The sequence below is a fragment of the Oncorhynchus kisutch genome, linkage group LG25 (genome assembly GCF_002021735.2).
Source record: "Oncorhynchus kisutch isolate 150728-3 linkage group LG25, Okis_V2, whole genome shotgun sequence".
NCBI lineage: Eukaryota > Metazoa > Chordata > Actinopteri > Salmoniformes > Salmonidae > Oncorhynchus > Oncorhynchus kisutch.
The window spans coordinates 198,994-402,123 of NC_034198.2; the positions used below are offsets into that span (position 1 = coordinate 198,994).

Genomic DNA, 203,130 nt, shown 5'->3' on the forward strand with positions numbered 1-203,130 from the left:
AAAATCAATCATGTTTGGTCTATTGTATAGTTACAATGTGTAACATTGATAATCCCAGGAGCAGTAAACACTGAAGTGTATAATTGTAATACATACAGATACCGCATCGTTTGATATGACTGAGTGTCTGTCATACCAGAACCACACCTTTATTTGCCAAGAGAGTACATGATCGGTGAATATATTCAATGTACAGGCTACAAGATGGGAATCTCATACGTGGTATTAACTAAAATACATGGGTATAGAGGTCTTGCATCCTTGGCACAAAGGTATATTCTACTCTAGGCTTCATTAATGCCATCCAGACTTGAGGTTCATTGATTGCTATGAATATTAGTTCAGAACTACGTTTTAGGGTCCATACCCAGAGCGGCAACAGTTATTTTTAATCCGACTCAAGCAAGTAAATAGCTAGCCATGTTACTTTAGCTGCATTACAAGGCAAGCTTACAATTGTGCAGTCAATGCTTTAGCCAGCTAGATGCTTTACAGCCACTGTTTCACAAGACAACATCCTGGTTTGTTGGTTCTCAGGAGTCCCTGAAAGACAAATTACAAATTCATTCTCCTAACACTAGCTAAATAGAGATTTTTGTAATTTAACTATGACAAAAAAAAATATAGCCACGTCTCTACATTATCACATTCCTCTCAAATTGTACATTTGCTTGACTCGTTAAGACAACTTCCATCTGTTTTGTCAGCAATCTTCGTTGAGCGCCACAAGGCAAGGGTGGCTCGTGTCAAAATTAGTCTTTGGTCATCCCAAAGCCTTGGGACCCAAATGCATAATGATTGCATAACACTCCCCTTGTGGTGGTCTGGAGCAATGAAACCGTCCCGCGGTGCAAGCTCGCAACTTTAAGGAGTGTCTTCAGTCCCCGCTGTGCCGTACGGTGTGTGTTGAAATCTTATCCTGATGCGGAATAGATTGCAACGTATTCATGGCTCTACCTTCGTAGTTCGGACTTGGAGATTGTGAAGAGATGTCTTGTGGGGAATGCATGGGTGTCTGAGCGAGTTAAAACAGACAGCTCGGTACATTCAGCTTGTCAACACTTCTTACACAAACAAGTAGCGATGAAGTCATGCTCTTCCCATTTGAGCCATGAGAGATTGACATGCATATCATTGAAGAAGAAATGTCCATATTTGGATGGAAACCAAGCTAGTGAGAGGTATCAAGGAAAGTTGTAATTTCAGTTGAAAATTACCAACACTGCAGCCAACCACAGCCCTGCTGGTTTCACTTTGGCAAACCACCATCTGCTATAACATTGAGTCAGTTCATCCTACTGGACAATGGAAAGCTTTTGTTTCGTCACACATGTTTGTCCTAGACGGGAAATAGTTGCGCAACACTTATCTCCCTCCGGTGGATGGTTCAGAGTTCCATGCTTACAAAAGGGTTGATTGATACATGTCAGATGACAAGCCTACGACATGGTGTTAAGGTAGCTCCAACGGTTAGGATTGTTTTATATAGAACACTTTATTTGACATGTTAGAACAATACATTACACCCAAAGAATGTATCCAGAAGAAACATATACATGACGCTCCTCAAAGAAGTCTTTGACATGTCGTTGACCTGTTGAGAGAGAGAGAGAGCGAACCTATTAGTTCAGTTATGGTCTGCCAGGGTCTGAAAAGCATAAAAGACCTACCTCTTTTCAGGTTGTCCTGATTCACACATTGTCCACTACAGGGGCCGCCAGTGGGACTACTGGCATCACAGATGACCACATCACAATGGACAAAGACCTAGGAATCAAAGATTTGATGGTGTCAGTTTTTTTTTTAAAGGGATGATTGCCACTCACACAAAATTAAAGAATAAAGATTGTTGGGTGAACTTTGTTACCTGGCCACTCGGCTCAACCGCATCACCGGCGAAGGAAAACATATAGGCCTCAAAGCGTTGACGTGAGGGGGGAAGCGGACCCTGGCGTCAGCTTCTACCGGGTGGAAGACCACACGGTATGGATCCTCTGGGTTCTCACAGCTGCCAGTGTAGAGAGAGGGACTAAGTTATGAACAAGAAAACGCTGCAAACCCCAACCGCCTTGTGTACGAAGTCTTGTGGTGGTGTCATGACTGTCCTGTGAGGATCAGATCAATTTACAGCAGAAGTGGGTTCTTTCTCCCCCTCCAGTATGAACTAAAGGAATGTTTTTGCTAACAGGCTTTACCCAACAACAATCACCTTTGTCTTGAAAAAACATATTTCATATACAATGTAAAGGCTAGAGACGTCCTACCTGTAGAGTAAGCGCGTTTAGTAAAAATCACAAATAAAAGCCAATATGACATTCATTTTCTATAGCTAATCTCTGAGTGCATAAAAGGAATGGTAACAGAAATTAACATTAGACCAGAAAACCGTGAGGCGCAAGCTAGACGTTTGGAACTTTCCTAACCTAGAAAATGAACTTAAGTGGGACCATTCTGCTACCACATCCAAACCATCCTACTCATCACCCACTGAGGAATCAGCGACAGGGTTGATTAGCCTATCTTCCAGAACGTGTGAAAGGAAAATCCATCCTGTAGTTCTGTTCAAGACTAGTCATTGGAGCCACGGACAACCAACGACATTGTGACCTCATGTAGCCAATCAGAGAGAAGACCAACCACCTACCTTTCCACGGCGGCATCCCACAAACACATTCATGCTTTTACTCCAAGCTGGTGCCGGTTCGTGTGTTCAAAAATGTATCAATGATAAGTGTCCCTTACGGAACGGTGGGGGGTGTGAAGAGAAACCTTGTAACAAGCTGTCATTGTGTCACCTGTGTGTTTAGCCTGTGTTATTTAGTTAGCTAGTAATTCAATTAAACCAACTTGTATAGTACTGAATCATATGGCTGGGGTTTTTGCAGCTGCAAGGAGGATACGATGTAAAGTTAATAAGTTGACTATCAATTTAATAGATTTCTACCGTCTAGAGTTTACGTTGTGAGACGGTAACTTTAAAACCGCTTCCTCGGCACCCCAAATCCTACGTTTTTATTTTAAAGAACAGAAATTGGGCTTTCCGTCAACAATGTTTATTTTGGTCTAACATGTATATTCAATTCCATTGACATGAGGTGAGATGTCCCTCTAAATGGTTCTTAATTCTAAATGATCCAGAAAGGTCACCTGTAGTCTGACCAGAATATTGATCGTGGTTAACCAAAGTTGCCGAAGAGACAGTCGGTATCATCAACACAAGTACTTCATTTTAAACAAGAATTTCATGCAATGCGCCAGAGCAATTCTTCCGCTGTTGGAGAAAAATTGGTCACACAAAATAATTCTACACCCACGGCATCGGAGTCACACGGAGGACTTCTGTGAAGGGCGCAGCTCTACTATACAAAGTAACCTACGCATTGACAGTTTAGGCCTACTTTTTTAATTTGCATCTTTGGGAGGTTTATCCTTTACCGTTTAACTGCCAGATATTAGCAAAAAGGAATTTGTGAAATCTGAAGACGTTACATTAAGAGAAACACCCACACCAGTACAAATCACTTGAGCTGACAGACGATGGTAAGGATTTTGCACAACGATATAGTTGCAGCTGAAGTGACAAATCTCAACTACCCATTTTGTGCACAGCCATGTGAATGTTGTGTCTTTTCCTATGATATACAAAACATTTCAGCCTGTTTTTTTTAAACTGCTATGACATTGCTGATTTAATAAACAGCTGCGAAGTTACGCCGTGTCCACATGGCCAAACTTAGGTTGATACCAATTCATAAAAATGGTCAAATTGCATGATTTCATAGCAAACCCGATCCCCCAAATGAATGGTTTTGACCAATAAAGTTGCTTCACTACACTGCTTGGTGTAACATGCAGCCAGATACTGAAAAGGCACCCGCAAAATAAAGTGTCATTTGCAGCGTGCATAATCATAAGTCATTGTAGCCCATTACAATGTAGGAAAAATAAGTCATCTTTCTATAGTAACCCAATTTAAATTCTTGAGATAAAAATTAGGCCAGCATGTCCATCTGTGGCAAAGTGCTCACCCAAATAAAAAAAATGTAGTAACATTTTTTTTAAATATGAACATTAGCTAGCTAAATAAGGTTAGCAAGATGCTGCTACACTTGACCGTGGTATTTGTTCATGTTTAGCAACTCCCAATTAGCGCATTCTCTAGGACAGGAAATTCCATTGAAAGCGGCATCAACTTCTGGGGATCCTGTCAACTGATCCTATTCAGTTTCAAACATCCATGCTGCACAGGCATCTGAACAATCCTTTAGGTTTAGTGCAATAACTGTTTTAAATACAAGAGGTCACTTGTGCCTGAATTCAACCCAAAACCAACAACTATTCAGTCAGTGTTAAGAGCAGTTGTATGTAACCAATCGGAAAGGCAAGCCAAGCTTGCCAGCCGCTCTTGATTTCCATTTGACTGACCATCAGCTTGGCACAACACTGAACTGTAGCAAACCAAAAGGATAACATTGAGTAAAAAGGTGTAGGTAATGCCAACATTAACCTTTTCACACACACAAGTTCCAAATATCTTCAACAGTCGCCCCAGTGGGAGTTGATTTCATGCGCGTGATGTCAGAATGCACTCACCGTTCCAACATGTGGACATTTAACCCGCGCTGACCTCAGACCAAGGCACACTACCTGCTAATTTTCTAGAAGCCGTTTCAACTTCTAATTTTGCCTCATTCATTCACAAAAGTAGCCCATTTCACGGTTGCAGACCATTTAGATTTGAGAATTTAATGAGCCGGACAAACTTTCCTTCAAAAGAAAGCCCAAGCACTTCCCCAGATCAAGTATACAGTCCTTGCACATTTATTGCCTTCCTCACAATAACTGTGGACATGCGTGTATTCCTATCAAAGTGCCTTATTTTCTGTGTCACGTGTTGTCGTTTCTACTGCATCGTACCGTAAGTATAATGTGCTTAGCGTTTTATTCATGCTTTCTGATTCTTGCCTAGATTGTAATGGACACGTGTGTAAAACACTTGAAGGTGGTACTGAATATAAGCTAACACCATACAATGCAGTCGGGTTATCACGTAAGCGTCTGTCAGACTTATGGTGATCTCAACTGGAGTAACCTCATTGTCTTGAATGCACTGAAGTCGTCAGTTGATTTGAACACGGCATCAGAGTGTAAACTATGGTACCTCAGGGTTGCCAGATCAGACCCCCCCTTTCCAGGGGTATGTAGCTTAGAAAAACTGTCTGCCTCACCATTTATTGTTGATAAATTCCCAGATCTTAGTAATATTTCCTGCATCATCCTCTTCACAATACCTTCCCCCAAGGACTTAGCCCCCAATAATGGATTGTGCTATATCTTAGCTTTCGTGCTACGGTTGTATTTGTATAGTTACCTGTAAACTACTTGTCATGTGTACGCCGTAACAAGTACAAACATTATCACATGCTGAAGTGGCCAAACGAAGTTAAGATCTCAGGCAACGGGCGCAGTGAACAGCATTCTAGGAGTTCTTGGTTGACAAACATGGCTGCCATACTTTCTATACTAGATTTACATGGCTCCCTTGTACCGCATCATACTGTAAAACAAGTCAACCTGTTATTTAGACTAGATGATAACGTTAACATTGATATATTTTACAAGCAAAGCTGGAATAAAGTTGTGAAGACCTTTATTTCTCAACACAAAACATTGTTTAGATGCTTTTCAGACAACGCGGTTTAGAGTCGTTTGATGCAGCATACGTTCCAATGATATGCTTGTTATCACTGTGGTCCCTGCAGCGTGTGATCATACGCGCCAGAATCTCCCATAAGTGTGAAATTGGGTGGAGATCTGGTGACAGACCGCACATGGCTCACATCGTTTTTAAGCATTGTGACCACTCGACCTATGGATGGGGGCATAGCCACGGTAGCCAAAGTAAATGGCCTGCCAAGCATGATAGGTTGCTAATTACTCAGGAACCACACCTGTGGAATAACACTTGTTCAGGCCCAAAAACGACATGTTACCCATTAATGATGAGATTCCACCGGGGTCGGGAGTCGCGGTCCTCGTTGAGGGTGGCCCAGCAGTGGTCAAGCACCAGCGCTACCTTGGGATCAGAGGACGTGGTCAGCTCCACCTCAAAGTGCAGAGGCTGTCTCAGGTACCTCACCACTGGATAGTCCTCCTCCTGGTGGAATGTGTTATACGAGGCGTCTGGAACACAGAACAAGACAACCGGGGGTCGTGGTCAGTGGGCACCATCGGAACTTGTCCATTAAGAAATGCTCGTTTATCATATCCTGTTGTGCCCCAATGAACACACGCCATTTATAGCCAACACTATCCACCCCCCACTAGAGGCTTCTGACAAATTCCCAAATCAGCTCCTCACCGTTACTACATAGCCACACCTGTAGATCTCAGAACGCAAGAGTAATATATCACAAGGCTTACATTTTTGGGAATGGTTTTGTAAAGGAGACCTTCCAAGATTCTTTTAGAGGCTAGGGGTCAAGTTGAAATTCTGAATTTGTGCACGCTTACCCTGAGCGAGTCTCATTCTGACCATTAGTCGACCCGTCCCAGTCTCGGCAAAAGGCTCGTTGTCACGCGGCCTGGTCAGGAAGGCCAATGTGCGAGTGATGTTGGCCACATAGGAGCAGGAAACCTTTAACCTAAAGAGGGATGTAAGCAACTTCAATAGGGGAAACGTCAAGCAGTAGAGTGGACACTGGTAGTAGAGGCACATTTTCCCTGTATACAAAGTATTGAGCAATGGATGAAGAAAAATAAACCTTATGAAAGCTAATAGCTACAATTGTGATGCGTAATCCACTTACTGATATTCCTCCTCTGAAGACGTCGTGGCATTCAGCTTCACCTCAAGTTCATCTGGCAAGGAGATTTCGTTCTCATACAGCATGACATTGTTGATAAACTATGTAGTAGAGGGGAATTGCTTATTACAGCCTGAAGAAGCAAACAGTCCGTAAATACACAGTACCCATCACCTCAGGGTAATAGTCATTTTACCTTCCTGGTGGTGCCACAGGAGTTCACAGTGAAGTGGAAGTAGGCGAAGCGATCGTCACTGTAGGTGGGACCACAGGCGGGGTCGCTCAGGGTCAGCTGACCGGGGTTCAGACCGGGAGCAGACTCCACCTTCACTGCCAGCGCAGTCATCGTTCCATTAGAGAAACACTCTTGGAGGTGGGGGAGCAAAAGACAGGTAGCCATCAGACCTGGGTTCTGTATTTGTTACACTTATTGAGCTTGAACCAATGGAATAGCACCAAAAATGCAAACCATGCCCATCTGGCACTACCATTTAGACTCACGGTATTTGCAAGGAACCCAGGTTTGGTAACCATGTTAAACGACAATTTATCGTAAGTAATTGTTTGAGAACCAACCAGTCAGCGTTTTGAGGAAGCTGCAAGCCAGGGAAAAGTATTTGATGGTCATGTTGTTGTAAGGATTCAACAGAGCCACATCCAGTCTGCTCCGGACAGCTGACGAGTGAACCGACTGGGAACCAATGGGAGAGTTCATTAGTCCAATATTGTATGCATGTATACAGGGTAAGGAAAGCAAAGCTAGCTGCAGCAATTTAGGTTAACATGTTTTGGGAGAGCGTCGTACCTCAAACACTGCGTCCGGCGAAGAGAAGGGCAACGTGATGGTGAAGTCTGTGTCGCCCTCTGTTAAATACTGTTGAGCAAACTCATGGTTAAGCAGCCGCTTGCCAACCAAGACCACAAAAAAGGGCTCTTGGTTCCTGTAGTCCACAGTGATGTGGAAGTTCTCCTGATCACAGTAGCCAGTGACTGAGGGTGGCACTACAAGGACAAACAGGGTTGTGTTCATTAATTAAGCACAAAAAACAGGAAGGTACTACTTGAACTTGTCCAAGAAGAAACCCTTGCAAAATGTTTTGCTACGGTGGGACTGAATAAACACGATCCTGGCAAATCAGGAACAGGGAAACTGGGTCCAAATACTCTAAAGCTTAACATTCTCTGTAGAAAGACCGCATAGGAAACCCCTACAGTATGGCTAGTTGGTCTTTCACTGCCAATTTCCTTTCAGGGCAATCATTAACGAGAGGAAACCATTCAACAGTAGTTTGGCGTAGTCCAGAGGCATACCAATGTCCAGCAGTACAGCGTCCACAACGGCAGAGTGAGAGAAAGGAGCGTACTCTGGAAAGATGACCAGGCCGTAGATCAGCTGAAGAGTGAAGGTTGTGACACCTTGTTCCGCCCTTCTCTGTAGTGAAGTTAAAAGCATTGGTCAGCATTATTGTTGCAACAGAACTCTATTCAACATCAAGTGACAACTAAGTACATATGGGGACTATTAAAACAACACATGAGTAAATGAGGGATACAAAGTACATTTGTGCCATTATTTCTATTTTGTTGGTGGCCCACTTATTAGGGCATGAACAAATCACTGCGTGTGGCTTTGCATTTAACAGAAACACACCTCCTTAAAGACCACCGGGTCTGAGAAGGGCACCTCCATCCTGAAGGTCTTCAAGGTGTTGTCCGGGGATCTCTGCTCTTGAACATTGAAGCCCCTGGCGTTGCACTCTGCAACAGTTAGCACCATGGTGGGAAAGGTGATGTTCAGCAGCTCCACATCAAGGTTGAAGGTCCCCAACTCAAGCACAAACACTGCCTGCTCAGGAACTGTGTCCAAGGGCGTGTCTGTTCATTGGCAAACAAAGGAAAACATTTTGAAATGCGGTACAATGGAAGTTGAAAATGGACATTTGTTATTGGGTAAGTCCAGGTATTGCCTCCCCGTTTCAGTACATTTTCTGTTTTGTGCCTAATGAACAACCCAGGCATCCCAAATTACCATAGGCGCTATTTAACTAAACCAGACTCACAGTTGCGAACTTGTGGAGGCCTGGCCATCGGAGGTGTTGTGATAGGGAAGAGGACTTTATAGCTGGTGTTCTCGTGTGCGACCTCCTCGATCCACAGCAACTCAAGCATGGGCTCAATGGTGTAAGTGACAAAGTACTGGTCATCCTGAATATGGCTCTGTAAGGGAGACGAGTGATGCAGTCAGGCTGTAATACACAATTTGAGTGCAAAAACAGGTAAATGTTCCTTATAAGCCAGAATGTTAAATACAATTATTCTACCACTTTTTGCCGCTCGTAATTTAAGACACAATATCCAAAGGAAAGTATTGGTTACCAGACTTTAGACAGCTGGTAGGTGTATGGTTGTCAACTTGCATTTTCAAAGCAACTGACACGCAAAGTAAACACTTGCGCAATATGTAAACAGCAGCCGAGTGTTGCTTGCATTCAGTTGACAGTGGCAAAGCTACCGCCTCCCTAAAAAGTCAGGTAAACAACACTTCAGTGTGGATATTTGGTCTGAAATTTCAAGCGGCTAAAGGACAAACTGCAAAGACAAGAGGTAGAGTATGTTTAAGTGTAATTTTATACAAAATTCTCACAATTTTGCAAACCATTGTATATTAGCCTGGTTAAGCAAACAATTGCTCAATAAGAAACGTTTTACACAAGACAACGTTTCTAGGAGTTTACCCATGAGAGATGGCAAAGGGTTACTGCAAAGCACTGACAACTGCTATAGTATAAAGGGCTCTACAAATAAGACTTAGAAATGAAACAGGAACATTTTACTCATCCAATGCTGACCTTGAAGTTGCCGCCAACCGCCCCCACCGGAATTTCAACAATAATATGAGCCTCTGTGACTAAAACCGAGTAGTTTCTGGCAGCCATTTCCTCAGTGTCCAGCCTCTTAGCGTCAATTCCCATGTACACCTCCAACATGGTGAAGGCATCAGAGGAGAAAAGTGGGTCTATGTGCTTGGGCATGTACCAGGTGATCACTTCTGGAGTAAAGGCCACTGCCTCTGCAGTGACACAAGAAGCCAAGTGCACATCAAAACAGAACATTTTGCAACTGAAAACTGTGCCATTATTTGGAAAACATTTTCCCAACTGAACACTACATGAATGTCTTGTCTGGAGCCAATTAACTGGGCTTATAGGATCTTAAATTATTTCACACTCAACCTGGTGTTGGACAAACAGCCGTGGCATCTACTCGAGTAACCAGCCACTTCTGCTCAAAGAAGGTTGAGGTTGAGAGCACCCGCATCGGAACCCCAGCTACCTGTTCAGTAGGACACACCGTATTAACAATATGTTGCAGAGTTCAGGTAGGGCCACCGTTTCCAAATGTTTGCTCTACTGAACATGACCCAGTTCATGGAGGTCAGCTTACATTCTGGAGGTATGTCTCCTCTGCATTATGAGGGCTTCTTAACACCAGCCGTGTGAGAGTGTTGGCTATTGCATAGCCCTTCCTTTGGACCTCATCCACATTCATGACATTCTTGCTAGGACTAAAGACGACTGCTGTCATTTTGTATCCTGAAGCAACAGCCTGTCTCAGGAAATGGAAACATGAATTAAACAAAATTGTCAAACGCACATTGTTTAGCACCATCCTGTCATTTTGTAGTGAAATTACAGAAACTGAAATATATAAACCTCAGCTCCCCTCCGGAAGTTGCCGCTCCTTGCTTTCGGGCCCCCAGTGGGCTGTTTGGGGATGGTTTGGATGTCTGGAAGAGTCCTTCTGACAGACACCTAGAGAAGAAAGGCCATTATTCCCTATGCATTTTCTCCCTCCCATACAAGAGGAAATCAAGGGCCAGTTCTCAATCTGTCCACTCGCCTCCTTAAATGCATTGAGAATAGGCCAAAATTCCTCACCTCTAAAGTTCTCCTATGTGCATTTTGAAGACACGAGTGGAATTGAGAGTCAAGACCTCTACGTTGTGTCGCAGAAGAAATGAAACACTGGACAGTTGTAGCTCTAGACAGATAATTTATACAGGCAGTACGACAAGTGGGACTGTAAACATGTCCATTGGGGCATGCTCTGCTCACTTGCCTCCATGTAGTTGCGGTCGCACAGAATCTCTCGGGAGGTCCAGGGGGTGTAGCTACAGGTTTTGCCCACTCTATAAACAGGGTCTTCAGTCGTGTGGTTTCCTGGCAGCCTGAACTGCATGACCAAGCTGAACATCTTATCATCCTAAAATGAAGGGGGAAGGGAAAAAAGCCTTCATTATATAGCAAAAAAACTAAATTCAGGTGACATTCATGCTGTGTTATAGACTGTGGCAAAATTGGCTATATGAATGCAGCTGCCACTGTATTGAAGCCACACTACAGGAGTAGAGCTCAATAGTTCACATCACTGCAGTCTGTATCAGAAAGTTGGCTGGCCCTCTGAAAGCCCTCCATAAACTTCTGCTGTACCTTACGTCATCATTAACTTAGAGGTAAGAGATACCAGACCAAGGGGTGGCTAACAATGGAGATCCTTTTGATATCCACAGAGTTAAGGAAAACTGCTTCAATGTTCCTGGAACTGGACTTCTAATAACCTCCATGCGCAAAATTGTATGTATTAGCAGCTCTACGGCAACTCAGGCTTATTGAGGACCTTTTTACTGAAGAATGGGTTCAGTTATTTCATTTTTCCATCTAGTGATGCAAATATAGACTTTTATCTTTGTGTAGACAGGGCTCATCTGTAAAAGAGCCTGGTCTCAGCATGACTCCATGTCAAAGGTAAATAAAATGACATTGCTACAGTACGAGTTGCAAATGCAGTGACACTGAAGGCAAACTGTCCATTTGAAGTACAAGCAAACACTACAGTTCTTAGGGTTACCATGTTTTGGGAAAAGCAGTTTTGAAGAGAAGCAAAAAACATGGCATTCCCCATGGGGTCAAATTTAAAGCTGAATCCACACTGAGTAGCAAGGCCAGGCGTCAGGTTTATGATTTGTGTGTCATCTGGAAGGGATGGAGATGGTGTGAACACAATAGTTGACAAGCAATATCAAGCCATGAATTATGAAAGGAGAGAAAGAGAATCATAAGAGGCAAACTCACTGAAGACAGCGTCAAACTCTTCAAAAAGAGGAGCGACACTCAAACGAATAACGTTACCAAGGCATTCAGCGGTGAGGTCATCTGGAATAGGAAAGGTTAGTTTAAAAAAAAAATCTTGTCAAACACTTAGTGCTTAAATTTGCAAGGTGCAAAATGCATACTTATAGAAGGTGTCTGTTGTGCTTGTATGCCCACAGCTGCCATCAATAGGCAAAACAACCTGTAAGGCATTTGACAAATTATTATGATTAAAAGGAGGAAGAACACAACTCAAATGTTTGTGTCGCATAAGACTCTCCTAGGCCTGCTACTACTTACCCTGAGCTAAGGAAAATAATCATTGTAGAACAGATTTGTTCTGATAAAATACCCAGCTACAGAACCTGATATTTGACCCAAAGTGTGCAGCCTACAGTCCAGGGGTGTGCAACTTTTACCCTATGACAAAGGCTTCCCACACTCAGTCACCTGAACCCCAAAGGGCTGCACATTTTCTTTTTATTCCCCTAGCCCTACAAAGCTGATTCAAATAATCATCCAGCTTTGTTAATCTGAATCAGCTGTGTAGTGTTAGGACAAAAACCTAAATGTAAGGCTACTGTTCAATTTTAGAAGGGTGCTCCGCCCTCACCGCTTTTATCCATTCATGTCAGGGGCCATGGACCGGTGCACCTCGGCTCAGGTTAATAGAACTCCCTCATTAGCAGCACAACAGCCTTTCACAGGTGAAAAGCATAATTACCCAACCGTCTACAATTGTAGCCCAGACAGAGAGAAAGATATTGGCCTCTATGGTGAACTTGCTCTGAAATGCCGACATCCAGACACTGGTAAGAACTAGCTAGCTAAGTACCACTTGATGATTCCAAGACGGATCAACAAAATGGCGGACGGAAGACGGTGGTGCGGCAGGTGCCGCTTCTCATTCGAATGCTGTAATTTTATCTAAACCATCAGGTGTACGCCGATCCCAGCTAAGTAACTCATGCAAAGAGTTAAAGCACAATTATGTGTTTTATCTCCAGTACTCTGCCATGATTGTCAGTTATGTAGCTGCTCTACTGATAATCTCAGTGCGTCCTTGCTGGGATGACACAATCAGTCTACTACCGGTTCACCGTTCCACGGGAGCGGACAGTACACAGCATACCATAATGTTCTGAATAATGGCCAAGTCTACCTCGCTCCTTATTCTCCTGAACCGCTTAGGCGTAACAAACACAAGTCCAACATTTATCGGAAACTGTTAAACTACATGTTCGCTACCCTCCTGCTCTCCGGGGATGTACAATTCAATCCTGGGCCCAATATCACCAAGCCAGTGATACGCACCGGAGTGGAGAGCGGTGGATGGCCTCGTCCACTGGTCGTCGCCGCAGTGGAGGTGGGTGAGTGCTATGGTCCTATGGTTTCTCTCGACTCACCCGGTTCCAGGATAGATTTTGACTCTTCAAACATACCAGAGTCGCTATATGCGATCCCTGACTCTGCTTCTGGTACGCAAGCTATTTTAATTAGTTCCCCGCATCCAGTGCAGGCGGGAGGGATTGTTAATTGCGCTACCGAACTGCCCCTAATCAAAACGAAACAAAACGGCCTAAACCCAGCCGTCAGAAAACACAGAAAATGTAACTTTTTTTCAATGTGTCAATCACTCTCGAGTCATCTGGGACCCACGAGCTAAGCCCAAGGGACTACTAGGGGGGCACTTGAACATTCGTAGTGTCATTCCAAAAAGTGATCAAATTCAACATCTACTCACAGACTCCAACCTTGACTTTCTCTGCCTCTCAGAGACATGGCTTCATAAACACTCTCCATGTGCTGCTTTGGTTGTGCCTGGCTACAAAGTTTTCAGGAGAGACAGGATTGAGGGAAGAGGAGGGGGTGTGATGATTTACATTAAAGAACATATCCGATGTAAACAAATTGAGTGGTCATGTGATAATGAACTAGAATGTATCGGCCTGAACGTTACACTGTCTCCCCAAATATCTTTTACCCTCATTGGAATGTATAGGCCACCTTCCACCAAAAGTGTGTTTTTTGATCAGTTTAATACCATGCTTAGGGAATGTGATTTTGGGAAAGAGGTCATCTTAATGGGAGATTTTAACATTAATTATGAAGACAAGTGTTGTAGGAAAACCCTCAAACGGATCACTAATACCTTTGACCTTACACAGCTAGTTAAAGGGCCAACCAGGGTGACTTGTTGCTCTAAAACACAGATTGATTTGGTGTTCAGTAATAAACCAGAGAGAGTGACTAAATCATTCAATATGGTTAATGGGCTGTCTGATCATAATCTGACACTTATAGCCAGAAAGCTGTCTAAGAGCAGGTTTAACCTCTCTACTGTTAGAAAGCCGGATCAACTCAGAATACCTAAGAGTGAATTAAATAATTTTGAAAAAGCAATTAAGGGAATAAACTGGAATGATCTCATGTCCTATACAGACGTGGAAGCTGATAGTCAGGTTTTTCTATCCACAATCCAGACTACAATAAATGGCTTCCTAAAGAAAATCAAATCCAAACCTGGCCAAAAGAGCACTCTTCCTTGGCTAAATGGAGAAATCTGGAAATTGATGAAAGAACGAGATTATGCTCTAAAAATAGCCCAAAAATTAAATTAGAGCATGACAGATGTAGGTTTACCATGTTGAGAAATAAGGTGATGAAAGAAATCAGACAGGCCAAGGCAAACTTTTTTTATTAACATAATTGGTGAAGCAAAGGGAAATTCTAAATTGATATGGGAGAATCTAAAAAAGTTAACAGGGAAAGACCATAGTAACACTGCAAAAAGACTAGAAATCATGGTGAATAACAATCTAACACAGGATGCAGTCGAAATAGCAATAGCCTTCAATTCCTACTTTATTGACTCTGTCAGGGTACTGACACAGAACCCCTCCACTTGTTTCTTGGGCTCAGTGCTAGTGAATGACACTCAACCTGTCTTCATCATAAGGGAGGTTTCTGAGTCAAAGGTGAACAAGGTGATTAGCTCACTAAAGAACTCTAAAGCCAAAGATGTGTTTGGGATGGACTCTACCTTTCTTAAAAACTACAAAGAGTCACTCATTGGCCCCATTACTAAGGTCACCAACACATCTATTGGTCTCGGTGTGTTTCCAAGGGTATGGAAGTCGGCCATAATAACGGCCATCTTTAAATCAGGAGACCCTGCTAACATGAGTAACTACAGGCCCATTAGTATATTACCTGTGGTGTCAAAGGTTGTTGAAAAGTGTGTAGCAGAACAACTGATTGCCCACCTCAACAACAGCCCCTTCACATTACACTCCATGCAATTTGGCTTCAGAGCGAAACACTCCACAGAAACGGCCAACTGCTTTGTTCTGGAAAATGTGAAGTCCAAGATGGACAAAGGGGGTGCTGTTGGGGCTGTGTTTCTGGACCTAAGGAAGGCTTTTGATACTGTTAACCATGAGATTCTCATCACAAAATTGTCCAAGTTCAACTTTTCCCCTGATGCCTTGAGATGGATGAAATCATACCTTGAAGGCAGAACTCAGTGTGTCAGAGTGAGCAATGAGCTGTCGCCCACTCGTAGCTATGATGTGGGCGTGCCCCAAGGGTCAATACTGGGGCCCCTCCTGTTCAGCCTGTACATTAATGATCTGCCTTCTGTCTGTACTGGGTCTGAAGTTCAAATGTATGCAGATGATACAGTGATATATGTGCATGCAAAGAGCAAACAACAAGCTGCACAAGAACTCACTACTGTAATGGTCCAGGTTACAAAGTGGCTCAGTGACTCGTGTTTGCATCTCAATGTGAAAAAACCTGTTTGCATGTTCTTCACAAAGAGGGCAACAGATGCTACTGAGCCAGATGTCTATGTGTCAGGGGAGAAGCTCCAGGTGGTATCCGATTTTAAGTACCTTGGCATCATACTTGATTCCAACCTCTCTTTTAAAAAGCATGTGAAGAAGGTATAACCAAATTCAACCTAGCTAATTTCCGATTTATACGAAATTGTTTGACTACAGAGGTAGCAAAACTGTACTTCAAATCTATGATACTCCCCCACTTAACATACTGCTTGACTAGTTGGGCCCAAGCTTGCTGTACAACATTAAAACCTATTCAGTCTGTCTACAAACAGGCTCTCAAAGTGCTTGATAGGAAGCCAATAGCCATCATCATTGTCACATCCTTAGAAAGCATGAGCTCTTGAGTTGGGAAAATCTTGTGCAATACACCGACGCATGTCTTGTATTCAAGATCCTCAATGGCCTGGCTCCCCCTCCACTCAATATTTTTGTTAAGCAGAAAAACCAGACATATGGCAGCAGATCCACAAGGTCTGCCATGAGAGGTGACTGTATAGTTCCCCTAAGGAAAAGCACCTTTAGTAAATCTGCATTCTCTGTGAGAGCTTCCCATGTCTGGAATACACTGCCATCAGACACACATAACTGCACCACATATCACACTTTCACAAAATGCTTGAAGACATGGCTAAAGGTCAATCAGATTTGTGAACATGGTCCCTAGCTGTGTGTTGCCACTCCATGTTGTCTGTTGTCTGTAGCTTGTGAGGTGTGGAAACACTTTGTTGCTTTTATGAATTTTGTCTTGCTGCTTTTTGTTTTATGCTGCTCTGTCTGTATGCTACGTCTTGCTTGTCCTATGTTGCTCTGTCTGTATGCTATGTCTTGCTTGTTCTATGTTGCTATTGTCTATATTGTAATTGTTTTTAATAACCTGCCCAGGGACTGCGGTTGAAAATTAGCCGGTTGGCTAAAACCGGCACTTTTACTGAAATGTTGATTAATGTGCACTGTCCCTGTAAAAATAAACTCAAACTCTAATGGCCAAAATGCTGCATTTCATGCACTTTCACAATTTGAATGTAGTCAACTGGGTGGGACTACCAACTTCATTTGGCTGAGCCCTACTGGTGACCCTGTTGAAGTCATGTCCAATCGGGTCATCAGAAGGGCTCAGACAATTGTGAAGAAGAAATGTTACTACTTTAATGTGAAGATAGCATGGGCAGCGCCATTGAGGCTGTCACAGACACTATATTGGCACAGATACATAGATGAGTCTTTTATCTTCTTATGGCTTCTTATTATCTTCTTGTCCAGAGGTGCCCAGAGTAAACTGCCTGCTACTCAGTCCCAGAAGCTAAGATATGCATATTATTAGTACATTTGGATAGAAAACCCTCTGAAGGTTCTAAAACCGTTTGAATGATGTCTGTGAGTAGAACAGAACACATATGGCAGGCAGAAACCAGAGAAAAAAATCCAACCAGGAAGTGGGAAATCTGAGGTTGGTCGTTTTTCAACTCATTCCCTATTGAAGACACAGTGGGATATTGGTCATGTTGCACTTCCTAGATGTCAACAATCTTTAGAACCTTGTTTGATGCTTCTACTGTGAGGTGAGGGCGAATGAGAGGGGAATGAGTCAGAGGTCTGGCAGAATGCCTTGAGCTCGTGACGCTCGTTCACATGAGAGCGAGCTCTGTTCCATCGCAATTCTACAGACAAAGGAATTCTCCGGTTGGAACATTATTGAAGATGTATTTTAACAACATCCTAAAGATTGATTCTATACATCGTTTGACATGTTTCTACGAACTGTAACGGAACTTTTTGACATTTCGCCTGCTCCTAATGAACACGCTTCGTGAGATTGGATTTGTTTACAAAACTCGCTAACAAAAGTAGCTATTTGGACATAAATGATCGAACAAAACAAACATTTATTGTGGAACTGGGATTCCTGGGATTGATGAAGATGAAGATCATCTAAGGTAAGTGAATATTTATAATGTTATTTCTGACTTCTGTTGACCTCTTTTTGGCCTGTTTGGGCTCTGAGCGCCGTAGTCAGATTATTGCATGGTTTGCTTTTCCGTAAAGGTTTTTTGAAATCTGACACAGCGGTTGCATTAAGCAGAAATATATCTTTAATTCTGTGCATAACAATTTTATTTTCATCTACATTTATTATGACTATTTCTGTAAACTGATGTGGCTCTCTGCAAAATCACCGGATGTTTTTGGAACTACTGAACATAACGCTCCAACGTATACTGAGATTCTTTTGATATAAATATGAACTTTATCGAACAAAACATACATGTATTGTGTAACATGAAGTCCTATGAGTGTCATCTGATGAAGATCATCAAAGGTTAGTGATTAATTTTATCTCTATTTCTGATTTTTGTGACTCCTCTCTTTGGCTGGAAAAATGAGTGTGTTTTTCTGTGACTTGGCTCTGACCAAACATAATCGTTTGTGGTGCTTTCGCCGTAAAGCCTATTTGAAATCGGGCACTGTGGTGGCATTAACAAGAAGTGTATTTTTAAAATGGTGTGAAATACTTGTATGTCTGAGGAATTTTAATTATGAGATTTCTGTTCTTTTGAATTTGGCGCCCTGCACTTTCACTGGCTGTTGTCATATCGATCAGCCCTAAGAAGATTTATCTATCTCTATGAGGCAAGACAATTGTCATTCAGGATTAAAAGGTGACTGCACTTCCTCATTTGGCCTTAGCTGTGTTCGAATACTCGTACTAACTGTACTGTTTGTGACATGAATTGAGTATTTAGTATGCTTATTGGTCATAGTATACCTGTATAAATATATCATAGTATACCTCTATACCTCTGGCCCTTCTTTGGACACTGTGTTAACTAACCTCCAGATGAGCTTCAATGCCATACAACTCTCCTTCCGTGGCCTCCAACTGCTCTTAAATGCAAGTAAAACAAAATGCATGCTCTTCAACCGATCGCTGCCCGCACCTGTCCGCCCATCCAGCATCACTACTCTGGACGGTTCTGACTTAGAATATGTGGACTACAAATACCTAGGTGTCTGGTTAGACTGTAAACTCTCCTTCCAGACTCACATTAAGCATCTCCAATCCAAAAGCCCCATTTACTACCCACCACTGCAACCTATATGCTCTCGTTGGCTGGCCCTCGCTTCATACTCGTCGCCAAACCCACTGGCTCCAGGTCATCTACAAGTCTCTGCTAGGTAAAGCCCCGCCTTATCTCATCTCACTGGTCACCATAGCAGCACCGACCCATAGCACACGCTCCAACAGGAGAATCTCACTGGTCACCCCCAAAGCCAATTTTTCCTTTGGCCGCCTTTACTTCCAGTTCTCTGCTGCAAATGACTGGAACAAACTGCAAAAATCACTGAAGCTGGAGACTCAGATCTCCCTCACTAAGCTTTAAGCACCAGCTGTCAGAACAGCTCACAGATCACTGCACCTGTACATAGCCCATCTGTAAATAGCCCATCCAACTACCTCATCCCCTTGCTGTATTTATTTATTTATCTTGCTCCTTTGCACCCCAGTATCTCTACTTGCACATTCATCTTCTGCACATCTACCATTCCAGTGTTTAATTGCTATATTGTAATTACTTTGCCACCATGGCCTATTTATTGCCTTACCTCCCTTATCCTTTCCTTATTTGCACACACTGTATATGGACTTTTTCTACTGTATGTTTGTTTATTCCATCTGTAACTCTGTGTTGTTGTATGTGTCGAACTGCTTTGCTTTATCTTGGCCAGGTTGCAGTTGTAAATGAGAGCTTGTTCTCAACTAGCCTAACTGGTTAAATGAAGGTGAAATAAAATAGAAAAAAAAAATACTATGGATATATTTAGTATGCCAAATGTTCCAGGATGTCGTACTAAATTCGCCAAAATATGAGGAATACACGAAGAGGACACTGTTTCCGTACTTTAGGGCCAATAATGCAATTCTTCAGGAAATGGGAAATTTCCAGATTTGTTGAAAATGGCGGAAAATATGCAGTCGAAGTACAACGAGAGCGGATACAAATGCATTGCTTTAACTAATTATGACAAATATTAAGAAAATGTTGAGCAATGTAATAAAGTAATTACTTTTTAAATAAGTTAACTTACACGTTATATTGGCTGACAATTTGTTAGCTACACTGGTCTTACGAACCACATAGCGTATCAGTACAGCAGTATGTACCGGTATGTTGTTAGCTAGATACCTAACGTTAGTTGGCTACTTATAGATAAAACTTGACAGTATAATAACTATAGGCTATCTAACTAACTACCCAATGTTTGACGTGATTATTCCCGTCATTCTGAGTTTAGCTAAATGGTATAGTCATTGTGCGTTCTCAATGGACATTCGGGTGCTTTTGTAAATTCGCTCTGGCTGTCTACTCTGCTCTGAATTTACAAACAGACAATCTGACAAAGCTCTGAATTCATGAGCGCATTCTGGAACTCCTGATTGAATTTAAGAACACACCTGAAGTCGTATAATGTCTAACCAGTCATTTGTTATGCTAGATAGCTAGCAAGAGGTTGCATAGCAACAGCATCACCTTCCGGTAGACAGGTGAAAAGCTAGAACGCGCAATTGAAAGCATACTGTTCGTTTACAGTATACTAAAATGAACTAATAATATATAGTATTCAGTATATACTCATTAAGTATGTAGTATACAGTATGTTAGTGTGGGTATTCGAGCACAGCTCTTGTTTTTCATCAATGCTCATTAAGAAATGCTAGCGGCCATGACTGAAGGCAAACAAGAATTGTCTTGGGGGTGTGGTTTGATGTGGGTGTTTCTTGGATGTGTTTTTACCATTCAATTGCAATAAACAAGTGCAGTAGTGAATACGTAAGGTAAGCCAGCTTTGCTGTAGAAAACAACGTTTTGAAGTTGAGGACTTCTCCCGATGAGCATTGATACCAGAGCACGCTCATTTGGGCTACAGTTTGAATCACAACGTACCACGAGTGCGGAATCTGACTTTGGACATTGAATTATTATTATTTAAAAAATGTTGTGTTCGATCAAAACATTCGGTTTTGGAAGTGAATGTAGTGGTGCGTTTGGTTGGTGGATCTGCACATCTGTAATGAGGTAGGCTGTGCAGGTAGCCCAGATGAGAGTACGTCTGAGATGGATGAAGGTGAAAGGATCAGTGATGAGTCTACCTACAAGACTGTACACATTTTTTGGTGGAAAATGTTCGGAAAAGGAGACGAGGGTGGATTTGCCACAGATGGGGACATAGATGGAAGGGGAGAATCTAGAAGAACAAACAAACAGGCAGGGAGAAGAGGTACAGGAGAACAAAGTAGTAGTGTTTTTTTTATCTGAGACAACCAGTAAAATGTTACATCTGATAAAGTTGTCAGATGTACAGTGGTTCTTACTTTCGAAAGTTTTGAGCTTATGCAGCCACCGTTTGTGGCAGATTGTGGTAAATTGCGTCTTGGCTGACACTTAAATAACGTGCCATAGAATTATGCGGAACCACGCAAGATGTGCTGCAGGATGCCGCAACATTTAAGCTTATACGGTTCCAAAAAAGGACCGCAAAAACATATGAAATAGGTTGTTCCAACCTGTAAACGAACAGTATGCTTTCAGTCGCGTGTACTAGCTCTTCACCTGTCAACCGGAAGTTGATGATGTTGCTATGCAACCTCTTGCTAGATAGTTAGCATAACAAATGACTAGTTAGACATTTTACGACTTCAGGTGTATTCTTCAATTCAATCTGGAGAACCAGATGGGCATGGTTTGCATATTTGGTGCTATTCCATTGGTTCTACTGTGCTCGGCAAGCTCAATTAAGTGTAACAAATACAGAACCCAGGTCTGATGGCTACCTGTCTTTTGATCCCCCACCTCCAAGAGTGTTTCTCAAACGGAACGATGACTGCGCTGGCAGTGAAGGTGGAGTCTGCTTCCGGTCTGAACCCCGGTCAGCTGACACTGAGCGACCCCGCCTGGTGTCCCACCTACAGTGAAGATCGCTTTGCCTACTTCCACTTCACTGTGAACTCCTGTGGCACCACCAGGAAGGTAAAATGACTATTACCCTGAGGTGATGGGTACTGTGTATTTATGGACTGTTTGCTTCTGTAGGCTGTAATAAGCAATTCCCCTCTACTACATAGTTTATCAACAATTCATGCTGTATGAGTGCATTACGCATCACAATTGTAGCTATTAGCTGTTATAGGGTGTTATTTATTATTACATCCATAGGTCATGAGTGGTCACAATGGTTTGAGCCATGTGCGGTCTGTCACCAGATCTCCACCCAATTTAACACTTATGGGAGAGTCTGGCGCGTACGATCACATGCTTGTTATCACTGAGTGGTCCCTGCAGCATACCATTGGAACATGTAAATCTAGTTTAGAAAATATGGCAGCCATGTTTGTCAAGCAAGAACTCCCTAATCCCAGAATGCCGTTCACTGCGCCCATTTCCTGAGGTCTTAACTTAGTTTGGCCACTTCAGCATGTGACAAATCTTTGTACTTGTTACAGTTAACTAATCAAAAAGCCAATACAACCGTAGCACGAAAGCTAAACAGAGTTGCAAAATATAGCTCAATACATTTTGGGAGGTGAGGTCCTTGGGGGAAGGTATTATGGAGAGGATGATGCAGGAAATATTAATAAGATGGGGGATTTATCAACAATAAATGGCGGGGCAGACAGTTTTTCTAAGCTAAATACCCCTGGAAAGGGGTCTGATCTGGCAACCCTGAGGTACCATAGTTTACACTCTGATGCCGTGTTCAAATCAACGAACAAATTCAGTGCATTCAAGACAATGGGGGTACTCCAGTTTAAATCACCATTATACCAGCGTACGTGATAACCTGCCTGCATTGTATGGCGTTAGCATTAGCACATATTCAGTACCACCTTCAAAAGTGTTTTACACACGTGTCCATTACAATCTAGGCAAGAATCAGAAAGCATGAATAAAACGCTAAGTACATTATAATTACGGTACGCTACAGTAGAAACGACAACACGTGACACAGAAAATAAGGCACTTTGATAGGAATACACGCATGTCCACAGTTATTTGTGAGGAAGGCAATAAATGTGCAAGGACTGTATACTTGATCTGGGGAAGTGCTTGGACTTTCTTTTGAAGGAAAGTTTGTCCGGCTCATTAAATTCTCAAATAGAAATGGTCTGCAACAGTGAAATGGGCTACTTTTGTGAATGAATGAGGCAAAATTAGAAGTTGAAAAATTAGCAGGTAGTGTGCTTTGGTCTGAGGTCAGCGCGGGTTAAATGTCCACATGTTGGAACGGTGAGTGCATTCTGACATCACGTGCATAAAAATCAACTCCCACAGGGGCGACTGTTGAAGATATTTGGAACTCCTGTGTGAAAAGGTTAATGTTGGCGTTACCTACACCTTTTTACTCAATGTTATCCTTTTGGTTGGCTAGAGTTCAGTGTTGTGCCAAACTGATGGTCAGTCAAATGGAAATCAAGAGCGGCTGGCAAGCTTCGCTTGCCTTTCCGATTGGTTTCAAACAACTGCTCTTAACACTGACTGAATAGTTGTTGGTTTTAGGTTGAATTCAGGCACAAGTGACCTCTTGTATTTAAAACAGTTATTGCACTAAACCTAAAGGATGGTTCAGATGCCTGTGCAGCATGGATGTTTGAAACTGAATAGGATCAGTTGACAGGATCCCCAGAAGTTGATGCCACTTTCAATGGAATTTCCTGTCCTAGAGGAATGCGCTAATTGGGAGTTGCTAAACATGAACAAATACCACGGTCAAGTGTAGCAGCATCTTGCTAACCTTATTTAGCTAGCTAATGTTCATGCAAAATCCCTTTAGCCTGATCCCCCCCCCCCCCCCCAAAAAAAAACAATCCCCCTATTCTCCGTTAGCATTTCTCCGTCGACCGTTTGTCTCTGCTTCTGCAGGTTTTCGCTCGTACACCTTTTTAATAGAAATATAACACGATTGAATGTTCTATGTCCATGACAACATTTAAAACCCTAGCAAGGAACCACTTTTGAGGTCTGGGAAAAACGGAAGACATGTCGATTTTGGGGTGTTGTTACCCTTTATAAAGGCAAGTGTGCGCCAGGAAGAGACCTTTGTTTGGTTAAGCGGTGTGATTGCGGAGTTTGCAAAACAAATGGCCACTGGATTGATGCAAATAATCATGATATAATTCTGCTAGGCTGGCATAGGCCACTTTGCGCTCCGCACGCATGCGCACGGAAACTGGGCAGTCCTGTGCAGTTTCTGAAAGTTGCGTGGAAATACGAATCACTCATGCATTTTGTTCATGTCTTATGATTCACTTGGGCAAATGAATGGATTTTCTAACAAGTTGAAGGGATTGAGTTGATTTCCTCCTTAGTTCAAAGCATTTTTGAATATTGGTGAATTTCGGTTTAATGTCTGTATTTCGTGATTCCGTGTGGGCGGGCTCTATTTTATAGGGCCCTAGTCCATGAAGTTGTCATAAGTATGAACCTAGGATATGCCCTCTTTTTTCCCCCCCACAAGAGTGAAATATATGGTCTGGAAATGCAAGCAAGGTTTGAGCTTTTCAGTGTGTGTCACAAGGTGGACATTTCTCTGTCCCCCTAAGAGTAAGCGACACGTTGACTTTATATAGTGTTCCAAGAGATTGCCTTTCGCTTACGGCCATACCAGCCTGAATACGCCCGATCTCGGAAACTAAGCAGGGTCGGGCCTGGTTAGTACTTGGATGGGAGACCGCCTGGGAATACCAGGTGCTGTAAGCGTTTTGCTCCAGCAGAGGGTTCTCTTGTGTCATGCGTGGAGCAACTTCCTTTTATTTATCACCTTAATAATGTTGTGTCTTTTTATTGGACTAAATGCAGTTTGTTAGTGCTTCCCTGCCCTGCCCTGATCAAATCAAATAATGGACAATGCGTTTACCTCCAAATCTAGGCAGTGCATTCAGCATTTGTTTTTAGGCTAGGAGACTGTCAATGTCTGTAGTCCATTAGGGCCCTGTAAAATCCCCTTTAATGTTTTGACTGATTGCCCCCCCCCCCCCCCCCCCCAAAAAAATCCCCCTATTCCCCGTTGACCATTTGTCCCTGCTTCTGCAGGTTTTCGCTCTCAAAAGTACACCTTTTTAATAGAAATATAACACGATTAGATGTTCTATGTCCACGGCAACATTTTCCCAACAGATGTCAAAGAAAAGCTCTCTCTCACACACACACACACACACACACACACACAGCAAGGATGGAGTGACAAAGTGCGGTGCTTGAAGACACACAGAGCCTGCAATGGTATTACCATAATCTCAAGGCCGTGCCGAGTTCGAAGAGATGCCCCGCTTGACCGTAGCTCGCTTTGAGTGCAGCGACCGTGAAAAAAGTAGGCCCAAAATGAAGCCTGGCCCTAAATGTCATTTGCTTTTGGGTGACAGTGAGAGAACCGTTGGGGTGAGAAGCACAATTCGACCTCAGGTACATTCCTGAGGTCCTCCCGATCTGTGTAAACCTTGACCGTGTAGCATTAACCCTTAACAGTTAAAAGAAGGTGTCTACATCAAACAGTTTTCACTGACTTCTCTCCCCATAGGAATGCATTGCCTGCAACCCTAAATTCAACCTAGAGCCTATGTGGGTTAATATTGCCCTGTGAACCTGTCTTCGATGACAATACATCAGGCCACTATGAGGTCTACCTGTGTCGATTCTAAGCTTCCTGAAGCAACCGGAAGTGGTTAAAAGCACCCTAAAAGTGTTTTTCCATACCCAAACTGATGTTTGATAGAAATAGTGAATTCAACCTTGTGTAAATCAGTCAGTTCTTAACGTATAGACTTAAAACTCAGGATTCTGTAAAAGCATACCCCAATGAGGATATGTGTTCACGTTCAGCTTCCTGTGCCAAACGGATGTGCCTTAAAATGGTCATAGGGGCTGTTTCGAAGGGTTAACAGATGTTGCATTTTCACCATTTAGATAAGCATCTTTGTGTCAATCAAAAAGTGGAACACATATCCTCATTGGGGTATGCTTTTACAGAATCCTGAGTTTTAAGTCTATACGTTAAGAACTGACTGATTTACACAAGGTTGAATTCACTATTTCTATCAAACATCAGTTTGGGTATGGAAAAACACTTTTAGGGTGATTTGAACCACTTCCGGTTGCTTCAGGAAGCTTAGAATCAACACAGGTAGACCTCATAGTGGCCTGATGGATTGTCATCGAAGACAGGTTCATAAGGCAATATTAACTGACAAAGGCTCTAGGTTGAATATAGGGGAGCAGGCAATGTATTCCTATAAGAAGAGATGTCATTGTAATCTGTGAGACCAAAAAACCCTGATTTACTGTTAAGGGTTAGTGCCACACGGTCAAGGTTAGGCTTGGACAGATCGGGAGGACCTCAGGAATGTACCTGAGGTCGAATTGTGCTTCTCACCCTAACGGTTCTCTCACTGTCGCCCAAAAGCAAATGACATTTAGGGCCAGGCTTCATTTTGGGCCTACTTTTTTCACGGTCAATGCACTCAGAGCGAGCTACGGTCAAGCGGGGCATCTCGTTGAACTCGGCACGGCCTTGAGAATATGGAAATGCCATTGCAGGCTCTGTGTGTCTTTAAGTAACAGACACATCTCAACATCAACTGTTCAGAGGAGACTGTGTGAATCAGGCCTTCATGGTTGAATTGCTGCTAAGAAACCATTTCTAAAGGACACCAAGAAGAAGAAGAGACTTGCTTGGGCCAAGAAACATGAGTAATGGACAGTAGACCGGTGGAAAATAAATAAAAAAAATTGTGGGGGGGGGGGCATTTTACATTTATAAACCATGATGTAGAGACCTAGTATTCCACAAATGGCTTTTGTATCAACATTTTAGTTATTTGTAATAAACAAAATCATTTACAGGGTTACATAGTGGTTTCTGGGGCACAATATGTGCATCAGAGGTAGCTAGAATTGTTTTAAGCCTAGACTATATCTCAATCAATAAAAATAAATATGTATTTTCTGGTGTTCCTAAATGGCATGTTGTGCTCCTAACATTTAAAGTTAATTTAGAGCCCTGCCTACTCTTCGTATTCAGGTCAGTGGCATTGTACCTACACACATTAGCTATGCTAGGGTGCCGTTTCCTCTTTACCAAGTCAATGGTGCGTGTGTGTTGACATTTAGATTAAAATAACGTACATGCAAATAGTTTTAAAATGCCCTTCAAACTATAATAACGTAGCATCATCAAACATAAGAAATATAATATATTTTAAGGTGGCTTATTGTCAACTTTGAATGACCTTCAGATTTTCAGAGCATGGTCAATTGGAAGGGACTACTCTCTGAAATATTACGACCTAAGTTAAAATTAACGAGGCAGTAGAAATGATCACTTTCACCTACCAGAGACCATTCCAGTGAGTGTTGAGGTTGGGTAGCTGCCCTGTCCCATTGGGGGTACGTGAAGGGGGCAGCCAGGTAAGGTCGTGCTGGCCATGTCTCGACCTGGAAACAAAACAGAAACTAAATTAATGTACTGTATGCTCAAATAATGAAAAACAAAGTAAAAATAAACAAATAAAAAGTATGTTTGAATGACACTGAGGGAGAACGCTGTTATATCCAATGCCTGTTTGCCTGAGGCTAATTCTGCGCAGGTGCTTGTACACACATACACACCACACACACACACGCATATACACATGTAAATAGTGACACATGCACTCAAATGCATAAAGTTGTCCTTGCTGTTTTGAATTTTGTTGTCCTTGATATCTTTAGTTTTTTGCATTGTTGTATTCTGTTGTTGTTTTCTTTTGTTTTTCTCTTTTGTTCTTTTTGTTGGTTATTGGCGCTTTGGGGGGTTGGGGGGGGGGTTCTTGGATGGTTGAGGGGCAGCTCTCGGGGGAACTGTGGGGGGATCTTGGATGGTTGGTGGTAAGGCGATTGGGAGCTTGGGCCGGTGGCCGAGAGGTTGCTGGTTCTGGGCCCCGACTTGACATTGCTTGCTCCTGTTGGTCGCTCTGAATGGGAGTGTCTGCTAGATGACTGAATGTAATGTAAATGTTGAGCGGCTTCACTGCAGGTAGATTGTATGTTTAAAAAAAAGCTAATCAATAAAAATAAGGAACTTGTCTGTATAAAAAAATACTTGTCCTAAATAGGGATATTTCAAGCTCATGTACAAGATTTTGTTTCTTTACGACTTCTCTGTCTCATCGTAAAAGGGCAGTGGCTCCACTAAAGGAAACACTTGATATTGGCAACAACAACAAAATGACACAGGTGATGCCAACAGCACATACATAGAGTTTACAACGAGTAAACAATATGTCAAAACCATAGTAATCTACAGTCTAAACACATCAGCCTGATTCATTTCGGCTGTCGGCTACCCGATCCAAACGAGTGTGCTCGCATGCTCCCTATAAAGACATTCTCTTGAAAAATGAAAGCGGCAGAATTATCCCGGGACAGTAGAGGGCACACAAACAAGGAAGACACGAGAGGGGAAGAAAATAATGTGAGAGACAGATGACTGGCGAGAAAATGATATTTGTGCGAATTTGCCTGGAATCTACCATATTTGATGTACCTAGCAACACTTATAAGCGAGATACGGAGACAGAGATCATGCCAGTTACAGGTTCACAATGGTGGATGTAGGGGCATGCGGCCGAGAGAGCTATGGAGGAGTGTTTCATTAAATAAAGTTATTTTGGATCTGGACTGCCACAGAAGACCCTCTATTTACCAACGCTAGCTGTTCTGCCAGGTACCACAACACCAAGTTCGCTTGTTTTCCTGGGAGATGCAGCTTTCTTCCTAAATTAAACCTCATGCTCCCAGGTATGTTGATAATAGAATGTTGGAATTTACCTTTCTCTGTTTCTAATTTCCCTTTTTACTGCGTACATGTATGCACCTTTATATGAGAAGTACCATTTTTCAAGGCTTTTGGAATGTGGTTCCTGGGAAATAGTACAGTGTTTTTTTGTTTAGGCAAATACATTTAAACTCAGTTTTACACAATTCCTGACATCTAACCCTAGCAAAAAATCCCTGAATGTGAAATGTCAGAATAATAGGAGAGAGAATTATTTTTTTCAGTTTTTATTTCTATCATGACATTCCCAATGGGATTCCCAGAAGTTTACATACACTCAATAAGTATTTGGTAGCATTGCCCTTAAATGGTTGAGCTTGGGTCAAATGTTTCGGGTAGCCTTCCACAAGCTTCCCACAATAAGTTGGGTGAATTTTGGCCCATTCCTCCTGACAGAGCTGGTGTAACTGAGTCATGATTGTAGGCCACCTTGCTCGCACACGCTTTTTCAGTTCTGCATACACATTTTCTATGGGATTGATGGCCACTCAAATATCTTGACTTTGTTGTCCTTAAGTCATTTTGCCACAACTTTCCTTGCAAGTATGCTTGGGGTCACCCATTTGAGACCAAGCTTTAACTTCCTGACTGATGTCCTGAGATGTTGCTTCAATATATCGAAATTATTTTTCTCCCTCATGATGCCATCTATTTTGTGAAGTGCACCAGTCCCTCCTGCAGCAAAGCACCCCCAAAACATGATGCTGCTTGCTTAACGGTTGTATGGTGTTCTTCGGCTTGCAAGCATCCCCCTTTTCCCTCCAAAAATAACAATGGTCATTATGGCCAAACAGTTCTATTTTTGTTTCATCAGACCAGAGCACATTTCTCTAAAAAGTACGATCTTTGTCCTCGTGTGCAGTTGCAAACAGTAGTCTGTCTTTTTTTATGGTAGGTTTTGAAGCAGCAGCTTCTTCCTTGCCGACCGGCCTTTCAGGCCTTTTGTGAGCGTCCTTTTATGTCGATATTGGACTCGTTTTACTGTGGATATAAATACTTTTGTACATGTTTCCTCCAGCATCTCCAGCAATCCCATCTTCTGGGATTGATTTGCACTTTTCACACCAAAGTACGTTCATATCTAGGAGACAGAATCTGTCTCCTTCCTGAGCGTTATGACGGCTGCGTTGTCTCATGGTGTTTATACTTGCGTACTATTGTTCGTACAGATGAACGTGGTACCTTCAGGCATTGGGAAATTGCTCCCAAGGATGAACCAGACTTGTGGAGGTCTACAATTTGTTTCTGAGGTCTTGGCTGATTTATTTTGATATTCCTATGATGTCAAACAAATACACACTGGGTTTGGAGGTAGGCCTTGAAATACATCCACAGGTACACCTCCAATTGACTCAAAATATGTTAATTAGCCTTTCAGAAGCATTTTCTGGTATTTTCCAAGATGTTTAGAGGCACAGTCAACATAGTGTATGTCAACTTCTGACCCACTGGAATTTTGATACATTGAATTATAAGTGAAATAACCTGTCTGTAAACAGTTGTTGGAAAAATTACTCGTGTCATGCACAAAGCAGATGTCCTAACCGACATGCCAAAACTCTAGTTTGTTTTATCAAAAGATTTGTGGAGTGATTGAAAAAGGAGTTTTAATGAATCCAACATAAGTGTATCTTGTTACCTCTCATTCACATGTGTCCATCTCTATAAACCTGGGCATAACTGGAACTATCACCACTCTTGTTCTCGGAGTCAGAGAATGCATTCGGCATCATGGCTGCATCTTGATGGATGCACAGATTCAGTTCTTTGTGGGCACTGTGAACTAATAGAGTTTTAATCATCTGATTTTTATTTGGATTTCATGTAATGGACATACACAAAATAGTCCAAATTGGTGAAGTGAAATGAAAAAAAGTACTTGTTTAAAAAAAAAGATCTGGTGAAAAAAAGATCTGGTGCAACTAATTACCTTCAGAAGTCACAGAAGTCACATAATTAGTCAAATAAAGTCAATTTGTGTGCAAACTAAGTGTTACATGATCTGTCACATGATCTCAGTGTATACACACCTGTTCTGAACGGCCCCAGAGTCTGCAACACGACTAAACAAGGGGCATCACCAAGCAAGCGGCACCATGAATACCAAGTAGCTCTCCAAACAGGTCAGGCACAAAGTTGTGGAGAAGTACAGATCAGGTTTGGGTTATATTATTTTATTTAAAAACGTCGCATATCCCACGGAGCAACATTAAATCCATTATAATAAAATGGAAAGAATAAGGCACCACAACAAACCTGCCAAGAGAGGGCTGTCCACCAAAACTCACGGACCAGGCAAGGAGGACATTAATCAGAGAGGCAACAAAGAGACCAAAGATAACCCTGACGGAGCTGCAAAGCTCCACAGTGGAGATTGGAGTATCTGTCTATAGGAACACTTTAAGCCATTCACTCCACACAGGTGGGCTTTAGGGAAGAGCGGCCAGAAAAAAGCCATTGCTTAATGAAAAAAATAAGCAAACACGTTTGGTGTTTGTCAAAAAGCATGTGGGAGACTACACAAACATATTAAAGAAGGTACGATGTCTGGCACAAATCCAACACCTCCCATCGCCCCAAGAACACCATTCCCACAGTGAAGCATGGTGGTCACAGCATCCTGCTGTTGGGATGTTATTCATCGGCAGGGACTGGGAAACGGGTCAGAATTGATGAAGTGGGGGAGCACGTGATGCCGCGGAGCTGAGCAGACGTTGACAAACCGAGCTCTTCAAAGTTATTCTATTATTACCTAAATAACAACGTTGAAACAATATTCTAACATCAGCTGATAAATTGTCAAGTACTTACCTTCCCAAAGAGCCATGGACCTCCGACCGAGAGGCAAGAAATACGACCAAAACGTTGTTGATTCCCAAGATAACGATAACGCTAAAGCTAGCAAGATTAGCATTAGCCCTCATAACTCAGATGACAGTTCCAGACTGTTGCTCTCAGCAGCCTCTTGCGAGCCTGCCGACATGCTGGCTACTCTCCTCCGGGAAATTCAGGATGGTAACAAAGGTATTTCTGTGAAAATCGATAAGAAATTGGCTGAACTCCATTCTTCCATTGACGACATTAAATCCTCCATGAATGATCTCCTTTTGAGAATGACTGAGGCAGAGTTGCGCATTACCACAGTTGAAGATACCATCACTCGACATGACCAGGTATTGATACAACTGCAAAAGGACAATGCCTACCTCAAAAACAAGGTCGATCAGATGGAGAACCAGAGTAGACGTAGTAATATCCGTGTGGTGGGATTGAAAGAGGACAGCGAGGGCCGTGACCCGGTCCGTTTCTTCACTCAATGGATCCCGGAGGTCCTAGGCATAATCTACTTCACCAAGCCGCTGGAAATCGAACGCGCCCACAGAACATCAGCGCCGAAACCCTGGCCAGATGAGCCCCCACGGGTCGTCCTGATCAGGTTCCTCCGTTTCCAAGACCGAGAGAAGATACTGCAACTCGCAAGAGCCAAAGGGGACATCACCATCGATGGAAAGAGGGTCAGCCTTTTCCCAGATATGGGCGCGGATCTCGCCAGACGTCGCAAGCAGTTCAGACCTGCTACCAAAGCACTGAAGGAGAAGAACATCACCGGCTACCTCATCCGCCCTGCGCGGATTAAAGTTCAGTACAAAGGCCGAAGCCATCTCTTCAACACACCGGGAGAAGTGCACACTTTTCTCAAAGAATTGAACAACGTGTGAGCCAGGACGGTCTCTCTGAGGGATAAAATGCAGTTTGTTTGTTTTCTCTTATCTCTTATTCTCGGACTGAGCTGCTGATATCTTCCGGTCACTATAATTGATTTGTACATTTTCAACTAACTGTATCTTTCCCGGGGTGAGTTCTATTACATTTACAGTAGAGTATATTTTGGTTTAGTCCATATCCACTGGGCGAAGCAAATAAGTGGGCTTAGGCCCACTGCTTTCCACCTCATTTATGTTAATCTTTCAAAAAGAGACTCAAGCAGCCCGTGGGCAGTAAATATTCAGCCATAAATATCTATTCACAACGTTTGTTTTCAACTTAGAGAGCTCGCAGGTTTTAGTTTACGCCAAGGTTTAGCTAGTAAGAGTAAGATGGAAAGTGAGCAGCAACGTATCTCTACAAGTGTATTCATGTTTGATTGTTGGGATTGTTGTTTTAGTCTGACAATCGGGGTGGCTGGGATTTTTATAATTTTTTTCTTCCTTTTTTCTATGTTTATTGTTTCCTTCCTAAAGAGAGACACAGGTCACTTCTGTGTTCAAACCGAAGTTGAAACATTTCCTAATTATCTACATATGATAGATTTCCTTTCAGTTACATATTTCAACCCAACCTATGCTTAATCCACTAAAATATGTCACATCCAACGTAAAAGGTCTTAACAGCCCGATTAAAAGGAAAAGAGTCTATACATACCTTAAGAAATTAAAGGCTGACATTGTGTTTTTACAAGAAACACATCTTACAGCCAGTGAATACAATAAATTGAAGAGGGAATGGGTAGGACAAGTTTTTGCATCCTCTTTTAACTCCAAAGCAAGAGTAACTGCAATTTGTTAATTTTGCATATGTTATCAGAGTCTTGGACCCATTTCAATATTTATGCTCCTAACTTCGATGACCATACGTTTATTTAGAATGTCTTCCTTCAGGTGCTCAAGCACCACCAGGATGGCTACTGGTTGGAGGAGATTTACATTTTTGTTTAGATAGAGTTCTTGATAGGTCCTCTGATAAACCCTCACTTCTTACCAAAGCTGGCAAGCTCACCATGTCATTCATGAAAGATCTCAATTTACTAGACATCTGGAGACAGTTAGGATAGGGACTACTCTTTTTATTCACACCCACACAAGACACACACATGCATAGATAACGTTTTACTTTCGACCCAACTGTTTCATAGAGTGTTAGATGTCGAGTATCTCCCCAGATTGCTTATTGACCATTCTCCTCTGGTATTATCAATCTCCATTCCTACCAAGGTAAATGGAGCAATATAGATGGAGACTAAATTCTACATTCCTAAAGCAACCTGAATTTTGTGCATTCATCAAATAGCAGATCAATATTTTTACTTTGACAAACAAACCCTCCGCTCCTGACAGTTTCATTCTTTGGGACACAATGAAGGCCTATCTGAGGGGACATATAATTTCCTACACTAAAGGGCTGAAGAGAAAACACTGTGCGGAACTGAGTGCCCTTGAATCTGAAATCTCTGAGCTAGAGAAAACCTTCGAAAGATGCCAGACTAAAGTTCTATACAGGCTTTTCGTAAATAAAAAATGAAATATAATAAAAAATGAAATACATATTAATGCCATAGAAACTCTTACCAATGAGATATCTTTCGACCCTACTGAAATGAATAATACTTTTAAGAAATACTATGAAGACCTCTACACTTCCCAATCAAGCGATGATCTATCAGAGATCGACTCCTTTCTCTCCTCTCTCAACCTCCCATGCCTGTCAGGAGAAGACAGGGAGCGCCTGAGTGAACACTTCTCAGTTCCTGAATTGTTGGAGGCCATTAAATCCTTACCTTTAAATAAATCTCCTGCGGAGGATGGCTTCCCTCCAGAGTTCTATAAAGAATTTAGGCAGCTGTTGGTCCCCTACCTTATGGAGGTACTTAAAAAAGCCAGGGAAGACAACTGCTTTCCAGAGTCTTTCTCTCAAGCAGTGATTACTGTAATCCACAAGAAAGGGAAAAACCCGCTAAAGTGCAACTCCAATAGACCAATCTCTTGCCTTAACACAGATTGTAAACTGGTCACCAAGATGCTATCTAGGAGACTGGAGTCATGTCTCCCCCTGTTGGTCAACCCAGATCAGACTGGCTTCATAATTAATAGATTTGATATAATTCACCTTGCTAACAAAAACAAAATACCTAGTGTCGCAGTCTCCCTCGATGCTGAAAAGGCCTTTTATAGGGTTGAATGGCCATACCTCTTTCACGTCTTGGTTCAGTTTAGGTACCGTGTTTGTAAATTTGATAAAATCACTACAAATCTCCTAAAGCTAGGATTGCTACCAATGGGATTACTTCCTCCTCTTTCCCTCTTTATAGGGGGAACAGACAAGGTTGCCCAATTAGCCCCCACCTCTTTGCCCTCACCATCGAACCATTGGCTGAGGCTATTAGAACGTGCCCTGAAATACATGGCTTTGAGGTGGGCCCCGCTACCAATAAATTATCACTCTTTGCGGGTGACCTTATCTTATTTCTAACAAACCCAGAACATTCCCTCTCTCACTTGCAGATCCTACTACAGTGTTCTAGTTCTTTCTCTGGATATAAGGTCAATTTTGATGAAAGCGAAATCTTACCGTTGTATGTCTTTGACCATCATACCATCAAGCACAAGTTTCCTTTTAGATGGTCGCCTATGGGCTTCACATATTTGGGCATAATGGTGGATGGTCATCTGAACAACCTCTATAAACTCAATCTGGCCAGTTTGTTGCAAAAGGTGGAGGGTGACCTTTGTAAATGGATGGACTTACCTCTCACTCTACTACGTAGAATCAATGTAATTAAAATGAATGTCCTGCCCAGATTTCTATATCTGTTTCAATCTCTCCCTATCCCTGTTCCCGCAGCATTCTTTTCCTCGATCGACAAGCTGACCAGATGGTTTATCTGGCACGGCAAAACCCCTAGGGTTGGCCTGGATAAACTGACCCTTGATTACAGTCAAGGGGGCTTAAACCTCCCCAATTTTAGAATGTACTACTGGGCTGCACAGTCTAGGTTTCTGGCTCAGAGGTTTGACAATGGTCCCTCTCCCTCATGGTTGAACATTGAAAAGCTTGAGGTAAATGATGACACTGGGGCAGAATTATTTTACAAATGGGACAGAAAATCTATAGAAACCATCACAGACAACCCTTTATTCATACATTCTGTCCTGGCATGGTGCAAACTGCATGAGCTGTTCAGACGAGAGGGATTCCTTTCGCCTAAAACCCCTTTATGGAACAATAGATTGATTCCTATGTTTTTCCAGAATAGTAACTTTAGACCATGGTCTGATAAGGGGATCACTCTTCTGGAACATTGTTACGAGGAGGGAGTTCTTATGTCTTTTGATCAGCTGAAACAGAAATCCCACTTGCCTAACAGGGACTTCTTTAGCTACCTACAACTACAAAACTTTATTAGGGTGACTCTCAAGGGACAATGGAACCTACCTAAGATGTCACCTATTGAACAACTCTGCCACGCAGACCAACCACTGTTCAAGACCATTTCCCGTGTTTACGATGCTCTTATGTCAGGACTAACACTGCCTGAGCTAGATAAACCCTGACTTAGATAGGAAAAAGATCTGGGTATTGATCTTGATGAGGGTCTATGGAGTGACCTATGCAGGGATGGTGTTACATCCACATTGAACTCCAGATACAGACTGATCCAGTTTCATTTCCCCCATCAGCTCTATATCACCCCATCTAGACTGCACAAGTTCAACCCAGATATCTCCTCCCTATGTTTTAGATGTGGCTCAGATGAAGGAACATTCCTCCATTCCACTTGGCAGTGTTCAAAACTACACGGTTTCTGGCAGTAGGTATGCGATACCATATCCTCAATTCACGGGGTTGCATTCCCTTTAGACCCGGAGGTCTGTCTACTGGGCAACTTTAGTAACACCAATCTTAGGCAAAGCCATACTATAAAGCTAACATAAATATTGCTAGCGATTGCCAAGAAATGTATTGCCTTGTATTCCTCCCTGCCAGTTGCAATGTGGCTATCGGAAGTTATTAGTTGTATCCCTTTGGAGAAAATCACTTACTGCTTGAGGAATTTGGCAACCTTTTATTGATTATATGGAGAATCTCCCCCCACATATCATTGATTGAATCTCTATATAATCCTCACATAATGTTTCACACGTAATGTATGATATGTAGCCTACAGCAGGTGATCCAATGTCTCACTATTATTTTTTTCTTATTTTATGTTTGTGTATATATAATTATATATTTTTTGTTTTTGTTACACTCGTCTGTTACTGTCACTTTGTCCTATCGTTGTCTAATATCTTTTCACTTTTGTTTTGAATGTTCTTAATTGGAAAATGCAAAAATAAAATAAAAAATAAAAAATAATTGAAGAAGTGATAATGGCGCTAAATACAGGGAAATTCTTGAGAGAAACTTTTTTCAGTCTTCCAGAGATTTGAGACTGGGACGGAGGTTCACCTTCCAGCAGGACAATGACCATAGAAATACTGCTAAAGCAACACTCCAGTGGTTGAAGGGGAAACATTTAAATGTCTTGGAATGGCCTAGTCAAAGCCCAGACATCAATCCAATTGAGAATCTGTGGTATGACTTAAAGGTTGCTGTATACCAGCAGAACCCATCCAATTTGAAGGAGCTGGATCAGATTTGCATTGAAGAATGGGCAAAAATCCCAGTGGCTAGATGTTCCAAGCTTATAGAGACATTCCCCGAAGAGACTTGCAGTTGTATGTGCTGCAAAAGGTGGGTCTAAAAAGTATTGACTTTGGGAGGGGAGGCGAGTAGTTATGCACTCTCAAGTTCAGTTTTTTGCATCTTCAAAGTGTTGAGTAAATAAAATTATACAATAAAAATCCATTTTAATTCCAGGTTGAAAGTCAACAAAATAGGAAAAATGCCAAGGGGGGTGAATACTTTCGCAAGCCACTGTAGGCCTAAAACAGACAAATTAAAACACCAGAAAATATCCTGATGAAAATGTAGGTTCTTTGAATCGCAATATTCTCTCTACTCTGCCTATCTGCCTCCCTTTCTATCTGTCTTGACTTGCTGTATCTCTAATGCAGTGCAACATTGTATAAACTCAGCAGGTTGGCATGCTCAGGTGCACGCACTCCCTCAACGTTATCAGGACAGAAAAACCACACACATGGTCATTGCTCACATTGAGCACTGCAAGCTAAGGCAATGGAAAAATTGACAAAACTACTAAATTATGCTTATAAAATCAGGTTGTGAACTCTGCAAACAACATTTCCACTCTGAGAATGTGTAACACATAAAATTAAATACATACAATAACAGAAATGATTGTAACCAAATGACGGGGATTAACAGAACACTTACTAGGCCTACAGGTTACATACAGTATGTAATGGGGAACTGATAAAAAATAAACAATCAAAGGGGCAAACAATTCATACAACGAAACAAAGAATTGGCGGGAGACAGCAGAGCCCATTCTGGAGAGCTGAGAGCATGCATTCTGGAGAGAGACATCTATATCTTTGCCTAACAATTCTTCTTATCTCAACATTTTAAATGATATTCAAGAAACATTATCTTCACACATTTGAGATGCTTTTTACTGACAGCTGCAACTCAATCAGCTAGGTCATGCTTTCCAAATAGGCCCATGCATTTGTGATTTGAAACAATTTCTTAAAGAAGCTAATGATGCTCTGTGGCTAGGTCAAGTTTTTTTTTTACCTGTACTGAACTAGGCAAGTCAGTTAAGAACAAATTCTCATTTACAATGACAGCCTACCAGAAGGCAAAAAGCCTTCTGCGGGGACGGGGATAAAAATAAAAATATAGGACAAAACACACATCACGACAAGAGAGACACCACAACACTACATGAAGAGAGGCCTAAGACAACAACATAGCATGGCAGCAACACATGACAACACAGCATGGTAGCAACACCACATGACTACAACATGACAGCATCACAACATTATTGGGCACAGACAACAGCACAAAGGTAAGAAGGTAGAGACAACAATACAGCCACCGTCTGGTAAGCAGCCACCATCTGGTAAAGTGTTTTGAATTATTTTATTTAGACAGGAGTAATTATATAGTACATTTGGAAAAACATCAATTTACTTTAGGGGAAGCCAGCATCCAAACAGTGCACTGTGCACACACACCAACTTTCCTTTCTAATTCTCAAGTGGCTGAAACAAGAGATCAACTCGTTGTCCCAAAGGCGGGAATGCAAGCTTAGGTCTGTATATTATGCCCATAGAAACGCTTTGGCTTATTCAGGACCAGAGGCAAACCCTTCATTTGAGACCCACATTTTAAGCTAAAAAGATTAAGTAAATAATAATAATATATGTTTGTTTTTGGGGGGGGGGGCTTGTTATTTTGGCATTAATACGAGTCACATATCAGTTTGCAAAAAAAAGTTTGTAAAAAACGAAATATATAATTTAGTTAATAAAGCATGGTCTTTAAACATGGTCTCTTTTTTGTTTTCGTGAGTAAGGCAGCTCCAAAATGCAGGTGTTTCAGCCTAGCTCAGTGCTTTCTGTGGTAGTGGGGCAAGCCAGCAGAAAATAGCAGCGTTGTGCCGTGATTGGCTCAGTGTTCTGTCACTCTTGGGTTAAACTACGTCACCAGTCCTTAGTAAGGGTAGACATTGGAAATTCTAGCCCTCTGGGTCCTGCCATATAATTACATTGGTAGTGCCCTTTCAAGAAGGCTCAAGGTGATTGGCAACAGGTAAAATGATGTCATCACTTTATATGTACAGTAGCTTTGATTGGACTGATCATGTCAACATTTACTTTCAAAATCTTAGCTATGAATCAAGTCAACAATCCACTGGCAAATCCTTTTTCACCTCTACAGGATCGATGCCCCCCCCCCCCTGCTGGATGGTTGAGCTAGCATAGGCTAATGTGATTAGTATGATGTAAGTAACAAACATATCTGATATTGGCAGAATGCTTAAATTCTTGCTAATCTAACGGCATTGTCCAATTTACTGTAGCTATTACAGTGAAAGAATACCATGCTGTTGTTTGAGGAGAGTGCACAATTATGAACTTGAAAATGTATTAATAAACCCATTAGGCACATTTAGGCAGTCTTGATACAATATTTTGAACAGAAATTCAATGGTTCATTGGATCAGTTTAAAACCTTGCACATACACTGCTGCCATCTAGTTGCCAAAATCTAAACTGCGCCTGGGCTGGAATAGTACATCATGATGCATGTTTTTTCTTGGTATTATCTTTTACCCGATCTAACGTGTTATATTCGCCTACATTAATTTCACATTTCCACAAACTTCAAAGTGTTTCCTTTCAAATGGTTTCAAGAAAATGCATATATTTGCTTCAGGTCCTGAGCTTCAGGCAGTTAGACTTGGGTATGTCATTTTAGGTGAAAATTGTTGAGGTTTTTAATCCTTGTGATGTGAAGATCAATTATAGATACAACGTATTGGTGCTCATTGGACATTGGACATAAATATTACACAACAAGTTGAAAATCGTAAATTCAACAATGAGTGGTTTGGAAGGAATCGGTGACAGTGGCTAACTGCAAGCATTGCAACTGGGAGGAATAAACAAGCTCAAACTGGGAAAATACGTTTTGAGCGGTCATCCAACACGGATCTTTCTCTTTCTTTTCTTTCTCTTTCTTTGATGACAACACATGGAAGGACTGCCACACCACCTTCCTGTTCAAGTGAGCACATCACAACAAGGTGAGTACACAAATGTCTTGTATGCTGCCGCATAAATTACAGTGCCTTGCGAAAGTATTCGGCCCCCTTGAACTTTGCGACCTTTTGCCACATTTCAGGCTTCAAACATAAAGATACAAAACTGTATTTTTTTGTGAAGAATCAACAACAAGTGGGACACAATCATGAAGTGTAACGACATTTATTGGATATTTCAAACTTTTTTAACAAATCAAAAACTGAAAAATTGGGCGTACAAAATTATTCAGCCCCTTTACTTTCAGTCTCTCCAGAAGTTCAGTGAGGATCTCTGAATGATCCAATGTTGACCTAAATGACTAATGATGATCAATACAATCCACCTGTGTGTAATCAAGTCTCCGTATAAATGCACCTGCACTGTGATAGTCTCAGAGGTCCGTTAAAAGCGCAGAGAGCATCATGAAGAACTGAGGCTGTTGAGGAGAGGGCAGGACCACATCAATGGCCAAAGTGAAATGGAGACAGTAGATACAGCTGGTCTGTTTTCTTGCGCTGAAGGAGAGGACCAAAATGCAGCGTGGTTACTATTCATGGTTCTTTAATAAAGCAACTACACATGAACAAACTAACAAAACAAGAAACGTGAAAACCCAAAACAGCCCTATCTGGTGCAAACACAGAGACAGGAACAATCACCCACAAAAACCCAACACCAAACAGGCTACCGAAATATGGTTCCCAATCAGAGACAATGACTAACACCTGCCTCTGATTGAGAACCATATCAGGCCAAACGTAGAAATAGACAAACTAGACATGTAACATAGAATGCCCACTCAGATCACACCCTGACCAAACAAAACATAGAAACATACAAAGCAAACTATGGTCAGGGTGTGACACTGTTGTAATATAATAGAGACAGTAGATCTAGCAGGTAATAATAATGTAATAATATATTCAACCTTCAACTCTCTATATGTATATCTGTTTATTATACCTGTTGATACAGGGCTCATATGTGAAACTATTTTAACTGAACATTTTCTTTCACAGTGAAAATGGGAGTCTTATCCGGTGTCCTGTGTGAATTTAAGTATGCTCTCTCTAATTCTCTCTTTCTCTCTCTCCGAGGACCTGAGCCCTAGGACCATGCGTCAGGACTACCTGGCATGATGACTCCTTGCTGTCCCCAGTCCACCTGGCCTTGCCGCTGTTCCAGTTTTAACTGTTCTGCCTGCAGCTATGGAACGCTAAACTGTTCATTTTTACTCTTGAGGTGCTGTCCTGTTGCACCCTCTACAACCACTGTGATCTCCACCCGGCACAGCCAGAAGAGGACTGGCCACCCCTCATAGCCTGGTTCCTCTCTAGGTTTCTTCCTAGGTTTTTGCCTAGTTTTTCCTAGCCACCGTGCTTCTACACCTGCATTGCTTGCTGTTTGGGGTGGGGCTATATAAATAGATTTGATTTGATAGAGGACTGAGGGTCTTCCAAATATTGACAGTGTGTAAATAGTTACCCATGTTATTTTGTAAATGTATACAGTGGGGCAAAAAAGTATTTAGTCAGCTACCAATTGTGCAAGTTCTCACAATTAAAAAGATGAGAGAGGCCTGTAATTGTCATCATAGGTACACTTCAACTATGACAGACAAAATTAGAAAAAAAATACAGAAAATCACATTGTAGGATTTTATCATGAATTTATTTGCAAATTATGGTGGAAAAAAAGTATTTGGTCACCTACAAACAAGCAAGATTTCTGGCTCTCACAGACCTTCTTTAAAAGGCTCCTCTGTCCTCCACTCATTACCTGTATTAATGGCACCTGTTTGAACTTGTTATCAGTATAAAAGATACCTGTCCACAACCTCAAACAGTCACACTCCAAACTCCACTATGGCCAAGACCAAAGAGCTGTCAAAGGACACCAGAAACAAAATTGTAGACCTGCACCAGGCTGGGAAGACTGAATCTGCAATAGGTAAGCAGCTTGGTTTGAAGAAATCAACTGTGGGAGCAATTATTAGGAAATGGAAGACATACAAGACCACTGATAATCTCCCTCGATCTGGGGCTCCACGCAAGATCTCACCCCGTGGGTTCAAAATGATCACAAGAACGGTGAGCAAAAATCCCAGAACCACACGGGGGGACCTAGTGAATGACCTACAGAGAGCTGGGACCAAAGTAACAAAGGCTACCATCAGTAACACACTACGCCGCCAGGGACTCAAATCCTGCAGTGCCAGACGTATCCCCCTGCTGAAGCCAGTACATGTACATGTGAAGTTTGCTAGAGAGCATTTGGATGATCCAGAAGAAGATTGGGAGAATGGCATATGGTCAGATGAAACCTAAATAGAACTTTTTGGTAAAAACTCAACTCGTCGTGTTTGGAGGACAAAGAATGCTGAGTTGCATCCACAGAACACCATACCTACTGTGAAGCATGGGGGTGGAAACATCATGCTTTGGGGCTGTTTTTCTGCAAATGGACCCGGACGACTGATCCGTGTAAAGGAAAGAATGAATGAGGACATGTATCGTGAGATTTTGAGTGAAAACCTCCTTCCATCAGCAAGGGCATTGAAGATGAAACTTGGATGGGTCTTTCAGCATGACAATGATCCCAAACACACCACCCGGGCAACAAAGGAGTGGCTTTGTAAGGAGCATTTCAAGGTCCTGGAGTGGCCGAGCCAGTCTCCAGATCTCAACCCCATAGAAAATCTTTGGAGGGAGTTGAAAGTCTGTGTTGCCCAGCAACAGCCCCAAAACATCACTGCTCTAGAGGAGATCTGCATGGACGAATGGGCCAAAATACCAGCAACAGTGTGTGAACCTTGTGACGACTTACAGAAAACGTTTGACCTCTGTCATTGCCAACAAAGGGTATATAACAAAGTATTGAGATAAACTTTTGTTATTGACCAAATACTTATTTTCCACCATAATTTGCAAATAAACTCATTAAAAATCCTACAATGTGATTTTCTGCATTTTTTTTCCTAATTTTGTCTGTCATAGTTGAAGTGTACCTATGATGAAAATTACAGGCCTCTCTCATATTTTTAAGTGGGAGAACTTGCACAATTAGTGGCTGACTAAATACTTTTTTGCCCCACTGTATATAATTTCTTTTCATATTTTTTAATCAATAACTATTTGTTTTTTCAAAAAAAATTCTCCATTTTTTTGGGAGGGGTGTGTTAGAATATCATTTTGGTATTTTGTATATAGTTATTTATTTCAAAATGTATACCTTCACCAATTTGGCCACTTGGGTACATTTGGGCTACTTGTGTGGTAGACCTTCATGATAAATGTAATGTAGCACACTCATTTTGGAATTTATCACTCTGAAACTTTGCACAAGTACTGTTGCCCTCTTATATTTTTCACTGGAATTGTCCCCATCATCCTATCTGAATGTTTGTTTTGTCTTGTTCATTTTAAAGATGATGGTACAAAAAGGAAAAACATTTTTTTCATTGTTTTATCTAAACCAGATCTATTGTGTGTTATTCTCCTACATTCAATTCACATTTACACAAACTTCAGAGTGTTTTCTTTCAAATGGTACCAAGAATATGCATATCCTTGGTTCTGTGCCTGAACTACAGGCTGTTAGATTTGGGTATGTCTTCAGGTAGAAATTGCACAAAGTAGGGGGGGGGGGGCTGCAAGAGGTTTAAACAGCCACCACTAACATTGAGTGGCTGCTGCCAACATACTGAGTCAACTCCAGCCACTTTAATATTGTAAAAAATGATGTAAAAAATGTATCACTGGCCACTTTAAACAATGCCACTTAATATTATGTTTACATACCTTACATTACTCATCTCATATGTATATACTCTACTCTATACCATCTACTGCACCTTGCCATCTGTATGTAATACATATATCACTAGCCACTTTAAACAATGCCACTTTTATATGTTTACATACACTACATTACTCATCTCATATGTATATACTGTACTCAATACCATCTACTGCATCTTGCCTATGCCGTTCTGTACCATCACTCATTCATATATCTTTATAGACATAATCTTCATCCCTTTACACTTGTGTGTATAAGGTAGTTGTTGTGAAATTGTTAGGTTATATTCCTTGTTGGTTATTACTGCATTGTCGGAACTAGAAGCACAAGCAATTCGCTACACTCGCATTAACCATGTGTATGTGACAAATACAATTTGATTTTGATGGTGGACGCTTCAGAGGTGGGCGTGGCAGTTCGGCCTCAAAGATATGGGTAATCAACAGAATCTGTGTGCATTGTATCCATGTGCATATTACTCTAAGATACTGTCTCTGCAAAGAAGAATTATGACGTCGGTGATCGAGAGCTCCTGGCAGTGAAGTTGGCATTAGAGGAGTGGAGACACTGTCTGGAGGGCACCAAGGAACCATTCGTCATCCTCACCGACCATCGGAACCTGGAGTAAATATGGACAGTGGGGAAGTTGATTCTGCACCAAGCAAGGTGGGCGCTTTTCTTCACAAGGTTCGACATCAGGTAAAAAAAAATACACCAAGGCCGATGCCCTGTCCCGTCTCTACGATTCGGGAGAGGTTCCTTTCCAGAATGCACCTATAATCCCATCCTCCCGATTCGTGGCTCCTGTAGACTGGGACATAGATGTGGACATTCGCCAGGCTCTGGAGAGGGAGCCGCAACCCACTAACTGTCCTCCCAAGCGCATCTACGTTCCCGCAGGTATCAGCTGCTGACCTGGGCACACACAGCTGTCGTCGCTGGACATCCTGGTATTTCTCGCACTACCCAATCCATCTCTGAGAAGTACTGGTGGCCCACCTTGGTGCAGGACGTCACTCGTTAGGTCAAATCCTGTTCCGCGTGTGCACAAACCAAATCCCCCAGAATGCTCCAGCAGGGAAACCCCTTCCTGTTCAAAATCCTATTGTTTAATCTCTCTTTCTGGGCTCCCTACTGCTCTCCAGCTTGCTGAGGCACTATTCCAGCCTCACTTCTGGGTATAGGCCTATGTCCAACGGGCAGGTGTAGAGGATGAACCAGGAGCTGGGGAGGTTCCTGAGGAGCCACTGTCAGGACCGGCAGGGAAAGTGGGCTCGATTCGTTCCATGGGCGGAGTATGCCCAGAACTCACTACGTTACTCCTCCTCTGGGTTGAACCTCTTCTAGTGTGTTCTGGGTTTTCAGCAAGTCCTGACTCCGTGGGGCCAGACCGAAGCTCCTCCGGTTGTTGATTGGTTCAGGCGCGCAGAAGAATTGTGGAGCGATGCTCACGTGAGACTCAAGCGCACTGTCCACCGTCAAAAGGAGCAGGCAGACCGCCACCACAATGAGACCCCATGACCCGCCCTGGGGATTGTGTCTGGCTTTCTACCAGGAACCTCCCCCTCAGCCTGCCCTGCAAGAAGCTGAGCCCCCGGTTTGTGGGGCCATTCAAGGTTCTGCAGAGGGTCAACGAGGTGACATATAGGTTACAGCTTCCCAGAGACTACCTTGTCTCACCTTCGATTCATGTCTCCCTTCTCAGGCCGGTGGTTCCTGGTCCCCTAGCTGATGCTGTCCCCCACACAACACCCCTCCACCCCCCCTGGACATCGAGAGAGGCCGTGCATATGCCGTCAATCCTCTACTGGACTCCCAACGTAATGGGGGTTGGCTGCAGTATCTGGTGGACTAGAAGGGGTATGGCCCAGTGGAGCGGTGTTGGGTTCTGGTGGAGGACATTCTGAATCCCAACATCATCGGGGATTTCCACGTTCACCACCTGGACCGGCCCGCTCCTCGTCCTGGGGGCCGATCCTGGCAGGCATCGTCCTGCTACTGGAGCCGCACAGTGTGGGGGGGGGGGCTACTGTCACATGTCTAAAATACGTACTCTAAGGGCCCAAGTGAACTCTTCTATGCAGCAGAATGCACATGTTAAGTTATCACTTGGAGGGACTCTGTAGTCACGTGCAACAGCGTCACTACCCAACAAAGCAACCAAGCTCGCAACCAGAGCTCAGTACACAAAGGAGTGAAGACTACAGAAGGTTTCAGTCTTTACCTCTCTTAGGAGTCACTCAGTCTTTTCCTCTTGGCCATTCGAAACAGAGTAATATGGCACCTCCTCACCAACAAAGCCAAAGCTTGGCTTTTCCTTTCAGGCCATACATTCCCAGAGGATGAAGCGAACCCTCCACCCGCACTTGGCACAGAGCGCTTTGTCAAAATCAACAAAAACTTCTGTACCAGGGAAGCCTGTTCCAGGGAAGCCTCTTCTGTTCCAGGGAAGCCAAAAGACCGACGTTCTTAGCAGACATAGAGGATGCCTTGGATGGCTACCCGAACGCTACGGCTTCTGACAGGATTTACCTGTTTAAGTGAACGTCGTATAAACACTTGGCAAGGTTCATCCGTCTACAACAGCAACACGTGTAAAACGAGTAAGTGAAACTTCCCACGGCACTGGAAATAGATTTCAGTAGTTCTGAGACTCGCAAACATGACAGCTCGCTGGCTAACTGTCAAACAAGCTCAGAATGAACACCCACAAGCATACTATTATAGGCTTTGTTCAGCCTACTTTGGCCTACTCATTGAAACAGTTATGGAAGAGCTATTACCATTCAATCAAATGTTTCTGTCGAACATCCCAACTTCATTAACTACTTGGACCCAACAGCCCACGTTGATTTTCCAATCTCTTGTGAAGTACAGCATTTGAGGCATCAAAAGTGAGCCCTAAGAGCCCTGACATTTCGGTATTCAATATTATTAACCTGTCTAGGACAGGAACCCCTAGTGGAACCCCTTGCCAACAGCCAATGAAATTGCAGGGCGCCAAATACAAATCAACAGAAATCTCATAACTCACATTTCTCAAACATACAAGTATGAGGCACCATTTTAAAGATACAATTCTCATTAATCCAGCCACTGTGTCTGATTTAAAAAAAATGCTTTACAGCGAAAGCTCCACAAACTATTATGTTAGTTCACCACCAACTCACAGAAAAACCCAGCCATTTTTCCAGCCAAAGAGAGGAATCACAAAAAGCACAAATAGAGTTAAAATGAATCACTAATCTTTGATGATCTTCATCAGATGACACTAATAGGACTTCATGTCACACAATACATGTATGTTTTGTTCGGTAAAGTTCATATTTATATCCAAAAATCTTATTTTACAGTGGCATGTTAAGTTCAGTAGTTCCAACACATGCAGTTATAACAGATATTGCAGAGAGCCACATGAATTCAGAGAAATACTCATTATAAATGTTGATGAAAATTAAAGTGTTAGACATGGAAATATAGATACACTTCTTCTTAACTTATTAAGGTATAGGGGGCAGCATTTTCACTTTTGGATAAATAGCGTGCCCAATTTCAACTTCCTGCTTCTCATGCCAAGAATATAAGATATGCATATTATTAGTAGATTTGGATAGAAAACACTAAAACACTGAAGTTTCTAAAACTGTCTGAATCATGTCTGTGAGTATAACAGAACTTATGTAGCAGGCAAAACCCAGAGGACTAAGCATTCACATTTTTTTTAGGTCTCTGTCTGTTCATTGAGTTCTCATTGGCAAACAATTATTCTTAGGAACTTGTATTCAGTTCCTACCGCTTCCACTGGATGTCACCAGTCTTTCGAATTTGGTTGAGGTTATTCCTTTGCGCAATGAAGAAGTCTGGCCATCTAGGAACTGCGTAACACTGTTGAGAGTTGCGCAAGACTTGAAAAGTAGCTTGGTTTGTTGTGTTCCTGTATTCAACACAGATATACCCGTCTTCAATTTGATTGATTATTAACATTTAAAAATACCTGAAGTTGTACTACAAAGGTAGTTTGAAATATTTTGGCAAAGTTTATAGGCAACTTTTGAAATATTTTGTAGTTTTTTCTGGAACAAACGGGCCAAATAAATTGACATTTTGGAAAAATATGGACGGAATTAATCCAACAAAAGGACCAATTGTGATGTTTATGGGACATATTGGAGTGCCAATATAGGCAAAGGTAAGGCATGTTTTATATTTTATTTCTGCATTTTGTGTAGCCCCTGCATGGTTGAAATATGCTACCCTCTTTGTTTACTGTTGTGCTATCATCAGATAATAGCTTCTTATGCTTTCGCCGAAAAGCCTTTTTAAAATCTGACATGTTGGCTGGATTCACAATGAGTGTAGCTTTAATTGAGTATCTTACATGTGTGATTTAATGAAAGTTAGATTTTTATATCATTTTTATTTATTTGCCGCCCTGCATTTCCCCTGGCTTTTGCCCAAGTGGGACACAAGCGTCCCCTATACCATAAGAACTTAATGCAACCGCCGTGTCAGATTTCAAAAAAACTTTACGGAAAAAGCATAATCTGAGAAAGGCGCTCAGAGCCCAAACCAGCCAGAGAAATATCCGTCATGTTGGGTAGGCAATCATTATTCATAAATAACATTATAAATATTAACTTACCTTTGATGATCTTCATCAGAATCCACTCCCAGGAATCGGAGTTCCACAATAAATACTTGTTTTGATTCATAATGTCCATCATTTATGTTCAATAGCTTTTTTTGTTAGGGTGTTTGGTAAACAAATCCAAAAGCGCGATCTGGTCCAGTCGGACAAAAAGTTATATTACAGGTCAAAGAAACTTGTCAAACTAAGTATAGAATCAATCTTTAGGATGTTTTTATCATGAAAGTTCAATAATGTTCCAACTGGATAATTCCATTGTCTGTAGAAAAGCAATGGAACGAGAGCTACCTCATGTGAAAGCGCGTGACTGAGAACGAGGCTGCAGGCAGACCCCTTAGTCAAACCGCTCCCATCCGGCCCCCATTCACATGATAAGCCTGAAACAAAGTTCTAAATACTTTTAAAGAGGTTGGCATCTAATGGAAACCTTAGGAAGTGCAAAATAATCCATATACCACTCTGTATTCGACAGGGGTGAGTTCAGAAACTACAAACCACAGATTTCCCACTTCCTGATTGGATTTTTTCTCAGGTTTTTGCCTGCCATATGAGTTCTGTTATACTCACAGACATCATTCAAACAGTTTTAGAAACTTCAGAGTGTTTTCTATCCAATGCTAATAATAAAATGCATATATTAGCATCTGGGACTGAGTAGGGGGCAGTTCACTCTGGGCACGCTATTCATCCAAAAGTGAAAATGCTGCCCACCATCCCCAAGAAGTTTTAACCTGTCCTTCCCTTATATACACTGAAATAATATAATTTCAGTCATCCTCTACTATGAATCATTTTTTTCTATCACTCATTAGTACTCTTGTGGTTGAACATACACTACCATTCAAAAGTTTGTGGTCACTTAGAAATGTCCTTGTTTTTGAAAGAAAAGCAAATTTTTTCGTCCATTAAAATATCAAATTGATCATAAATACAGTATAGAAATTGTTAATGTTGTAAATAACTATTGTAGCTAGAAACGGGTGATTTCTAATGGAATATTTACATAGGTGTACATAGGCCCATTATCAGCAACCATCACTCCTGTGTTCTGATGGCTTGTTGTGTTAGCTAATCCAGGTTTATAATTTAGAGGGTGTGGCATCAGGGATAGGAGCAGTGAGTGATGACGCACAAAAACAGTATATACCACGACACCAATAACCACATTGTCAAAATAACTACAGTGGCTTGCAAAAGTATTCACCCCCTTGGCATTTTTCCTATTTTGTTGCGTTACAACCTGGAATTAAAATGTTTTTTTTGTTGTTTTCATTTGATTTACACAACATGCCTATCACTTTGGATATAATACATATTTTTTTATAGTGAAAAAACAGGAAACTTGAGTGTGTATAACAATTGGGGTATGTCTCCATAAGCATGGCACATCTAGCCACTGGGATTTTTGCCAGTTCTTCAAGGCAAAACTACTCCAACTGATTCAAGTTGGATGGGTTCCACTGGTGAAGAGGTTCTTAATTGGACTGAGGTCTGGGCTTTGACTAGGCCATTCAAAGACATTTAAATATTTCCCCTTAAACCACTCGAGTGTTGCTTTAGCAGTATGCTTAGGGTTATTGTCCTACTGGAAGGTGAACCTCCGTCCCAGTCTAAAATCTCTGGAAGACTGAAACAGGTTTCCCTCAAGAATTTCCCTGTATTTAGCGCCATCCATCATTCCTTCAATTCTGACCTGTTTTCTAGTCCCTGCCGATGAAAAACATCCCCACAACATGATGCTGCCACCACCATGCTTCACTATGGGGATGGTGTTCTCGGGGTGATGAGAGGTGTTGGGTTTGCGCCAGACATAGTGTTTTTCTTGATGGCCAAATAGCCAAATTTTTGTCTAATCTGACCAGGGTACCTTTTTCCATATGTTTGGGGAGTCTCTCACATGCCTGTGGCGAACACCAAACGTGTTTGCTTATTTTTTTCTTTAAGCAATGGCTTTTTTTCTGGCCACTCTTCCGTAAAGCCCAGCTCTGTGTAGTGTACGGTTTAAAGTCGCCCTATGGTCAGATATTCCAATCTCCGCTGTGGAGCTTTGCAGCTCCTTCAGGGTTATCTTTGGTCTCTTTGTTGTCTCTCTGATTAATGCCCTCCTTGCCTGGTCTGTGAGTTTTGGTGGGCACCCCTCTCTTGGCAGAGTTGTTGTTGTGCCATATTCTATCCATGTTCTTAATAATGGATGTAATGGTGCTCTGTGGGATGTTCAAAGTTTCAGATATTTTTTTATAACCCAACCCTGATCTGTACTTCTCCACAACTTTGTGCCTGACCTGTTTGGAGAGCTCCTTGGTCTTCATGGTGCCGCTTGCTTAGTGGTGCCCCTTGCTTAGTGGTGTTGCAGACTCTGGGATCTTTCAGAACAGGTGTATATATACGGAGATCATGTGACACTTAGATTGCACACTAGTGGACTTTATTTCACGATTTCTTTTTACTTCTGAGGTTATTTGGTTGCACCAGATCTTATTTAGGGGATTCATAGCAAAGGGGGTGAATACATATGCAATCACCACTTTCACTTCACCAATTTTGACTATTTTGTCTATGTCCAGTTTGGTTCAGTAATCCACAGGCTCAAACGCAGTCACAACAGGCAGACAAAAAATCCAAATAGTATCCGTAAAGTTCGTAGAAGCATTTCAAATGATGTTTATAATCAATCTTCAGGTTGTTTCTAGTCTAAATAATCTATAATATTTCAACCAGACAATAACATTGTCAATATAAAAGGTAAACAAGAAAGGCGTGCCCTCGGTCACGCACATGAAAAAGTTCTGGGACCCTGCAGTGTCCACTCATTCAGAGTTGTCTTACTCCCTCATTTTTCAGAATACAAGCCTGAAACCATTTCTAAAGACTGGTGACATCTAGTGGAAGCCACATGAAGTGCAATTTGAGTCCTAAGCCAATGGATACTGTAATGGCATTCAATAGAAAACTACAAACATAAAAAATCCCACTTCCTGGATGGATATTTCTCAGGTTTTCGCCTGCCAATTCAGTTCTGTTATACGCACAGACATTTTTGTATACGTTTTGGAAACTTTAGAGTGTTTTCTATCCAAATCTACCAATTATATGCATATCCTAGCTTCTGGGCCTGAGTAGCAGGCAGTTTACTTTGGGCACGCTTTTCATCCGGAAGTGAAAATTGTGCCCCCTACCTTAGTGAAGTTAAATTACAGGTTGTAACTCAAGAAAATATGAAAAACGCCAAGGGGGATGAATACTTTTGTAAGGCACTGTATCCCCACAGTATTTTACTTTATTTAAGCAATTTCAATATTCATTGTAATACATTCCCACCTGCACAACTGTAGACAAATGAATTTAACATTAATTTTAATACACATTAATTACACATCAATCATGCATGAATCAAGATGATGAATTACATATCAATTAAGAAATATGTATTCTTGATGTAATAGATATCTATATATTAAATACACATGAGCTAATTTTCTCATCACATTAATCAATGTCTTTTTAGCCTTTTAGTGTTTTTCAGTTCAGCACCTTCTGGGCAAGGCTCTCAGAGTGAACACTCCCAGACCCCAAGCCCCTCTCTTGCTGACCTGCCCCCTGCCCGACAATCGGCGATAAATGGCCTGATTGGAGAGAAGGGGGGTCTATATGCGTCTCCGGGGTTAAGACGTGTTATTGGATTAGTATGTGGGCATCTGCCTAAGCCTTCCTTCTCTAGTTCCCCGTAAAACACCTTGAAGGACACCTCGTGTACAAAACTAACTGTAGTATATACCTCCACAATCTCTTTTCTTGGTGTGCTTTCATGGCTTTGCTCTCTAGGATGAAGAATGTCAAGAAGTTACATTTTTCACTGCTTCTTGTATTAGTGCATGTTTGCTTTGGTAAGTCTACCTTTTTCTTTTTGCTTCATGTATACCTGAATGGCAACTCAATTAAGCTTTGTTCTGATTGGTAATGGTTTTCAATTGTACTAGAGGGCTTTGAGAGATGGCTAGCATTTTCATAATCATACACTGTAGAGCTAAGAACCTGTTTTTCCTGTTCTGTATTTAATGCTTGCCTTTCCTCCCGTCACCTGCTTACCTGCTAGTTGAAAGTGAGTGCAATATCTTATGATTTAATAGAAGTAGTTGGATATTGTTTGAAACGCCCAAGTGAATTTGAAGAATGTAAAATTACACCACAGTACCATCCTGTGAATACTGTATGTATATGGAAAAATATATATATTTTAATTACCTTTGATGGCGTGGGTAAAAGTCAAGAAAAGTGTGTATATTTTTGGGCTGGTTGACGTAACTGCACCTGTAATCCCAGTGAAGGGATAGAGAAAGCAGAGGGGGTTAGTACAATATACCCTGCTCTGTTTATCTGACAGCCACAGCCAGTGATAAAATGTCATTAGGGGGAATTAGCGGTACAGTATAACAACAAATGGATTAGAGTCTTGGTCTATCTCTTCTAGCACAAGCAGACTACGCCCCATTTTTCTATGATAATGGGCCCTACAGTAGCAACGGAAACCTGGCACTCTTCAGTCTGACAGAGGACACTCCTGTCGGTAAGACCTGACCCTAACCCCCACAAAAATGGCCTAATAACCTGAAATCAACTCTATATATGGTTTGATGTTACTAACATGGTAATTTAGCAAAAAAATAAGTAATACATGCTCACATGCCCCTATCAATTCCATTGATCGTTAGCCCGTCGTGGCTAAAGTTAGATGACGTTTGCAATGGCTGTTTAAATAAAATCAAGCAATGGATTTCAGTTTCTCCTTGCCCATAGGCAACTTTCAAGGTGAGGAACATGGCAATAAAATAACATTTTGGTCAACCAGTCACTGGCAGGTAGATACAAAAAAGAAGAAATGAAAAAAGAGAAAATGATACCAACAAAACACACACACACAAAAAAAAAATGCTTGGTTATGTTTCTAAAACAATACATGTATTACTAGTAAGAAGAAACTAATGTGGTATATTGAATAATATGTATTTTTCATGACGAGTAATTTATGAGTAATTTATCACATTTATCAAAATATCACAGATGAGACAAACATTTTCACCTGCTCCTTTAAGGGCAGGAGGTTACCATGATAGTGTGACTTAAGTCATGTTTGTGCTTGTGCGATTGAGTCTGATTAGTAGAAGCATTGTCTTCTCTTCCCTAGCAGTTGAAACTCAAACATAGAAAAACAACCTAGCTTGTGAAGAAAAGTAGACTCTCATTTCAAGTTATTTAGACCAAATTTTAGGCCTGTGCGCAGTGTCTAAAAAATGTATCTTTGACTTGGCTCTTCCTGTGCTCACAGCCCCCAGCTAGACAGTGTTGTAGTACGAGGTGGGATAGACTATATAGGATTCGTAGTTCTTTGATGTATTTACCAGCTATGAAACAAAATGGCAGAAATACTTTGAAAACAGGTACTGGAGCATTTATTCTACTATACATGTGATCACACTTGACTATTTTTAGTCAACAATTGAAACTGGTCGCTTTCTCGTGACTTTCTTTTACAAAATAACTATGAATTAACATTATTTTCAATTAACTGGCAACATTACAATAAGGTATAGGACTCATTGGATTACGAAGAACAATAGCAGGTCTATTTCTTAACTTATTCCTGTAAATTCAATGTGAGGGTCACTTCATGAGCTATCTTTTCAATGAACTGTTTGGGCAGAAGAAGCTGAGTCCCATGCCACTGATAAACATTGCGCACTGCACGGGTCCTCTCCGGAATGGATGTCGTGCCTGATCGTACAAATCCACAGTTTTGATGTCAAACACCAAATTGTTCACCTCGCAAAGGAATCATATGCAGAGAAGAGGATCAGAATCTACCACGATCTGAATGCCGAACTGCTAAACAGAGGGCAACCTACAACGAGGTGAGATCCCAGCTACGCAATCTAAACCTGAGATCCCGGTAAAACTCATCTTGACCTTACGAAATACAACACACACGTTTTCCACTGCAAAGGATTCAGTGGAATTCTTCGAGAAGCACATCAAGCCCAACACAAAAGGGGATGAGCCGACAGATCTAGGCTAACGCCAATTTGACTGTCTCAATATTCAGGTATGCTATCCACCCACAATCATGCAGCCTAGCCTATGGCTGTGATGTGACCCTTAGCATAAGACAATGATGAGGACACCCCCTCAATTGGGGAAAAGGAACACAATATTATCATTTCTGAAAATTTGACTTTGTTATTATTATATTGCCCGTGGTGCAGGATATTTAGACAATGATGACTCCACACCAACTAATGAACAATGGACAATGTACACTGAGTGTACAAAACATTAGGAACACCTGTTCTTTCCATGATATAGACTGACCAGGTGAATCCAGATGAAGGCCTTATTTATATCACCTGTTATATCCACTTCAATCAGTAAAGATGGGAAGGAGACAGGTTAAAGAATAACATCCAGCCAACTTAACACAACTGTTTGAAGCATTGGAGTCAACATAGGTCAGCATCCATCCCTGTTGAACACTTTTGACACCTTGTAGAGTCCATATCCCGACGAATTGAGGCTGTTCTGAAGGCAAAAGGGGTTGAAACTCAAAATTAGGAGAGGTTCCTAATGTTTTACACACTCAATGTATTGACACGCTATACAGACTGGAGTTGCTTCCTTGAGGGGCTACTGTCATACCCTGATCTGTTTCACCTGTCTTTGTGCTTGTCTCCACCCCCATCCAGGTGTTGCCCATCTTCCCCATTATCCCCAGTGCATTTACACCTGTGTTCTCTGTTTGTCTGTTGCCAGTTCGTCTTGTCAAGCGTACCAACATGTTTTTTTCTGTGCTCCTGTGTTCCTAGTCTCTGTTTTTTAGCCCTCCCGGTTCCAACCTTTTCTGCCTGCCCTGACACTGAGTCCTCCTGCCTGACCATTCAGCCTGTCCTGACCTCGAGCCTGCCCCCTGGTACCTTTCGGACTCTGACCTGGTTTTTGAACTTCTGCCTGTCCTCAACCTTCCTATTGCCTGCCCCTTGTCTTTTAATAAATATCAGAGACTCAAACCATTTGTCTCCTTTGTCTGCATCTGGGTCTCGCCCTGTGTCGTTATAGCTACAGCGCATTGCATCCCTATGGGATAAACTGTTCAGGATAGATCGCCAATCCCATATAGGCTACCACACAATTGAATTTTTTTCTTCCTGCTGACATTTTGTGTGCCACTCAGGTTACACTCCTGAATTTATCTCCCAGGGTTGACTTGGCCTACTGGCAATGATTTAATTATTGTGAAGATCTAGATTATAGACTGCATTTTTGCTTAATAAAAATTGAGGCTACATTATGTTTAAGGTCATTTAGATCATATTGCTAATAATAATGAGGATAATGGAACAAGAGCTATGGCTCCCACAGCCATTCCATTGACAGTTTAGGCTTGCATTGATGTTATAGTCGTCCTATTTGTTTTTCCTTTTCTCTTCTTTTTTTCTTCATCACCCACCTTAATTCCTCAAGTCTGCAAACTTAACTTTAAAGGTGGATGACGGGTGCATGTGGGTTCTGCTTTTTGTTTCACATCCATGGGCTTATTAACAGTAAAGAGTTTAACAGTTTAAATAATTCATAATACTTTTTTTACCATGGCAATACTAGCTATTCCCTATTGGAAGTTGAAAGGCCTAAACTTCTTTATTAAATGTTCCAACTGTCCTGATAACCTAGCAAGAAGCCATGTTCATATAGCAATGCTCCAAGAAACACACCTGCTCCAAAAGGACTCCCATAGAATAGAGAACCATTTGTACAAACTGGCTGCTTTTTCCATCAGCCTCAAACAAAACTAAAGGTGTAATCATAATGATACATAAGAAACTCAGAATTACCATATTGGGAAAAGGCGAAGACCAAGAAGGCAGAAACAATTTCCTCAAATGTATCCATAATGGAAAGAAAATTGCCTTTATTTACCCCTTGACACTTACCAGTAAACGGGTGTGATCATTCTACAGTGGTCCCTGCAGCGTATGCTCAAACCGGTGCGATTAGAACGCTTCAGCGTTTGAGTTGGCCACACTGTTTTTTCAAGGAAACATTTTGCACAAACGTAGTTCTTACAAAGTATTGTCCTGAACGTGACGAGTTTGTTTTTAGATGCAATTTTCAGACATTCAACAGAAACGGCAACACAATCATCCAAACTGGAAAATGTAGGGTGCATTAGTCCTAGCGCTAACTGAGGAAAGATTGATGTAACACAAGGTTATATTATCTAACTCTCGGCTGACAGAAGCCACAATTTGAAATAGCTAATAGCAATTACTATTTACAATTCACCACATCACGAGTGAGGTCACCATTGATCAAAATAATTGAGTAAAACACTTCCTAAAAATGAAAAGTAATCATACGATGGATAGTTTCTGAGAAAAACTATGTTCTTTTTTTCTTTGAATCAAACAAAGATTAGAAGAGGAGATGAGATGAGTTTTGTCACAAATTTCTTAACAAACTTTAGTTTCAGCAAGTCGGTTAGGACATCTACTTTGTGCATGACACAAGTAATTTTTCCAACTATTGTTTACAGACAGAATATTTCACTTATAATTCACTGTATCACAATTCCAGTGGGTCAGAAGTTAACATACAATAAGTTGACTGTGCCTTTAAACAGCTTGGAAAATTCCAGAAAATGATGTCATGGCTTTTCAGCTGTGCTAACATAATTGCAAAAGGGTTTTGTAATGATCAATTAGCCTTTTAAAATGATAAACTTGGATTAGCTAACACAATGTGCCATTGGATTACAGGAGAGATGGTTGCTGATAATGGGCCTCTGTACGCCTATGTAGATATTCCATTTAAAAAAAAGTTAGTTTCCAGCTATAATAGTCAATTACAACATTAACAATGTCTACACTGTATTTCTGATCAATTTAATGTTATTTTAATGGACAAAAAATGTGCTTTTCTTTCAAAAACATTTCTAAGTGACCCGAAACTTTTGAATGGTAGTGTAATTCTATGTAATCCAATGGCACCTTCTATGCAAACAGGCATAAATCATTCTCACAAATCGATTTCATACTATTATCTACACCTCTATTTTCTTTCATAAGGGAACAATTTGGAATTTCCCATATGATTGATGAGGATTTCCATATGGCAAATGTACGGTCCCTTACTAGATGCCCACGAGTGTTATTAAAATATGCCGACGGCCTCGGACATTTGGTTTCCGTTTTATAACATTTTACATTTTTTATCATTTTTCCGCCGTACCAGAAAATTCCACCAGATAGCTGCTTTTTGCAAATGGACAAAACACCACCAAAGTGACATGGTTATTTCTCCTAAACTGAAAAGAGTTCGAAGACAAAACTCAGTGAGCACGGGTTGGGGCAAATGGGCTTTTAGCCCAGAAACAAGATGGCATTGAGGCCTCCATTCTTTTTGAGTTGAGGCCCATTTTCTGGGATTAAAGGTCAAAAACGGTAATAGGGCACTAATTTGTCAAGTGTCATACTGAACCTACGGTGTCAGGAAAAAGACAACAGCCATTTATCTATCGTTATTTAAAATTGTGCAATGTACAATTGGTGAAAGAAATGTTGTTGTTTTTTCCAGTTCCAGTTGCGGCATGTTCAGACGAATCTGTTCAGGAGAGTTTCGGAGTTCTGTGATTTCTGTGATTTTCTGAACTCACACAGTCAATGGGGAGTGACACAAAGTGAGGCTTATACGTAGACACACAGGCATACAATAGTTACCTGCGTTCAAACTATCAAAGAACCGTCAGACCTAAATCTCTGAAACTTTGTATACATGTTCTAGAGCCTAATTCGATAGTACACAGTGAGTTATGTGGCTCTATTAGGTTCTCAGGCTGAGAAACAGCCTCGTATATTTGCAATGACTTCAATTCATTTTGACCATCAGGAAAATGACGACATTTAGAAAAGTCCCAGAGTAACAAGACTAGGTGCATTGAAACCATCTCGGCCCATAGAAACGGACCCTAAAGTTTCTGTCCGATAGCTCATTCAGGGACACCGTAGCAACACCCGGGAAAAGTGGATTTTCAGCAATAATTAAGGTCGCTGCTCACGCTCCGAATGACCTATCGAGCCGAAACTCGGGATTCAGGGTCACCTCAGCTAGGCCTACACACAATGTCAGAACTGGACCCGAAGCTAGAACGTAACTACATGTTTTAAAGTTTTTAAAACTTAATAGCGTTGTGAATTTTGGGCCTGCTCTAAAATATGTGATTTTTGGCTTCTAAACGAATTGGACAAAGTGGGTTTGGTGTCAGTATGTACCAGTTTGGTGTCAGAATGATATCTTATTGACTGATGTACGCTGACTTGGTGGCTGACTTTGTCCATTTTGCAATAAGTTTAAAAAGTGCTGAACCATTACCAAAATGACAGACTGAAATCAACACTAAAAGTGTTGGCCAATGGCATCACCGTAGTTTCTAGGCCGTGCCGAGTTCATGGAGATGCCCCACTTGACCGTAGCTCGCTCTGTCTGACTGCAGCGACCGTGCAAATAACAGGCCCATAACGAAGCCTGACCTAAATTTGAGGTGCTTTTGGGTGACCGCGGCAGAACCGTTAAGGCTAGAAGCATAATTCAACCAGAGGAACGTTCCTAAGGACCTCCCAATCTCTACAAGCCTAACCTTGACCGTGTGGAATTAACCCTTAACAGTGAAAGTAGAAAAAAAAGAAAAATAAAGAAAAGAAAGCACTTTTTTAGAGGGTGTTGAATATTTCTAAAATTGTAGATTTTCTTAATTTGACCCTTGGGTCTTGACTTTGTGACCATTTGCAATATGAAAATCTACGGCAGAGCGCACTTGCCATCTTTGGGATTTTTATTGTATGACACTTGGCATTTGCCATATGCCACTTGCCATATAGTTTGGATGAACTGCTGTCCGTTTGAGTGATATTTATGATTGAGTATATGCTTCTATTGGCTAGTCTCCCTTGCCCTTTTAATACGATCAAAGTTCCTTGTGTTGTCAGGGAGCAACTGCCTTTTTTTTAAAAGACAAAGAAGAATATTGTTACTGAATGCAGCTTGTGTGTGCTTTGTGCTCCCTCACCCTGTTCAAATTATCAAAATAAATAATGCTGGTTAGTGGAACTGGACTGGTGTCTCATGGCCCTGTGTCTTCCATGGTGGAATTAGAACCCTTCTTTTACGGAGTAAATCAAAGCACAAGAGAATGTGAGATGTTATCGATAATAAATCAATTGGTTTCATGCATTTGTCTCTGTGTGTGTGTGTGTGTGTCTAAACGTGATTGTATTTCGTCATATCACATACATTTGTGATATCAGACAGGTTAAGGACAACAAAGTCAAGATATTGGAGTGGCCATCATAGTCCTGACCTCAATCCTATAGAAAATGTGTGGGTAGAACTGAAAAAGAGTGTGCGAGCAAGGTCTACAAACCTGTCTCAGTTACACCTGCTCTGTCAGGGGAACTTATTTTGTGAAGCTTGTGGAAAGCTACCCGAAATGTTTGACCCAAGTTCAACAATTTATAGGCAATGCTACCAAATAGTAATTGAGTGAATCTTAACTTCTGACCCATGTGATGGAATGTGATGAAATAAATCAAAGCTGAAGTAAATCATTCTCTCTCCTATTATTCTGACATTTCACATTCTTAAAATAAAGTGGTGATCCTAACTGACCTAAGACAGTGAATTGTGAAAAACTGAGTTTAAAAGTATTTGGCTAAGGTGTATGTAAACTTCCGACTTCAACTGTACATAGAACAGAAAATACTGTCAATTGTTGGCACGAGCTGCCTACATTGTAGATCTGCAACATTTCACTATCCGCTGTGCTTCCAGTATAGTACTGTACATTCTAGAAAATACCGCATGTTGCTGTAGTCGTGTGTTCCAGTAAAATGTTGTAAATGTTCTGTAAATCTACAGTAATTTACTGGGTTCTTTGCTGCCAGTAATTTACTGTAAAATGTACAGGATTTGTTTTACAGTATGTATGACAACTATTTTGAGGGGGGAAAAGCCAATGAGATGAGCCAATAACATGCTTTTACTGGGATGACATTTTTGACAATTATTGTTTTAGACTTTTCCCCCCAAAACGGTGGACCTTCCTCCTCTTCCTCCCTACCAGTGCCTAAGACTTGACTTTATCTACAGAAACAAACCTATCCAATTCCCCAAGTGTTTGTCAGTTTTTTTTCTACAACCACAGTTTAGATTGAGAATGTAGTGTGTTATGAAATTATTATACATTTGCTCCTCAGGCACAGAGATCTATGCTCTCAATGGCACCGACCCGGAAGGCCAAGAGGTGAGGTATGGGTTGAGCTTTGAACCCGGTGCCAAAGAATACTTCAGAGTGGAGCCCAAGTCTGGAAACATAACTCTGGTGGAACAACTGGACAGAGAGGTATACCTACCCTGCCGCCCCATCAACATATAGCATATACAGTTTGATTGTTTTCTGATTGGTTCATATGAAATATATTATATATGAGTATAATATATATATCCTAGTCTGATGAGCAGCTTTCATTCACATTCAGTGGCCTCAATGTCTTGAATTTAGTTTTCATATACTACTGTATTTTGAGAGATGTTATTTTCTCTGCCACTAAAGATTTTAGATTCTATTGAAGTTCTTGTCAGTATCACAGATGGCAGAAGTAAGGTAAGCATATGCAGTTATGCTTGGTTTAAATACGTAAACCAAATGAAATATAATACAAAATATATATATATTATAGACATAAAAATTAAATTATCTGTCAATCATGAATAATATATCACTGAATTCCCTGTCTCTCTTGTTGCAGGTCACTGAAAAGGTCACAGTGTTTGTCATGGATGCCAATGATGAACGACCAGTGTTCAAAAACCTGCCCTCCTTTTTGGATGTTCCAGAGGTAAGACATTGTGGCTTTCAAATAAAAAAATGTTTTAATTTCAGTGTTTTTAAAACTTCTTAGAGCTAGGCGTCTAGCGGGACAACTTCCTTAAAAACTGCAGGGCGCGCAATTCAAATAAATAATTATAAATATTATGGATTTGAAACATTTATGTACATTTAAGTGTATTTTATATCAGCTTAAAGCTTAAATTCTTGTTAATCTAACTGCACTGCCCGATTTACAGTAGCTATTACAGCGAAAACATGCCATGCGATTGTTTGAGGACTGCACCCCACATCAAAATATTTTTCCACCGGCACAGGTTTCATACATTCACATATAACAATTAAATATTCACTTACTTTCTAAAAATCTTCTTCTGATTTGTCATCCAAATGGTCCCAGCTATAACATGTAGTGTCATTTTGTTAGATAAAATTATTCTTTATATCCCAAAAAGTCTGTTTAATTGGCGCCATCGATTTGAGTAATCCACTCGTTCAACATGCAGAGGAAGGAATCTAAATATCTACCCATAAACTTTGTTTCAACAAGCCAAAATATGTTTCTATTTCCTACTCAGATACCATAAAAAGTAATCAAACTATAATATTTATTTCTTGAAAAAAGTATGTTCAATAGGAAACCGATTTTAGCAGGTGCATAATGTCTTCATGACGCACGCAAACATGAATTTTCAGATGCATTTTCTCCTACCATATCTATTGTGTTATATTATCCTACATCATTTTAACATTTCTACAAACTTCAAAGTGTTTTCTTTCCAATGGCACTAAATATATGCATATCCTGGCTTCAGGGCCTGAGCTACAGTCAGTTAACTTTGGGTACGTCCTTCAGACAGGAAGTGGAGAAAAAAGGGGCCTAGCCCTATTCATTAAAATACAACAGTCGGTATACAATGCTTCCCAAAAAGGAATTTGCAAAGCTATACTGCACTGGACATGATGTCCAGGTTTTTGGGTTATGCTGTACAGAAAGACAAGATCTCCCTGCTTTAAAAAAACTGCATAGATCAGCATAAGCTGGCCAACCGCATATGCTGGTGACTAGTGCTTGTTTTTCTGGTGATGAGCTTTTCGCTGTATTTTTGCTGGTGATCAGCTTTCACTGTTTTTGCTGGTGACCAGCATAAAGTCATATTATGCTTGCTTGCAAAGTGATATTTAATTCCTATTGGAATCCAGGCAAAGTGGGGATATCCAACAATTGTAATGGGTCCAACTAACAGATTGGATTAGTTTTAAAAAATTGATGTTATGTATCTTTGTGTAGCATAAGATCGGACCCTTTTTTTCCATTTTCACCTAAAATTAAATACCCAAATCTAACTGCCTGTAGCTCAGGACCTAAAGTAAGGATATGCATATTCTTGATACCATTTGAAAGGAAACACTTTGAAGTTTGTGGAAATGTGAATTTAATGTAGGACAAAATAACACATTAGATCTTGTAAAATATAATACAAACAAAAAACATGCGTTATCAATTTATTTATTTATTTATTATTTTATTTTATTTTATAGTTCCATCATCTTTGAAATGCAAGAGAAAGACCATATATTACGATAGGATTAAGAGGTGTAATCTACATTTTGTCCACAAGATGGCAACTGTGTGCAAAGTTTCAGACCGTTCATGCTGGTCAACCAGCATAACCAGCTAGACCATGCTGTTCAGGCCTGCTGGACCATGCTGGTCAGAAAAGCTTGAAATGTATGTTGGTCCATGTTTTTTTTTTCAAGCAGTGCTTATAGGGAGCATAATAGGAAGTCCAGACCTTGTACAAATCTCATTATAGAACACATATATGTTTTCCTGTTGGCTAATATAATTTCATTTAGAAAAATGAATGCAATAACATATTACAAAAAAAATCACATCCATTGATGCTATACTTTCCTTATATTAGCTAACAGGCAAACGTCCATGGGCTTCAGAAAGTATAGCTGTCTTAGCTGATGACAAGATGTCACTTCTTCCCTATTGCGTCAATGTAACAGGGTTATATTGGTGATTCCCCTTGCCACTTTATTGTTAAGCCAATGGGGTTTTGGTTTGAGTTTGTCTTGCCTTCACCTACTCAACATGGCATCTTATTGGCTGGTTTGCGTAGCTTGCTTACGAGGGGGGATGTTCCAGTTAGAATCATCCCAGTGAACAAGCACCAAACCAGCGGTAAGTTGTTGGTTGCAAAGCACTGATTTTTATACTCTCAAGTGATGATTTAAATGTACAATTTATATCAAATTGTTTGTAAATGTTATTCGAACATCACACATAAGATGCAGCGGTTTATAATATTTGTTGTGCATTTTGTTGTAGAGAATTCCCACCAGTACTAGCTAGCAACTTACTGTGTCTGGTGGGGGGGGGGGTTCATATATTTTGTACAGTGCGTGAGTGCAGAGTTGGATGGTGAGACGTGCATTGCATGACGTGCAATTTTGTTCCGTTCCTATCAGAATAAATCTACTGGTGCTACATGTTGGAGTTCCGTGTCGATGACTGATTGTACACAACGCAAGAAGAGTACTGTTACATCAAGTCCAACTAGAAGTAATTATATCGACCATTGTTACGTTCATGGTCATTTGAATGGGTGTCAGTTCACATGAAAACTGCAAAATCCTAGAGAAAGTCTAACCAGCGGAAAAGGTTCTCCCCCAAATGAGGTTAAACCAAAACAGCGATCACTCTACTCTAGCCTATTCAATTTGTGCTACATGTCATGCTCTACATTCTCTTCTATGTGGTTTTCCCTACTTTTCCTAGAACTCTGAATGTGGGAGCAGTATCTACAAAGTGCTGGCTGTGGATCGGGATACAGGCTCTGGAGGCTCGATCACCTTCTATCTACAGGTACTGTAACATCTGGCTGGGATAAACCCCTTTAACCAGTGCCCACCCAGGAGGTCATTGCAGGTCTGCCCTCAGGCCTAGATTCAATCAGATCAGGTGTTAACCGGCCATAGCCGAATCCCACATAGTTGATGTTTTGTTGGTTTCAGGGGTGTAACTTTGTTGGAGCTATCAAATTGGTGATCAGCTGCTCTTAATCATTGTCAGTAAGCCACACCCATCCTACTTGCGTTAGAAGTTAAGAACGAGAATGTGTAGGCTATATATAAACAATTACCCTCAAATAAAAGAATTATGATTTCTATCTGCCTAATCAAGGTGTAGATTATATCTCACATTCCAATGTTTGAACTTGTAAACAAGGCTGCATGGAATTTATCTTAACTTATCATGATGCCAATGACAATGCCCATAATGACAAAGTGAAAACATGTTTTTAGAAATTTTGCAAAGGTATTGGAAATGAAATACAGAAAAATCTAATTTACATAAGTATTCACACCCTTGAATTTGTAGAATAACCTTTGGTAGGGATTACTGGTGTGAGTCTTTCTAGGTAAATCTCTAAGAGCTTTCTACACCTAGATCGGGGAACATTCGCCCATTATTCTTTAAAAAATTATTCAAGCTCTATCAAATTGGTTGTTGATCATTGCTAGACAACCAATATCAGGTCTTGCCATAGATTTTCAAGTACATTTAAGTCAAACTGTAACAAGGCCACTCAGGAACATTCACTGTCTTCTTGGTAAGCAACTCCAATGCATATTTGGCCTTGTGTTTTAGATTATTGTCCTGCTGAAAGGTGAATTCCTCTCCCAGTGTCTGGTGGGATGCAGCCTAAAGTAGGGTTTCTCCTAGGACTGCCTGTGTTTAGCTCCATTCTGTTTGTTTTTCATCCTGGAAAAACTCCACAGTCCTTAACAATTACAAGCTTACCTATAACATGATGCAGCTGCTACTATGCTTGACAATATGGAGAGTGGTACGTAGTCATTTGTTGTATTGAATTTGCCCCAAACATGAAGTGCCTTCAGAAAGTATTCACACCCCTACTTTTTGATGTTGTTGTCTTACAGCCTGAATTTAAAATGGATTACATTTAGATTGTATGTCACACCCTGACCATAGTTTACTTTGTATATTTCTATGTTTTGGTTGGTCAGGGTGTGAGCTGAGTGGGCATTCTATGTTTCATGTCTAGTTTGTCTATTTCTATGTCTGGCCTGATATGGTTCTCAATCAGAGGCAGGTGTTAGTCATTGTCTCTGATTGGGAACCATATTTAGGTAGCCTGGGTTTCACTGTGTGTTTGTGGGTGATTGTTCCTGTCTCTGTGTTTGCACCAGATAGGACTGTTTCGGTTTCGTTACATTCATTTACGTTCTTTGTTTTGTAGTGTTTGTATTGATTCGTGTTTTTACGTTTGTTTATTAAACATGGATCGCAATCTACACGCCGCATTTTGGTTCGACTCTCCTTCACCACAAGAGAATCGTTACAAACACTATTTAGCATGTGCATCAGATGCAAATCAACCAGCAAGGTGCAGCAAAAATAAGTACCAACGCTTGATAAATAATGCATAAACTATTATAAAGGATTATTTGCACGGAGAAATATTTGTGGATATATATCCATTTAAAAAAATAACAACAATACTTGTTTGTTTAGAGGATTTTGTATAATTCTGCAGTCAGAGAAAAAATGTTTTCCCTTACAATAAAAACATCACAGTGATCCATTTGATCACCTTAATTTGTAGATTTGATTAGTAATAGAGTAATAGTAATTAATAAAGCCCAGTTACAGCTTCTTTTGTAAAAGTAGAATCGAAAAAGGTAATAATAATATAACCAGCACAGGTAAAATTATCAAATCAAATGTTATTTGTCACATACACATGGTTAGCATATGTTAATGTGAGTGAAGCTAAATGGTTGTGCTTCTAGTTCTGACCATGCAGTAATAACTAACAAGTAATCTAACAATTTCACAACAACTACCTAATACACACAAATCTAAAGGAATGAATATGTACATAAAAATATATGGATGAGCGATGGCCGAACGGCATAGGCAAGATGCAGTAGAAGGTATAGAGTACAGTATATACATATGAGATGAGTAATGTAGGGTATGTAAACATTATATAAAGTGGCATTGTTAAAGTGGCTAGTGATACATTTATTACATCCAAATTTCCATTACTAACAGTCTGATGGCCTTGAGATAGAAGCTGTTTTTCAGTCTCTCGGTCCCTGCTTTGATGCACCTGTACTGACCTGGCCTTCTGGATGATAGCAGGGTGAACAGGCAGTGGTTCGGGTGGTTGTTGTCCTTGATGATCTTTTTGGCCTGCCTGTGACATCGGGTGGTGTAGGTGTCCTGGAGGGCAGGTAGTTGGCCCCCGGTGATGCATTGTGCAGTGCTCACTACCCTCTGGAGAGCCTTACGGTTGTGGATGGAGCAGTTGCCGTACCAGGCGGTGATACAACCCGACAGGATGCTCTCAATTGTGCATCTGTAGAAGTTTGTGTGTTTTTGGTGACAAGCCAAATTTCTTCCGCCTCCTGAGGTGGAAGAGGCGCTGCTGTGCCTTCTTCACCACGCTGTCTGTGTGGGTGGACCATTTCAGTTTGTCCGTGATGTGTACGCCGAAGAACTTAAAACTTTCCACCTTCTCCACTACTGTCCCGTTGATGTGGATAGGGAGGTGCACCCTCTGCTGTTTCATGAATTCCACCATCATCAAATCAAATCAAATCACATTTATTTATATAGCCCTTCGTACATCAGCTGATATCTCAAAGTGCTGTACAGAAACCCAGCCTAAAACCCCAAACAGCAAGCAATGCAGGTGTAGAAGCACGGTGGCTAGGAAAAACTCCCTAGAAAGGCCAAAACCTAGGAAGAAACCTAGAGAGGAACCAGGCTATGTGGGGTGGCCAGTCCTCTTCTGGCTGTGCCGGGTGGAGATTGTAACAGAACGTGGCCAAGATGTTCAAATGTTCATAAATGACCAGCATGGTCGTATAATAATAAGGCAGAACAGTTGAAACTGGAGCAGCAGCACGGCCAGGTGGACTGGGGACAGCAAGGAGTCATCATGTCAGGTAATCCTGGGGCATGGTCCTAGGGCTCAGGTCCTCCGAGAGAGAGAAAGAAAGAGAGAAGGAGAGAATTAGAGAACGCACACTTAGATTTACACAGGACACCGAATAGGACAGGAGAAGTACTCCAGATATAACAAACTGACCCTAGCCCCCCGACACATAAACTACTGCAGCATAAATACTGGAGGCTGAGACAGGAGGGGTCAGGAGACACTGTGGACCCATCCGAGGACACCCCCGGACAGGGCCAAACAGGAAGGATATAACCCCACCCACTTTGCCAAAGCACAGCCCCCACACCACTAGAGGGATATCTTCAACCACCAGCGACATCATCTCTGTTGTTTTGTTGACATTGAGTGTGAGGTTATTTTCCTGACACCACACTCTGAGGGCCCTCACCTCCTCCCGGTAGGTTGTCTCGTCATTGTTGTAATCAAGCCTACCACTGTGGTGTCGTCTGCAAACTTGATGATTGAGTTGGAGGCGTGCATGGCCACACAGTCATTGGTGAACAACACTGGCACCCTTGTGGGGCCCCAGTGTTGAGGATCAGCGGGGTGGAGATGTTTTTTCTTACCCTCACCACCTGGGTGCGGCCCGTCAGGAAGTCCAGGACCCAGTTGCACAGGGTGGGGTCGAGACCCAGGGTCTCGAGCTTAATGACGAGTTTGGAGGGTACTATGGTGTTAAATGCTGAGCTGTAGTCGATGAAAAGCATTCTCACATAGGTATTCCTCTTGTCCAGATGGGTGAGGGCAGTGTGCAGTGTAATTGCGATTGCTTCATCTGTGGAACTATTGGGGTGGTAAGCAAATTGGAGTGGGTCTGGGGTATCAGGTAGGGTGGAGGTGATATGGTCCTTGACTAGTCTCTCAAAGCACTTCATGATCACAGAAGTGAGTGCTATGGGGCGATTGTCATTTACCTCAGTTACCTTAGCTTTCTTGGGAACAGGAACAAAGGAAAAATGGTGGCCCTCTTGAAGCATGTGGGAACAGCAGACTGGGATAAGGATTGATTGAATATGTCCATAAACACACCAGCCAGCTGGTCTGAGGACGCGTCTAGGGATGCCGTCTGGGCCGGCAGCCTTGCAAGGGTTAACACTTTTAGATGTTTTACTCACATTGGCTGCTGTGAAGGAGAGCCAGCAGGTTGTGGTAGCGGGCCATGTCGGTGGCACTGTATTGTCCTCAAAGCGAACAAATAAGTTGCTTAGTTTGTCTGGGAGCAAAAATCGTAGTCTGAGATGGGGCTGGTATTCTTTTTGTAGTCCGTGATTGACTGTAGACCCTGCCACATATCTCTCTTGTCTGAGCCATTGAATTGCGACTCTACTTTGTTTCTATACTGATGCATAGCTTGTTTGATTGCCTTGCGGAGGGAATAGCGACACTGTTTGTATTCGGTCATGTTTCCGGTCGCCTTGCCCTGATTAAAAGCAGTGGTTCGAGCTTTCAGTGTTGTGCGAATGCTGCCATCAATACACGGTTTCTGGTTGGGGAAGGTTTTAATTGTTGCTGTGGGTACAACATCACTGACACACTTGCTAATAAACTCGCTCACCGAATCAGCGTATTCATCAATGTTATTGTCCGACTCTATGCGGAAACATATCCCAGTCCACGTGATTGAAGCAATCTTGAAGCGTGGAATCTGATTAGTCGGACCAGCATTGAACAGACCTAAGCACGGGCGTTTCCTGTTTTAGTTTCTGTCTATAGGCTGGGAGCAACAAATTGGAGTCAGATTTGCCGAAAGGAGGGTGGTGGAGGGCCTTATATGCGTTGCGGAAGTTAGAGTAACAATGCTACAGGGTTTTACCAGCCAGGGTCGCGCATTCGATATGCTGATATAATTTAGGGAGCCTTGTTTTCAGATTAGCCTAGTTAAAATCCCCAGCTACAATAAATGCTGCCTCAGGATATGTGGCTTCCAGTTTACATAGAGTCCAATGACGTTCTTTCAAGGCCGTCGATGTGTCCGCTTGCGGGGGAATACACGTCTGTGATTATACTCAAAGAGAATTCTCTTGGTAGATAATGCGGTCAGCATTTGATTGTGAGGAATTCTAGGTCAGGTGAACTAAAGGACATGAGTTCCAGTATGTTATGATCACACCTCATTAATCATAAGGCATACACCCCCGCCCTTCTTCTTATCAGAGAGATGTTTGTTTCTGTCGGTGCGATGCGTGAAGAAACCAGGTGGCTGTACCTAGTATGATAACGTATCCCGAGTGAGCCATGTTTCCGTGAAACAAAGAACATTACAATCTCTGATGTCTCTCTGGAAGGCAACCCTTGCTCGGATTTCGTCTACCTTGTTGTCAAGAGACTGGACATTGGCGAGCAGTATACTTGGGAGCGGTGCGCGATGTGCCCGTCTATGGTTGCCTGACCTGAAGTCCGCTCAGTCTGCCCCTTCTGCGGCGCCGTTGTTTTGGGTCGCTGGCTGGGATCTGATTCATTGTTCTGGGTGGTGGACCAAACAGCAACACATAGCATTTTTTCGTTACCCTTAATAAATGTGATTAGTAATAGAGTTAGAGTAAATAAAATGGTCCCATAACAGTTTATTTTTACAAAGTAAAATGTAAAAGAGAATGGTATCAACACCTAAGGTGTTTTATTTATTTACAAAAGCAAATGTCACTAGCCATTGGCCTATGGTGGTTCTTGTGTTAACAAGTCACATAATAAATGGCATGAACTCACTCTGTGAGCAATGAAAGTGTTTCAAATAATTTTTGAATGACTACCTCATCTCCCTACCCCACACATACAATTATCTTTAATGGCCCTCAGTCAAGCAATGAATTTCAAACACAGATTCAACCACAAAGACCAGGGAGGTTTTTCAATGCCTCGTAGAGAATGGCACCTATTGGTAGATCGGATGGAGGGGGGGGGGGGCAGTCATTGTATATTTCTTTGAGAATGCTAAAGTTAATAATTACACTTTGGATGGTGCATCAGTACAACAAGTTACGACAAAGATTCAGGCATCCTTCCTAGCTCAGTTGATGGAGAGGAATGGAACCGCTCAGGGATTTCACCGTGAGGCCAATGATGACTTCACAACAGTTGCAGAGTTTAATGGCTGTAATAGGAGAAACCTGAGGATGGATCAACAACATTGTAGTTACTCCACAATACTAACCTAATTGACAGTGAAAAGAAGGAAGCCTGTACAGAATACATATATTCCAAAACATGCATCCTGTTTGCAACAAGGCACTAAAGTAATACTGCAAAAAAAACGTGGCAAAGCAATTCACTTTTGTCCTGAATACCAAGTGTTATGTTTGGGGCATATCCAATACAACACATTACTGAGTACCTCTCCATATTTTCAAGCATAGTAGTGGCTGCATCATGTATGTGTAGTGTGGTTCATTCTGTGTGTACTTTTAATTAGGACGCTGCCACAACTGAAGGTCTGCTAGTTGAATTATTTTATATTTGCCCTGCACACAGAGACAACACACATTATGTTAACCCTCGGCACAGTCCTAGCTCTCAGGCATCTTGCTAGCCGAAGGTCAGGCAAAAGATCGCCAAAAGGAAATACCAGGTGCTGCATGCACACATTCAATGTACAACAGCACACCATACAATACAAGCAAAATGATACAGAACATGATTCGGACAAAATAAAATTATATTAACCCTTGGCGCAGTCCTAGATCTCAGGCACCTGCGCAAGCACATGGCCACTCACTCAAACACTGTCCCAAGTACTCACAAGTTACAATAGATACCTTTAGTTAGCGAGCTTAGTGAAACTTGTTAGCATAAATCTTTCTATTATCCACATTGCAACCAATTTATGGTAGCATAACATTACATTCTGTAACATTATGATGGTTTTATATTAAATAATTTTGGAGCCAAGGACAACATACCTTGCTAGCCGAAGGTCAGGCAAAGAGAACAATAAGGGGTATGGAAATACAGATAACCCGCGATGGGCCAAACCAAAATATACTTTTACAATCACCTGTATGTACGATATTGATATGAAAAAGTGTTTGTACACGAAAGAAAAACATTAGCTATGCAGCTGTAATTAAATAAAAATAAACACACTGAATTATTATTATTATCAAATTATTAACATCCCCTCTTGACCTGGCCTATTTGAATTGGTCCTTGTGTGCAACTTGGTGCATGATCTATAGGAACAACATCACACTGCTACATATGGGTATGCTTGTAATAATTTAGGACTGTGGAGTTTTTCAGGATTAAATAGAAATGGAATGGAGCTAAGCACAGGCAAAATCATAGAGGAAATCCTAGAGGAAAACCTTTTTCAGTTGGCTTTCCACCAGACACTGGAAGATGAAATCACGTTTCAGCAGGACAACCTAAATCACAAGGCCAAATCTACACTGATGTTGCTTACCAAGAAGACAGTAAATGTTCCTGGTTGGATGAGTTACCTTTTTTGACTTAAAACCACTTAAAAATGTTGCACAATCCAGGTGGTAAATCTTTTAGAGATTTACCCAGAAATACTCACAGCTGTAATCGCTGCTAGGTGCTTCTACAATGTATTGACGCAGGGGTGTGAATACTTAGGCAAATTAGATGTTTCTGTATATCATTTTCAATACATTTGCAAACAATTCTAAAAACCTGTTTTCAGTTTGTCATTATGGGGTATTGAATACAGGCTGTAACACAACAAATTGTGCAACAAGTCAAAAGGTATGAAAACTTTCTGAAGGCACTGTATCACTTTGTATTCAGGACTAAAAGATAATTGATAGTAATTTAGTGCCTTGTTGCAAATGCATGCTTTGGAAAATTTGTATTCTGTACAGGCTTCTTTCCTTTCACTGTCTTTTCGGTTACTATTGTGGAGTAACTACAATGTTGTTGATCCATCCTCTGTGTTTTCGTATCACAGCCATTAAACTCTATCACTTTTTTAAAGTCACCATTGGTCCCATAGTGAAATCCCTGAGCAGATTCCTTCCTCTCCATCAACTGAGTTAGGAAAGACGCCTGTATATTTGTGACTGGGTGTATTGATACACCATCTAAAGTGTAATTAATAACTTCACCATGCTCAAAGAGATATTCAATGTCTGCTTTTTTTAGTTTAACCCATCTACCAACAGGTGCCCTTCTTTGCGAGGCAATGAAGGTCTTTGTGGTTGAATCTGTGTTTGAAATTCACTGCTCAACTGATGGACCTTACAGATAATTGTATGTGTGGGGTACAGAGAAGAGCTAGTCATAAAAAAAAAAATGCAATACTATTATTGCACACAGAGGGAATCCATGCAACTTATTATGTGACTTGTTAAGCACATTTGTACTTATTTAGGTTTGCCATAATTTTTTTAAAACTAATTTGTAAAAATTTCTACTTTTTTTCCAATTTCACATTATGGGTATTGTGTGTGGGCCAGTAACAAACATCTCAATTTAATACATTTTAAATTCTGGCTCTAACACAACAAAGCGTGCATAAAGTCAAGTGAATACTTACTGAAGGCATTGTAGGGAAAATAGACTAGGCAACAGGATAGATAATAAGTAGTATCAACAGCATATGTGATGAGTTAAAATAGTTTATGCAAATACGCAAATGGGGGGCATTTGGTTAACTATTTAGCAGTCTCATGTCTTTGGGATAGAAGCTGTTCAGGGTCCTGGTTGGTTCCAGATTTCATGCATCGGTACCGCTTGACGTGCGGTAGCAGAGAGAACAGTCTGACTTGGGTGGCTGGAGTCTTTGACAATTTTAGGGCCTTCCTCTGACACCGCCTGGTATAGATGTCCTGGATGGCAGGGAGCCTCGTCCTCAGTGACGTACTGGGCCGTACACACTACCCTCTGTAGCGCCTTGTGGTCGGATGCCAAGCAGTTGCTACACCAAGCAGTGATGCAGCCAGTCAAAATGTGTTCTTCTTGTCCAGGTGGGAGAAGGCAGTGTGGAGTGCAAAATAGATTGAATCATCTGTGGATCTGTTTGGGTGACATACACATTGAAGTGGGTTCAGAGTTTCTGTGATGCCTGGTGCTCTCATGCATGGTTCAGTGTTGCTTGCCTCGAAGCAAGCATAGAAGTCATTTAGATTGTCTGGTAGGCTCGCGTCACTGGGCAGCTGGCTGCTGGATTTCCCTTTATAATTTGTGATATTTTTCAAGCCCTGCTACATCCGTTGAATGTCAGATATGGCGTAGTAGGATTCGATCTTAGCCCTGCATTGAAGCTTTGCCTGTTTGATGGTTCGTCAGAGGGCGTAGCAGGATTTCTTATAAGCGTCCGGATTATTGTCCCACTTCTTGAATGGCAGCTCTAGCCTTTAGCTCAGTGCGGATGTTGCTTGTAATCCATTGCTTCTGGAACATATTCTAGTCTGTGCTAGCAAAACAGTCCTGTGTGTTTGTGTGTTTACACACACGTGTACTTGTCTGTATGTGCACAAGAGTATGCAGTTATTGGGCTCATCAGCCGGGGATTAAATCACATTAATTCATTTAAATCAATGTGTATTGGTGGCTTAGAGGGCTGCTTTGGCCAGAGATGGTGGGGAATGTTGGTGTGCACTTTGTGTGGGGACGTGCTATTAGGAGCAGAGCATAGCTGGACATTGATGCAAAGCACATCTGGACACACCAGCTTTTTACATGCCTGCCCCTATTCTGGGCATATGGCCTCTTTGTATCCAAACATAGATATGCATATTTTGTATTCACTCTATGTCCAAATTCCCATGGTCCTTTGAGGGGTAGTTATGTATTTATCTGATTACTGGCATGATATGTCTGCTCACGTTTACCTTAGTGAGCGGTGATGGTGGGGTTTCAGGATGGAGAGGCTTAAGGATCGAAAGGCTCTTTGCTGTTTGACCTCATCTGTGTGTATTTAAGCTTTTAATATGATGCCTTTTCTTTCTGCCATGACAGACTAATGGTCAATCCAGTAAGTTTGCCATAGACCGACACAGTGGTGTGCTGAGGATCAAGCCCGGGGAGATGCTGGACTATGAGAGGTCGACAACACACTTCATCACAGTGGTGGCCAAGGTAATGGTCATTGCCTACCACTGATAACACTGATAACCCTACAGTATATCATGCATTGGCAAACAACATGCTCACTCTTTATCACCTTATAATAAGGAATGGGGTACTGAAACCTCATGATATACAGGATATACATGAAGTTAATGAAAAATAAATAGCACATCACTCAACAATAATAATTTCACTTTGGATAAATCTAGTGTCGTGTCTTTTGTTGTCGTTAATGTGATGACATGCTATTTATCGAATAATTAACTATGTTTATAATTACATGATTCAATTCATCATATAACCATTAACTCATAAACCTGGGACAACACGGGAAAAGTTGAGTTACCGTTTCCCAAATTAACTCAAAGAATATCAGAATATATCGATTTCATAGCAGTCACTAATGAATGAATCTCCTCATCAGTCTCATTCAGAACGTTGCATAATCTGCACATACCCAGGTCTCACTAATCATTCCATACCACACAAATTGAGTTGATTATTTATTTACTAACAAGCTAAATGATAAAATTATATACACATACACAAACGGTCTAGGTTATTGGTTAGAACTTAATACAATGGCAACAGGTCCGTAGCGGAACAACACATTATGACACGTGTTACACAAGATGGAGTTTGACAGAAAGCGAGAGAAAGAGCAAGCGAGAAATTCAACAATTGGATATATTTGTAAACTATGCTTCGTTTTAACCCTTACCCCGAACTGCCACTCTTACGAGTAAAAAGTGTAACGCATGTATTTACGTATTGAAGGTCTCCGTTGGGTATCTTTTCGTGGGCCGAGTTCCACTTAGTGGGATATGTTTGGCTGACGCCCTGGCCGACGCTCTGGTTTGGCAGACGCCTTGTTCTTTCGTCTTCAGGTGTAAGTCTCTGATTGTCCACACGATGTCACAATGTTCATTCTCTTAGTTGTCTGTTTCCTTGCACTCGTTCTGTGAGTGGGCTTCTGTGGAGGCTAATCAGCCGTGTCGACACTCCCAGCATGGGTAGGAGGGCCGTGTAGACAACTGGTGGCTTGAGAAGAATAACCGGGTGGTCCTGCTTGAATTTACCTTCATAGATACAGTAATCAACCGTAGAGTTGATTGTTACGAGATTCCTTTGACCTCTTCAACTTCATGGTGCGTTTTGGAGCCACGACTACTCGTAGACCTCGTCTGTAGTGCGTGGTCAACTTCATCTGATATGTAAATTCTTAACTCACATGTTTTATACACCAGAGAAGAAAGGGGTGTTTCCGTCTTTATGACATGCTCTCTGGGTTCCCTGCGGCATAACTAGCTACGAGGCAAGGTATTACAATATACTATGTTCTTGTTAGACAACTAAAATCACAGCCTCATCATCACAAAAACATTCTCTTTGATATGGATATTTTCTACACAACGTCATGTACATATTATGAAAACTATAGTTACAATGTTTCCGTTATAACATCTTCATTTAACTTTTAATGACAAATCACAAAATCAACATTCATTTTCATATTCCATCTATCATTGGTACCACCATTTTGGCTGATGAAATATAATGTCCCAAAGTCCATTTTTATTGCATGTTACAGTTCTGAGGTAGCCTCTCCCTAAGGCACACACAGACATTCCAATCCCCAACATTAAAGGAAAAATGATTAGTCTGCTGCCTTAGAATTTACGAAGGGCGTGAGGTGTCATAAACCACTCCCCCATCAATCCCTCTATACCTCTCCCCCTCTGCGGGAGGGAGAGAGATCTCTGTAGAACTGTGATCGACTGTAACCTGATCCTCACAGGCCAGTCATGACACTAGGATACAGGCATGCTAGTGTCCTGGGGCCTCATTTATAACAATTGCGCAAATTTCACACTATTTCTGAGTTGTCGCACGTACAAACATATCGAGATACATAAACTTGCCGCAAGCCATACATACAGTGGGGAGTATTTGATACACTGCCGATTTTACAGGTTTTCCTACTTTTCCTACTACAAAGCATGTAGAGGTCTGTAATTATTTATCATAGGTACACTTCCACTGTGAGAGACGGAATCTAAAACAAAAATCCAGAAAATCACATTGTATGATTTTATAATAATTAATTTGCATTTTATTGCATGACATAAGTATTTGGTACATCAGAAAAGCAGAACTTAATATTTGGTACAGAACCTTTGTTTGCAATTACAGAGATCAAACATTTCCTGTAGTTCTTGACCAGGTTTGCACACACTGCAGCATTTTGGCCCACTCCTCCATAAAGACCTTCTCCAGATCCTTCAGGTTTCGGGGCTGTCGCTGGGCAATACGGACTTTCAGCTCCCTCTAAAGATTTTCTATTGGGTTCAGGTCTGGAGACTGGCTAGGCCACTCCAGGACCTTGAGATGCTTCTTACGGAGCCACTCCTTAGTTGCCCTGGCTGTGTGTTTCGGGTCGTTGTCATGCTGGAAGACCCAGCCATGACCCATCTTCAATGCTCTTACTGAGGGAAGGAGGTTGTTGGCCAAGATCTCGCGATACATGGCCCCATCCATCCTCCCCTCAATACGGTGCAGTCGTCCTGTCCCCTTTGCAGAAAAGCATCCCCAAAGAATGTTTCCACCTCCATGCTTCACGGTTGGGATGGTGTTCTTGGGGTTGTACTCATCCTTCTTCTTCCTCCAAACACGGCGAGTGGAGTTTAGACCAAAAAGCTCTATTTTTGTCTCATCAGACCACATGACCTTCTTCCATTCCTCCTCTGGATCATCCAGATGGTCATTGGCAAACTTCAGACGGGCCTGGACATGCACTGGCTTGAGCAGGGGGACCTTGCGTGCGCTGCAGGATTTTAATCCATGACGGCGTAGTATGTTACTAATGGTTTTCTTTGAGACTGTGGTCCCAGCTCTCTTCAGGTCATTGACCAGGTCCTGCCGTGTAGTTATGGGCTGATCCCTCACCTTTCTCATGATCATTGATGCCCCATGAGGTGAGATCTTGCATGGAGCCCCAGACCGAGAGTGATTGACCGTCATCTTGAACTTCTTCCATTTTCTAATCATTGCACCTACAGTTGTTGCCTTCTCACCAAGCTGCTTGCCTATTGTCCTGTAGCCCATCCCAGCCTCGTACAGGTCTACAATTTTATCCCTGATGTCCTTACACAGCTCCTTGGTCTTGGCCATTGTGGAGAGGTTGGAGTCTGTTTGATTGAGTGTGTGGACAGGTGTCTTTTATACAGGTAACGAGTTCAAACAGGTGCAGTTAATACAGGTAATGAGTGGAGAACAGGAGGGCTTCTTAAAGAAAAACCAACAGGTCTGTGAGAGCCGGAATTCTTACTGGTTGGTAGGTGATCAAATACTTATGTCATGCAATAAAATGCACATTAATTAGTATAAAATCATACAATGTGATTTTCTGGATATTTGTTTTAGATTCTGTCTCTCACAGTTGAAGTCTACCTATGACAAAACATTACAGACCTCTACATGCTTTGTAAGTAGGAAAACCTGCAAAATCGGCAGTGTATCAAATACTTGTTCTCCCCACTGTACGCATGTTTCCCGTTATCAATATCCTGTTTGACAATAATGCCCTTCATTTACTGTATCATTTGGAACTATTGCCATCAGGCCAAGGCATGCAAAAGACAAATTGTTGTTCAATATTTAGTTAATCAATAGATAAACAGATTTATTTGTCCTGTCCTGGTATACGCTCAGAGATTAAATAGGCAATGATGTCACGCTCCTATTGCATAGAATTACTGTACCCTACAGATACTGTGAAATATTTTATGTAAGCCACGGTCTATTTACTGTATTGGCAGAATCTTTAGCAGTAATTTATAATGTATCTGGAAAGAGAAAACAATAGCAAACTGTCATGGACCTTTCAGCAGAATGTTTGAATTCAACAATGTTTTCCATCGACTTTTCCCCCCAACATAAATATGGTGGACTGGGAATTCTGAAACATTGTAGGGCACACACTTCCAGCAGCAGTATGATCCACCTTGTTGTCTCTACTGTTGATTGTGGTGCTATCTTGTGTCAAATCCTTCTTGAAGGATGTATTTTATCAAAATGAAGACAAACTTGAATAAATAAAGGTTACACAGCCATGTCTGATCTTTTAAATTAAATTGCATAAAATGAGGATGTATAATATGGGATATTTGATTCTGTAACAGGATGGTGGTGGGAATTACAATGGGAAAGAACAGGTGATGTCATCCTCTGCCACCTTGACAATCAATGTGATTGACACCCAGGACACGCCCCCTAGCTTTGTTGGGACACCATATTTCGGATACGTTTATGAAGTGTCCGTACCAGTAAGTACAAACATGCACAACTCTCAAGATATCACACTAACATGACACACACACGAAGAACACCGTACAATTGTATAACACTTCAACAAAAATGTAACCATGTCATTAGATTTAGGCTAATTTAGGCTAATTTAGGGATTTTTAGTGTATCCCGCTGACAGGAATAAACATCTCTCCGGTAAGAAGAAGGGCGGTGGTGTATGTGTCATGATTAACGACTCATAGTGTAATTGTAACAACAATTACTGTTGTTACAATTAAGGAACTCAAGTCCTTTTGTTCACCTGACCTAGGATTCCTCACAATCAAGTGCCGACTATCTCCTAAGAGAACTCTCCTCGGTTGTCGTCACAACCATGTATATCCCTCAGCAAGCGGATAACAAGACGGCCATCAAGAAACTTCACTGGACTTTATGCAAACTGGAAACCATATTTCCTGAAGCTGCATTTATTGTAGCTGGGTTTTTTATATGGCTGCAGGGGCAGTATTGAGTAGCTTGGATGAAAAGGTGCCCATTGTAAATGGCCAGGTCCTCAGTCTCAGTTGCTAATATATGCATATTATTATTAGTATTGGATAGAAAACACTCAAGTTTCCAAAACTGTCAAAATATTGTCTGTGAGTATAACAGAACTGCATGTTCCATAGCCTCCCTTTGCTGGATTTAAAGAGATATGAACCAGATTCCTTTTCCTATCGCTTCCTCAAGGTGTCAACAGTCTTCAGACATAGTTTCAGGCTTTTATTTTGACAAATGAGCCAGAACGATAACATCGCGTCAAGTGGTCACATGAGTTTTCCTTGCGCAACAGAATTTGGACAGCCACTGTTTTCCCCTCTCCTACTGTGAAAGACATTTGCGATTGATATATTATTGTTTATATATTTTAAAAACAACCTGAGGATTGATTATAAAAAACGTTTGACATGTTTCTGTGGACATAATGGAAACTATTTGGAATTTTCGTCTGCGTTGTCATGACCGCTCTTTCCTGTGGATTTCTGAACATAACGCGACAAACAAATGGAGGTATTTTGGATATAAAAATCATCTTTATGGAACATCCGAAGATTATCAAAGGTAAACGATTAATTTGATTGCTTTTCTGATTTTCGTGACCGAGCTACCTGATGCTAAGTGTACTTAATGTTTTATCGTGCCATCGATAAACTTACACAAACGCTTCGATTGCTTTCGCTGTAAAGCATAATTTCAAATCTGACATGACAGGTGGATTAACAAAAGGCTACATACAATGTTTTCCTATATCGCACTTGTGATTTCATGAATATAAATATTTATAGTAATATTTATTGTATGTAGCGCTATGCTATTCAGCGGTTGTTGATTACACTTATCCCGATAGGGGGGTTGCAGCCATAACAGGTTAACAAAGCTAATTTGAGAACAAGGCTACCTAAATTCTATCAGCATATTGATTGCTGTACACGAGCAAGTAACACGCTCGACCATTGCCACTCTAACTCTCGCGATGCAAACAAGGCCCTCCCCTGCCCTCCTTTTGACAAATCTGACCGTGACTCCATCAAATCAAATCAAATCAAATTTATTTATATAGCCCTTCGTACATCAGCTGATATCTCAAAGTGCTGTACAGAAACCCAGCCTAAAACCCCAAACAGCAAGCAATGCAGGTGTAGAAGCACGGTGGCTAGGAAAAACTCACTAGAAACCTAGGAAGAAACCTAGAGAGGAACCAGGCTGTGGGGTGGCCAGTCCTCTTCTGGCTGTGCCGGGTGGAGATTATAACAGAACATGGCCAAGATGTTCAAATGTTCATAAATGACCAGCATGGTCGTATAATAATAAGGCAGAACAGTTGAAACTGGAGCAGTAGCACAGTCAGGTGGACTGGGGACAGCAAGGAGTCATCATGTCAGGTAGTCCTGGGGCATGGGCCTAGGGCTCAGGTCCTCCGAGAGAGAGAAAGAAAGAGAGAATTAGAGAGAGCATATGTGGGGTGGCCAGTCCTCTTCTGGCTGTGCCAGGTGGAGATTATAACAGAACATGGCCAAGATGTTCAAATATTCATAAATGACCAGCATGGTCGAATAATAATAAGGCAGAACAGTTGAAAATGGAGCAGCAGCACGGCCAGGTGGACTGGGGACCGCAAGGAGTCCTCATGACAGGTAGTCCTGGGGCATGGTCCTAGGGCTCAGGTCAGTTGAAACTGGAGCAGCAGCACAGCCAGGTGGACTGGGGACAGCAAGGAGTCATCATGTCAGGTAGTCCTGGGGCATGGTCCTAGGGCTCAGGTCCTCCGAGAGAAAGAGAGAAAGAGAGAATTAGAGAACGCACACTTAGATTCACACAGGACACCGAATAGGACAGGAGAGGTACTACAGATATAACAAACTGACCCTAGCCCCCCGACACAAACTACTGTAGCATAAATACTGGAGGCTGAGACAGGAGGGGTCAGGAGACTCCATCTTGTTGATCCCCTCCTATAGGCAAAAACTTGAACAGGAAGCTATGTGCTTAAGTCTATCCAACGCTGGTCTGACCAATCAGATTCCACACTTCAAGATTGCTTCAATCACGTGGACTGGGATACGTTCCAGGTTGCCTTGAGATAATAACATTGACATACATTTATGTTGACCTAACCAGAAACTGTGGATTGATGGCAGCATTCACGCAAAACTGAAAACACGTCCCACCGCATTTTAAGGCGACTGGAAATATGGCCGAATAAGAACCGTGCAGTTATTCCATCCGTAAATCAAACAAGCAAAGTGTCAGTATAGAGACAAGGTGAAGTCACAATTCAACGGCTCAAACATGAGACATTTGTGGCAGGGCCAACAGACAGTCACAGATTACGAAAGGTAAACCAGCCCCGTCACGGAAATCGTCATCTTGCTTCTGACAAATTAAGCAACTTCTTTGCCTGTTTTGAGGATAATACAATGCCACCGATGTGGCCTGCTACCAAAGACTGTGGGCTCGTCTTCTCTGTGGATGACGAGAGTAAAACATTTAAACGTGTTAGCCCTTGCAAGGCTGAAGGCCAAGATGGCATCCCTAACCGCGTCCTCAGAGCATGTGCAGACCAGCTGGCTGTGTGTTTACGGACATATTCAATCAATCCCTATCCCAGTCTGCTGTCCCCACATGCTCTAAGATGGCCACCATTGTTCCTGTTCGCAAGAAAGCTAAGGTAACTGAACTAAATGACTATTGCCCTGTAGCACTCACTTCTGTCATCATGAAGTGCTTTGAAAGCCAAGGATCACATCACCTACACCCTACCTGTCACCATAGACCCACTTCAATTTGTCTACCACCCCAATAGGGCCACAGACGATGCAATTGCCATCGCACTGCACGTTGCCCTATTCCATCTGGACAAACGGAATACCTATGTTACAATGCAGTTCATTGACTACAGCTCAGCATTCGACAGCATAGTACCCTTCAAAATCATCATTAAGCTTGAGTCACTGGGTCTTGACCCCACCCTGTGCAATTAGGTCCTGGACTTCCTGAAGGGCCGCCCCCAGGTGATGAGCGTAGGAAACAACATCTCCACTCTGCTGATCCTCAACACTGGGGCTCCGCAAGGATTCGTTCTCAGCCACCTCCTATACTCCCTGTTCACTCACGACTGCGTGACAATGCACACCTCCAAGTCAATCATCAAGTTCCCAGATGACACAACAGTGGTAGGCTTGATTACCAACAACGACGAGACATCCTACAGGGAGGAGGTGAGGGCCCCCGGAGTGTGGTGTCAGGAAAATAACCTCTCACTCAATGTCAGCAAAACAAAAGAGATGATCATGGACTTCAGAAAACAGCAAAGGGAGAACCCCCCTATCCACATTGACGGGACATTAGTGGAGAAGGTGGAAAGCTTTAAGTTCTTCGGCGTACACATCACAGACAAACTGAAATGGTCCACCCACACAGACAGCATGGTGAAGAAGGCACAGCAGTGCCTCTTCAACCTCAGGAGGCTGAAGAAATTTGGCTTGTCACCAAAAATACACAAACTTTACAGATGCACAATTGAGAGCATCCTGTCGGGCTGTATCACCACCTGGTATGGCAACTGCACCGCCCACAACTACAAGGCTCTCCAGGGGTTGGTGCAATCTGCATAAAGCATCACCGGGGGTAAACTACCTGCCCTCCAGGACACCTCCAACATCCGATGTCACAGGAAGGCAAAACAGATCATCAAGGACAATAACCACCCGAGCCACTTCCTGTTCACCCCGCTTCCATCCAGATGGCGAGGTTAGTACAGGTGCATCAAAGCTGGGACAGAAAGATTCACAAACAGCTTCTATCTATATAGATATCTTTTTTTTACCTTTATTTAACTAGGCAAGTCAGTTAAGAACAAATTCTTATTTTCAATGACGGCCTTGGAACAGTGGGTTAACTGCCTGTTCAGGGGCAGAACGACAGATTTGTACCTTGTCAGTTCGGGGGTTTGAACTTGCAACCTTCCGGTTACTAGTCCAACGCTCTAACCACTCTAACCCTGCCGCCCCAAGGCCATCAGACTGTTAAACAGCCACCACTAACACAGAGAGGCGGCTGTCTATATTTAGACTTGATATCATTGGCCACTTTAATAAATGAACGCTTGTAACTTTAATAATGCTACTTTAAGAATGTTTACATATCTCACATTGCTCATCTCATATGTATATAGTGTATACTGTATCCTTCACTATCTATTCTTTACTATATATTGCATTGTAGACACTCTGTCACTGCTCATGCACCTGTTTTATACTTACAGTTGATGTCAGAAGTTTACATACACCTTAGCCAAATATATTTACGGATTTATTTCAGCTTTCATTTCTTTCATCACATTCCCAGTGGGTCAAAAGTTTACAAACACTCAATTAGTATTTGGTAGCATTGCCTTTATATTGTTTATCTTGGGCAAACGTTTTGTGTAGCCTTCCACAAGCTTCCTACAATAAGTTGGGTGAATTGATGTCCTCCTGACAGAGCTGGTGTAGCTGAGTCAGGATTGTAGGTCTCCTTGCTCGAACACGCTTTTTCAGTTCTACCCACAAACGTTCTATGGAATTGAAGTGAGGGCATTGTGATGGCCACCAATACCTTAACTTTGTTGTCTTTTAGTCATTTTGCCACAACTTTGGAAGTATGCTTGCGGTCATTGTCCATTTGGAAGACCCATTTGCGACCACGCCTTAACTTCCTGACTGATGTCTTTAGATGTTGCTTCAATATATCCACATCATTTTCCTTCCTCATGCAGCCATCTATTATGTGAAGTGCACCAGTCCCTCTTGCAGCAAAAGCACCCCCACAACATGATGCTGCCACCCAATTTGCTTCAGGGTTGGGATGGTATTCTTCAGCTTGCAAGCCCCACCCTTTTTCCTCCAAACATAACGATGGACATTATGGACAATCAATCAATCAATCAATAACATTTATTTATGACGCCCTTCAAACATCAGCTGATGTCACAAAGTGCTGTACAAAAACCCAGCCTAAAACCCCAAACAGCAAGCAATGCAGGTGTAGAAGCTAGGAATAACCCTCTAGAAAGGCCAGAACCTAGGAAGAAACCTAGAGAGGAAACAGGCTATGAGGGGTGGCCAGTCCTCTTCTGGCTGTGCTGGGTGGAGATTATAACAGAAAATGGTCAAGATGTTCAAATGTTCATAAATGACCAGCAGGGTCAAATAATAATAATCACAGTGGTTGTCGAGGGTGCAACAGGTCAGCATCTCAGAAGTAAATGTCAGTTGGCTTTTCATAGCCAATCATTCAGAGTACCTCTAACACTCCTGCTGTCTCTAGAGAGTTGAAAACAGCAGGTCTGGGACAGGTAGCACGTCCGGTGAAGAGGTCAGGGTTCAATAGCCGCAGGCAGAACAGTTGAAACTGGAGCAGCAGCACGGCCAGGTGGACTGGGGACAAACAGTTATTTTTTGGTTTCATCAGACCAGAGGAAATATATCCAAAAAGAACGATCTCTGTCCCCATGTGCAGTTGCAAACCGTAGTATGGCTTTTTTATGGTGGTTTTGGAGCAGTGGTTTCTTCCCTGCTAAGCAGCCTTTCAGGTTGTAAGGGATTTCCACCTCCTCGTCTGAAGAGGAGAGGCGAGAAGGATCGGAGGACCAATATGCGGCGTGGTAAGTGTCCATGTTTTTTTTAATAAGAAATACTACACATGAACACGACTGAAATACAAAAACAAATGTGGAGCGAACGAAACCCAAAACAGTACCGTGTGGTGAAAAACACAGACACGGAAACAATCACCCACGAAATACCCAAAGAATATGGCTGCCTAAATATGGTTCCCAATCAGAGACAACGATACACACCTGCCTCTGATTGAGAACCACTCTAGGCAACCATAGACTTACCTAGAATACTACACTGAACACAACCCCATCAATCTACAAAAACCCCTAGACCAGACAAACACATAATCACCCATGTCACACCCTGGCCTAACCAAAATAATAAAGAAAACACAGAATACTAAGGCCAGGGCGTGACAGTACCCCCCCCCCCCCCAAAAGGCGCGGACTCCCGGCAGCACACCTAAACCCATAGGGGAGGGTCTGGGTGGGCGTCTATCCATGGGGGCGGCTCTGGCGCTGGACGTGGATCCCACTCCACCATAGTCTTTGTCCACCTCCTTAGCGTCCTTTGAGTGGCGACCCTCGCCGTCGACCTTGGCCGAGTAACCCTAACAAAGGGCCCCACTGGACTGAAGGGCAGCTCCGGACTGAGGGGTAGCTCAGGACTGAGGGGTAGCTCAGGACTGAGAGGAAGCTCAGGACTGAGAGGAAGCTCAGGTGGGTTGATGGCTCTGGCAGATCCTGGCTGAATGCCGGTTCTGGCAGATCCTGGCTGACTGGCGGCTCTGGCAGATCCTGGCTGACTGGCGGCTCTGGCAGATCCTGGCTGACTGGCGGATCCTGGCTGAATTGTGGATCCTGGCTGAATGGCGGATCCTGGCTGACTGGCGGCTCTGGCAGATCCTGGCTGGCTGACTGGCGGCTCTGGTAGATCCTGGCTGACTGGCGGCTCTGGCAGATCCTAGCTGACTGGCGGATCCTGGCTGACTGGCGGCTCTGGCAGATCCTGGCTGACTGGCGTCTCTGGTAGATCCTGGCTGACTGGCGGCTCTGGCAGATCCTGGCTGACTGGCGGATCCTGGCTGACTGGCGGCTCTGGCAGATCCTGGCTGACTGGCGGCTCTGGCAGATCCTGGCTGACTGGCGGCTCTGGCAGATCCTGGCTGACTGGCGGCTCTGGCAGATCCTGGCTGACTGGCGGCTCTGGCTGCTCCATGCTGACTGGCGGCTCTGGCTGCTTCATGCTGACTGGCGGCTCTGGCTGCTCCATGCTGACTGGTAACTATGGCGGCTCATGACAGACGGGAGGCTCAGGCGGCTCATGACAGACAGGCAGCTCAGGCGGCGCTGGGCAGATGAGCAGCTCAGGCGACGCTGGAGAGGAGAAAGGCTCTGGCAAGCCTGGACAGGCGAAGCGCACTGTAGGCCTGGTGCGTGGTGCTGGTACTGGTAGTACTGGGCCGAGGACACGCACAGGAAGCCTGGTACGGGGAGCTGCCACCGGAGGGCTGATGCGTGGAGGTGGTCCTGGATAGACTGGACCGTGCAGGTGCACTGGAGCTCCAGTGCACCTGCAAGGTCCAGTCTATCCAGTACCACCTCCACCTCTATGCACCCGCACTTGAGCACCGAGCCTGCCCAACCTTACCTGGTTGAATGCTCCCGGTCTCCCTGCCAGTGCGGCAAGGTGGAATAGCCCGCACTGGGCTGTGCAGGCGAACCGGGGACACCATGCGTAAGGCTGGTGCCATGTACGCCGGCCCAAAGAGACGCACTGGAGACCAGATGCATAGAGCCGGCTTCATGGCACCTGGCTCAATGTCCACTCTAGCCCGGCAGATACGAGGAGCTGGTATGTACCGCACCGGGCTATGCACCCGCACTGGGGACACCGTGCGCTCCACAGCATAACACGGTGCCTGCCCGGTCTCTCTCGCCCTCTGGTAAGCACAGGAAGTTGGTGCAGGTCTCCTACCTGGCTTCGCCATACTCCCTGTGTGCTTCCCCCCAATACATTTTTGGGGCTGACTCTCGGGCTTCCATCCACGCCGCCGTGCTGCCTCCTCATACCAGCGCCTCGCCGCCTTCGCTGCCTCCAGCTCTTCTTTGGGGCGGCGATATTCTCCTGGCTTAGCCCAGGGTCCTCTCCCATCGAGGATTTCCTCCCATGTCCAAGAGTCCTGTGTCTTTGGCCGCTGTTGCTGCTGCCCGTTACCACGCCGCTTGGTCCTGTTGTGGTGGGTGATTCTGTTACGATTTTCTTCCTGGGAAGCAGAGGAGAGGCGAGAAGGATCGGAGGACCAATTTGTGGCGTGGTAAGTGTCCATGTTTTTTTTAAATAAGAAATACTACACATGAACACGACTGAAATACAAAAACAATAAATGTGGAACCAACGAAACCCAAAACAGTACCGTGTGGTGAAAAACACAGACACGGAAACAATCACCCACGACATACCCAAAGAATATGGCTGCCAGGTTCCCAATCAGAGACAACAATAAACACCTGCCTCTGATTGAGAACCACTCTAGGCAACCATAGACTTACCTAGAATACTACACTGAACACAACCCCATCAATCTACAAAAACCCCTAGACCAGACAAACACATAATCACCCATGCCACACCCTGGCCTAACCAAAATAATAAAGTAAACACAGAATACTATGGCCAGGGCGTGACACAGGTTATGTCGATATAGGTCTTGTTTTGCTGTGGATATAGATACTTTTGTACCTGTTTCCTCCCGCATCTTCACAAGGGCCTTTCTGTTGATATGAGTTTGATTTGCACTTTTTGCACCAAAGTATGTTCATCTCTAGGAGACAGAACACGTCTCCTTCCTGAGCGGTCTGAAGACTGCGTGGTGCCATGGTGTTTATACTTGCATACTATTGTTCAAACAGATGAACTTGGCATTTGGAAATTGCTCCCAAGGATGAACCAGATATGTGGTCTACAAAAGGTCTACAAAAAATGTTGAGGTATTTGTTGATTTCTTTTGATTTGCGCATCATGTCAAGCAAAGAGACACTGAGTTTGAAGGTAGGCCTTGAAATACATCCACAAGTACACCTCCAATAGACTCAAATGATGTCAATGAGCCTTTCAGAAGCTTCTAAAGCTATGACATCATTTTCTGGAATATTCCAAGCTGTTTAAAGGCAGAGTCAACTTAGGATATGTAAACTTCTGACCCACTGGAAATGCGATTTAGTGAAATAATCTGTCTGTTAACAATTTTTGGAAAAATGACTTGTGTTATGCACAAAGTAGATGTCCTAACCTACTTGCCAAAACCATTGTTTGTTTAACAAATTTGTGGAGTGGTTGAAAACTTCTGACTTCAACTGTATATCAGACCGTGTATGAAGGGTATTTCCCCAAAAACGTTTTACTGTTCTAAAAATGTTGGTAACCGGTTCATAATAGCAATAAGGCACCTCATGGGTTTGTGTTATATGGCCAATATAACACGGCTAAGGGCTGTGTCCTACCACACCACCTCGGGCCTTATTGCTTAATTATAGCAGTCAAACAAGTTAAAATCGACATCCATTAATGGAAAATGATCTGCCGAGTTTAAGGTTGCAATGACACATCCATAACCTTGCATACCAGAGAGAATACTATAGACATCAAGAAAGCCAATCAGTTGATTATCGACAAGTTTTTCCAACACTTTTGATAAACAGGGCAAAATAGAAATAGGCCTATAACTGTTAGGATCAGCTTGATCTCCCCCTTTAAATAAAGGACAAACTGTGGCTAACTTCCAAGCAATGGGAACCTCCCCAGAAAGTAGAGAGGTTAAAAAGGTCGGAGATAGGCTTGGCGATGATAGGGGCATTAACCTTACAGAAGAAAGGGTTTAAACCATCTGACCCAGATGTTTTTTTGGGGGTCAAGTTTCAGGAGCTCCTTTAGCACCTTGGACTCAGGGACTGCCTGCAGGGAGAAACTTTGTAGCGGGGTAGGGGGAAAAGAGGGAGAAGCATCAGGGATTGTTGTATTAGAAGAGGTGGGAGATTAGGAAATGTTGGCTGAGCAAGGAGGCATGGCTGAGTCAAATAGGAATCCTGACATAATGAAGTGGTGATTAAAGAGCTCAGCCATGTGCTTCTTGTCATTAACAACCACATCATCAACATTAAGGACATGGGCAGCTGTGAGGAGGAAGGTTTATTCTCCAGGTCTTTAACCGTTTTCCAGAACTTCTTGGGGTCAGACTCACAGGGAGAGAACTGCTCCTTAAAGTAACTAACTTTGGCCTTCCCGGATAGCCTGAGTGCACCTATTTCTCATTTGCCTGAACGAGAGCCAGTCAGCCTGAGTATGCTGTCGTAAATGTTGGCACTGAGGTGCAGTGCCTTAGACCACTGCGTCACTCTGGAAAAATGTGTTACCATCGCACCAAACAGAGCTGGTGACTCCACTAAGCTGGCAGGCTGGCTAACAGCTTGGTGCCTGGCCTGCACATCTCATTGTGGAGTTAGAAGAGTTAGAGCCTTGTATATGTTGATAGATAAGATGAGAGCACCTCTACAGCTTGGGTGGAGTCTGTCACTTCTCAGCAGGCCTGGGAGCAGGTTGAAATCCTGCTCAACACAGAGCTCCACGTCCTTTCCAACCAATCCGCTAAAAATGCTCCAAATTCGCTCCATTAAATTTTTGTTTAAAATCACCATTTGTACAACAACATCTAGCTTCGTGACTAATGGACCTACCAAAGCAAACCATATGATTTGAATGAAAAGTATTTTAATAAACAACATGAAATGGTGATGGTAGGAAGTCAACATCATATAAACACAATAAGTAAGTAACAGCCAGGTAGCCTAAGAAGGAAGGAAAATGAATTATTTAGGCTATATTATTAATCTATTATTTAAATTATTTCAAGGCTATAGCCTAAAAATAAATACATTAAGAAGCATTTCGCTACACTCATTAAAATCTGTTACCATGTGTATGTGACCAATAACGTGTGATTTGATTTGATTTTGTTGTATTATCTTGTTTTGGTCTATACATTGTGATATAGGCTGTGACTTAGGCTCAGTCTACAGTGCCTTTGAATACATTTTTAGAAACACGGGTTTGGCTTCAGTCTGGCTTCAGGCTCATGCGATGTCGCCTGGAGAGCAGGCCAGCAGCAGAGCCACTGGGGTTGCTAAAAACTCTTCTGGCCACTTGCCAGGCGGGGCAGGGATGAGGCGTTGTCTTTCCAAAAGGTGATAACGTCCTCGTCTGTGTTTCTTCTCATTGCCGTCCTTTTGCAACTAGAGAGGATCGCTAGAGAGGACCGCTGCTGTTGAATGAAGTAGAAACCGAACATGCAAGGTCTTTGGGCACTTACTTCTGCTCAGGGCAGGGTTAGGTGCTGCGGGTGTTACTGGTATGGCAGATGCACCTACCGGAGGTGCGTTGATAGCCCCGGTTTCCTTCACAATGAGGTCGAGTATCTCTCCAACTGGTTATGCACGAGTTCATCCCTTATCACCCACTCAGTTTTAAACATGGGGTTTCAGGACGGTGGCTATGACAAGATGTTTATCGTTATAGTATCACCTGTACCGAGTGGAGATGCAATCTGATAGTGTTTCTGCAAAAGCAGCAATGTCTATGGGCTGAGACATGCTAGTCAACAATTTATTTATTTATGACATGGCAGGGAGAATCATGCTCAGGTTCCCCAACTCTTTCTGTATATTAGGTCAGCTTGTGGTGTCAGTACCTCCACCAGGACCTGTAGCCAATGCTCTTCGTTTAGGATGAGTTTTTGCATCATCAAAGGTAGACTTCAGTTTGTTTTGCCTCAATGTGTCTCTTTGAAACATCTTTAACACAGACTCAATCATGTGTAATTGACTGTTCCATCTTGTCATGCAGGATGTGGTGGGATGCACTCCCAATCTGTCATTTTCCTCTGTGTTCAATGTACTCTTCCTAACACTTTTGACAAGTTTCCCCACTTTCTGGATCAGTCCACTAACCCCATCTTGCATGTTAGTGTCATCCTTTATTGCGAGCTGAAGCATTTGAATTGGGCACCGGAAATGAAGATTTGACTCTGTGAGGTACAGGTTTGCCATCATGTCCACATTGTTGGCTATATGGTCAGTTTGGAACTGTCAGACTAAAGGTGGTGCGGCCTCCACCTTCATGTTGGATGCCTCATCTTCCTCCTGTCTGTCATCATTGGTTTCCTCAAAACCAAGTAGGTTCAAGGTCTTGATCATCTTGCTTGTGCTGTCAGTCACCACTCGTATTACCTGTCGCTGCACGTTTCAGTTCCTCAGTACACTTTCATATTTTTGGTAAATGTGTGGTGTCCTTGTATGTGCTCAGAGCTCAGCCACGCCTTGTGGCCTTTATATCTCCCATCAATGAAACGGGCAACAATCCCCAGAAAGATTCTCGTCATACTTGGCCTGGGGAAACACTGGGGGAGTGCTTGGGCACTCATCAAAGTGAGCAGTTTGTCCGGCTCATCGATCTAATCCTCGCCTTACATTAACATAGCATGCCTCAAATGTAAATTGTCCGCCACAGTGAAAAAGGCTACTTCTATGTGAAGTAATGAGGAGGCGGAACACACCTAATTTCAAAATGTTGTTTGAAAATAATTTGAAATTGACAAGTTAGATAATATAGATAATTAGCTGGAAGCATGCCTTGGTTTGAAGGCAGCGCAAGTTAACTGTCGTGTTGCGTAACAATCACATTTTAGAACAGTGACATCACACCCATAAAAAAATCATGCTGGGGAGACTGTTAGAGATATTTGGAACTTGAGCGTGAAAAGTAGGGGTATGCCGCCATTGTAATACTCGTATTCGTAATCGTACCCATAAATTGACAGTTGATAGTCGGATTGGATGATACTCGTGATACTCGTGTTTTAATATGCGTAAGTAGATGTTGGCAAAATACCTCCCTGCACATTCTCACAGTCACTGCAAAAAAGCTGCAGATTAGGAGTGCAAGGAGGGGTGTGTGTGTGTGTCCTCAACATGCAGCGGGCAGCCTAGTTTGCTGTCAGTCAGTCAGAATGCCCATCAGCGTTTCATATTTTTTCACAACTCTTGTCTCGCTAGTTAGATATTATGCACATTGATAGCTTGATAGCAAAGATCCTCTCCGTGTGATTTATCATGGTATCAGGCAGCAGCAATCTAAAAGATTAGAAAACTGATCAGGTGAATTTATGAAGCGAGTGGGGGAGTGATTTCTACTTATTGCACATTGGAAAAGTCCATAAATTCCTTTCTGTTGATGTATTCTTTCAAATCCAAACAGTTTTCCATGTTGATTTAAATGACATCAGTTGGAAATGTTTGTTGTTGTTGAAATTGCATGGAAATGTTGTTTCAACCCATTTGTAACCAGTCGGTTCTCTCTCTGCAGTCTCTTAGTAGCCCCATGCTGTGTTTTTGCGGTGGACTGCTCCAGGGGTATATTCACTACGAACCAAATGGAAGCAAACAGAAGCAAACGGAATGAAACAGGGCACCTGCATTTGTCCAAAATAAACTCGTTTTTGCTGTAAAATGTTTTATGTTTGAAGTATAAGGTTTACATGGCAAAACATTTTGCAACTTTATGCTATGGTCTTTGTCTAAGGAATCTCCTTATTATCAGCAAGAAACACCCTAAACACTGAGTGATGTTGCATGTGTTACATTCAGCAAAAACATGACTGTTCAACTATTGAACTACTGTATCATTATAACTATATTTCTGTTTTTGATGTTGATGGGAATTCATAAACAAAGATTGTATTCATTCAACGCCTCATAATATGGACGATAGAAAATACAGTAGATTTTGGGGGAGCATGGTATATATTGCGCAACTGGTAACATGTAGACTGAACCACAAAATTATATTTTATAGAATTAATATATTTTTTTCTCTATTTCTTACGTATACATCTTCATTATAGTCCAACAAGCAAACTGCTACCGTCCATGTAGCTATTGGAGAGAAATATTCCAGCTGTATTTATCCTGAATGCCTCAAATCTGATTACCAATCCTGTTTTACTGGTAATTACATAGATGTGTTTCATAGCTCAGACTATTCTAATAACACTTCTGTCCACAGGGTTCGGAAATATTCACAGTTTTCGCCAAAGATGGAGACCTAGGAATGCCCAAACCAATTCATTATTCCCTTGAGAATGGTAAGCATCAACAGTTATCCAGTAGGCTTTCTATGGAGTATCTCTGCATACATTGTTTATTTACATTGATTTACCATGATATGTGCTCATTTAATTTGATATAACGTACCAAAAATCCTGTTGTGTGTCTGAACTCCTTTACATACCCCTCGTGATGAAGGTGTTCAATGGTCTGCTTCTAAGATGTAAACACATGAAATCGTGATCTGCTGTCAGTGTGTTAAGAGGAGCTAACGTCAGCTCCCTAGGAATGAAATGAGACTGTTTCCGAGTGCACTTGAAATATGCATCATGCAATATGAATGGTTTTGATCTTATGAAGAGGTAACTCCGTTGACCAATTTATTGAAAGCTAAGCAATGTTACAGATGACTAGACTAGCCAGCAAATATTGTAAACGTCAATGCTCAGGAAGCTGGTGTTTTATTAGCCATCTCTCTGTCAGTGAATTCAAGTTTGAATCATGTTTTTGCATGAATGTCTCTTTTCAAATAACTGCAGGCTTAAATAAACATTGATTAATTTGCATAGAAACCTAAAGGAAAGCATGTAGATAGAAAGATATGGGTGTGTCATGTATGCTATAGGTTTAAAAACGACAGCTGCATACTATGTGCTTATTAACCTATACACATGTAGATAGAAAGATATGGGTGTGTCATGTATGCTATAGGTTTAAAAACGACAGCTGCATACTATGTGCTTATTAACCTATACACATGTAGATAGAAAGATATGGGTGTGTCATGTATGCTATAGGTTTAAAAACGACAGCTGCATACTATGTGCTTATTAACCTATACACATGTAGATAGAAAGATATGGGTGTGTCATGTCATGCTATAGGTTTAAAAACGACAGCTGCATACTATGTGCTTATTAACCTATACACATGTAGATAGAAAGATATGGGTGTGTCATGTATGCTATAGGTTTAAAAACGACAGCTGCATACTATGTGCTTATTAACCTATACATATGGCATGTATGCTATAGGTTTAAAAACGACAGCTGCATACTATGTGCTTATTAACCTATACATATGTAGATAGAAAGATATGGGTGTGTCATGTATGCTATAGGTTTAAAAACGACAGCTGCATACTATGTGCTTATTAACCTATACACATGTAGATAGAAAGATATGGGTGTGTCATGTATGCTATAGGTTTAAAAACGACAGCTGCATACTATGTGCTTATTAACCTATACACATGTAGATAGAAAGATATGGGTGTGTCATGTATGCTATAGGTTTAAAAACGACAGCTGCATACTATGTGCTTATTAACCTATACACATGTAGATAGAAAGATATGGGTGTGTCATGTATGCTATAGGTTTAAAAACGACAGCTGCATACTATGTGCTTATTAACCTATACACATGTAGATAGAAAGATATGGGTGTGTCATGTATGCTATAGGTTTAAAAACGACAGCTGCATACTATGTGCTTATTAACCTATACACATGTAGATAGAAAGATATGGGTGTGTCATGTATGCTATAGGTTTAAAAACGACAGCTGCATACTATGTGCTTATTAACCTATACACATGTAGATAGAAAGATATGGGTGTGTCATGTATGCTATAGGTTTAAAAACGACAGCTGCATACTATGTGCTTATTAACCTATACACATGTAGATAGAAAGATATGGGTGTGTCATGTATGCTATAGGTTTAAAAACGACAGCTGCATACTATGTGCTTATTAACCTATACACATGTAGATAGAAAGATATGGGTGTGTCATGTATGCTATAGGTTTAAAAACGACAGCTGCATACTATGTGCTTATTAACCTATACACATGTAGATAGAAAGATATGGGTGTGTCATGTATGCTATAGGTTTAAAAACGACAGCTGCATACTATGTGCTTATTAACCTATACACATGTAGATAGAAAGATATGGGTGTGTCATGTCATGCTATAGGTTTAAAAACGACAGCTGCATACTATGTGCTTATTAACCTATACATATGTAGATAGAAAGATATGGGTGTGTCATGTATGCTATAGGTTTAAAAACGACAGCTGCATACTATGTGCTTATTAACCTATACACATGTAGATAGAAAGATATGGGTGTGTCATGTATGCTATAGGTTTAAAAACGACAGCTGCATACTATGTGCTTATTAACCTATACACATGTAGATAGAAAGATATGGGTGTGTCATGTCATGCTATAGGTTTAAAAACGACAGCTGCATACTATGTGCTTATTAACCTATACATATGTAGATAGAAAGATATGGGTGTGTCATGTCATGTGCTATAGGTTTAAAAACGACAGCTGCATACTATGTGCTTATTAACCTATACACATGTAGATAGAAAGATATGGGTGTGTCATGTATGCTATAGGTTTAAAAACGACAGCTGCATACTATGTGCTTATTAACCTATACACATGTAGATAGAAAGATATGGGTGTGTCATGTATGCTATAGGTTTAAAAACGACAGCTGCATACTATGTGCTTATTAACCTATACACATGTAGATAGAAAGATATGGGTGGGTCATGTATGCTATAGGTTTAAAAACGACAGCTGCATACTATGTGCTTATTAACCTATACACATGTAGATAGAAAGATATGGGTGGGTCATGTATGCTATAGGTTTAAAAACGACAGCTGCATACTATGTGCTTATTAACCTATACACATGTAGATAGAAAGATATGGGTGTGTCATGTATGCTATAGGTTTAAAAACGACAGCTGCATACTATGTGCTTATTAACCTATACACATGTAGATAGAAAGATATGGGTGTGTCATGTATGCTATAGGTTTAAAAACGACAGCTGCATACTATGTGCTTATTAACCTATACACATGTAGATAGAAAGATATGGGTGTGTCATGTCATGTGCTATAGGTTTAAAAACGACAGCTGCATACTATGTGCTTATTAACCTATACACATGTAGATAGAAAGATATGGGTGTGTCATGTATGCTATAGGTTTAAAAACGACAGCTGCATACTATGTGCTTATTAACCTATACATATGTAGATAGAAAGATATGGGTGTGTCATGTATGCTATAGGTTTAAAAACGACAGCTGCATACTATGTGCTTATTAACCTATACATATGTAGATAGAAAGATATGGGTGTGTCATGTATGCTATAGGTTTAAAAACGACAGCTGCATACTATGTGCTTATTAACCTATACACATGTAGATAGAAAGATATGGGTGTGTCATGTATGCTATAGGTTTAAAAACGACAGCTGCATACTATGTGCTTATTAACCTATACACATGTAGATAGAAAGATATGGGTGTGTCATGTATGCTATAGGTTTAAAAACGACAGCTGCATACTATGTGCTTATTAACCTATACACATGTAGATAGAAAGATATGGGTGTGTCATGTATGCTATAGGTTTAAAAACGACAGCTGCATACTATGTGCTTATTAACCTATACACATGTAGATAGAAAGATATGGGTGTGTCATGTATGCTATAGGTTTAAAAACGACAGCTGCATACTATGTGCTTATTAACCTATACACATGTAGATAGAAAGATATGGGTGTGTCATGTATGCTATAGGTTTAAAAACGACAGCTGCATACTATGTGCTTATTAACCTATACATATGGCATTGCCTACACAAAGGATTCCTGGCAATACAATCTTTAAAAATAGCTGTACAATCTGGAATAAGATTTCTGATCCAGATGAGTTCTCGAATAGCAGCTGCAAAATTCCATGGTGGTATTGTTGGATGCATGTAGGATGATTTGGAATATAAGGTATGGAGAATGATAAAGAGCCTGTAGCATTATAGAAAAAACAGTTGAGGAATGAATGTGTGAGTGTCAAATACTACATGTTTTGTGAATGTGAGTATATTTAAGTGGTTTAAATTATTAACTTTCCTACTAACCTTTGTTAGGTTCTGAACACACATAGAAAAAGCTCAAACTAAGTTCATTCACCCACTGGGTCGTACAGCTGGAAAGACAAAGACGTTACACAAGCACATATATTTATACCCTCCTACTAGGCAGGGTTAACTCTAGACAGTGAATACATTACTGTTGTTAGTCAGGAACTTATTCATTTGTTCCTCTCACTGGTGTAGTCATGGCCCTGACTGATGCTAGAACCTTTGTGGGTGTGTAATAGGACTGTTCCTTCTCACTTCTTCTGACCCTGGGCCGAATTCCTCACTCCTCCCTGATACACGATTGTTTGTCCATTGCCTCCCTCCTTAGGAGCCAAGATATTTAACAATAACATGTTTTGGGTTAGGGTTAGGGAATGTAAACTCTCTGCACTTCCCCTTATCTCACTCAGTAACTTTCCCTACAGCTAGGTTCTATCCACCCTCCATTGACCCCAACATATACATTCATTATACATGGAAAGTAATCAATAAGTTATAAAAATAAATAAAAATGTTAAAGTATATTTCAAGCTAGAACCCAACAGTTGCTCCTTTTTGAATAGTACCTCCATACTGTTCTACATTTTATCAACTTTGAAATTACATATAAATGAACAGAAAAGAAAACAACATGATTCATATTCTCAGTTGATTTGTATGTTTACACCTCCGAGACTATACACACTCTTATTCCCCCAGCCTTTAATACAATTGAGAATGACATTTCAGCTGAAGCGTTTGACTTTCTCCATTTCAGCAGGAGCTTTAGACTTCCTCTTCCTTCTTTGGGTTCCTAAAATAGTGATAGCATAAACATGTATGGCAACAAAACTAAGTTTGATAACATGATGATTCAATCAAATTAATTTAAAAAACTCTTACATCAGCCGATGTCACAAAGTGCTGTACAGAAACCCAGCCTAAAACCCCAAACAGCAAGCAATACAGATGTAGAAGCACAGTGGTTAGGAAAAAACCCCTAGAAAGGCCAGAATCTAGGAAGAAACCTAGAGAGGAACCAGGCTATGAGGGGTGGCCAGTCCTCTCCTGGCTGTGCTGAGATGAGATTATAACAGAACATGGCCAAGATGTTCATAGATGACCAGCAGGGTCAAATAATAATAATCACAGTGGTTGTCGAGGGTGCAACAGGTCAGCACCTCAGAAGTAAATGGCAGTTACCTTTTCATAGCCGATCATTCAGAGTATCTCTAACACTCCTGCTGTCTCTAGAGAGTTAAAAACAGCAGGTCTGGGACAGGTAGCACGTCCGGTGAACAGGTCAGGGTTCCATAGCCGCAGGCAGAACAGTTGAAACTGGAGCAGCAACACGGCCAGGTGGACTGAGGACAGCAAGGAGTCATCATGCCAGGTAGTCCTGAGGCATGGTCCTACGGCTCAGGTCCTGAGAGAAAGAGAGAGAGAGAGAGAGAGAGAGAGAGCGAGAGAGAGAGAGAATTAGAGAGTGCATACTTAAATTCACACAGGACACCGGATCAGACAGGAGAAATACTCCAGATATAACAGACTGACCCTAGCCCCCCGACACAACCTACTACAGCATAAATACTGGAGGCTGAGACAGTCGGGGGACACTGTGGCCCCGTCCGCCGATACCCCCGGACAGGGCCAAACAGGCAGGATATAACCCCTCCCACTTTGCCAACGCACAGCCCCCACACCACCAGAGGGATATCTTCAACCACCAACTTACCATCCTGAGACAAGGCCGAGTATAGCCCTCAAAGATCTCCGCCACGGCACAACCCAAGGGGGGCGCCAACCCGGACAGGAAGATTACATCAGTGACTCAACCCACTCAAGTGACACACCCCTCCTAGGGACGGTATGGAAGAGCTCCAGTAAGCCAGTGACTCAGCCCCTATAATAGGGTTAGAGGCAAAGAATCCCAGTGGAGAGAGGGAAATCTGCCAGGCAGAGACAGCAAGGGCAGTACGTTGCTCCAGTGCCTTTCCGTTGACCTTCACACTCCTGGGCCAGACTACACTCAAGCATAGGACCTACTGAAGAGATGAGTCTTCAATTAAGACTTAAAGGTTGAGACCGAGTCTCCGTATTTCACATGAATAGGCAGACCATTCCATAAAAATGGAGCTATGTAGGAGATTCCTACTCTCCCTTAGTGGCTTGCGAAAGAATTCACCTCCCTTGGCATTTTTCCTATTTTGTTGCCTTACAACCTGGAATTATAATTGATTGTTGGGGGGTTTGTATCATTTGATTTACACAACATGCCTACCACTTTGAAGATACAAAATATTTTGAAACAAACAAGAAATAAGACAAAAAAAACTAAAAACTTGAGTGTGCGTAACTATTCACCCTCCCCAAAGTCAAGACTTTGTAGAGCCACCTTTTGCAGAAATCACAGCTGCAAGTTTCTTGGTGTATATCTCTATAAGCTTGGTACATTTAGCCGCTGGGAGTTTTGCCAATTCTTCAAGCCAAATCAGCTCCAGCTCCTTCAAGTTGGATGGGTTCCGCTGGTGTACAGCATTCTTTAAGTCATACCACAGATTCTCAATTGGATTGAGGTCTGGGCTTTGACTAGGCCATTCCAAGACATTTAAATGTCTCCCCTTAAACCACTCGAGTGTTGCTTTAGCAGTATGCTTAGGATCATTGTCCTGCTGGAAGGTGAACCTCCATCCCAGTCTCAAATCTCTGGCAGACTGAAACAGGTTTCCCCCAAGAATTTCCCTGTATTTAGCGGCATCCATCATTCCTTCAATTTTTAAGCAATGGCTTTTTCCTGGCCACTCTTCCGTAAAGCCCAGCTCTTTGGAGTGTACGGCTTAAAGTGGTTCTATGGACAGATACTCCAATCTTGCTGTGGATCTTTGCAGCTCCTTCAGGGTTATCTTTGGTCTCTTTGATGCCACTCTGATTAATGGCCTCTTTGCCTGGTCCATGAGTTTTGGTGGGCGGCCCTCTCTTGGCAAGTTTGTTGTGGTGCCATAGTCTTGACATTTTTTAATAATGGATTTTATGGTGCTTCTTGGGATGTTCAAAGTATCTGATATTTTTTCATAACCCAACCCTGATCTGAACTTCTCCACAACTTTGTCCCTGACCTGTTTGGAGGGCTCATTGGTCTTTATGGTGCCGCTTGCTTGGTGGTGCCCCTTGCTTAGTGGTGTTGCAGACTCTGGGGCCTTTCAGAACAGGTGTGTATATATACACTGAGATTATGTGACAGATCATGTGACACTAAACAAAGTCCACCTGTGTGAAATCTAACTTATGTGACTTCTGAAGGTAATTAGTTGCACCAGATCTTATTTAGTGGCTTCATAGCAAAGTGGGTGAATACATATGCACGCACCACTTTTCAGTTTTTATTTATTTGAATCCTCACCAGATATCACCGGCAACATCCAACCGTCGCTGGACTAGACAGGACTGGCAAAAAGTGCTCTTCACTGACGAGTCACGGTTTTGTCTCACCAGGGGTGATGGTCAGATTCGCGTTTATCATTGAAGGAATGAGTGTTACGCCGAGGACTGTACTCTGGAGCAGGATCCATTTGGAGGTGGAGGGTCCGTCATTCTCTGGTGCGGTGTGTCACAGCATCATCGGACTGAGCTTGTTGTCTTTGCAGGCAATCTCAATGCTGTGCATTACAGGGAAGTCATCCTCCTCCCTCATGTGGTACCCTTCCTGCAGGCTAATCTTGACATGACCCTCCAGCATGACAATGCCACCAGCTATACTGCTCGTTCTGTGCATGATTTCCTGCAAGACAGGATTGTCAGTGTTCTGCCATGGCCATGGCCAGCGAATTCCCGGATCTCAATCCTATTACGCATGTCTGGGACCTGTTGGATCAGAGGGTGAGGGCTAGGGCCATTCCCCCAAGAAATGTCTGGGAACTTGCAGGTGCCTTGGTGGAAGAGTGGGGCAACATCTCACAGCAAGAACTGGCAAATCTGGTGCAGTCCTTGAGGAGGAGATGGACTGTAGTACTTAATGCAGCTGGTGGCTACACCAGATACTGACTGTTATTTTTGATTTTGACCCCCCCTTTGCCAGGGACACATTATTCTATTTCTGTTAGTCACATGTCTGTGGAACTTGTTCAGTTTGTCTCAGTTGTTGAATCTTGTTATGTTCATACAAATATTTACATATGTTAAGTTTGATGAAAATAAAAGCAGTTGACAGTGGGAGGACGTTTATTTTTTTTGCTGAGTTTACTTAGAAAAAAAGTGCTACGAATGTACATATTATAGTACATCCCTACTCCCTATGACATGTTCCTACCGTACTGTGATATCTCTCCTCTGTCCTATGCAGGTACAGATGGTGTTTTTAGCATCAACAAAACAAGTGGTGTGATCAGTCTGTTGACTTACCCTATCTATCTGAAGAGGGAAATTTTCAACATGAAAGTCAAGGTAGGTTTATGTAGCCATACAATAAGACAGAACTGTAGGCTACAATATCCTGCTCCAGTAGGAGTTGTTTGTTATGGAATGTGTTCATCGTCACTGTAATACTTTTGTGTAATCTTAACAGTAAAACACTGTAGAATGCACAGTATAGTTAATGTGTAGACAGCATTGAATTATGGGTAAAATGCTGAAAAAAAACTGTTTAATTAACTGTAATTGGAAGCCTCCTGTAAAAATTACTCTAACATACTATTTCATTACGGTAATAGCTTATGCCTATTGTAGATTCAAATGATCAGTTTCAGGCACGAACGTCATGCTGTCAGGTGAGACATATGAAGCTCAGACTATTTTAGTAAATATCTTCTTGAAGCGGCTGTGAAATGGAATAATATTTGCAACATCTGCTGGGTAGGAATCTTGCCTTGTTTATAAGTATGTTTATTGCTAGACAACGTTGAATTACTGCATATTTTCTTAGCTAACCAAGGTATCTAGCTGGCTTAAGTTCGCTAGCTATTCAGCTAGCTAGCTCAAGTTGATGCAAGCCATTTTGGTCTGCTCTAAATTGCTCGTAAATGTCTTGCTGTGCGACCTAGAAGAAAATCACCCAGATAATATTTGTTGTGATGATGGGCTTTTAGGTACACCGCATCCTCTGAGTGCCATAGAGAATAAACTGAGTGCAGATTCGTGACGCTGTGTTTTCACCATTACTACAGAGAAAATGTTCTGTTTCTAGCCGTTCAAAAGTTATTACCCATATTTTTAGCGGCACAATGTTTTTTTCAGATAGATGGGCTGTATTTTACACATAATCCACGCCATGGACCATTAAACTACTTGTGAGCCGCTAAACCCAATGAATGAATGACTACTCCACCGGTATTGTATCGACCTAAGGTGTTTGCAACTGGGAAGCTGTAAATCAGTGTCGCTCGCAGTAGCTATTAACATGGACAATTGTTTTCCCTCCCAGGATTATATTTAAAGTAGGATAGCAGCCTACACAACAAATAACTAATAGTGGTAGCCATCCAGATGTCACTGTGATACAGTCTTCTCAATGGGGAGAGCAGGAATGCCAAGAACACCAGGACACAGAGTCCTCCTTTGCTGTCACAGCCCTGTATGATTCGGTTCGCTCGGCTCTCAGCTGCACAACATATGTCATCGTTTTGCAGGCCAGGAGTGTCCATTATAGCCTCTCCCCGCAAACCATTTGTTTAATGTAAATAATGTTGTTCCATAATGTTACAGTGTTAGTTAAACCTGTTCACTTTACTAGTAGTATGCAAATGTTTGGTGGCACAGAAAGAAAACAACATTTTGTGTGTCTGGTAAAATAATCTGTGGTATTGTGTAGGCTATAGCAATGTTTTATTAGTTAGCTAGTATTTTGAAGTAGGTGTATCTAGCTGTCTCTTATTTGGATTTGTTCAATGCCTTCAAACCTTTTTAGGATAGGCGTCCCACTAGCAGCACATCTCAACAACATCCGGTGAAATTGTAGAGCGCGAAATTCAAATTACAGTATTATAAATATTTAACATTCATAAAAATACAAGGGTTGAAACCTGTCACACACATTAACGGAACCCCCCCAACATTCCGCTGAAAAGGCAGCGCGGGAAATTGAAAAATATATATTTTTTAATATTTAACTTTCACACATTAACAAGTCCAATACAGCAAATGAAAGATAAACATCTTTTTAATCTACCCATCGTGTCCGATTTTTAAAATGTTTTACAGCGAAAACACAACATATACAGTGTGGCAAAAAAGTATTTAGTCAGCCACCAATTGTGCAAGTTCTCCCACTTAAAAAGATGAGAGAGGCCTGTAATTTTCATCATAGGTACACTTCAACTATGACGGACAAAATGAGAAAAAAAATCCAGAAAATCACATTCTAGGATTTTTAATGAATTTATTTGCTAATTATGGTGGACAATAAGTATTTGGTCAATAACAAAAGTTTCTCAATACTTTGTTATATACCCTTTAATGGCAATGACAGAGGTCAAACGTTTTCTGTAAGTCTTCACAAGGTTTTCACACACTGTTGCTGGTATTTTGGCCCATTCCTCCATGCAGATCTCCTCTAGAGCAGTGATGTTTTGGGGATGTTGCTGGGCAACACGGACTTTCAACTCCCTCCAAAGATTTTCTATGGGGTTAAGATCTGGAGACTGGCTAGGCCACTCCAGGACCTTGAAATGCTTCTTACGAAGCCACTCCTTCGTTGCCCAGGCAGTGTGTTTGGGATCATTGTCATGCTGAAAGACCCAGTCACATTTAATCTTTAATGCCCTTGCTGATGGAAGGAGGTTTTCACTCAAAATCTCACGCTTCATGGCCCCATTCATTCTTTCCTTTACACGGATCAGTCGTCCTGGTCCCTTTGCAGAAAGACAGCCCCAAAGCATGATGTTTCCACCCCCATGCTTCACAGTAGGTATGGTGTTCTGTGGATGCATCTCAGCATTCTTTATCCTCCAAACACGACGAGTTGAGTTTTTACCAAAAAGTTATATTTCGGTTTCATCTGACCATATGACATTCTCCCAATCTTCTTCTGGATCCTCCAAATGCTCTCTAGCAAACTTCAGATGGGCCTGGACATGTACTGGCAGGGGGACACGTCTGGCACTGCAGGATTTGAGTCCCTGGCGGCGTAGTGTGTTACTGATGGTAGGCTTTGTTACTTTGGTCCCAGCTCTCTGCAGGTCATTCACTAAGTCCCCCCATGTGGTTCTGGAATTTTTGCTCACCGTTCTTGTGATCATTTTGACCCCACGGGGTGAGATCTTGCGTGGAGCCCCAGATCGAGAGTGATTATCAGTGGTCTTGTATGTCTTCCATTTCCTAATAATTGCTCCCATAGTTGATTTCTTCAAACCCAGCTGCTTACCTATTGCAGATTCAGTCTTCCCAGCCTGGTGCAGGTCTACAATTTTGTTTCTGGTGTCCTTTGACAGCTCTTTGGTCTTGGCCATATTGGAGTTTGGAGTGTGACTGTTTAAGGTTGTGGACAGGTGTCTTTTATACTGATAATGAGTGGAGGACAGAGGAGCCTCTTAAAGAAGAAGTTACAGGTCTGTGAGAGCCAGAAATCTTGCTTGTTTGTAGGTGACCAAATACCTATTTTCCACCATAATTTGCAAATAAATTCATAAAAAAATCCTACAATGTGATATTCTGGATTTTTTTTCTCATTTTGTCTGTCATAGTTGAAGAGTACCTATGATGAAATGTACAGGCCTCTCTCATATTTTTAAGTGGGAGAACTTGCACAATTGGTGGCTGACTAAATACTTTTTTGCCCCACTGTATTTATGTTACATCACCACCAAATCCCAAAATACACACAGCCATTTTTCCCAGCCAAAGATAGTCACAAAAGCAGAATTAGAGATAAAAATTTATCACTAACCTTTGATAATCTTCATCACTTTATGAAAAAAGCATAACATGCAATAATCTAAAAGGGCTCTAAGACGTATAATATTTATCCGCCATGTTGGAGTCAACAGAAATACGAAATTACATCATAAATATTCCCTTACCTTTCATCAGAACGCAGTGATCTTTCATCAGAATGCAGTGCAAGGAGTCCAAGTCCCACAATAAATCGTTGTTTTGTTCCATAATGTCCATTACCAGTGTCCAATTAGCTGCTTTTGCTAGCACGGTTAGTTCACATGTCCAAAAGCTGGCGCTGGTCCAGGCGAACTCGGACGAAAACTTCAAAAAGTTATATTCCAGGTCGAATAAACTGGTCAAACTAAGTAGAGAATCAATCTTCAGGATGTTATTTTCATATATATCCAATAACGTTCCAACCGGAGCATTCGTTTTTGTCTACAGAGTCATGGAACGCAGGCGATATCAACAGTAATGTGCGCAACCAGGAACTGGCATTCTGACAGACCACTGACTCAATCTGGTCATACATCACACTAGAGGCTTCATTCCACGTTCCACTGACTGTTGACATCTAGTGGAAGGCGTAGGAAGTGCGAAGATATCCATATCTTGTTTGGATGTGAATATGCGATGACTTGAAATTCGACCAGCCCAATCATTTATCTTCCTGTTTAGAAATTTGCCTGCCCTATGAGTTCTGTTATACTCACAGACATAATTCAAACAGTTTTAGAAACTTCAGAGTGTTTTCTATCCAATAGTAATAATAATATGCATAATAATATGCATGTATTAGCATCTAGGACAGAGTAGGATGCAGTTCACTATGGGCATGCAATTCATCCAAAGTGAAAATGCTGCCCCCTATCCCTAACAGGTTTTAAACATCAAAGTAAAGCTTAACTTCTTGTTAATCCAGCCGCTGTGTCAGCTTTCAAAAAGGCTTTACGGCAAAAGCACACCATGAGATTATTTGAGGACAGCAACCCGCTTACAAAAGCATACAAACATTTTCAAGCCAAGTTGAGGAGTCACAAAAGTCAGAAATAGCAATAAAATTAATCACATACCTTTGATGACCTTCATCTGGTTGCACATACAAGTGTCCCCATTATACAATAAATGTTTGTTTTGTTTGATAAAATTCCTCTTTATGTCCCAAAACCTCCATTTTGTTGGCGTGTTTTGTTCAGTAATCCACTGGCTCAATAGCGGTCACAACAGGCAGACGAATACATCCTAATAGCCCTGGTAAAGTTTGTCGAAACATGTCACATGGCCGTAGCCCAGGCGCAGGCGAGAGCTCATTCATCCCTCCTCCCCTCGAACTGTTCCCCAGGTTGTTGCTGTATATCCTGTCTAGGGGTTCCCCGCAACAGCCAGTGAAAGTGCAGGCCGCCAAATTCAAAAGAACAAAAATGTCATAATAAAATTCCTCAAGCATACAAAGTATTTTACACCATTTTAAAGATACAATTCTCGTTAATCCAGCCAGAGTGTCCGATTTCAAAAAGGATTTACTGCGAAAGCACCACAAACGGTTATTTTAGGTCACCACCAAGCCACAAAAAAACACAGCCATTTTTCCAGCCAAAGAGAGGAGTCACAAAAAGCATAAAGAGATTAAATGAATCACTAACATTTGATGATCTTCATCAGATGACACTCATAAGACTTCATGTTACGCAATACATGTATGTTTTGTTTGATAAAGTTCATATTTATATAAGAAAATCTGAATTTACATTGGAGCGTTCAGTAGTTCTAAAACATGTGGTGAAAGTGAAGAGAGCCACATCAAATTGCAGAAATACTCATGATAAACATTGATAAAGATATGACTATTATGCATGGAACTTCAGATAAACTTCTCCTTAATTGCAACCGCTGTGTCAGATTTAAAATAAACTTTACGGAGAAAGCAAACCATGCAATAATCTGAGTACAGCCTTTAGACAACAAAGCAGCCAAAAAGATACCCGCCATATTGTGTAGTCAACATTACTCAGAAATAGCATTTTAAATATTCACTTACCTTTGATGATCTTCATCAGAATGCACTCCCAGGAATCCCGGTTCCATCATAAATGTTTGATTTGTTCGATCATGTCCATCAGTTATCTCCAAATATCTTCTTTTGTTAGGGCGTTTGGTAAACAAATCCAAAAGCTTGTTCAGGTCGCGCCGAACGTCGGACGAAAAGTTCAAAAAGTTCCATTACAGCCCGTAGAAACAAACTAAGTACGGAATCAATCTTTAGGATGTTTTTAACATAAAACTTCATTAATGTTCCAACCGGACATTTCCTTTGTCTGTACAAATGAAGTGGAACGTAGCTACCTTTCTGTGGCACTCTGCCAGACCACACACTCAAAGAGCTCTTATGAGCCCCTCCTTTAGAGTAGAATCCTTAAAACAGGTTCTAAATACTGTTGACATCTAGTGGAAGCCTTGGGAAGTGAAAGATAACTAATATCCCACTGTATCTTCAATGGGGGCTGAGTTGAAAAACTACAAACCTCAGATTTCCCACTTCCTGGTTGGATATTTTTCTCATGTTTTTGCCTGCCATATGAGTTCTGTTATACTCAGACATCATTCAAACCGTTTTAGAAACGTCAGAGTGTTTTCTATCCAAATGTACTAATTATATGCATATTCTAGCTTTTACAGCTGAGTAGCAGGCAGCTTCATTTGGGCACGTTTTTCATCCAAGCTACCCAATACTGACCCCTACCCCAAAGAAGATATGAGAACGTGTTCGCAGTCAACTTACCTGTTAAAATAAGGGTCAAATAGTAGTACATTTTTTTTATATGACTGAGGATTATAGGCGCAATTTAGATTTTGCAGTGAACATGCAAAGTGATCCAATGAACTATTGCATTACTGTTTAGAATGATGTATCCAGGCTGTATCACATCCGGCTGTGATTGGGAGTCCCATAGGGCGGCGTACAATTTGCCCAGCGTCATCCGGGTTTGGCCGGAGTAGGCCGTCATTGTAAATAAGAATTTGTTCTTAAAGTTAATTTGTCGAATTTCTTTACTTCTTTATGGGTTTGAGAAAATCTGTTGTATTGTGACAAGGTCGAGAAGGTATACTGAAGATACAAAAGACCAAATCCATATCATGGCAAGAACAGCTCAAATAAGCAAAGAGAAACGATAGTCCATCATTACTTTTAAACATGAAGGTCAGTCAATGCGTAAAATTTCATTGCAGTCGCAAAAACCATCAAGCGCTATGACGAAACTGCCACAAGAAAGGAAGATCCAGAGTTACCTCTGCTGCAGAGGATAAGTTACTTAGAGTTATCTGCAGCTCAGATTGCAGCCCAAATAAATGCCTCACAGAGTTCAGGTAACAAACACATCTCAACATCAACTGTTCAGAGGAGACTGCGTGAATCAGGCATTCATGGTCAAATTGCTGCAAAGAAACCGCTACTAAAGGACACCAATAATAAGAAGAGACTTGCTTGGGACAAGAAACACAAGCAATGGACATTAGACTGGTGGAAATCTGTCCTTTGTATCCAAATTTGAGATTTGGTTCCAACCACCATGTCTTTGTGAGACGCAGAGTAGGTGAATGGATGATCTCCGCATGTGCAGTTCCCACCGTGAAGCATGGAGGAGGAGGTGTGATGGTGTGGGGGGTGCTTTGCTGCTGACGCTGTCTGTGATTTTTTTAGAATTCAAGGCACACTTAAGAGCATCGCTACCACAGCATTCTGCAGCGAAACACCATCCCATCTGGTTTGCATTTAGTCCTACTATCATTTGTTTTTCAACAGGACGATGACCCAAAATATACCTACAGGCTGTGTAAGGACTATTTGACCATGGAGAGTGATAGAGTGCTGCAAAAAAAAAATATATGGAGGATTGGAAATTAGGCAGACAATTACATTACTTACCATCTATCTGCAATATTAAAGCTGATCTACCCCCTAAATTAAAAAAAAAAGTTTGCTAAAGATAACTGCAAAGAAAAACGCATCAGTTACCAAACTTTTTTATTAACATAATTGGTGAAGCAAAGGGATATTCTAAATTGATCTGGGAGAATCTAAAAAAGTTAACAGGGAAAGACCATAGTAACACTGTAAAAGACTAGAAATCATGATGAATAACAATCTAACACAGGATGCAGTCGAAATAGCAATAGCCTTCAATTCCTACTTTATTGACTCTGTCAGGGTACTGACACAGAACCCCTCCACTGGTTTCTTGGGCTCAGTGCTAGTGAATGACGGTCAACCTGTCTTCATCATAAGGGAGGTTCCTGAGTCAAAGGTGAACAACGTGATTAGCTCACTAAAGAACTCTAAAGCCAAAGATGTGTTTGGGCTGGACTCTACGTTTCTTAAAAACTACAAGAGTCACTCATTGGCCCCATTACTAAGGTCACTAACACATCTATTGGTCTCGGGGTGTTTCCAAGGGTATGGAAGTCGGCCATAATAACGGCAATCTTTAAATCAAATCAAATTTATTTGTCACATACACATGGTTAGCAGATGTTAATGCGAGTGTAGCGAAATGCTTGTGCTTCTAGTTCCGACAATGCAGTAATAACGAACAAGTAATCTAACTAACAATTCCCAAAAAAACTACTGTCTTATACACAGTGTAAGGGGATAAAGAATATGTACATAAGGATATATGAATGAGTGATGGTACAGAGCAGCATAGGCAAGATACAGTAGATGATATCGAGTACAGTATATACATATGAGATGAGTATGTAAACCAAGTGGCATAGTTAAAGTGGCTAGTGATACATGTATTACATAAGGATGCAGTCGATGATATAGAGTACAGTATCTACGTATGCATATGAGATGAATAATGTAGGGTAAGTAACATTATATAAGGTAGCATTGTTTAAGTGGCTAGTGATATATTTACATCATTTCCCATCAATTCCCATGATTAAAGTGGCTGGAGTAGAGTCAGTGGCATTGACAGTGTGTTGGCAGTAGCCACTCAATGTTAGTGGTGGCTGTTTAACAGTCTGATGGCCTTGAGATAGAAGCTGTTTTTCAGTCTCTCGGTCCCAGCTTTGATGCACCTGTACTGACCTCGCCTTCTGGATGACAGCGGGGTGAACAGGCAGTGGCTCGGGTGGTTGATGTCCTTGATGATCTTTATGGCCTTCCTGTAGCATCGGGTGGTGTAGGTGTCCTGGAGGGCAGGTAGTTTGCCCCCGGTGATGCGTTGTGCAGACCTCACTACCCTCTGGAGAGCCTTACGGTTGAGGGCGGTGCAGTTGCCATACCAGGCGGTGATACAGCCCGCCAGGATGCTCTCGATTGTGCATCTGTAGAAGTTTGTGAGTGCTTTTGGTGACAAGCCGAATTTCTTCAGCCTCCTGAGGTTGAAGAGGCGCTGCTGCGCCTTCTTCACGATGCTGTCTGTGTGAGTGGACCAATTCAGTTTGTCTGTGACCCTGCTGACGTGAGTAACTACAGGCCCATTAGTATACTTACTACCTGTGGTGTCAAAGGTTGTTGAAAAGTGTGTAACAGAACACCTGATTGCCCACCTCAACAACAGCCCCTTCATATTATACTCAATGCAGTTTGGCTTCAGAGCGAAACACTCCACAGAAATGGCCAACTGCTTTCTTCTGGAAAATGTGAAGTCCTAGATGGACAAAGGAGGCGTTGTTGGGGCTGTGTTTCTGGACCTAAGGAAGGCTTTTGATACTGTTAACCATGAGATTCTCATCACAAAATTGTCCAAGTTCAACTTTTCCCCTGTTGCCTTGAGATGGATGAAATCATACCTTGAAGGCAGAACTCAGTGTATCAGAGTGAGCAATGAGCTGTCGCCCACTCTTAGCTATGATGTGGGCGTGCCCCATGGGTCAATACTGTGGCCCCTCCTGTTCAGCCTGTACATTAATGATCTGCCTTCTGTCTGTACTAGGTATGAAGTTCAAATGTATGCAGATGATACAGTGATATACAGTGCCTTGCGAAAGTATTCGGCCCCCTTGAACTTTGCGACCTTTTGCCACATTTCAGGCTTCAAACATAAAGACATAAAACTGTATTTTTTTGTGAAGAATCAACAACAAGTGGGACACAATCATGAAGTGGAACGACATTTATTGGATATTTCTAACTTTTTTAACAAATCAAAAACTGAAAAATTGGGCGTGCAAAATGATTCAGCCCCCTTAAGTTAATACTTTGTAGCACCACCTTTTGCTGCGATTACAGCTGTAAGTCGCTTGGGGTATGTCTCTATCAGTTTTGCACATCGAGAGACTGACATTTTTCCCATTCCTCCTTGCAAAACAGCTCGAGCTCAGTGAGGTTGGATGGAGAGCATTTGTGAACAGCAGTTTGTGTGGAATCTGTGGAAAGATGTTTGAAGCCTGAAATGTGGCAAAAGGTCGCAAAGTTCAAGGGGGCCGAATACTTTCGCAAGGCACTGTATGTGCATGCAAAGAGCAAACAACAAGCTGCACAAGAACTCACTACTGTAATGGTCCGGGTTACAAAGTGGCTCAGTGACTCGTGTTTGCATCCTCAATGTGAAAAAAACTGTTTGTATGTTTTTCACAAAGAGGGCAACAGATGAGCCAGATGTCTATGTGTCAGGGGAGAAGCGCGAGGTGGTATCTGATTTTAAGTACATTGGCATCATACTTGATTCCAACCTCTCTTTTAAAAATAATGTGAAAAAGGTCATTCAAATAACCAAATTCAACCTAGCTAATTTCCGATTTATATGAAATTGTTTGACTACAGAGGTAGCAAAACTGTACTTCACATCTATGATACTCCCCCACTTAACATACTGCTTGACTAGTTGGGCACAAGCTTGCTGTACAACATTAAGACCTATTCAGTCTGTCTACAAACAGGCTCTCAAAGTGCTTGATAGGAAGCCCAATAGCCATCATCACTGTTACATCCTCAGAAAGCATGAGCTCCTGAGTTGGGAAAATCTTGTGCAATACACCGACACATGTCTTGTATTCAAGATCCTAAATGGCCTGGCTCCCCCTCCACTCAGTATTTTTGTTAAACAGAACACCCAAACATATGGCAGCAGATCCACAAGGTCTGCCATGAGAGGTGACCATATATTTCCCTTAAGGAAAAGCATCTTTAGTAAATCCGTTTTCTCTGTGGGAGCTTCCCATGTCTGGAATACACTGCCATCAGACACACATAACTGCACCACGTATCACACTTTCACAAAATGCTTGAAGACATGGCTAAATTTGTGAAACCGTGCACGGGTGCCAATATATTTGGCCATCACTCTATGTGTGAAAGTTACAATTGAGGTGAACTTGGCTCCTCTAGTAAAAGCATGCTATGCATTCTCCAAATAATCAACCTTTTCCTGAAGAACATAAAGGATTTTGTAAGTTCGGTGTTCAGATGCAATGACGTCCAGTAACAAGTTAGAAACTGATTCTACTAATATTAATTTAAGACCGTGTTGCCTTTGTGACAATAGTTGTTCAATACATATGAAGCATATTGCCAGGTCTCTAAAGCCACACTGCAGGCCTTAATGCTCAAATATATATATTTTTTTACTTAATTTTTATTAAAGACCACACAAATAAAAAAAGGTCTGGCAGGTACAGCACACATCATACGTACATTAGAATAGTTGAATTAGACAATTTTCATCTATGAAAACCATTTTTCCCAGTGTTCCTGGACTCTCTCCTTACGTACAGTGTGTGGTTGTTTTTAATCGCCATATCCTAGTGATAGCCTTTTTACAGCTGCCAGTAGGACCTTCAACAGGTATTTGTCTCTATTGTAAAAGTTTTCAGGTATTTCACCGAAATACTAAGAAATTCAAAATCAAATTACATTTTAGTAGTCACATGTGCCGAATACAACAGGTGTAGACCTTAGTGAAATGCTTACTTAGGAGCCCCAAACCAACAGTGCAGTTTCGTTTTTTTTTTTAAGTAACAAGTAATTAAAGAGCAGCAGTAAAAAAGAACAATATCTACAGGGGGGTGCTGGTACAGACTTAATGTGCGGGGACACCGGTTAGCTGGAGTCTTTGACAAATTGTAGGGCCTTTCTCTGACACCGCCTGGTATAGAGGTAGGAAGCTTGGCTGAGCAGTTGCCATTCCAGGCAGTGATGCAACCAGTAAGGATGCAATCGATGTTGCAGCTGCAGAAGCTTTTGAGGATCTGAGGACCCATGCCAAATCTTTTCAGTCTCCTGAGGGGGAATAGGCTTTGTTGTGCCAGCTTCACGACTGTCATGGTGTGCTTGGACAATGTTATTTTGATGGTGATGTGGACACCAAGTAACTTGAAGCTCTCAACCTGCTCCACTGCAGCCCCGTCGATGAGAATGGGGGCGTGCTCGGTACTATTTTTCCTGTACTCCACAATCATCTCCTTTGTCTTGATCACGTTGCGGGAGAAGTTGTTGTCCCGGCACCATACGGCCAGGTCTCTGACCTCCTCCCAAAAGGCTGTCTCATTGTTGTCGGTGATCAGGCAACGCTGCTGTGTCAACGACAAATTTAATGATGGTGTTGGAGTCGTGCCTGGCCGTACAGTCATGAGTGAACAGGGAATACAGGAGGGGGCTGAGCACGCACCCCTGAGGGGCCCCTGTGTTGAGGATCAGCTGGGCGGATGTATTGTTACCTACGCTTACCTCTTGGGGTAGGCCCATCACGAAGTTCAGAAGCTTTTTGATAAGCTTTGAGACACTATGGTGTTGAACGCTGAGCCGTAGTCAATGAATAGCATTCTCACATAGGTGTTCCTTTTGTCCAGGTGGGAAAAGGCAGTGTGGAGTGCAATAGAGACTGCATCATCTGTGGATCTGTTGGGGCGGTATGCAAATTGGAGTGGGTCTTGGGTTTCTGGGATGATGGTGTTGATGTGAGCCATGACCAGCCTTTCTATGCACTTCGTGGCTACAGAAGTCAATGCTACGGGTCGGTAGTCATTTAGGCAGGTTACCTTAGTGGTCTTCGGCACAGGCACTATGGTGGTCTGCTTAAAACAAGTTTGTATTACAGACTCGGACAGGGAGAGGTTTGAAAATGTCAGTGAAGACACTTGCGAGTTGGTCAGCGCATGCTCACAGTACATGTTCTGGTAATCCTTCTTGCCCTGCGAACTTGTGAATGTTGACCTGTCTAAAGGCCACCAACAATTCTGAGATTTCCATACCCAGCTACAACATTTTCCGTCAAGATAGAACTGCCAAAGGGGGAGGAGTTGCAATATACTGTAGAGATAGCCTGCAAAGTTCTGTCATACTTTCCAGGTCTATACCCAAACAGTTTGAACTTAAAATTTAAAAAATTTACCTCTCCAGAAATGTCTCTCACTGTTGCCGCCTGCTATCGACCCCCCTCTGCTCCCAGCTGTGCCCTGAACACCATTTGTGAATTGATCGCCCCCCATCTAGGTTCAGAATTTGTTCTGTTAGGTGACCTAAACTGGGATATGCTTAACACCCCAGCAGTCCTACAATCTAAGCTAGATCCCCTCAATCTCACACAAATCATCAAGGAACCCACCAGGTACAACCCTAAATCTGTAAACATGGGCACCCTCATAGACATTATGCTGGCCAACTTGCCCTCCAAATACAACTCCAAGGTTTTCAATCAGGATCTCAGCGATCACTGCCTCATTGCCTGTATCCGCTATGGGTCCGCGGTCAAACGACCACGCCTCATCACTGTCAAACGCTCCCTAAAACACATATGTGAGCAGGCCTTTCTAAATGACCTGGCCCGTGTATCCTGGAAGGATATTGACCTCATCCCGTCAGTCGAGGATGCCTGGTCATTCTTTAAAAGTCATTTCCTCACCATCTTAGATAAGCATGCCCCATTCAAAACATGCAGATCTAAGAACAGATATAGCCCTTGGTTCACTCCGGACCTGACTGCCCTTGACCAGCACAAAAACATCCTGTGGCGGGCTGCCATAGCATCGAATAGTCCCCACGGCAACTGTTCAGGGAAGTCAGGAACCAATACACGAAGTCAGTCAGGAAAGCAAAGGCTAGCTTTTTCAAGCAGAAATTCACATCCTGTAGCTCTAACTCCAAAAAGTTATTGGACACTGTAAAGACCATGGAGAACAAGAGCACCTCCTCCCAGCTGCCCACTGCACTGAGGCTAGGTAACACGGTCACCACTGATAAATCAATGATAATCGAAAATTTCAATAAGCATTTCTCAACGGCTGGCTATGCCTTCCTCCTGGCTACTCCAATCCCCGCCAACAGCTCCCCCCTCCCCCCCGCAGCTACTCGCCCAAGCCTCCCCAGCTTCTCCTTCACCCATATCCAGACTGCAGATGTTCTGAAAGAGCTGCAAAACCTGGACCAGTACAAATCAGCTGGGCTAGACAATCTGGACCCTCTCTCTCTAAAACTATCTGCCGCAATTGTTGCAACCCCTACTACCAGCCTGTTCAACCTCTCTTTCGTATCGTCCGAGATCCCTAAAGATTGGGAAGCTGCCACGGTCATCCCCCTCTTCAAAGGGGGTTACACCCTAGACCCAAACTGTTACAGACCTACAGTATATCCATCCTGCCCTGCCTATCTAAAGTCTTCAAAAGCCAAGTTAATAAACAGATCACTGACCATTTTGAATCCCACTGTACCTTCTCCGATGTGCTTCAGAGCCGCTCACAGGTGCACCTCAGCCACGCTCAAGATACTAAACAATATCATATAACCGCCAGCGATAAAAGACAGTACTGTGCAGCCGTCTTCATCGACCTGGCCAAGGCTTAAAACTCTGTCAATCACCGTATTCTTATCGGCAGACTCAAAAGCCTTGGTTTTTCTGACGTTTGCCTCGCCTGGTTCACCAACTACTTTGCAGACAGAGTTCAGTGTGTCAAATTGGAGGGCATGTTGTCCGGGCCTCTGGCAGTCTCTATGGGGTACCACAGGGTTCAATTCTTGGGCCAACTCTTTTCTCTGTATATATCAATGATGTCGCTCTTGCTGCGGGCGATTCCCTGATCCACCTCTACAAAGACAACACCATTCTGTATACTTCAGGCCCTTCCTTGGACACTGTGCTAACTAACCTACAAACAAGCTTCAATGCCATACAACACTCCTTCCGTGGCCTCCAACTGCTCTTAAATGCTAGTAAAACCAAATGCATGCTTTTCAACCGTTCACTGCCCGCACCCGCCCGCCCGACTAGCATCACCACCCTGGATGGTTACGACCTAGAATATGTGGACAACTATAAATACCTAGGTGTCTGGCTAGACTGTAAACTATCCTTCCAGACTCATATTAAACATCTCCAATCCAAAATCAAATCTAGAATCGTCTTTCTATTTTGCAACAAAGCCTTCTTCACTCACGCCGCCAAACTTACCCTAGTAAAACTGACTATCCTACTGATCCTCAATTTCGACAATGTCATCTACAATATAGCTTCCAACACTCTACTCAGCAAACTGGATGCAGTCTATCACAGTGCCATCCGTTTTGTTACCAAATCACCTTATACCACCCACCACTGCGACCTGTATGCTCTAGTCGGCTGGCCTTCGCTACATATTCGTTGCCAGACCCACTGGCTCCAGGTCATCTATAAGTCTATGCTAGGTAAAGCTCCGCCTTATCTCAGTTCACTGGTCATGATAACAACCCCCACCCGTAGCACACGTTCCAGCAGGTATATCTCACTGATCATCCCCAAAGCCAACACCTCATTTGGCCGCCTTTCCTTCCAGTTCTCTGGTGCCAGTGACTGGAACGAATTGCAAAAATCGCTGAAGTTGGAGACTTTTATTTCCCTCACCAACTTTAAACATCTGCTATCTGAGCAGCTAACCGATCACTGCAGCTGTATAGTCCATCTGTAAATAGCCCACCCAAGCTATCTACCTCATCCCCATACTGTTTTTATTTTATTTACATTTCTGCTCTTTTGCACACCAGTACCTCTATTTGCACATCATCATCTGCTCATTTATAACTCCCAGTGTTAATCTGCTAAATTCTAATTATTCACTCCTATGGCCTATTTAATACCTACCTCATGCCTTTTGCACACACTGTATATAGACTTTCTCTACTTTTTTCTACTGTGTCATTGACTTGTTTGTGTTATTGGCTGTGTTTATTGTTTACTCCATGTGTAACTCTGTGTGTTTTTGTCTGTGTCACACTGCTTTGCTTTATCTTGGCCAAGTCGCAGTAAGAAATAAGAACTGGTTCTCAACTAGCCTACCTGGTTAAATAAAGATGAATCTTAGTCCTGTATTGACTGGATCTTAGTCCTGTATTGACACTTTAGCTGTTTGATCGTTCATCGGAGGGCATAGCGGGATTTCTTATAAACTTCCGATTAGAGTCCCGCTCCTTGAAAGCGGCAGCTCTAGCCTTTAGCTCAGTGCGGATACTGCCTGTAATTCATGGCTTCTGGTTGGGATATGTACATACGGTCACTGTTGGGGACGATATCATCGATGCACTTTTTGATGTAGCCAATGACAGATGTGGTGTAATCCTCATGCCATTGGAGGAATCACGGAACATTTTACAGTCTGTGCTAGCTAAACAGTCCTGTAGCCTAGCATGGAATCAGGAGGATGGAATTATGGTCAAATTTGCCAAATAGAGGGTGAGGGAAAGCTTTGTATTCATCTCTGTGTGTGGAGTGTAGGTGGTCCAGAGTTATTTTCCCTCTGGTTGCACATTTAATATGCTGACAGAAATTTGGTAAATCAGATTTAAGTTTCCTTGCATTAAAGACCACTGCTAATGGAAGCGCCGCCTCTGGGTGAGCGTTTTCTTGTTTGCTTATGGCGGAATGCAGCTCATTCAATGCTATCTTAGTGCCAGCCTCTGACTGTTGTGGTATGTAAATAAATAGAAAAATATAGATGAAAACTCTCTCAGTATGTAGTGAGTTCTGCAGCATATCATGAGAAACTCTACCTCAGGCGAGCTATAGCTCGAGACTTCCTTAGATATTGTGCACCAGCTGTTGTTTACAAAAATACCTAGACCGCCGCCCCTTATCTTACCAGACACAGCTGTTATATCCTGCCGGTACATCATATAACCAGCCAGCATTATTTTGATATTGTCGACGTTCTGCCATGACTCTGTGATGCACACGATATTACAGTTTTTAAATCTCCAATTGGTAGTTTAATCTTCCCAATAACTGGTTCATTTTATTGTTCAAAGATTGCATGTTTGCTAGCAGAATTGAGAGGAGTGGGGGTTTATTCGATTGCCTCCGACTTCTCTGAAGGCAGCCCGCTCTCCAGCCTCTCTTCCTCCACCTCGTCTTCACGCAGATCACTGGGGTCAGAGCCTGTTCCCAAGGGAGCCATATATCCTCCTCCTCGTGCTCATCAAAGTTGTGAAATAAGAAAAAGGATTCTGCTAGTCTGTGGAGAGTAATCGCAGTCCTGATGTCTAGAAGTTATTTTCCGTCATAAGAGACGATGGCGGCAACATTATCTACAAAAATAGTAAAAATAATTTACAAACAATGCAGATAAGTATTAATTTTTTTAACACAATTGGTTGGGGGCACGTAAAACGTCTGCCTTTTGCTCCAGCACCATCTTACAAATGAATGCTTGTTCTATCAAAACCCATTATTTTTCCAATGTTAGATCTTATTTCTCCCCAGTAAGCTTCAATTGCGGGGCAGGACCAAAAGATATGAGAGTGATTCGCCCTTGAGCCCGCATTCTCTCCAACAAGGGTGTTGGGAGCCAATTTGTTTTGATTTCAGTTTAGGTGTAATAAAGAAACGTATAACATTCTTCCAACAGAATTCTATCCAAGACCTTGAGTTGGTAGAGCTTAATTGAGTCGTAAATATGTTCAACCATGTTTCATCAGTTATTTAAATGTTATGTCCCTCCTCACATTTCAGTTTAATATAGAGTGTTTCTTTGAGGTTTCAATACCCAGTTAAAGATTTGGAATCACTTTTTTGATACTCTGTTACGTTCTACTTTTCAGAGTAAATAACTCAACGGACACACTAGAAAAGCTTAACCAAGTTTAATTCTTCCTAGAGGGTCGATGCAGCTGTAATTCAGACACTTCCAAAGGAAGTGAATTCCACCTGTCCAGATCATCATATATTTTCTTGTTGATGGAAACGCAATTCTTGTCATCATGTTTGGGTGTAACTTTTAGAAGATTTACTCCAAGATCTTTAATGGATGAAGAGGTCCACTGGAAGTTATACCTGCTCTTCAGCTCTTGCTGTGGGGTTTAATAATATAGTAGGGCTTGGCTCTTGTGTACATTAACCACATACCCTGAATATGTTCCAAATGTTTGTAAAACATCCATCAATCAATGTACACTTGAACCTGGGTCTTTAATAATAAGATAACACCATCAACCAGCTTCATGAGGAATGGTTTTCCAACAGTCTTGAATTCTAAATAAATCACAGACAGTGTCACCAGCAAAGCACCCCCACAGCATCACACCTCCTCCTCCATGCTTCACGGTGGGAACCGCACATGCAGAGATCATCCGTTCACCTTCTCTGCATCTCACAAAGACACGGTGGTTCGAACCCAAACCTCAAATGTGGACTCATCAGACCAAAGGACAGATTTCCACTGGTCTGATGTCCATTGCTCGTGTTTCTTGTTCCAAGCAAGTCTCTTCCTCTTATTGGTGTCCTTTAGTACTGGTTTCTTTGCAGCAATTTGACCATGAATGCCTGATTCACAGTTGATGTTGAGATGTGTCTGTTACTTGAACTCTCTGAAGCATTTATTTGGGCTGCAATCTGAGTTGCAGTTAACTCTAAGTAATTTATCCTCTGCAGCAGAGTCGTAACTCTGGGTCATCCTTTCCTGTGGCGATCCTCATGAGAGCCACTTTCATCATAGTGCTTAATGGTTTTTGTGACTGCACTTGAAGAAACTTTTTTAAAGTTCTTGAAATTTTCCGCATTGACTGACCTTCAGGTCTTCAAGTCTCTCGTTTCTCTTTGCTTATTTGAGCTGTTCTTGCCATAATATGGACTTGGTCTTTTACCAAATATTCTGTATTCCACCCCTACATTGTCACAGCACAACTGATTAGCTCAAACGAATTAAGAAGGAAAGAAATTCCACAAAAACTCCATTTAACAAGGCACACCTGTTATTTGAAATTAATTCCAGGTGACTACCTCATGAAGCTGGTTGAGAGAATGCCAAGAGTGTGCAAATCTGTCATCAAGGCAAAGGATGGCTACTTTGAATAATCTCAAATATAAAATATATTTAGATTTGTTTAACACTTTTTTGGTTACTACATGATTCCATGTGTTATTTCATCATTTTGATGTCTTCACTATTATTCTACAATGTAGAAAGTAGTAAAAATAAAGAAAAACCCTGGAATGAAAAGGTGTCCATACTTATCACTGGTACTTTGTACCTTATGTTCACTGCCTCTTATTGTTATTCCCTGTAAAGATGGGTCCTGTCTTATTGCCTTTGCTAATGGCTCGATGTCCAAGGTGAAGTGCATGGGTGAAAGATTACAGCCTTGTCTTGCCCCTTGTTCATTCATCTTTATTCTAGCAGTCGGACATGATTACAGTGTTTTAAAGCACTGTAATACTTCTTTTTTTAAGCCAAATCTAGCCATAACTTTGAATAGATAATCCCATCCCACTGAATCAAATGCTTTTTCTGCATCTGGACTGATTAATATAGCACTTGTCTTACCCTGAGTGGTCAGGATGTGGTCCATGACATGTAGTGTTCTCCTCATCCTTGTCACAAGTCCGACCGAGGGTGGCTTCCCTTCCTGGTCGGGTGGCGCTCGGCGGTCGTCGTCACCGGCCTATTAGCTGCCACTGATTGTCTTTCCTCCCCCTCCTTGTATGTTTATTGGTAGCACCTGTTTGTGATGATTAGTTGGGCTTCTTTAGACAGCCGGCCCTCCTGTTTGTTGTGCGGGATTAATTATTGTAACCTTCGGCTCTGTAGTAGAGGAACGTGTTTGTTCCTGGTCGTGAATTTTCAGTTGTACATTTTTCATTCCCCGTGTTTGGGGCCGTTATTATTGTGAGCACCCTGTGGTGCTTTGGTGCATTAAAGAGCACAGCATTGCACTCTCTGTCTCCTGCGTCTGACTCCACACCCATGACACCCGGAGCATTACAATCCTGTCCTGTGTCTGTCTATTTTGTATTAACATCTTAGTGATCCCTTCCCGTTCGAATCCCGTCAACGGGATTGATAAGACCAGTGAAATTGCAGAATGCCAAATTCAAAACAGAAATACTCATAATAAAAATTCATAAACATACAAGTGTTATACATCAAAATAATCCAGCCGCTGTGTCAGATTTCAAAAAGACTTTGCGGCAAAAGCAGACCATGCGATTATCTGAGGACAGCGCCCCACATACAATCACATGAAAATCAGATTTCAACCAGGCAGGTGCGCGACAAAAGTCAGAAATAGCGATATAATTAATGCCTTACCTTTGCAGATCTTCTTCTGTTGGAACTCCAAAATGTTCCAGAAACATCACAAATGGGCCTTTTGTTCGATAATGTCCTTCTTTATGTCCCAAAAATGTCAATTTATTTGGCGCGTTTGATTCAGAAATACACCGGTTCCAACTCGCCCAGCATCCAACAAAGTATCTAATAAGTTACCTGTAGACTTGTTCCAAACATTTCAAACAACGTTCCTAATCCAACCTTAGGTATCCTAAAACGTAAATAATCGATCAAATTTAAGAAGGAATATATAGTGTTCAATACCGGATAAATACAACATGACGCGCAATCCAGTTCACACGCACTAAACAGAAGAGTCCACTTGGCTTGACACTCAAAGAACAGCCTCTAGTTCCTCATTTCTCAGGCACTAGGGGCTGAGTGGAGTGGAATCTAGTGGAAGCCATAGGAACTGCAACCAGGTTCCTATTAAATAGTGCTTCCCATAGAAAACCAATTGAAAACACAGTGAGCTTCCTGGGTGGTTTGTCCTCGGGGTTTCGCCTGCCAAATCAGTTCTGTTATACTCACAGACATTATTTTCACCGTTTTAGAAACTGTAGAGGGTTTTCCATCCAAATCTACCAGTTCTATGCATATCCTAGCATCTGGGCCTGAGTAACAGGCAGTTTACTTTGGGAATGCTTTTCATCCGGACGTGAAAATAGTGCCTTCTATCCCTAAGAAGTTTTTAAACCAGTTTTATCCCTGTCATTCAAATATGCTATAATCTGCTCCATTCTTTTGTCTATTATTGATGCATACAGTTTATCACCCATGTTAAGAATTGTGATAGGTCTATAGGAACTGCATTCCTTCTTATCTTTACGCTCTTTAGGATTTACAGATATTATGGCTTTATGGAAGATCCCCGTCCTGCAGATCCCCGTCCTGCAGAGTCCAGTTAAAACAGGCCAGAAGTAGATGTTAGTAGTTGTTATTTTATTTAACTAGGCAAGTCAGTTAAGAACACATTCTTATTTACAATGACGGCCTACCAAAAGGCAGAAGGCCTCCTGTGGGGACGGGGGTTGAGATTAAATATAAATATAGGACAAAACACACCTCACGACAAGAGAGACAACACTACATAAGGAGAGACCTAAGACGACAACATAGCAAGGCAGCAACACATGACAACACATCATGGTACGAAAACAACATGACAACAACACAACATGGTAGCAGCACAAAACATGGTACAAACATTAATGGGCAACAAACATGAATCTTCTCTGAAGGCTTTGAACAATTCTGAAAGGAAGCCTTCAGTGCCTGGAGATTTGTTTGTTTTTTGATTAGATATTATATGATTCATTTCTTCAATGGTTATTTCTGAAGTAAGTCAATAATTTTGCTTTGTCCCAACTGAGGGGATATCAAGTGAGCTCAATAAATGCTCTATTGTCTGCCTTCTCTGGTTGCTTGTACAGATTTGTACCATATGATTCAAATGCATTTTGTATTTCATCCAATTTGCATGTAATCTTCTTTGATTTGGGGTCTTTTATTTTGGCAAATGTATTCCGTGCTAGTCATTTTGTTGCCTTTGTGCCTGCTTCATAATATTGTTGTTTCAGAAACCTGAGCTTTTTCTCTACTTCTTCACCATAAATCTGGTAAATCTTCTGTTATAACTTTAGAATCTCACATATTCACTGTGAAATGAATATGATATTGTTCTAAGCTTCCCAATGATTCCTGTAATTTCAGCAGTTTTGTCATGTTCTGACCTTTATTTCCTTTGTTTTGTATTTATTTAGTATGGTCAGGGCGTGAGTTGGGTGGGCAGTCTGTTTGTTTTTCTAGGTTTTGGGTATTTCTATGTTTCGCCCTAGTATGGTTCTCAATCAGAGGCAGGTGTCATTAGTCTCTGATTGAGAATCATACTTAGGTAGCCTGGGTTTCACTGTGTGTTTGTGGGTGATTGTTCCTGTCTCTGTGTTTGCACCAGATAGGACTGTTTAGGTTTTCGCACATTTATTGTTTTGTTAGTTATTTCATGTCTAGTTCCTTTATTAAAGAACATGAATAACCACCACCCTGCATTTTGGTCCGCTTCTCCTTCACCACAGGAAAACCCTTACAAGTTTCTGTGCTTTAATCTTTATCTTGAGAGATGATGTGGTATATTCCCTATCTGACGTGAAAGTCACGCCATAGATCAAGCAGTCCCTAAATCCTGTAATATTCTATTGAACTTTTTAGCAAGCAGACAAATTTTCCTATTTTGATTTGTGCTGTCCAATTTTCAGTTTAAAATCATGTTAAAACCCCATGTTTCTGTGGCAATTAAATCAAACACCTTCCTAAAGAAGACCATGTCACTCCCCGGGGGCGCATATTCATAAAATAATTAAATAATAATTAAATAATTAAATTCATCAAGGAAAACCAAACACCTCTCATCACCCTGAGAATTATATCCCCACAGTGAAGCATGGTGGTGGCAGCATCATGCGGTGGGGATGTTTTTAATCGGCAGGGACTGGGAAACTGGTCTGAATTGAAAGAATGATGGATGGCGCTAAATACAGGGAAATTCATGAGGGAAACCTATTTCAGTCTTCCAGATATTTGAGACCGGGACGGAGGTTCACCTTCCAGCAGGACAATGACCCTAAGCATACTGCTAAAGCAACACTTGAGTGATTTAAGGGGAAACATTTCAATGTCTTGGAATGGCCTAGTCAAAGCCCAGACCTCAATCCAAATGAGAATCTGTACATCAGCAGAACCAATCCAGCTTGAAGGAGCTGGAGCAGTTTAGCCTTGAAGAATGGGCAAAAAATCCCAGTGGCTAAACCTGCCAAGCTTATAGAGACATACCCCAAGAGACTTGCAGCTGTAATTGCAACAAAAGGTGGCTCTACAAGGTATTGACTTCGGGGGGGTGAAAAGTTATGCACAGTAAAAACAAAGTCTTCAAAGTGGGAGGCATGTTGTGTAAATCAAATGATACAAGCCCCCCAAAAATATATTTTAATTCCAGGGTGTAACAAAATAGGAAAAATGCCAAGGGGGTGAATAGTTTCGCAAGCCACTGTAGCAAGATAGTTTATTGCTGTGGCTATTCACCTTAGCTTGGTACACAACAAATTCTGATTGAGAGGAAGCATGAGCACCACCACCAATCAAACTACGCAACTTCCTACTGAAAAAGCCCATTACCATGACAAACTAGCGTTGCCATGTCAGCAAATGACTACAATCTGAACACACACAAATCTGATTTGGTCAATTGTAACTCTTTATTCCAAAACAAAACTGGTTTGATTATTAAGGCCTTTTGATTATTACGGGTTCAAACCAGGTTCAGACTTCATGGTATGATAAGGGTCTAATAATCATCTCTCTCTGTCCAGGCCTCTGAGGTCAGCCCTGAGGGGAACCTTATGGACTATGGGTTCACCACGGTCGTTATCCGGGTGGTAGACCTAAACAACCACCCCCCCACCTTCTATGGGGAGAATGGACCGCAGAACATGTTTGAGATGACCATGTACGAACACCCTCCAGAGGGAGAGATCATCCGTGGTCTGAAGATCACGGTCAATGATTCTGATCAGGTGAGTTTTTCATAGCGTTCTCTTATGGACCGCTGATTGCCTGGCCGACACCAAGGAATTGAACATTCCTTTATTTGAAGTGTACCTACATAAAGAAATTATAACACATCCATAAGCAGTATGAACATTTTATAAACGCTTATGTTAACCACTGCAAGTTTAAATCTAGAAACATTACTATGACATATATCAAATAAAACTTCCAATAGTTCTATAGATCACAAGAGTTGAATTCATCAAATGAATAAACATTTATGGTTTTTAAGACAGCAGCATCATACTAGGAAGTATTTATTAGTTGCTTGCAAAAGCAGCCACACTTTAAATATTGCACAAAATCTTTTTTACTTTGTTATTATTAATGGGGCTTGCGAAGCAAGAATACCCACTTTAAATCGTTGACATACTTAATCTTATTATTATTATTCTGGAATGCTACTTCTTTTAACCTCTCTAGGGTAGGGGGCAGCATTCGGAATTTTGGATGAAAAGCATGCCCAAATTAAATGGCCTGCTACTCGGGCCCAGAAGATATGATATACATATAACTGGTAGATGTGGATAGAAAACTCTAAATTTTCCTAAAATGTTATAATAGTGTCTGTGAGTATAACAAAACTGATTTAGCAGGCAAAAATCCATTCAGGAAGTTGTTTTTGTTTGGTTTTGTAGTTTTCTATTCAATGCCATTACAGTATCCATTGACTTCGGACTCTATTTGCAGTTCCTATGCCTTCCACTAGATGTCAACAGTCTTTAGAAATCGTTTCAGGCTTGTATTCTTATAAATGAGGGAGACCAGTAAGACCAGTCTGAACAAGTGGACCCTAACGTGACGCAGAGTTTTTTCAGGCGCATGTGCATTTCTTGTTTACCTTTTATATTGACAACGTTATTGTCCGTTTGAAATATTATAGATCCTTTAGGCTAAAAAAACTACCTTGAGGATTGAATATAAACATCTTTTGACATGTTTCTATGAACTTTACGGATACAATTTGGATTTTTTTGTCTGATTGTTTTGACTTTTGAGTTTGAGCCTGTGGATTACTGAAGAAAACGCGCTAACAAAATCTGAGGTTTTGGGGACATTTATTGAGTAAATTAATGTTTTCTGATTGCCACCATATGAAGATCATCAAAGGTAAGGGATTAATTTTATCTCTATTTCTGAGTTTTGTAACACTTCTGCTCGTCTGATTACTGTTTGTAATCATTTGTCAACTGGGCTATGTTCTGGGCTAGGTATGTTCTGGGCTAGGTATGCTTTCGCCGAAAAGCATTTTAGAAATAGGACACTGTGGTTGGTTTAACAAGAAGTTAATCTTTAAACCTATGTCAAATATGTTTTGTTTTCTGAATTTTTATAATGAGCATTTCTGTAATTGGATTTGGCACTCTGCAACCTCACTGGATGTTGGCCAGATGGGACGCTAGCGTCCCACATACCCCAGAGAGGTTAAACCATTTAAACTAGAAACGCCATTCAAAAGGTTAAAAATGGGCTGGATTGAGTTGCTTACATCTTTAATACTTTTTAAACTACACTGAAAAAATGCAGAAATACAACATGCAACAGTTAGTCATTTTAACCTGTCTAGGACAGGTTCCGCTAGTGGAAACACTAACCAACAGCCAATGAAATTGCAGTGCGCCAAATACAAATCAACAGAAATCTCATAAATCAAATATCTCAAACATACAAGTATTAGGCACCATTTAAAATATAACATTCTCATTAATCCAGCCACAGTGTCGGATTTCAAAAATGCTTTACAGCGAAAGCGCCACAAACAATTATGTTAGGTCACCACCAACTCACAGAAAAACCCAGCCATTTTTCCAGCCAAAGAGAGGAGTCACAAAAAGCACAAATAGAGATAAAATTAATCACTAACATTTGATGATCTTCATCAGATGACACTAATAGGACTTCATGTTACACAATACATGTATGTTTTGTTCGGTAAAGTTCATATTTATATCCAAAAATCTTATTTTACATGGGCAGTTCCAAAATATTGCAGAGAGCCACATGAATTCACAGAAATTATTAATGTTGATGAAAATTCAAGTGTTTTTCATAGAACTTTTTAATGCCACCGCTGTGTCAGATTTTAAAAAAACTTTACGGAAAAAGCATAATCAGAGAACGGCGCTCAGAGCCCAAACAGCAAAAATAAAATCCGCTATGTTGCGCAGTCAACATTAGTCATAAATAGCATTATAAATATTCACTTACCTTTGATGATCTTCATTCACTCCCAGGAATCGCAGTTCCACAATAAATTTTGTTTTGGTCGATAATGTCCATCATTTATGTCCAAATAGCTTCTTTTGTTAGGGCGTTTGGTAAACAAATCCAAAATCACGTTCAGGTACAGTTGGATGAAAAGTTCAAAAAGTTATATTACAGGTCAAAGACACTTGTCAAACTAAGTATAGAAACAATCTTTAAGATGTTTTTATCATAAATGTTCAATAATGTTCCAACCGGAGAATTCTATTCTCTGTAGAAAAGCAATGGAACTAGAAATACCTCTCATGTGAAATGCGCGTGACTGAGAACGAGGCTGCTGGCAGACCCCTTAGTCAAACAGCTCCCATCCGGCCCCCCTTCACATGAGAAGCCTGAAACAACAGTTGACATCTAGTGGAAGCCTTAGGAAGTTCAACATGACCCATATCCCACTGTCTCATTCGACCCCCCTTCACATTAGAGTCAGACAAAGTTCTATTGACTGACATCTAGTGGAAGGCGTAGGAAGTAAAAACTCATCCACATTTCGCTGTAATTTCAATGAGAGCTTGGTTGAAAATCTGCCACCCCCAGAAAAATACAAACATGAAGTGGAATTTCTCAGGTTTTTGCCTGCAGAATGAGTTCTGTTATACTCACAGACATAATTCAAACAGTTTTAGAAACTTCAGAGTGTTTTCTATCCAATACTAATAATAATATGCATATACCTGAGACTGAGGAGCTGGCCGTTTACAATGGGCACCTTTTCATCCAAGCTACTCAATACTGCCCCTGCAGTCATAAAAGTTAAATAAATTCATTAGGTCCTAATCTATGGATTTCACATGACTGGGTAAACAGATATGCATCTGTTGATCACAGATACTGTACCTTAAAAAAAGTAAGGGCGTGGATTAGAAACCCAGTCACTATATGGTGTGAACTGCATTTGTTTCATAAACAGGCTTTTGATTGTGGCCTGTGGAATGTTGTTTCACTCCTCTTCAATGTCGATCCAGAGCATCCCAAACGTGCTCAATGGGTGACATCTCTGGTGAGTATGCAGGCCATGGAACAACTGAGGCATTTTCAGCTTCCAGGAAGGATGTACAGATCCTTGCGACGTGGGGCCGTGCATTACCATGCTGAAACATGAGGTGATGGCTGTGGATGAATGGCACGACAATGGGCCTCAGGATCTCGTCACGGTATCTCTGTGCATTCAAAGTGCCATCGATAAAATGCAATTGTGTCATTGTCCGTAGCTTATACCTGCCCATACCATAACTGTCTGCCATCTGCCCGGTATAGTTGAAAAAGGGATTAATCTGTGCCAGTGGACATCGAAGGTGAGCATTTGCTCACTGAAGTCGATTACGACTCTGAACTGCAGTCAGGTCAAGACACTGTTGAGGACAACGACCACGTAGGTGAGGTTCCCTGAGATGGTTTCTGACAGTTTGTGGAAAAATTCTTCAGTTGTGCAAACCCCTAGTTTCATCAGCTGTCTGTTTGGCTGTTCTCAGATGATCCAGCAGGTGAAGAAGCTGGATGTTGAGGTCCTGAGCTGGCGTAGTTACACACGGTTTTGAGGCCGGTTGGACGAGAGCCCTACTGCAAAATTATCTTAACGACGTTGGAGGCGGCTTATGTTAGAGTAATGAACATTCAAATTATCTGGCAAAAGCTCTGGCCACAATTACTGAACACAACCACACAACTACAGACCATGAGTACTGATCACAGCTACTGACCACACAACTACTAAACAACACAACTAAAGACCACAACCACGCAACCTCTGACCACAACCACAAAATTACTGACCACAACTACTGACCGCTACAGACCACAATACGACCACAGCTACCAACCACAACCACACGGCTACTGACCACAACCACGGAACTACTGACCACAACCATGAAACTGACCACAACTACAGAACCACACAACTACAAACCAAAACTACTGACCACAACTATTGACCACAACCACAGAATTACTGACCACAAAACTACTGAACCACACAATTAATAACCAAAACAACACAACTGTTGACCACAACTACTGCTCTGGTCTGCACTAGCTCTGGTCCAGCTCTGGTCTTGGGCATAGCTAGCTAGCTCTGATTAGCACTAGCTTTGGTTGCGTGTTGGTGGCAGGGAAGTCAGGCGCAGGAGAACGAACTTGGTATAAACGGAGTCGTTTAATAAGTGCTGACCAAACTCCAAAAAACGAAATATATAAAATAACAAAGTGGGTACAAAAACCCGTCCCACACCAACACATACTAGCACAATCACATACAATAAAACAATATCCGACAAGGACATGAGGGGAAACAGGGTTAAATACACAACATGTTATTGATGAGATTAAAACCGGGTATGAAGCAAGACAAGACAAAACCAATAGAAAATAAAAAATGGATCAGTGCTGGCTACACTGAGAGGGACCAACTTCGGCGGAAGTTGTGACAAAACTTTTCATACACAGTTTCAATAAAAAGTATGTGAACCCTTTCAAATTACCTGGATTTCTACATAAATTGTCCAAAAAATGTGATCTGATCTTCCTTTAGTCTACAACAATAGACAAAACACGGTGTGCTTAAACTAATAACACACAAATATTTTTATTTTTGTTGTCTATATTGAATACATAATTTAAACATTCACAATGTAGGTTGGAAAAAGTATGTGAACTCCTAGACTAACGACTTCTCCAAAAGCTAATTGGAGTCAGGGGTCAGCTAACCTGAAGTCCAATCAATGAGATGAGATTGTAGATGTTGGTTAGAGCTGCACTGCAATATTTTAAACACTCAAAATGTGAGTTTGCTATTCACATGAAGCATTGCCTGATGTGAACCATGCCTTGATCAAAAGAGATCCTAAATCAAGCATAAATCTTGATAAAAGCCTTGATGTTCATCAGTAAGACAAATTGTTTATAAATGGAGAAAGTTCAGCACTGTTGCTACTCTCCCTCGGAGTGGCCGTTCTGCAGAGATGATTGCAAGAGCACAGCACAGAATGCACCAGTGAGGTTAGGCAGAATCCTAGTGTCAGCTAAAGACTTACAGAAATCTCCTGAACATTCTAACATCTCTGTTGATGAATCTACAATACGTAAAATACTAAAACAAGAATGGTGTTCACTGGAGGACACCATGGAAGAAGCCACTGCTGTCCAAAAAAACCATTGCTGCATGTCTGAAGTTCACAAAAGAGCACCTGGATGTTCCACAGCGCTACTGGTAAAATATTCTGTGGACAAATTAAACTTAAGTTGAGTTGTTTGGAAGGAAAACACAACAAACACTATGTGTGAAGAAAAAAGGCACAGCACAGCACACCAACATCAAAACCTCATCTCAACTGTAAAATATGGTGGAGGGAGCATCATGGTTTGGGGCTGCTTTGCTGCCTCAGGGCCTGGACAGCTTGCTATCATCGTTGGGTGATACAACAGGACAATGACCCAAAACACAGAAGTAAATCAACAACAAAATGGCTTCAACAGAAAAAAATGCGCCTTCTGGAGTGGCCCAGTCAGAGTCCTGACCTTAATCCGATTGAGATGCTGTGGCTTGACCTCAGAAGCAGTTCACACCAGACATCCCAAGAATATTGCTGAACTGAAACAGGTTTGTAAAAAGGAATGGTCCAAAATTCTTCCTAGCCGTTGTGCAGGTCTGATCCGCAACTACAGAAAATGTTTGGTTGAGGTTATTGCTGCCAAAGGGGGTCAACCCGTTATTAAATCCAAGTGTTCATATTCTTTTCCCATCCTGCACTATGAATGTTTACACGGTGTGTTCAATAAAGACATGAAAACATATAATTGTTTGTGTGTTATTAGTTTAAGCAGACTGTTTGTCTATTGTTGTGACTTAGATGAAGATCAGATCAAATTTTATGACCAATTCATGCAGAAATCCAGGTAATTCCAAAGGTCCAGGTAATTCCAAAGAAGAGGGGCGGGGGGGGGGGTATGCCTTATGATTAACGAGACGTGGTGTGATCATAACAACATACAGGAACTCAAGTCCTTCTGTTCACCTGATTTAGAATTCCTCACAAACAAATGTCGACCGCATTATCTACCAAGGGAATTCTCTTCGATTATAATCACAGCTGTATATATTCCCCCCAAGCAGACACATCGATGGCCCTGAACAAACTTGATTTGGCTCTATGTAAACTGGAAACCACATATCCTGAGGCTGCATTCATTGTAGCTGGGGATTTTAACAAGGCTAATCTGAAAAAGAGACTCCCTAAATTCTATCAGCATATCGATTGCGCAACCAGGGCTGGTAAAACCCTGGATCACTGTTATTCTAACATCCGCGACGCATATAAGGCCCTCCCCCGCCCTCCTTTCGGAAAAGCTGACCACGACTCCATTTTGTTGCTTCCAGCCTATAGACAGAGACTAAAACAAGAAGCTCCCGCACTCAGGTCTGTTCAACGCTGGTCCGACCAATCTGATTCCACGCTTCGATCACGTGGATTAGGATATGTTCCGCATTGCACCCAACAACAACATTGACGAATACGCTGATTCGGTGAGCGAGTTCATTATAAAGTGCATTCACGATGTTATACCCACAGCAACGATTAAAACATTCCCAAAACAGAAACCGTGGATTGATGGCAGCATTCGCGCGAAACTGAAAGCGCGAACCACTGCTTTTAACCAGGGCAAGGTGATCGGAAACCTGACTGAATACAAACAGTGTAGCTATTCCCTCCGCAAGGCAATCAAACAAGCTAAGCGTCAGTATAGAGACAAAGTAGAGTCGCAATTCAACGGCTCAGACACAAGAGGTATGTGGCAGGGTCTACAGTCAATCACGGATTACAAAAAGAAAACCAGCCCCGTCGAGGACCAGGATGTATTACTCTCAGACAGACTAAATAACTTTTTTGTTTTTGCTCGCTTTGAGGACATGGCCCGCTACCAAAACCTGCGGACTCTCCTTCACTGTAGCCGACGTGAGTAAAACATTTAAACGTGTTAACCCTTGCAAGGCTGCAGGCCCCGACGGCATCCCCAGCCGTGTCCTCAGAGCATGCGCAGACCAGCTGGCTGGTGTGCTTATAGACATATTCAATCAAACCTTATCCCAGTCTGCTATTCCCACATGCTTCAAGAAGGGCACCATTGTTCCTGTTCCCAAGAAATCTAAGGTAACTGAGCTAAACGACTACTGCCCCGTAGCACTCACTTCCGTCATCATGAAGTGCTTTGAGAGACTAGTCAAGGACCATATCACCTCCACCCTACCTGACACCCTAGACCCACTCCAATTTGCTTACCGCCCCAATAGGTCCACAGATTACGCAATCGCAACCACACTGCACACTGCCCTCACCCATCTGGACAAGAGGAATACCTATGTGAGAATGCTTTTCATCGACTACAGCTCAGCATTTAACACCATAGTACCCTCCAAACTCGTCATTAAGCTCAAGACCCTGGGTCTCGACCCCGCCCTGTGCGGGTACTGGGTACTGGACTTCCTGACAGGCCGCCCCCAGGTGGTGAGGGTAGGTAACAAAATCTCCACCCCGCTGATCCTCAACACTGGGGCCCCACAAGGGTGTGTTCTGAGCCCTCTCCTGTACTCCCTGTTCACCCACGACTGCGTGGTCATGCTCGCCTCCAACTCAATCATCAAGCTTGCGGATGACACCACAGTGGTAGGCTTGATTACCAACAACTACGAGATGGCCTACGGGGAGGAGGTGAGGGCCCTCGGAGTGTGGTGTCAGGAAAATAACCTCACACTCAATGTCAACAAAACAAAGGAGATGATTGTGGACTTCAGGAAACAGCAGAGGGAGCACCTCCTTATCCACATCGATGGGACAGTAGTGGAGAGGGTAGTAAGTTTTAAGTTCCTCAGCGTACACATCACGAACAAACTGAATTGGTCCACCCACACAGTCAGCGTTGTGAAGAAGAACCTCAGGCGGTTGAAGAAATTTGGCTTCTCACCAAAAGCACTCACAAACTTCTATAGATGCACAATCGAGAGCATCCTGTCGGGCTGTATCACCGCCTGAGGCGGCAACTGCTCCACACACAACCGTAAGGCTCTCTAGAGGGTAGTGAGGTCTGCACAACGCATCACCGGGGGCAAACTACCTGCCCTCCAGGACACCTACACCACCCGATGTCACAGGAAGGCCATAAAGATCATCAAGGACAACAACCACCCGAGCCACTGCCTGTTCACCCCGCTATCATCCAGAAAGTGAGGTCAGTACAGGTACATCAAAGCAGGGACCGAGAGACTGAAAAACAGCTTCTATCTCAAGGCCTTAAACAGCCACCACTAACATTGAGTGGCTGCTGCCAACATACTGACTCAACTCCAGCCACTTTAATAATGGAAATTGACGGAAATTGATGTAAAATAGCGACTTTAAACAATGCCACTTAATATAATGTTTACATACCCTACATTACTCATCTCATATGTATATGTGTATATACTGTACTCTATCATCTACTGCATCTTTATGTAATACATGTATCACTAGCCACTTTAAACTGTGCCACTTTGTTTACGTACCCTACATTACTCATCTCATATGTATATACTGTACTCGATACCATCTACTGCATCTTTCCTATGCCGTTCTGTACCATCACTCATTCATATAACTTTATGTACATATTGTCAAACCCTGACCATAGTTTGCTTTGTATGTTTCTATGTTTTGTTGGGTCAGGGTGTGATCTGAGTGGGCTTCACGGTTGTCTTTTTGTTTTGTAGTGTTCAGTTTTTTCAATTCAAATGACGAACACTTACCACGCTGCGTATTGGTCCTCTGATCCTTCTCGCTTCTCCTCGTCAGATGAGGAGGACGAAGACAGCCGTGACAGAATCACCCGCCCAAAATGGACCAAGCAGCGTGGTAACGGGCAGCAGCAGCAGCAGCAGCAGCAGCAGCGGCCAGCATCACAAGACTCCTGGACATGGGAGGAGGAGATTTTGAACGGAGAAGGACCCTGGGCACAGGCTGGGGAATATCGCCTCCCCAAAGCAGAGCTGGAGGCAGCGAAAGCTGAGTGGCGGCGATATGAGGAGGCAGCACGGCAGCGTGACAGGTACGAGAGGCAGCCCCCCAATTTTGGGGGGGAAGGCACACGGGGAGTGTGGCGGCACACGGGGAGTGTGGCTAAGCCAGGTAGCAGACCTGAGCTCACTCCTCATGCTTATTATAAGAAGCGCGTTACTGGACAGGCACCGTGTTATGCGGTTAAGCGCACGGTGTCGCCAGTACGTGCCCATAGCCCGGTGCGCTATAGGGCAGCCCCCTGAAAGTGTCATGCGAGTGTGGGGATCCAGCCAGGGCGTATGGTGCCTGCTCAGCGTGTCTGGTCGCCGGTACGCCGATTCGGTCCAGGGTATCCTGCGCCGGCTCTGCGTGCTGTGTCTCCGGGGCACTGGGAGGGTGCAGTTCGTCCTATGCCTGCGCTTCGCTCGTTCCGGCCAAATGTGGGAGTGAAGCCTAAGGGAGAGGTGCCCGTAGTAGGCACTAGATCTCCAGTGCTTACCCATAGCCTGGTTCAACCTGTGCCTGCACTCTGGAGGGTCCGGGCTAAAGTAGTTGTCCAGCCTGGGGGAGTGGTGCCAAGGCTGTTCCCCAGAGCTCCAGTGCTCCCCCACAGCCTGGTCCGTCAGGTGCCTCCTCCTAACACCAAGCCTCCTGGAGGTCTCCCCAGCCTGGTGGGTCCTGTGGCAGCCCCACGCACCAGGCTGTCTCTCTGTCTCCTCCCTACAAGTGCTTCAGTCTGTCCTGAGCTGCTAGAGTCTCCCGTCTGTCCTGAGCTGCTAGAGTCTCCCGTCTGTCCTGAGCTGCTAGAGTCTCCCGTCTGTCCTGAGCTGCTAGAGTCTCCCGTCTGTCCTGAGCCGCTAGAGTCTCCCGTCTGTCCTGAGCCGCTAGAGTCTCCCGTCTGTCCTGAGCCGCTAGAGTCTCCCGTCTGTCCTGAGCCGCTAGAGTCTCCCGTCTGTCCTGAGCCGCTAGAGTCTCCCGTCTGTCCTGAGCCGCTAGAGTCTCCCGTCTGTCCTGAGCCGCCAGAGTCTCCCGTCTGTCCTGAGCCGCCAGAGTCTCCCGTCTGTCCTGAGCCGCCAGAGTCTCCCGTCTGTCCTGAGCCGCCAGAGTCTCCCGTCTGTCCTGAGCCGCCAGAGTCTCCCGTCTGTCCTGAGCCGCCAGAGTCTCCCGTCTGTCCTGAGCCGCCAGAGTCTCCCGTCTGTCCTGAGCCGCCAGAGTCTCCCGTCTGTCCTGAGCCGCCAGAGTCTCCCGTCTGTCCTGAGCCGCCAGAGTCTCCCGTCTGTCCTGAGCCGCCAGAGTCTCCCGTCTGTCCTGAGCCGCCAGAGTCTCCCGTCTGTCCTGAGCCGCCAGAGTCTCCCGTCTGTCCTGAGCCGCCAGAGTCTCCCGTCTGTCCTGAGCCGCCAGAGTCTCCCGTCTGTCCTGAGCCGCCAGAGTCTCCCGTCTGTCCTGAGCCGCCAGAGTCTCCCGTCTGTCCTGAGCCGCCAGAGTCTCCAGTCTGTCCTGAGCCGCCAGAGCCGCCAGTCTGTCCTGAGCCGCCAGAGCCCCCAGTCTGTCCTGAGCCGCCAGAGCCCCCAGTCTGTCCTGAGCCGCCAGAGCCCCCAGTCTGTCCTGAGCCGCCAGAGCCCCCAGTCTGTCCTGAGCCGCCAGAGCCCCCAGTCTGTCCTGAGACGCCAGAGCCCCCAGTCTGTCCTGAGACGCCAGAGCCCCCAGTCTGTCCTGAGCCGCCAGAGCCGCCAGTCTGTCCTGAGCCGCCAGTCTGTCCTGAGCCACCAGTCTGTCCCGAGCCGTCAGAGCCGTGTGTCAGCCAGGACCTGCCAGAGCCGTCAGTCAGCCAGGACCTGCCAGAGCCGTCGGTCAGCCAGGACCTGCCAGAGCCGTCGGTCAGCCAAGACCTGCCAGAGCCGTCGGTCAGCCAGGACCTGCCAGGCCGTCAGTCAGCCAGGAGCTGGCTGACCACAACCACACAACTACTGACCACAACTACTGCCCACAAGTACTGACCAAAAACGATTGACCACAGCAGCACAACTAATGGCTATAACTACTGACCACTACTGACCATAACTAATGACCACAACGACACAACTACTGACCACAACCACTGACAGAAATCACTGGCCAAAAACGATTGACCACACTAGCACAACTCATGGCTATAACTACTGACCACAGCTACTTACTAAAAATACTGACATATACTGACCAAAACTAATGACCACAACTACTGACTACCAATGACCACACAACTAATGACCACAACTACTGACCATGACCACACAACTATTGACCACATTTACTGATCAGAACCACACCCCTACTGACCACAACCACACAATGACTGACCACACAATTACTGACCAAAACTACTTACTTACCTACTTATTTACTGACTTTATTTTCCCCATGGGGAAATTTTGTTGCAGTGTCATGTACACATTTAAAGTGCCATTTAAATACAAAACAAAATTGACAATACAACTTTCACAATAGTTACGCACCAATAAAAATAATAATAGTAAGAAATAAGAAGTAAAACATGAAATAAAAAGAAGAAAAGACTAGCCTGCTGGCCTTATGGAGTCAATGGGAACATTCACCCGAGCTATTTAGGAGGAATATCACACCTGGCACAAATGATTGTCTCGTTCTATTTTTCCTGCTGAGGCATACCCTATACCTGCGCCCAGAGGGGAGTAATTCAAAGTCCAGGTACAGGGGGTGACTTGGGTCTGGTTTGTGAGCCTTACGGAGGGCCCTGACCTTAAAGATCTCCTCCAGGCCTGTCTGTTTGACTCCAAGTACCTTGTGGAGGGCCCTGACCTTAAAGATCTCATCCAGGCCTGTCTGTTTGACTCCAAGTACCTTGGGGAGGGCCCTGACCATAAAGATCTCATCCAGGCCTGTCTGTTTGACTCCGAGTACCTTGCTGAGGTCCCTGACCTTAAAGATCTCATCCAGGCCGGTCTGTTTGACTCCAAGTACCTTGGGGAGGGCCCTGACCTTAAAGATCTGATCCAGGCCTTTCTGTTTGACTCCAAGTACCTTGCTTGCTGTGGTAATAATCCTTCTCAGCATGTTTCTCTGTCTGACAGTGACATTGCCAAACCAACAAACAATACAAAAAGTTTAAATACTCTCAAAAAAGGATTTGTAAAACAGAGTCAGTATAGTACAGTCTATATTAAAAGAACCCAACTTTTTTTTGTAGATCAGGTCTGTACATTTACTCCACTGAAGCTTATTGTCCAAAAGGACACCCAGATATTTATATTCCTCTACAATTTCTATATTCTGACCTCTGGTAGATGTTGCAGAGGTAGGTGTTGTACGCTTCCTGAAGTCTATGCACATCTCTTTGGTCTTGTTGGTATTGAGGACCAAGTGTGATTCCTCACACCACTCTACAAAGTAATCTAGGACCGGGCCATGATGTTCCTCATCATCATCGGGGTGGCAGGGTAGCCTTGTGGTTAGAGCGTTGGACTAGCAAACGGAAAGTTGCAAGTTCAAATCCCTGAGCTGACAAGGTACAAATCTGTCGTTCTGCCCCTGAACAGGCAGATAACCCACTGTTCCTAGGCCGTAATTGAAAATAAGAATTTGTTCTTAACTTACTTGCCTAGTTAAATAAAAGGTAAAAAAATTCAATAAATAAAAAATATCAGGCTGATCAAGGCAGTGTCATCAGCGAACTTAACGAGGTGTCTGTCAGTATGGGAACTAGTACAACTATTAGTGTACAAGATGTACAGAAGTGGGGACAAAACACATCCCTGAGGAGAGCTTGTGTTGGTATTGCGTATATCCGACACATGGGGACCTATTTTGACACGCTGTGATAGTTGGCTCAGGAAGTCCAACAGCTGCAAAACCAGCCCCCCATCTAAGGAGAAGTCCCGAATGAGTCTCTGTGCCAGAATGTAAGGCTGGATTGTGTTGAAGGCAGAAGAAAAGTCAACAAACAGAACCCTGATATGGGATTTGGCCCCCTCTAGATGTCTATAGACCATGCTAAGGAGGGTAAGAATGTAAGAATGGCATCATCAACTCCTCTGCTAGGCTGATAGGCAAACTGAAATGGGTCAAAGAGCTTCTGGGTGACACTGAGAATATGACTTTTCACAATTTTCTCAAGGCATTTCATTACTAAGGATGTCAAGGCGACAGGGTGGTAGTCATTCAGCACAGTGGGATTAGATGCTTTAGGAATTGGTTTTTCCACAATACTGGCACGTGTTGCTGGTCGAGTGAGGATTGGAAAATGTCTCTAAAAACACCAGCCAGTTGTTCAGCACAGTGCTTTAACACATGTCCACTTATTTTGTCTGGGCTTTTGTATGTGTTACATGCCCTGAACAACTTTAGAACATCAGACTGTTGAACAACTCTCTCAAACATTTGTAATGATGCTTCCATTTGTTTTACCTCCAACACGAAGTTGTTTGATTCAAATCTTGAGAAGAAAACATTCAGTTCATTAGCCATGTTCTGGCCCTCATATCCCCCGAGGTCAGCACTGGTTTTCCCCTGCTTATATGGGGGGCACTAGCCATGGATTTAATCCCTTGCCAGGCCACCCTTGCATTTCCTGAGGAGAGGGTCCTCTACACCCTTTGCTTGTATGCCTCCTTGTCCACCAGTATCTGTCTTTTGATCTCACGTTGTACATCTGTCTATCACCCCCAGCATAAACTGCCTTCTTCCAATCAAGTAGTGATTTTAGATGTTTTGATACCCAAGGCTTGTTGTTAGGGAAGATTGTACAGGTCTTAGTAGGCACAACTGACTCAACACAGAAGTTTACATTATTTCAGACTATCTGTGAGTTCATCCAGGTCAGAGCTGCTGTCCTCAAATACCTCCCACATTGTACAGTCAAACCACCCCTGGATAGAAAAAAAGAACATAGACTACCCACCCAACTCACGCCCTGACCATACGAAAACAAAACATAACAAAGAAACTAAGGTCAGAATGTGACAACATCAATACTTTGAATGATGATAGCTTTGCACACTCTTGGCATTCTCTCAACCAGCTTCACCTGGAATGCTTTTCCAACAGTCTTGAAGGAGTTCCCAAATATGCTGCGCACTTGTTGGTTGCTTTTCCTTCACTCTGCTGCCCAACTCATCTCAAACCATCACAATTGGGTTGAGGTTGGGTGATTTTGGAGGCCAGGTCATCTGATGCAGCACTCCACCACTCTCCTTCTTGGTCAAATAGCCCTTACACAGCCTGGAGGTGTGTTGGGTCATTGCCCAGTTGAAAAATAAATGATAGTCCAACTAAGCGCAAACCAGATGGGATGGAGTATCGCTGCGGAATGCTGTGGTAGCCATCCTGGTGAAGTGCACCTTGAATACTAAATAAAACACAGTGTCACCAGCAAAGCAACATCACACCTCCTCCTCCATGCTTCTTGGTAGTAACCGCACATGAGGAGATCATCCGATCACCTACTCTGCGTCTCTCAAAGACACGGCAGATGGAACCAAAAATCTTAATTTTGGACTCCTCAGACCAAAGGACAGATTTCCACCGGTCTAATGTCCATTGCTCATGTTTCTTGGCCCAGGGAAGTCTCTTCTTCTTATTGGTGTCCATTAGAAGTGGTTTCTTTGCAGCATTCCGACCATGAAGGCCTGATTCACGCAGTCTCATCTGAACAGTTGATGTTGAGATGTCTGTTCCTTGAACTCTGTGAAGCATGTATTTAGGCTGCAATTTCTGAGGCTGGTAACTGTAATGAACTTATCCTCTGCAGCAGAGGTAACTGCTTTGTCTTCCTTTCCTGTGGCGGTCCTCATGAGAGCCAGTTTCATCACAGCGCTTGATGGTTTTTGCGACTGCAATTGAATAAACTTTTAAAGTTCTTAACATTTTCTGCATTGACTGATTTTCATGTCCCACATCTTTGGGGTATGCTAGCGTCCCATCTGGCCAACATCCGGTGAAATTGCAGAGAGCGAAATTCAAAATACAATATTTGTAATATTAAACATACAAGTGTTATACATCAGTTAAAAGCTTAACTTCTTGTTGATACAGCCACTTTGTCAGATTTCAAAAAGGCTTTACGGGGAAAGCATACCATGTGATTATCTGAGGACAGAGCCCCGCATTCAAAAGCATTAAAAACATTTTCCAAGCAAGCAGAGACGTCACGAAAGTCAGAAATAGCGATAAAATAAATCACTCACCTTTGAAGATCTTCCTCTGTTTGCAATCCCAAGGGTCCCAGCTACATCACAAATGGTTGTTTTGTTCGATAAAGTCCTTCTTTATATCCCAAAAAAGTCAGTTTAGCTGGCGTGCTTGACTCGGTAATCCACCAGTTTCCCTCGTTCAAAATGTATACAAATGAATCACAAATGTTACCAATAAACTTTGTCCAAACAAGTCAAACAAAGTTTCTAATCAATCCTCAGGTACCCTAATATGGAAATTAACTATAACATTTAAGACGGAGAATAGTATGTTCATTACCGGCAATAAATAACAAAGTGCGCACCCTCATCTACACGCGCCACAACACTACAGCCAAAATGGGAGCTACTTAGAAAAACTACAAATTCTAGCTAATTTGTAAAAAAACCATGCCTGAAACTCTTTCTAAAGACTGTTGACATCTATTAGAAGGCCTAGGAACTGCAATCTGGTAGGTATTCCATTGATTTCCCCATAGACAGGCATTGTAATGGTGTCACCTCCAAAAATTATTTTTCCGGATAGATTTTCGCCTGCTATAGCAGTTCTGTTATACTCACAGACATTATTTTAACAATTTTGGAAACTTTAGAGTTTTCTATCCAATACTACCAATTATATCCTAGCGTCTAGGGCCTATCAGTTTACTTACATTCATCCAAACTTCTGAATACTGCCCCCTACCCTTAAGAAGTTAAAGTAATGATGGACTGTCATTTCTCTTTGTTTATTTGAGCTGTTCTTGCCATAATATGGACTTGGTCTTTTACCAAATAGGGCTATCTTCTGTATACCTCCCCTACCTTGTCACAACACAACTGATCGGCTCAAGCCCCGGCCTGTTAGCTATCTGAATTATCATGTCTCCAGCCCGCTGAGCTATTCACTGGACCATTATTATCACTCGGATACGCATGCCTTTCCCTAATGTCAATATTCCTTGTCCATTGCTGTTTTGGTTAGTGATTATTGGCTTATTTCACTGTAGAGCCTCTAGCCCTAATCAATAAGCCTTAGCTAACAGTTTAGTTCCACCTCCCACACATGCGCTGACCTCCTAGAACACCTTCTGCTCCCAGCTGTGCCCTGGACACCATATGTGAATTGATTGCCCCATCTGTCTTCAGAGCTTGTGCGGTTAGGTGACCTAAACAGGCACATGATTAACACCCCGGCCATCCTTCAATCTAAGCTTGATGCCCTCAATCTCACACAAATTATCAATGAACCTACCAGGTACAACCCTAAATCCGTAAACACGGGCACCCTCATAGATGCCATCCTAACCAACATGCCCTCCAAATGCACATCTGCTATCTTCAACCAGGATCTCAGTGATCACTGCCTCATTGCCTGCGTCCGTAATGATTCTGCGGTCAAACGACCACACCTCATCAGTGTCAAACGCTCCCTAACACACTTCAGCGAGCAGGCCTTTCTAATCGACCTGGCCCGGGTATCCTGGAAAGATATTGACCTCATTCCATCAGTAGAGGAGCCTGGTTAGTCTTTAAAAGTGATTTCCTCACCATCTTAATGCCCCATTCAAAAAAAAGCAGAACCAGGAACAAATATAGCCCTTGGTTCACTCCAGACCTGACTGACCTTGACCAGCACAAAAACATCTTGTGGCGTAGTGCATTAGCATCGAACAGGCCCCGCTATATTCAGCATTTCAGGGAAGTTAGGAACCAATATACACAGGCAGTTAGGAAAGCAAAGGCTAGCTTTTTCAAACAGACATTTGCATCCTGTAGCACAAACTCCAAAATATTCTGGGACACTAAAGTCCATGGAGAATAGGAACACCTCCTCCCAGCTGCCCACTGCATTGAGGCTAGGAAATACTGTCACCACCGATAAATCCACGGTAATTGAGAATTTCAATAAGCATTTTTCTACGGCTGGCAATGCTTTCCACCTGGCTACCCCAACAATTGACTACTATGAATACTAACCACAATATGACCACAACTACCGACCTCAACTACTGAACTCAACTACTCACACTAAAACTATCATTCACAACTACTGACCACAACCACACATCCACTGACAACAACTACTGACCACAACCATACAAATATTGACCACTTACCTACTCACCAGCACCCCAACTGACCACTACTGACCACAAGTACTGACTATAACTATTGACCACAACTATTGACCACAACCACACAACTACTGACCTTGAACTACTGACCACAATGGCTGACCATAACGTGTGACCTCAACAACTGACCACAAAAACACAACTATTGACCATAACTACTGAGCACTACAACTGCTGACTACCTTTGACCAAACAACTACTGACCACAACCACTGATCACAACCACAGAACTACTTACCACAATAACACAACTACTTACCACAATAACACAACTACTGACAACAACCGCTGACCACAAAGCAAATCTACCGACCAGAACTACTGACCACCTAAACTACTGATGACAACCACTGATCTTAACTTCTGACCACAACTACTGACCACAACCACACATATAGTAAACACAACCACATAAATACTGACCACAACTACTGATCATAACCAGATAACTACACCTACTAAACACATAACTACTGACCACAACAACACAACTACTGACCACAATTACTGACTACAACCACACAACTGCTAAACCAAATACAAATAACTACTGGCCACATAACACCAGACCATAACTACCAACTACAATTACTGACAACAGCCACACAACACAATTACTCACCACATAACTACAGACCATAACTACTGACCCGAACTACTGACCACAACCACACAACTACTGAGCAACCCTTCTGACGACACAATGGCTGACCACAACCACAACCACTGACCACAAACACACAACTATTGACCACAACCAGCTGGCCACAAACACACAACTACTGACCACATAAATACTGATCACAACCACACAACTACTGAACACAATAACTGGACACAACAACTGTCCACATCCACACGACTATGGACTGTAACCACAACCACTGAACACAAACACACAACTACTGAAAACACAACTACTGACCACAACAACACATCCACTAACAATAACTACTGACCACAACTACAACTACTGAACAAGACCACACAACTACTAACCACACTTACTGAACCACACAACTACTGACCACAACCCCAGCCAGCTGGCCACATCCACACAACGACTCACCACACAACTACTGAATACATCCACACAACTACTGACCATAATCACAACCACTGAACAAAAACACACATCTACTGACAACACACCTACTGACCACAATGACAAAACTACTAACAAGAACTACTGACCACAACTACTGAACAAAACCACACAACTACTGACCACAAGTACACCACTTCTAACCACACTTACTGAACCACACAACTACTGACCACAACCCCAATAACTGACCAAATCACACAACTACTGAACACAACCACACAACTACTAACCATAACTACTGAACACAATCACTGACCACAACTACTGAACACAACTATTGACTAAAACTATTAACCACACCTTCTGACCACAACCGCACAACTTCTGACCACAAACAGATATCTGACGACACAACTACTGACTACACAACTGACACAACTGCTGCTCAACTGCTGCTCCTCAAACAGTGGTTGATGTGTGGAGTGCAGTATATGTTCTTATATGTATTTCTCTATGTATAACTCTGCTATGAAACTGAAGTAGCATAAAAAAATTAACCAGCAGAAAAGCGGCCTCCATTCACTATTCAAGTGTATACGGAAGTAATTAATTTCCCCCCCTGCCCCTGTTCCTGCCCATTTGATAATGGGGCCATTGTAAATCAAAAGTAATTATACATGTTAATAAAGACATGATTATATTGAGAATAGTCTGATGGGTGAAAATATGATCACTTGATTAGAGAACAAGGCAAGGAACAGAGCGCACGCTTTTTTGTGACTTTCTCAAATCGTCAGTAGCCTACAGTCGCATCATGCAGCCCATATACTGTATGTTTTGAAGTCATGCTAAGGTTTGTATCATTCACAACTAAAGTTGCCAAGAAATTGTCAATCTAGTGTATAGGACCTGTTTCAAAAGATCACTTTTACGCTCAACATAGCCACTTCATATGCACACTTGCTCCAGTATGAGAAAAATATCCTTTCTATTTTATCCAGTTAAGTTAAATTATTTTAAATTATTATATTCTGACTATAAAATCAAATCATATAAAATAATGGCATGGGACTTATGAGCATATCTTGTCAGCTAAATGAACAAGCCTACAGCCTATGGCATGGCCCACAGCCAGATAACATACAGTAGGCCAACTCATGTTCTGACACAGATATTATTGTTTAAAAAACAATGCCATTCGCGGATGCTATGGATTCTAAAAGGTTTCAACATGATTTTTGAATGACTATGTCATCTCTATACCCCACCTCTGTACCACACACAATTATCTGTAAGGTCCCTCATTCGAGTAGTGAATTTCAAACACAGATTCAACCACAAAGACCAGGGAGGTTTTACAACAATTTGCAAAGAGGGGCACCTATTGGTAGATGGGTAAAACAAATATCCCTTTGGGCATGGTGAAGTTATTAATTACTTTGGATGGTGCATCAATACACCCAGTCACTACAAAGATACAGGCATCCTTCCTAACTCAGTTGCCGGAAAGGATTTCACGATGAGGCCAATGGTGGCTATAAAACAGTTAGAGTTTAATGGCTGTGATAGGAGAAAACTGAGAATGGATCAACAACATTGTAGATACTCCACAATAGTAACATAAATGACAGAGTGACAAGAAGGAAGCCTGTACAGAATTTTTTTAAATCCAGAACATGCATCCAGTTTGCAATAAGGCACTAAATTAAAACTGCAACAAATGTGTCCTGAATACAAAGTGTTATGCTTGGGGCAAATCCAACACAACATATCACTGAGTACCATTGGTACACAATGGAGTGGCCTAGCCAGTCTCCAGATCTCACCCCCATAGAAAATCTTTGGAGGGAGTTGAAAGTCTGTGTTGCCCAGCAACAGCCCCAAAACATCACTGCTCTAGAGGAGATCTGCATGGAGAAATGGGTCAAAATACCAGCAACAGTGTGTGAAAACCTTGTGAAGACTTACAGAAAACGTTTGACCTCTGTCATTGCCAACAAAGGGTATATAACAAAGTATTGAGATAAACTTTTGTTATTGACCAAATACTAAATTTTCCACCATAATTTGCAAATAAATGTGATTTTCTGGAAAATTTGCAAATAAATTCATAAAAAAATCCTACAATGTGATTTTCTGGATTTTTTTCTTCTCATTTTGTCTGTCATAGTTGTGTACCTATGATGAAAATTACAGGCCTATCTCATATTTTTAAGTGGGAGAACTTGCACAATTGGTGGCTGACTAAATACTTTTTTGCCCCACTGTATATACATATATACACATATATATATATAAATATACACACATATATATATATATAGATATCTCTATAGATATAGATATAGATATAGATATCTCTATAGATATAGATATAGATATAGATATATATAGATATATATATAGATATATATATATACACATACACATATATATATATATACACATACACATATATATATACACATATATATATACACATATATATATATACATACACATATATATACATACACATATATATACACATATACACATTATATATATATATATATATATATATAGACACACACAGTGCATTTGGAATGTTTTCAGACCCCTAGATTGTTTCCACATTTTTTACGGTACAGCCTTATTCTAAAATTGCTTAAATTGTTTTTTCCCACCTCATCAATCTACACACGATACCCCATAATGCCAAAACAAAAATAGTTTTTTTGAAATTTGGGCAAATGTATGAAAAAATATGAAATATCACATTTACATAAGTATTCAGACCCTTTACTTAGTACTTTGTTGAAGCACCTATGGCAGCGATTACTGCCTCGAATCTTCTTGGGTATGACGCTACAAGCTTGGCACATCTGTATTTGGAGAGCTTCTCCCATTCTTGTCTGCTGATCCTCTCAAGCTCTGTCAGGTTGGATGGGGAGTGTCGCTGCACAGCTATTTTCAGGTCTCTCCAGAGATGTTTTATCAGGTTCAAGTCCAGACTCTGGCTGGGCCACTCAAGGACATTTCGAGACTTGTCTCGACGCCATTCCTGCGTTGTCTTGGCTGTGTGCTTAGGGTGGTTGTCTTGTTGGAAGGTGAACCTTGGCCCCAGTCTGAGGTCCTGAGTTCTCTGGAACAGGTTTTCATCAAGGATCTCTCTGTACTTTGCACCATTCATCTTTCTCTCGATCCTGACCAGTCCCTGGGAGACCTAATGAATGTCTCTTGTGTTGTGTGCTGCAGGGGTCCAATGCTAAATTCAACCTCAGACTTGTTGGTCCTGGGCGGATGTTACGGGTGGTTCCCCAGACTGTGCTCAATGAGGCCCAGGTAACCATCTTAGTGGAGGACTCTGCTGCCATGGACTATGAGAAATTCCATTTCCTCACCTTCAAGGTCTGTCTGTCTTTCTGTCTGTCTATCTGTCTGTGTTATAGTTGTCTTATGTCTCTACAAAATCCCACCACACTGCTATCTATACATTATTCACACATCTGATACCAGTAATTGCTTGATGATAAACAAAATCAATAAGAATCTGAATCTACACAAGAGATTACATAGGACGCATTCACCTATCCCCTTATGATTTGGATCCTCAAATCAAATCAAATGTATTTATATAGCCCTTCTTACATCAGCTGATATCTCAAAGTGCTGTACAGAAACCCAGCCTAAAAACCCAAACAGCAAGCAATGCAGGTTTAGAAGCACGGTGGTTAGGAAAAACTCCCTAGAAAGGCCAAAACCTAGGAAGAAACTGAGAGAGTAACCAGGCTATGAAGCCAGTCCTCTTCTTGCTTGCCGGGTGGAAATTATAACAGAACATGGCCAAGATGTTCAAATGTTCATAAATGACCAGCATGGTCAAATAATAATAATCACAGTAGTTGTCGAGGGTGCAGCAAGTCAGCACTTCAGGAGTAAATGTCAGTTGGCTTTTCATAGCCGATCATTAAGAGTACCTCTAACACTCCTGCTGTCTCTAGAGAGTTGAAAACAGCAGGTCTGGGACAGGTAGCACGCCCGGTGAACAGGTCAGGGTTCTATAGCCGCAGGCAGAACAGTTGAAACTGGAGCAGCATGGCCAGGTGGACTGGGGACAGCAAGGAGTCATCATGGCAGGTAGTCCTGAGGCATGGTCCTAGGGCTCAGGTCCTCCGAGAGAGAGAAAGAGAGAATTAGAGAGCATTCTTAAATTCACACAGGACACCGGATAAGAAAGGAGAAGTACTCCAGATATAACAAACTGACCCTAGCCCCCCGACACTACTGCAGCATAAATACTGGAGGCTGACACAGGAGGGGTCAGGAGAGACACTGTGGCCCCATCCGATGATAACACCGGACAGGGCCAAACAGGAAGGATATAACCCCAGCCCCCCCCCCCCCCCCCACACACCACACCACACCACACCACTAGAGGGATATCTTCAGCCACCAACTTACCATCCTGAGACAAGGCCGAGTATAGCCCACAAAGATCTCCGCCACGGCACAACCCAAGGGGGGGCGCCAACCCAGACAGGAAGACCACGTCAGTGACTCAACCCACTCAAGTGACGCACCCTTCCTAGGGACGGCATGAAAGAGCATCAGTAAGCCAGTGACTCAGCCCCTGTAATAGTGTTAGAGGCAGAGAATCCCAGTGGAGAGAGAGGGTGTTGTAACTTTAATGTGTTAGAGTTAATGTTTAAGTTTATTCTTTGAGCTGAGATATTTGAGATATTTTTTTAGATTTATTTGCATATGTAATTGTATTGGGTTGTGTTGAATTATGCTTTTTGACTGCAAGTCCCAGAATGCCTGGCGAGAGGAATGAGTGATAACGCGCCAATTATGTGCAGGTGTTTAGTGATTGTGGCTGACTTTCCAACAGCATCTTACCTGCATTGCTCTGTACCAAAACAATTGTTGTTAAATGTAACGTAAAACAAGTATTCTTACTAAAAGAAGCCATCGTATCAAAACCGACGTCCCGAGTCATTACTAAGAGGTTAGCTAATCTAAAATTTGGTGCCGAAACCCGGGATATGAGCTGCGACGAAGAAGTGGCTGAAATGGCTGAGGAGGAACGTCGGCATGAAGCAGAAAGAATGAGACGAAAGCGGGGTACCATTCGAGGCGCAACAACACGGAATTTGAATCAGATTGACGTGGAAATATCCAAGTCAAATCCGGATACCGATCACTTGAGTACATTGTTGGAATTGTTATCAGCTAAGGAGGACAGTTTGTTTGAACTCGATCGTGGAATTGAACAGTTAACGCCATTGGACGGATTGGAGGCAGAGATTGCATGCACGGAGGATTATAAAGAGCGCATTATCATGCTGAAGAGTCGTGCACAAAGAGTGATAACGAAGAAACAGGACGTCAATCCACTACCAGCCCGGGTGAGTGACGCTAACTCAGTAAGGCTACCGAAGTTGATTGAGAAATTCTATGGAGATGTCAGTATGTGGCAGGAGTTTTGGAGCCAGTATGAGACTGCTATTAACAACAATGATTCACTGTGTAAAAAAGATAAGTTTATCTATCTGAAAACATATCCTCACTGGACCAGCTGCAAAGGCAGTAGCAGGACTGATGTTAACAGACAGTAACTATGATAATGCAATCACTCTACTCAAGAGCAGATTTGGAAGGAAAGATCTTGTGATTAGTGTTCATATGTCAAAGCTGCTGAATCTCACACTTGTGAAGAAATCCTCTGATCTAAATGCATTGAGGCAGCTATATGATTCATGTGAAATTCAGATTAGGAGCTTGGAATCACTGGGTGTAGAGTCAGAAACCTATGGAAGCCTACTATTCCCAATCTTACTGCAGATGATTCCAGAGGACATGGCTCTTGACTATAGTCGCCAGAGGGGAGTAGATGATGAATGGAAAGTGTCTGAGATGATCAGTTTCCTACAGAAAGAGGTTCAGAGCAGGGAGAGAGTGCTACAAATGACAAGATCATACAACCAACAGAAAGAGAGCAAACCATGGAACCAGTCATGCTTCTCCAATAGCTATTGATAACAGCGACAAATGAGTTAGTAGTCACTCAGATTGCAACACATGTAAGGGAATCTTATGCTCGAACCATTTAAGGGTTTCGAAAGAAAATATCAGTCTTAGTAAAGTCGAAAATGTACTTTGAGGCCATTGACTCTATAGCTACAGTACTCACCAGTTTCTTCAGAGGTCCATAGGTTATCCCTGTAGACTACCTGAAGATGGTGCCTTACTGTTGTAGATTTATCATATAGTTTTCAACTTAGAATAGTGCCCTAAGCAACACACCGCATATTAGAAACACCATAGATATGACATTAGACATTGCCATGGTAAGGTCATTTTGCCAAGACCTTGGATGTATATAGAATACAGTCCAATTAGATGATTATGGTGTGATGACTATTTTGTATGGCTTTTGTTTATGCTTTCATTCCATTAAGTTGAATTTCCTTTCTTTCGAACCCTTAAATGGTTCGAGCATAAATCCTCATTAAATGTTCCATTGTATGTGTGTGTTTATTTTTACATAAGCGCACATGCCAAGGGAAAGAACCAAGTATCCTGGCAGGCTGCAATCTGTTGAGGCTGACGTCATCAGATCATTTCCAGGTCAATGCCTGGAGGTCAATAAGAATTAATGTCGAACTCGAGTAGTTTTACTACACATTAATATGTCTTACACCATTGTAGTGGTGATAGGTATGAAGGAGTCTATTTCATAGCTATGTTATCCACGGAGGAGCTAACATCACGACGGAAGTACTCTATAAGCACTGAACCAGTCGTATGCGGTGTGATGATGACTTCTAACATTCCTCCTGAATTGAGGGTTCTATTTATTAGTGGCATGTTTGTTAACAATCAGAGATTCCCTTACATGTGTTGCAATCTGAGTGACTACTAACTCATTTGTCGCTGTTATCAATAGCTATTTGACTTGTTAGGTCTCTAACCCTCTCACTGATTATGGCTGGACTGACTGTGCTGGTACTGGTACTCAAGGGGACCAGTTATCCTACCAATTTATTCTGAAATGTTATCCTTCCGGAACACATGATTAGATAATTTTACTAGTTGCATTGTAGTTGAACCTACACATGGCAAGGAATATATATATTTTTTGCAATTTGTTCAGGAGATGTCCACTGGACTTCTTATACGAACATTGTGGTACACCTAAGTGACATCTTAGACGTGTTCTCAGGTTAACCCTGTCGAGGGGCTTGTCCTCTCCTCTCCTCCCAGTGGGGGGGGGGGAGTTTACAACTAGATTTGTTTTCTGCTCTGGCAGCACATAGTCTCGACACGCCCCCCCCCCCCCCCCCCCACCCCCCCACCGGCCTCGAAGAGGCTCTTCATGGGTCTGGGCTAGTATTCCCCCCTTTGTGTCTAGGGACCTACCCCACCGGCAGTAGGTCTTGTTATCTGAGGCACAAACTAAAAGATCGAACCCTACCCTATGTACGAGTTGTCAGCGACCGTGTTATTAGAATGGCTGTAACCTTTCAACCAAATGTTTGAGCTTCAAAACGTTCAGTGGCTGTTGAGGCTTTTCATTCACCTTAGCGGCCGCGTGTGGCAAACTCTTCGGTACCTGTGAATTCAGACGAGGATATCTGTCTGTGATATCGCAATGAGTTTCATCAGTTGGAGTCATCGGGTCAGTTGTGGGACTGACACCGTTAGTGTCATTGTAAGGGGTGACAGTCCACCACAAAGCGGAAGATGTATTTATCATCGGAAGCAGAGTACACTGCACGTCAATGCTTTTATCATTGAGACGACTGCAGTGCTTGTGGAAGTGTGTGGTCAGTGAAGGCACTGACCTGTGACCATGCGTGGTTGGATTTCCAATCCATCAGTAGGAGTTAACCTTTAGCGACGAGCAATCCCGTATCCTGGATCGTAATTATAGCCTTAAGCTCATTACCATAACGCAACGTTAACTATTCATGAAAATCGCAAATGAAATGAAATATATGGGCTCTCAAGCTTAGCCTTTTGTTAACAACACTCATCTCAGATTTTCTAAATATGCTTTTCAACCATAGCTAAACAAGCATTTGTGTAAGAGTATCGATAGCTAGCATAGCATTAAGCCTAGCATTCAGCAGGCAACATTTTCACAAAAACAAGAAAAGCATTCAAATAAAATCATTTACCTTTGAAGAACTTCGGATGTTTTCAATGAGGAGACTCTCAGTTAGATAGCAAATGTTCAGTTTTTCCCAAAATATTATTTGTGTAGGAGAAATCACTCCGTTTTGTTCATCATGTTTGGTTTAGATTTTTTTTAAATTCAGTCATTATAACGGCAAACTTTTTTCCAAAATAACTCCATAACATCGACAGAAACATGGCAAACGTTGTTTAGAATCAATCCTCAAGGTGTTTTTCACATATCTATTCGATGATAAGTCATTCGTGGAAGTTTGGTTCATCCTCTGAACCACATGGAAAAATGCATGCTGCTGGAGATTACGAAATAATTCCGACGAGGGACACCAAGCGGACACCTGGTAAATGTAGTCTCTTATGGTCAATCTTCCAATGATATGCCTACAAACACGTCACAACGCTGCAGACACCTTGGGGAAACGACAGAAAGTGTAGGCTCATTCCATGCGCATTCACAGCCATATAAGGAGACATTGGAACAAAGCGCATTCAAAATCTGGGGCATTTCCTGTTTGAAATTTCATCTTGGTTTCGCCTGTAGCATCAGTTCTGTGGCACTCATAGATAATATTGTTGCAGATTTGGAAACGTCAGAGTGTTTTCTTTCAAAAGCTGTCAATTATATGCATAGTCGAGCATCTTTTCGTGACAAAATATCTTGTTTAAAACGGGAAAGTTTTTCATCCAAAAAATGTAATAGCGCCCCCTAATGCATAACTGGTTAACAATCCATCAAGTCTGCTCCGAGTAGCAGGGGTTCAGATTCGAAGCTGGTAACATACACAGGGTGAACAAGTGATGCGTCCTAGAAGTGTAGTTTCAGCATGATTCTCAATGTGAGAGGCAAGGTAGTCTGAGTGAAACCTCAAAGTGTAGTTTCACATTTTTCCACTTCTAACCAATGTTAAGTTGCCTTCAAAGCCATTTTGAGATCATTGAACAATGTTTGAGAGATGAGCGATATTGTCGGGCCCGAATCAATTAGCGTATGACAAGTTAAGCAGTCCTCCAGGACTGTTTCCAGGTATGGCTGTTTTGAGTTGTGTTTAGTGGACATATTCCTTTGTATCAGAGTCTATAGACAAAGCCTGTGGGCTTGTGTCTTGACCAATCGGGTACTGGATAGGGTCTCGAGTGAGAGAAATTGTCACGATCATCGTCGTCTGAGGAGGAGTAGTTGGAAGGATTGGAGTACCAAAATGCAGCCTGGTATGTGTTCATCGTGAATTTAATAAACAGAGAACACTTGAACAAACTATACAAAACAATAAACGAATAACGACCGTGAAGCTATATACGAAATGTGCTGACACAAGCAACTAACAGACAATCACCCACACCCACAATGACAAAACAGGCTACCTAAATATGGTTCCCAATCAGAGACAACGACTAAGACCTGCCTCTGATTGAGAACCATATCAGGCCAAACACAGAAACAGACAAACTAGACATCCAACATAGAATGCCCACTCAGATCACACCCTGACCAAACAAAACATAGAAACATACAAAGCAAACTATGGTCAGGGCGTGACAGAAATGTGATTTTTAATGTCCTTGCTAACAGTGTTAATTCCTGCGGACATGGTGTCCAGCAATTCCCTGTCTAGTCTTTGTGACATATCTTTGACCTTTTCCTCAAATATTCTCACTTTAGTTTTTCATGTAGTAGAACTTCTAGAGAACATTGGTCAACATTTTGATCGTCCTTGAACCCTTTCTTACCCTTGTGCTCTGACACTCTGGGTTGGGTACAGGAATGTAGCGATAAGGTTGATCAGGGCGACGTACTTTACAGTTATTTCAACCGTGGTGGGTATTGGTATCATGGTTTCTTGGCAGAAACCGTTGTTGTGTGTCGTCTCTCAACGCTCCAATACCTGATAATGCACTCTCTAACTGGAGTGAGTGCTGCTGGTAAAACTTCAAAACCGAGATGTGAGGGCTCTTAGCATTGCGTGCTTTTGATGCCTCAAAAGCTGTGCTTGCAAGCTCTCTGAGTTGGGGCTGTAGGGCCCAAGTAGGTAATGAAGGTGGGACACATGTTCGACAGAAGAGGGATCAAAGGTGCAGAAGGTATTGACGAGTTTGTCAAGGCATTCCATGCCAAGAGGGCGGAGAGGGTTGGCTTCATCCTGTGGGGAAATTGGGGCTGAAAGGCCAAGAGGAGAAGCCAAGCTTTGGCTTTGTTGGCGAAGAGGTGCCATATTCCTCTGTGCCGAATGGTCAAGAGGAGAAGACTTAGGGACACATGAGGGAAGCAAAGTCTAAAACATTCTTTCTTCTTCACTCTTTTGAGTACCGAGCTCCGGTTACTTGGTTGGGTAGTCAATCTGTAGAGCGTGACCATTCTGGACTTCCTCCAGATGGTATCTAAGTGTGGTATTATGCTGCATTGCAGAGTCCACTTGAGTACTGATTTTAGACTCGTGAGTGTCGCACTTGCTCAATTTGGACTCATACTTATCTGTCATGGTTTGCAGGTAAAGGACTTGAGTATGGAGCGAGAGTTTCAGTGATGAAAGTCTTCAGTTTTGTAGATTTCTTAACCGAACCGTTGGTTCGATACCGTCCGCCTGTTTGGTCTATAGAGTAGTAGCCATTTCAACGTGGGGACTCCCGTCCCTGTGTTTTATTGACTAAATCTTCTTCTCTCTTGAAAGTTTCAGAGTTCTAGCCATTACATACTTTTCAGCTCACGCTGTTGGTCTCGTTGGCCTAATGTACATTTGGTCACAAGTGGGTTTTATACAGTCTGGAAAAAGGGGGCATTCTGTGATGACAATGTCATGTCTGTACTCACGTGGGTGTGGCCACTGACTAGGTTAAGACATCATAATTGAAACAATTCTCTCATTTAGAAGGCTAACATCAAATGACATACAGTTTAATATTTAATCATATACTGTACGTTCCACAACATTTAGATGTAAGTCTGGTAATGGGGAACTATACACATTCAGAGATAGTTATTTTGTTCTACTGTCTTTAGTTACATCACAAATTATTAACAATTTCAACAGGTGTGTTCTTTAAATACCATTCCAAATGTTTGGAATACAGTAATACAGTAATAATTTTTCTACCTTTTGATGTTACCATACTACAACGTCTCTCTCTCTGGTAACAAAGGGTTTTAACTTCCATTTCTGAGAGTGGGAGAGTTTTTCTGCAGGTCTTTATGACCATCATAAAACTGTGGAGAGAGAGAAGGGGGGGGGGTGCCAATGATTCTCACCCCAAGGGCACATCATGACACTAGTGTCCCTCAGGAAGAACCAGAAAGACGATGAAATGGTATATGAAACAAAATTATATAAAGGAAGAATAGGCTCAAAACTGAATGAAAAGTGACAGTGAAATGTGTTATTACTGATTACTGTTATAGTGGTTCATATTTAACACAATACAAAGAGAAAACAGACCTGTCGGGGCATATAATTAAAACATTCTAGAGCGCACACAAAGGATCTCGGCAGGTTCAATGTACTGTCATTGCGCACAACTTTATGTCATGCTTCAATAACCTATTTGGTTTGGGTCTCCAAATTCCATCCCCACAAGTTCTGAGGCCATTTCTTTAAAAATAGCAACGTTGGGTTGTTATTCAGATATGACCCAGCAGGTCAGATCAGGAGGCTGGAGGCATGGCTTAGCAGGGGTGTGACTTCTGGATAGTTAATTTTGGCCACCTGTGAGAGTAAATGTCATTCCTGTTCACCTGTTCTCTTGTATTGCTAACATATTTCAAAGTTGCACACCTTCTGTTTTATAGATTCAATAGAGCATAAAGAAGTATATGAGTTCCTTATGAGCCAATGGAAATCCACATATTGGGATAGTTACCACTGTTACAATATGTAATTAACCTTTTCGCAATTGAGTTACCAATCTCCCTAATGGTCGCCCCAGCATGAGTTTTTTTATATGCGTGATGTCAGAATGCAGACACTGTACCAAAATGTGATTGTTACACAACAGAACAGTTAACCTGCGCTGCCCTTAAACCATGACCCAAGCTACCTGCTAATTATTTATAGGCTATATTTCAACTTTACAGTTTGTTATTATTTTCTAACAAGTTTTATTTGAATTGATGTGTGTTCCACCTTATTAATTTACATAGAAGTAGCCCATTTCATTGTTGCGGACAATTTTTGTTTGATGCTGTTCTTGACTGGACAGACATCTCTCTTCAAAGAGAGCCCAAGCTACTCCCTTGTGTTTCCCCAGATCAAGTATGCAGACATTTGTGCTGTCTAGCACAAACTTTTCCACCTTGGTACATTTTCTAGATGGGACTAGAATTGCCTTCACTGTTTCTTTCCTTAAAAAAATTCCTTATTTTCTGTATTTTTGTTTTTTCTACTGTAGCATACTCTATGTATGTACGGAGCACAATGTATTACTGTTTTATTCACATGTTTTCAAATACAGATGACAAATCATGCATTCCAATTCTTGCGTAGATTGTAATGGGCACATATGTGACCAACCGGCTCAAATCAATCTTATGTATTTTTTTTTTATGGGAAATTGCCATGAAACTCATTCAATGCTGTGTACTGCTCCCTTCACAGAAGAGTGCAAACTGTCCCTAACCAGAATTGAGAGGAGTGCACAACAAGTCCTCAACTGGCAGCTTCATTAAATAATAGTTGCAAAACACCAGTCTCAATGTCAACAGTGAAGAGGCGACTCTGGTATGCTGGCCTTCTAGTCAGAGTTGCAAAGAAAAAGCCATATCTCAGACTGGTCAATAAAAAGAAAAGATTAAAATGAGCAAAATAACAGACACTGGACAGAGGAACTCTTTTTTTTAATAATCATTTAGCCTTTTAAAACTTCTTAGGGCTGCAATCCCTTTAACGGGATGATATAACAACAACCAGTGAAAAGAAATCTCATAATTCAAATTCCTCAAACATGCATGTATTTTATACCGTTTTAAAGGTAATCTTGTTGTTAATCCCACCACAGTGTCCGACTTCAAATATGCTTTACAGCAAAAGCACCACAAACGATTATGTTAGGTCACCACCAAGCCAAAGAAAAAAACACAACCATTTTTCCAGCCAAAGATAGGAGTCACAAAAAGCACAAAGAGATAAAATAATCACTAACCTTTGATCTTCATCAGATGACACTCATAGGACTTCATGTTACACAATACATGTATGTTTTGTTTGATAAAGTTCGTATTTATATAAAAAAATCTGAATTTACATTGGCACGTTACGTTCACTAGTTCCAAAAACATCCAGTGATTTTGCATAGCCACATCGATTCAACAGAAATACTCATCATAAATGTAGATGTTCATTCAAGTTATACACATGGAATTATAGATATACCTCTCCTTAATGCAACCGCTGTGTCAGATTTCAAAACAACTTTACGGAAAAAGCAAACCATGCAATAATCTGAGACGGCGCTCAGAAAAATAATCACATTAGCCGCCATGTTGGAGTCAACAGAAACAAGAAATTACATGATAAATATTCCCTTACCTTTGATCTTCATCAGAATGCACTCCCAGGAATCCTAGTTCCACAATAAATGCTTGATTTGTTCGATAATGTCCGTTATTTATGTCCAAGTAGCTTCTTTTGTTAGCGTTAGGTACACATATTCAAACGCTTGTGCATTACTTCGGACATAAACTTTAAAAAGTTATTACAGGTGGAAGAAACATTTCAAACTAAGTACAGAATCAATCATTAGGATGTTTTTTTCATAAATCTTCAATAAAGTTCCAACCGGAGAATTCCTTTGTGTCTAGAGGAGCAACGGAACGCAAGTTGATATCATGTGGAATGCGCATGACCAGGAAATGGCTCTCTGCCTGTAACCTGACTCATTCAACTCTTATTCAGTCCCACAACACAGTAGAATCCTCATTGAAGTTTCTAAAGACGGTTGACATCTAGTGGAATCCCTAGGAAGTGCAACTTCATTCATTTCCCAATGTGAATTGAATAGGGCCTGGGTTGAAAATATACCATCCTTAGATTTCTCACTTCCTGTTTGGATTTATTCTCAGGTTTTTGCCTGCCATATGAGTTCTGTTATACTCACAGACATCATTCAGACAGTTTTAGAAACTCCAGAGTGTTTCCTATCCAATACTAATAATAATATGCATATAGTAGCAACTGGGACTGAGGAGAAGGCTGTTTACTCTGGGCACCTCTGGGCACCTTTCATCCAAGCTACTCAATACTGCCCCTGCAGCCATAAGAAGTTAAATTGATAAACTTGGATTAGCTAACACAATGTGGCATTGGAATACAGGAGTGATGGTTGTTGAAAATGGGTCTCTGTACGCTGATGTAGATATTGCATTAAAAATCAGCCGTTTCCAGCTACAATAGACATTTACAACATTAACCATGTCTACACTGTATTTCTGATCAATTTGATGTGATTTTCTTTCAAAAACAAGGACAATTCTAAGTGACCCCAAACTTTGACAGTAGTGTATATATCCATTTATGTTCTTAATCAGTATAATGGAGGACATTTTGCTTAATTGTTGAGCAAAATCAAAGTTGTAATGCATCCTGATGTCTTTGCTTGCTGGTTCAGTAGGGGCCACCAGAGACAGCTGCAGGTCTTGACAGGTGGTCTTGCAGTCAGCAACCATCTTCTGGTAGACATACCACTCACTCTGAACAAGCAGGAGATGCTGCTCTTGCTTCTTCAGCTTGGCTGATTAACAGCTTCTGGCAGATTGGCAGATCAAAAAATGTTTGTCATATTGATGAGACCAAGGCGCAGCGTGATAAGGAAAATGAAGGAACACTAAACAAACTAACAAAACAAACGTGAAGCACACGAGTGCCAACATGCAACTACACAGACAATAATGGCAACCTAAATAGGATCCCCAATCAGAGACAACAATAAAAAGCTGTCACTGATTGGGAACCAATTCAGGCCACCATAGACCTACATAGACCTAGACAGTACCAACACCCCATAGATATACAAAAACCCTAGACGAGTAAAAAAAACACAATCCTCCCTCATCACACCCTGACCTGACAAAATAATAAAGAAAACAAAGATAACCAAGGTCAGAGCGTGACAGTTTGTTACACCCTAAGTCTAGGTTCATTGTTTAAACCTCTGGGATAGGGATCCAAAAGCCAGGGACAATGCAGAGCGCCAAATTCAAATAAATTCCTATAAAAATCTAACTTTCATTAAATCACACATGCGAGATAGCAAGTTAAAGCTACACTTGTTGTGAATCCAGCCAACATGTCAGATTTCAAAAAGGCGAAGGCAAACGATGCTATTATCTGAGGATAACACCTCCGTAAACAAAGAGAGAAGCATATTTCAACCCTGCAGGCACGACACAAAACGCAGAAAATAATAATAATTAATGCCTTACCTTTGACGAGCTTCTTTTGTTGGCACTCCAATATGTCCCATAAATATCACAAATTGTCCTTTTGTTCGATTAATTCCGTCGATATATATCCAAAATGTCCATTTATTTGGCGCGTTTGATCCAGAAAAACACCGGTTCCAACTTGCGCAACGTGACTACAAAATATCTCAAAAGTTACCTGTAAACTTTGCCAAAACATTTCAAACTACTTTTGCAATACAACTTTAGGTATTTTTTTACGTAAATAATTGATTAAATTGAAGACTGGATGATCTGTGTTCAATACAGGAGGAAAACAAACTGTAGCTAGCTTTCTGGCCCTGAGCCTCTAACTAACAGTACACTACAAGTGACCCTCGTTCTGAACAGGGCTACTTCTTCATTATACAAAGGAAAAACCTCAACCAATTTCTAAAGACTGGTGACATCCAGTGGAAGCGGTAGGAACTGCAAGCAGGGCCTTAGAAATCTGGATTCCCAATGAAAACCCATTGAAAAGAGAGTGACTTCAAAAACAAAATCTGAATGGTTTGTATTCGGGGTTTCACCTGCTAAATAAGTTCTGTTATACCTACAGAAATGATTCAAACAGTTATAGAAACTTCAGAGTGTTTTCTATCCAAATCGACTAATAATATGCATATCTAATCTTCTGAGGATGAGTAGCAGGCAGTTGAATTTGGGCATGCATTTCATCCGGATGTGAAAATACTGCCCTCTGTAACCAAGAAGTTAGTGGTCGAGCATTTTTCCATGTCATTTTGGCCCATTTGTCCTGCTGTCACCGCCAGATTTTAACCCTTTACAGTGTAGGCACTGTATACCCCCATCAAGTGTAATCTACTTAATATGAAGCGGGTATGCATAACACCGTTATGAAAGCAGTCATAATACCGTTATGACTGTTACAGTATTGCAGACATACTATGTCACTCAACAGGATAGGAGCAGCACAGGGTCATTCTTACAGCATTACACATGTAGCAGTTTAGGGATTCTTGCTCAAGGCCACAATGACACTATTGGATCGCACCAGCCCTGGGAGTAGTATCTTTCAGATACATAAGATAAGCTGTTCTTGATTAAGCTTGCCTGGCACAATGAAATCAATGCAATCCCAGTTGCTCATCTGACAGTCCATTGTTATGTGGTAGTAAGCAATCATTGCTATGTGGTGGTGAGCTGAGGTCTGAAGACTATCATTATTTGCACAAACTAATGCTTAGCCTTAACCTTTTGCGTGTAGGGGGCAGTATTTTCGTTTTTGACAAAAAAACGTACCCATTTGAAACTGCCTATTTCCCAGCTCCAGAAACTAGAATATGCATATAATTGTCGGATTAGATTAGAAAACACTCTAAAGTTTCCAAAACTGTAATTTTTTTGTCTGTGAGTATAACAGAACTGATATTGCAGGTGAAAGCCTGAGGAAAATCCAACCAGGAACCAATCTGTTCCTATGCAAGCCTATCCTCCATTTAAAGGGATATCAACCAGATTCATTTTCTATGGCTTCCCTCAGGTGTCAACAGTCTTTAGACAAAGTTTCAGGCTTTTATTTAGAAAAATGAGCGTGACGGATCACATTGCGTAAGTGGATAGGTGGGGGCTCTGAGTGAGTTTTTGCTCAACTGAGTAAAGCCGCCATTGTTCCTCCCGCTGTTTTTGAAAAACCTACACACTCGGTTGATAAATTATTATTGAATATATATTTTAAAAACATGAAGATTGATTATAAAAAACGTTTGACATGTTTCTGTGGACATTATGGATATTATTTGCGTTGTCGTGACCTCTCTTTCCTGTGGATTTCTGAACAACACTTCTGGCCACACTTCCATAAAGCCCAGGTCTGTGGAGTGTACGGCTTAAATTGGTCCTATGGACAGATACTCCAATCTCCGCTGTGGAGCTTTGCAGCTCCATTGTTCTTTGTTAATTTCATTTTACCAACTTGGACTATTTTGTGTTTGTCCATTACATGAAATCCAAATAAAAATCTATTTCATTTACAGGTTGTAATGCAGAAAAATAGGAAAAACGCCAAGGGGGATGAATACTTTTGCAAGTCACTTTTTGTATACCTCTTCATATGACGTATGAATGAATAAGGGAATGCCAAACTTGTGTGACTGACAATTTTATTCTCACAGCTTCTTGCCGTGGAGATGGACACACCAGAAAGATTCAGCGCCACGGCGGACATCGTCATACATCTCCTCGACACCAACGACAATGCTCCCAAGTTCTCCTCCGTTTACTACATTGCCAGAATCCCGGAAAACTCTCCCGGCAACTCCAATGTTGTGTCTGTGACCGTAAGTCTCACCCCATTCCATCCCACCTAAAAATACATCCCAAAGCCCATGCGCCATTCACTCGAGGCGGAGGCATGGAGATTTGTACAAAATTATGAATTGAGACATCTATTCTCTAAATATAGAGTTATTGGGTTAGAATAACATGTAAAAACATGTAGATAAAGCAAGGGGAGGTAAACTGCCAGATGGCTCTAACTTTAATTTTGTTGTGTAATACAGTGCCTTGCAAAAGTATTAATCCCACTTGGCGTTTTTCTTTTTTTGTTGCATTACATCCTGTAATTTAAATTGACTTTTATTTGGATTTCATGTAATTTACACAAAATAGTTCAAATTTGGTGAAGTTAAATTTTTAAATTACATTTTTAAATTAAAATTGAAATAAATAAAAATAAAAACTGGGAAAGGGGTGCGTCCATATGTATTTACCTACTTTGCTATGAAGCCCCTAAATAAGATCTGGTGCAACCAATTACATTCAGAAGTCCTATAAATAGTTAGATTGCACACAGGTGGATGATCTGTCACATGATCTGAGTATATTTACACACACCTGTTCTGAAAGGCCCCAGAGTCTGCAGCACCATTAAGCAAGGAGCACCATCAAGCAAGCAGCACCATGAAGACCAAGGAGCTCTCCAAACAGGTCAGGGATAAAGTTGTGAAGTACAGGGTTGAGTTGTAAAAAAATATCCTAAACATTGATCATCCTACAGAGCACCATTAAATCCATTATCAAAAAATTTAAAGAATATGGCACCACAATAAACCTGCCAAGAGAGGACCGCCAACCAAAACTCATGGATCAGGTGAGGGCATTAATCAGAGAGGCAACAAAGAGACCAAAGATTACCCTGAAGGAGCTGCAAAGCTTCACAGAGGAGAGTCTGTCCATAGAACCACTTTTAAGCCATACACTCCACAGAGCTGGGCTTTACGGAAGTGTGGCCAGAAAAATGCCATTGCTTAAAGAAAAAAATAAGACTACATGTTTGGTGTTCGCCAAAAGGCATGTGGCAGACTCCTCAATCATATGGGAAGAAGGTACTCTGGTCAGATGAGACTAAAATTGAGGTTTTTGGCCATCAAGGAAAACACTTTTCTGGCACAAACCCAACATCTCTCATCACCCCGAGAACTTCATCCCCACAGTGAAGCATGGTGGTGGCAGCATCATGCTGTGGGGATGTTTTTACATCGGCAGGGACTGGGAAAACTGGTCAGAATTTAAGGAATGATGGACGATGCTAAATACAGGGACATTCTTGAGGGAAACCGGTTCCAGTCTTCCAGAGATTTGAGACTGGGATGGAGGTTCTCCTTCCAGCAGGGCAATAACCCTAAGCATACTGCCAAATCAACACTCGAGTGGTTAAGGGGAAACATTTACATGTCTCGGAATGGCCTAGTCAAAGTCCAGACCTCAATCCAATTGAGAATATGCGGTATGACTTAAAGATTGCTGTACACCAGCGGAACCCATCTATCTTGAAGGAGCTGGAGCAGTTTTGCTTTGAAGAATGAGCAAAAATGCCAGTGGCTAGATGTGCCACGCTTATAGAGACAATTGTAATTGCTGCAAAAGGTGGCTCTACAAAGTATTGACTTTGCGGGAGTGAATAGTTATGCACTCTCAAATTCAGTTTTGTCTTATTTCTTGTTTGATTCACATAAAAAAATATTTTGCATCTTCAATGTAGTAGGCATGTTGTGTAAATGAAATGATACAAGCCCCCAAAAATCTATTTTAATTCCAGGTTGTAAGGCAACAAAATAGGAAAAATGCCAAGGGAGGTGAATACTTTCGCCATCCATTGTACATTAGTCCCAAATTTGTTTCTTATGCTCAGCAGCACATGCTGATACTGCAGCGGTCCAGAATTTCACTTTTTTAATAACCTTTTACAGCCTAAATCAGGGTCACACAGTGATTCTTGGTAGTCTTAAACAAATCTACTTTGAAACAAAAGTATAGACCTCACACACGGTTATAATTGTTTTAATTTTAACTTTCCGTCCCAATATTACACTATATATACACACACACATCACAAGATGACGGAAATATAATAAAACTGTGACTTAGAAACACCGGATTTTTGTCAGTAATTCTTTTTCTTTATACACAGTAATGGGAAACTGTAAATTCTATTGTAATTTGTTGTATTGTCAGTAGTAAAGTACTCTGAAACATTCTATTGCAGCATATTGTAAATTGTGTTGAAATGTTGTGGCCGGAGAAAGAATTGCTGTATTTCGAAAGCTATTGTAATTCCACCCCACAGAATACAGTACCGTACTGTATTGGAGTGCCAAAAATATTTTGACCACTAGTGGGTGCATGGTATTGTTGTTTCTGGCTCATTAACATATTTTAGGGCATGCCTCGTACTAGGTCATATTTGTTTCACCCGTGAGTGAGAATGCTATACCAATTTTAACCCACATCTCGATATGATTAACTATCATTATGAAATGTTTAGGGGAGAGATTGGAGTGGTAGAAAGTCTTTAACCTTAAATGGTTGAGCATTTGTCTATTTTACTCTGTAGTTGCTGTCAGTTTAGAGGCCTTTGCAATAAAGCCTCTAGAAGTGCAAGAGATAAATATTAACATGCTGTCATGTTTGTAAACACCTTACCTAACAGCCAACCTGCTTACACCAATCCCTTGTAATTACAGTAAAAAAAGTTACATACAAACCGCTTCAATCAACATATGTCATTCATTCATTCCTATTACAGTAGCATTTACTTTTTCTTTACAGTATAATAGCAAATACTGAATTTTACTTGCCACCGAGCTGCCTGTAAGCTAAGGTCAAAATCATGGTAACCCCCTTTACAGTAAGGTTATTATAGTAAACTGAAACTAAAATAAAAACAAAAATTGCTAAAACAATTTAGTTAACTGAAATAAAAACAAAACATTTAAAAAAAAAATCGAACCATACCGAAACTATTACATTTTATGGCAAAACACACCAATAAACCCCATCAAATTGTTTCATTTTAGGTTTCTTTTAGTCTAAACTTTGGGAGAAAAAAAATCGAATGACTTTCTTCATTTTTTTAAATGGGGTTTTCAAGCTGTTTTTCGAGCTGCAGAACCTGGCAGGTAAATGCTGCCAGTAGATGCCATTGTTTCAAGTAAGCCTAGCTTGTGCATCACTATCACTAGCTAAAAGGGTAAAAATCAAAGGGCGAGCACAGAGCGTGATTGTTCTAGTTTGGTACAGTCAGCTTGTGAAGTTGCTTGAGCCATTCACAATCCAACTTCAATTTGACAACCAGTCGCTGTCTGATGTGCTGCTGTGCCTTCTCAAACTTGAGGCACAATACTGTTGGAAAACAGTTGGCACAGGTCCTCCAGAAGCCACTGCTTGAGTGCTTTGCATGCATACTGAATCCTCTGACAGACAACTTTACTTCAACCCCTGCAGCAACTTGCCTGATGGACGCAAGTGTGTTTCGCTCAACAGAGATGGACACTAATGAGGGAAACAGTATTTTCTACTTCAGAAAATCAAAGTACAGCCGTTGAGCAGCAGGACCCCAGAAATATGCTCGCATGAAAGATTCCGCAAGCATCTCGACCACAGTGCTTCAGAAATATAGCTTTCTTGCATCGAAGATTGTGTCTGAGGGTCACCTGGCAGGGCATTATGTGCCCCGTGTGAGCTGTGGAAATACCTGGAAGAGGTGAAGGAGGGCATGTTTACAGTGTCAGCAGATCTGGCAGGCAAGGATGGCTGTTAATCCTAAACTGTGCCCTGTGGTGCTGGATCTGGTTTCTGCCCCTGCATCCCAAGTGTTCGTGGAGAAAATATTCTCTGTCTGTGGATAACTGTCATCAGGCCTGGAGAAACCTAACGACCACCTCTCTGGTACGCAGAGTCTTCTTGAAGATAAACCAAAAAAATCTTGTTTGATTGAAGAGAAACAGACACAAGCTGGCTGGCTCAGATCCAATCAATTCCAAGTTTATTGGTCTCGTACACAGATTTGCAGGTGTTTTCCAACAGTGGAGTAATAATCAATAATAATCATAATCCCAACATTTTTAAGAAATATCAGAACGAGCACTGTCAGTCTGTAATATAAATAAATACACAGTGCCTTCGGAATGTATTCTGACCCCTTGACTTTTTCCACATTTTGTTAATTGACAGCCTTAATCTAAAATGGATTAAATAAATACAAATCCTCAGCGATATACACACAATACCCCATAATGACAAAGCGAAAACATGATTATAGAAATGTTTTCAAATGTATAAAACAGATACCTTATTTACATAAATATTCAGACCCTTTGCTATGAGCCTATATTGAAATCAGAGGCATTCTATTTCCATTGATCATTGTTACGAATCCTTTTTGGCCCGACAGTCTAGGGGGGATGGTAATGCGACCCGTAACATAACTCATGCAAATTATAAGTGACAAAGTAAAAGTGTGAACGAAATAACCACGACAACTGAAATCTACCGTCAAACTCAAGGTTTATTTGTAAACACACGGTAATTGGGGGAGCAGGAAAAGGGGCTGAGCTGGACCCAAGGAAAGAAACAATAAGTATTTAAAACACCCCTAAGCTAGACTAGCCTACTTTAACAGCTAACTAACCAAAAATACAGTGGGTGGTCCGCCCAGTTCTAACTAGTGTATTTAACAAAGTCTACCTACGGGTAGTGTATGCCCATGGGCGACTTGTCTTGGTTTCCCCTTTTCCCACCAGCAAACAAACACCATAACCAAAAACAATACTCACAGGTGATGACAAAGTGCTGTGGAGGTACTCAAACAAAAGAGAGGTTAATACATAAAGAGAGTGAAACACAGAGACCTACAGACATGGCATTTACAGAGAGATTGAGCTCTTGAGCAAACAACTGAAAGGGTTTTTAAACCAAGGGAAAGGAACTGTGATTGGGTAGGAAACAGGAGGAGGTGTGTCTTCTGATTGATGATTGATTGTTGACTGATTGGGGAGTGATGATTTTCACCTGTGAGGGGAGAAGGAGAGAAAAGAACACAGGATACACACACAGGATACTGGTATCCATAACAGGTACGTACCTTTTATGAAGAGAAAAGAACACAGGATACCTGTATCCGTAACAATCATCCTTGATGTTTCTACAACTTGGAGACCACCTGTGGTAAATTCAATTGATTGGACATGATTTGGAAAGGCACACACCTGTCTATATAAGGTTGCACAGTTGACAGTGCATGTCAGAGCAAAAACCAAGCCATAGGTCAAAGGAATTGTCCATAGAGCGCCGAGACACTATTCAGTTGAGGCACAGATCTGGGGAAGGGTACCAAAAAATATCTGCAGCAAGAACACAATGGCTTCCATCATTCTTAAATGGAAGAAGTTTGGAACCACCAAGACTCTTCTTAGTGTCCGCCAGGCAAACTGAGCAACCGGGAAGAAGGGCCAGGGAGGTCAGGGAGGTTACCAAGAACCCAATGATCACTCTGACAGGGCTCCAGAGTTCCTCTGTGGAGATGGCAGAACCTTCCAGAAGGACAACCAACTCCGCAGCACTCCAACAATCAGGCCTTTGTGGTAGAGTGGCCAGATGCAAGCCACTCCTCAGTAAAAGGCACATGACAACGCGCTTGGAGTTTTCCAAAAGCCACCTAAGACTCTCAGATCATGAGAAACAAGATTCTCTGGTCTGATGTAACCAAGATTAAACTCTTGTGTCTGAATGCAAAGTGTCATGTCTGGAGGAAACCTGGCACCATCCCTATGGTGAAGCTTGGGAGTGGCAGCATCATGCTTTGGGGATGTTTGTCAGTGGCAGGGACTGGGAGACTAGTCAGGATCGAGGAGAAGATGAACAGAGCAAAGTACAGAGATCCTTGATGAAAATCCGCTCCAGAGTGCTAAGGACCACAGACTGGGGTGAAGGTTCACTTTCCAACAGCAAAATGACCCTAAGCACACAACAAAGACAACACAGGAGTGGCTTTGGGACAAGTGTCTGAATGTCTTTGAGTGGCCCAGCCAGAGCTCGAACTTGAACATCTCTGGAGAGAACTGAAAATAGCTGTGCAGCAACGCTCTGCATCCAACCTGACAGAGCTTGACAGGATCTGCAGAGAAGAATGGGTGAAACTCTCCAAATACAGGTGTGCCAAGCTTGTAGTGTCAATGCAAAAGGTGCTTCAACAAAGTACAGAGTAAAGTGCTAGAATACTTATGTAAATGGCAGATGTTTTTTTCTAAATTAGCCAAAATTTCAAATAACCTATTTTTGCGTTGTCATGTGTTATTGTGTGTAGATTGATGGAGGGAAAAAAGCAATTTAATACATTTTAGAACAATGCTGTAACCTAACAGAATTTGGAAAAAGTCCAGGGATCTGCACAATATATATATATATATATATATCTCTCTCATGGTGTTTTATAGACAGTATGGACAGTATATGAATAGAAAAGGTGTGTACTGCAGCAGTAGTTATATAGGATACACCATGACTAGAATACAAATATAAATTGAGTTAAACAGTATATAAACATGATTAAAATGACCGGTGTTCAAAGACTATGTCCATAGGGCAGCGGTCTCTAAGGTGCAGAGTAGAGTTCCCGGGTTGCAGCTGGCTAGTAACAGTGATTAAGTTTCAGGGCAGGGCACTGGGCAGAGATTGGATAGGGGTGACTGTTTAACAGTCTGATGGCCTGGAGAATTAAGCTGTTTATCTGACTCTCGGTCCCAGCTTTGGTACATTTGTATTGTCTCCGCCTTCTACATGGAAGAGGAGTGAACAGGACATGGCTCAGGTGGCTGAGGTCCTTGAAGATCTTGCCCTTCCTGTGACACCGGGTGCTATAGATGTCCTGGAGGGCAGGCAGTGCAAGCAGGTGATGCGTTGGCCTGACCGCACCACCCTCTGGAGGCCCTGCAATTGCCCTAACAGGTCGTGATACAGCCTGACAGGATGCTCTCAATTGTGCATCATGAGGTTCTTACGGGCCAAGCCAAATTGCATCTGCCTCCTGTATTTGAATAGGCACTGTTGCATCTTCTTCACCACACTGTCTGTGTGAAGAGATCATTTCAGGTCATCAGTGATGTGCACGCACATGAACTTGAAACTTTTTACCCTCTTCACTGCGGCCCCATCCTTGTGGATGGGAAGGTGCTCTCTCTGCCGTCCCCTGTAGTCCACGATCAGCTCCTTCATTTTGTTGACGGTGGGTGAGAGGTTATTTTCTTAGCACCACTCCGCCAGGGCTCTCACCTCTCTGTAGCTTGTCTCATCGTTGTTGGGAATCAGGCCGACCACTGTAGTGTCGTAAGCAAACTTGAGTTGGGGACGTACGTAGCCACACAATCATGGGTGAACAGGGAACACAGGAGGGGGCTGAACACGCACCTCTGTGGAGCCTGAAAATGCTTTTTAGTCACCATCGATCCATGTTTCAGTTTCGTTTTGTTTTGTCCGTATTACACACACACCTGGTTTCTATTACATATCACGTTCCTTATTTACCCTCTGGCATACATTCCTGTTCTGTCCGCGATTGTTTGTCGTTAGTGGTGTTATGTGCTAGTGTCTTTGTATGTTCCTATTTGGAATTTTGCTTGATATTCTGAGTGAACTCCGTTATGTTACTCAATACCTGTGTCCTGCGCCTGACTCCGCTATAACTCTGCACCCAATCGCTGACACTCAGTGGTGCGCAGGTCACCCAATTGCTAATAACCCATCCGCAACCACCCGACTATATGTGATAAAGGGAAAATCTGAGACCCGCACACGACCCTAACCTTTTATATAGAACATGCTCTGTAGGCTGCAGCCTTTCTTGGGCCTTATTTAGATGTGTTTCTGCTTATAATTTTGGTTTAAATTTGGTCAACTTGATACATGCAGCTTCTCTTCTGTCATATGTTTCCCTAGAAGATTAAAGAAACCTTTACTCAACAATAATGTAATACATTTATAGAAGGAATGCCTCAATCTAGTTTGCATCAGTAAAGTTCTCTGTCATCTCTGATTCTTTTGCGGAGCGGTGAGAAAATGTAAAAAAACAACAACAAAAAGATTTTACATGCAAAATGTCCAAATGACATCAGTTTGACCTGTTGTCAGGAAATAGATAGCTGTGAAAACAACCAACGTGTTTCTGATTAGATTTCAGTTTTGCTTGGGTGTATATTTTATGCGGTTGAAATACTATCAGCTTTTATTACACTGATAAAGATAGAACCTCTACAGATGGTAACTAATTGCGCATTCACATTGTCTGAAGATACTGAAAGAAAGAAATCATACACAATGTATACAACAGTGTATAATTTTACTTAAAAAAATGCTTAATTCTGCAGGAAAATATGAAAGCTATGTGAAAGTTTATAGAACTACAGTCCATGTTCAGATTTCAGTTTCCATTTATCCCATCTGAACAGTAGGCTACAGTTCGCTTGACGTGCCTGAAGTCCCAACCTTGTGACTGACGAATTTGTTTAGCACCTCACAATCATCAGACATAACACAGCCAGCACTGCTATCATCCTCTTTTACCACTTCACCAAATCTTTCCCAAACCTGGCCTTCCTTCTCTTTAATTTCAACTCACAGCTTTTCTTTTATTGAATTAAACTCCGACCATGTCCTTTTTGCCTCCATGGATCAACTTACCTTTTTCTGGAACATTTGCCGATTGGCGTGTAGGCTATTTGGCACGGATACAGTCAGGCATGCCAAAAGAATTATAGGCCTACAACACATATTGTAAATGGCTCCTAGCTTCCCATGCAGAGGCTACTTTCTGTCCCTAACACTGAAACTAAATAATACAAAAACTAAATAGAAATGTTTTTATGCAACACTAAACTAAATAAAAACAACTAAATCACCTCTGAAAACAAACTGAAACTAAATAGAAATCTAAAAACGAATAGAAATAAAAAAACAAATATAAAATTCCCAAACTATAATACCCTTGCTTCACAGTGTAGGTGACCATGTTATTGTCTACCTTGATTAGGGGATTTAGGAGTCAATACTGTTTCTACTCATTCCTTTCAGGATATGGAATTGAAAGAAATCATTATAGAAACTTAGAGGGAATATTTAATTCAATGCTAATTGTTTTAATCTGTCAAACGTTGGTGTCTAATCAAATAGATGTTTTGTGTTCTTTGTCTCTCTCTCTCTCTGTCTCTCTCTCTCACACACATAGGCAACAGATCCAGATTCAGGCTTTTGGGGAGAAGTCAAGTACTCAATCTATGGCTCAGGGGCTGACTTGTGAGTAGTCTCTCTCTCTCATATATTATATATATTTTTATATATCCGTGGAGTGATTGTCAATAAAGAGCCCTGGATTCAGTAGATATACTAGTTGTTGAGGATCCAGCTGACCAGAATAAACCCCTTACATGACATTAGTGGGCGACGTAAACTATTTATCAATACGGAGAAGAATACGCCCAGGCTCACCGCACAAAATAGCCCTTGTCTGGTATGAAAATGACAAAGTAGAGGGTTATTTTTATTATAGGAACATCTAAGATTTTGCCATGAGTGTTAATAAATAGATAAATAAATTAAGACTTGTGGTTATGCTGAACCAATGATGATGAAACAAATAATGTATGTAAGGTAGCTCAAATGAACCTGAACTAAAAATAATGGTTCACTTTGAGGCCAACTCAAATTCAACCAGTATGTTAAACCGTAAGGTGCTGGCAGAGATGCTCTCAATGAGTGAGCACTCAAGTGGGCTAAAGTAGATATCTCACTGTAAGCTGTGGATAATTGCAGTGGCATTACATTTCCATTATTCTCTTTTTATAGTTGAACATACCACCTTTATTGTGCATTCACATAAGCTTACTAGCCTGTCTGAGGATGTGCTTGTATTTTCATTCTGCTCTCTTTTATTAGATTTCAAACAGAGCCCAGTGTAAAACAAATGGCAAAATACTCAAAAGTAATTGAAATACATATTTCAAATACATTTTTCCACACCTTTTTTTTCTTCACACTTTTTCACACCACATTCCAAACTGTGCCCGTCAAGACAATGTGCTGTAGGACGTTGGTACCCAGCCAGGCTCCAAGACAATGTGCTGTAGGATGTTGGTGCCCAGCCAGGCTCCAAGACAATGTGCTGTAGGATGTAAGGGAATACCCCCCTGAAATGGACAAAAATGAATAGGGACTTATTGGCACCGTACAAAACATATACACGATGTACAATACCACTCAAATGGACGTTGTTTCATTAAAAACCTATTGCAAATGCCATATGGAAAATGCCAAGTGTCACAAAGCAAAAATCCAATAGATGGCGAGTACAATCCACGGTAAATGTTCAGATTGCAAATGCACATCAAATCAAGAACCAAGGGTCACATTTTTTACACTTGATTTTTTATTTATTTTTTACTTATCACCCCCTTAAAAAAAGTGCTTTCTGGACCGTTCTTTGAAATTCTTTCGATTTCTTTTCTCTCAATTAAGAACTGTATGAACATACTTTAGTCATATATTTTTTAATTGTCCATAAGGCATATGTTTTGTCAATTTGCAATATGATTTCAAAGGAAGTTAAATGTCGAAGTCAAAAGTCAGTGAACCATTGCCAAATGGCATAAGAAATATCCAAATGCAACATGAAGGTATTGAAAGTGCCAAATCAGGATGTTATGTCCATTTGTCATGTACGATCATAGGAAGTCAGTTTCCAAACCCAAAAGTCAGTTAGAATCCATCCTCAAGGTGTTTTTCTAATATCTAATCGATAATATATCAGTCGGGACAATTCGTTTTTCACTCTGACCGATTGGAGTAATGGCTACCTCTGTATTTTACGCGAGAATCTCTCTCGGAGCCACCATGTGACCACTTACGCAATGTGGCTGCCTACGGCTATTCTTCAACAGAAATGCGTAAAACTACGTCACAATGCTGTAGACACCTTGGGGAATACGTAGAAAGCATAAGCTCGTTGATGGTACATTCACAGCTGAATAGGGAGTCATTGGAACGCAGCGCTTTCAAAACCTGGGGCACTTCTGGATTGGATTTTTCTCAGGCTTTCGCCTGCAACATCAGTTCTGTTATACTCAGACAATATCTTTACAGTTTTGGAAACGTTAGTGTTTTCCATCGAAAGCTGTCAAATGTATACATATTCTAGCATCTTTTCCTGACAAAATATCCCGTTTAAAACGAGAACGTTTTTTTCCCAAAAAAATGAAAATACTGCCCCCTAGCACCAAGAGGATAACAGAACTGATATTGCAGGCGAAAGCCTAAGAAAAATCCAATCAGGAAGGGACTCATGTTTTGAAACCGTTGTGTTCCTATGTACCCCTATTGGCCACTGAAAGGGATATCAACCAGATTCCTTTTTCTACGTATTCCCTAAGGTGTCTACAGCATTGTGACGTAGTTTCACGCCTTTATGTTGAAGAATGAGCGTGAACTGCTACATTGCGTAAATGGCCAGCTGAGGGCTCCGAGTGATTCTTGTGTAAAAGACCGAGGTAGTCATTTTTCCTCTCGCTCCTACTGAAAAGCCAACCGTCCCGGTTGATATATTATCAAATAGATATTTGTAAAACACCTTGAGGATTGATTATAAAAAACATTTGCCATGTTTCTGTCTATATTATGGATATAATTAGATTTTTTTTTAAGCATTGTCGTGACCGCTATTTCCGGCTGATTTCTGAACATATCGTGATATGCAAACGGAGGAATTTTGGGTATAAAAATAATCTTTATGGAACAAAAGGAACATTTGCTGTCTAACTGGGAGTCTCGTCAGTGAAAACATCCGAAGATCATCAAAGGTAAACGGTTAATTGGCCGAACTTCTTCATTACACAAAGGAATAACCTCAACCAATTTCTAAAGACTGACATCCAGTGGAAGCGATAGGAACTGCAAGAAGGTCCCTTAGAAATCTGGATATTTAATGAAAGTCCATTGAAAGGAGAGTGACCTCAAAAAAAAAATCTGGATGTTTTTTTCCTCTGGGTTTCGCCTGCTAAATAAGTTCTGTTATCTTCTTGACGCACCCATCCCGTTAGCGGGATCATTGTCATCAACATCCACTGAATTGCAGAGCTCCAAATTCAATTACAAAAAATATTTATTTTCATGAAATCACAAGTGCAATATAACAAAACACAGCTTGGCTTGTTGTTAATCCACCTGGTGTGTCAGATTTCAATAAAGCTTTTCGGCAAAAGCATAAGAGGCGTTTATGTAAGAACATCTCTCTCAGTAGACAAAATATTACAAACAGCTAGCAGCCAAGTAGATTGGTCACGGAAGTCAGACAACAATCAATTAAAATCACTTACCTTTGATCTTTGGATGTTTGCACTCACGAGACTCCCAGTTACACAATAAATGTTCCTTTTATTTAAAGATTATTTTTATATCCAAAATACCTCCATTTGTTTGGCGCGTTATGATCAGAAATCCACAGGCTCGAGCGTCATGACATTGCAGACACATTCCATATAGTGTCCGCAAAGTGCGTAGAAAGTCAAATGTTTTTTATAATCAATCCTCAGGTTGTTTTTACAATATATAATCGATAATATGTCAACCGGAATGTAGCTTCTTCCATAGGAGAGAGAGAGAAAATGACTGTTGCGCATAAAAAACTCTGCTGGCACCCAGCCATCAACTGACGCAATGGGTTCTTTCTCGCTCATTTTTCAAAATAAAAGCCTGAAACTCTGTCTAAAGACTGGTCACAGCTTGAGGAAGCCATAGAAAAAGGAATATAGTTGATATCCCTTTAAATGGAGGCGAGGCATCCAATGGAACAGAGCTTTCAGGAAAAACAGCACTTCCTTGTTGGATTTTCCTCAGATTTTTGCCTGCAATATCAGTTCTGTTATACTCACAGACAATATCTTGACAGTTTTGGAAACTTTAGTGTTTTCTATCCCAATCTGACAATTATATGCATATTCTAGTTTCTGGGCCTGAGAAATAGGCAGCTTCAAATGGGTACGTTTTTTAGACAAAAATGAAAATACTGTCCCCTACACTCAAGAATTTAAACTCACAGACATGATTCAAACAGTTTTAGAAACTTCAGAGTGTTTTCTATCCAAATCTACTAATAATATGCATATCTTATCTTCTGGGGATGAGTACCAGGCAGTTGAATTTGGGCATGCATTTCATCCGGACGTGAAAATACTGCCCCCTGTCACCAAGAAGTTAAGCAATGGCTTTTTTCCAGCCACTCTGTGAAGTGTACGGCTTAAAGTGGTCCTATGGACAGATTCTCCAATCTCCGCTGTGGAGCTTTGCAGCTCATTCAGGGTAATCTTTGGTCTCTTTGTTGCCTCTCTGATTAATGCCCTCCTTGCATGGTCCATGAGTTTTGGTTGGCGGCCCTCTCTTGGCAGGTTTGTTGTGGTGCAATATTCTTTCCATTTTTAATAATGGATTTAATGGTGCTCTGTGGGATGCTCAAAGTTTCTGATATTTTCTCATAACCCAACCCTGATCTGTACTTCTCCACAACTTTGTCCCTGACCTGTTTGGAGAGCTCATTGGTCTTCATGGTGCCGCTTGCTTGGTGGTGCCCCTTGCTTAGTGGTGTTGCAGACTCTGGGACCTTTCAGATCAGGTGTGTGTATATATCCTGAGATCATGTGACAGATCGTGTGACACTTAGATTGCACACAGGTGGACTTTATTAAACTAATTATGTGACTTCTGAAGGTGCACCAGATATTACGTAAAGGCTTCATAGCAACAGGCCATCCGATTTGACACACTGAACTCTATCTGACAAGTAGTTGGTGAACCAGGCAAGGCAGTCATTTGAGAAACCAAGGCTGTTGAGTCTGCCAATAAGAATATGGTGATTGACAGAGTCAAAAGCCTTGGCCAGGTCAAAGAAGACTGCTGCACAGAATTGTCTTTTATCGATGGCGGTTATAATATCGTTCAGGACCTTGAGTGTGGCTGAGGTACACCCATGACCAGCTCGGAAATTGGATTGCACAGTGGAGAAGGTGTGGTGGGATTCAAAATGGTCAGTTATCTGTTTGTTAACCTCTCTGGGGTAGGCGGGACGCTTGCGTCCCACATGGCCAATAGCCAGGGAAAATGCAGGGCTCCAAATTGAAATACAATTCTATAAAAATCTAACTTTCATTAAATTAGACATGCAAGACAGCAAATTAAAGCTACACTCGTTGCGAATCCAGCCAACATGTCAGATTTCAAAAAGGCTTTTTGGTGAAAGCATAAGATGCTATTATCTGATGGTAGCACAACAGTAAACAATGAGAAAGTACCATATTTCAACTCTGCAGGCGCGACACAAAACGCAGAAATAATATATTAATCATGCCTTACCTTTGACACGCTTCTTTTTTTGGCACTCCTATATGTCCCATAAACATCACAAATGGTCCTTTTGTTCGATTAATTCCGTCAATATATATTCAAAATGTCCATTTATTTGGCGCCTTTGATCCAGAAAAACACTGCTTCCAACTTACGCAACGTCGCTACAAAATATCTCAAAAGTTACCTGTAAACTTTGCCAAAACATTTCAAACTACTTTTGTAATACAACTTTAGGTATTTCTAAACGTATATAATCGATCAAATTTAAGACTGGATGATCTGTGTTCAATACAGGAAAAAAAAACTGGCTCTACTTTTCTGGATATGCACCTCTATCAAAAGGTACACATGAAATTACGTTAGTTCTGAACTATGGTACTTCTTCATTACACGAAGGAAAAACCTCAACCAATTTCTAAAAACTGGTGACATCCAGTGGAAGCGGTAGGAACTGCAGGTAAGTCGATTAGATTTCTGGATTCCCCATGAAATCATATTGAAAAGACAGTGACTTCAAATTTTTTTTTATCTGAATGGTTTGTCCTCGGGGTTTCGCCTGCTAAATAAGTTCTGTTGTACTCACAGACATGATTCAAACAGTTTTAGAAACTTCAGAGTGTTTCCTATCCAATACTAATACGCATATATTAGGATCTGGGACAGAGTAGGAGGCAGTTCAGTTTGGGCACGCTATTTATCCAAAAGTGAAAATGCTGCCCCCTACCCCAAACAGGTTAACTTGGCTTTCGAAGACTTTAGAAAGACAGGGCAGGATGGATATAGGTCTGTAACAGTTTGGTGCTAGAGTGCCACCACCTTTGAACAGGGGGATGACCTTGGCAGCTTTCCAATCTTTGGGAATCTCGAACGATATGAAAGAGGTTGAACTGACTAGAAATAGGGGTTACAACAATGGAGGTGGATAATTTTAGAAAGAGAGGGTCCAGATTGTCTAGCCCAGCTGATTTCTACGGGTCCAGGTTTTGCAGTTCTTTCAGAACATCTGATCTCTGGATTTGGGTGAAGGAGAAGCTGGGGAGGCTTGGGCAAGCAACTGCGGGGGGTGCAGAGCTGTTGGCCGGGGATGGGGTAGCCAGGAGGAAAGTATGGCCATCCGTAGAGAAATGCTTATTGAAATTCTCGATTATCGTGGATTTATCGGTTGTGACTGTTTCCTAGCCTAGTTTCCTCTCCATGGTCTTTACAGTGTCCCATAACTTTTTGGAGTTAGAGCTACAGGATGCAAATTTCTGTTTGAAAAAGCTAGCCTTAGGAAAGCTAACTGACTATGTGTATTGGTTCCCGACTTCCCTGAAAAGTTGCGCATCGTGGGGATTATTCGATGCTAGTGCAGTACGCCACAGGGTGTGTTTGTGCTGGTCGAGGGCAGTCAGGTCTGGAGTGAACCAAGGGCTATATCTGTTCTTAGTTCTACATTATTTGAACGGGGCATGCTTATTTAAGATGGTGAGGAAATGACTTTTAAAGAACATCCAGGCATCCTCTACTGATGGGATGAGGTCAATATCCTTCCAGGATACCCAGGCCAGGTCGCAGAAGTGTTTTAGGGAGCATTCAACAGTGATGAGGGGTGGTCGTTTGACCGCGGACCCATAACGGATGCAGGCAAAGATCGCTGAGATCCTGATTGGAAACAGCAGAGGTATATTTGGAGGTCAAGTTGGTCAGGATAATATCTATGAGGGTGCCCATGTTTACAGATTTAGGGTTGTACCTTGTGGGTTCCTTGATAACGTGTGTGAGATTGAGGGCATCTAGCTTAGATTTTAGGACGCCTGGGGTGTTAAGCATATCCCAGTTTAGGTCTCCTAACAGAACGAACTCTGAAGATGCATGAGGGGCAATCAATTCATATATGGGGTCCAGGGCACAGCTGGGAGCTGAGGGAGGTCTATAACAGGCGGCAACAATAAGATCATTATTTCTGGAGAGATTCATTTTTTAAATTAGAATCTCGAACTGTTTGGGAATAGAAAGTTTAACCCTTTCAGTAGCAAGGATAGAAGAAACACCTGCAACTAGATCCCCACATTCTGGTCTTGACAAGATTTTTTTTTAACTGTTGGAGTTTCTCTTCTGCACTGTTCAACCAATCCAGTAAATGTGGCAGAGGAGTTAAGATGGAGTGTTGTCTTGTTAACTCTTTTAAGATAGGGGGCAGCATTCTCACTTTTGGATGATGGGCTCATGAGACCTGTTTGAATCAGTAGTCTGGCATAGTGCCTTGGTCTCATGACGCGCGCTCCCGACAGAGCTACCTCTCGTTCCAGTGCTTTTCTTCAGATATAGGAATTCTCCGGTTGGAACATTATTGATGTTTTATGTTAAAAACATACTAAAGATCGATTTCATACATCGTTTGACATGTTTCTAAAGGACTGTAACGGACCTTTTCTAGTTTGTCTGGACGAAGTTCCTGCGCCTCATGAAGATGTATTACTGGGCTGAACACGCTAACAAGTGTCAATTTGATAATAAATGATGGACTTTATGGAACTTCATGGAACAAATCAGTAATTTGTCGAACTGGGAGTGCCTTCTGATAAAGATCATCAAAGTTAAGTGAATAATTATAGTGTTATTTCTAACTTCTGTTGACTCCAAAATGGCGGATATTTCTCTGGCTGAATTGGGTACTGAGCGCCGTTCTCAGATTATGCTTTTTCCGTAGTTAAAAAAAAAATATCTGACACAGCGGTTGCATTAACCTCTTACGTCGACCCGAGACGCAACTGTCTCATCTAGCCATCAGCAAATGCAAATGCGCTACGCCAAATGCTAATAGCACTCGTTAAAACTCAAACGTTCATTAAAACACACATGCAGGGTAGTGAATTAAAGCTACACTCGTTGTGAATCTAGCCAACAAGTCAGATTATTAAAATGCTTTTCGGCGAAAGCATGAGAAGCTATTATCTGATAGCATGCAACACCCCGAAATACCTGAATGCGACGTAAACAAAAGATTTCACGTAGCCGGCGCTACACAAATAGCAGAAATAAAATATAAAACTTTCATTACCTTTGACGAGCTTCTTTGTTGGCACTCCTATATGTCCCATAAACATCACTTTTGGGTCTTTTTTTCGATTAAATCGGTCCATATATACCCAAAATAGCCATCTATGGAAACTGTGTGATTCAGAAAAAAACAGTTTGAAAACGCTACGTCATTAAAATTAAAAAAGTCGACGATAAACTTTCACAAAACACTTCGAAATACTTTTGTAATCCAACTTTAGGTATCAGTAAACGTTAATAATCAATCAAATTGATCACGGGGCGATGTGTATTCAATAGCTCCACGATTTCAAATCATCTTCCAAAATCTGTCTTCCAAACCTTCCTGTCGGAGACCGGATGGAAAGTGCTCTCTCTAGTATGTTTGACCAAGAAACAAAGGCACCGGAAATGACGAGACTGGCGACATCGTGTGGAAGCTGTAGGAATTGCAATCTCGGCCCCATGTAATTTAGTTTCCATTCAACAATGCATGCAAGTGGCGCATTGATACTTTTTTCAGTGACCAGATTTTCTTGCGCTTTTCGATGAAACACACGCTCTGTTATAGTCACAGCCGTGATTTAACCAGTTTTAGAAACGTCAGTGTTTTCTATCCACACATACTAATCATATGCATATACTATATTCCTGGCATGAGTAGCAGGACGCCGAAATGTTGCGCGATTTTTAACAGAATGTTCGAAAAAGTAGGGGGTCGACTTAAGAGGTTTTAACGTCCGAAAGCGGAAGTGACGTCACAGGTTCTCTATTCAATTTTCACTTCAAACCGGAACATCCGGTTATTGCCATCCCTGCAGAAGCTAGTTGAAAAGATACAGGTTGAACTGTTGAAAAAAAAAGGCTATTATATCATCTGGTATGTTTCCTTCTTTTTTAGGACCATATATTTATAGATTCTTCTTCACAGAACAAATACAACTACATTGACTTTCAAGGAGTTATACTTTCAGACAGAATTATCCAACTTTCCTGTGACATACTGTTAACATCTCAAATCAAATCATATTGGTCACATAAACATGTTTAGCAGATTTTATTGAGGGTGTAGCGAAATGCTTGTGCTTCTAGCTCCGACAGTGCAGTAATATGTAACAATTATACAATTTATACCCAATACACACAAATCTAGTAAAGGAATGGAATTAAGATTAATTAATTTGTCCATTAAAATAACATCAAATTGATCAAGTCCTCAACTGGCAGCTTCAGTACATAGTACCCGCAAACACCAGTCTCAACGTCAACAGTGAAGAGGCGACTCCGGGATGCTGGCCTTCTAGGCAGAGTTGCAAAGTAAAAGCTCAGACTGGCCAATAAAAATAAAATATTAAGATGGGCAAAATAACACTGGACAGAGGAACTCTGCCTAGAAGGCCAGCATCCCTGAGTCGCATCTTCACTGTTGATGTTGAGACTGGTGTTTGCCGGTACTATTTAATGAAGCTGCCAGTTGAGGACTTGTGAGGCGTCTGTTTCTCAACCTAGACACTCTAATGTACTTGTCCTCTTGCTCAGTTGTGCACCGGGGCCTCCCACTCCTCTTTCTATTCTGGTTAGATACAGTTTGAGCTGTTCTGTGAAGGGAGTAGTACACAGCGTTGTACGAGATCTTCAGTTTCATGGCAATTTCTCGCATTAATTTCTCAGAACAAGAATAGACTGACGAGTTTCAGAAGAAAGGTCTTTGTTTCTGGCAATTTGGAGCCTGTAATCGAACCCACAAAATGCTGATGCATTAGATACACAACTAGTCTAAAGAAGACCAGCTGTATTGCTTCTTTAATCAGAACAACAGTTTTCAGCTGTGCTAACATAATTGCAAAAGGGTTTTCTAATGATCAATTAGCTTTAAAATTATCAACTTGGATTAGCTAACACAACGTGCCATTGGAACACAGGAGTGACAGTTGCTGATAATGGGCCTCTGTACGCATATGTAGATATTCCATAAAAAATCTGCCGTTTCCAGCTACAATAGTCATTTACAACATTAACAAGGACAACAACCACCCGAGCCACTGCCTGTTCACCCCGCTATCATCCAGAAGGCGAGGTCAGTACAGGTGCATCAAAGCTGGGACCGAGAGACTGAAAAACAGCTTCTATCTCAAGGCCATCAGACTGTTAACCAGCCATCACTAACATTGAGTGGCTGCTGCCAACACACTGACTCAACTCCAGCCACTTTAATAATGGGAATTGATGGGAAATGATGTAAAATATATCACTAGCCACTTTAAACAATGCTACCTAATATAATGTTTACATACCCTACATTATTCATCTCATATGTATATGTATATACTGTACTCTTATCATCTACGGCATCTTTATGTAATACATGTATCACTAGCCACTTTAACTATGCCACTTTGTTGACATACTCATCTCATATGTATATACTGCACTCAATACCATCTACTGTATCTTGCATATGCCGCTCTGTACCATCAGTCATTCATATATCTTTATGTACATATTCTTTATCCCCTTACACTTGTGTCTATAAGGTAGTAGTTTTGGAATTGTTAGCTAGATTACTTGTTGGTTATTACTGCATTGTCGGAACTAGAAGCACAAGCATTTCACTACGCTCACATTAAATTAAATTATCTGCTAACCATGTGACAAATAAAAATTTGATTTGATTTACACTGTATTTCTGATCAATTTGATGTTATTGTAGTGGACAACATTTTTTGCTTTTCTTTCAAAAACAAGGACATGTCTAAGTGACCCCAAACTTTTGAAAGGTCGTGTATATACAATAGTATGTGGACACCCCTTCAAATTAGTGGATTCGGGGTGCCAAGTCTAGGTCCAAAAGACGTCTTAACAGTTTCTACCCCCAAGCCATGAGACTCCTGAACATCTAATCATATGGCAACCCAGACTATTTGCATTCCCCCCCCCCCCCCCTTTTATGCTGCTGCTACTCTCTGTTTATTATCTATGTGACTTTAACTCTACCTACATGCACATATTACCTCAACTAACTGGTGCCCCTGCACATTGACTCTGTACTGGTACCCCATAGCCTCGCTATTGTTATTTTACTGTTTCTCTAATTATTTGATCCTTTTTTTTTTTTTTTTTTTTTTTTACTTCTCTATTTTCTACTTATTTTTCTTAACTGCATTGTTGGTTAAAGGCTCATAGTAAGCATTAAACTGTAAGGTCTACAACTGTTACATTTCTATCATGTAAGTGATGGTTATTGTGAAGTGGAAACGTCTAGGGGCAACAACGGCTCAGCCGCAAAGTGGTAGGCCACACAAGCTTGTAACGCCCTAAAAATCATCTGTCCTCGGTTGCAACACTCATTACTGAGTTCGAAACTGCATCTGGAAGCACAAGAACTGTTCGCGATGAGCGTCATGAAATGGGTTTCTATGGCCGAGCAGCTGCAGAAAAGCTTAAGCTCACCATGCGCAATGCCAAGTTTTGGCTGGAGTGTTTTAAAGCTCGCTGCCATTTGACTCTGGAGGAGTGGAAACAAGTTCTCTGGAGTGATAAATCACGCTTCACCATCTGGCAGTCCGACGGACGAATCTGTGTTTGGCGGATGCCAGGAGCACGCTACCTGCCCCAATTCATAGTGTCAACTATAAAGTTTGGTGAAGGAAGAATTATGGTCTGGGGCTGCTTTTCATGGTTCAGGCTAGGCCCCTTAGTTCCAGTGAAGGGAAATCTTAAAGCAACAGCCTTCCCCAAACTGGCAACAGTTTCAGCATGACAATGCCCCCATGCAGAAAGCGAGGTCAATACAGAAATGGTTTATCGAGATCGGTGTGGAAGAACTTGCACAGAGCCCTGACCTCAACCCCATTGAACATCTTTGGGATGAAATGGAACGCAGACTGCGAACCAGGCCTACTCGCCCAGCATCAGCATGGATGGAAGCAAGTTCCTGCAGCAATGTTTCAACACTTAGTGGAAAGCCTTCCCAGAAGAGTGTAGGCTGTTATAGCAGCAAAATGGGGGCCAACCCCACATTAACTTCTTGGATATAGGGGGCGCTCTTTTAATGGCCACGATTTCTGAATGAGATGTTTGACAAGCAGGTTTTCACATACTTTTGGTCATATGTGTGTGTATGTTCCGAATTTTTTTTTTTTCCCCCCCCCAGTTTATTTCAAGTTATTACACGTTTCATGATCTCCAATTTCAGATTACTTTATACAGTGAGTTAGTTACAAAAATCTTAGCTGTTTCAATTTAAAATGAGTTACCCTGCTGACAATTTTTGTTACATTGTAATTGTAATGTACTGTAAACATTCATAATATTTTATATCCCATTTTTTAAGTTTGAAATAGATTAGTTTTTTCAATGTTGTTTATATCATGTTCCTCAACCATAATTAAATAATGACCCAGAAGACAGTTGTCAATTATTTTATAAATGAAAAAACACCCAATATCTTACCCCTCCCCAGGTTTCTGATTCATTCAGCATCCGGCATCATCTACACCCAGCCGTGGGCCAGCCTGGACGCGGAGGTGAAGTCCAAGTATAATTTCTATGTCAAAGCAGAGGACGCAGAGGGCAAGTACAGCCTGGCCGAGGTATTTGTGACAGTGCTGGACCTCAATGATCACCCGCCAGAGTTTAATGAGAACTTCCTGGAGAAGACCATGATCATAGGAGCGCTGGTGAAGATAGAGGTTTGTGTTGCATTCTAACTTCCAGTTTTGAGAAGATTTATCTTTGGGGTATGGCAAAGGTTGATTCGTTTGTAGCAATTACAAGAAAAAGTCCAAAGCCATGCTTTCATGCATTTCTGTGGACAATAATAATATAATTATTTTACATAGCACTTGTCATTACATCGAGAATCTCTAAGACACTAATGCAAAACAAAAACAAATGTAGGGCTCTGGCAGGTCTAGGCGATGGTCTTCCACAGCTGATCAGGTGTTGAGGGAGTTCAGAAAGCTTGAGAAAAGGGAGCATTGATGGTACAGGGAGGGAGAAGCATCAGTCATGTAGTGACAGGCCCAGGGGCCTCATTCATAACCATTGCATAAATTTAACGCTAAATATCTGCATGTGCCACTTCAGAAAAACATTGAGGTTTATAAACGCATGTTTTCCATTATATGTCAGATCTGTTGTGAAATTGTGCACGTGTGAATGAGCATTACAACTCCGCCTGAAACTCCCATCATTCACCTTTTATGGTTACAATAACTTCCTTATTTGCTGTATACTGTGGAAGCATTGGAATTAGGCCAAGACAGTATCTAAGGACATAGCAATGCATGGTGAACATGATCAAATCTCTTTGAAGGGCTTGTCAGAATGTTTTCTATTGTAGTGACATTAGCTGTATCTAAACGTGTCTGAAATACAAAAACAATTGCACATGGTTGTGGACCTGTAAACAGATAGTTTGAATTCCATAATGTTTTGTAGTTACTTTTTCCCGACCCTAAATAGGCTAAGCTGCACTGCCCGCAAATTCTGAAATATTGTCTACTCAGAATTTTTTTTAGACAGTAGACCTACTTAAAGTGGTTGCCTACACACTTCAACTGCCTGTTCACCTGTTAAACTGTACTACATGTTATAAACTGGGCTCCCTTTTGAATGCAAAAAAAACTTGACATTATAATATATAATAGGCACAACGAGAGATGCACATTGTAATTCTACCAGCTCTCAGTCTCACATCAGAATTAGACAATCATCCATGTTTCTCAAATGTCAAATTTCGAAGTGTTGAAGGTTAAGATTAGGCGTTAACTGAGAATTGTTAGGGTTAAGTTCAGGCATTAACTCCAATTTCTTAACGTTAGGCATTAACTATCAAATCAAATCAAATGTATTTATATAGCCCTTCGTACATCAGCTGATATCTCAAAGTGCTGTACAGAAACCCAGCCTAAAACCCCAAACAGCAAGCAATGCAGGTGTAGAAGCACGGTGGCTAGGAAAAACTCCCTAGAAAGGCCAATACCTAGGAAGAAACCTAGAGAGGAACCAGGCTATGTGGGGTGGCCAGTCCTCTTCTGGCTGTGCCGGGTGGAGATTATAACAGAACATGGCCAAGATGTTCAAATGTTCATAAATGACCAGCATGGTCGAATAATAATAAGGCAGAACAGTTGAAACTGGAGCAGCAGCACAGTCAGGTGGAAGTTGAAACTGGAGCAGCAGCATGGCCAGGTGGACTGGGGACAGCAAGGAGTCATCATGTCAGGTAGTCCTGGGGCATGGTCCTAGGGCTCAGGTCAGTTGAAACTGGAACAGCAGCATGGCCAGGTGGACTGGGGACAGCAAGGAGTCATCATGTCAGGTAGTCCTGGGGCATGGTCCTAGGGCTCAGGTCCTCCGAGAGAGAGAAAGAAAGAGAGAAGGAGAGAATTAGAGAACGCACACTTAGATTCACACAGGACACCGAATAGGACAGGAGAAGTCCTCCAGATATAACAAACTGACCCCAGCCCCCCGACACATAAACTACTGCAGCATAAATACTGGAGGCTGAGACAGGAGGGGTCAGGAGACTCTGTGGCCCCATCCGAGGACACCCCCGGACAGGGCCAAACAGGAAGGATATAACCCCACCCACTTTGCCAAAGCACAGCCCCCACACCACTAGAGGGATATCTTCAACCACCAACTTACCATCCTGAGACAAGGCTGAGTATAGCCCACAAAGATCTCCGCCACGGCACAACCCATGGGGGGGGGGGGGGGGCGCCAACCCAGACAGGATGACCACAACAGTGAATCAACCCACTCAGGTGACGCACCCCCTCCAGGGACGGCATGAGAGAGCCCCAGCAAGCCAGTGACTCAGCCCCTGTAATAGGGTTAGAGGCAGAGAATCCCAGTGGAAAGAGGGGAACCGGCCAGGCAGAGACAGCAAGGGTGGTCCGTTGCTCCAGAGCCTTTCCGTTCACCTTCCCACTCCTGGGCCAGACTACACTCAATCATATGACCCACTGAAGAGATGAGTCTTCAGTAAAGACTTAAAGGTTGAGACCGAGTTTGCGTCTCTGACATGGGTAGGCAGACCGTTCCATAAAAATGTAGCTCTATAGGAGAAAGCCCTGCCTCCAGCTGTTTGCTTAGAAATTCTAGGGACAATTAGGAGGCCTGCGTCTTGTGACCGTAGCGTACGTGTAGGTATGTACGGCAGGACCAAATCAGAGAGATAGGTAGGAGCAAGCCCATGTAATGCTTTGTAGGTTAGCAGTAAAACCTTGAAATCAGCCCTTGCTTTGACAGGAAGCCAGTGTAGAGAGGCTAGCACTGGAGTAATATGATCAAATTTTTTGGTTCTAGTCAGGATTCTAGCAGCCGTATTTAGCACTAACTGAAGTTTATTTAGTGCTTTATCCGGGTAGCCGGAAAATAGAGCATTGCAGTAGTCTAACCTAGAAGTGACAAAAGCATGGATTAATTTGTCTGCATCATTTTTGGACAGAAAGTTTCTGATTTTTGCAATGTTACGTAGATGGAAAAAAGCTGTCCTCGAAATGGTCTTGATATGTTCTTCAAAAGAGAGATCAGGGTCCAGAGTAACGCCGAGGTCTTTAACAGTTTTATTTGAGACGACTGTACAACCATTAAGATTAATTGTCAGATTCAACAGAAGATCTCTTTGTTTCTTGGGACCTAGAACAAGCATCTCTGTTTTGTCCGAGTTTAATAGTAGAAAGTTTGCAGCCATCCACTTCCTTATGTCTGAAACACATGCTTCTAGCGAGGGCAATTTTGAGGCTTCACCATGTTTCATTGAAATGTACAGCTGTGTGTCATCCGCATAGCAGTGAAAGTTAACATTATGTTTTCGAATAACATCCCCAAGAGGTAAAATATATAGTGAAAACAATAGTGGTCCTAAAACGGAACCTTGAGGAACACTGAAATTTACAGTTGATTTGTCAGAGGACAAACCATTCACAGAGACAAACTGATATCTTTCCGACAGATAAGATCTAAACCAGGCCAGAACATGTCCGTGTAGACCAATTTGGGTTTCCAATCTCTCCAAAAGAATGTGGTGATCGATGGTATCAAAAGCAGCACTAAGGTCTAGGAGCACGAGGACAGATGCAGAGCCTCGGTCCGATGCCATTAAAATGTCATTTACCACCTTCACAAGTGCCGTCTCAGTGCTATGATGGGGTCTAAAACCAGACTGAAGCATTTCGTATACATTGTTTGTCTTCAGGAAGGCAGTGAGTTGCTGCGCAACAGCCTTCTCTAAAATTTTTGAGAGGAATGGAAGATTCGATATAGGCCGATAGTTTTTTATATTTTCTGGGTCAAGGTTTGGCTTTTTCAAGAGGCTTTATTACTGCCACTTTTAGTGAGTTTGGTACACATCCAGTGGATAGAGAGCCGTTTATTATGCTCAACATAGGAGGGCCAAGCACAGGAAGCAGCTCTTTCAGTAGTTTAGTTGGAATAGGGTCCAGTATGCAGCTTGAAGGTTTAGAGGCCATGATTATTTTCATCATTGTGTCAAGAGATATAGTAGTAAAACACTTGAGCGTCTCTCTTGATCCTAGGTCCTGGCAGAGTTGTGCAGACTCAGGACAACTGAGGTTTGGAGGAATACGCAGGTTTAAAGAGGAGTCCGTAATTTGCTTTCTAATAATCATAATCTTTTCCTCAAAGAAGTTCATGAATTTATCACTGCTAAAGTGAAAGTCATCCTCTCTTGGGGAATGCTGCTTTTTAGTTAGCTTTGCGACAGTATTAAAAAGGAATTTCGTATTGTTCTTATTTTCCTCAATTAAGTTAGAAAAATAGGATGATCGAGCAGCAGTAAGGGCTCTACGGTACTGCACGGTACCGTCCTTCCAAGCTAGTCGGAAGACTTCCAGTTTGGTGTGGCGCCATTTCCGTTCCAATTTTCTGGAAGCTTGCTTCAGAGCTCGGGTATTTTCTGTGTACCAGGGAGCTAGTTTCTTATGAGACATTTTTTTTGTTTTTAGGGGTGCAACTGCATCTAGGGTATTGCGCAAGGTTAAATTGAGATCCTCAGTTAGGTGGTTAACTGATTTTTGTCCTCTGGCGTCCTTGGGTAGGCAGAGGGAGTCTGGAAGGGCATCAAGAAATCTTTGTGTTGTCTGTGAATTTATAGCACGACTTTTGATGTTCCTTGGTTGGGGTCTAAGCAGATTATTTGTTGCAATTGCAAACGTAATAAAATGGTGGTCCGATAGTCCAGGATTATGAGGAAAAACATTAAGATCCACCACATTTATTCCATGGGACAAAACTAGGTCCAGAGTATGACTGTGACAGTGAGTGGGTCCAGAGACATGTTGGACAAAACCCACTGAGTCGATGATGGCTCCGAAAGCCTTTTGGAGTGGGTCTGTGGACTTTTCCATGTGAATATTAAAAAAGATAATGAAAGACCATAACCACCCGAGCCACTGCCTGTTCACCCCGCTATCATCCAGAAGGTGAGGTCAGTACAGGTGCATCAAAGCTGGGACCGAGATACTAAAAAACAACTTCTATCAAGGCAATCAGACTGTTAAACAGCCATCACTAACACAGACAGGCTGCTGTCTATATAAGACTCAAAATCATTGACCACTTTAATAAATTGATCACTAGTGACTTTAGTAATGTTTACATATCTTACATTACTCATCTCATGTATATACTGTATTTTATACCATCTATTGCATCGTGCCTATGTCATTCGGTCATCGCCCATCCGTATATTTGTATGTACATATTCTTATTCCATCCCTTTGAATTTGTGTGTATTAGGTAGTTCTGGAATTTTTAGATTACTTGTTAGATATTACTGCAATTTCGTAACTAGAAGCACGAGCATTTCACTACACTCGCATTAACATCAAACCGGAAAAAATTGTCTACATTAGTAGAGCTAACTGAGGCAATTTGACTGGTAAAGTCATGGGTACATTCGCAATGGCTGCCAGGTATTATGATGCAATAATTTCCACTAATTTTGCATGTTCTATCAACTAATGCTGGATTGACATGGTCATGTAGAATGTTATTTCAAATGATGCTAACTGATGTGACTCATGCAATGGAATGTACACTGCTCAAAAAAATAAAAGGAACTCTTAAACAACACCATGTAACTCCAAGTCAATCACACTTCTGTGAAATCAAACTGTCCACTTAGGAAGCAACACTGATTGACAATAAATTCTGTATGCTGTTGTGCAAATGGAATAGACAACAGGTGGAAATTATAGGCAATTAGCAAGACACCCCTAATAAAGGAGTGGTTCTGCAGGTGGTGACCACAGACCATTTCTCAGTTCCTATGCTTCCTGGCTGATGTTTTGGTCACTTTTGAATGCTGGCGGTGTGTTCACTCTAGTGGTAGCATGAGACGGAGTCTACAACCCACACAAGTGGCTCAGGTAGTGCAGCTCATCCAGGATGGCACAATGCGAGCTGTGGCAAGAAGGTTTGCTGTGTCTGTTAGCGTAGTGTCCAGAGCATGGAGGCGCTACCAGGAGACAGGCCAGTACATCAGGAGACATGGAGGAAGCCGCACGTAGGAGGGCAACAACCCAGCAGCAGGACCGCTACCTCCGCCTTTGTGCAAGGAGGAGCACTGCCAGAGCCCTGCAAAATGACCTCCTGCAGGCCACAAATGTGCATGTGTCTGCTCAAACGGTCAGAAACAGACTCCATGAGGGTGGTATGAGGGCCCGACGTCCACAGGTGGGGGTTGGGCTTACAGCCCAACACCGTGCAGGACGTTTTTCATTTGCCAGAGAACACCAAGAGTGGCAAATTTGCCACTGGCACCCTGTGCTCTTCACAGATGAAAGCAGGTTCACACTGAGCAGATGTGACAGAGTCTGGAGACGCCGTAGAGAACGTTCTGCTGCCTGCAACATCCTCCAGCATGACCGGTTTGGTGGTGGGTCAGTCATGGTGTGGGGTGGCATTTCTTTGGGGGGCCGCACAGCCCTCCATGTGCTCACCAGAGGTAGCCTGACTGCCATTAGGTAACGAGATTAGATCCTCAGACCCCTTGTGAGACCATATGCTGGTGTGGTTGGCCCTGGGTTCCTCCTAATGCAAGACAATGCTAGACCTCATGTGGCTGGAGTGTGTCAGCAGTTCCTGCAAGACGGAGGCATTGATGCTGTGGACTGGCCCGCCCGTTCCCCAGACCTGAATCCAATTGAGCACATCTGGGACATCATGTCTCGCTCCATCCTCCAACGCCACGTTGCACCACAGACTGTCCAGGAGTTGGCGGATGCTTTAGTCCGGGTCTGGGAGGAGATCCCTGAGGAGACCATCCGCCACCTCATCAAATTCATCAAATTTATTTATATAGCCCTTCGTACATCAGCTGATATCTCAAAGTGCTGTACAGAAACCCAGCCTAAAACCCCAAACAGCAAGCAATGCAGGTGTAGAAGCACGGTGGCTAGGAAAAACTCCCTAGAAAGGCCAAAACCTAGGAAGAAACCTAGAGAGGAACCAGGCTATGTGGGTTGGCCAGTCCTCTTCTGGCTGTGCCGGGTAGAGATTATAACAGAACATGGCCAAGATGTTCAAATGTTCATAAATGACCAGCATGGTCGTATAATAATAAGGCAGAACAGTTGAAACTGGAGCAGCAGCACGGTCAGATGGACTGGGGACAGCAAGGAGTCATGTCAGGTAGTCCTGGGGCATGGTCCTAGGGCTCAGGTCCTCCGAGAGAAAGAAAGAGGAGAGAATTAGAGAACACACACTTAGATTCACACAGGACACCGAATAGGACAGGAGATATAACAAACTGACCCTAGCCCCCCGACACACAAACTACTGCAGCATAAATACTGGAGGCTGAGACAGGAGGGGTCAGGAGACACTGTGGCCCCATCCGAGGACACCCCCGGACAGGGCCAAACAGGAAGGATATAACCCCACCCACTTTGCCAAAGCACAGCCCCCACACCACTAGGGGGATATCTTCAACCACCAACTTACCATCCTGAGACAAGGCTGAGTATAGCCCACAAAGATCTCCGCCATGGCACAACCCAAGGGGGGGCGCCAACCCAGACAGGATGACCACATCAGTGAATCAACCCACTCAGGTGACGCACCCCTTCCAGGGACGGCATGAGAGAGCCCCAGTAAGCCAGTGACTCAGCCCCTGTAATAGGGTTAGAGGCAGAGAATCCCAGTGGGATTGTGACCGTAGCGTACGTGTAGGTATGTACGGCAGGACCAAATCAGAGATAGGTAGGAGCAAGCCCATGTAATGCTTTGTAGGTTAGCAGTAAAACCTTGAAATCAGCCCTTGCTTTGACAGGAAGCCAGTGTAGAGAGGCTAGCACTGGAGTAATATGATCACATTTTTTGGTTCTAGTCAGGATTCTAGCAGCCGTATTTAGCACCAACTGAAGTTTATTTAGTGCTTTATCCAGGTAGCCGGAAAGTAGAGCATTGCAGTAGTCTAACCTAGAAGTGACAAAAGCATGGATTAATTTTTCTGCATCATTTTTGGACAAAGTTTCTGATTTTTGCAATGTTACGTAGATGGAAAAAAGCTGTCCTTGAAATGGTCTTGATATGTTCTTCAAAAGAGAGATCAGGGTCCAGAGTAACGCCGAGGTCCTTCACAGTTTTATTTGAGACGACTGTACAACCATTAAGATTAATTGTCAGATTCAACAGAAGATCTCTTTGTTTCTTGGGACCTAGAACAAGCATCTCTGTTTTGTTCGAGTTTAAAAGTAGAAAGTTTGCAGCCATCCACTTCCTTATGTCTGAAACGCATGCTTCTAGCAAGGGCAATTTTGGGGCTTCACCATGTTTCATTGAAATGTACAGCTGTGTCATCCGCATAGCAGTGAAAGTTAACATTATGTTTTCGAATAACATCCCCAAGAGGTAAAATATATAGTGATAACAATAGTGGTCCTAAAACGGAACCTTGAGGAACACTGACATTTACAGTTGATTTGTCAGAGGACAAACCATTCACAGAGACAAACTGATATCTTTCCGACAGATAAGATCTAAACCAGGCCAGAACTTGTCCGTGTAGACCAATTTGGGTTTCCAATCTCTCCAAAAGAATGTGGTGATCGATGGTATCAAAAGCAGCACTAAGGTCTAGGAGCACGAGGACAGATGTAGAGCCTCGGTCCGATGCCATTAAAATGTCATTTACCACCTTCACAAGTGCCGTCTCAGTGCTATGATGGGGTCTAAAACCAGACTGAAGCATTTCGCATACATTGTTTGTCTTCAGGAAGGCAGTAAGTTGCTGCGCAACAGCCTTTTCTAAAATTTTTGAGAGGAATGGAAGATTCGATATAGGCCGATAGTTTTTTATATTTTCTGGGTCAAGGTTTGGCTATTTCAAGAGGCTTTATTACTGCCACTTTTAGTGAGTTTGGTACACATCCGGTGGATAGAGAGCCGTTTATTATGCTCAACATAGGAGGGCCAAGCACAGGAAGCAGCTCTTTCAGTAGTTTAGTTGGAATAGGGTCCAGTATGCAGCTTGAAGGTTTAGAGGCCATGATTATTTTCATCATTGTGTCAAGAGATATATTACTAAAACACTTGAGCGTCTCTCTTGATCCTAGGTCCTGGGAGAGTTGTGCAGACTCAGGACAACTGAGCTTTGAAGGAATACGCAGATTTAAAGAGGAGTCCGTAATTTGCTTTCTAATAATCAGAATCTTTTCCTCAAAGAAGTTCATGAATTCATCACTGCTAAAGTGAAAGTCATCCTCTCTTGGGGAATGCTGCTTTTTAGTTAGCTTTGCGACAGTATCAAAAAGGAATTTCGGATTGTTCTTATTTTCAATTAAGTTAGAAAAATAGGATGATCGAGCAGCAGTAAGGGCTCTTCGGTACTGTCTTTCCAAGCTAGTCGGAAGACTTCCAGTTTGGTGTGGCGCCATTTCCGTTCCTATTTTCTGGAAGCTTGCTTCAGAGCTCGGGTATTTTCTGTGTACCAGGGAGCTAGTTTCTTATGACAAATGTTTTTTGTTTTTACGGGTGCAACTGCATCTAGGGTATTGCGCAAGGTTAAATTGAGTTCCTCAGTTAGGTGGTTAACTGATTTTTGTCCTCTGGTGTCCTTGGGTAGACAGAGGGAATCTGGAAGGACATCAAGGAATCTTTGTGTTGTCTGTGAATTTATAGCACGACTTTTGATGTTCCTTGGTTGGGGTCTGAGCAGATTATTTGTTGCAATTGCAAACGTAATAAAATGGTGGTCCGATAGTCCAGGATTATGAGGAAAAACATTAAGATCCACAACATTTTATTCCATGAGACAAAACTAGGTCCAGCGTATGACTGACAGTGAGTGGGTCCAGAGACATGTTGGACAAAACCCACTGAGTCGATGATGGCTCCGAAAGCCTTTTGGAGTGGGTCTGTGGACTTTTCCATGTGAATATTAAAGTCACCAAAGATTAGAATATTATCTGCTATGACTACAAGGTCCGATAGGAATTCAGGGAACTCAGTGAGAAACGCTGTATATGGCCCAGGAGGCCTGTAAACAGTAGCTATAAAAAGTGATTGAGTAGGCTGCATAGATTTCATGACTATACGCTCAAAAGACGAAAACGTCTTTTTTTTTTTTGTAAATTTAAATTTGCTATCGTAAATGTTAGCAACACCTCCGCCTTTGCGGGATGCACGGGGGATATGGTCACTAGTGTAGCCAGGAGGTGAGGCCTCATTTAACACCGTAAATTCATCAGGCTTAAGCCATGTTTCAGTCAGGCCAATCACATCAAGATTATGATCAGTGATTAGTTCATTGACTATAATTGCCTTTGAAGTAAGGGATCTAACATTAAGTAGCCCTATTTTGAGATGTGAGGTATCATGATCTCTTTCAATAATGACAGGAATGGAGGTGGTCTTTATCCTAGTGAGATTGCTAAGGCGAACACCGCCATGTTTAGTTTTGCCCAACCTAGGTCGAGGCACAGACACGGTTTCAATGGTGATAGCTGAGCTGACTACACTGACTGTGCTAGTGGCAGACTCTACTATGCTGGCAGGCTGGCTAACAGCCTGCTGCCTGGCCTGCACCCTATTTCATTGTGGAGCTAGAGGAGTTAGAGCCCTGTCTATGTTGGTAGATAAGATGAGAGCACCCCTCCAGCTAGGATGGAGTCCGTCACTCCCCAGCAGGTCAGGCTTGGTCCTGTTTGTGGGGTCCCAGAAAGGGGGCCAATTATCTACATATTCTATCTTTTGGGAGGGGCAGAAAACAGTTTTCAACCAGTGATTGAGTTGTGAGACTCTGCTGTAGAGCTCATCACTCCCCCTAACTGGGAGGGGGCCTGAGACAATTACTCGATGCCGACACATCTTTCTAGCTGATTTACACTCAGAAGCTATGTTGCACTTGGTGATCTCTGACGGTTTCATCCTAACATCGTTGGTGCCGACGTGGATAACAATATCTCTATACTCTCCACTCGCCAGTTTTAGCTTTAGCCAGCACCATTTTCAGATTAGCCTTAACGTCGGTAGCCCTGCCCCCTGGTAAACAGTGTATGATCGCTGGATGATTCGTTTTAAGTCTAATACTGCGGGTAATGGAGTCGCCAATGACTAGAGTTTTCAATTTGTCAGAGCTAATGGTGGGAAGCTTCGGCGTCTCAGACCCCGTAACGAGAGGAGTAGAGACCAGAGAAGACTCGGCCTCCGACTCGCTGCTTAATGGGGAAAACCGGTTGAAAGTTTCTGTCGGCTGAATGAGCGACACCGGTTGAGCGTTCCTACAGCATTTCCTTCCAGAAACCGTGAGAAAGTTGTCCGGCTGCGGGGACTGTGCCAGGGGATTTATACTACTATCTGTACTTACTGGTGACACAGACGCTGTTTCATCCTTTCCTACATTGAAATTACCCTTGCCTAACAATTGCGTCTGAAGCTGGGCTTATAGCACAGCTATCCTCGCCGTAAGGCGAGTACAGCGACTGCAATTAGAAGGCATCATGTTAATGTTACTACTTAGCTTCGGCTGTTGGAGGTCCTGACGAATCGTGTCCAGATAAAGCGTCCAGAGTGAAAACGTTGAGAAAAAAATATATATATAAACGGTAATTAAAAAGTAAAAACCGTAAAGTTGTCATGTAGCAAAATAGGTCGGCAACAAAAACGCACAGCAACTCGAAAACAAGTCTGCAAGTTGTGACCGGAAATGACATCAACACGCTCAGTCTCAGTAATCACCTTGTCCAGGAGCATGCCCAGGCATTGTAGGGAGGTCATACAGGCATGTGGAGGCCACACACACTACTGAACCTCATTTTGACTTGTTTTAAGGACATTACATCAAAGTTGGATCAGCCTGTAGTATGGTTTTCCACTTTAATTTTGAGTGTGACTCCAAATCCAGACCTCAATGGGTTGATCAATTTGATTTCCATTGATCATTTTTGTGTGATTTTGTTGTCAGCACATACAACTATGTAAAGAAAAAAGTATTTAAGAATATTTCATTCATTCAGATCTAGGATGTGTTATTTTAGTGTTCCCTTTATTTTTTTGAGCAGTGTATTTTTTTTATGTCGGTTGAGTTAATTGAAGCACAGATTGAAGTAGCAACGTGCATGTCTCACCCACCTCAGGATCTGGGCCCGGTTTCAAAAAACAAGATATTTTCCCCCTTATGTTTTCCCTTAAAGTTTCCTTAAGTTTAAGTCAGTTGCACAAAATATTTGAAGGTGAATTTCCCCCTTAAATTAACCTTTTCAAGTTTGAGTTCCAAATAGCTCTAATGGTCGCCCCAGCATGAGTTGTTTTGTGCACATAATGTCAGAATGCACTCACTGTTCCAAAATGTTATCATTACGCAACAGGACAGTTAACACACACTGGCTGCTAATTATTTATGTTTCAACTTGCCAATTTCCCCCCCAAATTCTTCAAAGTTGTATTTTCTAACAACAGTTTGAATCGAGGTGTGTTCCGCCTCTTCATTAATTCACATAGAAGTAGCCCATTTCACTGTTGTGACTATTTATGTTTGAGGCTTTACAGAGCCAGACAAACGTCTCTCTTCAAGGAAACACTTCCCCAGTGTTTTCACAGATGAAGTATGCAGACATTTGCACAGTCATGAACTGGCACATTTTCTGGCTGGACCTCACATTGCCTTTATTGTTGTTTTCCTTACAAACAATAACTTCGGACATGTGTGCGTTCCTATCAAAGTAAGTGCCTTATTTTCTGTTGTTTCTGTGTTGTCGTTTATACTGTAGCATACAGTATGTATGTATGGAGCATAATGTTTTTACAGTTTTATTCACATGTTTTCAAGTTCTAGTGAGAAATAATGCCTTCCGATTATTGCAGGGATTGTAATGGACACCTATGATGTGTGTAAAATACTTTTTTTTGAAGGTTGTACTGATTATGATGAGCTAAGCTAATTGCCAGCAATGTGTGGCGCCATGTTTATTGCCATTAGACAATGCATTATGGGTGTCACGTAAACGTCTGTCAGACCAAAGATACTCATCTTTCGCGTGAACTTACTTCAACATACATACTGCAAACAGACCAAACTCCTCATCTTCTCTTATCTTTGTTTGATGTGAAAAAACAAACATGGTGGCACACACAATCTACTATCGTCGGATTACCTTTGATTTTTAGAGGGGAGCTCACGTGATGTGATGAATTAGGACCATGCCCCAGGATTACCTGACATGATGACTCCTTGCTGTCCCCAGTCCATCTGACCGTGCTGCTGCTCCAGTTTCAACTGTTCTGCCTTATTATTATACGACCATGCTGGTCATTTATGAACATTTGAACATCTTGGCCATGTTCTGTTATAATCTCCACCCGGCACAGCCAGAAGAGGACTGGCCACCCCACATAGCCTGGTTCCTCTCTAGGTTTCTTCCTAGGTTTTGGCCTTTCTAGGGAGTTTTTCCTAGCCACCGTGCTTCTACACCTGCATTGCTTGCTGTTTGGGGTTTTAGGCTGGGTTTCTGTACAGCACTTTGAGATATCAGCTGATGTACGAAGGGCTATATAAATAAATTTGATTTGATGAATTGTAATAGTAATTGTTATTAGCTAATTGATATTGTGGTTTCTGTCAGCTGAGAGCTAGCTAAATATGACTGCTTGTGTTACGTCAATCTTTCCAGGGTTAGAGCTTCCCAATCCATTCTATTCATTTCATTTCATTTCTATGTCTCTGCCTAGGTTGCCTCATGGCAACCACACACATCTAAATACAACACAATTTAACTCAACTCAATGCAACACAACACAAAGGAAGTAGATTTACTTAGATTTACCAGCACTATTGAGAAAAGCAGTATCTCGTGTGTCTGGTTTATGTGTAATGTGCCAACAGGCGCAAGATGACGATGCAGAGGGGCCCAACAATGTCATTGAGTACTCCATCATGAAGACAGACCCAGAAAACATATTCGACATCAACGCAGACACGGGCGAGATCAAGCTCAAGTCCTACATCAAGTCCATGGACATCGTCCAGAACATCACCAAACAGAATGACTGTACCTGGTCTGTGGTGGTCCAGGCCCAAGACAGAGGCTCTCCCTCCTTCAGCACCACCACGGTGGTCAAGATAGACATCACAGAGGCGGTAAGAGACAGTGGGAACATCTCCAATGACACCTATTTAATTTTACAGGGAAGAAAATAAACTTGGAATATGTAACTCAGTGTTTTGTGTAGATGATGCATTATTAATGGCGATTTAGATTGCAATGGGAGATTTGCACAAACGTCTCAAGTTAGGACTTGTCTCTGGCACACTAGTGGCTCTGGTCAAAAGTGGTGCATAGTTGCTTTTAGTCAAACAGTGCACCATGGGCCTCCAGTGGCGCAGAGCTAGAGGCATCACTACAGACCTGGGTTCGATCCCAGGCTGTGTCACAGCCAGCCGAGACCGGGAGACCCATGAGGCGGCGCACAATTGTCCCAGCATCGTCTGGGTTAGGGGAGGTTTGACATTGCACTCTAGTGACTCCTGTGGCAGGCTTACTTCGGTAGCCAGATGTACGGTGTTTCCTCTGACACAATGGTGCGGATGGCTTCCATGTTAAGCGAGCAGTGTGTCAAGAAACAGTGCGGCTTGGTAGGGCAAAAGTAATGCACTATAGTGGCTGCACTATCTGATGGCTTTGGTCATGAATGGGACATAATGGTTGTTTTGGTAAAAACAATAATTGTGCATGGGAAATGGATAATGTTACAATCTGTAAAATTGAAATTGAAACAGCTAGCTAGCTTACTTACAGAACATCTATGCATACATACTTTAGCTATCTAGCTAACAATGTTGGCTAACTGCCAGGTGAAACAATTCACTTAGTTAGTGATCGGCTATGAAAAACCAACTGACATTTACTCCTGAGGTGCTGCCTTGTTGCACCCTCGACAACTACTATGATTATTATTTGACCATGCTGGTCATTTATGAACATTTGAACATCTTGGCCATGTTCTGTTATAATCTCCACCTGGCACAGCCAGAACAGGACTGGCCACCCCTCATAGCCTGGTTCCTCTCGAGGTTTCTTCCTAGGTTTTGGCCTTTCTAGGGAGTTTTTCCTTGCCACCGTGCTTCTATACCTTCATTGCTTGCTGTTTGGGGTTTTAGGCTGGGTTTCTGTACAGCACTTTGATATATCAGCTGATGTAAGAAGGGCTATATAAGTACATTTGATTTAGTTAGCTACCGCACCGCTCCTTGCTAGCAAAGGTATTGCTGCCTCCAAAACTGATAGGGGGCCTCCACTAATTTACATTTAGACGTATGCGACATATCCTCATTCCAAGCATACTGCTAATACTATCTTTGGAAGCCTCATGTGTGAGCCAGTGGGATGCTCACTGCATGAGTAACCCAATAAGTTTTGAAGCAGTCTTTTTCAGATAAAAGGTTGAAATGCGACAGAGGCATTGAGCCATGGGTTTTAGTTTGATCAAATCCCCACTAGTTAGCTATCCCCCTAGCTAGTTGGGAAACACAAAACCACACACAGCTCAAACCGACTCACGCACGCTCACTATATGCTATAACTATGTAATAACCAGGGCATAGAGATTTTCCTGGTCAGACCACGTGCTTAGGAAAACTCTTGGCCATAGTGATCACAAATAGTTCAAGCTGCTCAATAGAACAATCCAACTGAACACAGTAATCCAAACCCAAGATATCTGTTTGTTAGTTTTTTTTAGGTTTCCACCTTGAAACATGCCTAAACTATTCCCTAAATTATCTAAACTCCTCTAAATGTCAATTTTGTATTTTCAGGTCAAATCCAGATTTTTCTCCTACTTCCTGAGCCTCAAGAAGCATCCTGCAGCTGTGTTTGGGATTTGTTTTAGTGTTGTCACCTTTGCCATTGCAACGACTGTCCTCATTTCCACCCTCATTTACTGCAACACTTTGAAAAAGTCTGGCGTTCAACCTCATGGCAAGATCAGAAAGATTATACGGAGGCCTGTATGATGCCATAAACAAAGCTTGCCTTGAGATCATCCAGCAGTCTTGGTGTCCCCCCATAACATTACACTAAGACTCTTACTGTTTATATGTTGTCTTAGAAGGACACCTGTATTTGTAGCTGGTCATTGTACCATAGTGCATGATTTGTGTCTGTGAAAGAGTACAAGAGCACAATAGAATATTTTGATCACTCCTTTGAAATGAAATAGAAATCCATGATAAATGTTATGGATGAACTGTAAACTCAAAACATTTCATTTGCAATTGTGACGCTGCATGGTCTCAGTTAATAATGGGTGCCCCATCTAATCCTTCTGATCTTGTCTCAATCAAAAAAACAGTCAATGGGACAGGAATTATCATTCCAGACAAACTCAGATTAGTATTTTGCAGATCCACGTTTTGCAGACAGATTGTGTTAGCACTGACCAAGCTCCGGTAGGCGTATTTGGGGATTTGTTATTCTAATGTAGTGTAATGTTTTCACACTGTTTAGCTAGCTTAACACGTGTACGGATTTGGCTGTGGTGGTTTAAATGTATTATAATACACTTTGTCCCACATTCCCATAGCCAAATAGCAACACACACAGAACCACGTAAGGTAATAAATAACTAGGATTTTCCCATGTATACTTGCAGTCTCCCATTTCAGTCCAATGGACATGACTGTGTCTCTCTGTGCTCTTTTACAGACTCAACTCAGGGGCCCTTGGGCATCCTTTTTCGTGCAGAGTAGAGACAAGCCTTTGCACATCTTAGGTATGATCGCTGGTGTCATTAGTCTCATGGTTGTGGTGACAGTCTTCATCTCCACCATCATGTTCATGCGCAACAAAAAGTCCAACAGGATCCTGCCCCACCGCCGCATCCGGAGGCGAAACAATCCACCCGTGACCTTCAAGTTCCCGAACTCTGGAGAGAAACTCCTAATCCAAGAACCAGAGGTCATGGTGGGGGTCAACTGTAGCAACTGTAACATAGCGAGCGGACACCCTCTGCCTCCAAACCACAACATGAATGTGGTGACTGGACACCATTGGTCTCCAAACCACAATGTGAGCATGGTGAGTGGACGCCATTGGCCACCACCACCACCGCCCAATGCCCCTGCCCTTCCCCCACTGCTCCCTGGGGGGAGGCCAGGGGACAGACAATGGGTGGTACCGACAGTATTGGGCACAGTAGCACAGATCAAGCCTAAGAGGAACAGGAACAGACCAGTTGACAGTGTGAATGCAGCACTGGTGTCTGAGCTCAAAATGAGACTGGACCAGAGGAGGTTGGCAAACTGCTCTTAGGAGAGCGAGAGAGTGAGTGTTTGTCTGCTTGTGAGTATTGATGAGTGGGAGTCATGATACTCAATGAAAGATATAATTCATACAGCAACTTTCAAAGTGCTTTACATTGTGTGTGTAGAAGTCAACCATCAATGTGTAGAAGTCATCATCAAAGTTCATATTATGGACTGGTGAATCTCTGATCCATTCCTTCTGTTCTTAGTAATTTCAGGTTCTTATAGCTTACGTGATGAAGTCATAGACTAGATCTCAGGACAAGGCTCTTATTTGGCTTCTGTCCAAGCTCCTTACAAGAGCTTTTATGAAGCTTAACCTGACTAAAGGGATCAACGGAGAGAGGTGAACTCGTCTGACCACCTGACAAAGAAGATCAACAAGCTTGGGAGTCAAGCAAAATGCATCTGAACACATTAAGGCAGGCACATTTTGGGGTAAACCAATCACATTGCGGATAATTTGTCACATCTGCCATGTAAGGACCCTTGATCAAACATGTCTAATTTCATCTATTTGTGTGGTGCATCTCTTTCCAATTGGATTCTCATTTATATTCCCCCCCCCCAAAAAAACATGAGTACAGAGGAAATTTGTGGATTTTAAAACCAAACATATCCCTTGTATGTGCATCCACTTACATCTTGAGCCAGCCTTTTAAAGCAATAATTGCTATGTCCTTTGTCTAGGGGTTAGAGATAAATATGGGTTTGGCCAATGGGATCCAAGGACCAGGATGGTGGTGTTGCCGAGGAAAAGTTTGGGTATTTACTGTAAGGTGGCTAAAGGATTAGGTTCATTACCTTACGAATCACTCTGGAACAGTGTTATTCACTGCCCTCTCCTGGAGAAGAAAGGGAATAATTTATTAACCCTTTGACGCATACAATCACATTTGATCATTGTTGACTGGTCCCTGCAGCGTACCATCGTAAATATGTGATTGGAATAGTAACAACAGAACATAGCTATGATAAAACAAACATGTCTAAACAGCATTGTCTGAAAAGCATCAACACAATGTTTTGTTCTGATGGGAATAAAGGTCTTCACAACTTTATTCCTCAATTACACCTTTTTATTGTAAAAGATAAATACGAATTTCGTCATATAAACAACACATGGAACACATCTACACCCAAACTCATTGCATAAACCAATCTAAATAACATGTTGCCCTGACAATAAAATATACATAAATTAACAACTTAACAGCTAGACTTGTTTACAATGTACAACATCTCTAGTGAGCACAAGGGAGAAATGTAATATTGTTTAGAAAAGAGATCCGTGTCAGCTAAGTTAAGAGCAACCATGTGTGTTTGTTTCCAAGCGAAAACTCCCTAATCACAGAATGCCATTCACTATAAGATGCAAATAAACAAAGTCAAAGATGGCAGCACCCACTACCTGAAAAATATTCACTTAGTTTGGCCACTGGATATTACAAATCTCCGAAGTACTTGTTACAGTGTACACAAGAACCGGAGCACATGACTTTACCAAAAAGCAAATAAGATCATCACACCAAATACAAGTCTACTGCCTAGCTGAACCATAGCTATACAGGGTTAAAGCCATTTTATGGGGTTTTGTGGAGAGGAGGATTAATTTAATTTGTGGGGGGTTTCAAGTCCATGGGGGGTAGAAATGTAGATTCAACTAGGAATTCCAACTCAGGAACTCGTGCCTCTTTATAGAGCTACGACCTTCCGACTTGAATATCACTGACGTTATGATTTGACCTATGGTTTTTGTTCATGTGTTTAGTCCAGTAATCCAAATTCATAAGGCGTGATCACTAGGCCCAGACAAAGTCAAAAAGTTCCGTTACAGTTCGTAGAAACATGTCAAATGATGTATAGAATCAATCTTTAGGATGTTTTTAACATAAATCTTCAATAATGTTCCAACCGGAGAATTCCTTTGTCTTCAGAAATGCAATGGAGCGCAAGCTAACTCTCACGTGAACGCGCATGACCAGCTCATGCCACTCTGGCAGACCTGTGACTCATTCAGCTCCCATTCCCCCCTCCTTCACAGTAGAAGCATCAAACAAGGATCTTAAGACTGTTGACATCTAGTGGAAGCCTTAGGAAGTGCAAAATGACCCCATAGACACTGTATATACAATAGGCAATGAGTTGAAAAACTACAAACCTCAGATTTCCCACTTCCTGGTTGGATTTTTTCTCGTGTTTTTGCCTGCAATATGAGTTCTGTTATACTCGCAGATATCATTCAAACAGTTTTAACCTCTTGAAGCTAGGGGGCACTAT

The 203,130-nt window shown here is 42.0% G+C and overlaps 2 protein-coding genes and 1 pseudogene across 4 annotated transcripts; 2 read left to right on the plus strand and 1 right to left on the minus strand.

Annotated features, from left to right (window-relative positions):
* Window positions 1–1,470: 1,470 nt before the first annotated feature.
* On the minus strand, window positions 1,471–12,410 carry LOC109886124 (uncharacterized). The gene is given in 22 exon segments (XM_031805244.1): window positions 1,471–1,594; window positions 1,671–1,767; window positions 1,868–1,929; window positions 1,932–2,008; window positions 5,994–6,183; window positions 6,514–6,644; window positions 6,810–6,907; window positions 7,003–7,172; window positions 7,383–7,497; window positions 7,612–7,808; window positions 8,118–8,238; window positions 8,458–8,681; window positions 8,867–9,023; window positions 9,656–9,876; window positions 10,040–10,139; window positions 10,251–10,412; window positions 10,520–10,618; window positions 10,926–11,069; window positions 11,715–11,839; window positions 11,939–12,019; window positions 12,100–12,158; window positions 12,257–12,410. Coding segments are annotated over 22 exon segments (2,727 nt in total). The 5' UTR covers window positions 12,280–12,410; the 3' UTR covers window positions 1,471–1,520.
* Window positions 12,411–24,448: 12,038 nt separating this feature from the next.
* LOC116357499 (uncharacterized) lies at window positions 24,449–24,557 on the plus strand (annotated as a pseudogene).
* Window positions 24,558–52,188: 27,631 nt separating this feature from the next.
* Window positions 52,189–202,758, plus strand: LOC109869945 (cadherin-related family member 1). 3 transcript variants are annotated; one of them, XM_031805225.1, is made up of 18 exons: window positions 52,189–52,496; window positions 52,706–52,711; window positions 53,081–53,176; window positions 60,906–61,051; window positions 61,262–61,312; window positions 61,458–61,547; window positions 64,329–64,415; window positions 74,464–74,583; window positions 78,756–78,899; window positions 93,138–93,216; window positions 101,459–101,559; window positions 124,866–125,069; window positions 147,002–147,154; window positions 161,504–161,668; window positions 170,887–170,954; window positions 183,532–183,760; window positions 197,431–197,685; window positions 200,252–202,758. In XM_031805225.1, the coding sequence occupies exons 1-18, from the start codon at window positions 52,418–52,420 to the stop codon at window positions 200,855–200,857; spliced, it is 2,679 nt and encodes an 892-aa protein (XP_031661085.1). In that variant the 5' UTR covers window positions 52,189–52,417; the 3' UTR covers window positions 200,858–202,758. The 3 variants fall into 3 exon arrangements, with proteins under 3 accessions (XP_031661085.1, XP_031661086.1, XP_020315857.1); XM_031805226.1 differs by having other exon boundaries at window positions 199,363–200,359; XM_020460268.2 differs by lacking the exon at window positions 52,706–52,711.
* The last annotated feature ends 372 nt before the right edge of the window (window positions 202,759–203,130 follow it).

What these genes read in the sequence shown, in the direction of transcription:
- LOC109869945 (XM_031805225.1), top strand. Translation starts at nt 52,418, where the DNA reads ATGGCTTTGCTCTCTAGGATGAAGAATGTCAAGAAGTTACATTTTTCA. An exon ending in CGATCACCTTCTATCTACAG is followed by an intron (nt 64,416 to 74,463) that starts GTACTGTAACAT and finishes CTGCCATGACAG; the next exon opens with ACTAATGGTCAATCCAGTAA. An exon ending in TCCATTTCCTCACCTTCAAG is followed by an intron (nt 147,155 to 161,503) that starts GTCTGTCTGTCT and finishes TTATTCTCACAG; the next exon opens with CTTCTTGCCGTGGAGATGGA.